The following is a 288,358-nucleotide window of genomic DNA, read 5'->3' on the forward strand; positions in this document are numbered from 1 at the left end:
ACTGAAAATAAAACAGAATATATGTTAATATTAGATTCTAAAACACGTTGGAACAGTTTACTCCTAATGATGGAACGATTTTTGAAACTGAGAAATCCAATCCAAAAAGCAATAATCGACTTAAACCTGTAAATTAATTTTTCAGATAGTGAATTCGACTTAATATCCAGAACTACGTCAGCTCTACTTTCAATAAAACTGACTATCGAGGCATTATGTCGGAGAGATTCTAATTTATTAACAGATAATGCAACAATAAATTTCATGTTGCAGTCACTGAAAGAACAGCACACATTAGTATCTGAAGAATTATATATTACATTGAAAAATCGCACAGAAGAAAGGCATACCGAAATAGAAAATGTCTTATGGTATTTACATAATTCTAATGATTTTAAAAATGAAAATGAAAAGAAGAAAATAAAATAACCAATTCAGATCTGATTAAGTTAGAGTAAAGTTTCTTAAAATTTTTTCCCCCACAAACCTATCCACATTCAGAATTCGGTTCAATTATCGAAGATGTCACTACTGTCGATAGTGAAAAGGAATTGTCTCTTGAACGAAAATTAGAATTAGCGATGAATAAAAAAAATTTCAACGAACCAAAATACAATACAGAAATCAGCTATATCCAAAACCATCCGACGATTTATTTGAAGATGAGGGATTTAGAGGTAAATACTTGGAAAAAGTATATCGCGCATTGCTAACAGTACCACCAACTAGCGTAGATGCCGAAAGAGCGTTTTCGACAGCTGGTAATTTTTACACAAAATTACTTTTCAGGATTAATGACAGTACAATGGATACATTATGTTCTTTTAGATCACATTTCAAAAATTTGTAATTGTACCGTAAACTGAATAGTGATATTTACACTTTTTTTGTGATTTAAATAAATAAGATGTTTCTTTACTTTTTTGTGATTATATACTGTTATAATTTATAAGTTACAAATTATTTTTGTGATGTTTACACTCTCTAACAAAACTGGCAAATAAAAAAAGGAAACACCTGTGTTTTCTTTCTTTTTCCAAAATTTCTAATACCGGTATTAAAACCGGTATCCCGGTATTAAAATTTAAAAAATACCGAATACCGGTATTGAACTTTTGGTCCGGTATTGCAATCCCTAGTTCTGGCTCATGATAAACATGTTAATTTTTTAAAAAATATGTATGTTTCTTTGAGAACATTATTCAAAAACATGCTTTGTTAAAGTGGTAAAAGGGCTTACCCTTAACATTAAATATGTGGTTTCAACAAAATTTGGAGAAAACCCATCGAAGGGATCTGTCTGTATGCACACGGAGAAGATAATTCAAAAACGTGAGGAATTATATGGATGAATATGAGCACATGGATTATCAAATCTGTATATGTGTATTAAATTTTAGACGAAATCTATGAAATAGAGGAATCAATAGAGGAATCATCATCGAACGCAATAATTCAAAAACACAAAAACACAGACTGATAAATGCGGTTTGTAATGCGGTTTTATAGCTAAAACTGTGGATATGGGTTAAATTTTGAATCTAATCGGTGAAAAGCGAAAACATCTAAAATTTATGCTAAATTTTCTTTATTATATTTCGAAGTACATATCGTTCCATGTCTTGTCATTACACGAAAAAGTAAAGCTGAGGGAGGGAACACTCAGAGACTACCGTGACCTTCGAGGGTTTGCCACCTCCTCCCCTACACTATTTAATTCCCGATATACATTCAGAAGATGCAGAGGGAAACACTAAAATTGCAGAAAAAGATACTAGAACGTCCTAATATACGAGAAAGTCGAAAATAAACAATATTGCTTCAAAAATAAAACAAATAACACTGAAATAATTCTGCATGAATTTAAGAAATTACGCACTACAATAATCAATTATTCGCGCTTATTTTATAGCGTGGTTGAGGATACTCAAATTTTCAGCATAATTCTAAATGAAAAGAACAAAAGCAAATGGACATTAAAAAAGAGCCACTAGTAAGTAAAAATTTTTGCTGAGACTTAGATGGATAATCATGCAATATGATTGGTGCTGGACAGAGTAGGTGACAACCAATTATCAGTCAGTCATTACATATTAATTCGTTTCCATTTAAATAATTTATTGCTAATTTTTTTCTCTTTTGGTGAATGTGCTTTTGGATTTTCAGAACTTATTATTCATACGAACTTAAAAGAACAAGATTTTATTATTTTTAAAAAAAACTTTTCGTCATTATCAAGATTGTTTCCACGTTTCCCCAAAGATACGCATACTATAGGTGGGAAACTATTAACTTATCAATTATTTAAAGAAAGACAGGTTAACTTATTTGATTTTTATTAACAATAAAATAAAATAAACAATATTTTTTTTTAAAAAGTACTATATTTTTTTTAATGTATGCTTTTAAAATGTTATGCATTAAAAAAGAAAAAATAATTTTTAAATCAAAGTTTTGAAATTCCAAACAAAAAGTCGCAAAAATAGGAGGTGCAGATAAAAAAGCCTTAAGTAAATTGAAATCTTAATCACCTTTATAATGTATTTTAATTAATATAGTTCAAATTTAAGGGTTTTTTTCATTTCCTGTTGATTTTTGCGCCTCGCAAACAGCTAATTTCCATTTTGACAACCAAATTGTTGATGAAAATTTATTTTCCCTTTTTATTGCAGTGATAAAAAGTCCTTCTTTAAAAAAGTTTTATATTTATTTTTTCCTAGTTCTTAGTCTGGATTTTCTTATAATATTCCTTGTGGCGTTAAAAAAAGGCGTAAAATTACAAAATTAGAAAGAGATCATACTAATGCTGCAGTGTCCCTGCTGTATGCAATTCACCGTATTAAACCATCCGTTTTCAAGTTTAGACCTATATGAAAAGCATATAAAATTTTACCATAAAGATAATTAATTCCAATTAATATTCCATATTTCTAAAAATAAATATACTAATTCATGCATAATCGATATATTTAATATTTTGTTAGAGTAAAAAATATTCTAATTTGAAATATTAATACTCTTTTAAAAACCAATTTTGAATTATTATTTTTTTAAAAATTCTCAACTTAAGTAAACTTGAACAGTAATTATTATTATAATATATTTGAAGTTTTCAATGAAAATCCAAACTTTCTGATAATTTTGCGTTTAAATTTCTTTAATATTATTTGATTTTTGATTTTAAAAATATTTTTTTGTTTTTTATTGTATAAATAATTTGATGCTTAAAAGCGATTTTATTATTTTCAACTTAAAAATTTTTAATATGTTTCATAATTCATATTTCAAACAAAGAATCTAAAATTTAATTTACTCAAATTAATTTTCTAGATAGAACGTACTACATTTGAAACCATTTTTTAGCTAAATTAATGTATTAAATTATAATGAAAAGCTCACCGTAATTAAATTATAATGAAAAGAAATAATAATAATAAAATGGATATCAAAATTAAACGACTACAAAAATAAAATTTTTTAATGAAAAAAATTGATTTAAAAATCTCCTGGTGTACATTAAACATACGTAAATGAGATAATAACTTCATTTAAATTATAAAAATACAAAAAAAAATTATAAAAATATAACTTCGAATGATGCTCAAAAAAATCACAAAGAGACGACAAAATAACTGCCAAATGAAAACAGCAAAAAAACATTTATTTTAATATAATTTTATTTTTCTACAATGGAATGATGTTAAATACAAATGCTCATGAAATATTCAAAGATATCACATAAAATAAGTGAATGCTATAAAAACAATGTATAAATATATCATTCCAACATTATTCTTTAGAAAATATAATACTTTATTTAAAATCTTCTTTGATTTCTCTTTTAAGACACCAACTAACGTCATATAGCTTTTAAATATATTTTTAGTTCAAAATATAAATAACCAAGTGTAGAAATTATTTTTTTCTCATTTTTTTTAATGCATTTCAATTGAATCTTCATTTTTTTCGTGCATTTAAGCATCTATGCATGATAAAAATAATAGTTTTCAAGAAAACATTTTATAACATGAGGAGTTTCGGTTATTTTATGTAAGTTTTAGTGTGACAGATATTGATCTTATATTTTTTATTTTCTGGGTATAGCTTGGCTTTCAAGACTTGTTTAGTTTGACGTCAAAATTGCGTGATAATAAAATGAATCTAATTTGAGAAATCAGAAGACGGATGTGAATCAATGTTTGCTTGATTTGGTTGCATATTGCCCCTTCAGAACACACAACTGAAGGTATCTTTAGTTGTAAAAAGGAAGTTGTGCGTATATGCCTGTAATATCCAATCAATAACACTTACAGCCATGAAATTTAGCACACAAGTAACTGTAATGATAATTCAATGCAAGTCGAAGCTGAAATTTTAAAATTTAATGTAGAAAGATTTTTTATTTAAAATTTTACATATTTTCAGATGATTTTTCAGTGCATTTGCTTTTGGTATTATTTCTAATAATAATAATGCAAAATCAAAAGAACAAACAAGTGGCGTTCTGAAGAAATCTATATTGTACTTCTAATGTAAGTTACGAATTTTGAAATCATTTCAAAGGATTTAAGAATTAAATTTTTTAAAAAAATGTATCCAGCATGTATAGCATTTTATTTCCGTTTTGTTCTTTGCATTTTTTAAGTTCCTTATTTGAATATTTTTCTCTAATTTAAAATAAAAACAACCCAAATATGTAATCTCATGGCTTTCAATTAATTGTTTTTCTCAGGCACACAAAAATTTCCTTCACTGAAAAGCCGGCAAAGTTTTACTTCTTTACTGATTTGGCAAGGAGCCAAATTAGGAAATAAAGAATTGTGAAAATTATTTTCAACCAATGTGTATTCTAATGACAACGTTTAAAGAAAGCTTTCTAGTTTCATCCCCCCTCCCCTCTTACAACTATTTGTTTCGATTTTTATCATCTGTTCCGTACCAGCCAATATCATTTTCATAAAGAAAGATAAATATGCAAAATAAATACAGCTTTTCAACTTTGTTTTGCTTAAATATGTATATATCCCGATACAACGCTGGCAAACTAAATAAAAAATGAAGGCAATTAAAACCCACTTGAATGAAGGCAATTAAACCCCACAATTATGAGACCTTTTCTTTTAATATTTGATGTGTCTCATTAATACCAAAGATAGCTTTTTTAATTGATAAAACAATTGCATACTATCGATAAAATAATTGCATATTGCTGCAGTGATTAAATTTCGGATTACGGTATGTATCATTTGTATTGAAATTAGTGAATGAAGATTATAATTTTAATATCAAAATATTTATTTTTTTGACAAAATTCATAAAACAGTTATTTTATCGCAATTATTTTATTTTCAGTCATTTGAGCGTTTATTAGACAAGATTTCTAATTTTGTTCACATATTTGTTTGATGTAATTGTTTATTACAATTGTAGATATTTATTTATCCTAATAAGAATATATAAATTAAAAGATACGAATATTTTTAAGCTATCTATAGTCCCTTTTTTACTTCAGGGTTCGCCATTATTTCGATCAAATTTAAATTACTTAAAAACTGGCAAAATAGGAATACAAAATCTTATTGTTAAAGAAGTTTTTTTAGTAAAATTATTTTTAAGACTGATAATTAATCCAAGAGCATTTATTTTATAAATAAAAGGAGGAATTCAAGATTTACATTGCGAAATCCCACTAAAAATACAAAAAAAGATATGAAAATAAATTATATTCTAAAAAAATAACTTACGATTTCAAACTTTAAGAAGCATCTTAAAATAAAAATAAAAAAAAGGCTGGGATTAATAAATTTTTACGACATGCAGATCTGAAGATTGATTTTGCACATTCTTATTAAATATTTTAACCTCCAGAGTCAAAATACTGATTCATCAAAATACTAGATCCTCGTCACTAGTAATGACGATGTCACTATCTAATTACATTTTCTTTTGTTAATGAAACTCAATAATAATATATAAAATAACTTGGATGTATTGATACATTCTATTGTTCTCAAAACATGAACATGCGGAAAATAGATTTTTGGAAATAGCTGACTACCGCAGTCACTTTAAAATTTATATTTAATCCTATATTGTATATCTTTGTCATGATACTTGCTTGACACTTTGATAAAAAGCGAACATAAAAATTAATTTACTTTTTTTTGGTATGGATATGACATTTTTTTTTTTGGTATGGATATGACATTTACTGACGCCTTCTGTTCTATATTACCAAATCAAATCTCACTCCTTTTCGAAAGTGTATTTAAAGTTATAGAAGATGAAATGTTATTCATGTTTTCATTTTCAAATACCATTTCACATTTTTTGAACCCTTGGAGTTGGAAGCGTATTCATCCATTGAAGGAAATGTAGGACAGCTTGGCCTTGTAGGTCACTCGACTTAGCCTGCTTTGAACCGATCTGTGATTAAGTCCCCTGCTGGTCACCTCCGTGCCACCGGTTATATGAGAAATTTCAGGACTAGGAGCCGTTCTCACTAAATTCAACCAAAGGTCTCTTGTGCTCTTTTGGCGGAACACCTGAAAATAATAAGAAAGTTAAAATTTTACAGTGAATAAAATTGTTTATTGCTGAAGGGCCGAGATAAATAATCGTAGCAGAAATTGGCTTTCCATGAGTTTCCATCAAGATTTCAGAAGATGATTCAGCGTTTTTTTTTTCTTTTATTTTCTCATATACGGTGTATGCAAAAAGAAAATATCGTAGTCGTCAAAAAATTCGAAATGGAGATTTTGAGGAATCTATGCGTTTAAAACGCACCTGAATTCGAAAAAAACATTCTTTAAAATTATGACTTCTGTTTGTAAACAATATAACCCAAAAACGCTTTGAGCTACTAGAAGGATAAAATTTGGTATACGATCTTTACATCAGATTTGTAGGTTTATTAAATTTTAAACGACATTTATTTTGAGAAAGTCGATGTGTCTAGCTATTCAAATATAAGTTAACATAAAAACTGCAAAACGAAAGAGTTAGATGGGGAAGAATTTGGTTCCACGGATTTAACCTCGAAAATACCTACAGAATAGATACCAATCAAATATGGATTCATCTATCCCTCATCTATTGATCATCCGTTGGTCTGTAATTTCACAAACATGTAAAAGCGATAAATCAAACACGCAATGACTTAAATATATGGTATTCGATATGTAACTTTGTTACTACATTTTTACTACAAGTTACTACAAATTTTGATTTTAACCGGTTGGAAAAAAGTAATCCAAAATACACATTCGGTGTGCTGGTTATTGTATATTAACTGCATGCTTGGATTAATCGCCAAAAAATCATTAATAGTTGCATGCCAATAGGCTCTGTCGTTACTACTATTAGCCAGAAGCATGCCGTTAATAAAACACAAGCAACTTTATTAGAGAGCACTGGAAGGAGAAGCCACCCCTATTGGTAATCCCAGTGAAAGTGGTCTCCTTCAATGAAAATAATTGGACCAATCCAGATAAATGGAATTCGGATAATTGAAATTCCATTACAATTTTAGGATTATTGTTTTAAGAATTTCAACAACAAAAAGCATTGATAAATATACAAGATCACAATTATAGTGCAAAGATAAATATTATCTTTTTTGTGGGATGGGGTGGGGTGAGGAGGAATATAAAATTGTTGAATTTGCGAAAAAAGGGAAGGAACGAAAAGTGAAACTGCAAGGGCCCACAAGGGTAAAATCGATAAAATAGATAAGAAAGAAAAATGCATACATTTCAAAAGAATATATGAACCTCATAATTTTTTTCAAGCCTGAATAAAGACAAAAAAAATACAATATGGTAATACTTACAAAAAAGATAAAAATGAAAAATCCTTGCAATGTAGTCGTAATAGCAAATAAATACTGGAATATCAATTTAGCTCCCTCAACAGCTAGAAATCCAAATATCCATGTCAAACCTTTAAGAAACGGTAAAAATCAAATTAGAATTTAAAAACTTCTTCAATAAATTACCATCTTATGATGGTTTTTTATGACAATTTTTTGAATCAAATTTAGAAAGAAAAGAATAAAAAACTTTTTTAAAAAAAATGAAGATGATTCTTATTTTACGGATCTATGACAGAAGTATTAGAATACCGTTTTAAAAAATAAAGAATAATGTGTAAAACAGTCGCATTAACATCTTCATTAACAGGATGTTGAGAGCTGTTTTCAGACAAAAAATAATTATAAAGTACTTTTTATCTTTTAAGAATTGATTTTATTTTATACTATAAAAGATACTTTATCATAAAGTCAAATTTACAAGTGAGTGAAACTTTAGAAAGGTTTAGTCTAGAATTTTTAACAAAATTTTCGAAATTGGAAAAATTTTTTAAAAAAATTAGAAATCTGGAATATTATAGTTATAAATATATCCTTAATAATTCCAATTTATATTATATAATATCTAATTGTAGGAACTAAAAAAAATTACATAAAAATACGTGTCTAAAAATAAATCAAAAATCAATAATGTTTACCTAGTAATATTGAAACGCAAAATACAGCTTTCGCTCTGGCTATCGTCTCTTGTCTTTCATTCTGATTTGTTCTCAAGTACTTTGTTGATCTTCCACAAGTGTTAGAGTAGAGAATCAAAGCAAAAATGACAAAATTCAAAGCCAGCATTGATAATATGGGAGCAGCCACTGCTAAGTAGAATATATTGTCCGATAACCAGCAACTGCAATAATTAATGCAAGAAAATCAAACTCGGCAAAATATATTATAAATATTATTTAAATATTTTAGCCTTTTAAAAATTTTCTCAAGTACTTTTGTTGCAAAAAATGAATAATAATTAAAATTTTATTTGCCGTAAGGAAATAAATGAAAACCTTTTTCCCCATATTTGAGCACTTTTGAAAGCATTTTATTTACTTGTATTAAAGAAATGATAATTTGTTTAAAATATCCTATCTTGCATAGAAATAAGCTTGATTTTCAAAATCTTTTCACGATTTTGAAAAAAAAATTATATTATTTCTTTCATTTAATCCTCTCATTTTTAATTCTTTTTCACAAAAGAATTTCACCCATAATATACAATCTTTTAGCATCTTCCGATGAAATTTTCTAACTTTTTCAAGAGAAATATGCTAGTTTACTAAACAATTATTCTATTCAATCTTTTTTATTTAGAAATTAAATGTAAAGACTATCTATCAACTGTATCACAGTTCTAATATAAAATCTATACCGTTCTTAATAACTTCCTAAAATAGAAAAGTTAAAAAAATTCGATAAAATAAGCAATAAAACTCAAGGTACGGCGAAAAACGTCAAAGAGATATAACATAGAAACAAAAATATTATTAGATTAGAAAAATATGAATATATCAGAAGAATTTTTTTAAAAAAAAAATCCTTTTATTTGTTTTAAATATAGTAGTGAAAACATCTTGAGAAAATTGTAAAGTCTCCCTAAAATATCATGACTTTTTATATATAGTTTTATATTGATTTTGTATTAAACGAATCAAAATGTTTGCACAGTTTTATTAATGTAGTGAGGAAATAATAGTATTGTAAATTTTTGTAAGATAAGATCAATCCTCAAAGATTTTTTGGATACCTTATTTTATGTCTTTAAGATAATTTATAAGTATATATTATTATATTTTAATTGCATTCTACGTTAATCCAAAGCACTAATAAAAGGCACCATAAAAGAAAAAAACATCACACTCACTATTTATGCCTGCTATTATACAAATCGTAATTTATACTTAAAACTATTCCAACAATTGTGAGAGGTACTCCTGAAAAAGATAAATTATAGAACAGTTATAATATCTAATATTAAATGTCATCAAAGATAAAAGGTTATAAAATCTAATAATACATAAAAATAAAAAAATCCAAGTACCTAATTGTATTTTAGTTTATTAAAAAAATCCTTTTTATTGCATTACAAACTTTTTGTTGCATATTAATAAATATTTGCAGAGAATAATGCCATTTATGTGTCTTATTTTCATTAAGTTTTGAAATAAGGATTCATAATCTCATAAATTCCCAATTGCATATCAATAAATTTTAGAAACAGTTTTAAAAATATGCTATGAAACATTTAACATTTCCTTTGTCACTTAATATAAATCTTACAATTCTAAAGAAATTAGTTTGTAATTATAGCAAACTAATTTAAATTATAAAATGTTCACTTAAAAGCATTATCAATTGTTAAGTAGCTCCCATTTGAGAAAATTAACAGTGTTATTCATAAAAGATGAAGCCATGGCAGAAATTTTCAACACTTTGAACCAAGATTTTACTTAGCATCAGACAAAAATATTTGTGTGTTAACAGAATAAAATTATAAAAAAATTGGAACATATCACATGTTATCAACTTTCAAATTAAAATATAAAAATTTTTGGGTTTTGTTCCGCTCTTTACTCCAAATAACGGAAAAATAATAAATAAAATTAATACATATTTTTGAACTGGCTCCTCCGTTATATGAAACGACAAAGTAATACTCAGGTCAGTTTAAAAAAATGTTATATACGCGTAAATCTGATTTGTGATCATTGCCACAATAATAAAATTTTCATAAAACCTACACAAGTATTAAAAATCCAATGAATCGAAGTACATACCCCAAGCAAATATCATCGCTTTCTGAATCAAGCGAGGAATGTACGTTCCGATCACTTTCACCAGACTAAGGTACTGCATGAAAGCTTCCACGAGCATCCAGGTGAAAGAGGCGAGCATGAAGAAGTGCAGAAGGACAGCGACGGTCATGCATCCGTATCTCGATTCTGTTTTCTCGATGCCGATCAAGAAAATGAGGAGAAATGATATCAAGGCGAGTGACAGGTTAAATAACACTTTGTGCTTCACATCTTTCCTCCATTTTCTGTATAAACAAAGAAAGGAGTAAATACTGTGAAAATATAATGATTATATCTTTGTATCAGAATATTTTAAATCATTAAAAGTAATTGACATTGAATACAAATAATTATTTTATGTTTGAGATGCTTTTATGTATTGTAATGTCTTGATCTAGACGGATCAAATAACGAAGCAGAATGTCCAGACAATTCTTTATTTTACAGCCCTATATATACAAAAGAACAACTTTTTCTAATCTTGGTTAAATAAAGAGTTATTTATACCTGTGGTAGGAGACATAACAGTCGAAGTTGAAGGTTTATCTTGAAATTTAGTTCTCCATCAATACGGAGAAACACCACCACAGGGAACTACCAGATTGTTAGTCAACACCACCACTCCAGGGGTAGTTCTCGGACTCCGAACACGTGGGCGTAGTCCAACAGTCTCCTGCAATTCGTTTCTTCTCCTCTCTCTAAAAAAATCTCCGCACTTTATTTCGGCGACAATCTCCGTCTCTTAATTTACATTAGCCATTTGAGCTCTCTTTCGGCCAATCGGGGTTCTGCAATATGCTCCCTTAGCGGCGCCAGTGGGTCGTGGGAAGGTCCTTTTATTGATGCACCTTTCATAACTGACTATTCTGGAATACGGAGTTATCATAGTCCTTTCACAATGAGAAAGATTTAGCATCCAGATGTTTGGACACCCCTTTCTCTTTGAAGGTACTATCAATATCTCTTGGACGAGGAATTCCCACATGTGGTCTTTCACTGTAGTCGCTAATGAACAGATATGAGACCACCCAGGTGAAAAGATCCATCATCTGGCTATCTCGAGGAGTTTAGTAATTAACAGCGACGAACAGCTGGCTGTAAATGTCTTATCAGTACTGGGAAAAATTGGAATGTTACAGTATGTTTTATGCGGAATTAACTTACGTTCTGAAATGTTTATTATAAATAATCGCTAAATTATTTCTCCCATACACACATAATCCAATTTCAAAAGTTGCTTATTGTGGAAAAGTAAACTCCTGTTCATCTTTGTTTTGCCACTGTTTATTTTACATTTTCATATGATTACACATCTTAAAATGCACTGAAAAATTCATAAAGTTGAAATAAAAATACATTATCATTATCCAGCGAAATCTCTTGCACAGTTCAGTTGTATTAACGCCCCATTTTAAAACAATGCTAAGGCTATTTTTGAGACTGAGTTCGCTTTTTGAGACTCAGTTTGCAACTTTGAATGACAGTCAGATGACGAGAGTGATATCTGAGCTGGGGCCCCTCTGAAAGCATTCGCACCACACCGGGGGGAGGATTTGACCCGGCATATTTAACATGCACCAGATTTGCTTACACGACGGTTCTTCATTGGAATCGGATCTCGCACCTGAGACCCTCCAGTTCCGAAGCCGAGATCTTACAACCAGGCCATCGCAGGCCTGCAAAATATCTTCCTTTATCATTTAGTGAGATCTGAAAATCTCTTCAAATAGATATGGTGAAAAATGCTTTTACTTCTTGCAGAATGCGAAACTTCAATATGTTTGTAATGGAAAACTCCAACAAATATAATGTTAATTGCAAGACTGGCATAAAAAATAATCAGTGCTGTTCATTTCAATATCGAAACTAACATTTTCAAACGATTTCATTCCGCCAAGATGTGTTTGTTTCCAAAATTGTTTTAGGACTTTACAGGACTTCCGTCCCTTTAGGCGCATCTTCTCTCAACTTTACTTTATTTAAGCGAAAACGCCTTCTGGTGCATGCACAAAAGCTTGGAGGAATTCCATATTTGAGAATTAATAATAGAATTGATGCCACCCCTTCACTGTTTTTTATACTTCCACATTTGGCATGTTTTTATCTATTCTTGTAATATAATGAGTATGCATTTTTAAAATTACCTTTTGAAACAGGTTGATTTGGCCTAAAATGTAATTATTAATTTGCATTTTTGATATAAATTAATAATAAAATTCATGCATCTAGCATGTGTTATTTTTAAATTATTGCATTTACATACATGCGAATAGATATACAAACAGATAGTCACCCTAATACGAATTTGGCATTCAATGCACATTTACAAATATACTGATAAAGCCTTACGCAAATTTTCATCTTTATGAATCATATTCACAAATGGGCAAGTAGACATTATTTTAAATATTCTGTTTTCGAACTCGGAAAAGACTAAAAAGAGAAGGTCTAACATAGAAAAATATCCAGTCAAAATTTTCTTTACGATTACTATATTCTCTCTTTCTATATTTTGCACAGGGAAAAAAAAAGACTCTTCCCATAAGATTTATTGACAAAAACAGAAAATTTTTTAAATGATGTCGATGCAAAAATTTCAATAAATATCAATAGCAAGTGATTGCTCTTTTAAACTTACTGACACTATAAGGGAAGAAGGACAATTGTTTTTAAGAGATTCATTAGTCAGCTTTCATTTTCACCATTAACAACATAGGGTAACCATTAACTGACTATTCCGGCCCGCTCACAGGCACTCTAATAAAACTGAATGACCGGATCACCACAACAGCGCCATTGGCGGGAAGTGTAGTCCTAAGAGTCATCACCGGTCACGGCACAACCATTCCATAGGGAAATACGTCCCGTAATCAACGGAGGTATCCAATCCCCACCTCTTTCTTTACCCACCAGGGCGACGAGAACTAACCACCATACCGGAAATTTCTCATCCTCATTTTTGAGCGCCTCTCAGTGGGAGCTATTAACGACATATCAGAGAAGATATATTTCTGGAGAATATTGCTGGGGAGTTGGTCTTAATTCATGTAACACTAAAAGAAGAAACATAAAATTAATCCTCAAATACCTCCATCAAAACATGATAATGTTCGCTTGATTGCACAATCCACAACAAATTTTCTTACGAGAGTTCAGAACATGTTGTTTTTTATTTCTAGGAAATAATTTTTCTCAAGAAAAAGTGAAATGACAAAAATAAATAATTTTCTTACTTAATCCTTATGAAATATCAAATATTAAAATTCTTGAGTGACTCGAGCAAAGATCGGAAAATAGTTTATTGTTGCTTCATTTTTTTATTTTTTTATCTTTAGGTCTAACTGATTCATATTTAGGAATATTTAAACTATTATAAAAAATATGAATTTGGGGAATCGAATAAAGAGAGCTTAATAAAACAATTTAAATATAATGCCATAAATTTCAATCTTTTTTTAAAAATCAAATACAGGCTCTTAATCTTAGAAAAAACTTTCAATATCATACCTAAATGAGATGAATGTGACAATGATGACTCCCAAGCCAAATATTGACAGCGAACAACCAATATATGTTATGATACTCAGTGATGTCTGATGAACTTTCAGTATTTCAGTTCCAGGTTTCAGTTCCTGTAATGGAGGTATAAACTTAATTATTTATAGTTAGCAAAACAGAATTTTTGTAGAAGATACATAAAATCAAAATTAATGAGAATTTATTATTAAAGAAATAAAGGCAACATTTCTGAGATTGGAAAATCTCATTATGACTTTGAAATTAAAAGCAAATTGCAATAGATTAATTTTCGTGAGAATTAACAACAAAGCAGAAGTATGGCTACCATCTATTTCATATTTAGAAAACTATACATTTAGTAATATCATATTCTAAATATCATGAAGCAGTTATTTTATCGAGGATATAATTTTCATAAAAGTAAAAGGAATTTTAAAATAAAGAAATTACCAAGATGACAGCGAAGCTTGTAAGGTGGTTGCAGAAACAGCGCATATGTGTAGAGTCGACGTAGCTGGAATAGCAACCTTTATAAGACCAGCCGCCATAATTGTCATTCAAACGTTGGTCCCAAAATACGCATTGAAAAAATTCGGTTTTTTGCTTTTGAGAGATCTGGAAAAAAAGGAAAGTTGTGCGTAAAAGTCTCTTGTATCGAAAGTATCCCAACAAATTTTCCAAATTATGAATAGGTAATAGATATATTTCGTAATCATGTTGTCCATACGTTTTTTTAAAACAAAATAATGATTCTTTTTTTTATTAAATAATTGAATAATGTTGTGACTAAAACAAATATTTTTGAAAAATATGAAGACATTTTAAATTAATCTATCTTAATACAGGGGATTTTAAATTGAGTTGATGCATATTTCCAAAGCTAAAAACAAATATAATGTAGATTCTAGTCCATAACTTCAAATGCGTAAATTATGAGAATACAGGCATTTATTCTAATACTTTGAATTAAGCTAAAGGTATAAGCGTTGTATTAAAAAACTTCTTTCTTTCATAAATTTGTAAAACATTTTAATTAATAAGAAAAGAGACACCGACATTTCTGCAAATTTACTATAGCTTAATTAAAATTTATTTAACAATCAAACTTAAACAAAATCAAAAGCAATTTTGTTCCACTCAAAAACCTTCTGTCATTTGAAAACTTCGTTTACACAGTCTTTTAGCCAATTTCCAACTTTAATCTGCCTTCATATGATTATCGGCTTTGGATCTGTCCTTCGGTATCTTTATGACCTGGTGAAGTCATTCACCTACCTTATCCATCCCAAATAACTTCTCAATTTTCACCGAAAATATCCACACAGCTGTGCAAGTAACGAACTTTCATGCTCAATTACTGTTAAGCGGCTTGTTAACTAAATATACATAGTTTCCAGCTTTGTGGTTTCCCAGAAAATTCTTGACAACAAGTACAAATGAGGTATGCTTTTCTCCTTATCTCATCATGAAATAAAGATTGTTTACGGAGTACTTGATATGAGCATCAACAAAAATTATGACTTAAATGGGTTCATTTTTGTATTTATGGTCTGCATTTTTGACCTTCGTTTTCTTAATCTAGCGTTATAAGCAGCGATGGCAACATGATTCTGCCTTGAATGACTAAAGGTTTTTCGAATATCATCTTTTCTTCAATCATGTTTCTACTCTTTTCATATATAGTGGCTATCATTTGGCTCTGTTATCCCGCAGGCTCAAACACATCCTTTCAAATAGATTAAGGTAATCTTGACTAGTGTTAAGTCTGTACAAATTATCTATTGGTATTCCAGGAAGTTACCCATTCCAAAAACAAAGCTATAGTAACATATTTTTTCATCTACCACATGACTTCCTGTGAAAGAACAGAAACAAATAGTCTTTCTTTCTTCCATTTCTTATGATTATATGTGTGAGGATTAATTTGTTCGCTTAACTACAGTCTCAAAAAGTACAGTTGAGGGTGAAAAATTGTTTTCATATTTGAAAGCAACAACATTTTTAGTCAAATTCAATTAAGAATGTTCCAAAAACCAATGAAAAATTGTTGAGGCTTAATCAATTGTTTAGATGACCAGTTAAAAGCTAAATAATTATAATTCTTATAAAAATAGAATATTTGATACTTTTTGTAAAGAAAAATAATCAGAAGTAAAAACATATATTTAAAGAAAATTTAATGTATTTAAGCACATTTACTAAGAACTAAGATGCAATTCGAAGATATTCAGTACAATAATGTAACAGAATATTAAATGAAATCGTTACCTTTGGAACCTTAAAAAACAGTTCTAATGGAGGATCAACATCATAAACAGGTTCATGTCCAACCGAAACATCAATTACTGGACTGATGACTTCTATGTCCTTCAAAAAGTTGATATTTCTACGAATGATGATAGGAATGTTAGACAAATTGCTACTTTGCTTTTGTGCTAACAGATTATCTGGTAAAAGCACTGCAGCTTCGAAAGTTTCGAAATGGGAGTATGGATCTCGATCGCTGTCATTGAATAAAGTGGTAACATTGGAACCCCAGTTTTCCAAGACACCTCCTGTAGGAATGAGAGTTATATTGGAAGAGAACGGCATAACGCAAACAGCAATGTTATTCCCAGCTTCTTTGACAACTTGACCATCGGTTTGTAAGTTCGTTGCTATGTTTTCCATGGCAGAAGATATCCTGAAAGAAAAAAAGGATTAAAGAATTTTAATTAACAATTGATATAATATCTTACGTAGTATTTACATTTAGTGCAACGTTTTTGAATAGAAAAAATGGGTTATTGTTTCATTTTCGGTTATTATAATGCGATGGACAAACACCATTATTTATGAAAACAACTTTCAAGTTTCCAATTCATAATTGTGAGTTTACTAAGAGCGTGATCTATGAAAATATGGATGGCCATTTCAATCCTTTAACATATAGTATTGAATTTTTTTTTCATAAATATTTTCCTAACATTCCTGGTGATATATTTATTTGCAAATTTAAAAAATGTAACGTAACACATAATTTAAATAATATTAATTAGATGTATTATAATAAAAATTATAGCATATATTATATTGGTTTCACTTTAATAAAGCTAACGAATAAATATATTCTTTAGTAAATCAAAGTAATATTAAATAAATTAAAAGCAATTTAAAAGATAATGAAAAGAATCAGAAGCCTTATTAAAATTTTGATGTAACAACTAGAAATACATTATTCAAGAAACAAATAAATTCAGATAGGAAAATATATTTTCATAAACTTAAGGGCAATATGAATATGATATGAAGAAGATATATGATAGATATATATATGAAGTGGCGTGGCACATTTTATCATAAATGGAAATATAATATGCTAAGTATTTATGCAACATAATTATATAAATCGATATTATAATCATTATAATTAATTTTAAAATTATATTAGCACAGAGTGAAAGTTATATAAACATTTAGATATCTTAGTACAATAAAATGTCGAAAAGATTTTGATTTGTGGGACTATATTTTGTAACTCCTGGATCTTTACATTTTTGTAAAGGATCTTTACATTTTGTAACATTCTTTATTAGGTGCCTTCGAAATATTTTTTATATAAATTATAAGAATCAATGTTAGCTTTAGCGTAATGGGAAATAAGCGATTGAAAGATTGGTAAAGTGTAAAAATAGTTTATGAAGCTATATGATTTACTGAAATTTAAAAAGAAGGCTAAATATAAAATGACATTAAATGGTTCATATAAACTTTTATCGATTACATATTACTTTGTTTTTGATTTTGAGAATTGAATTCTTAGGGAAAAAAAGAAATGTTTGTTACCTACCTACTGGAAGTATTTGATAAAGTAATTCTTCTATCTGATGCTGAAATCTTTGCACTTATGACATTGTCTATGGTATTCACGACAGATCTAAGAACCTATAAAGCAAAACAAATTCAATATAATATAGGAAGAAGTATATAATGAAACTTTGTATCCAGAATAATTCTAAAATCTTTGGCAAGAATAAATAAATACCCTGCCCCCAAAAAGAAATGATTTTTTAATAGATATATGTACTACGATGCGAGTAAGAAATGATTGAAAACATAAATAGCAAGTAAATAAGAGCAAAACAAACATCTTTATAATTCAACTTTTTATAAGTGCTCAAAATTGTGAAAACCAATAATAATATAATCTATAATTGGTAACGGTGATATAAAGACTGGTGTATACTTATAAAAATCACAGCATTTCGACGCAATGCACATTTTTAGCAATAACTTAAGTCTGACCATTAGATTTTGGTCGAACTCAATTATACTTTCATACTCAAATCTCTTAAAGTTCCCACAGAAGATAAAATCCGAGCACGTAAAATCTGATGAGCATGGTGGTGTTGTGAAAGCTTATAAGCCAGTTAACAGCTACGCTACTCGAGCAATTGCTTTTGTATTATGGTCATGTTACTTGACTGCGAACCACAAGGTCCCAGGTTCTATCCTCGCTCATCGCAATCTACCACATTGGTGACCTCGGACGATGAACCTTTAACCTTCGTACAGCTGTTGTGGCGCCATCTATCAGCAACGCAAAGTCGTCAGACTTACTTGACGCAGCAACAGCATCAGCAACCTATCACCCACACACGCTCGCCATAACGCTTGGTGCTACTCAAATGAGTACAGGAGCATTAGAATCAACAGCTAAATACATCATCGCTCAACAGCCATATCGTTCTTCTCACCTCCGACTCATTGGAGGGAGAGTCTGTGGTGAAAGCTTATAAGCCAGTTAACAGCTACGCTACTCGAGCAATTGCTTTTGTATCATGGTCATGTTACTGGACTATGAACTACAAGGTCCCAGGTTCTATCCTCGCTCTTCGCAATGCGCCACAGTGGCTACAGAAATGCATCACATTCGATCGAGTGAAGGATATAACTAGCGCCGATGAAATCTTTTAACGTTACTGTTGAAAGCAATTTATTATGTACTTATCCATGAAATAAACTGATTCTTCATTTTTTGGAACAATATTCAAGTCCTAATTTCTGGAGAAAGATAGCAAAAAAAAAACACTTGCAAGGTATCTCATAAGCATGCGAACACTTAACCGAATAGAAAGAATACAGATTCTACTAAGCATCTGCCTTCTAAGCAATCTCAAATTTTAATCGATAACCTATCTGCTAGGTATGTAAGCTGGTGTTAGTGGATTATGATGTACAAATAAATAAGAATTATGGTTGTTAAGTAAACATGACTTTTTTAAAAAGTAGCATCACCAGTGATTGTCTCCAGACGTCGTTAACAAATTCGTTTTTCAGTAGTTCTCATTTCTACTCCTTTCCCCATCTGCCTTTTAAATCAAGAAGGCACACTTTCGATAAACAACATATTAAGAATAAAGTTTCAATATTCAAGCAATTATAAATGTATGAAGATAGAGAATAAATTTCCCAAAACTTTGACTGATGTTATTATTTTAAATCAGCCACTTAATCTTTGGAAATGACTCACTTGAGGTTTAATATCAGGAATGTTCTCCATGTTTCTTAGAATTTGTGCCACATACTGAACATCCATTGACTTTAGATCCTTCGAGGTTGCCGTAAGGATTTCCATATCAAGAGATGAATTCAAAATGTTGTCCGAAGTTATGTTTGTCTAAAAAAATGATCATTAAATATACATCTTAAATAAAAGCATGGAATAATTGTAAAGTAAAATAAGTTTAAGCACCTAAAACAAGATATTATATGCATTATCTTAGTTCCGTTATTTTAGAAGATTTAAATCAAATAAAGTAAAGTTATTTCATATCCTGAAACTATTATCTTTGATTAATTAACATTCTTAATTAACTAATTAACTTTCATAAAGATTTTATGTTTAAGATTTAAATAGAAATATTAATTTTAAATATTAATAAATTTATTTTAGGTATAAACTTTTTACAAGTTTGTCTATAAATTTTTTTTCGAAATATTAATTTTTATTATAGAAGAAAGTATACATTTATTTTATTGTGCATTTGCTTTAGTATTTAAAAAGGCAGAAGCATTCATTTTTAACCATTTCAGAATTTTATTAATTACCATTCATTTTTCAAATTTTGGGCATGAAATTGGGTTTATTTTCCTTAAAAATCAAGTCGAAGAAAGTGAACTTAAAATTAAACTCCAGATGTTTTATTATTTCAAAGAGAGGAATGAACATATTTTATGATGAAATGAAATATTATAGTTCATTGGAAAAAGGCAAGTAGGGGAGCGCTTTAATATAAGGTAATTTCGTTCTAAATGAAGTGGTAATGAAAACTTTACACATCTACAGGGTGTCTCAAAAAATGAAATGTTTTTATTTCCATAAATATTACATCGAACAGACATATACTTCCATTTTCATTAAATGAGGCAGAATTTCTATGAAGAAACTTTGGTTTCTGTGGAGGTTAGTAGTAAAAAGTTAGAAATTAAATTTTTATACGTTCTGCATAGCATAAAAAAAGTTTTAGATGTCAATTGGTAAAATGATAGTCTTACATTATATAAATATTCACATTTCTATTCACAAAATTTGTAGAAATAAATTTATTTTTAATTTTAGAGGGACTAATCACACATTAAGATAAAAACATTTATTTCAGAAATTAAAATTATTCAAAAAAGAAAAACCCTCATACTTAAATATTTTTTTTAATAAAATATCATTCAATCATCATGAGTTCAAAGAAGTTTATTGATCATGCATAATGTTGTCCACTTTGGTTATTCAATAATTGCGACATCACTTTATATAAAAGTAAAGAGAAACTTGATAAACTGAACATTTAAGATATCTCAGTGAAGTGCTGAAATACTGGTCAAATTTTTATACTTGTCTAGTAGCTAATAGAATGAGATATTTCAGTAACAAGGAACGAATAGATATACGGACGATTTATGTTGTATGTATCGTAATGAGGCCAAATTATATATTTGTTTTACTACGAATCTTCCTCATATAAAAATGCAATACATTTGTATTGTCAAAGTAAAGAAATGATAGTTCAAATGTCTCATATCGTTCACCCTTCCTGGTTTACTAGTGACAAATCTAACTGTACGTATCTGTTTAATAAATTCAGGTTATAATTTTTTTTAATATTTTCATCTAATTATTGAGTAAATTTTTTAACAGTATCTAAATAATGAAGTGTGAGAAAACGGAAATATTAGAATGTTTGCGCTAAGATTCCAAATACTCAAGTATAAAAGTAATTATTTATTCATTTCAAACCGACAACTTACTCGAGCTAACTTTTGAAGATTCAAGGTTAGATCAGAATGAACAACAACACTACAGTCTTTTTCCACTGGACTCCAAAATGCCCCAACATCAAAATCTCCTAAACATTTCCGTTCTAAAGCATCACCGTCGGCTAAGAAAAAAAGATAATTTATAATTTTAAAATAAATTCAGAATCTGATGCTTTTTTTAGATTTGATACAAATTTATTAGAATATTTTTTAAATATTCTAATAAATATTTAAAAGAATATTAATATTCTACGCTGGAATATTCTTAATATTCCAGCGAATATTAAGAATGGTGATTTGAAATTTAAAGAATATATGAGATCATTTTGGATACATTTGAGTGCATGGTTTTCCAAATTAAATGGAAATGCAAATTTAATTCCCCTGAAATTACCACAAAAAAATCTCTAGGCCCCAAAGTTGCAGAGCCTCTAAGCAATACTTTGCATATAACATAATCCCTTCCTGATAATGGAAACATATTTTCTGCAGTTGAAAAGAGCTCAAAATATATTTAGTAATGTTATACAAAGAGCAAATCTTTTTGAATTATAAATAAAGCGTCATTAAAGTCTTCATTAATTCCCTTTCGACACAAAATTTAATAACCTTTAGTGATAGTGGTAATTTTATCAAGTCTCTATGATATTTATCTTTAAGAAGTTATTCTACACGACTAAGTTAAAAAAAGAGTTTATTCGCATATCAAAATACCTAGAAAAATTTACATATACGCAAATTGTGAAATTGCATAATTCGAACATTTTGACATGAAAAAATGAAATCTTACCGCATTTCACTGACATAATTAAACGAATTTCAATTTTTATATCTTACAATAATAATCACGAAAATTATTCAAAATATTTTTTAAAACTCACGATATGCTAATATTTGCATAAAACACGAAAGGTCATATTGTTTAATTTGAGCTGATATGCTATAAATGATAATATGCAAGGTACCAGAAGTCTTTAGAGTAAAATTTTGTTAATAAATAACTGAGATTCTTAATATTTTTCTTTTAAATGTTCTACACTTCTGTACATACTTTTAATGTCTAATGCTAATATAATAAATTTAATTATATTAAAAAGGATAGATGATAAATGCAGAAAAAATTACTATAGGAAATGCCATGATTAACAAAAGCAATTCTATAATATATTCTCTTTATTTACCTGTGACGCAAATTTCTTCTGGTAAGGCACTTTGTCCTATAGGAGTCTCAGGCCAGTTGAGGATGCATTTGTTGTGATAAGATTTTTCTCTTAAACATTTAGCTGATAAATAAACAATTTTTTTTTCATTTGAAATTGAATATAAATAGGCAATATAAGGTAATTTAAATATTAGTAAAAACCTTCATTATTTAAAATTTAATTTTCCTACAAAATTTTACATAATATTGTAATTAATAAATTAGAACTTACTTGCATAATTGCAACAAATAAAAAAATGTAAAACAAATTTGAGGTAACGATTTATTTTTAAGATGAACTGAAAAACAAATGAACTTGTTTAAATCAAATTATTAACACGAGAGCTAATTCCTTTTAAAGGATTCTTTCAACAATTTATGAATACAAAAAGAATAGACATGTGCTGAATGAATAGAGTCATGAGTAGCAATGGAAAGGTCAGATAATGATTGTATGTGTAGTTGTACTAAATAGAAGTGTACCGCAATAAATATGCACTGGAACATAAATATTTAAAGGTTACATTTTACTTTACAGGATGTATGCATGCTTTATTTATCTCCTAGATCCTCCGGGCAACATTCCCTATCATATATTCTTATGGGTTTGTCGTTTCTTTTTGTGTTTTCTATCTTTCTTAACAATTTGAACACATATAATATTTCTTACTTGTACTCCTTATGGATATGTCTTCCTTATTCACTTGAAGTTGTTCCAGCAATTCTAACAGGACATCATTTCCATATGTGAAACTATTTTCAATAATTTTTCTTATTTCATTCGCACCTCCCAACTCTTCCGAAAAGTAGATGTGATCGTAATAATGCAGTTCAGAACTATAAGATAAAACTAGCATTAAATATTTGAACAAAATATAGTAAAAATGATAAGAAGAATATGACATAAATTGTGAAATGTGAAGAAAAAAGTTACGATGAAAAAATACAAAATACAGGAGAAGTTAACTTTCTGTTCATTTAAAATACGTGCTGTGAATGCTATTGTATTAAGAGATCTTTTTTTTAAAACTATTTTGTATTTATATTTTTTTCCATCAGATTGTAAGACATTTACTTAGATAACTCGCCTTCTACAATGTCGCAAACCTAATGAAATGTACATTTTTTAAAAAATAATTTTTAAAATTTAGTGGCACTATGAGAATTTTAAGGATTATAGAATCCTCTTGATTCGAGTCATTGGGCCAAAAAGAAAAGAAAGAAGACAAAAACTGGATTTATCTTATACTTTTCTGCAAAGTTAAAAAAAAATACGAAAATTTGGTAGCCACTTGTGAGTTTTTAATAGCAAGCTATAATCTTCTGTGTGAACCATTTTGTTTCTACTTTAATATCCGCGTTTTTTATATGCATCATACAAATGTTCTTGAAAATTATTTTGCAAAATCTTTAAAATTCCACACAAATATTTCCAAAAAAAAAAAAAAAATACTACAATTTTATCTCAATATATTACTGCGTTAACGATACTCTAATAAACATGAATTTCTTATCATATATATTTTTGATTATCACGTACTACATTATGCAACAAACGATTCCTCAAGCATTATTTTTCTATGATTCTACCACATTGTACAACAAACGATTAATCAAATAATAGTTTTCTATGGGTTTTTTTTTTTTTTTACAGTTTATAAGTTATATTCTCGTTTTTAAAAAGGGAAAATATACTTCAAATACTATTTTTTTAAAATGACTCATTAGGATTTCATCCAATGAATTTTTTTTTTGACATCTATTAATTCGAAAAAAAATATTATGGCATCCTCCTGTATATTTTCTGATATATATAAAAGTGTTTATGTTTCTTTTGGAGATGTATACTAAGATTTCTCTTTTCAAAAAGTTAGATTTATGTCTAAAGTAATAAGACTTTTAAAAACAAGATAGCTAAAACCTCGTTTGAAGCATGATTTCTTTTAAATCATTATGATCACTCAGCTTATTAATAAAAGTAAAAAAGGTTTTATCTATACTTATAATAAAGTTCAATGTGTGTGTGTGTGTGTGTGTGTGTGTGTGTGTGTGTGTGTGTGTGTGTTGGCGCTCTACAGGCCAGGTCATTTGACATACAGCTATCAAATTTGGTACATGTATACCTTAGAGGTCGGGAATGTGCACCTGGGGTCCCTTTTTTGAAATTTTAATTAGAATTTTAATTATTAATTAAAAACTAACTTTCCCGCCAAAAAAATCTTCCATTTCCCCCACCGCCAAATGAGTAAGGCTTCCGTTTCTTTTTTCTCCCAACAGTAATGAGGCTAGGGTTAATATTTTTCGGCGGATTGTTTTAAACGATTCTGTTTATTTTCTTAATGTTTTATGCATTTAAAATTAAACATTGTTAATGAATCGATGTTTCAGATTCATTCCGAAGTACTTCTGAATTAAAATAACACAGAATAAAGGAAATTAAAAATGTATAATCTGCCTAGCGTTACCCCAACTGCCGTAGAAAAATTCATGCATTTGCGTTACCTAACTGGCGAAGAAAATTCACGCATGCGCATTGTTCTGATTGTTGTCATGACAACCACTTTCAACGGATGATTTAAATTATTTTTAGGTGAGTTGCATGCTTTTGTAAGTAAATTGTATTTATGTTAGTTATATATTTTTTGTATATGCTTATAGTTTTAAGTACATCGTTTTTTAAGTAGTTTTTTTAACCTGTTTTCAATGATTTAAATTATTTTTAGGTTAGTTGTGTACTTTTGTAATTAAATTGTATTTATGTTAGTTATATATTTTTTTGTATATGCTTATAGTTTTAAGTACATCGTTTTTTAAGTAGTTTTTTTAAAGCTGTTTTAGACCGATTATTTTAAACGATTCATTTTATTTTCTTAGTGTTTAATGCATTTAAAATGAAACATTGTTCATTAATCGATCTGTTCATGATGAATCTGAGAAAATTTTGTTGACAAATTCTTGAGATATTACATAAATTAAGAAAGATATTCTTTAGTGCCCATAAAGTTTAAACGCTCAGTGACTCTATTATCAGTAATCATATTATTAAAAAAAATGCTTTGTTTCAGTAAAAAATATTATTATATTAATTGCAGATTAATCATTTACACTTTCATTTAAAGCATAAATTCTACGAGGGGTAACAGAAAATTAAAGAGATACATATCACGTTATGACTGAAGGCCTTTATAATATTATGAGTGAATTATATGACTATCAAAATTTGAAGTTTTAAAATATTTCGCTGAAGAATCTATTAAAGTTGGAATTGCATAAAATATTTAATTATTAAAATTTTTACGAACATTAAGATTGGCGAACCGGCTGGTCGCCAAAGGCGGCTAGTAAGTAATAAAAAGAAATCGAAACTGCTCACCTAGTGCATGAAGCATCCCTTAAAACAGCTACGGATCCATTTGGTAAGATTTCCAACAAATGCTTATTCAGTAAATCAATATAAGGGAGTTTAAGTGATATAGAATGAGAGCAGTTACTGATCTCTGAAACTTCAGATTTCATATGCAAAACAAATGTGTGTAAGCCTAAAAGATAAGGGGAAATGACAGGCATCAATATTAGCAAGTAAGCATGTAATATATTTTGTATGATAATTTGATAATATATTGAAAGTTAAATGGAATTTTTATAACGAAGAATTGTTTCTATTTAGTTTAAATATTTTTAAATTTAAATTCCAACTTGATTTTTTAAAAACATTATTTTGTTGACATAATTCATGTTTTTTAAATTATAAAACAAAAAAAATAAGGATAAAATTATTTATTAACTGCGACCGCAGGAAATATATATACATATATATTTCGTTGCAAACAAACATTATTTGTTAACGTTCATTAAATATTTCTTCTGACCATAAGACTTTGAAAATTTTTAGCAACGTAAAATATAAAGGAAAAAAAAATCTGCAAAATTCCATTTCGAGATTTTATGACTAATATTTTTATCAGGAAGTTGATTCCGAATATTATATTTCCTCCCCGAAATTTTGCCACATATTTTTTACTAAAGATGATAGCTTCTCTCCTTCTGTATAAAATTGTAGACCTTAGCAAGTCCATGAATGTCACGAATAATCAGAATTTGTTTCTCAGTTTTGAAAATGAGAATCTTGTGCTTTGTAATATGATAAAGAAAACCAAATATGCATTTTGAACATCTTTTTTTTTTTTTTTGAAAGATTAAAATCAAAATTCAACATTCTACAACAATTTTTGAAGCAAGATCATATACTGAATTTCATTCATTTGAATCGATGCCGTTTTTGAGTTTCTGTGTTTACATGCATGTGAAAGTACAGAGTTACAGAGGTTAAATGGCTTTACGGAGTCAAAATTCAATATGGCATTCGAACATTACGACATTCAGTTGCTAAATCTGCATATCAAATTTTAGCTGTCCAACTCTTTATATTTTGTAATTATCATGTTCACTTATACATTTAGTTAGATAGATTTTCCTATGAATGGTTTTTATAAAAAAAATGATACAAATCTGCAAATATGATAAAAAGACCACGGGTTAAATTTCAGCTTAAAGCGATTTTGAGTTATTCTACTCACAGACAAACTGATTTATTTTCAAAAATGTGTTTTTCAGACTCAGAGAATAGTCCAAAAAGTAAAAATTTGTCAAATTCCGAAATAGAAATTTTTGAGCTTTGTATAATATAAGAAAGCAATGAAGGCAACTTGAATAATTAGAAAATAAAATGAGCACATATACCTGGAAAACTAAACAAAACTTTAGGGGAGAAAATTTGCTTGTAGGAATATACTTGGTCAACTGAACACCAATAATATCCTTGAAATCTCAAGATATCCATAAGATTTCTAGTTGGCTTAAGAGACAAAGTGAGGCGATTCATATTAATTTCGTAGGGCGGATCTTCAATAAGAACGCCATCTTTAAACCAAGAGATACTGCCAGACACGAACCAACCACTGGGAACACAATGCAAACTTAATTTTGAAATAATACCGACGTCTTCTCCTGTAGGTTTTGTAGTCCTGTCTTCGATGTACACGAACGTTGGACCTGTGCATAGAAAAAAAGAAAAAAAAGTTTGTTAAAGCATTTAAATAAATTTTTCAACCCCCCTCCAGCATAGTTAGAATAAAATGATCCATATATATCTCTTATGAATCTTGATATGTATCACTAAGGAATCTAAAATGTAGCACTTATTTAATTGCCTAGTTGTATAGCAATTATATTTTCTCTCAAATTTAACAGCAATAAAATTGAATATCCGTTCACACAAGCATTAAGGTATTAGGGCAAATTAGGGTGTATTAATTCAGACTACTAAGCCCAAATACTCTAACATTATATTGTTTTAAAATTGATTCATCCATCTTTAGACTATTTATATCGATTTGTCAATTTGATATACTACGTATATACAAATATATTGTGGGCCGGGAAGCCTGGTTGATAGCGCGTTGGATTCGCGTCCCTTGGGTTGCGAGTTCCAACTCCGCTGTCCGAAGACTCTCCGTGTGTGTAGTGGCTGGCTTACGTATAAATCTGTCGGGATCACAAAGTCCTCTATGTCGAGAGTCATACCATTGGGGGTACTGGATCAGAGGTGATCGTTCTCTGATTTAGGTCTAAATTACGATTTGTGGATGAATGAATGAAATGAATGAAGTCCGTTCCGTAAAAAGGATTGTGACGTGTGTGTAGCTAAGTCGTACTCTTTACCCTAGATGACGCTACTGAAAAAACAAGAGACGCACCCTTGGCTTAAAATCACTGACTTCTAAAGTCAGTGGACTTGTCTATGACAAGTGCCATTAGAAACAACAACAACATCAAAGATATTGTGTATGTAAAAATGTGTTTAATATCGTTACAAAGTATTTATATACAATCGTAATAACGGAAAAAATACAAAATACATTGTTTTAAAAATATATTTTTTTTAATTAAGAAAACGTTATGCAGAAATAAAAAGCACTAAAAGCATTTTTTTTTTTTTTTTTTTTTTTTTTTACTTTAAAGCAATGTAAACATGGTTTTTGTGTAATATTATATTCCAAATTTATTGATGGAAAGTCTAAAATTCGCTCAGTTTTTAAGTAAAAATCAAATTAAAATTATAAAGTCCTTTTTAGGCAGAGATTATTTCTCAAAAAATAATTGCCCACCAGATCTAACTATCTGCCCTTTAGAGCCTTTCGCACTATTTTTAATCATGCTTAATGCAATGCTTATGTCTTAGTTTGCAGAGAGTAAACAAATCTATAAACATTATCAAGTTAAAAGTAACTGAATAAGCATTTAAATCACATTTGCGAAAAGTGCGGTAGCAAACTTATCTAAATACACTAATGGTTCTGGATAAGCTTACTCTTGCTTTTACTGAATCGCTTGTAACAAACTTTTCTGAATACACTAATAATACTGGATAAACTTAATTCTGCTTTCACTAAATCGCCTGAACAAACTTATCTAAATACACTAATAATAATACTGGATAAGTTTAATCCAGCTTTTGCTATCGCCCATCTGTCTGTCTGATTTCATTCTTATTTCAAAATTATTTTATCTCTTAAAAGTATCAGCAAATTATTCATTCAATAAAATTTGAACATCAAGAAAGTAAATTTAAATATTCGACCGAAAAAAATTGATTCATATTTACGAGTGTCTGAACAGTCTTGCATTTCACAAATGAAGCCCTCCTCCGTTGAAAGATCTCTTAAAGACCAACGAATGCTATTTTCACTCGGGGATCCAAAGGTAAGCACGCCTCCAGACTGACTCATCATGAAATCGGTGTGCGCCTCCCAGTCTACAAAAGTGACAGTCTCCTCGGGGGAATTTAACCATTTCAGTGAATCCTTGTCTTGAAACAGATTGATCCACCAAGAAGATCCTTAAAAAAAATAGATGCACTTGATTCATAAAGAAAGAAAAAAAAAAACCCGGCGGTGTCAATAATGAAATTTAAGAAAAACACATAAAATGATTTTAAAAAAATCTGTATAAATGTTAAAAAAAAAAAAACTTATCAAATATAAATAAATAACTTTGAACATTTAAAAAAGAATCTCTGTTTAAGGATGAAACATAAATATCGTACAGAATATATTTCATACCAAGAAATAAAATTTAATCGCTCTGAAATTAATCGCAGGAATTAAACTATTCATTGCCCAATTCTTCAAAAATTTCGTACTTTTAATAATGAAAGTTTTAAAAATACACTTATTTTGCAATTTCTTTGAAAGTTTAATCTATTTACAAGAGAATGTAACTTATCAAAAGCAAAAAAAATCGATTGAAAGGACAAAAGTTCAATTTTATGCAGAAGGCTAAAAGCAAATATGGGAAATAAGCACGTCCAAAAATACAATTCAGGAGCACTAATAGGAAAACAAGAAAAGAAAAAATATTGACAGCTACCGGAACAAAGAATAACAATACAGTCGTCTGTCGGTGGTAGTTTTAAGAATTTCTGCTCTCTCCTTAGTTTGGCCAATATCTCATTCATACTGATTTAATCTAATTATCTTTCTAAAAATAGAAGCGAGATTAAAGAATTTGCTACCTTAAAAACTCGTAGAACTTTAAAATGCACTTTTGATGCCAAATTTGGCGAAATAATAATAAAAAATAATGCCAGGTTTATAAGATTTGTTATTGTCTAGTCTGGTAATACTTCTCTCTGTGTCAAAAAAGGAAAGTTTATTATTATATAGCAGTAATCCAGTACAACATCGTCTCATACCCCCATACTTGTGACTATTGTAGCTTTGAATTGTTGAATTTGCATGAAAAAAAGTCGCCGTTATTTAAAATAAAAAAATACAGATTTGTTGATTACATTCTTAAGAAATTATAAATGAAAAAGCTTGAAAAATACAGTAACAAACATTAATAAAATAAAAAAAATGTGAAAATATTTGACATTTACGCTGAAAATAGAATGGCGTATTTTTAAAAGTATAATATTTTAAACATTAAATAAAATAAAATTATAATAAACAAAAACATTATTGAGATAAAAGTTATTTAGATTAAGAGAGAAAGAATAACTATAAAAAAATATTTACATACATACTATACACACAAAAAGAAAATATAATCAAAACCAAGATGCTCTAAAAGATTTTTAAAATTCATCATTTAAAAAAAATAGCAAATGAGAAAGATTGCAATTCTGATTCTTAAGTCCAAGTGAATAAAAAAAAAATAATTAAAATAAAAAAAAACTTGGGCTGTTGGAAATGTTCAGTTTGCAATCTCGATTTATGCGTAGAAGCAATTCGATAATAATGTCATCTTTTTGTTAAATTGCAACTTTTGTAATGAAACAGCTTTGATAGCTATCTTCTAAATACAGTGAAATAATATATAATTTCCAACCAAATGAAAGGAAGAGTATCAATTAAAATAAAAAAAAATAGCAATTTACATAAATAATACAGAATATTCAGCAATACTTAGAAAAATATATATTTTTTTTTATTATAAAAAGTCGAAATTTAATAAGAGTTAAAAGCCGGTCTTTTTAAGAAATAAAAAACAATGGATAACTATTTTTGGACTATTTGATATCCATAGAATTTATTTGCTTATTTATGCAATAATATTAACTTTTGCTTTATATTTAAAGTTTTGGAATTCATTTTAATTATCTAAAAACAGAAAAAAAAATCAAATGATGCAAATCTATTATCTGTAATGAATCATTTTTAATTTCGTTTAGGTGAAGACATTATGTTTGTGCTTAGTTTTTAAATTACATTTTAATGATACAGTAAGTGCTATTGTATTCGAACAAATATTTTTTCGTTGTTGTTTTAAACTTTCCCACTGCAGCTGTAAAAATGTTTACATTTCGAATATGCTGCTTATGTTATTGTTATTCTTTCGCCTTTGCCGAGTTCCAGAACAATTAATTGTATTAAATAAATATTTCCTAGAAGAGAAATTGCATATCCTGTAACTTGATTAGAAAAGCGGAAATGAAATAGTTTTGTTTTTTTTGTTTTTTTTAGTAATAAAATACTGAAGTCGTTGTTATATTAAGTGAAACGCTAGTAAACTTTCATGAGCCCAGCATACTTGCTTTTTTTCCCTTCATATTATTATTATGTCTCTCAAATATATTTAAATAAAAATACTTGACGTTGGAATTTTATTTTTCTTCTTACAATCTTTGTCTGAATTTCAGCGTCAACGAATAAGCAGTTTGGCACGCAAATTTTAATCTAATGTTAAATGTTGTAATACATCGATAATTATCAATTATTTCTTATAGAATGTAAATAAGTGACATTGTGTGATATTAATAAAAATTTTATAGCTTATGCATAGTTTTTCAAGCTAGTTAAATCTTCAAGAAAAATTTTTTTTAAACATTTTTAAGTTTTGATATTTTCTTTAAAATACCATTCATGTGATTTTGTGTATTAAAATTCACCTTCTCCAAAAAAATACTATTCTACTGATGTTAATTATTTGAAAATCGGTCAGAATCTGTGGGTTTTGCATTCAAGGATTTGCGCAGGATTAGAATTAAGTTAAATATATTTTTCATACATATTTAGATATATAATATGATTCCAGATGGCATGACAACATCTAAAGTATCACTTTTTTGTAATATTTTTAAAATTTTTTCATTTAAATGATTATATATTTTTTTATTTTATTTCAAGATATCAGAATTTAAAATATAAATAGAAAACTATTTTTGATATATGGTCTGGAACAAATAAATCGATTTTGAGTGGAGAATTTCAAATGAATCGAAACATAAACTGAAGTAAAATTGCCAAATATGCTGTAATATGTCTTAAACCAGATATTAATGCAAATGAATTTATGCAAAGAATTCGAAAGCAATCATGTTTATTTTATGTAGTTGATCAATGCTTCTAATAACTGCTTTTTTAATAGACAACATTGTTGTTTAGGCAAATCATTGGTGGAAATCTTAAAAAGAGTCTAAACATTTTTTTAAAGAATGCTGTCAATGTTAAGATCTACCCACGAATTATTAAATCTAAAACTGAAAAATCTGTTACCTTGCAAAAATGGTGTAAGCATCTGTAATAAAACTTTAAAAAAAAGATATTCTTCCAGATACTGGATGCTTTTCAAAAGACGGGATTTCACAGGAAAAGCTTGGCAAGATTTACTGGCATCTTCCCATGTTCGTTCACTATTCTCAATATAATAACACGAATTTTGGTGAGCAAATTTCTTCCAAGATTTCGAGAAAATCTGAGCTACAAATTATAAAAAAATAAGTTAAATAAGCTTAAGGCATAAATCAAAATCATAAAATTGAACAAATATTTTTATAAATGCCTAGAAATACTTGATGAAATCACACATGTCTATCCCTCTCCGTTAAGCGGTACATTTTGATCCAGTAATTTTTAAGGCATTCCCGATTATGACTTTATATCGAAAGATAAACATTTTCAAGGTCCCATTTTCATCTGATGCAGAAATTTATTATGCTCCATAAATTGAAAAATTAAAGATATATTATTTTTTAATGACAAATAAAAACAATTTTAATTGAAATGAGTTATTTGACAAATTTTATCTGAATGATTTAAATTAAGGTGACATTCTTAAAAATATTTGCCAATAATTAGAAGAGAATGTAAATGTTTAACATGTTGTGAAAATTTGCAAGAGCCCCAAAGTTATTCTAAGCAAATACACTTGGGATTGAGATCTAACGTTTAAATGAATAAAAAAAATTAAAGAATTTTTAATCTTTAATATTGATATTTTTACTAAATAAGCGGGTTGAAACAAGATTTCCATGTTTCAAATAATATCCGAATACACATAAAAAGTAATTATATGAAAGAAGTTATATAGCCAGGGGGTTTACTCATTTTATAAAGATTTAGGGCGGTTTAATTGTTTAAAAAGCATAGATTATTTTTTAATGCTCGATCTCCCTTTTTAAAAAAACTTTGGTGGTATTTTTCTAAGTATGATTTGCAATTTTGTCTTGATGAAGTTTCACTCTTTGAAATTCACCGGGAAAAAGATATGGAATTCTTTTGTAAATATAGGAGATAAAATTTCCTCTTGATAGTACGTTTAGATCATTTTAACAATTTTTTCTCCATTCTTCCAGTTTTTAATTTTCCATTATAGGAGAACCATGGTATAATCATATGCTCCCTACTGTTTCTTTTCATTAATTCATTTCATAAGTTTATGCAATTTTTTTCGATAGTAAATAAACTCATTTGGCTCTTTCTTTAATTAACCGATGCTTCATTAAGGGTGATAAAATATTTCAATTTATTTTCTCTTATATAGTTTTCATACATGATTCCAAAAACTGTTTTGCATTGAAACAAATGCTTCGAAAAAATCTGATGACATCACATTTTTTAGCTTTTAAAATTATAAATTATGGTTTATTATTTTATTTATTATTCTTAGATGTATTTAAAGATTTGCAATTGACTATTGCGTCAGCAAATTTATTCTTTATAACCTTTAAATATTTAAAACAATAAGCATTTTTTCGAGTATTAATTTGGAATATTTTTTTCATTTAGGGGCAAAAGCGTATTCTTCAATTCGCAGTTTTTTTATGCGTGACTTTTTAACGGAAGAATAAAATTAAAAGTAGCAGACGATATTTTTCGTTTCAAATAATAAGCTGTTTCTAGAAATCTTTATTCTAAAACATTTGCTTTTGTAAAACTTCTTTATCGAATCACAAATATTAATGGAATACAATATTAATGATATTGTATTCACTTATCTAATAACACATTTTCTAAAAAAATTACTTTATTGATATTATTTTTATTTACATTTTAATTTCTTCAATAATTAGGTTTTCCAACAAAAAGAATAAAATAAATCTTTGTAAAAAAAATTGAATTATTTATTACATTCTGAAAAAATCATCGAAACAGTTGTAACTATGAAGTTAAACTTAAAAAATAGATTTGCACCCTATAATAGAATTAGAAATTTTGAAAAATAATTCTTCAACCAATAAATATATACTATATCTTCTTCGCATGGAATTCTACGTAATTAAAAAGAAATGCAATAATAAAAAAATATTAAAATATAAGTCAGTTGATACAGATTCAAGATTTTAAAAAACAAACCATAACACTTACTTTCAAGCAAAATTAATGGTTGATGAATACATACAAAAGAATGTTTTTCATTGTAATTACAATCAACAAAACTGTAAGTAGGAGTTTCTTTAATTCGCTTAGTCATGAAGCAGTTAAAATTTGAATTTTTATCATCTAGAAGGTTATAACTCTTCTCTTCGATCCTATAAAATAAAAGAATTTTAAAAACTTTCATTTTAACATATAATATTTAACATTAAAAAATTTAGCATTAATCTTTAATTTTTAATTCAGCATTAATTAATTTAAAAAAAATTTCGATAATCATTTATATTCAAGAAGTAAGGATTAAAATAATTTACTGCAGTAATTTTTTTCTGCAGTAACTGCAGTAATCGCAATTAATCTTGCAATTAAATTTCAAATTTGCAATCTTTCTTCCATATGCATTTACAATAAAATAAATATTAGTGATTTTACATCTATATGATAGCAAATATTTCTAAAATCATTTAATATTGCAAAGAAATTAATCAAAATACTACATATTACTCCTTTGACGTAAAAGTTAAAAATTTAAAATCGAATATTCTTACCTTCCAGAGCCAGTTTTTTCTGAAAACCAGTACGTAGATGAAATTTCTGCAGAAAAGGAACAAAAATTACTAATAAAAATATCAAATAAAATTTGCAGTTAAATTTTAACTCACAGATTTGATATTTAATAAGCGATTTATCCAAGCTTTTGCGCTTAGTCTTATAAGTTCCCATTAATTTAATAAAATAAAAATTTGAAAATAAATAAATGTAATTGTAAATTTCTTTTTTGAACAAATTTTTTATTTGTAAATTTTTTGCTACCTTGTTTTACATTTAATACGTTTTTTTGTTCATTTATTACATTTTTTCGTTTAGAATTTATATAATACGTTAGAGATTTTTAATAACGTATTAATAAGATTAGTATAATAATAGCTTGTTTTTCAATATATAATTCAATTTAAAATTTAATATTTTTAAGCTTAAATATAAATATAATATACACGAGACTAAATATTTAATGAAGCAATGAAAACAGTTAAAATCTTACGTCAGTATTGTAATTCATTGTTAAAAATTAGGCAGAAGTCAAACTGTCAAAGTTCAGGGAAACTTTTGCATGAATATTAAATTAATATAATTGTAAAGGTAATTTTTTAAACTTTTAAGATGGAAAATAATCTATTTTCTGTTATTATGTTGTCAGAAGTTATGGCGGAAAAACGTTAAAATTTCGCTTCGTTTGTGTTGATTAAAATTCAAAATGAGATTTCAAAACAATTGTTCCGAGGTGCACATTTTTACTCTCCGAAATATATAAGCACTAAATTTTGTAACTCTATCAAACAGTTTGGCTTGTAGAGCGCCATTACACACACATTCATTTTTATTATTAGTAGAAATATACACATTCTGAGGAATAAAATTGTTTTTATAAAACCATGTTAAATAATTTTTTAAGCTTTAAAAATATACCAATAAAAAAACTAAATTTTATAACAGATATGCATAAATAAAGCACATATTTTGCGGCTAACCAATAAATTTGAAGCAATTGAAACAATATGATTTGTACTTAGATTTACAAAAACAAATTACTTTCCTTCCTTTGTAATCTGATTGTGAAACATAATCATTAAAGATCTTAAACTGAAAATAAAAATATGGACATAATAGACTTCCGATAAGAAAAAATTAAATTCGAATTGTTTTTTCAATTAAATTAACTTAGAGTTTGAAAAATAAAAAAGACAGTAATTATTTAAAAAATCAAATGTACAATTTTAAAAAATTAAATGTAATTTCCATTTATTAAAAGATTATTTCACGCTACTAAATTAGTATAGGGTAAAATTAGTAATAAATGTAAGTGTACCTAATTCAGATATGATTCGTCTGTTGTTTAGAGATTTCAAGTCCATCAAATAGCTTGATCGATTCTGACATATTTCTTTTGCTTCTTTCAAAGTATGATTTTCTTTGAATACACGATAGCAGAGATTTCGATCCAATTCCTTAAAACCATTAGGACATGTGATTTCTAAATCTAAAGAAGATAAAATATTTAAAAAAATTATTTAGTTAAAAATGGATGAATTAAATAATAAAGAATGTTAAATTTCTAACTAAAGTAGAGCAATACTTTTCAAAAATCATAAAAAAAGAGCAAAAATTTTACAGCTGGATTTTTTTTTTTTTTTTTTTTTTTTTTTTTTTTTTACGCATTTGTTTTTTGTAATGAGCCAAACTATGAAGTTGATTATTTTTGTTTAAAATGCAATTGTGACAAATTTATTTTCTGTTATCTTATGCTCTAAATATGTAATAAGATAAAAGGGCAGCATAAAATTTCGCAACTTAATTCTTTCAGAAGTACATTTATTGGTTCAAAAATTCTAAAATATAATTTTAATTTTTCTGTGGGTCGCAACAAGACTTTGATTGAAATATATCTTTCCACAATTTGAAAAAAAAGTATGTGATTTAGATTTAAAATCTTCATTAAACTACATAGTAGCAATAGGACAAAAAAAGCAATATGCAAATAAAAGACTCTTTCGAATGGCAAGAATTGAAGAAACAAAATAAGCGTCTTTTCAACGGGAAGATAATCTTCACCTTCTTACCACAAAGTGTGAATTTTGATGTCCTTAATGCGGTGCTCCTAAACTACTGGTAGCAAGTCAATTTTCGGGGGCTGCGAAATGATCTTAAATGTACATATTTTTTAAGTTGAAAAAATAATATGTAGACTTAAAATCTTAATCAAGTCACATGGTTGCAACTCAACTGAGTAAAACAGAGCAATACGTAAACAAGTGACTGATATCGATAGACAAGAAACGAAAACAGAACAAGTGTCTTTTCAATATACGAATGATTTATACAAAGAACCGACTTTTTGCATGCAATACATCTATTGTGCCTCTGCTGCTTTATCCTGCGGTTTCGGCTGAAAATATGTTTCCATGTAGTATCTCACACCTGGCCAGTTAGTCAAAAATTTATCTTTATTATTAACGATAAATCAATTTGAAAATGCGCTAATTTCGAAGTATTTCGTTATCATTTGTGCAAATATTTATTATGTTTAATAATAAGGTTTTACTCTTCACAGAAGTTTTTTTAGAGTCCATAAAACATGTTTCAGAAAGAACATGTTCATTTCTGGAAAAAAATCAGTTCGCCGAGATGAAGTGAGTCACTATAGATTCGGTTTCTAAAAAGTGGATTGTAATTTTTTAAAAGTTTGAGAACCCTTTCTCTACATCATGTGTTTTTCAATTGAAAACTTAAGATTGTCTTTAATATTTTAGATATTAGTAATTCAATCATGATAAAAGTGGAAATCCTATAAATTATCTCCATGAGAGTGCATATTTTGAAAATTCATGTACCTTTAACGGCTGGCTGATATTTTGTACATCTTGCGTAATTAAAAGATATCCACCTCGCGCCGTCGGTAACACTCGGCCTGCATTCTCTAGTAACCAATTTCCAATCTGAAAAGAAATAGAAGTTTTTTGCGTATAAGAAAAAACAAAATAGATAGAAATTCAAATTTGAAATTTGACACTAAATAAAAATAAAAATTTGTCAAATAAGTAACAATTAATGATTCCAGTTAGTGCCTAAATGTAAACTACATATTAAAGTAGAAAATTTAGTTTGTTTGAAATTTCATTCTTCTTGATGTAACGGAGTATTCAATTTTTCAAGTTTTCTTAATCAATTCTACATTCTCAGTGCAAGAAATTAAACACAATTTTAGTCCGTTTTCCAAACTTGCATTATAAAAATATTCGTCAATGTATTGTAATAGGAAAAATGAAGCTCATTCTCTCAGAATTATTATATCATTTTAAATATCGCACAAAATGGAACTACACAATATTTCAAAATCATCTTTTACAATAAAAATTCCAAAAGTGAGATAAAAAATTGCATAATAAATAAATATTACCGTTCAAGCACATGGGTTCAGATACGGCTGACTTTGTTTGTACAGTGTCTTTCCAAAGGAGGATACCGTTGTGTGACGTTTTAGAAGAAGGAACAACTTCTTCGAAGCAAACATCTGAAAAAATACAGAATAAAAATTTTACTTTAAATATACAGTAAAAAAAATGGAAATTTATTGCGATTAAATGTTTCACTTTTCAATAAAAAAGGAATTTTTCCTACTTCTCTAATTTTTTAATAATTGTCTAAACTCTTTCAATGAATATTTTATTGCTAATAACGTTCTGATACTTAGAAAAAATATTCCTATTTCTTAAAAAATACTCATTTAAATTTTTGGTCAAATACTTTATGTTATCAACAGCATATTTACGTATTAACGAGACCATTTAAATTTTACAATAAAAGAAATTCGAAAGACCACGCTGATCATGTTTAAATAAAACTATTGGACAATTTTATATACGATACTAAAAATCGATGTGCGCAGGTACTTAGCTTAATTGTTCGATTCTTAATTGCAGACTTTCTTAGCATTTATACATAGAATTTCAATAGTTATGAAAAAAGTAGCCCATTGATATTGATAGTGATAGTGGAGGATTTCTATTTTTGTATATTTATCACTTATGACTATACTATCTATTTTTTGCATAAATGGATATATATTTTGCAATTTCAAAAAAAGTGGATAAAATAAACGTAAAATATTTTTAATTAAATTTCTCTCACAAGAAGTTCGATCCTTAAATACCTGATTTAATAAAATCGATTTAAAACTGTTTTCGACATTTATTTCTTGAATAAATTGTGAAAAAAAAAGTGCTTTAGAACCCAAATTTTGTTTTAGTATAGTTTACGACCAAGAAATAGCTTGATACTAATTAGTAATATTGGGCTTTAGTTGGGAAAGAAAAACTTGTAAACAGCGATAAATATAGATTTAAATAACTTACTTTTTAAGTATCAACTTTTGATTCAACGTTGAAAAATAAAATATGGTATTTATTCTCAATCATGCAAACAAAATAGAAGGGATATGCAGTCACAAGTGAAAAATATCAATTAATAAATTTTATTTTATTATTTGTTTTTCACCAGCACTCATGCTGCCATATATATGCTGTAAATTGATTTAATAACATTCTCAACTTGAATCCTATTGGTAACAATAAGCGTTATAGCTACATTCTTATTCGCATATTTAAAAAAAAAATATGGATGTTGCTTAAAGGCACAACAAGGAATTTAAGGATTAAGTTCACTTGAGATGAATGATGGTTACAAGAATAATGATAGATTAGTAGTATCAACACAATTTTATCCGAAATGTTGATAAGCAAATTCTCAATCAACTAATAATAATGAATATTTTTTTTATCAAATCAATAAAGTTTAAATATAATAATTGCAGGCCAGAAAAAGTTAATATACCTGCGCTCTGTAAAAGAAGTCGAAAGCTTGCTGATTTTCCGGATATTGGCTGCCTTTGCAGAAAATGCTTCCGTAGGGCCTGATAAAGTTCTTTTTCAGTTCGGGATGTAGAATACTGGCTGTCGTTTCTCTTGTTATACAAAAGCAACTGGACAGTAGCGTTATTCCCGTTCGACCTGAATAAAATGTTGAAAAAAATATTTAGAAAAACTTTCTACATGTACGAGACGAATTGTAAAATTGTTTGTTGATTATTATAAATTGATTTCATTACCAAAGAACATCTCAATATTTCTGCAAATCATTTGGACACGAAGAACAAGTGTATTTCTGTCAATTACCAAAGAATATTTTTTCAGTAAAAGTAAAAATTGAAATAATTTTGAAATTCTATTTCAATGTTTTTATATTAGTTACTTATCAGAACTACTAACACATCTTAGAAAAATAACATATCTTAGTTTTTGATAAAAACAGGATCTTCCACTTTCTGATTTTGATTAATGTTTCAAAAAATAAAAGACATTGTAACACGGTTTTAAAAGTGATAGCAGCATAGAATAAATATTCTATACAATCTTCAGGAGTGCTCTGTTTTGAAATTTCTCGTACACTTAAACATACTATAGAATTGTCTTTTCGATTAATCTGAAAAGAATTTGTATTCTCCGAACATATCGCTATGGGTATGTTCGGAATTTTAAATAGCTTTGCATAAAGAATCTAATTTAGAGGACTAAAATCAAATCTACTCACCATGCCTTTTGGTAATCCCATTCAAAAGCAGGAAAGAATTCTGGAAGTCCTGCAGTGAAGGTTGTCATAGTTTCATTCAATTTATTTCTAAATTTTCGAAACCCAATTCTAGAGAAATCAAAATACCCCAAGTCACTTGCAGCTCCTTCCAATGTAAGGATGTAGGTTGACACATCTGCGAATATACCAAATTTAAGAAATCGAAGTTAAGAAAAATCGAGGGTATAGATACCAGAATAGTCATAGATCAGAAAAAAATTAATGATACAAAATTTATCAAACAGATAAATAAGTATAAATGTCTTTAAGTGATTCAGAGAGATCTAAAACGTGGAGATTTATCAAAATCTCGAGGCTAATTTTTTTAATAATTAAAATATTGCTGCGAAGATCATTTAGTGGGTGTAGAAAAAATGTAAAGTAACAAACTGGATATTGGAAAACGATATTTTATTCTAAAAATATTCCAGAAAACAGAACATAAGTGTAATTAAGACATACACAAACATAACACTTATAGAAACTAGGAACACAAGCAGAAAAAATATAATCGCTAAGTAAAAGCAACATTAACGCTCAATGTCCACAGCTTTCCAGCTCGCTTTGTAAACATACTTCGATAGAGGGATTAATTCATTTCAGTTTCCTCTCAGATTAACACTAGAACTACCAAGACCGTCATTTTGACGGTTTTCAAATTTCATGCTTAAAAATATTGATATATGTATTGTTCTAGAACTTTATGGCGACTTTTAATGAAATATAGGAACAATTACATATTACTATTCAGTTTCCACTCAGCCATTTTAACTTCCATAATCAGTTATGTCCTGTACCTATTTATACAAAGACCCGTCCAAATGATGGCTTTAGCAATCTCAAAGTTTATAATATTTTATGGATCATCTTTGCAATGATGGGCATCAATACGTATTTAAATTCATTTATACATCGCTTTCAGACATTTCTTGGAGAAATTTGAATTACATTTTTATATGAAATTACACTGATTGATCCCAAGTGTTTGACAGCCGTTATAATGGGATCTATTTTATTCCGATTATGATTCAGTTTAGAACTAAAAGGAACTGAAACTTATCCTATAAATGCGAATACAAACTGATTTTCTTAGGCCTTTTTTATTAATAACTAATATTAAGTGTTGTTTTTGTTTAATTATATATTTTTATTTACATAAACTAAACCGAAAGTTACAGTGAAAGCCATGATGATCAACAACCCATCAATTTGATGAGTATGGTAAAACTAGGTATATATTTAACATCGGTAGTTCTACCTTTTCAATAAAGCGCGATGACGCATGGAATTCTCAAGGGAAAAAACCCTCTAGATCTCTATTCGTAAAAGAGATAGGGTCTTAATTCTTACAAAGGGCAACATCATTAAATTAGGAACCATGAAAAAATTCCATTAATTTTTCTTTCTTAGCATGGTATTTATATCGCAAGTAAATGGTAACATAAATATGTAATAATATTTTTTCTTTATATGTATTGTATACAAGAATATGAGAAGATATACTTGTACTTTTCTATTAGATGCCGGCTACTTGTCAAGTTTCAGCGAATTTTTTCGTCTATTCATAAAAATAATGTATAGGTGCAACACATTATGAATATCTATTTCATTTTTAATTACAAAAAAATTAAGTTGAAAAATTACAAATAACTCTAGACAGGAGGCATCGCAAATATTCTACCAATATGGCAGAAAAGTTTTCGGCATTCGGGTGGTTTTAGTTTAGTTTAGTTATATTAACGTCCCGTTGTAAAGCAACCCTAGGGTTATTTTGGGACGGACCTCGTAATTTTGAACCGCGGTCAGGACGACACCTGAGCTGGCACCCCCTTCTCCACACCAGCGGCAGGACGTTTGGCATGACGGATTTAACGTGCAACAGACCCCCTTACACGACGGTTCTTCGGTGAAATTGGGTCTCGAACCTGAAACTGTACGGCTCACAAGCCGAGACCTTACCACCAGGCCACCGCGGCCTTGCATTCGGATGGATATGATGCCATATGAACTCTACAAGAAATGAAAATGTTATTGAGTAGTACCACATTCCGTTTTTGTTTCGGGCTTCTAACAGAAAAGTAAATCCCGCCTATAACTGTGGCAGGCTAAAAGTACCTAAAAAGTAAAACTAAAGAGTACCTGAAAAGATAATAAGAAATTGTAAGAACGTTACACAAGGTTGAAAATATCTGTACCTGAGAAAAAATAATTCAAATCTTTTGATACATATGTATCTTGCAGTCCTTCAATCATTACTCCGCATCGGTATGTGCCCTGGCGTATGACGGGAGTAGACAGCACTTTAGTAGGGTCAGCATAGAAACTGAGTTGATGGAGATGACTATCAACTGGAACGGGAATTCCATTCTGAAACCAAATGAAGCGAAGCTGGTTCTCCTTCCCACTGATGTTCCAGCCGTGAATGGATACGTCACAGGTTAGGAGGCCTTGACTGGTGTTCACACTCGAGAGAGAATCTGAATATTCTGGTAGTATCCGGACGGTTGCAGCTGAACAAAAGAATGAAAATAAGACATAATAAATAACAGGATTGTAATGAAAAAGACTAATTTTATTTTACTTTTTAATATTGATATTATATTCAATGCAGAGCATTGTTGGCGAATTTGGTATTTTGAAGAGTGCAATTCAGCTAGATCTTTGATAGAAACTTTGATTCATGTTTATCTCCAAGCTTATCAAAATAGACTCATTCGACATCACGCTATTTTTATAACACATCTCAAAACTAAATTGTAGCATTACATTTTATTTTGACGATACGATTTGATTTAGGACAAAACTCTACTAGCACAAGATATTGCACGATATCTCTATAATGTTGTCTAACATACAGAATGCCGGAAAATATCGTTTAGATATATTAAGAATGTTGTTGGACATTTTGTGTTAATAGGGAATCTAATTACCCAACATATGATACCATAAGAAGAGAGATATACACAATTTTTCAAACAAAGATCATTCTTATTTATAAACAGAGACAACTCATGGCGGCCAAGAAATTTACGAGAGATCTTATCACTACAAATGGCGTAATACATATTCCTACTACGATTCTCTTTTTTAAGAATGCAGGAATATTTCAGTTGCATTAAAGAGCTTTCATTTTAAATACCAAAATTCATTATTGAAGAACATCAATTAGTTGTGATTAGAATTAAAACATATTTGAATGTATTTGCTTCTATTATCTAGATTAATGAAATTAATATATCCATTCTTATTCGCCATATAGTCAATTTGAATTTTGACATACTACAATATATGTAATTAATTATATTATATTATTACATTAATTTCAATTAGGCATCTTTTTCAAAAAAAATTGAATGAAAACAATTTTTATCAAATGGGATTATTTTCCCCTCCTTTCTAGTACACTAACAATTTCTTTTCTTCTCCCTTTCTATATTTCTCTGCAACCCATGGATGTAGAGCGGGAGTAAAATAGTGAATGGATAAAACGGCAAACCCTGGAAGGTCACAACAGCTCACAAACGTAAATGTCCTTCCACCAGACTTCGGCATGTAGTGATGCACTTTGGGCTTTGTAAAATAAAGAGGAAAATAGAGCATGCATTTTGGACTTTTTCCTTTCCCCTGGTTGAATCCAAAATTTGACATAAATCTACAAATATGGCCACAATAGATTTGGGTTTGACACAAATATGGCCACAAGTCATTGTGTTTTTAATTATCACTTTCATATAAAAGCAAATATATAGATCAACAAATTATCTCTCCTTCGGGAAATTTGGTCCAAAATTTAATTCACATCTTTCATACTTGGAGCATGTTTCTAGTGAATTATCGATGGCTTTACTGCGTTTGAAGGGTTTAATTCACTATAAATTTAAAAATCATCCATTTATCTCTCCATGTTTTAGAGTTATCATGTTCAAATGTTTACAAATAGATAAATAAGCATCTATTTGACGAATTTCATCCAAATTTTGAGAAAATTTTACAAATTTGGTGTATTTTATGCCAAATTTCATTGCTCTGCTCAGTACATGTTGGATTTCATATTCATAGATTTAAATTAAGAATAATCCAACACTAATTCAAAGGCAAGTTGAGAATCATATCATCTTTCAATAAATGTGTCATCAAAAACTTTCATCATAGCATAAACTTAACCTTTCCATGATTACAAAGCCGGTAATTTAGTTATTAGTTGTAACATTCACTCACAAACATTGCCAGTATCCTTTTCGCAAATAAAGAGAGCATCGGAACAGGTTAGGTTACTGATCACGGATCCGCCGAGGACTGCTCCGATCAGCTTTGTCACACATTCGGCGTTATTTTCATCTATTTCAAAATCTAGAAGAAAAAATAATCACTTTTGAAGAATTTAGACAAAGAAAAATTGCAGATTGGAAAATGGTTTCTTCTTCATGTATCAAACACTGATACCAATCAATAATTTAATTAAAAATTCAACAAACCAAAATTCATTTTGAAGAAGCAGAACTAATATTGTAAAAGATATGGATAGTTTACTAATGAGTTTAAATCATTTTCCAAATAAGAAATATTAGCAAATTATATGAATAAATGAATAAAATTTTGAAAAGGAGGTTCTACCCTCTAAACCAAAACATAGTCATAAGATAATATTCTAAAATTGAATCGTCTATCTCTAGATTACTTAAAAATTTTTTCTCTTAATTATAACAATGATAACTTATTCGTATAAAAAATATTTTAATATCACAACATATTGGAATACAATTGTAGTTATTAAAGCAATGAAAAGCCTTATTGTAAAAAATATTCTGAAAATTCATTAAAATTAAACAATTGTACGAAAATTAATTTCTGTAGAAAAATCCTGTTAAATACAGGAATTCATTTTTTCCCTACATTTTAAGGTGGTGTAAAAATCGTTTTTATACATTAATATTATCAGTGCCGAAATCTTTGAAGAAAAATGTTAAAAGCTCGATTTATTTTTAATTCGAAATCTGATTAAAATTTTGAAAACTCCTTTCTTAGTAAGCATTTACTACTAAAGAAATAACTAATTGATAATTTGATAAACCCAGGTTCGATGATTCGCTCTGTTGAAACTTTTACACAATTTTTAATCCTGCATATTGCATGAACAGTTTGCAGATAGTATACTAGCCTATGAACAGAAGTAAAGACCTTTATTTCTTTTACATAGTACATCTTGGATTACTAACACTTATTTAGGTATTGGCTGCCATCTTATGGTAAATAATTGGATTATTTCAAGCAGTATTTACTAATACTTAGTAAAAAGTTGTTGTTAATTACCACCAGAAAATGTTTATGAGTGGATATTGAAGTGTTTTTGTTTTTTATGTAGAAAATAAACATTTTGAAAAATTATATTTCTTTATTTACAAACTTTAAGAATTATTCAGGAATTTAATCTAAGTTCTTGTGTAGTTAATTTAGTAAGTCATATCAGTGACACTCCGACCCGCCTCGAAGGCACACAGATAAAAAATTGAATGACCGGACCGCCGCAACAGCAACACTGGCTGGAGCTCTGATTGAGTCGCAAGGGCCATCACCTGCCATGGTATAACCCTTCCCTTAGGAAGTACGTCCTTGTCATAGATGTGAGGAGCCATACCCTCACCTTTTCGTGTACCCTCCAGAGTGGCGAGAACCAACCACCATGCCGAAAGCTTCTCATCCTCATTTCGAGGTGCTCCCGAGGGAGTATAATTTGATAATAATTAATTAAATAAGAATAGCATGTTGCTTGTGATTTCCAACCTAATCTGTAAAGATTATCATGTAGTAAAAGAGTTGAGTTGAAAAAAAAAAGAGTTGAAAAATGCAATTTCTTGTACCCTTATCATAAATCACTGATCCAAAATACATAATGTTAATCATCATGGTCATTTTCAGGTTATATTAACATATCGCGATGCAAGACGGGGATAAAACACGAAAACATTGATCTTGAATCTATAAAAAGGAATTAAAATTGTGTGAATAAGAAAAGAAAAATTTTAGTTCTAAAGTTGTATAAAATATTTAACGTTAAATCTACAGCATTTGTCCATCTTTTAGCTGCTTATATGTCAATGAAGAGGCAAATACGAACTATGAATCGACGGAAAATGAGATCAGAATGTCACCTATAAGTTTGTAGCAGCCAATAATGAAAATTGATCAGTAAAAACAAGCTGGAAAAGAATAATTTTATAATAATCTATTTTTCCTTTCTTCAAATGGAGTATCAAACAGATATAATTAATTAATATTTTTTGTTACATAGAAATGTTAGAATAACGTCATTCTAACGAATCTGCAACAATATTATCTTCAGAAATGCTATCTAAGCTTTCTTTCTTACAAAAAAAAAAATATCTCAGAGATTCTTGATCCTTTATCTTATGTATCAGAAAGATTATCAACAATATCAAACTGTGACCTATATCATGAAAATGAAACTACATAAGAGACTCATCAGATAACATTAAATTTCAAAAACAGCAATGAAACATTGATCGGGAATTTCTGAGTAATTCTTTCCTTTCGCCAAAATCATAATCTAATCTGATAGTTGTTCCCCATTCAGCATTTCGATGCTGTTTGGGGATTAACACGTATCACCAGAGCGAAAGCAAGAAATGTTTACATTAAATGCAGGATTTCCTTTATCGAAGATAATTTTATTTCTCCCAAAACGGGCAGAAAAACTATTTATCTGTCATTTCGTTGTTTGCTCATAGAAATGTCAACAAATAGGAATTTTATGACATGAATATGATATATTTAAAGAACAAAATCTGATTTTTAAGCATAAAAATATCTATATGCTTATATGCTATCCATAAATTACGCCATGCAATACAAATGACAAAAAACAACCATCGTTTAAAACCCATATAAAGCAGTTCGTTGAACCCAATTCCATGAAATACAATGCAATTATTTCTTTAGTAGTATGTGTAACTAAGAAAAGGTTTTACAAAATTAAAATTCGTCAAGGGATGTGGAATTGTTCAAACAAGCAAACGAACGTTCAATTATATAGAAAGAGATTGTTACAGATAAATTTATATCTGATCTCAGAATTTTAATATTCTCCTATTTATCTATCGCATAATACCAATGATAAAAGCAGAGTAATATTTTTTAAAAATTTTGATGGATATACTTTCAAAATATCAAAATATGTATATTGTATACACAGTAAAAAATTTAAATACAATCTTAATTTTAATGCGTTATTTTGTTGGGTATTCATTAAAAAAATCTATTTAATAGAAATCTCTGCAGTATTACATATAGAAAATTATGTGCTTATAGTTTATATACCCATTTTAGTTTAGTCTATAAGTGCTTCTCGGAATAAAAATCCTTTCATATATAATATTTTTAACTTAAAAACTATACAATAGTTTTCACTATACAAGGTGTTCTTTCGAAACTCTGCATCATCAAATTCCCCGCTTGAAAGAACTATACTTCTACGACACATATTTTTTGAAAAAAAGCGAGAGAAAAGTATGACGTCTTAAAAAAAAGTACAAAATTAAAAAAAAGTACAAAAATAAAAGATTTATTTAAAATATAAACGTCAGAATTTTCATATGTTTACATAGTAATAAGCTCAGAATGGCCACCATTCATATGGAGGAATGTAAATCCGTACCGTGAAAGGGTTGTCTACACAAATTAAGCAGCATGATGTTCGCAAAAGTACAAGAAGCATTAAGACGAACTACTAAGTCGTTTTCTGTAGTAATTAATCTCAATATATCATTCCTTCAGACAGCCCCATATGAAGAAATTCTTAAGTGTCAAATCTGGTGATAGTGAGGCCATAAGGCCCGACATCCAGTACCGCAGTCTAGATATTCTTTGTCCGACCAATCACGTACAGGAATAGTGAAATGCACCACAGCTCCATCATGCGGGAACCATGGACCATGTATTGACACTCAGCGAATGTTATTTCAAGAAATCGGTTATTATGCCGTGGAAAAATATCAAGTATGAATAACCTAAGAGCCGTTTAGGCAACAGATATAGTTCGATCCTGCAATCACCTAGTAAGTCGGTCCACACGTTTACAGATTAGCGGACCAGATATCTTTGTTAGTGTACTGCACGAGGATCTGATATGTCGCTATTCGACTGCTGAAACCCCCGTAATATATGAAGTATGATTCAGCAATCCACAAGATATATCCAATGAAAGCTCTATTGACTTCATGCTGTTGCAATACTCATTCATGAAAGTTAATGCGTCCCTGAAAATCATTTAGATGTAGGCCATACACTGTTGTGTAGAGTAATGAGCATAATCCCTTGGTCGGTAATAGCCTGTACATAGCTATGCGCCCTCTGGCTGGTGCGCATGTACTCAACTTGGAAATGTCTTCTATACTACTAAGAATTGCATTTTCCTGTGCTGGTATAAGACCACAGCACGTTAAACATCGTGGGGATTGTGTATTAGGCCAATACTTCTAATATTTCTCAGTTTGACATGCAACCTGTTATAGATTTTAAAATTTGAAGAACGGAGAGTTGGATAGCAAAGAAAATATTCCCTAGCAGTTCGTAAAGCAATTACCCTTACATTGATAAAAGATAAAATGCATGTCGCTGTATTCACGATCTGAATACATCATCACCATGCGAATAACATCGGTAGTCACAAGATACAGCCTTTTAAATACCCTCCATATGACATCTTGACGTAATTCCACGGCATGCATATGCATGTCTTGTTACGCACCGTAGACATTTAGAGCATCTTCGTCTGCAAGAATAAGCAATACAAATGTTCATGTTTCTAATAAAGTTTTTATCGTACACTGGATATGATATCATATTTTTCACTCCCATTCCTATCGAATGCTATGGATAATAGATATACAGTGCTTTGAGTAATTTTTTTTTTTTGTACTCTAAGCAAGGAATCTAAATGTATACAGTTTGGGCGGTCTTGATGAGACCATCTATATTAGATGCTGAATTTTGGTAAAGTTTTGTATTACGAACAAAAAAAGATGAAAATGCCAAGTTATTAGATAGCAGTATATTTTGAATGCAAGAAATAATTACCCGTATGTTTCCAATGAATTTACATACCTGCTATACCAAGTGCGCTCATATTACTGTACAGAGCATAATAGACTTCATCTTCAGCTACATTGCTTTCATACTTGGAGCATGTTTCTAGTGAATTATCGATGGCTTTACTGCGTTTGAAGGGTTTAATGCATTTTTTACTGGCCATGGGAAGTTGATAAAACATGAACCAATCCTCAGGGCATGCCAAAGCTGAAATAAAAATTAAAAGTAAATCACATAAAGAAAACATTTAACTGAAAAAAATTTTCGACTGACTTGTATGATACAGAAAGTGGAGATGTCAAAACTCAAATAACAACAAATTCAGTAAAGAAAATCACAAAACAAAGGATCTCATCTGAAAAATAAATATGCTACAATTTATTTCTGCAAAGATATTAGCTAAATATATCCACGTCTTATGACGAGGCGCGGATAGTAAACAGTGTGCATTTGCCGAGACAGATTTTTTTTTTCAAAAACAATGTATACTACTGAGTTACATGCATTTCCAATTTCATTTTAATTTGGTACGTTATTAATGCATTTTCTACTTTTATTATATTAAAAATATTAATAAATATCTTTGAGGTAAAAGGTAATATTATGAAAAAGAGATGTAAAGCTAAAACAGCGGATATCAAGCTTCTTTTAATCAAGTTTTAAACAGAATATTATTTTCTGGTAAGTGAAAAATTTAATATCATTACTTTACATATGGTATTTTAAAGTATTCACAAGGCAGCTGTAAGCTCATTTCAGAGTCTTAGCTTCAAGATAGAAGGGTCACAGAATGGAGATTCTTTTATATGAAAGACCAGCTATGTATACAGACTTGATACGCGTTAAATTTGTCCAGGGGTCAAGTTTTTTCACTTATATGCTGTAAGTGGAATTTCGGAAAAGGGCTATCAACTGATGTCGTATATCCGACCTTTGAATGCGGTTTAGGATTACGAAGTTTATACCTAAATAGCTCTCGTATAGTTTCAAAATAGGACGTTAGTTTAACTAAACCAAAGTAAAGGAAGCATTTCTTCACTAATTGCAAATATCAAATAATTAAAGCTCAACTATCCGTTTAAATAAGACTAACGGCGATACGGATAACTAGCATAAAAAAGGTTATTTATTAGAGGAGAAAAAGACATGTAGTGATACAATATTTATTTAATAACTACATAAGAAATATTCCTTATACTTTATAGACTTGCATACAGTATTAAAATAATATCACTGCCTGAACAAATCAGTCAAAGCCAATTGTATATACAGGATTTCATTGTAGCAGTTGATTTCAAATTAGATACGTACCTACATTTTAGATGCAAAATCTGAGCACCATATTTTATATATCTAGTTCTAGTTAAAAATTTTGGGAGAAATCGGCAAATTTAATGTAAAGATTATATACCAAATTTCATCATTCTAGCTCAATGTACTTTTGAGTTATCATGTTCCCATACAGACTGTAGTTAAAGTTAAAAAAAGACTTTACGATAAATTTTAATCACTGAAGAGAAAAATTATTTTTTGTTTTAATTATTAGTGTGTTAAGAATATTTTATTAAATATGATTAAAAAGATTGTGGACTGCATGAAAAAAAAAGAAATTCAGACATCACAAGTTCTTTAGAAATGCATTTTATTTTATTTAACATATTTTTATTTAACATTTTTGTTTAACATATTTTTTAATTATATATTACAAACAAAATAAAATATAATTATTTGTCTTATTTGGAGAATTTTTCCAGCTGGAAGCATATACTTACCTTTAATGATTTCGAAATTAACTCTGGATCAAGATTATTTTAGTAACTTTTATCACCATACGCTTTCGAAATAATTTAATACAGGGAAACGATCAGAAGTTAGTATTTTTTATTATTGAAAATAACTAATACTGGATTAAATATGATTCTAAAACATGAGTAGCCTTGTTTTTAGAGAAAAATACTAATTTCTCTTATCACTGTTTTTACTACCTACTATTAAAAATCATTTTCCGAATGGCGTGTAGAACAAGTTGCAGTATTTAACTCACATTAAATAGCTCATTTCTTAAAACAAATTGTAGGAAAAATAAAAAAAAATTGTAACCAGATCATAAAAATATTTAGATGTTTAGATTATTCATCGAAAAATTAATGCGTATTCCTGTAAAAATACAAAAAGTGTATAAGCATTGTTAATGACTGAATACATTTTAGACGATTATAAAGTAAAATTCTTCACGATCTCACATTATATAATATACTAAAAGCATTTATATTGCCGCTGTGGTATTAATCTAAAGATTGCATATTGCGAAGTGTATTATACACAATACGAAATAGAAAAGTAGTTATACAAAATGCTACATTTTACAAATAGATAGTTAAAAAAGCAGGAAGACTTTTTCTTCAGATGAAAGAATAAATCAATCTTTTTTCCATATTTTCTACGATAATTAAATGGCATCAAGGTTAACTTACTTTCTACAACAGGATAGACCGGAAATCCGTTGTTCTGGCACACAAATTCCAGCTCTGTGGCGCAAGGTCGAGTGACAAGATAGCCAGCAGAGAGATGCAAGGCAACACAGTCATGAAACGGTTCATCCTCTCCCCATTTTTTGCCCCACTGTTTAATGGATTCCCTATATGTAAAAAACAGTTTCTTCTTAATGTCCAAAAAATAAAATATGACCAAAACATTATGATTCACTTCCGAAGAAATGCAATATATTATAACCCTCAGAAATTAAAGTAAATATTCACATATTTTTAATCCAACATATGTCATATCAAAGGACTAATAAAAGTGTATTTAAGAAACGCATTTTAATATCAAGACCTAGTGTATTGTGCAACATATTACAAGTACCAAATTATTCAGAAAATTGTACAACATATCCTTTTACTTCCTCATAAATGAAGTATAGAGAAAATATTGTAATCGTCAAAAAATTCAAAATTTTGATGAATCTACGTTTTAGACCTCCTTGAGTTAGAAAATGTCCATCTGTCTATCTGTGACAAAGATAACTCAAAAAAACTTTGAGCTAGACGGATAAAATTTGGTATACGGTCTTCAGACAAAATTTGTGGAATTCTATCATATTTTGAATAAAATTCATTCAGAGCATGTCCATCTGTCCTAATAAAAGTTAACACGATAATTACAAAACGAAGAAATTGTAGATAGATAAGATTTGGTACATAGATTTTTAACATGTATAGAGAAGACATCTACCAAATTTTGAACCAAATCCAACAACGGGTTAACCATCTGTCGGTACATATTTTCAGAAATATGTAAACGCGATAATTTAAAAACGCAATGATTTAAATTTTCAAAATTTGTTATGTAATTTCGTGACTACAAATGTAATTTTGTGTAAAATTTTTCTTTCAATTTGTAGGAGAAAAATTTGCCTAAAAAATAAATTCAACTCTCGGATACTATTAACTGCATTCCAGGGAGTAATCGCCAAGGATCACACGATAGATTCAGTAAAAATGCTAACTTCACACCAAAAGTTAATAATTCATAATTATTGTTCGCGAATGCCCTCCAAGACGTTTTATAGGATAACAACGTTATTAGAGAGTGTGCTAGAAAGTTTTTGGGAGACCATGCGTGATGGTTTAATAATGACGAAAACATGTGTATGTATGTGTCTATGTATTAGTACTCTACAGGGTAGATGTTAGTACTAAAAAAAATTTGATTTGATATTTAGAAGAATGGAAATGTGTATCTAGAAGCAAATTTTACGAAAACAATTAATTAAAAATTTTACGAATTTTTGTCATTTTTTTAGTGATAAATTTCGAAAAAATTAGACAAAAATGATTTTTTTTTCAGATTAACTCAAATCAAAATATGACACAAAACTATAATTTTAGTAGCAAGATCGCTCACCAAATTTCATTTATTGAAGCAGTTGTGTTTTGAGTTACTAAGCTTACATGCATACGATAGTACAATTTAATAAACGAACATCTTTTGACGATTTCATTACTTATTTCAGTACTTATATTAAAACTGTATATCAAATTTTATCAGTCTAACTCGTGTAGACAGACAGAATAGATATCTCTAGTAGAGTTGGATATACACAAGATATATCTAGCTCTAGTAAATATCTCTTCATTTAGTAACTATAGTGTTCACTTGCACTCCGGCAAACAGGCAATTTTCCTGCATATGGATTTCTTTCAAAATTTAATAGAAGTCTGAAAATTTGATGTAAAGATTATATATCAGATTTCACCGTCTTGATCAAAGCGTTTTTGAGTAGCCTTTTCTCAGGCAAACAGAGAGAGCGACAGATAAAATTTCAAAAATGTATCTTTCGAACTCATGAGGGTCTGAAATGCGGAGAATAGTCAAAATCTCAAGGTCAAATTTTTTGAAAATTATTATACCTTCTGTCTGTATACTTCGTTTTAGAAAGAATTCGAATTCGAATTTCAAAGTTTCATTAAAACGAATAAGAACAAATAAGCCACTATAGCTATACCGTGGCTCTGCCGAGTTTGACTACACCACTATACAAGTGCATTTATTAAGAGGTAGGAAAATACGAACTAGAAGTCGGTCAATGAAAAATGATAGAGTTGCAATGCATATGATCATGCTTAATTCGGCACATTTTCCTTCTTTTCTCATTACTGATATATTTTCTTCGTGTGTTATGAAAGAGCGAAATGCAGATTGAGCTGGCAAACTTTGATTGTACGTCGCCTAACTTATCATTATAAAATCATCTAATACCATATAATTCTCCACTCCTCTGATATCAAGCCAACTTTCAGAACCTGGTAATATTATATTTAAGTCAATAATGATAGAAACTAAAGTAAAATCAATAAATTAATTTTAAAGGTGTTGAATATTCACATTTGTTGCATTAAATGAACTAATTCACCATAAAAAAGCTACCTAAGTAATTACCATAGGACCTACTTATACGGTTTCTCTTCCGCTATGCTCACATAAAATCCAGATATTCTTCGGATTCCGATCCAAATTAGATCTACACCTACAATGAATAAAAATAAATTAATAATTATTTTGAACATCAAACATAAGGTTTTAATAATTTTACTCGGAAAGTTGCAAAAGAAAAGTAAATATTAGTTTGTAATCGTAATATACAGCAAAAAAATATATATATTATTGATACCAATAACAATAAAATTGAAATGCATGCATTAAAATATTCAAATTTCCATTGAAAAAAAGAATAAATTCTAAATTTAAAGATAAAAATTACTGCATAAAAATTTCAGAAAGAATAGAGTCTCATTAATCCAGCGCTGAACCTGTATTCGGTCTCCCTTATAATCTGACGTTTTTGGAAGAACAGAGGGAAAGGAAGACCCTGCGTGTGGATTTCAGTTACAGCACGCGATAAACAATTGAATTTGAATTATTTTTTGTAATGTATTAATATTGATTTTTATAATGTATTGTTAATATTTATTTAGTATTTATATTAATATTTGTTTTTTGAAATTATAATATTTTTATGAATAGAAAGGATTTTTAATTTGAATAATGTAGGATTTGAATTATATTTTAATACAGATCATAATTTTTTTGGTATAATTTGGTGCTTTCTTGTAATATTTTCTGCAAAAAAACTTAAGTGTTGCAATTAAAACGTGTTTTACAAAATGAACTTCTACTAATCCGATCTTCTTCTAGTCTGATCTCAACCAGTTTACTGAAAGTCAGCTGTAATTTTACTTCTGACTGTGTAAAGTACCAGAAAAATTTTAAAGAAAACATTTTAGTGCACTTAAAAAATATCCCCTTTAATTTAAGTACATTTTTATCGTTATGATTTCAATAATCGCTAACAAGGTAAATCCAGAAATAATAAAGTCAGCAGTTGCTCAGTTCGGTAGGTGCAACGTTAATAAGCGTGAAATCTGATTTAAAAAAAACATTTTAAAAGAATCTAAATATTTACACAATCAGTATATTAAAATTAATTTAGCAAACTCAAAGAAAAGATTTTTCAATCTTAACCTCTGGAATGATATAGCCAGCTTTTGTTTCATATGAATACTTTTGAATCATAGATTCATTATCATTTGTGCCTGTTCTCTATCTCCATTTTCAAGAGAAACTTTAAAACACTACTTGACTGTTCATTCTATGAGAGGAAAAAAAACCACGACAGAGCTCCGAAACCTCAGCCATTATCCTAATTTCGAAAAAAAAAAAATCATATGAATTCTCCTGCCTTTTAGATAGGTCCCGAATTGTCATTCATTCATTGCCATCTTTTACTTTCGAGAGAAAACTCAAAACCTCTATTTCACTCCACATTCTTATAGGAAAAAATGCTGACCAATCAGAATTGTCTTTCTTTATTGTGCAACGATAGTTAAAAAAAGCAGTTGGTGTGGCTTCCACAAAACTTTCTCGCATACTCTCTAATAAATTTGTCATTCCAGAGAACACCTTTCATGGCACTGGCATACAATAGTTACGAAATATTAAACTTCGGCGTGAATTTAGTATTTTTACTGAATCTGTTCTGTGATCCTTGGCAAGATTTTTGGTGAGTAATAGCATCCGAAAATCGAATGTATGCTTTAGATACATTTTTTTCCAACCGATTGAAGCAAACATTTGACATAAAACTGCACTTGTAGTCACATGTTTCTGTAAGTACAAATCGAGAGGCGGCCAATCTCTTATTGGATTTGACTCGAAATTCGACAGGTGTATACACTATAGATATTATACCGAATCTTATCTATCTAGCACTCTTAGTTTTGTAGTTTGGTTTTGTAACTTATATTCGAACAGCTGGACACACTACTAGATTTTACTCAAATTTTGATAAAAATTTGCAAATTGGGTGGAAAGACTGTACACCAAATGTCAATCGTCTGCCTCAAAGCGTATTTGGGTTATCTTTGTCACAGACAGACAGACATTTTCCAAAAATGTGTTTTTCAAACTCAGGGAGGTCTAAAACGTGGAGATTCCTCAAAATCTCAAGTTCTAATTTTTTTTTTTTTTTTTTTTTTTTTTTTGACGATTACTATACTTTCTCTGTACTACGTAAATGAGAAATCAAAAATCATTTTTTGAAATAAAAATGTCAGATTCAAAATAAATGGCAATGCATCTAAACTATGAAACATTATTAGTACATCATAATATTTATATCGTTAGATGTGAATTTAAAAAACTCACCTTTTCTTCTGAAATCTTCGATTAAACTGCTATTGGTGTAATTGTACAATAAATAAGAAAATTCTGCCTTGCAAGCCGCTTCGGCATCAAACCACGTAAACGTTTTAGAATGCAATTTCAAACAATTTTTAGGATCTTTCTCTCCGTCTATTTCATCATTCGTGTAAGATGAGTGGCATTGACATTTATCAAAATCGTCTTTGCATTTTGGCATCACCGCATCTAATGAAATAACAAAATATATAAAAGGGATTCAAATACCTACTCTGAAACATCAGAGCATGATAAAGTTTTAGGTTTGATTCATCTATGTTTGTACTAAAACATTTACATCTAATTATATAACAGCAATAATATGCACATCATACAATAATATGATTGCAACATGCTCGAATATAAATCCAATAGCTAAAACAATGAAAATCATTACAAATTCACCTAAAAATATTTAAGATTTTTGATTTATTGAATTTACATGAAAAGGGTTCACAAAAAAAATCTATAACTTAAATTTTAATTAATATAAAAATGATTTTTGAGCAATAATATGCTTCAAAGTTGTGAAGAAAAATATTAAAAGTTCAATTAATTTTTGATAAAAAATATAAATGATTTTTTTTAATGAGAACTTACTACCTAAGACATGCTATTAAGTGTCACATTTGGCAGGGTTTTTTTTTTGTCGTGTAGCTCTATTTTCAACATTTGTTTTATAAAGCGTTTTGAAAGCCGTTTTGTTCATGTATGACTCAGATTTTTGCAGATACAATAGACAACACTTAATGTGATCGCAAGAAATATTATCATTCGTATTATCACAATACTCTAATCCCGAACCGATGTGTTCAAATGCACACAAAAATATTCATTTTTTGTGATTACTACATCGTCAGATTTTAAGCATAAAAATGCCCGATCCTTCGTTCTGAACTAGAGTTGAAAACGAAGATGAACGTTCATGGAATTTCTTGCTCAACTTGTAAGAAAACATTTGGGAAACATTTCCCCTTTGAGATGATGTTTAAATTCTATGGTCTGGACTGGATCTATCTGAATCAATTGCAATGGATTGCTAGTTTACCAGGTGTGAATTCAAATCCGAAAGGCCGTAACCTTCCTGCGATTGAATACGAAAGAGAAATGGGTAAAAAAAAAAGAGAAAGAAAAGTAGAGTTGGTTGACATTTTAAAAAAATTGAAATTCTTAGTGGTATCAAAATTTACTTAAAATAAGTGATGCAGCTGGTAATTTCACAGCTTCTTTATAAAATTTTGAAAAATCATTAATCTTTAGTGAGTAGGACCAAGCAATAAAATATTGGTGATTCTGAAGGGAACGAACGAAATGAAAACTATAACGAATGTCTAAATAATTTAAGAGTTTAGTATTTTGGAACACGATGTGCAGCAACATTAGACTAATTTTGAAAAACAGTAGAAATAAATAGTAAAAATGGACTTAATAAAGAACAATACAGATAAACTTTGATTTCATGCATTTTATACAACAGACTTTTCTGTCATATTCTTCAAGTGTCAAATAAATATAATATGAAGCGCGTATAAAAATTGAACCTTGTTCCAAATTCTTCATTAGACTTTTTTGTATGAAAATTTTCAGAAGTTAAAAATTATTTCGCATATAAAATAAGTTTACCTGATATCACATATAGACAACACAGAAGGTATGGAATGATCATTGACGGACTTCTCTTTGCAGATGACATGACTGTAGATTAAAAATCACTGGAGCATGGCTTTATTCACCTGAAAGAATTCCTATTACGCTCAATTTCAAATACAGAATCATACAGAAATAGTTATATTTCTTAAAAGTAGATGAATGTGGTTTAAGATTGATATTATGGGCAAACAAATTCAAAATCATTGTTACAGGACTGCAGGGAGATTTTAGTGTCCGAAATGGTAGATTGCGTCCCCACTGTGGTAGGCAGTTAGATAGTAAGTCGATAGAAAAATGTTTTTAGTTTGGTTGCCAAATAAGCAAATTTGTAAGAGTAAAGAATTAAATAAATTTGTAAGCAATAAAAAAAAATGTATATAAACACATTTGTTCACATTTTTTTTAATTGTAAAATATTATAAACTAGAATGTGTGTTCACAATGATTTGCTAAAATTATTAATTAGAATGTAAATAGTTATAGTTATTTTTAAATAGTAATGCAAATAGTTATAAATATAAACAGTTATAGATAGAAATAAATAGTTATTTTAAATATACTGGAATATTACTTTTTCATTAACTGGGCATATTATATTCCACTAAACAGATCTTGTAAAATATGAATTTTTAATGCTCTATTTGTTTAAAATTTATGCATTTTTTTTCTTATACTAATTAAATGCTCATTTATAAGTAGGGAAATAATTAATTAATAATCATATTTCAAGTATTTTATTATTTCAGTAATTTTTTCCATACTATTTATATTCAAAAATACCCTTAAAAATTAGATTTATCTTAAAATACTTCGAAAAAAAATGCCAGTCTCGGGTCCCATGGGCAGTTGCCTACCTTTCTTATTTATAAATCCCACCCAGCCATCAAAAATAGATATGATGTTCTTTAAATCATGGCTTTGTTATTGAAAAAACTTTAAATACTATTATAATCAAAAAATACCCGGAATTGGGCGTAAAATAAAATGTATTGGATTACAAATTTCTTCAAGAAAATTCATTGTATCCCCTTTAAAATAATCTTCTCTAGCAACAATACATTTCTGTCAATGTCTTTTCCAGTCATTGAAACATGCCTTAAAATCACTTTTGTGAAACTCTTTCAAACTTCGTAGTGAATTTTTCTTTTATCAAGTTAATGAACTCCAAACCTGAACCTTTTTTTTTTTTTTGTTCTCTATGTATAAACTCCTTGTGTGCCAACAAGTATACCACAAGGCTTACAGATGTAAGTCAGTACCCAATTGACAGTAAAATAATTTCAAATATAAGGTCGCAGGCACAAATGCAAAAAAAAAAAAAAAGAAGAAAGAAAAATAGGGCAAAACAAGTAGATACACAAACAAATGCAAAATGAAACAAAATTGCTCACATAGTAACAGAAACATACAGTAAATGATATAAAACAATTAAAGAAGCATGATCAAATAAAATATTCAAAATACAAATACAAAAGTATATATGCAAATATATGTAAGCAAATACATTGAAGTAAAGTTTAAATCATACGGGGAAAAATACTGTTAATATATGTACAAAAGGAAATGAAAGATGATTTACACTGTACAAAGGCAGATAAACGAGGAGGCCAAGCTATATTGTTCTTCAAAAGGCAGTTCCTGAGTTTACGTCTTTCCGGAGTAAACTTGGTGCATTCAAATATCAAATGCTTGACATCCTGGACTGCACCACTGTAGCACGAACACCTATCAGTCGGCAACAAATTGAATCGTTTTAAATATGCTTTAAAGTTTCCATGCCCAGTCAGAAACTAGATAAGCTTAAAATTATTGCCTAAACAAAGAACAGGCAATTCAACCAAAGAAAAAAAAGCCGCTTGGTACATCTCAGCTGTACAGTTATAGAAGAGTGATTGTTAAATACTTCGGCAATAATTGCAATGAGATAAGGCGCTTTATGGTAGCGTATAATCCAAGATTTATATTTCAGGCCATTTCCAACGAATTGCTTTACGTGAAAGCCCATTGGTATTGTCTGTCCAGTTGTTAATAATTCAAAATGCACAACATCAGACAATTAAAGAAAACACAACATTACCTTGATTTTTTTAGCGACTTTTACATGATCTTTTAGATCTTACTTCACCTGCCAAGCGGGATTCATTTGATTGTTGAGCTATTCCTACATCAAATGTGTGTCATCACATTTCAGAAAGTAATCGTCTTGAGTAAGCATCTCTGAGGCAACATAAACACAAAAACCAAATTCAAAATTCTTGGAATAACTGGAGAAGCGAGCGTCGCAGCTCTAAATGATCTTCTAAAATTGCTTGATAAGAATCAAATGATACAGGAATTTGTTCAGTAATGTCTTCTACTGCCAATCGTCGATCATCAGACTATAATTCTCTGACCTCATCTATATTTTTAATCATTAATCGAGGAGAATTGTATACTAGATAGAGGATCGTCTGCGATCATCATCATCATTAAGCTTTTTATACTAAACAAATATTATTGTTTTTCAAAAACCGTCGTCTTTAAAAGCTTTTTGTAACATTTCTAATGTTTTTGTAGTTGAAATTTCAATGAGAAAACAAAATTTAATGCAGTTTTTTTTCCCTTAATTATATTTATCATTTCAGAAAATGAATAGAAAGAAAGTTCTTATTTCATTAAAAACAAAGTTATGGTCAGACGATAAAATGAAATAAATTCCTGATTGTAGTTAAATGTTTATAGAAGACGCAAAAATATTTGATAGAAGTTTGCAAACAATATCTACCATAGCATATTTTAAATGCATATGTATCTCCGAATATTTTTTTAATCAAAGCAGTATGATTAAAATTACATAGAAAATTTTTGAATTAAAAATGTAGATTTTTTTTCTTTTGAAACTGAGGTAATAATGTTTTAAGATATATTTCTTATTTAAATTTATATATTGACTTTGCATTTTACATAAAATAACGTAAAAATTTCGAATTTTTCTTAAAATATTGTTTCAATTTTTTCTGAGTTATTTGTTTTTAATCATTGCATCTTTATCAATATTTTTTCTCCACAAATTGGTTTAATATTTACTGCACTGCACTTCATCTGTTTAAATTGTTAATAGATGAACATAATTGCTTTCTTTTCATTGTCCTTTATAATGACGATTAATCGCATGACTTCATGACGCTGTGAAAAAAGTAAATATCCTATTCATCTGTTTACTAAACTTTGCGATATTGTAACTTCGCTTTTTTACTTATCTTGTAAACTACACAGATATTAAACAGAATTCATTTTCTTTAGCTTTAAACAACGTAAAAATTCATGTGAATAAATATTTGATAAAACGAGTCTCAGGGCAATAATGTAATCTATTGTTAAAAATTTGGCAAAAAAAAAAAAATTAAAAATTGCCAAATTTTATCAAAATTTTCCGCAATTATTATATTGGTATCATTAAAAAAACTATTTTTCTCTATATTTCAATACGATTTAAAATTCATTTTTGTGCAATAATGCTTTCGAAAATTATAGAGCAAAAATTGAAATTTAGCTTAACGTTTGATTAATTAAATTTCTGATAAAAATATCAAAATATTCTTTCTGAGGTGCACATTTTCACACCAGCATATATATGTGCTATATTTGACAGCTGTAGGTCAAACGGTTGGACTTCTATACCGCGAACAAACACACACATTCATAATTATTATTAGAATAGATTATGAACTAACCGCTTTTGATGACCAGCTGCTTTCCAGAAAATACTGGTTACGTTTAATTTCAATTTAATTTTTTACGCATGTTCAAGTTGATGTTCATGATTCTATTAAGAAAGATAAGATTTGCTCCGTGGAATCGAGTAACATACAAGTTTATATCATTTTTTCTTATTAGAAGATATGTATATAGTATTTTTCATGAATGTAATAAACAAATGATGTAACCAAAAATGTTTGAGCTCTTCTCCATCAACAGCTAAAATGCTGTATATTTTATGGGTGATTGGATCGGCGTGGGTGATAAATAAATAAATAAAATTCTCTACTACAGTGGTCTGAAATGAGAGTTTTATGACCCAAAAAGGAAGTTTGCGGTCATTAATTAAAGATCAGCCATGTTGATGGCTTTGGTAAACTCTAAGTTCATAAGGATCAAATGTCTTCAAGTTAATGTGGTGAAGAGCTTTAATATTTTTTCTACCAAAGGTGAAAAAAAGTTTTTAAAATTTTAATTTAAAACTGTTATTTAAGTTCAATAATTTTTCTATAGTAAAATTTTTGAATTATCGTATAGTATTTGTAAATCGCATTTCGCGGAACCATTTTTTTTCAACTCCTCTTGAATCTCAAATTATATTATCTGCCATGAAATGTCTTTTGACATCCTAAGAATTTCATAAGAGTCTGGTTTGAAGAGAATATGATGTTTTGTATCGTTATAAAAAATCAATTTTTTATTAAATAAAAAAAAGAAATTGAACCTCATAAAATAAAGGACATATCGCCGCTTCCGGAAATAAATACTATGTATAAATTTGAAAAGCTTTGAGTTTATGAAATACCTTTAAAAATATGAAAAATGACAACCGGTATGATACAAATACATGTTTTTTTTTTATTTTCCTTTTTTTTATGTATTTAGATAAGCCTATACAAATTCTTTTCTTTGTACAGGCATACAATTTTATATTATAATATTTATAAACCTTATTAATATGGTAAATTAATTTTTATTTATTTCTGGTTAGTAATATATTTTAAGATTTTTCTTGCAATGCAAAAATATTGTGTATTTTTTATAGATATTCAAGCGATATACTATTCAATTTATTTATTTATTTACTTATTTTTTAGTATTGTGCAGTGAATAATAATTCATTGTAATAATTGAATCTTTATTCACATATTTTGCTAATTTTATTCAAGATTTGGCGACAAAGAGGATTACAGGAAATATTGCTTATCTTTTAGATATAACTTTATCCTATAACTTAGCATCCTTAATTTCCTTAACATCCTTAACTTTATATATAGCTTAAATACAACTCCATCAAAAGATTACCCTTTAAATTTAACTTCATATCCATGATATCGTGAAAATAATAGACATTAAATCTGTTATTTTAATTGTCTTACACATTGCACATTGTGCACATGATATGCACATTGTACACATGAAATTTTTTAATGGTGTCCAGTGTGATGACATCATGATGCTGTTAAAAATGGAAATATGTAGTTCACCTATTTTATAAATTTTGAGATATTATAACTTCACTTTTTCATACATCTCGTAAACCACATAGATGTTCAACAAAATCCTTCTTCTTTAATTTTCAACAATGGAAAAAATTATGCGAGGAGATAGTTGATGAAACAATGGAAATAATGCAATTTATTGATGGAAATTGGGCAAAAAAATATTTTTAAAAATTGCTAAAATTCGACAAAAATTTGCACGACTATTAAATTAGTATCATTAGAAAGATTTTTTTTTTTACAGTGTAAAATTCATCTAGTAATTGAAAACTAATTTGGTAGTTGCAGGCCAAATTATCTGTATTACAGAGCGCCAGCACACATGCATTTATTTTTATTACTAATAGAGATTTTTTTTTCCTGAGCATGCCAGTTTGAACTTATGAATTTGTCCTATGCCAAAACATTTTCCATCTGCTATTAAAGGATAAATATTTTAAGAAAGCAATATTTTTTTATGTTTGTTAAACACCATATTCTTTCTATATGTGTTAAATTTTTTCCCCAATTATAATTTTTACTTGAAATAATATTTTTGTTTAAAACTCAAATTTCAATGGATTTTTTCCTTATCAAGAACGTCACAATTCCCTTAAACCTCTTCGCATATATTGACGTGCATGACCCACGCATCAAAAAAATAAATTTTTAGTTTTAAGTCTACAATCAAGTAAACAGAATTAAATATTTAAAAATGTAAAAATCACATAGAAACGCTTCAATCTCTCAAATGCTAACTTTAGAAATAAATATCAACACAATTCGGAGATACCATTTCAATGTTAATCAAAATAGAGAATTTCGATGTTTCGAAAATAGGGGAAATTCCCGGTATAACTTTTATATTTGGTTGTGATTTGCAACTTGGAATTTTACTATTGACCATTGCAATTGTTAGGTCTAAAAATAATTTTTGCAGAGTTAGTTTGCTTTCCTGTTTTAATATTTATCTTAGAGAGAGCTTCGTTTTTAATTATGCTTTGTATTTGAGTAAATTGAGAAGTCTGTACTTATTAAAATGCAGAATCATGCAGATAATGCTGATAACATGATTGCTTCTTGATTCCTCTTAATTTCTCAAAAAAAAAATACTCACACATGCAAGTTGAGATTTTAATTTTACTCCAGTGAAATTAAACTAAATATTATTTTGCAATTTTGATAGTGTAATTTGAAATTGAACATCGCTAAAGTTGACAATTTCTTATATTCGCTTCCTTTCCACTTTTTTTTTTTTACATTTTAAATAATATTTTTATCTACTTGTTCTTTTCCGCTGATATTTATTATTCTTTCCTTAAATAGTAACATCAAGAACTATGCAATTTTGCTGTGAATCAAAAATTTCAGACGAGGTACATATTCCACTGCCAGATTTTTTAAAATTTTATTGGCTCTTTTATGTTTATGAAACTACCTTTCCAATAATAATAACATATCGGGTCTTTGTTTGTATAATTGGCAAATTTTAATTTGCAAAACATTAATTAAGTAATTAATACACTAATGTCAACAAATCTTTATTTTTTTTAACTTTATCAGCTTGATTTTGAACTTTCTTTGAAAAGATATGCTGAAAAAATATGCTGAAAAAAATGATAGCTTCATGAATGTATATTGTTTAGGAATAATTTTTCAAAGATAAGACTATTTTTTAACTTTAAGCTCCATTTTTAACTTAAGCGATAGAAGCTTGTATTAAGTGTATTAATTTCAATTGAGCATATTCAATTTCTTTTTTTGCTGTATAGGGACCTTAATAAAAGTAGAAAATAACATTAAATAATATATATATATATATATATATATATATATATATATATATATATATATATATATATATATATATATATATATATATATATATATATATATATATATATATATATATATATATATATATATATATATATATATATATATATATATATATTACAAACTTTTAAAAAGTTTTTTTTAACACATGATTGAAATGCTCATTTCCAGTGGCAATTTTAAGCGTTTTGTGGAGCTAGGAAGTGCACTTTATGAAGCTTTATTTTAACAAGTTGGTCGGTTTATTTTCTTATTTCAATATATTTTTAATTTAATAAACATATTGATGACTTTTAAGCTGATTTTTTATTTTAATATCTTTGCGAAAAAAATATATTTTTTTATACATTTATTCATGATTGAGCGGTATCCACGTTTGTATATAATATTATTTAAGTAGATGCACGGAGATTATTAGGTATGTTAATAACTAAACTGGCGTAATGAAACAGATAAGAGTTTGAAGAATTACATATGACAAGAATTAATTTTATTTAATAATCAATCATTCAAAAAAAAACTGTGAATTTAAAAATTTATTTAATTTGCAATTATTGTTATAACATTTTTTTTTTCTCTCAACCCAACGGCTCCAGGCAGTTGCTTAGTTGAAATTCCACCTCTTGCTTATTTCTCCATCAATAGAAACAGATGCGAAAACTAAAATTTGTTATGAAATTATTCATTGTAAACCCGAATAAATATGAATTATTATTGTTTACCTTAAGAGGACTGAGACGATTTACATTTCACAGGTTGTAGAAATATAATATGAATATGCTTGAAAGCTGATATTTTATAATTGATTTTTTAAATTGTAATTAACAGGAGCTCTTTATGATTTAAAGATGCAATATTTTGCCTTTTTCGCAAAGCATGTTTTTTCTAAATGCAATAAAATTCTTTTTATTGCAACCGTCTGAAACCTTATACTATAAAATGTATGAACATTATGCATTTGTTAAATCTATATATTATAAAATTACATTCAATATTTTTTAATTTTTACTTTAAATATATTAAATTGACCTCAAATATTACAGCTATCCCCATATATTATGTTAATTTTTGGAATGATTTTATTCAGAAATCTTTTTTTTTTTAACATTTCGATCTTTGGTTTTGAACTTGTTTATCGTATAGCAAAAAGAGTCGATTTGCTATTAAAAAAACAAATGCGTTGTAATGAAAACAGCTCATTCTTCCTGCATGTGTTAAATGTTACGTCAGATATTATAATTACTGCAAAAAAAACTTTCTTTTTATAAATAATTGAAATTTTGAACGTTTTCCTTGTCGAGGAAGTCATAGTTCCTTCAAAGAAGACCCCCCCCCCCTTCCCTTTCATCTCTGGTAGCAGTTATAGCAGCAGAAACTTGTTTTCAAACAAATAACTTAATTCATGTTTTAAGAACTGTAATTGGTTTAAGAAATTTACGGCAACTCTTTGCTATAATTTCGATACAATATATTAGGAAGGCGATAGGGGAAAGACTGACAAGTTTCCATAACACTTTTTCCATTACTAGTAACATTTTTTGCATTATTGGGAAAATTTATGATTCATTATTAAATTATAATCTCAACTAATAAATGGTGCTCTACAGGCCAGACCGTTAGACCAATTGCTATCAAATTTGACATATATATCCTTTGGAAAGTAGGAATGTGCACCTCGGAGCGATCTTTTTCAAATTTTAATTGGAATTTTAAAGAATTAAAAATTAATCTGAATTTTGGTGCTTTGCTCTGATTACTTCCGAAACATTTATTGCATAAAAATAAATTTTACATCGTTTCAAAATTTTAAAAAATTGCCTTTTTAATGATGTTATTGTAACAATTATGCAATTTTATTCCTAAATTTTGGCAATTTATACTTACTTTTTAGCAACAAATTACATTGTATTACATTATATTATTATTATTATTATGTATTACATATTATTTTCGAATCAGATATCTAATCGCGTGTTCAAAGCTAAAGAGAAAAAAGATTTTATTTAATATCCGTGCCATTTACTAGACAAGTAACAATATCGCGAAATTTAGAGGATATATGAACTGAATATTTAAGTTTTTAATAGCGCTATGATGTTATGGAACGTCTTCATTAAAAAGATTTATGTACACAATAAATAAGGAGGACAATTAAAATAACATAGCTTTAATGTCGGTCAATTTGGAAGAATCATCATCATGAAATTATTTTTAAAGCAATTTATCTGAAATCGTATAAAGCAAATATTCCCGGCAAATCAGCTGGTCGTCTGAGACGACTAACGGACACCTAATTTTAAAAACTTTATAATTAAATAGTTTATAATAATAGTTCATATCTTAGGCGAAAATGTAGAGCATCTTTTAATAAAGTTTCATATTTTTAGTAATACCAAAAAAAAAAGGATTCTTTAAGATTTATTTAAGAACATACAATCTTTAATACTTCATGAATTATAGAAAACTCAGAATTATATTCCTTACTTGATTAAACCTTATATTAAAAGAGGATGTTTCTTTTATGTTCCTGTTTAAGGAATTTTTAATTTTATTCTCCTTATGAATTATTGGTAAAAAGTTTTTTAAAAAATATAATATTTAAATCAAATACGCAAAAAATATCAGATGAATTTGTTCGAATAAGATACTTGGTTAATTGAATAAGCCAAACAACAAAAAAAAAAACTATAAGTGTTCTTAAATTATTTCATTTTGTTTTCTAATAAGCATAAAATTATACTTTTTCAAAAAATAAATAAACAGCAGGTCTTTGATTGAAAAATGGAATTATCAAAATAAATAAATAAATAAAAAATAAGTTTAGATTACTTTTTTAAATATTAAATATCTTTTTAAAAAATGTTATTTTCTTAAACTTAAGCATCGAATGTTTTATGGAATCATTAACCCACGAAACCAATAACTAATTTTAAAGAAAAGGAATATATATTTATCTTATTCATATTGATTCATTAGCAAATTTTTTTACTCTAAATAATTTAATTTTTTGACTCTAAATAAAACTTTCGGTAAAAACATTCAAATCTGAACTGTCAAACGATAATATTTTAGTTGGTTACACTTCATCTAAAAATTCTACGTGACAGAAATAACCCAGTACTCAGTTTCGTAGTTTTCCTGCTGCATTAATTTTTCCCCGAACGGTAAGTAAACACGATTTAATATTTTTCTTTTAAATTTTAGCTGAACAAAAGAAACTTACCATCTGAAAAGGAAGCGTATATACTCCAGCAGGAAACAAGTAACGTGTAGTGAGATCACTTGATTTCATTTTCTTTAAAGTAAATTTTCATTTAGTACTGTATGATAGATGTGATAATGGCTCAGTAGTTGACATGTGAGCGTGCAATTTCCAGTTATTATTCCTTGCTTTAATCACTCGGACGTCTTGCGGCTTTTCTGAAGAGTGTCAATCAACGCGTAGCAGGGGACCACGAAACGGCGATTTATTGCAGCTGCTTTCGCGCGAACAGCTGACTTGACTTCCCAAAATTTGAACTTCCGAAACAGGTCGCGAGTTTTTTTCCTACTGTCGTTTTATTTTGGAACATGATAATACACAAAACTTCTTGATTTTGGACAACTTTTTATTTCTTTTAGAAAAAGTAGACACTGAAGGAAAAAAAAAATTTTTTTAGATCTAGAATTATAATATATTAAGTGTAATAGTGATAATTGAAATTATTTTCAGATAGCTTCCAATTAATTAATTTAGAAGTTAATAAGTAACTGATTATATTCTTTTTTTTTTTTTGCTTGATTCTGTTCTCTGTTTGAACTTTAAGTAATTAAAATTAAATTTTGTCGATTTTTGCAGTTTATTTCTTCATTTAAATTTCAGGTAATCGATGGAATTGTAAACTAGTGGATGCAAAACGCAATGTCTTCTATTTATTCAACTTGTTTAGAAAGTAAAGAAAAAGTTTATTTTAATAAAATTTTGCACAATTATAAAATAAATTTTAAATAGTGCCGATCAAAAGAGTATTATATTATTTCTTCTTTTTTACCTCTACTTGGCTTTAGATTTTCCCCCTTTTAATTTACTGTTTCATTGTTTAATTAATTGTTTAATCATTTTAATTGTTTAATAATTAATGATTTTTTAAAAATTATTTATTTATTTTAATTTTGTTCCTAATAACCGTTATCCAACATCGTTTGATTACAGGTTTTTGCAAAACAAAACAAAAAAAAATCTTTGAAAGATGTAGCTTGTAAAAGGTAGTTTGCTATCATAAAATCCGAAATCAATGAAATGGAAATTGGTTTTCAACCTTAAATTACAATATTAATTTTACAGGCTCTTTTTTTTTATTATTCAATTAAAGTTTTCGAAAGTAATAATGCTTCAAATTTGTATGCTTAGCTGAATTTATAATCTTTATTACTTTTTTCTATATTCATTATTAAATAAAAATTAGAAAAAAGGAAATTTTTGTTTATAATGTCTAAAGTTATCATTAGTTTGCAGGAGTGCAGACGATTTTCTTGTTCTGCTCAAAGAACGGAGATATTTTGTGATTAATTTCTTATTATAATAAAAGTAAACGAATATACATTTAGTACCTCTTTTTATAACAGATATTACTGCAAATCTATAATTGCAATATAAAGACTGCATATCAGATTGCATTTATCTACTTATAGTTTGTCGTGTTTCTGAATTATCGTAGTTATAAGCAGTTTGACTATGTTACCACTGACGGATTTTGTGTAAAATTAGATTACATATATGCTATTTTTGGTGTAAAAAATAAATATTAATATTTCTCTATCACATGTTTGTGCTTTTATCGTTTTTACAAATGCAGGTATACATATCCACAGACAGCTGAAATGGTGACAGACTTGATCTATCATTAAGATACAGATCTATATTTCTAGTAATAAAATTAACCTAGCTTGCAAGGTATCGTATTCACATAACCATGAAAGAACGGGCAGATTTTCAACAACCGTAATTTGTTTAAAATTTCGGTATAAAGACAGCATATCAAATTTCATCGGTCTAGCTTGTTGTATTTTTATTTATTTATTTATTTTTAGAACCACAAACAAATTGACAGGCGCACGTAATTCAAAATTTTAAAGAGATTGAAATCTCTGTTCCGAAGCATTGTAATATGATACTGTAGAGAGGTATAATTAGAATCCAGTTTATAACCACTGTAAACCTCTTAACTGTGATGCCCGTATCTCATATGTATATTGAAATTTTACTTTTTAAACTAATTAGCTAAAGTTTAGACACGCGATATTTCGATTTTAAAATTAATCATAATACTCAAATACTTCAAGCATTTTGTGGATTCTTTATTAAATAAGTAAGATAGCACATTTCCGAAATCAAAAGTGACGTCTAATTAGATAGTAGAGAAAATAAAATATATATAAGAATAAAAGAAGAGGTGATCCAAAAAAAAATATATCAATTAAGATTCTTTTTACTGTGCTAAATTTCTTATTGCAAATTATTGTATAAAATCGTTCTTCCATCGAAAATAAATAATTAAATAAAAATCTTATTCTTTCAAAAACAAAAGATTCTATAAAAATCTTATTCTTTCCAAAGCAAAAGATTCTATAAATACCCTATTCTTTCAAAAGCAAAAGATTCTATAAAAATTTTATTCTTTCCAAAGCAAAAAATTCTATAAAAATCTTATTGTTTCAAAAACAAAAGATTTTATAAAAAGCTTATTCCATTCTTATTCCATATTATAGTCTTTAACGAAATTAATTAGTTTAGCGAAATCTAAAAAAAAGGGCTGCAATAGAATTTTTTCGCCAAGCAAAAGCCAACGAATTATATGACTCGGATTCCTTAACCTCGAAACTTCATTAAAAAATGGTGTCTGTTTTAAATAACCCTATAACGAAGCTTCTCTGATGACATTTCAAAGAATCATTCCTAAGTTTAACAAACCATCATTAAAAAATCTCGCCACCAGATAGAGTAAACTCTTTAGTGAACAAATTTATCGCCAAATTTTGTCGGCCTTCGCATTTTGCAAGGAACAAATACTAATGACTCAGCTCTTCGCGGATCTCCAAAGCGCACAGTGTTTAGTTTTGCGCGCAGACTTGGTTGTTTTCATTTATTAATTTTTTTTTCGCGAATCCGTTTCCGTTGGATGGTATCTTCTCGGACTTTCGCTTCCGTTTCACCGCCCATCCGCTTCGAGATCCTCCAACATCTGAGAACATATTCGCCTCTTTCAGCATCAAAAAGAGGAAAAAAATACTTGCATTATAATTTCAGGCCACCCGAGTTACACAATGTATTTTTTTCAACTAAGGGTTACCATACTTAAGAAAGGGAAATACCGGACACAAATAAGACTATATACTACTAAAAGATCTTTTCTTTCCCACTTAAATCTTCATAAATTAAAATAGGTAGTAATATGAGAATTATTTTTAAAAGAGATATTGATTATTTTGTTGACTACAAATGAGCTCTTTATGTCACACTATTTTTTTAAATCAGAAAAACAGACATTTCTTTTGAAAGAATACTTGAATACAACGTTCGATTCATATTAGCTGGAAACTCTCTGCAAAATGCTCCTTTGAGACGATATTAAGAAAGAATATTAGACAGGAGGCGAGGACATGAAAAATAATAAATAAAGAAATAAAAATGAAAGATATTTTAATTCCTAGTCCATTGTAACATGATAACGTTTTAGGATTGATTCATCCATCTTTATATTATTTTTTTAAATATTGTTCTTAATTATAGCAACCTTACTTGCATATATAGAAAAAAAAATAATGTATTTAATATCATTGTAATGAACGCAGATATGAACACAGTTACTAAAACAAAGAACAATAATATTGTAAAATGCACTAAAAGAATTCTTTATATGTACAATGGGGACAAAAAATTGTACGGAGATAAAAATAATATTCCAGAAAAGCGATTTTTTTTTTTGTTAAATTTTTTAAAGTGGTATGTAAAAATTATTTTTATGTTATAGTATGATGCGAAATTATCGAGTTAAATGTTAGAATTTCGATTAATTTTTAATTAAAAAACTAATTAAAATTCTGAAAAACTTTTTTTGTTGAGTAAGAAATGTTGAAAGTAAGAAAACATTTATTAATGATTCCAAAATTAGAGAAAATACATATACAAAAATAACTATTAACTTTTAAAAATATATAAGTAAAACAAAAAATATATTCATATGAACAATTTACTAGAAAGTGGAAGAGGGTTTATTACAACCAACATAAAAAATTGTTTTCCCGATTATTAAAAATGGTATAAACCGCAAATACGAGAAAATTCGCGTTTTCTAACAAAAATGTCTGTACACATTTACGAAATTAGATAAAATATAGTTACTCTTTTTTTAAATCTAAATTTCATATTTAAAAAATTTTAAATTTAAGTTTTCAGTTAGTGAAAGATGGTAAAGATGCTTATCTGTTATCTCTTATAAAAGTAAATCCGCTACTGTTCCTGCAATAATTGTTATTTTTTTCACTTACTTTCTTTTCATTACAGTTCTATACTGAGAATAATCTGTAGGTAATATACATTTCCTGATTGATGAAACTCGATCATGTCATAACCACAATTTGAATGAAGAATTACTTATTGTTGTTCGGAAAGTCACCGCAAAATGACTGCAAAAAGGAGAGCAATAACCTTCCTAATTCTGGATTGTTTCCAGAATTCTGTAGTGAGAACAGCAAGATTTTATGACTTAGGTAGAAAGTGTATTTGCTAGTTTAGAAGCATTAATGCCCCGTTTTTGAAGGCGTATTTCATTTTGAAAAATCAGATGACTAGGATGACTACAGTATTTCTTCAATTAATTCTTCAAATTTCAGCAGGAGGCAGGAGGACTTGGACCTTAAACTTCAGTAGAGCCATATACATGTGAATTTCTGGTGAAAATGGGTTTCAAACCCTGAATTCCCTCAAAACTGAGATAGTTACTATATTACTACTTTTTAGTAGTAATACAAATCATTCGAGGTCTAGATCAGTCGGGGTTATTTCTCTTCATACCTGAATAACATTTCTTAGAAGAATACCTGAATAACATTTATTTTTCTTTAATATGAATTAATGAACATTCTATTTAATTTTCTTTTTCTTTCTTCTATTATAAATTTGTGTTTAGAAATAAAACACTTTATCACAAGTCATGAAATATAAAATATTTAGTCTACAATAAGTTAAAAGTCTTGTCTTTTATGATTTGTTTATTAAAACTTTGAAGAGTATTGTATGAGGTATTGTTTAATTTTAAATTGATAAATAGAAGAATAGTGAAAAAAGCGACTGCATATTTCTAAAAAGTATTTGTAAAACTATATAAAGTTTGATTAATTTTATTTTCTCAGCTTTTCTTACAATCATTCCCCATTCAGGGCCTTTTTTTTTTCAAGTGCGTATAAAGAGGACGATTATTTATTAAGTTCATTTATTTATAAATACAATTATAAAGCTTGTTTTGAATAAAATAGTTCATTAGTACAAAAAGGTCAGTTTGTTGTCTATGGGATTTTTGAGGTTATTGGACTAATCATTTTCTTTTAACATTCTAACTGGAATATTGGTCGTCATGAAAATTAAATTATTTGTTAAGAAATCCTCGCGGGCGACACCTCAGATGTGGTAATGAGAAGCTTCCGGCATGGTGGTTGGTTCTCGCCACCCAGCTGGGTAAAGAAATGGTGTGGTTTCGGCTACCCCTATCGATGACAGGACGTGCCTCCTATGGAAGAGATTATACCGTGGCCATAGGACTCAACTACAGTTCAGCTGATGCTGTCGAGGCATTTCGGTCATTAGATTTTTCTGTGAGCTTCAGAGCAGGTCGGTTTAGTCGTTTATGATTACATGTTAAGGAAAATGGATGTTCAGGTAAAATGGCTAATATTTCTAATGCCTTTTGATCAGTATAGTGAACATACTTTCTTGCAATTGAAATTGTACTCGAAACTTCGCCTCAATTGTTCTACTGTTTTTATCAAAAAAATTAGTAAATCAGTATCTTTATTTAAAATAAAATGTATTTCAAAACCAAACACTTTTTTTAAGAAAATTTGTTTAAAAAATTAAGTTTGACAATTAAAATAGTAATAAGATGATTAAAAGATTTGTTTTTGTTACTGTTAATTTGCTATTCATTGTGTTCACAATTTATAATAAATTTTAAAAAAAATCATGTACAGTCTATTTAAAAGAAATAGGGACACCAAAGAATCAGTCTTCCAGCTCTCGCCACTGATTCGATTCAACCAATTTATTTTTCATATGAAAGCTCATGACCGCGAGATATATCAGCATGAGTCATTTGCATCAAACCATCCTCATTTTCGAGTGAAATCTGAAATACACTACTTTACTGTTGTACATTCTCTACGAGAAAAAAAGAAGGAAAAAAAAAAAAAAAACATAAAGTTTCCTGGCCTCAACAAGTAGTCTATTTTTGCCAATTTTTATTTCATTTGAAACCTTGCGATGCTTTGATATGCCATCAATAGTTACCCGAATCCTTTCTCCATTTTCGGCAGATAACTCAAAGGGAAATCAAGGCAAAGCCTTAAAATCAATCTTAGCCTTAACAAGTGGACTGATTTCGCCACTTTGCAAACAGCAAATCATTCAGAATGTTCTATGTTTATTGTACATGCTTAATTTAAAACATTGCTTTATTTTGTTGTAATAAGATGTGGTTCATCAAAGTTGATTTATATTACTAAATTAATGTTATTGATATGGTGGGCGAAGGCTGCGAGTTTTAAATTAGAATGGAAGTGGTGCTTTTTTTTTTTCAAATCGTAGCTAAAAATTTATAAAATTGAAACATATGCATATGATTTCAGAAACGGTTTCCCTGCATTACTAAAAAATATTGCATAAATAAATATTGGCCGATCTTGCAATGTAATTGAAAAGGTCTATTAATCTTTAAAGGCAACTATTAATCTTTATTACAACTATTAATTTAAGGCAATTATTAATCTTTCTTCTCGCCATACTGCACTTTTTCATCACATTCATCCATTGAAATAATTAGAATTCCAAGTAACCTGTCCGATTCAGAGTAAACCTAAAAATATAATTTATTCTTACTCTACTTTCCAACATTAATTGAAAAACAGAGTAAATATGCTTACTCCGATATTGAAGATAAGTTAGGTGTTTCCAAGTGTACTATATATATGTGTGTGTGTAATATCTCTTAATATAATTTAAATCTTAATTAATTTACTAATTTTTATCTTAATTTAACCCATATTAACTTCATTCTAAACTATTCTCTTATTTCCAGATCCAATTCCACCTTTTTTATTTAATTAATCCTACACGAGCTCTGTAAAACTGCTTTAATCAGCAAGTTCCCACACTAAAAGTGAAGCGATAAAAATCCTTAATGCTTTCAACATTCTTTTAGATATGCCTAACTTCCCTTACCTAAATCAATATGTGTCAAAGAAATCACTATCATAATCTTATAGTATAAAACCACTGGAGGAAAATATTTCGGTCCCTTTTATGTTCTTCTCTTGTGCCGTGGACTGACGAATTTCGTCGCTTCTTGCTTGTACATAAATTAAGTCTCCCGGGGTGGAATAAATCGAATTTAAAAATTATATATATATATATATATATATATATATATATATATATATATATATAATTTTTTAAAAGATTCTTTTTAATGAATTATCTTTTATAAAAATTATCTTTTCTTTCTTTTTAAACTAAACAAATATTATCTTTTATGTATTTCAAAATTATCTTTCAATTTAATTCCTCTACACATATTTTTTTTTTTTGTCTACTTTCAGTTAATTTTTAAAAATATTGTAAAAAATATTTTACAATAATATATTAATATTTTACTGTTATAAATAAATTCAAATCATTTTCATTATTGATGTTGATATGAAAAAACGACTTGTTTTTCAATAACATATAAAATAATTTATCTTTCCATAAAAATTTGAAATTTTATTGTACATGCTTCACAAATAAGCAATGATGAAAATGTTTTATAATTCAAATATTTTTTAACGATTTCAGCAAGAAAGATTTTGTATTAGTTTAAAGGTAATCACTTTTATTCCAAATTCAAGTTCATATTTTAGGAGAGAGACAGAAAATTAAGGAGAAGCATAAAATGATGAACAAAATTGTGCGTATTCTTAAAAGTATCTGTTATTTGTCTATCAAAATTTGAAATTCCAATATATCTGAGAAAAACCATTAAGAGCAAACTATATAAAATATTTCATTGAAAATTTTAGCAACCATTAATCTGAGAGAACCAAAAGGTCACCAAATTCAATATAAAAAGTGCTAGTTACGGAAATTTTATTAGTGACTTCTCTACAATAGTCCTCAACAAATTATCAAAAAATTGTTCGATTTCAAAATGATTTATTCAAATTTGACAGCAATAAAAAGATATTTAAAATCAATTCTGTAGTTTATCCTTAATTAATATTCATTTTTTATTTGTTTCTTGCCATCTTGAATTTTGACCAAAAAAAATTCTAATTTTTCTGGAATTGTGATTTTTAGTCTTTAGGTGGTTTTAGGTCTGTGGTTTTTAGGAGATGAAATGTGAATATGATAAATGGATATGATCATATTAACATTCTGTTTAAAAATTTATGTTGAAATACCAGATTCTTTGTTAACATTGATAAACTAATAAAATACATAACTTTACCACTTATATTTTTAAAAATGCAAATATTATATTAATATTAATTTCTTTTGAATAAACAACATATCCATGAAAAATATAAAAATGAAATGATTTTAATATATTTTAAATCAAAGTTTAGAATAAAAAAAATTTCAAAAAGACTAAAACACTCCATATTTATAAAACTAATACATCTCTACTACTAATAATGATGAATGTGTTTGCACCTGTGTGTGTTGACACCCTACAGATCAGATTAATTAGCTATAGCTACCAAATTCCGAACATATATATTTTACAAAGCAAGAATGTGCATCTCGGAGTGATTCTTATAAAAACTTTAATAAACTGAAAATTAAGCACAGTTTTGACATATTTTCACAATAACTTAAGAATTGCCTTTTTAATGATATCAATTTTAATAGTCATGCACATACTTCCTGAATTTAACAATTAAAAAAAAAATACTTTTTTGCTTAATTTTCAACAATACATTTTCAATATGGTTGTCCTGAAATTCAAATCATTTTCATTGTTTCATCAAATATTTAGTATTGATTTCTTCCATTGTTGAAAATTAGAGAAGAATTCTATTTAATATTATGTAATTTAAAAAACAAATAAAAAAGTAAAGTTACAGTATCACAAAAGTTAGAAAATAGATGAACCAGACATTTACATTTTTAATGGTGATGCGATTCCATGAAACTGGTCTTTTATTAGAAATGTTCATGCCCACAATAAACAAAACTGAACCCAGAAAAATTAAAATATGGCTTTAATGTCAGACAATTTTGTGGAATCATAGATATGAAGTTATATCTAAATGATTTATCTGAAATCAAATATAACCCACATTCTCGGTGAACGAACTGGTCACCTGATACGATTAGTATTCAATAAACAAGTATGTATTTAAATAGTGATATGTATTGTTAATCTTGATTTTTACAATTGTTTAACGATATAAGATTAATTATTTTCTCTTAGAATTTTTATTGAGTGTAAAGGAATAACTAAATCTGAACTGCTAAAAATTTCTTTCTACCAAAAGGCATAAGTTTTTAAAAAATAATTTCCAGATAAACACTCTTTTTTTTAAGATTTTTATTTTACAAACATTTACTTTCACATACAAGATTTGAATTAATTAACATGATATAAAAGTAAAAAATTTACAAAATTATACAATGAAAAAATAATATAAAATGCTCTCTATAAAAATGATGAAAATATGATATTTATGACAAAAGGTAATTATAAAAAAAATACAAATTAGCAAATTCTTTGGTAATAATCAAAATTCTCCCAAATTATGATTTCTACAGCTTCAAAGCTCATTCAAAAATCACTAGAAGTTTTTAAATGTCTTAGTACAAAAATGTCTAATTCATTATTATTCAAAATTTTAAAACCTATTATTACATTGCTACAAATATAATAATACTATTAATTATTATTGCTAATCCTCTATATAAACAGTGTATTTATTTTATTAGTTTAAAAACTTGAAATTGATATTCATCACATAAAGAAAAAAAAATATATTGAAATAAAACGGAAATTTATAGGGAAAAAAAATTAAATATTTTCAACTCTTAATACTAATATTAATTTCAAAAGCAACATTTATAGCTCAATTAATAAACAAATTTAAGAAACAAATAAAACAAATAAAATAATATTTTTATGAAGAACAAGGATTAGAAGAATTAAAAATGTATCTTAAAAGGAAGAAATATAAAATTTTATTAAAAGCTTCTTAGATTTAAGATCAAAGAACAAAATGGAGTATAGTTTATAAATAAGAACTATGATGTTAAATAATTTATTTTAAATATGGCATTTCTAATATAACTGAACTATACTACAAAATAAAAACAATTTTGAAATCAAATCTAAAATATTTTAAAACCACAACCCTAATTCCTATTCAGAAATTACAAATTCCTTACTATTTAATTGAAGTCTGCTCAAATACCAACAACAGATATAATACGGTTTAAAACCATGGGTTCCAACCATAATATATTAAACACAAAACATGAGGATCTGTTGCTAAATCTATAAGACAATCCACCTACAAGAAAATAATAATATTTCAATTATACGCTTAGCACAACTATTAAACATTTTTCAGAAAGCATTCTATATAAATTTTAATATTCAAGTTTGAATAAATAGGTGTAAGCTTAAAAATAACATACATTAGTACATCAAATTAGAAATTATTAAATGAAAAATTAATACAATGAAATTCACCAAAAGTTTATAAATAAAATCCACAAAACATTAGAATAGATAGTAACAATACATACATCAAAAGAAGTACTCTATTCAAAAGAATATTATACATTTTTATAACATTAAAATTAGCAACAAAAAATAATAATAATTTACAAATCAAATCTACTTGCTTGTATTTGGAAATAATTAAATGCATATGACAGTAGGCACATTTCTATTTGTCAGATTAAATCAGAATTTTTAAACTATATATTTTAAAAATAAAATAATTCTCATTTACTTTAAAAACAGAGGATTTTGCTGAAAGTGCATTGAAATGCAATGAAAGAATAACAAATCAAATCAATTGCTGAAATTTCTAGCAACAAAAAAAAAAGTTGATTATTTGAGCACAATGCTAATCGATGGAAAAAATTATATCTTGAATCTTTAACTCCTAGAAATGGTGTAAAGCTTGGAAAAATGACAAAGAACATCAACATCTACTTATACCCTAAAATTACAAAAAATTTTGTTTAAAATAGCTTCTCAGTATTTTATCTTAGTTGTCTATAATAATTATATTTACAAAACATGTGCCACATTTTAAATTTGCACAGAAAAAGGGAAAAAAATTGTAAAAATTAAGTCTTTTCCCCCCTTTTCTTTCTTTCTTTTTTTCCCCCTTTACAAAATCTACTGAGGCATTTTCAATAAGAAGATAATATAAAATAAATATATATAAGATAATCTTGATATAAAAGAAAATCTTTCTAAATAATTCATTAATATTAATAATTTCATACCTTCTATTTTGATAAGAATACAGCATTTTGCACCGTTTCATCACTTTTATAATTTTTTTATGAAGAGCCTCAAAATTCATCATGAGGATTATTCCACCAAAGAATATTCAATCAATTAAGATTATTAAATTATATTTATCTGGTCGAAGATAGAAACTTAAATTCAGATTATTTTATTAAATACTGGCACTGTGCATCTTGTGAGCAAAATTAATGTTGTAATTGCTATCTGCATACATTTTCTGCAGACAATGTATGACTAGCTTGATGACAAGACAGGGCATGGAAAATTTTAAAAATTAGCAGAGCATTATCTAGCAGAACTAACAAAACAGTCTCTTATATTAAATTTTCTATCATTGGAGAAGCAATATCTTTCATTTTATCCAATCTATTAGCTTACAAAATAGGATATAGCATCAAAAGTGTTTTAAAAAAATCTTAAAAATTCTTATAGTTTTATGAATTAGGGTTCTTGCTGTTAGCACGTTCTGGTAAACCCAATTTTCGTTATGTATTGTTGCTGTCTGACACAAAATATTCTCTATGTGGCAGAAGAATGTTTTCATTCAATCACAGAATCGATTATACTTTTAACGTCTTCTGAATAATATTTTGTTGCTAAAAAACAACTTTCAAAATATATTTTAAACTTCATTTCCCACTAATATATATTCATTTCATTTCAGACTAATATATATTTCATTTCAGACTAATATATATTTTCATGTCAAAGCAGGCAGAAGCAGATGTCACTACAATGTAGCTTACACTAATTTTTAATCCATGTTGTTTTGGAAACTCCATTATCCATAGAGATTGATTGAGAAGTCCAGGATTTCTTTCACCCAGATCTGGAGCACATTGCAGTATCTGAATTCCTCAGATAATATTTGAAATGCACTGTCAGCTTTTACTAAGAAAAGTTTTAATTACTTAGATTGCATTTAATTTGTTTCGATATTTATAAAGGCATTTTTTCACTATTAAGCAGTTGTCAGTCAAATTATCTGAGAATGAAGTTAATACTGTTGTCTCACTGTCCAATTTAAACAAAAATGTCTTCAATGATAAGCACTAAAATGAAGTAAGTAAATGAACTACTGCAATGGTGCGAAATTTCAACTTCTAAGATGTGGGAAAAACCATTTCTCTGTCCCATATTTGTTGTTGTACTATCACAATCAATCGCCCTCAGTTTATTAATTTCAATATTATTAATTTAATGCTACTTTAACTGCACTAGACTATTTTACTGTTGGTTCTACTTTTACAACTCGTATGTTGTAAAAACAAATCCATCTTCCTAAATTCTATTTCGTATAATTTATAAAAAATTCTCTCATACTCTCCTTATAAAATTAAAAAAAATAAATGGAACCAATTTTTATCCTTCCTTTCCTCTCACATTCATTCCCAAACTGATCACGAACAATTTACTTTAAATGGGGATGTGACTTGGTGTAGTAGTCGTATCTTCAGAATCAAGAAATACCTACTTATAAGAAGAGTATCACAACTTAAGGACAAAAATAGATGATTAGCTGCATGGAAAATTAAAAAAATAGAGAAGTTAATATCAATATCTGTTTTTGAAAAATTTTAGCTGGCATGGAACTTTCATGAATATTTAAAGGAACATTATCTATAGAATTAAAACATCTTTACAAAAAGTGGCAGTTGAGCAAATTGTACTAATGACACAATCTAACTTTCCAAAAAATTAAATGAAGAGATAGTAAAAGAAAGTACAAGCTAATTATGAAAAGATATCAGTGAATATAGTACTAATTTCTAGAAAATTATTGACAAAGAATAGTAATATTTTTATGCCCAATTTGGATCAATTATAAAACATATACTAAGTTAAACATAAAAAATTAAATTCCAAATTGATCTCTAAAAGGCGAAATATTGTCATGTTTATAACTGGATCTAAAGGAAAATAATCAATTTTAAATGTAAATTCATTTTATTTAAAATTATATTTGAAACATTCATGCCTGTAATTATAAATTAAAAAGAAAAATAATAAGTCAGTTTTTAAAATTCACTAATTTTTATAAATATTAAAAATGTGAAAAAAGTTAAAGAATATCATAAAACCTATCAAGTACTAAGCATACGAATTATACTGAAATTAACTTTTAAATAGTGAAAGAGAAATACATAAAAAAATATTTAACACACCAATTAATGAATAAATATCATACCTGTTCTTCCACAGTCAGTCCAGCTTTCTTCATTCTAGCTCGAATATTGAACTCTGAATTTCCCAAGCAAACTGACTCCATACGTTTAAAAATTTCTCCTTTTGAGCTGTGACCTAGTTCAAGTTCTTTTCTATAAGAAATAGAAACAATATCTATTAATAATATAAATGTTCACTCCAAAGAGGAGTTTTTTGAATTTTTACCCATTTCAAATATTGTTCCTAATCTAGTAGAAACTCGGTCCTGAAGTTAATAGCATTAAAAACATTTAGATGAAGGAGGCAGGAAAAAGAAAAGTTTACCTTCGAAAAGCCAACTAAAATTGTCACAAATATTCTATTATCAAAAGACTTCGAAATTTACTGATCATAGCAGGATATAAATAAAGTAATTTTCTTTGAAAAAGCTTTATATATTTCATGAATTTCATAATTTTATTCTGTTTATTGAATAACAATTATGCTTTTTCTTATTTAATAAATCATTATATATGTGCTTTATTTTTCCTTTCACACTTAAAGAAATACACGAAATTGCAGTTATTATTGATAGTTATAAATAAAACCCAAAAATACAATATTATGCTAAATAATTTATTCAGTAATATTGAAGTTCACTTTAAATAAAATTATAGGCAACTTGTAAATATACACTGTGGAACTGCAACAATCCACTTTTATAGCATTTAAATTAGAATTTTCAAATAATATTTAAATCCACCAACTATATAATTAATTTTTTTTTCAATACTAATAAACTCTTGGGGAAATACAAATAAAATTAATATATTTTTCTTCACTTCATGAAAACAGAAGAGCTTCTTGAAGATCTGCAATCTCTCTGCCAGGATTTTCATCAGATGTACATCAGCAATAATCATGTACAACTTCTTTCTCAATATTGTTTGAAGGGAAAAAGGATTGCAAAAAAAATCACAAGTCCATAGGCATTAAAATAAGATATTAAAAGTTTCCTACTAACAAAAAAAATTTATCTACCAAAAAATTTGAAAATAATGAAACTGAAGAATAAAAAAAAAAAAAAAAAAAAAAAATGTTAAGCAGTAAGAATTTTCTCACAGATAAATTCGACAACAGTTCCTTATACTTATTTTGACTTCATGATTTCTTCTTATTTATTTGCAGTTAAGTAGACTTTTGCAAATGAGAGGAAAAGATGCAGGAAACATAATTAAAAACATATATTTTGAAGGTAAATATTTAATTAAAATTAACAGCATATTAGTAATTATGCTTTTAAACTTTCTTTCTTAAAAAGTTCATTTTCCCCCCATTTTATGTTGCAAATTACTACAAAAATTAAAATGTTGCTAGGATCTCACCTTGTAACATAGCATGGATTAACACCTTCTAATTTTTTTCTAGCTATAGCTATTCTTTGCTTTGGAAACCAATTTTCTTTCTTTCCTAAAAGGACAAATTACAGAATAAGCAGATATAATTTTCTGCCTTGGAATTTATATAAAACTGATTTGAAATAATTCAATAATATCAATATTATAAATTGTATTAATTTTTGTCCATAAGACCAACATTTTCTAATCCTCTTAAAATATAGTCCAAAGTTTATCATATTCTTAAAATATATGAAGCATTTAGCAATTAAATATTTTAGAGAAGTATATGTAAGATGAATAGCTAATCCCACTACATGAAAAGTTAGATACATTATAAATTATAATAAAATAAGAAATCAAGCATTATCTAAAAACATTTTTTTTTAAATTGGAATTACATGCTATCATAAAGAAACAAATAAATTCTTAGGCAGGAACTAAACATTACACAAAACAACAATTTTAAGTCCATGATTAATTAAATAAATTTTCATTTTTTAGATTTTATCAATAACATATTACAACGAAATATATTATGAATTTTACATAAAACTAGATTTTAAAAAACATATGAAAAATAATTGAGTAATTGGTTTAGTTGGTTTGGTTTAGTTATATTAACGTCCCATTTTGAAACAACTCTAGGGCTATTTTGGGACAGACCTTGTAATTTTGAACCGCGGTCAGAGGACGACACCTGAGCTGACATCCCCCCTCTCCACACCAGTGGGAGGACGTTTGGCCATGACGGATTTAACGTGCAACAGACCCCCTTACACAACGGTTCTTCGGTGGAATCGGGTCACGAACCTGAAACCCTCCAGTTCCGAGGCCGAGACCTTACCACCAGGCCACCGAATTCAGTAATTAATATGGTGAATTTGTGTATGTACTTTAGGACAAAAGAAAGAAAAAAAAATTGCAGGATTGCTTAATTCGATATTTTCCCACTGAAAATCTCAAATTAAAAAATTAATGCCATAAAAAAGAAAGAAATAATTGTCTTTCATAAATACAATGAAAATAAAAAAAAAGTTTCCAATTAATAAAAAACTTAAAATACTATTAAAAATTCAGAATAAAGAAAAGGAAATATACATGTTAACTGGAAAGGATCCTAACAAACAAACAGCTGGATGATAAATCCAGTAAAATTGAACAACAGAAAAAACCGTGGTACTATTGTTGCATTGATAAATCAAATGTTGTTAATACATAAAGCACATGAATGAAAAAAAAAAAACTGTTTTAAACTCACACACACACACACACAAAAAAAAAAAAACGTTAAGAATATTACAGAAATTAAAATTAGCAAGATTTTGCTAATTTAAAAGAAAACTAGGATTTTAAAATTTAATATTTAAATACAAGATTTCAAGAACAGAATCTCATATAAAGCATTTAAAAATATAATTTTTAAAATGAAATTGAAATTTTGCTTCCTGGGTGATTTGTATGGAATATTCCCAGTAATAATGATTATATAAACTAAAATAAATATTTATAATCTGTTAAATGGGTAATTAACATATATTCCATTTGTTTTATATTGAAATATTTCGACAGTTCACAGGTTAAACACATTCTTATAATATGAAATGAAAACTCATACAATGGTCAAATATAAAACATGGCCATATTTTATAATAGTTTTTTAAATGAAAAAATTATAGCTGAATATAATATCAAAGTTAGAGAAAATAAAGTAAATGATAGTTTTGCTTAAAAAAAATTAATAACTAAAAAATAGTGGGGGATAGAATGGAATTGCAAGAATTTTCTTACCTTCTGAACTCATTCTTAAATCTTGAAGTTGTTTATTTGCATTAGCCTGTAGGGATAGTTTGAAAAAAAAAAATTAAATGAAAATAGAATCAGAATTAATAAATAAAATACAATAAAAATTCAATTATTTTATAATGTTCAAAAAGTAAGGTTTGTCTCCATTTCTATTGTATACACATTAAAAATTAATTAATTAATGTATATATATTAATATATTTAACCAATATTTCCTAAAGATTTATACATTAATTACAATATATTATAGATTTAATTAAAATTTTAAGACACATATAAAGTGTAGTTTTAGTTTTACAAATTTAAAATACTTTTATGAGGTTTTTTTTATACTAAATCATTTGGACAAGCCTAAAAGTATCAAATTCAAATAGAAGAAAGAGTCAAATAAATATTAAATATTCAGGACCACAAAAGAAAAATACCTTCAAATTTTTATGAAAATGTTGATTTATTTTGAAAACAAATTATAACCAGAGTGAGTGGTCTCTCCGAAATTTTCTCGCATCTAATCTAATAAAAGAATATAATTAGCTGCATGCCATAGGCAAGCAAAAGTTATGATGAAACTTAACAATGTGTGATCTTTCATGATTAATGATTGGGATGCAATCAATACACAAGTATCAGAAAATCGAATATGTATTTTGAACGTCTTTTTTCAACCAACTGAAAACAAAATCGGATGCAGAACTACAATTACAGTAATAAAATCACATACTAAATTCCATGTTTTGTTACTGTGTTCCTATACATACTTGTGAAAATACAAACTGACAGACGGTTAACTTTTCAATGAATATGGTTCCACATTTGGCACAAATCTACATTTCAAATGTTAAATCTGAGAACAAATTCTATCCATCTAGCTTTTTTTGTTTCATAATTATTGAGTTCACTTGCATCCAGATCAATAGATTTCTTCAGAAAGGACTTTGTTAAAAATTTAGTCATAATTTCATATACCAAATTTCATTTGCCTACTTCAATGAGTGTTTCAGCTATCATATTTACAGAGAGATAGACGTAATTCCAGACATGTGTTTTTATGATCTTTAGGAAAGTCTGAATAACACAAATTCAGCAAAACCTCGAGTTCAAATTTTTTTGACAATTACAATACTTTCTTTATATAGAGAATGTAAAAAAGACAAATAAAGTATCTATCTGAAAAAGCTTATAAGCTTTTTTTTGTTACCACTCTTTGATCTCTTTGCATGACATTTGGTGATAATTATAGTCCCTAAAACTTCACCACCTCTATAAAATCTCACAATTTGTGTTTAATACAATAAATAACAGGTTAGATTTTTGTTCTCATGGTTGGAAACTTTGTTTTTACTTGACAACCTTTTGGAAACAAAGCGTAGCCGAGAATATTTATATAACATTAACAGTGCATCATTATTAAGTCTTGCTAGTCAACATTTATAAAAAGTTTACATAAATAAATCGAGTCTGAAAATTCTGAAATATTGAAAAACTTAAAATATTTTGAATCAAACATTTTATGCTCACTTGAGAAGAGATGGATCCATCTACTGTTTCAAAAAAATAAATTAATTAAATTAAATCAAAAATACATTTTCTATATTATAAGTTCACATACTATTACACGTAAAAATCTTTGTTATTTTTTTAATTTAAATACAAAAGAAATTTCAAGTTTCTTCAAAATATTGATTTTCTTCAGCGTTTTGTCATCTAAATTTTACACTAAATTTCAACACCCTAAAAATTAAAACAAAATAATAAAATGTATCCAAAATGAAATTCTATTAGCCTAGGTTTAGAAATAAATCATTTACCTCCCAATTTATAGTCGGTTCTTTGATGAAAATGTCCATTACACTGAGTAATATATCACGCTTATTGCAGAGAGCAGATAATGTGTGAATCATGGTGGATTCATAAATGCCTTTTACTCCCAAAGGACCCATCAGCTGCAAGTATTGAGGAGTCAGCCTAAATGGCACCAATTCAGGAACATGCAAGAACTATAATAATGATAACAAGAAAATGAAATTAGTTGAAGAAAATTTTAAATTCTTAAGCGAAAACTATGAATTTTGATACTGAAAAAGTTGATTACTACATTTTGCTTTTAATAGCTAAAATTTAAAAATCTGTCATATTATTGAATTGCTGATCAAATTATAATCATTAAAACCATTTAATTGACATAAGTTCCAGATATTTATGATCTCTTAACAAGCACAAGTTTCCAAAATCAAAATAAAATATTATGTAATATAAAAATTAGAAACAATACTTTCCCACATTAAACATTATTGGAAACATGATTGCCGAATGGAGAAATATCATTTAATTTTTTAAGAAAGTTTGTTCTTCTTTCAAATGTTGTTTAAGTACTTTGATGTACTGTTGCTTTGTCTTCCACTACCAGCTATACAGAACAATATTTCTTTATTTGTTATCTAAGCATTTTTATAGAGATTTTCTAAAGTTACAAAATCCATTATCTGAATAAATATGTAATAAAAAGTTGTGAAATATCAATAAAAATGCATATTTGTAAAACCATATTGTTTTTTTAAGATAATCTTTACTAGCTGACGATGACCATTGATAATAAATCAATTGCAAAAAGAATAATTCGACTCTATGAAAAATTATGTATAACTGAAAATTATTCACGTCTTTCTTTTTATATGCATATAACTGAAAATCCATTTACTAGCTTGTTGGTATGTTTGAACTTCATACAGTTCCCCACTCCTAGTCCGATTATATCGAATTTTGATACACATATTCTTTAGTACCTAGAAGGTTTTACTGTATTAGTAAAATTTTTCTTAAAACTCTCTGGAAGGGATGAATTGGCAGTTGAAAGATTTTATGTTTTTCTGCTTAACTTCTGAACAAATCATTGCCCAAACTTTATTTTTAGATTATCTAAAAATTAAAAAAGAAATCATTTCTAAAAAATTGTTTCTCCAATTTTAATCAATTTTTAAAAAATTAATTTAAACTCATTTTATTACAACTTTTTTACCAATGAAGTATTAAGCATATTTTCTGTTTATTTACATTAATTACTAGCATGATTTTGCTGATTTGGAAAGTAGCTAAACAAAAATGCATGTAAAGAATGTCCATTTCATCAGCCTATATTTTCATTCTATAAAAAATATTCTGTATATTAAAACAGTCATTTGCTTTTTTAACCTTTTAAGGACCTATTATTTTTTTAATTGTAATATGTACACACATAACGAATGAATAAACTCGGAGTATAAGCTTTAGTGGTTAAAACAAATCTACATTTTACAATCATGATGATAATTATGATAATAATAAAAAGAATTTTCAATTTCAAAAATAACTAAAAAAAATAATCAAAAATTAACCTGAGTAGCAGACCCAAAAGCATGTCCAAAGTCAATGCCCACTTCACATCCAGAGCTTTTGTCAATCAAAAAATTGCCTAGATGCCTATCCCCAATTCCAATAATCCACTGTGAGAGACAGATGACAGCATGGGATTGAGCATATTTAGTTCGTAATACCATAAAGGCCTCTGGCGAAGAGCTCAGTTTTAAAAACGATTTTCTGAAAGAGAAATATTAAACTCCTATTGTAAATTCTAAAATATTGTTACTTATTTTTTTTTTCTACTAATATAATCGCAAGTAGACAAGATGTTATACTTTTAAATTTAAAACTTACACTTATCTAAAATGCAAGTAGATAACAATATTCTGACAACTTAATTATTAAGGATTAAGAACTATTAATTCTTCAAAGGTTTCAAAATATATACATATTCAAATGAGATTAAGAAAGGTATGTTCATTTTATTACTAATCTTATATTTTTTAATGTCTACTGTATAACTGCAAATGAAATCAATAAACTCATAATTTACAATATTGCAAAATTAATAAATTAAACCAATTTTTATTTCATTAAATAGTTATGACAACTATTTCATTACTTTCATTGATAAAATTTGCAAAATAATAATATAATTTGTTATTTTAATCAATGATATAAATATTATCTCAAAAGTTTATAAGAAAGAGTAGAAAGAAAAAAAAACCTTCTTGGCTTTTTTCCTCCCTTCTGAAATTTTTCTAAGCATATATTCCTTTTATCAATAACAAAGTAATTAATGACTAAAATGAAAATTTTGATATAATTTTTAATACAATTTAATTTTTAAAAGATAGTGACTGAAGATTATTTCAGTAAAATTGTATAACATAATTTAATTTAAAATCAACCATATAATATGCATAATAATTAAAATTATTAAATATATATATATGGTTCCTTCATGTCGACACAAATTTCTTCACTTGGTATAAAATAATCCACAAATTGAAGTAGTATGCAATAAGATACAAGCAGCAATCTTATGCAATCATAGTAGTCAAGTATTAATTGTAAATGTATTATAATATTACTGTGTATATACTTTGTTTTGCAATTTTTTTTTACATATAACATTCACAAACTTTAAAGTAAATGTTTCTCTTTTAAAAGTATTGGGATAAAATGGAATAAAGCTTATTGTGTTTGCTGACAAATATTCTTGTATACTGGTTATTATACGATAGTATTCAATATTCATAATAATGTAATGAACGCTCCAAATTCTTTCTTTATAACATTATACCATCTTTACCAAATCGGACATGATGATAACATCTGCTCTTCTGGTTCCCGCCCCCTCCCTTTCTGCAGTGTAATTTTGGGTTTCTGTTACTATTTGACCTACTAGCTCGTCAGTAAAGAATATTTTTAAGAGAAATTCAAACGCTTCCTCACATGTGAGGATATCTGTGGCTTTGCAGGTCTTTTATCAGTTTTGAATTTTATTCTGGGTGGTATTTCCTTAGATTCATCACAAAGTGTCCATTCTAAATCATAAGAATCTTGTGGGGCATTACTGTCACATTTGGATTATCTGTCTACTAATCTAATTTTTCGATTTCTTATACTTAGCACTATGCCATTACATCCACCACTATTCACATTTTCTTCACAATTAAATTCTTTATGAATACGATCAATTTCGTTTTAGAACTGGTTCGATTTCAAATGTATTTTCACTTCAGCTAAATCTTTGAAATTCCTTTTTATAAGACTTCAAATAAAATTATCTGTCTAAAATCAGTATATATTTGTGATTGTGTGCAGGCGCGTGTGCGTGCGTGTGTAGTGATATTTTAAAATCTAATATAAACTTAATTAATTTCCCAATTTTTTTAGCTTAATTTAGCCCATTTTAACTTCATTCTAAAATGCTCTCTTTTTTCCTGATCCAATTCCACCCTTTTTTTTTTAATTTAATTAATGCAACAGATACCCTGTAAAATTGCTGACATCGACAAGTTCCCAGACTAAGAGTGAAGGGATAAAAAACATTGTCGAGCTAAAACATTCTTTTAAAAGATCCCTATAATTCTATTCCCTTATACGTATAAAGAAACGTATGGAAAATTAAAAATATTGCCAAATTTCTTAAAGGGTCAGCTTTAATTCATTATATAAATTTTTGCTTAAATATTGATAATTTTGATGACCTATGTTGTCTATTAACTGAGCAATTTATTCAGCCCAATATTGTTAATTGTTCTGATTTTTCACAACTTAAATTTGACTCAAATAATGCTAAATTAGTTGATTATTTTCATAAAAAATTAAATTGTGGCAGACAGTCAGGCTTTAATCCACAATTGGTTTTGGAAAGTCTTACTGATGGACTGCCAACTCAATTAAAACAACTGGTAAGCATAAAAGCCCCTTCTACCCCTACGGAATGGCTTAAAATTATAAGTTTACATATATATATATACATATACACACACACACACACACTATCTACCAATAAGTATTCGGACACCAATGCAAATGAGGATATTTGCTGTTCTGATCAACGTCACGTCTTTCTGTGCTTAAATATCGTGTAGAAAACAGCACTGACATTAGTCGCACGCAAAATGCCATGAAATTGAGAGTTGTCTGACTTCGGGAATGGCGTAATTGTCGGATATCAAAGAAATCGCCGATCCTTAAAGGAAGTATCTAATGAGTTAAATATTCCGAAATCGACAGTGGCTTTTATGATTAAGAAGTGGAAGATGAATGGTGATCGTCGGAATATGCTTCGACCCGACATACCCCCGAAACTAAGAGAGAGACCAACGAGTGTTGTCCAAACAAATTCGGAAAATCCTCATTAAACTGATGACCCACATTTTCCAGGAGTTCCAACAAGAATCTGGAACTTTTGTTTCGGGAAATATCCATCCAAAAGGCAGCAAATTTGTTTGGTTTTCATGGTGGCGCTGCCGTCCCATAAGTATTTGATTACGAAATCGAATGAGGCTGTTCGGTTGAGGGCGCGTCGAAACTGGACCGCTGATGAAAGGAAACAAGTTCTCTAAAGTGATGAATCTAGTTTTGATAGTCATATAATATTAAATATTTTATGTAATTCCTACTTTAGTTCCTCTTCAACAAAATATTTTAAAACTTCTAATTTTAATAGTCATATAATATTATAAAGGCCTTCAGTCCTAACGTAATATGTATCTCTCTAATTTTCTGTTAGATCCCGTATAATTTATGCTTTAAATTAAAGTGAAAATGATTAATCTGCAATTAATATAATAATATTTTTTACTGAAACAAAGCCCTTCTTTTATAATATGATTACTGAAAACAGAATCACTGAGCATTTAAAATTTATGGGCAATAAGGAATATCTTTCTTAATTTATGCAATATCTCAAGAATTTGCCACCAAATTTTCTCAGATTCATCATTAGCAGATCGATTAATTAATAATGTAATTTCAAATGCATCAAACACTAAGAAAATAAACAGAATCGTTTAAAATAATCGGTCGAAAACAGGTTAAAAAACTACTTAAAAAATAATATACTTTAAACTATAAGCATATACAAAAAATATATAACTAACAAATACAATTTTTAATTACAAAAGCACACAACTAACCTAGAAATAATTTAAATCAAGTCTGAATCCGCTGAAAATAGTTGTCAACAATCAGAACACAATGCGCATGCGTGAATTTTCAACGCCAGTTATGGCAACGCAAATGCATGAATTTTTTTACGCCAGTTGGGGTAACGCTATGCGGATTAGAAATTTTTAATTTCCTTTATTCTGTTTTATTTTAATTCAAAATTACTTCAGAATGAATCTGAAAGATCGATTCATTAACAATGTTTAATTTTAAATGCACCAAACATTAAAAAAAAAATAAACAGAATCGTTTGAAATAATCGGTCGAAAAATGTTAAGTCTAGCCTCATTAGCGTGTAAAAAAAACTGAAGCCTTACTCATTTGCTGGTGGGGAAATGAAGATTTTTTTTTGTCGGGAAAGTTATTTTTTAATTAATAATAAAAATTCAAAAAAGGGGCCCAGGTGCACATTTCCGACCTCCAAGATATACATGTACCAAATTTGGTAGCTGTAGGTCAAACAGTCTGGCCTGTAGAGCGCCAATACACACACACACACACACACACACACACACACACACACACACACACACAGTTTTAGCATCGTTAAGTCTCGAAATGTTTTTTAGGTAAGAAAAAAAATTAATTCAAAAAACCGATAGGTGGCGTTTCGTACATAAGTGAAGGAACAGACACGCAAATAACAAAAATAATATTATCAAATCCTTTATTATTGCAATATTATTGTCCACCATCACATTGCAGACGTGTCACAAATCCAGCAACAGTAGTGCAGAATGTCCGGCTGTATACATGACATCTCAAGGCGGATTGCATCTTTCAATTCCGACAGACTGGATGGACGGGATCAATACACCCGGGATTTTAAATTTCCCCACAGCCAAAAGTCTGCTGATGTCATATCTGGTGAGAGAGAAGGCCATGGAAACTTGCAACGTCTACTAATGAGTCTCTCTTCCACGAATGTCTATCATGAATTTCTTAACTGGAATAGAAGTGTGACTTGTTGCATAACTCTTGACTCTATCTTGCATAAACGTAACAGAAGAAAGAGCATCTTTTTCACGCAAACATGGAACAACCTTTTGGCATTAAATAACGCTGCGCATTTACTGTCACCAGTTCCCACCCATTTACCGGACACTGTGTTTCAAAAAAGAAGGGTCATATGAAGAAGGAACCTGTGAACCCACACCACACTGTAACTTTTGGGAAATGCAGTGGTTTCTCAGCGTACACTCGTGGATTTGACGTTGCCAAGATGCTATAGTTATGTGTACTAACGTCGCCATGAAGCGAAAAATGAGCTTCATCTGTCCACAACATGTTAAAGACACAGGTGGGATCTTGTTCAATTTTAGAGAGAGAGAGCCCACCTCGCAAATACTTCTCTCTCTAAAATATCCAATGCTAAAAGTTCATGACAAGACTGAAATTTGTATGGTTACTGATTAAGAACTCTGTGAAGAATGTTGCTTATCGAGGATGGTTGAAATCCGAAGCGTCTACCAGCTTCTCGTGCACTGCTAGTCCCTGCCGCGGTTTCGGAAGCTAATGTTTCCATTTCGCCTACAACGCGGTCCGAACGTGTCTGCATTAGATATGGTCATTCGGACCTTACACGATTTTCCAGCGATGTAGTTTCCTCAAATCACTGAACAAGCTTCATCAGGCCTGCCACTGTTAAAGGTCCTTTCCCATTCTTCACATTTTTCTGAAGTCGAAATTTACGCAGTTCAACAGTCGCTGATTCCTGGTTCAGGTAAAACAGCTTCACTAACAAAGCTTTATCCTTTCCACATAGAATCCTTGTTTACTTATTTCACATAGCAAGCAATGGGGAACTGATTCTGGAAAAACAGCGCAAGTATATACAATCGCCTGTTTCATTTGCATATATATATATATATATATATATTGCAATTTGCCACCTAAGTCGTTCATACCAGCGCCACCAATCGGCTTTTTTTAGTAATTTTTTTTTCTTACTTACAACAAAAATTCCGAGACTTATCGATACTGAATCTGCAAACCGCTTTTTATTTTGCTTACTTTTACGGTTTGAATTTTTATAGATTTTACGGACTTTTTGTCCACCCGGAATATATATATGCTGTATGTAATTATTGTCAGAATCGCAGTCTTAGAGGTATTTTCCATTAATTTTATATCATTTCCGTTCAGGTGTATCGTTTCACACTTCTCTGGAAAGAACAACAGTTAAGAAACATATTAATAAAATCTATTCAGAATCGACTCTCGAGCATAAAAAGGTTACATTTGTGAATTAAATATTAAAAACGGACGATTTTACTTACACGAGCAAATTTTTAGGTACTAAATTTACAAGTTCTTGAAACTTTTCAACACATTCCTTTCGACTCTTTTTCTGGTATAAAATTGGATACAGGAAAAATGCATTTTGTGTAGATTTTTCCCACTGTAGAAATTTACGCTGAACAAGAGAACCATCGCTAGGGAAAAGAAAACACGTTTAAATCATTCAGAAAATAAAACATTAAACTATTTAAAATAGGAACAAACACAAAATTAAATTAACCATAAATTTAATAATTATTATTAATCAACATGATGTTAATCATATATGATTAAGTTTCTCAATAGAAGGTACTTATAAAAATATACAGACAAATACAGCATACATCAAAGTTTTACACATAAAAGGAGAATCTTGTTAAACAGATATATTATTTAAATTCTTAACGAAGTATTTCTAATTTTGAATTAACTGTCTTCTTTTTAAATGATTTTAAGCTTAGCAAGTAAAGCATTATTAGCTAGTTGAAATTATTTTACATTTTCTAAAATATTTTAGCAAAATGTTATTGAAATTTTATATTTATTTTAAAACTATTTTATAAAAATATCTATAAAAAATTAAAATAGTGCTAATATTTTTTTCAATAATATTACACTGGCAAATATATATATATATATATATATATATATATATATATATATATATATTAATTGATTCTTTCATAAAGATACTAGATGTTTTAGGCAATCAATTGTTTGCCAACCATTTATACATATAAAATAACTGATAAAAACTGAAGACTTGGTAGCAGTCACAACTGTTCATCACTTTTTTTTTGTATTAAATGAGTGGGAAGAAAGCTATGAATTTTCAATGATAAGTGTTTTTACTTTGGTTTAAACTTCATTGTTTAAAATTGAGCAGATTTATTTTTTCACGGAAGAAAACTGCATCAAAATAATATAGTTACTTAGGAAATTTCATTACATATAATTTTCATAATATTATAATATATTTCATAATATTAGATACATTTTAAGTCATGATAATATTAACACAGTGTTGTTTTACCTAGAACCATAAAATTTTTTTCGTTCCTCTTCTGACATCCCATCATTCAAAAAGTCTTGCAGCACTGTTGTATTGTCTACCCATTCAATCAAACCAAATCTAAAAATTTGTAAAACTCATTAGGTGAAGAATATTTTGCATTAGATATTCATAAAATAATCCTAATCAGTAAGTATCAGACTAAATGCAATCTTAAACTCAAAATTCAAATTAAAAACTTTTTAGATCAGAATATACTATACATTTCAATAATAAATTGTCTTTTAATAAGTAATTTCTAAGCCATTTAGCATTTTCTAAAAATCCAACAAACTTTAATTTCTGAAATAAAGAAAATCATCAAAATAGATATAATTTTTTTTATCACCTGTTATTTAAAGGAACCACTTTATAAGTGCGTAAAGAAAGATGTCTGGTTGAACAAAGGACATCACTGGAATAAATATAATTCATAACTGAAAATAACTGCTGTATACGAACATCTTGTCTTAAGTCTTCACCGGACTTTACGAGTATTTTATATTCTTTTTCATCATTGCCTCGTATGGTTATACGTTGTGGCACAGTTATAGACTTCAACACAAGAACCTGAAATAAAAATAAAATTTTAAGCTAAAATAAACAAACATTATTTGCAATTTATGAAAAAGAATACTTAAAGAAGCAGCCAAATTAAAATAAAATATGAAAATATTAATCTAATGAAAGAAAATGCTAATTATACAAACAAAATGTACAAATAGGCATATCATAACAGTTACCTTTTCATCAAATCCAGCAACTTTAACATGATACTCTGGAAGGGGTTTGCTTTTACCAGAATATTGCCCTAGAAATAAATTTATATTTAATCATGTAAAAGAATTTTTAAAACCAGTGAACTAAAATAAAAAGTGAGATAACAAATTATTTCTGTGTGATTTTTTAAAAAAATATTAAATGAAGCAGAAGATTTTAAAACTCGCCAATAGGTGAATTCCCCCCCCCCATAAGTTTGAAATATTTGTCACATTAATCGAGAAATTTTTTTTTTCACAAATGCTGAAGTACAAGAAAGGTTTAAAGCTCATTTTGATGGACAATTAATTAAATTATTAATTTTTCATTAAGAAAAAAACTTGAAAATATATCAAATCAATAACTTTCATGATACAAATTATTAATCCTCTGCTTCTAAACTTTTCTCTTCGAATATTGTTCAACCGTTTTGGCAACAGCATTTCATATGTGTTCTTATTATACGTGTTATTGTTATACGTTAGACATGTTATTCTTCAAAAAAAAAAAAAAAAAAAAAAAAATCTAATGAAAAATTTACTTTTCACTTCCATTTTTAATTTGAATGGAACATTTATATTTTCGTTTGGTCATCATTAAATCGCTACTCTAAAACAATAAAAAATTATTGTCAATTGACATGTATTAACACAAAAGAGAAATTTTTAAAAAAAGTTTTTAATGCTGCATATAACGGCAGTATCTCTAAATTTTCTTTTTCAGAACCGGAATTTAAGAATGTGTAAAAATGTATTTTCTGGGTAACTTTTTCCCCTAAGTTATTATAGAATATAAGCTAAATAAAAAGTTTGAAAATATTTGTTCCATATAAAATATGCATTAAAAGAATTTTACTATAAGGAGCAGTAATATTTACCAGGAATTTCGATCTGAGAAGTATATTTCCACTGTTTAAATTCACTTAACCATGGAGATATCTTTTCCAATGAAGTTACTTTTTCATGGTGATTTTTAGCAGTACCTATTAAACCTCTTAAAGCCTTTAAAGCAGCCTGTAAAAATTAATTATAAATATATTTAACGTGTCATTCCAATATAGAATGTATCTTATTCTAATGCAAATGCTAACTTTAGAGAATTCTATAGTTAAAATTCTAAAACAATGTATGTGTTTTTATATACTTCTCCAAATGAAAATTTTTGTTTCTACAAGTTTCAACAGAAAATATGCATGAAAAATTTGAACAGCATATACCATATACTAATTAAGCTTTTACGTATATAAGGAAATGAACTAGCAAAAAATGGAGGGAAGTTGGTAAGAACAATTAATTTTATACCTGAGTTCCAGATTTTCCTAAAAGTTTGGTGCCATTCATTCCACATATATCAAGCACTTTTGGCCTAAATTCCTAAAAACAAAGCAAATATTTAGAAAGAAAATAAATATATTTTCTTCCTTCACTTAACAATATAATGATACAATTAAAAATTTAATTTCCTATTTTGTTTTGATGATTCTTTTCCCTCCCCCTTGGATTAAAAAATTCAAAATGAGATACAATTGAATTACCAGTATGCAAAAAAGTCACATATAATGAAATTAAATGCTTCAAAAAATGCTTTATAACTTATACAGATAAGCTTTTTTCAAATGAATCAAATATTAACATGTAACACTTTCACAATTCTACATAACATCAAGAAAAATCAAAATATTGCACATGAAAACTTGTTTCTTTTGGAAGAGAAAGATATGTAAATCTAGAAACACTGCAAAATTTTCCTGCCATTGAATACTTTAGAAAAAGCTGTTGCTTTTAAAAAAATAAAAGTTTCTTAAAAAATAATTTTGATCAGTTATATTTTTAAAAATATAACAGTTGTTTCTAATTGAAAATATAATAAAGCTCATATCATAAAAATAAACAAAATATGGGTAGAACAATGCTTAAATACTCCAGTTTAAATTTACAGTTATGTAATATGGGAAATTTCTCTATGAAACCTCCCATTCAAGAAATGATATAGACAATATGAAAAATAATTATTTTTCTCATACTAACTTCAGCAAATTTTTTCTGTACTGGACCAATAGGAATTCTTCTGCTCGCTGATTCAGTTTTATCAAAAAACAGCATATTCATCATTTTTGTAAAGCAGTTTTTGATTTTGTCTGTTGCAGCATTACTGTTGATTAAACCTTCGATTTCAGCAACATATTCCTATAGAAACAGATAAATTAGCTTTAAGTAAACTATAAAGATAACAAAACAATACTGTTTTTTTTTTAAATATATTCAACAGTAAGTGTCTATTAACTAAGTCAGAAAATTACTCAATTGAAATATACTTTTTTTTTTTAAAAAAACATGTTTCTTTGTAATAACCTATAATTATAACATAATTATAATTAATTATATATAATTTTATATGACAAGATATAATTAATGAGCCAAAAGTCAGATATACTCCTGTCTCATGTGCATAATCTTGCATGTATGAATAAAAATTGTGCCTCATTATTATATTTAAAATGTATGCAGAGGCAATAGTGTAAGAAATGGAATGCATAAAAAAATATAAAGAATATGTTGATTTGTAAAATGGTTTTAGGCAATATATTTGTAGACAATGAAGACATGAGATTAAATACTAGATGAAACAATGAAAATGGCTTGCATTCCAGAACAATGTAATATACTGTAAGAAATTAGTCAAAAATATTCTTAATAAATTTACCAAAATTCAGAAAAATTCATACGACAATTTAATTGGTATTATTCTTAAATATTGGAAGGTTATAAAATTCACCTTTGTGTAATAACATTTTTGGAATTAATTGTGGATAAATGCTGAAATACATCTCAATTTTTAATTAATTAAAATTTCAAAAAAATCGTTTTGAGGCATTTATTACCACTCTCCAAAGTATACATGTGCCAAATTTGTTAACTGTATATCAAACGGTCTGGCTTGTAGAGTGCCAAAGCATATACTCACACATATTCATTGCTTAATAAGACAGACAGGCTTTCTCCAAATGGATTTTGTGCAAAATTTGATAGAAATCAACAAATTTATACCTATTTTGTCCTTGCCAAAATTGACATGTGTAAAGAAATCTCTATAAGAATTTCATAGTATAAATCACGGGGATAAACATTTCGTGCGTTCTTTTCTTTTTTCGCTCTTGTGCCGTGTTGTCGATTGACGTACCTCGTCGCTTTTTGCTTGTAAATAATTATGCCTCCTGGGATGGAATAAAAGCGAAATTTAAAATTCCAAGTGTCTTCTGTTTCTCTTTGATCACAAAACTGCTCGATATATATATACATGCTATACTTTGAAAGCTCTAGGACAAATAATCTGGCTTGTAGAGCACATATTCATCTTTATTATTAATAGAAATTTGTCAATAATTTAGTGAATTTTATGAATACAATTATGGAACAAGGATTCAAACTTTTACCTTAAAAATCACATATGGCACACTTAGATGCTCAAGAGCAGCTACAAAGTCACTGATGAGAGTTTGCTTTTCCAGAATGCTTTTAATTCTACAAAAGGTACATTTTCGCAATTATTGGGATTAAACAAATTGTAATTTATAAAAAATAATTACTAAAATATTGAAATATGCATACTTTTCAACAAAATTTTGATTTATTTGACCATCCTTTAGTTTGGTGAAATCATAACTGTTGTAGCTAAGATGAAATGCATAAATAATAGCCTATAAATGAAAATAATTCAATTTAAACAGTGAATTGAATGATTTGAAAAACATAATTGCTGCAAAATAAATAGCCATTTTAAAAGAAAAAATAAAAATAATAGCACAATGTAACGAGATATCATGATAATATATTTTTTGTATCTCATATAACATAAACTCGAGTTCCATGCATTTAACACCTTGCAAGCAGGAAATGTACTTTTAGGTTTTTCACAGTCTGTCATTGGAGAACTGGTCACATAAAAGCACGTAATGAGTAGATTTAAGCCCACTGCATGCATAAATCCACAGCAAAATACACCCACATGCAATGTTTTAATTAATAATACATCAGAAGGCAAAAATTCTCTCAAAAATCATTTTAACTAAGTGAAAGCAATTTACATCTTAATAATTACAAATCATGTAGTTAATACTTTAGGTAAGGGATTCTTAACCTAAAATAGAAGGTTGTTATAGTTGAAATTCATTTATTCAGAAGGCTCTAGGACTAGTTCTATTAGTTCTCAAATGAAATAAAATTTCACTATTTGTAATCATGTGGCATGCTCGTATAAATAGGAGAAAAAATAATTAAAATTTTTAACAATATATGGTTTTACCTCGATATCTAAGGCAAATTTCGATGGGTTTTTTAACCATTGAAAAAAATTTATATAAGTTCTTTTGAAGTTTTTAAAAAAAATTTTTAGATAAATTAGAAAAGTATTGAAATTTAATTTCGAAATCAAAGTCATTTTTCCTTCAAACTTCAGCTTGCTTGAAAAAATAAAATTGCTTGCTCAAATAATATAGAAATTTTCATAAGATCTTGTGACAGTTAGTTATTTTAAAATAATCAGACCACCATGATCACCTGATCTTGTACCATGTGAATTGTTTTAAAGAATATGTATCTAAAAACAGATATTAAGACGATTTTTGATCTAAAGAAAAGTATTAAGTTTTACATCTGTTGAATTTTACATGACACGTTAAAGTGTACAATAAACAGCACAATTTCGAGAATGGAATGAATAATAAAAATTTTCATTCCATTAAGCATGCCTTATAACTATCTTTATTCATCGCTACAAAAAGATAGATGCTTATTTTTGTTTGTTAATGCAAAATGTGTCACATGAATTTATCTTCTTTTTTTCTGTAATTTTATGTGCCATGGACACGACTGCAGAGATTTTTGAAATAAAAAGGTTGCAATTTTGACAGCAATGAATTAAATTTTCCTTAATTAACAAAAAAAAATCTAAAAAACTACATTAGATATAAGCACAGTGCCAGTTACTGTCAGAAATTTTTTTATGTATATTTTTTCAGTTAACAACAGAGTAATAAATAATATTGGTACTACTAAGTAAAACTTTTATAAAATTGCGTTTCATTTGGCACCGTAGAATCAGCTCTAAAAGTATTTGAACAGGCAACATTTATAACACAGTGATTGAAATTTGAAGTTGCGATTTTAAAGGACATTAAAATAAGAAATACTAGTGAAAACAACTTGAAATTTGAATTAAATGCATCTGTAGGAGATCCTATTGTACAATATACTATTCACATACAATGGAATTTTATTTGATGTATGAAAAACATGTCCATTTACTTCAAAAACTATGGACAGCATAGTGAACTTTTCCTTGTTTCCTTTTCCCTTCTTTAACCAAAAATGTTGTTATCGCTCACATATTGTATTGCTTCTTACAATAAAATTGTCATTTTTTCCAAGCATATTATAGTTTCTCATTAACTGACATTGGTGAGTTCTTATTAAATATTTCCTCTAAATAGATTTTTTTTAAAATTTTATTTATTGAATTTTTTAATTTTGTTGCAAATCTGTAATGCAGCTTCCCAGCACAGTTAGTTCCACAGTAAGAAGGAAAATTTTACAGATAGATCTACTGAATGACAATTGGGTCCGGATCAATATACTCCTGGCTTGGCTACAAATTGGGCAAAAAAATGGAAAATTCTAGAATCTCCAGAAATTTTTGAGACAGGACCATTAGGATACGAATTGTCCTGATCCTTCTACGATGGTTTCTGCACTGATACGGCAGTTATAAAAACAGAAGACTGAGTGAAAATTAGTCAACAACGAGTCAGTGAAATCAGTTGAGCGAAGCGCAAACACTGAATCAGAGTGCAGCTCAAGTGAATAGTGAGATTAAGAACTGAGCCATGTGCCGACTCTTGGATCTAGAAGCAATATCGAGTTGTGCGCTGAGTAGCCAGTTGTATAGTCGAGTCAGTAGTAAATCGGCAGTTAGTTATAACGAAAGTGAGAAGACAATGAAAAATAGCACACCCTTGAAAGGATGTGGATAATTGTATGGAATGTCTCTTCGTACTGAGTTCAGTCTGGCCTCTTTGTGTTGGTTTGCTGTTTAATACCGATTAGCTACTGGTGTGCTGCTGTTTATTGTTAGCACTGTTCTTGTGTACACTTGGTTATATTTCCTATCTGTGCATCGAGATTTCTAATTGAATAAACGTCTTACATTGCTATTGATCTTATCGACTGCTTCACCATACATTCACTGCAACGAACCTGTAGATTGGCATTGATTTTTACGGACTTTGTGGAGAATTTTTCGTAACACTATAATTTCTTTCATAATACTAAACAATAACATTTTTTTTTCTTTTCTGTCAAACAAAATTTTATTGCTTCAATCATACTCATGCCAAATTTCAAGTCAATTCTGTCTAGAGGTTAACAATAATTTATTGCATTTTAAATTATTATTCAAGATCAATGAAAATAACAAATAGATAATATAATAGCAAATGATTGAAACAGATTAATCAAATGAATTAGACAAACAAGCAATACATTCATAAAAATACTATAATAACAATTTAAATTTAAAAGATTTATTAAAGCAGAAAATATATCAATTCTAAAAATTAATCCTTTATTTATTTACAATTAATCACATTTGGCAACAACTGTTTCATAAGGATTACTCATTGTTCTTAATTTTAATTAGATTCTAATGTATAACAAGAAGTTTCCTTTAATAGAGCATAACTAAACATCTAATTGTGATAAACATGATTTAATGCAAACTATTACGATAATAGACAAAAATCTTTCTTCCTTAGCTTCTAAAAATGAAAGAAAATCATGTGATTAAATATTTGGTGAAACAATGAAAAAGATTTGAATTTTATTGCAAGAATTAAATTTATTGTTAAAAATTAAGCAAAAATTACTCTTAAAAAAACAGTCAAAATTAAATGTTTTAATTTTAAAACAATGATTTTTTTAAAGATTTGTTTGCGCTATACCTTTGAGTTATTGCGAAAATAAAGTAAAAGCTCGTTTGACTTGTAATTAATTACAATTTAAATTAAAATTTCAAAAAGAAATCACTCCAAAGTGCACATTTCTACTTCCCAAAGTTTACCTATAAAAAATTCGGTAGCATTCTGTCTAATTGTCTGCTGTGTAGAAAGCCAGTACATACACATAATCTCTTCTATTATTAGTAGAGACAGATGAAGATTACAGAAAAATATTTAAGTTAACGAAATCATTAATGGAAATATTTCACATTAATATAATTTGAAATCTGACATACATGATTTACTTAAAATTTTAATCTATCATTTCATTCTTAATGCTTTGAAGTTACAGACATATCAAAATAAAAAGAGTGTTTATATTTACATCGGGATATGCTGAAGCGATGTTTTCAATGATGGTATGCACAGCTTTGCCTTCAGGTTTATCTAATATAGCAAGCATTTGATCAATCCATCCAATGAATAACCAGCAAGGCATTTCAGAAGTCTATAAAAAATATAGGTGTCAGTAAGTGTAATTAGAAACAAAGAATAATTATGAGCAGTGACTGCAATAAGCACAGGTTAAGTCTTACCACTGCTGGAAAACCTACTTTCTTTAAAATGATTTAAAGAAAGACAATAAACACTTTCCTACATTTTTCTGAGAAATTTTTTAAACATTTTATTTTACTTTAGCCACCATATTCAAAAAAGTGAAACCAAAAAACCTGAACTTTTATGTTATTATTCATTTTGTACATGTGTTATTTACAAATTAAGTTGCTAAGTTATAAATTTCTTAAATATGTAGAATTATAATGATTACGAGTAAAATTTAATTTTAATTTTTCTCCTGAGAAATGGAGCAGGATATCCTGGACAATTTTCATCATAAGGAAATTAGAAACACCGTTTTATGTAATAAAAAAACTATATTTTCATGCATTCTGAATAATTTATTATATGACAAGAAGTGAGATTCAAGTTTAAGAACACAATCCCACCCCATATAGTGGGTGTTCCATGCCATTATATTTATCATTTTATAACAAGAAAATTAATATTTTTATAGCATCAACTATGTAATCTATAAAATAATACTTCTCACTTGTGAAAGCAGGTTATTAATAATAATTTGATACTGACAGGTATCGAGTAAATGAGTAAAAATTAATTTTAAAAAAAAGAAGAAAGAAAAAAAGAAAAGGAAGAAAGAAAGAAAAATGTGGTACAGAAGAACCTGAAGATGAATTTTGACTCTTTTCAATAAGAAACGAGATTGAAGAGATGGTAAAAAGTAACATCTCAAATCATCCATGGTATACAATATGTATATTTTGATCGATTATGTTGAAGATACCAGAATGAATGGTCATTATACATTCGTTTCAGGAATTGGAGCAATAGAAAGTGGCCAGCTGAATGTGACAATTTTGAAGAATACCGATTTGAGTAAATCAAAATTTGTTTTGATGATTAATGATAGTTTACAATTACCAAGAATCTGATAAATTTTAAAACTTCCAGATCCTATCACTGAGTAGGTTTTTTCCGGCAGTGTAAATGTCAGACAAAAATTATTTGAACTTCAAACTGAGCATTCTGCTTGAAATGGGAACTCTATTTTCTACTACTAAATTGAAGTATTAGCACCTATTCATTTTAAGGAAAGTTTCAAAATCTTATCAATTTCCGTCTCATGTCTCAAAACATTCAGCATTTTCTGTTTTTATAAAGGTCCATTTGCTGGGTTTTCCCAACAAAATTGGAGACATGATTATAATTACTTCAAATTGAAGATATTTAATAGTTTTGACATTTTATATGTAATTTTCCATGAAATAGAATACATATTTATTAAAAATTAGTAAAAAATAAAGTACTTTGGAATGCTTAAAAACCGGCAGTAAAATAAATTCTGAGGCAATAAGTGATAATTTTTTATCATTGCAAATAAATTTCAAATAATTTTGTTACTAAGATCATAAATTAAAATATATGTTCCTTATTATTCCATATTATCAAGAGTTAATTAACAAATTAACGAGGGAAAAAAGGCATAGCTTTTCAGAATATGATTATACTGATATAAATTATAGATTTATTTTTCTTCTCATAACAGCATTTCAAATAGCAGAAAATGGCAACTTCAGCAAAATTTGTTACCAAATATCCGAAGTTCCTATTCCTAGAGGCATTTATATATTTTTCTTATATTTTAACAATTGCATTAGAATTTAATAAACTCCAGTACTGCTGTTTACAAATATATTATTTATTTATATTATAACCTTATATGGGGCAAATATAAATAAATGAAATGAATCAAAAAAAATTTTTTTTTACCTTCTTTTGAAAAAGTGGCAGACATGATGGATATGTATCTATAACTTGCAAAAGACGTGGGAAAAGAAGTAATGAATCCTTGGATCCAAATTTCAAAGCATTAAGCAAAGATTCAGTCAGAACATGTGAAAATTCAGAAAATGAAGGGATGTTGCAAGGTGGGAATCCATGAACTAAAAATAAATTTTAAAAATTCCAATATTTTAAGATTTGATTTGTTCACTTAATCCATTAAATAAAGCAATAATTAATTTCTACATGTTATTTTACTAATAAATTCCTATGTTTACATGGCATCTTATATAGCACCAAGCATCGATATTATTAATTTTAAAGCCATAGCTTATTAGAAAAATGTTACATACCTGGCTCATCAAGTAAATATCGATTACAGAAATTTGCTAATTCCATATGAGCTGATGCAATGCCCTTCTTACTTGAATCACTTTCATATTTCTGTTCAGTAAATTCTCCTGGGGCCTTTATAACATTTTTTAGACACAAGAAACTTTTATCTAGCATTTCAGAAATAATCTAAAATAGAAAAATAATATGTGTAACATAATGGAAATAAAGAATATCAAAATTTTCCCTTTGCTAAAAAATTAATTTTGTCCCTAGATGTCTAAGAGTGAGCAACTTACAGATAAAAGAGAGAGAAAATTAAGATTAATCAAATTTTAAAAAAGATTAATTAAATGAAATGCTCAAGAAAGCAAAATGATATAAATGAAGGCAATCAAAAACATTCAGTATCATCTTAGATTGTTGTAGTATTTATGATTATCACATGCACACGTATGCAATATTATTTTAAATGAAAAAATTTTAAAAATTAACATACTTCTGTTTTATTTATTTTCCCTTCAGATATTACTGAAATCATCTCCTTCTGCTTATCAGTCAAATCCCGGACAGTAATTTCATCTTTCATAAACATAAGAGCTAATATTTCAAGCGTGTGACTCAACAATCTTGTCTGAGATACACTTGGGCCACATCTCTTCCCAAGTTCACCTTTAAACATATAAAGAAAAAATTTTGAAAATTTTTATTAAAGAATTGAAATATTTTCTTCATATTCTTTTCCAAAATTTGAAAAATTGAATTATTTATATAATATAATTTATTTCAGATCCACATAAATAGTACTCTTCTAATTGTCAAACTTATATGATGTATGCACATAATAAATGTATAGGCCAGCTATCAACAAAAAAAAGCAATAACATTAAAATATAACCTATTATTACCTACTAGCTGCCTTCAGTGACTAGCTAATTTGCCAGGATTAATGGTTGTTAAAAATTTCAATTCATATTTTGTGTAATCTAATCTCAATGGCTCCCTCAAGCAAAAAAAAAAAAAAAAAAACTTTTAACTTCAACTTTCAATAGTTATATAACTTATATTATTTTCAAAACCTTATACTTCATTGCATTTTACACTTATTCTGTTCATTGTCCTATGCATTTCTCTAATTTTTTTTTAACTTATATCTTTATAATCCAATTATATTACAAAAAAGAGCTGCCAATTTTAAAAATAGACAAACTTTAAAATTTTTTATTGTTGCTTGATATTAAATTAAGTACCTTAATTATAAGCACAGTAAACCTTCAAGTATTTTATTAAAGCATGCTTTAAATTATAATTTATTCAACAAGGAAAAATAACTGCTTCACACAGCAAGTATAATTTCCATAATTAATATGAAGAAATAGCATTCAACAGTAAAATTTTAAAAGGATAATTATTGACAATTATGATTAGAAATGTGAAATTCTTTTTTTGTTGTAGTTCAAAATAGTTTAGTACTGCATCCTTCTTCATACATATCATTTTTTTAGAGAAGTAAGGGAAATTCTTTGGAAACTTAAGCAGATAATTGCATGAAAATAAATTTATTCTATCAACAGGCATTTCCAAATAAAATGCACTTTTATTTTAACCCTTATGTTCACTTTGTATACTATACCATACATACAAATTTATAAAAATATACTACCACTATAAAATAATTTTTAACATAGTTTTATTAAACACATGACATTTCTAGACATTTATTTATACTTCAAAAATAAAAATAGTAGTTTATCTGTCATAATTTTAAATCAGTAGTGAAAAATAACCATCAAAATGCGCTGCTCAGGTTTATCTAAGGTAAGTTTTATTTTATTTTTATGTTTATACCCCTAAATATGTATGTTTATTATAAAATACACATGCCTGTTTCAAATGTTGTTCTTACACACTTTTATATATATGCTACCTATATACATTTTTTTTTTTTTTCAAAAAGGCAATCTTGCCACGATAAGGGTTAAAAACTTTTTCTTATTTCCATAATAAAAGGATTGAAATAATCCAAACTATACCAAATTAGAAAAGTTGACAGATTATTAATAATTATTTGAGTATGCAACAATTTGACACAATTTAACAATAAATTTATTAATGAAATAACTTTCACAAGAAGTAATGTGCTTGACAATAAGATGCATTAAAGGGAACAAAATTTTTATAAACCGAGAACATTACTGAGAATATACTATGTAATGGCTATAAAAATTTAAATCCAGTTGTAAAAAAATCTTATCAAAAATTAGAATTCTAATATTCATAAAAACTAAATGGATAAACAGTATAATAAGTAATATTATGCATTGAGTTGAACATATGTGAGTACACTAAAAATCATAATTAAATGCATAATATTGCAACATACTCCTAAATATACACCTCATCCTTAATTAAAATATAAGCATTTTGAATGCCATCATCCCCCCCCCCAAAAAAAAGGATAAGTTACTTTTCATTCTATTTTCCAAGATTTTTTTTTATAGCATATTCTTACAAAATTTAAGAATCCAGTAGAGTTTATGAACATTAATTAAACACAGATTTTATTATAATCTCGCATTTTAAGAAGAAAAATTGATATTCAAATCATAATATAAAATAAATTTTAAGAGTAATATTAATTTTTTGTAGAAAAGTACTTGAACTAATGAAAGAAATCATCAAATCAAAATCTTGTAAAAATGCATAATTAATAATTTCTCTTTAACATAGGATGTGCATAGTGTAGGAAAAGATAGTCTTGGAATTATAAAAGTTCTTTCATAATTTAAATTTTTATTTTTTTTATTTTTCATGATTTGTAAAAATGCTAGTTTATGAGAAACAGCTGTAAAGCACTAGCTGTATTAACAAATATACAACTTTTATAACAATTAAAAAATTATTTTAAAAATTTAGAAAATATGAACATAGTATTAAGTAAATAATTCTATATGGCCCTAAGAAGGATTTCCTTTTTTTTATATACCTGGTTTTGTTAAAAACTGTTTCCTGTCTGATTGCAAAAATTAATTGAAGAATACTGAATAAAGAGGGAGGAAAAGACGATTTTGTATGCTGTTTATTTTCAGAAGATAATGATTTGGAATACTGGTATAAATTTCAAATTTAAACAATATTATCATTTAAATAAACAAATCTCCAATCTCTGTATAAAAATAACATGTGGGGCACAGAAATCACTCTTCTTACTTATTATCGAGTGCCAACAACCAAATGTAAACAAATAAATATACAAATGATTCAAACTGATTCATTGAACATTTTTACAGCTTATTTGGTAATTAATGAAGCTGCAAAATATTATACGAAGGATTCTAATATTGAAAATGATGAAAAATGATGAAAAAGAAAATTTTAAAAAAGGCATCAAAAAGTTTAATTCAATGCGATGTGAAATCACTATTACTTACCTATAGAAGTAATTGCGACGATATCTTCTAACGCTATTCTCACAAAAGTTGCTTTTTGAATTACCTTAAAATTCAAAATATTGTCTTTCTAATGATATCAATTTCCTTTTCGAACAATGTTCTTTCTTTACTTTTAGTAATTTTTTAATGCAATACACAATTTGTAAAAATTAGTTTTTAATGTTATGAAATTCAAATCGATCATGGCATTCAATCATATACTTTAAAAAATGCTTTCATATGACACTAACTCTAATGTAGCCTTTTTACTTCCACTTTTATTTTTCAGAATATACATTTTTCTAATTTGGAGACATTATCATTTTTTTTATTTATTTAATTAATATTTTTGAAGTTATCAAACAACAAAGTTAATTTTATTTTAAATATTCATTCCATGTTAGTATTTAATAGCTAATTAATATTAACAAACAAGGTGAACTTTTTTAAAAAATATGCATTTCACATTAGTATTTAACAGCCTAAAAAGTCAATAATCTGAGCAAACAAGTTGGCTGCAAAATGCGGATCTTTTTTAAATAAAATTTTGAAATTTTAAAAAATATTTAAAAGTAAAAATTATCTTGACTTTACTTTTTATCGGAATTTACCAATAATTGTTCTTCCGATTTTTCATTTTTAAAAATGTTTTAATATCATTAAGAATATTTATTTGAAATAGTAATTTTTAAGCTATTATTAAATTTTGTATTATCATTAAATTCTGTGTTATATATTTAGAGTTTTGCAATGCACAAGTATTTTTCCACAATTTTAATTTTTCATTGATGAAATTTCCTTAACATTTTTTGAAGAATAAAATAATTAGTTCTTTATTATCAAACAAAAAAGTAGGCTAGAAAATATTCAAACAAGTATAAAAATACAATTATTTACAAAGTATAACAATATAGTTATTTACCAAGTTGCTTCCAAGACTGAAGTACGATATTTAGGTTCTTTTCACATTCAGAAAGAACTCTTCTGTTGTTAATGGAACAATATGCTTCAATGAATTTAGACCACAAAGAACTATCAAGTGCTTTAGATACCTGTAAATTAAAAATATACACATTAAAAGATATTATAACAGTGTGATATTTTTTAATAATTAAATTTATATCATAATTTTAGATATTCGCAAAATAAAAAAGAACACCTAAAAGAACAAATTTTTATATTAACATTATGTTAATGTTATGTATTAATTATGAATTATGTTATAAAGTTTCAAGGTCTAAGCTTTATAGGTTTAATTAAATGTTTGCAGTCTTCCATCTCAGACTGACGCATCATAATTTGCACCATATAATGGAAATTTCTTACTGCGCAAGCATTCATCAAATAAAAAATTGGCAATTGGATTTTACAGATATTTTTAATTTAAAAAAAAAAACTTTTTATATAAGTATAATGCTAATGTTTGAAAGTAATTTTAAAAATTCCAAACTACTAAAAGAATAGTGGTGTAAACAGAAGGAAAGTACTTGTATGTGGGAAAACTGTCCAGAAAAAACAGACAATAAAATCATTGATTATAATATAACCTTTCTTTTTTATACCTAGGCTTTTATCTCAAATAAATATCTAGCATGCATTAGCTGCAGATATCACTCCTCTTTCAAATTTCTAATTATCAACAGACTAAAAAATTCATTAAAATATTGTGCAAAACATCGTTTTAATTCGGTCATTTTTCAAAGTAGGGATAAAAAATTGCCTAAGATGCAATAAATGTAAATTACCTGGAGGAGATATCAAAATTTCAATACCTTTTATTAATATTTACTTCAAATGCTAATGCAATTCATGCAATCAATCACAATGAAGTGAAGTCATAGAGAAAAGCAGGCATCTTCATTTGAAATGTGTGTTTCATCATTATTACTGAAATGGTAATAATAATAAGAATTGCATGATATGCCTGAATAGTTTTTCCATCAGCATGTCTTGAAAGCATGAAGAGGATTGATGCTTCAGGTTGTGCAATTCTTCATAACTCAGAAAATTCTGTATTCTTCGTTATAAAACCAATTGGTTCAAGTGGCTAGCTTATCAGCAGTCAAACGCCACCCAATAAGTAGATATAATCTTGAATGCAATAATATATAAAATAATTACTTAGAATTACAAGACATTATAGTTGCAATTTGTTTTATAAACATAATATAATCATTTTACGGTTTGACTTTTGTGTATTTTCAGGGGGGTAAAGGAGAAGTCCCCTCTCTTCAAAATATGAGATCTTAGTTTCTGAAGATCAGAGGAATATTTGGCCAAAGTTTTAAAAAAGGAATTATAAGCATTTTTTCTTACTTATCCTTTTTCAGTGTAATTGCAATGAACTAATAATTCATTGCAGTTACTATAGAACGAACTATTTTTAACAGAGTTCCATGTTAGATGCTAAAAAAAAATTATACTGACATAACTCCATAAAGAAAATCATAATACAACTGAAATACAATATATTTAAAAAGTATATCAGTGAAACGATAGAAATGGATTAGTGATTGTTCAGAACTGTTCTATTATATTTGACAATAAAAGATCTACACTAAACAAAAATCAATCTTTTTTTCTCACCTCATATATACTTTTTAGAGTAGAGACAGCTACGGCAAAATTTTTTTGATCTGCACAATTTTCAGCAAATTTTAATTTTATCACCACAGATGTATCCAAAATAAATTTCTTAAAATCACAGTCAACTAACTCTTCAGATCCTATATGGCATGAATCATTTTGATCAATTTCTGTTTCTGATTCATCTGCCATTTTCTGTAATTTTTTCATGTATAAATGCCTATAGAAAAATTATAACAGAAATTTCATATAAATGAAGATATACCCATTAATAAAATTAATATTTACCAAGCTGTATTGCACACATTAATATTAATATTTTGTTTGCCATTTTAAAAATAACTTTATACATATATATTTATAAGTTAAAGCAAATATTTGAGAATTTCTTCAATGTATTGCATGCTGGAAAAATGTTTTTCTAAAAAATCCGTATAAAAAAGAAAAGAGCCAGCCAAACAAGTCTAAAAAGATTTGGTATTAGGAAGGACAAGTATCATTCATACACAAAAGATATGGCAGTTACAATTACCGTTTTAATGATAAAAAATAATGATATTAATGATAAATGTGATTTTATTTTTAATCTTAATAAATTTTTTCAAAAACATTGATATGTATGATAATGATAGATATTAATATGAATAACAATAATTATACAAATTCTTACAACCAGTACAAATTAATGTGCAGTAAAATTTGTAATTTCAATGTATATTAAACATCAAATGCACTCAATTCTGTAACATATGATGTGCGTTTGGTTTCTGTACATATTTCCCTCTTTATAAAAATTAAAATAGCTCTGATAAAACTTGATAAAACTCTTTATAAAAATTAATTTTAAAATAATTAATTATTGGTAGTTAGCACATCTAGATTCAAATCCTTGAAGTAAGAATAGCAGAAAAATACTTTATTTAACATTTTAAAAATTATTTAAATCTATGAATGATTAACAAAATGTAAATTACCTGTTGGCAACTACATCATCCCAGATATCAACAGGATCTACAGTGTTTGGATACCTTGTCTGCCATGTCTTTAAACAACTCATCATAGAAGGTGCATTTATGTATTTATCTGAAAAAATATGTCATCAGTTAATATTAAACAATAAATTGAATTTTTTTAATAAACAGAATATTTATTACATAATGCAACATGTGTGTGATTATTTGTATACCAACAATTTATAAATCTATAAAATATCACTAAATAAATTGAAAATGATTTATATAATTGTAGCCATTTTTGGAGCAAATTTAATTAAGAAAAAGAGTAATTTACATTCCACATTCAAATAAATAAACTCTTAAACAGTCTTAAATAAATTAAAAACAGTTATACAGAATCAATCAAAGAAAAGGCAAATTAAGAATTATTATTTCATATATGGCACTTCCATGAAATAAACCTTCATATTAGCTTGGATTTTAATCTTATTGGTGATTTGAATTAAACACAAATTTTTTCTCATTTCTCTATTGAACCATATTTTAGAGAACTCATTATAAAATAGATACTAAGAGAACAAATTATCACTCTGTATATATTCTACAAGCCAGATAAAGAAAAAAATTAAAATGCTAAAATAACAAAATCTATCCAACTTCAAAATTATGTTTTTATTTCGTAATAACTTCAAACAACATTTAAAAATGTATTGGTCTTAGTACAATACAAATAAGTGTGCTATCACTTTAATTTATTTTTAGATAACATTATAAGAATACTGAGATTACTTGAGTATTCGGTCAAATAAATATAGCTGACATAAACCAAAACAGATACATTTAATGACTGTTTTTCAGCACATACTGATAAAATAAATAAATATATGCCTTTTTATCTGTTTAATGAATAAATCTAACTCTTTAATTAGTTTAATTCAACAACTGTCTGATAATGCACATTCTTAAATATGCTAAAGGATTTCTTCAAAGTATGCACTCATTTAAAGACTTCTTAATTACATATTAAAAATCATTTTCCCAGCTATTTTAGTAACATTTAATAATATAGAAGACTGTCTTAATTTTATGCAGTTATGACAAAAGCAATAACATTCCAATTGCTATTAATTGAAAGAAATTAATAATTTTTTTAAAATAATGGATAGTTTTTATGGGTGCGGATGGATGTGTTCTTTAGCTTCTACCTGATTTTTTTTATTTAAACCTTTCTTTTTATTTCTTTATTCACATAAACAACATCAATGGCAACATCTTTATAGTGACATTTAGAATCAATTCAATGGTATATAATGGATTCTAAACATTTATAATACTGTTCACAAAATTTACTCACTTTTTTTCATTATATCAAGAAATTCATCTAATTCCACATATTTCAATAATTTTTGCAGGCAAGCATGCTGTACTTCAACAGCTAAAGGACTTAAATTCTGCCATTCCTAAAACATATTGATTAGATTCATAATTATAATAATAAGCATATAAGATTACTTTCCCAAACAGTAAAGAAGAGATAAAGGCAATTAAAAAAATTATAAGAAATATATAAAAGAATATTCATAAATAAATAAATAACTGCAATTTTACTTTTAAGAATCTTTTCAGACAAGTTGAGCTGTATTGTCTAGCTATATCAAGCCTATCTTGCACTATATACAAAAGAGCCAGCTCTTCACTGTAATGAGCCTACAAAAAAACTCAATGTCAGAATAAAATAAATACCAGTTAAAAATGTTGTGCAATAAATATATGTCAATGAAATAAAAATATTAAATATTAAACCTCTAAATGAATTTTTTTTTCTTCATCTTCTCTGGCCTGATCAAAAAATGTTAGAATTGATTGATCTGGCTTTCCTGCTAATAACTGCTTCATTTTAGATCGAATTAGATAAGGCAAATAATTTTCCTGAAATAAACAAGAAAGAAATGAGGTAAAATTGCAATCAGAAGAAAATCCACACAGATCAGAGATCATAAATAGCACCAGTGCAACACAAGATCTGAGTGATACTCAATAACAAAAATCAGCCACAAATATATATATGATAATTTTTAGACTTGAATTATTGGCCTTCATATTACTTTTTACTAATTTACTCTTAATTATTATTACAATAATGTACATACAATAAAATGCATTTAATATTGTTGCAATATATACAGTGAAATCAAGTAAATAAAAAACAATGAAAAGTATTGTTGAAAAATACACTTAAATAAATGCATTTTTTAAAATACAATAAAATTAGAGAAGAAATAGTATTAGTAGTGCTGCAAAGCTTCATTTTTGTAGCGTAAAATAGTTTTTATGTAAGAGTATAATCTATAATTATTGAGGGAAAAAATTATAATTATGATTAAAAATTCAAATTGGCAAATCTAGATCCAATGATCTGCACTGTAGAATATTTGCAACAATTTTTTTCATCATTCCTGCATCAATCTACAGATAGTATATGATCCTATTAATATATTAACCAGGCAAATTTCAAATAACTGCAGGAATTTTTTCATTTTTTCCTAATATAATAAAAAAAATTACTATATTTGTTTTGAATGAAGGATTGTCTTTAAGTGCATTATGGATTATTTTGAACTATTTTGACAAAACAGCTGATTAAAAAAAAAAATTGGGTTATTAACTAAGAATAATTTGTGAAAGAAACTTAATCTAACAATAAATTAATTATTGCTCACATGTGCTAAACATATAACAACTCTTATTATTATTTTATGGATAAAAGATGACTGATAAGTGTGGAGACTGATAATTTATTAAAAAAAAGACATGAAACCTATCTTTCAAATTAAATCTTATAAGCATTTTTCCACTTAATTTAACTCATATATTAATTAACATAACCATATAATATACATAATACAAATAATTAATAACTACATGTGAATTTAAAAATAATTCTCTATGCTATCATGAATTTTTGAATCTGATTTTTAAATTTTTGAAAAGGAAGAAAAATAGATAATTTTCCATTTACTTTCATGTATTGATCTTCCCATACTGCTTGTAAGTCAGGGGAATCTGGATTTGTGAAGCGACCAATAACTGTTGTTTCCAAATCACTCCATTTAGATAATTTATTCATACACTAAAATAATAAATACAGTAGCTTATCAAGATTTATCAATGTTAAACCATTTAAATTCTATCACAAGACAAAAAATTACTAAGATCTTTTTTTTTTTTTTATGCAGCAATATCTTTTAAATAGACTATTTTTAATTATGAAATTAAGACAATTTTTGTTCATTGGAAAAGGCATTAATTTTTTTTTTACTTAAAGTACATCTAAAATACAGTAACACTAAAAAGAACACAAAATAGTTGTATACAAAATATTTTCTACTTAATTATTGATCAAAACTATATATTTTTTAATTGATTAAAAGGTTTTTAAAACAAAGCATATTTCAGTAAGTTTAATGATATAAATGGTTATAAACATTTTCAAGTTTTTAGAAAAGAAAAGAATTCTTCAGTTGTGGTTTATTGAGGCATATACACAATTTTATAATTTTTATACTCACAAATAAAATTGATTTATCCCAGAAGTCTTTTTCTGCTTGATCATGTTCATCAGATGTATTATCATAAAGCTAAAGAAAAAAATTATCAAAATTAATTTGTTTCTAGTCTTTTTATTCTGTCAAGTGAAAGTAAAATCAATATGAAATAATAAATGATAAATATAATATAAAATTATTATTTGTAGGCAAAAAAATTAAAATTCCCTAATTAATTTTCTTTAAAAAATGAATGCAATTTTAAAGGGAGTATGATTAAATATTCTGCTGTAAATCAGATTTACTCAATTTTCTAAACATTACTTTTTTAATTTAATAAGTGCATAATAAGGAATGAAAACTGTACCCAAAAGCTATATTGAGAGCAAAAAAAAGATCTAATTGAATTGATTCAAAAAGATGTTAAAATAATAAAAATTGAAAATAAGTTTTACCTTGTAATACAACTGAACGGCTTCAAAATATTGGCCAGAGATTTCAAAATTTAAAGCTTTCTTGTTTTCTTCTTTTTCACCCATTGTAAGAGAAAAAATTCCATTCACAACATCATAAGATTCAATAGATTTATATAATCTAGGAAAATTTGAAATTAAAAAATTAATGATACATACATCTACAATTAATTAATTATTAACAACTTAAAAATTTCTTTAAATGAAATTACTTATTCTTAAACATTACATGCTTTTCCAACTTAAAGGCCAACTGACTTGTAAAAAGTTCTTGGAAAATGATATTAGCATCATAAGACCTTAAAAATCTATTTTGGTCTTTTATGATGAATATTATATGTTTGATTCTAGACTTATACAATAGTTCTGTTGATTTTTTATTTAAAAATTTTGACTTGTATAGTTTCTTACATTGGTACAGAAGCTAAGAATACAACATCAATGGAATCGATTACTTATAGACATAACAGAATATTAGTTACATAAATCGATAAATATGCATATGTAAACACCTAACTTTCATGCATGTAGCCTATGAGCAATGAATGCAGCTGACTTTTAAAATTTGTATTTAAAAAAAGGGTGATTACTTAAAAATGAAGGAATTGTGATAATGATAATAAAAACCTGCAAATATATGTGTTTATAATTTAATACCAATTAAGTATTTGCATGTTAAACTACAAGTATCATTTGCATTGAGAAATCAACAGAAGTAAAAGTAATCAAGCAGTAAAGGCTTGAATAAGAGAATTAATAACTCTTTGATGTAAGCCTAAAATAAAAGAAATCTAAAATCTTAAGAAAAATTTGAACACATATGCCTATGAAAATCAAAATTCATTTTGCTAATTATTATAACAAATTCCCAATTGAATCCTACTAAGGTAGCAAATAAGTAAAAATATTTTATTTGATATGATATTTTTGCCCCAGATTCATGCATACAGAGTTTCTCATAAATTGGGAGAAATAAATTTGTTTAAAGAATAAAAATGCTAATAATTAAGCATAGCAAATATAGTTTCCTGAATTCAATCACAGTTTTAACAAAAGATCATATTTGCAATATTTTTTAATCTTCTTTGAATGCAACCAAAAAATAGCTTATTCTCAACACCTTCTTTTTTCAACTAATCATATCCCTAAACTTAAGATTTCTTTGAAAATAAGCAATTTTTCTACATACAAGCATAATATAAGCATTGGAGAATTACATGAACAAATCAACACGGATTTAGACTTTAATGTAGTCATTTTGATTTGAAGTCAAACAAATATATAAGCAGAGAGCAAGATATTTTTTTATATAAAAAACTTATCAAATCAAATAAGAACAGGAATCACTAATACAACATCCAGTTAAAAAATTTCAATATTCAATTTGGTGATAATTTACTATACATAATATTTTTTTAAAAAATCCACATACTCAGCTAATTTCATCCAATGATTTGATTCTTCTGAAAGTACATGTTTATTGGTCCGTCTCTTTTTCTGAGTTGGCTCAGAATGAAAGCCTTTTAAAATTTTTGTTTCCAACAATAAAATACCTGAATAAAAATAAAGCCTATTTTTAAAACAATGATTAAGAAGATTCATAATTAAATGCATAATATTTGAAAATAATTATGAACACCAGTATACTGATTTAAAACCTTCTCTTACCAACACTTTGTTGATTACTTCCAATACAGGCATTAAATACAGTCTCTACATCAAACTTGATGCCTTGTACTTGATTTAAAGTTTCCTATGAAGATAATGGTGCAATAAACCAAAATTATACAAATGAATTGTCTTCAAATTATTTATTACATTTGAAACACTAAATTTTCATATAAATATAAATATTCTATTACATCGAAACAATCACGAAAATAAAGTATTTATTGTATTAAAAATATTTTATATATTTCAAATATTTTATAGCATTTTTTGTAGATAAAATTTTTTAAGAAGAAATTATTTTCAGAGATGAGACATTTAATATGCATAGGTTAAATTTGAAAGACGTTTAATATATTGTTGGAAAATGTAAAAAACTCACAAGATCTTCAAAGGTTTTTTTTTATATAAAATGCAAAACATAATCCCCTTTCATTTGATATTCCCAAACCATGATACTGATTTTAGAAAACATTAGATTGATAGAATTAAAAAATGATGTCATTATACACAACACTGAAGTGCTATTGAATTAGGGATAGACAAAATAAAAAAAGACAAAAATGAAGAGAAATTTTAGAGCACTATGCAAATATGCTCTATAACTTCATTATATTATTTTCATTCTGCACATAGGTTACATCTGTTAAACATAATTAGATATATAGCCATTTACAGAAAGAGCAACAAAATCAAAGGAATTCACCATTATTTAAACTTAATACAAATAAAAGTTAGTGTGACTATATATGTATGTTTCACATCTACTCCTAAACAACAGGACTGAATTCAACCAAATTATTTTTTAAAAACTATCAATTTTCAAAATTTAAAAATTAATTAAATATTTAATTAATTAAAAAAATAATTAAAATTTCAAAGCAACTTCAAAGAAATATTTTTTTAAACTGTCTTAAAATTCAAAATTTTACAATTTCAATGATATTCATTTCATTTCTGCATAATATTTCTCTCAACTGTTATTAATTTTTAAAAAATTAAATGCATTAAAATTAATTTTAAGCTTGAATTAATTTGTTATTTTTTAATTCCTGTTTTATTTTAATAATTTTAAATTACCAGTTTTTCATTTGTTTCCAATTAGGGATTTATCAATGCCTAAAAGCAAGAAAAAGTCAATAACAGTTTAAACAAAGACAAAAAAAAAAAAAAAAAAAAAAAAAAAAACTATTGTGAGCAAATGAAACAGATATTTGAAGACAGTAGCAACTTCACATCTAAAAATCCTTATGCAATATTTTGTTCTTCCCATGGAAACTTTAAAAGAAATTACTCTGAAAGAAAATTCACACCATCTTAAAATTAAAACTTATCTTTTCACTGATGCCAGTTTTTATTTTTGTGCAATTTTTCTTTCAATTGTAATTATTTTTTAAAAATTAAATACAGATGATTTTGAAAAATAAAATTTATAGATACTCATTTGTTGGGCAACATTAAGATTTTGAACTACTTTACCACTACTTTGTTTTATCTCTCTTTAATTTCAATACATATGTCTTGAAAAGAGTTTTGTATATTATAATATTTTATACAAAAGTAGTTGCTGTATTCGAAATAATATACATGAAAGAATTTTAATTCCAAGCAATGTTAGGTATATCAACTAGTAGAGAATAAACTGCAGATATTTGACAGATGCATTCAATTTTGAAAACTGACAAATCTGCAATCTATGATATTAAGAAGATAAGAGAGATAATAGAAAGGGAAGCTCTAATACAACATATCACACAGAATACGCATCCAAGAGTAATCACAATTTTTCAAGACACAATTAAAAAAAATTAATTTATGCATTTAAAAAAATTTTTATGAGCTGCTCTATTTACGAAGCATTTCTTCAAAGATAAAACCAATATCCAAAATATTCTGCATTAATAGTTTTAGTTAAATTATTATAATGCAAAAATTATATTACAATTATAACAATATTTTAAAAAAAGCAAACTAACCAAACAAAATGACATAACATTGGGAGTGTACAAATAGCTATTCTGAAATATTTTATCGAAACAGGTTGCAATTTCATCATTAAAAGTTTCAAGATATTCAGGAAGCTCTTTTTGTACATAGTTGCATACCGCCACAAGCAGAGATTTGAACAAAAGTTTTGCAACCACACCATCATTCTGAAAAAAAAAAAAAAATGTAATTAATAAACAAAGACGTTTTTCATAAAAATTCAATACACTTGCATTTATGCACATAAATAAATGCTTGCAAAAATCACAGAAATAAATTCAGAATAAAATTAAGAAATAAATGTATATAAAATTTACCTTATTATTTTGAATTGCAAAATAAAAAATAAACAATAAGCCTCACCATTGCTAATGCTTGAATGGGTTTAATAATCTCAGAATTACTGATTTCAATATCAGGTAGTTCTCCTATGCGATACTGTCTATACATAACAACTTGTGCATCTCGTTGATTTTGTTGCTCTTTTCTTAGTTCCTGTAAAAAAAATTACAACAAAAGATTCTGAGAAAATATGGAGTTTTCTATACCTGTATCAAATTGAGCTTTCTTTATCCTCTATAATTTATTGTTATTTAATAATATTGAAAATTATTATGAAGGATTATCATGAAGGAAGGATGAATGACAGTATCGTGTGTAGATAGCTATTCATTGACGAAAAGAAGAAGAAAAAAAATTAGCGCTTGCACTAAATATTTTCTATTTATTTTATCTAACATTAATTGTCATCGATGGTAATTTTATTTTGTTTGATGTATTTGCGATTAACTTCGAATGATTCAAATCTCCTTCATAAAGCCTTCCACAGGAAAGTGTTCCGATCCTTTCTGTCATTTTCATGAATGATCTCTTTGAAACATTAGACAAAAATGTCGAGTTTCCCATCTTTGCTGGTGATATTTTTATTTATTGTTCTCATCCTTCAATGGATTATATTAAAACTAAATTGCAAAATACATTGGAAAATGTTTATAAATGGTGCTCTTACTATAAAATTTCCATTATCGCTGTAAAAAGTGCTGCAATTGATTTTCAAAAAGATAAAAAACCCCGCTAAATTTTACTTCCGTATATAATGTATGGCGGAATTTCCCTTACATGGAATGAATAGATCAAATATCTTGGAATTCCTTTTGCTAAAACTAATCAAAATGGCAAAATTTTAAATTGTCTTAGAAATAAAGCTCTTAAAAAAATACAAGGCTTCAAAATTTTAGGATTCAGGAGACACGGCCGAAGAACAAAATATTTAATCACAATCGTTAATAACAGCATACTTGGTTTATTCTATTAGAGTAGTCCCATCATTAACAAATTCTCTGAAACGCATCTCAAATGCTGTAATACAATCCTAACAATAGCACTGAAAATAGCACTTGGTGTCCTCATCTGCACCCCAATACTATTTTATTAAAACTTTCAGGGTAAGAAATATTTTCAGAAAAAAATTAAACGCCTTGCAATCCATTACATCCAATTTTTCCAATAGATAATTTATCTCATCTTTAACCAACAATTCTGATGAACTAAATGTCCTATTGATTGAAAAGGATGAAGAAATGCTCAAAGTTACGTTTCAAAACCTTAATTGTTCTCCGAAACATCTAATAAAAATACCAACTTTTCCCCCATTCTAACCTCTATCTTTGTGAAATTTTTCTGGACGATTTCAGGTTACAAAACAGAGAATTCACAGCTTCTGTCATCGCAGCAACTTCACTGAATGCATCCAGAACACATTTCTGAATCATTTCATCATGGCCACTGTTGGTTCAAAATCACAGCTCCTCACCTCAATTGTTGGTGTTTCTAGTTTTCAAAAATTTATTTATCGCATTCATGCCATAAACTCCATTTTTACAGCTGAAGTTTTAGCAATCTGTCAAGCTCTGGATGAACTGACAGTCCTAAATAAGGATATCCTAATTCTTTCAGACAGTTATTCTGCTTTGATTGAATTTTAAAACCTCAATTTCCATTAGCCTAAAATTAATCACCAACTAGCTTCAAAAATTTACACAAGGAAAAAATCTGAATCAAAAAATTATCTTCTTTGGGACCTGGCCACTCTAGTATCGCATAGAACGAAAAAGCAGACGCTCTTCCAAAAGCAGTCAAGGAATCTATGCATAGAGTGGATTTCCCCAGAGGATATGAACTCCAATCTGAGAAGGAACTCTACCGAAATCACCTCAAATATTATCACAGAAGTAAATATCTAGCTTTGATCGGGGATTTCCCAGACATTAGCACAATCACTAATTGGACTAGAAGTAGGGTTCAAGATAAAATAATTGCAGGAGTGATTTGTAAAATGATCTTTACTCCAAATCTTCTTCACAAGTTCAATCTCTGAGACAACATCTTGTGCAATGAAGACATTCCCCACATCTTGTTAAAATGTTCAAAATATACAGTCTATAGCGAAACACTCTATAAAAAACTCACCATATTTCTTTTTCCTTTCATTTATCCCAAGCTCTTGCAAGCATCATCATCTGATCATCTTTATTCAAGCCCTCAAGTATTTTGATATCCATTAACTGTAACTTTTACTCTCCTATTGGATAACAGCCTTTCTTGCTATACCCATCACATTTTATAAATATTCAACTCCAAATGATATATGCCGATTGCCATTTACTGTTTGTATTTTGCCACTTATAAAATATTGTTGAATAATAGAGATGTATGAAACAATTTGTTCATAAATTTTATTGTGTTCAACATAAATACTAATAATTGTACTATACCCATAACCTTCATGCAAGTGCATGCAAAACTTTGGAAAATTTTATCGCAATTGGATGAACAGTACGGCAACATATAAAATACGAACAAACAAAAATTCATTTTTATATATTAGGTGTTAATATATCAAGGATATTTTATTAAATATTACTAATAGCATCAGAATGGAGTGTAAAAGAATTAAGGCAATATGAATTTTTAAAATGCACATTTACTGATTCAAACAATGTAAAATATAATTTTTATGACATTTTTCCAATTTAATTCCTAATGGTTCAGAAATTAAGAATTGCACCATGATTAGAATGGACATCAGTATTTAGGGTTACTATACAATATCTACATTATTTAGCATAAGTTTTTCTATATAAAAAGGTAGAGATAAAATTATAGGAGAATGGAGAAGCCAAAAATAAATTAAAAATTAGACAATTTTAGCATATCTTATAGTATGCAAACAATGAGAGAAATGTTTTTTTCGTATTCTAATACAATAGAGAAAACTAAAATTTTTCATCATAAAAAAGAAAATAAATAATAGAAATTTTTTATGTTTATGATTATTATTACTGAAAGATGCAGTGGACAATATTGGCTTAATTATTTACTATTAACATGGAAAGTAATAAAATAGCTCCAAATATATTTTGTCTGTATAATTTGCAAGGCCAAGTATAACACATATAATCTATACAGACTACTCAGGCTGAAAATTTCTAAATATTAACAAATCAAGCTTATAAAAATTCAAACCCACACTCTATTCCATTGGACAAAATACACTTGTCAAGACTTACTGTAAGACAAATTGTAAAGCTTAATAAATTCACAGAGAAAAAAAAATTTCAAGCAAATAATTTTCAAACTTAATTTTCATGTTCTATATTAGGTGGCCATAAAATAACAAGAATAGTAAAGCATGAGGCAAAGCACTCTTAAAAAAATTTATTACCAAACCAAATTATGAGCAATTATATTATGTTGAAACAAAAATAGTCATTCTTAAAAAAAAAATCTATAAATTATATAAGTAACTCTGATGGAATTTTCATGTTTATTCCAAAATCCATACTTTACTAGAAGAGAATTGCATAATATTAAAAGGGTTAGTGTAGGAGGTGCAGTTAAATTGATATGAGAAGGTAATTAAATTTATAGGAAGAGAATATGTAATTTTTTTTAAGCTGTGAAATTCATATTGCTACATTTCATGGAGTTGATTTTTTTAAAAATGTTTATTCAAAAACAGAAATATTTTTCGCAAAAAGCAATTCTCCCTCCAAAATTATGCAACAAAATAATGCTGTTAAGACATAAAACATTGATTTTAACATTTTTTTCCTCCCTTGGTCATCTACTTTTCAGTTTCTGCAAAGATATTTTACAGTAATCGCATATTTTTTCAGAGCAGTGCACTAAAGAGAATATATATGTGAATGGTGAAAAAGAAAAATGTCACACAGTTTGAAAAAAAATGTATTGCATTAAGTAAAGCCAATATTGGATATCAAACATTTTGTAGCATTAGAAAGAAAAATCAGAATGGATTCCAAAAATCTTTACTTGCTAATTGTTTGTAACCTCCATCCTAAAACACCTTTAAGCCAAAGTTTCAAACTGAAGAATAACAAACATAAAAAACTATTTAAAGGATCTATGTAAGTATTTAGTGTACAGTCAGCAAAGTATGACTTCTTCCAGATTTTTTTTCAGAAACTTTAACCATTAATTATTTTTAAAAATACAATTTTTTTTAACCATTCTATTTGCTTAAAGACATTTCTGGAAGAAGTTTCAAAAGAAATAAGCCAAAAATGCAATTAATTTTGTGGCAATGACTTGTAGGATTTATTAAAATAATAAATTATCAAAACTAAAAATCCCATTAAAAGAAATGTCCAAATTATTATATACCATTCGGCGATCTTGTCGTTTAAGTTCTTGTCGAGCAAATGAATCTGAATCATTGTTTTTATCTTTATAAAATCTTCGTCTCAGCATCAAAGTAGCAGACTTCCTTTCTTCTAGACAATGGAAAAAAAATTATTAATTATCACAAAACTACTTTGATATGAACAAAACATTCAAGGAGAAAGATGTTTAAATCAATATGAATTATAAATATTAAGATGCATTCATCTGTACAAAATTTTAATTATTTTGATCATGATACAATTATTTAAATTTCAATAAACTGTTGAAATAAACTAAAGAAAATTCATTTTATATCAAATTTCACTTCCCTGAAATAAATATATTTGTTTTATGGATTAAAAGGTCAAAACTGTTGGGAACTTTTGAAAAAATGTAACTCTGAAGTTAATAACTTACATCATAGTTTTTTTCTTGGTTTTTTAAGTAACAGCTAAAAACTAAAAGTTTTGGGAAGTTAATTTACTCAATAATGTAAAAAAAAAAGAAAGATGAATAGATAGATAAGTAGCATTTTGTTAGATAAGGTTATAAGGAAAAGTAAAATTTATAGTGAGAAATTTTGCTAATAATAACTTTTTCAAATCATCAACCACATCAATTACAACATCACAATATCTTCTCATAGATTGAAATATTGTTTCTTTTTAATTCTGCAACTGTTATTATCTGAACAAATAACCACACAAAAAATTAATTTGTAATGTCTTAAAATTTAAAAAAAAAAAAAAAAAAAAAAAAAAAAGCTTATTAGGGACAAAAATTCCATTTTAATATTATTATTTCTCTAATTGTAATCATTTTTTAAAATCAATTTAAAAATAACTTATAAATCCTTTTTTTTAATTGTAATTATAAACCTATTTTACAGTTCGAAAAATCCATCAACTCCCCCCTCCTGCTACTTTTGCTTTGAAATTACTTCCTACATTTTTAACTTTGCTTTTGTTACATAACTTTTTGAACTTCTTGCATAGTTTCTATTGATATGTGTGTAGTAATTTATCTATAAACATAGTACTATTTTTTAAATTGTTACATTTTCTTCACCAGTTTGATATAATTTCTCTCACATCTTAGCACTTTTAAAATTTTAATACTCTCAATTATGTCAAGCTCCTAATGTGTGTGAATGAAAGTAGTCTACACCAAGACAAAAATATTTCCACAATAAATAAACATAGCAAAGTATATTTTCAAAATACACAAAGGCATTCCTAAAGTTCTCATTGTATCTTATGCTGGAGAAATTATTTACTTGGGAGATGTCTACATTTTGTACTTGCTGAATTCTGTTTTAATATCATTTTAAAATATCTTATTATTAAAATCTTCTGCTTAATGAATTAATTTTCTTAATCCTATCTTTACAGTAGAAGTTGTAGTGATTTGTTAAGCCATTGACAATCTCTTAGAACCAGGGAGGGGGAGTTAATTTTACTGACAGGAAGTTAAAAAGTTTATCTTCCAAATCAACAAGAGTTATTCATAGAAAAGTCAAGACAATCTTAGAGTAAATCTAAACCAACATGTCATATTAGTTTGAACTTCAGAATATTCAAATATTTCTTGGAAGGAAAAAATTGATTCCCTCAGCAAAACAGTCAAGGTCTTCATAATTTGAATCAATTATTGTTTAAAATATTAACAGACATTATCAGAAAATTTCACTTCATATTTTGTACTTAGTATCAAGAAATTCTAGTGGATATTCCTTTCTTTCATCCTATCATCCTAGCCTTAATGAATAAATTTGGAATTAATAATAACCCTTATTGTTCCTTCAATAACCAAAAATATGACAATGATCATATTCTCTTGCCCTGTTTGAAACATTTAACTCATAAAAGAATAAATTAGAACAAGAAACTTGAAGCCCAAACAAGCTTGATATTAATCAGTAATAAACATAGTTTTTCAAAGTTTTCTTCCAAAAAAAAAAAAACTATTTTTAATAAGTTCCATCTGCAAATTCTTTTTGGATTAGTGAAAGCTTTGATTTCTTGGCATTATGGAATGATAGACTGATTTAATCAAGAGATATCCCAATTAGTAAGTAAATTAAGAAAAAAAAAGCATTAAGCATCTGAGACCAAAAAAAAAAAAAAAAAATTAAGTTGCTCTTTTCTGACACTGTTAATCTTTTAAATAAAAATTTAATCTCTTAAAAATACCACTATAAACATAGAAATACCATGTTTCTCCCCCAACCAATTATATGCAACCAAATAATAGAATGGGAAATCAAATCTTTATATGCATATGGTCAAACATTGACACTAAAAATGTTTTTTTATCCAAACTCTTTAAAATAGTAATTAATTAGGAGGGTGAGGTTCAAATCCTTTACACGTTGACTCTAAAAACTATATATTTTAGAACTATATGTGGCTCAAATTTTTTACATGTATAAATAAACTCAGACCATTACCATTTTTAAAGCTGACATTAGCAGCAATAATTTGAAGCATGATTTCCAATCAATTCTCTTAAAAATTCTGCTAATTGGTTGGATTCGAATGAAACACAAAAATAAAGTTATTTCCAGTGGACTTGGCCAGGAATATTTTCTGCATTGCATGCTCCCTGTTCATTCTAATAATGTGATAAGCCCATTTAATCCTTTGTATTTTTATGTATTTCATGATGTCGGGTTTCTTGTAGGCACAGTAAAGTTCTAAATTTGAGCATCTGTGCCAAGCACCATCAACTTGTATTCCACCAAAAATAGCTCTTAGTATTTCTGCTCAGACATACCAAGGGCATTTTTATCTTTTTGTGTCATTGTCCAAGTTTCTAAACAGTACGTGAGTACAGGTCTGATTAGATATTTATAAATTAATACCTTTGTTTTTCTTTTAATTAAATTTGATTTTAGATATTTCTTTAATCCGTGAAAGTATCTATTGGTAGCTTTAATTCTCCTCTGTACTTCAGGTGTGATATTGTTATTAATGTTAATCTCAAAACCCAGATACATAAAGTTATTTATAAGTACCTATGTGGTGTAGCAGCAGAGTCTGTTACACTTGTGCATTGCATGTATTTAGTTACCTGCCTCGCATTTTACCTGTTAGGAGCCACTACACCTTTAAAATGCTGTCTTGCTAAAAGGTTGTACTTGTTTTGTTCACCATAGTAATACATCCAATCAAAAAGTTACCTTTTCTTAATAAAATATCATGCTATACAAGAACAAATACCATGTAAAAATTTCCATGATCTAGTTGCTTCATAAAAGATAATAATTTGGTAAGCAATATTATTTTAAAGAAATAACATAAAAAGGCATCATCTTACTCAAATTTATGGCAATTTAAAGAAATAATTTCTTCCATTTTAAGTGATGGAACTCTTGATAACATGTATACACTCTACAAAGTTAACAAAGTTTTAAACAAGAACAATTTAAAATTCAGAAAACATTTATATGTTTTACATTTTAAGAGCATTTATATATTCTGCAATAATACACCTAAGAAAAGAAATCATATAAGATGGAAAATCATACAACTTACTTTTTTCATCACTCTTTTTAGTTTGCATTGTCCTCAAAAAATCTCTTTCAGATAGCTTTGTATCATTTTGATTAGCAATTAAGAGAGATTTTGACATTGAGCTACTTGTTCCATATCCAGACTCAAATGAAAAGTTTTGAGATTCAAAAGTATCTGCACTTCCAGTCAACCAATTAAAGGTGTTCTGCTTTCTGAGATCTAAAATAAGATAATGGCTTTAATACTATATAGTGCAATAAAAAATACATAATATAACTTTGCCATTATTACAGATCAGAATATATAAAAGTGAAATTTCTAAACTTCCTTTAATTATCAAATGTGGCAATAATCAAGCAAATGTCATTAATATCTACTCAGTTCTGAGCCTTAGTTAATGAATATATTCATCATAAAGGTTTACCATAATATTTCATTACAATAAATCATAAATCTTGCAATAGATAAGAAAGCAATTAATTTATTCATTTTAATTAATATTAATTTTCTTAAAAACTATTTTGATTTGCATCTAAATTACATACATGCAATTATATCTCTTGCAAAACTTATAATTTGCTGCAACATACGTTTATCAATAAATAATAATAATTAAGATTATGTTATAAAAGTTATTAAGATTTGCAGCTTATGGAAATAATGAAATGTAATCATAAATGAAAACATTACAAACAACAATACGTGATTGTAAAATCAAGCAGGCATTTTTTTGAATTACTAAATTTATTTGTGATTTAATTTTAAAAATTTATAAAATAATTTTGCTACAAATAAAATAAATATACATACTTTTTCTATATATCAATTGACAGATCACTGTGCAATATGAATAATTTTATTTAAAATCATGGAATTCATTGAACATCTTAACCAATTAATTCAACAGCATATTAATTTTTTTGATAATTTAAATTATTAAAGAGTATTTCATTGATTGCATAAATATTTGTTTTAATACAAAAAACTTTAATATCAATTTAAATCAGAAACCCACCACAGCAATATCATTTGATTTCTAAAACAAGTGTTCAATATTTTGGGAATATCAACTTTTCATCAAAAACAGCAGTAAAGACTATTGTATCTAAAAAGATTTCTACATCGATTTACAATTTGGCAATTTATATATTCAGAAATATTAATTTTAATCCTGTGGCAATTTTTTATAATTGGCATATTTCTACAAATAATAAAAGAAATTCTATAAATCGTTTTTCATTTCAGTATATTTATCCAATAATAAATCATTTAAACATGTACTTTTTCTGACAAAAGTAGAAACAAATAAATGTTTGAATGATTTTTTTCTTTCATACAATGTTTTTTAAAATTTTATTAATGTCAATTTTCTTAAAATTATTTTACCTACACCAGAATATTTTTAACTGTTACAAACAATTCATTTTTTTACTAAATATTCTATGCAATTGCAAAAATATAGACTTTTTAAAAAATGAATTATCATCATTTTTTTAAAACTTAATTATTACCATAATTTATTGATTTCTTGAAGAAATCATTTCAGATTTTATTTCATCTTTTCTTCAATGATGTAGAAATTACAATTACCAAAATAAGTAAATAAAAATTACATATTTCATAGCAATTAGCTCAAATAAAATCAAAAAATATTTTACATTCCAACAGGTAATTGAGAGAGTCACACAAAAATGCTTGAAAATAGTGTAAAATTTCATTAAAAAAAGAACGTGTTTCTAAAAAGCAACAACAACAAAAAATATCACACCTTCATCTACTTCCATTGTTTCTGTAAATGCAAGATTCTGCTGAGTAGCTTTTATCTTCGCATCTTGGCCATATGTACTTGAAGTATATGAATCCAGGGACATTAAACTTGAAAATGTAGAAGAGGCAGATTCAGTAAATAAAGGTGTCATAGCCAAATGTCTTTTTCTCCATGATGTTTGAATTTGATAAGCCTTATTGAAAAAACAAACATTCAAACTATAATTTTACAACAACAATACAAAAGACAAAGCTTTAGGCATATAAAAAATTATTTCATTGGAGAAATTTTTTAATCTCTAATATGTTCTGATATATGTTCACATTTGCATTAGTAACATTTGTAATTTAACCAAAATCATCAATACAAAAATGGAACTGATTCTTTACAAATTATAGTTTCATCTCAATTTTTGAATTACACAAAAACGTCTATAACTGGAATCTGTGCAAATCAATTAGAAATTACATTTAGACTTAAAAATGAACTTTTAAAATAGAATCTAAAATATCTATGAATCTGTATTTTAATTGATATAAATATTCATAGATATTTTTGATTCCTGTTTATATGTATGAAATGTTTAAACATTTCACACATTTTCTAGATATTCTATAGAAAGCCAAATATGCAAATGTCAAATTATGAAATTCATCTACAGTACAAGAAAAAGAGCTTGTTTCAAAAAAGATGGATGAAATTATACTAGATGTTGAATTAAACCAAGATGACTACATGCTTACTAAAGAAATTTCCATTGCTGCTATCTAGCATGAGAGCATTTAAAGTAAACTTGTGATGTCCATGCATGCATAAAGTGATGTCAAAAAATTAGGTCATATTAGTAAACATGATGATACTGATATTCTGTGTACTTTTTGTTTCTAAGCTAACAAACTGCTTAAATAATAGAATGCCTAGGTATTATATGCACTGCATAAAGAAAGTGTATAAAAATTCTCATATTTCATGCTTTGTCTTAAAATGCCCAGCATTCTATACAGTGCTTAAATATTCACAAGAATATTGGGATTTTATATATTGCCAATAAATTGAACAAAATGCAAAAAAGAAAAAAAATGTACAACAAAGATTTTACATGCATTCAACAGAGATAGATAGTGGATGTTTGATTTAGATCTCACATCCAAGCTCCAATTCTAAAAATGAAATTCTGCTGCCTGATCATTGGGGTTGATATGCAAACATTGAAGGAGAAATTATTTTGAATAAAAATAGTAAAATTATTCCAAAATAAAATATTAGCAATTTTAAAATTGCATTTGAGACCTCAGAGTTTTAAAAAAATATACATAAAGTCCATGTAGGATACCAGGTTTAGATATTTCATGAAAGTGCTGAAAAACAATGAGGCTTTTACTATTTCCAAAGAAACAAAATATTTGTACATTAAATAGGTCAAAATTCATGCATTCTAATTTTTATGACATCTTTTTTTCATACCGTGTTTTGGTCTTTAAATATGTTGTTGTATTGGTTCTTATCCAGATCTAATCATTACAATCAGACCAAAACATATTATTTGCTTCATTTTATAAGAAATAAAATTTATTAAAAATACACCCGAGCAAATATCTATGAATTTTTAGAACAATAACTTTGCGTATTCTAGAAAAAAAAAAAGGTTTCATGAGACAAATCTGGTGTAGATAAATGGTATCAAATAACATAATCCCATTTTTTAATAAAAATTGTGATAAAAATATCCCTAAAAATTTCAATCCCTTTTCAAAAAAATATATTGCAAGAAAATTAACCGCTTAACTGTTTTGCCCGAGTATCATACGTGCATCGATTTATCGAATTTTGATAGTTGTATGCAAAAATTAAAGCATTCATAACGATTATAATTCAATATTAAAATTAATTCGAATACATAGATAAGTCAAGTATTCGATGGATTTCCCTTTGAATCAAAATAAGAAAATATTCCCAAAATAGAAGGTGGCATCTTATTACATAGTAAAGAAAATAAAACAGTTAAGGGGTTAAATTTAATCAAATATATATAGAAACATACTTTATATTTTTCATCAATTTGAATAAAATAAAGCATAAAATTTATTATTTCACTGAAATGGCTTACTTGAAAATTGCATTGAGATAAAGGATGATCAAAAACTTTGCGTTTAAAATCTGGGCTAACAGATGTTCTCTCAAGCAGTAGAAACGTTGCATACTGTAAAAAGGACTCCTCTGTAACAGGTGAGAACATGTTTTTCATAAGAGCAAGCAATCTTTCTTTTGTACCACTAGGTAACCTTTTCTCATTGCTCCAAAAATTATCAACTGTAAGACTAAATGAGAAAACAGGTGATAAATTTTAATTGTATCAATAATACTTTATTAAAAATGGATTTAATTCGTTTTTTTAAAAAATGCAATTCAAATTTATTCTTATAATACATGCCATATGTTAAAACTAAGTTTTCAAATAAGCCAGGAAACGAAGATTAATTCCATTTGTTTGGAAATATACAGAATTCTCTCAGAAATTTCAACCTCTAATTTTATAAAATATACAAATATAAAGATGGAAAGGAATTATCCTGGAGAGGCATTTCAAACAAGAAGTTGAAAAGTTACATTAAAATGCAGTTGATGATAGGAAATTGAAACTGACTTTTCTGCACCTAATTTTTATATCTCTAGCAGCTATTAAAAATGCTTCAGTACAAAAATTTTTCATTATGATATAATGGCAATTTATCTAACTAAGAGATAGTAAAAGTTAGGAAGAAATAAAAATTTAACCCACTCTTCTCCCACTATTAGATTTCTATATCCTTTGAATTGTATGTCCCCATTTACAAAGTTGAATGAGACTTTCACTCTTCCAGTAATGTATTTCTAGCCCAATCAAATCCAATAAAAATTATAACTTGAGTTTTTCTTTTCATAAGATAACACATGCAAGGTATTATACACATATATATCTATATGAATTATGGATGATTTGGAATTATCAAAGTATAAATGTTGAAGATCTACAGAAACTTTTCTGAAGTTATGCTATGAGAATCATTCCAAAGACAGTATTCTTACAATAAATCGAATTAAAACTGCACATTGTGTGGTAGACATTCCTCAAATATACCAAGAAAATAAAGAGGCAGGAGAAAAAGGAATATTCATTTAATTTAATGAAATATGTGAACTTGTGGGGAAAAAAATATCAGATTTGAAAGTTCTGTTCAGATAATGCACAATTTAAAGAAAAATATACAGCCGTTTAACCAGGTCTTATTATATGCAGCTTATAAAACTTTTTAATGCAGCAGCATCCAAAACTTATACAGTACAAAAATGAAGGTGCAGTAATTTTTAACATTACAATGTACAGTAATGCGTATTTGAAGCATTTAATTTTTTGCTGCTTAGATAATCATCACAAATATAATATTTAGTTTATAAAATAAATGAAATCTGTTAATTTGTGGGGGGAAAATATTAGATTTGAAAATTCAGTAGAGATAATATACAATTTAAAGAAAAGTATACATGTTATTAAAAACATACAGCATTTGATCAGGTTTTATTATATGCAGCTTACAAAACGTTTAATGCAGCAGCATTCAAAACTCATACATTGCAAAAATGAAGGTGCAATAATTTTTAATACTACATTGTACAGTAATGCATACTTGAAACATTGAATTTTTTGCTGTTCAGATGTTTATCCTAAATATAATATTTAGTTTATAAAATAAAAACATGTAGCTGTTTAAGTTGATCATTTTTGCATAATATTACTATTAAATGTTTCAACTCCTTTATTTTTATTTAATTAGTTTTATGCAAGATTTCAATTTTAAGTTCATGTGCATTTAAAAACTTAAAAAGTATGGATACGGAATAAAGGTAGAAATTTCATTTCATTTTTTTAAAAACAGGTAACATTAATTGCTGGAAATAGAAACAGTCAAAATTAGGGGTTGACAAAATCATTGTGCATGTGCATGTACATGTGTGTGTGTGTATATATATATATAGCAGATAAATGACAGCAATACCATGAGTACATTGCTGTCGTATATAGCACATAAATATTGCTGGTAAATCAATTTTTACATACCGAATTGTTGCATCTGGATCAGCCAAACCAAGAAGAAGTGTTTCTTGAGCATATTTAGTAATTACTTTTTCTTTTGCACCTTCGTTATCACTAAAAATGGAAACATAATTTCACTATTATAAAATCAATGGTTTGTCATGTTTACTGCCTAAAAATTCTACATGAATAGCATTTAGTTCAGTTATTAATAAATATTTTTAAAATTTCAAATTCATACAAAATTTAATATTTTCTTAAATATTTTGGTGCTTGGACTGTATTTTAAAATCTATCAAATTATTACCATCTATATTTCCTATTAAAAACTTACTTCTATTTCCTTTTTTTTAAAAAATGCTTTTAAAATAAACTGCCAAAAAAATACCTATCCTATAAATTCTTTTAAACTTTCTTAAGTTGAAAAAAAATATGAAGAAAATAGTAATTTAAGATTTAAAAACATGCAAAAATTTAAAATCAAAACTTAGATAATACATTTTTAACAAAAAGTTTAAAATTTTGAAAAGATTATAATTTGGATTCAAAGAGAGAAAGAAAACAGTTCATAATATCTAATAAATGACTGTACCCATCAAAATTTAAAATTTGCTCATCTTCATTCATACTACCAAAGACAAGTGCTGGTCAATAAAAAAGAAAAGATATGCCCTTAATGAGTTGAAATATTGAATCTTTTAGTGAATTTTTATTAAATATTACCTGATAATTATGGCTGGTACAAAATTAAACAAATATAAGCAAATTACAAACTCATTTTTTTCAGATTAATCAATTTTTCAGATCAATTCAGATTTTATCAATTTTTATTTTCAGATTGTTTTATTTTTATTGTGAACTGTTAAATACTTGTAATGGTTTTATAAAAAAGTTGACATTTTTGAATGGAGAAAAATAGTTTAATATCAACTAAAAAGTGATGCAAACTCAATAACTTAGTTGCCAGCATTTAGAAATTTTTGGTTAAAATAACCTTTCTAGTCCCTTTCCAAAATTTTATGATAAATGTGTATACAAGATTCATGATCATGTAACAAAGATTTTAAACTATATACTTCATATTTCTAGATATATTAATATATTTTATAGTTATAACACGCACGCGTTATAATGTTTTAGTGACGCACGTTAAATCTGTCGTGATCTATAAAGTAGAAGAGTAATGTAATTGTAAAATACAATAAAATATAACAATAAAAGTAGGAAAGGAAGCCTATATAAATTAAGATTTCGTTTATTTAGCTTATATTTTGATTTATTTGATTTAGCATGTTTGCACAGGATATATATATATATATATATATATATATATATATATATATATATATATATATATATATATATCAGAAAATTGATGTTCTATAAAATTTATGCTTAATGAGGCACAAAAAATTATAAAGTTAACAAAAGAATAAAAAAATACCTGAATTTCTCAAACAGCAAAAATAAGATTTTGTACAATGCAAGTCGATTAGCAATAGATGGTTGAGCATGGATATTAACAATGCCTGGCAAAACATGAAGAATATCATCACAAGACAAATCAGGGATAAGTTTCTCCAAAGTTTGTAACAATAATCGCTGTGCTGTTTCCTCCCTAGAACAATAAAATAATTTAAACTAATTTTAAATCAAGGAAAAATTATATAAACTAATAAAATTAATTTCTTATTATTAATCTAGTTTTATACGATTTTATATGCACAAGCATGTGATTACAAAATGGGTATTAATTTTGAACTAAGAATGAAAATGAAGAATTTTTCATATGCTAAAAAACCTAATTAAGTAAGACCTTAAAATAATACAGATTGACATATGTTTCTTCCATAACATAGAAACATTTTATTTCTCAAATTGAAGCCTATTTTATAAACTTACTTATAATTTTATTGCAGTTATGTATTGATCGTAATTCTAAAGTTTGTTCAAACATCTCCAGTTAACTAAAACTAGTGTGCATTTGTGTTGTTGTGGATGTGTGTAATAAATTGAAATAATTAGTATTTTTTTAATGAACCTTTCAGCTGTCCCTGTTCCGGTCAGAATAAATGCAATTTTAATTGTCCAAAACTGTGGCAAAAACACTTTTTTTTAAATTTCAGTTTCCAATTTACTTCCAAAATTAAGGGAAATTCTTACCATACTCTTAAAATTTGTCACATTCTTCTTTTATTTTCATTTTGCTTTGAAATATTTGTCTCAAGTAGTTATGTTTAGGATGCACTAAAAATTATTTCATCTTTAATCCAATCAGAAAATTTACTTCAATTTTTAAATAAATTAATTTATGAATTTTCATTAATACTGCATTTTCTCAAGATGATTCTACTGAACAATACTGTGTACTTGTGTTTCATATAAATAAGTAGAACAATACGAAGATTGTATATTATTTGTATTTCTTTAACTTGCATATATCTTAATATTTAAATAAATATTTCATTTAATTCTAAATGCAGATCAAAGATCCTTTAATGGCTTTTAAGATTGGTGTTGGAGCAAGAGCATTCTCGGCTAAAATGCACCATTCTCCCTTTTTTTATAAAATAAAAAGAAATTATTTGGTTTTTTTAAACAAATAAAAATAAACAAATTCTACAAAACAATTATTAAAATTAAGCAATATATATTTTAACAATTAGTAATCATCAAAATATTTATGACTAACACAAAAGACAAAACTTACAAATATAAAAATGAATTACCTTTTTTCTAAATCTTCAAATAAACCTATAACTTTGAGCTCCTGATAGCCATTCTCAATATCATTTATTCTAGAGCATAATACTTGCAAAATATAATTCTTAAAAGAACTGTATACTCTGGGATACAAAAATAAAAGTCGAGGGATGAATCTGAAAGAAAATATTTAAAATATAAAATAAAGCACAAGCAAAAAAAAAAAAAAATTAACAAAACATATGAACTTAAACCTAATAATTAATACTTTTTAGTCTGTATTTCAAGATAAATACTTTCACATTATTTCCACTCAATTAAAAAAACAGTGAAAAAGGAGTATATAAACTTTTAATTCTTTTTTATTATTAAAAATTATATTCTTTATTTTAATCAAAATTAATACTTTTTGGGTGATATCATCATTCATTTTTGTTTCTCTATAGCTATGATTAGCTCATTTTATTGCTAAAAGGATACATATATGTGTGTAAATTGTTTCAATTTTCAGACAATGAACTTAAGCAAATAAAGGAATTTTTTTTTAATAACAGCCTTCTCTTATTCAGTTCATGTCTTCAATCTTAAAACATGTCATGCTGCTGAATATTTAACAGAATAATTCTAAATTTTAAAAGCATAGTTAAAATGGAAGACTGTCAAGATTAACTTATTACTGAGTTTCCAATGTAAATCACTTTGAAACACATGTTATTCTATAAATATAGTAATGTTGGAAAAAGCAGTTAATCATTGAAAATTGACATGCTCTACATGAAACAGTCAGCTAAAAATCTTCTTTATTAAATAAAATTAGAGTAGAGAAAATAATGAATGGAATAAAAACATCTAAAAACCCAATGAACTATTTCAGTATCAATGGAATTACAATTTTTTTCCCCTGCAAAAAACATTTCATTTCATTTTTATCGAATAACTACTCATTTACTGTGCAATTTCTGGAAAATACAGTTTTAATTTAAAATTATTAAAGTACAATCGTAAATTAATTTTTTTATATTACAAAAAAACAGTATGTTAAGTTGTTGTAATCTCTACATAAAATAAATAATAAAAACAAATATATTCAAAAAGAGAACAGTTATTTAAATCAATTTAATCCAAAAATTTATTTCTTTAAAAATTGAATTCAGTAAAAGAAGAAATTTAAAAAACATTTTTTGAAAATGCAGAGTCAAAGAATATGAATTAAATTTTTACTTCAAAACATTTTTAAATATTTAAATGATTAGTTAATTTCTCAATGTTGAATTTGAAACAAAAGGCATTTTTGGATGAAACTTGTCAGATGACAAACATAATCATAATATAAGCTGTTGCTTATTAAATTCCATGATTGAAAATTTTACATTCAAAACATTTTACATATGAATTTCTCATAATTTCAATAAATTTGAAATTTATCTTAATTAAAGAATATATATATAACATCTTTTCATCATTTTTTTGTACTATTATATTGATTTTTTTAACAATCTGCCTTTACATTAATCTTTAATTGCTTAAACAATCTTATAATTAGAATAAATCTTCAATCTAAATTAATTGAATCTTAGTCTTCTCTTAAAAATCTACAATCTCTCTCAAATGGTTTTCTAAAAAATCTTTAACTTAAATATTTAAGTCTATTTTCTTTTAATCCTTAAGAGTTAAATTTGTAATTCTTTTTAATGTGGGTCTATTAATTTACCAAAAAAATTATTACTTTGTATTTCTCACATTACTTTTAAACAATCTTTCAAAAGTTTACAAAAACATTACTTGTCAGCAACAGCAGGACAAAATTCATGAATCTTATTCAAGCAATAAAGGAACTTTTCTTCTTCTTTGTTTTTCAAAGTCTCCAGTTGTTGTACAACTTTTATAAAAAATGGATTCTTTACAACATCCCCTTCATCCTTTAATACATTTTTAAGAGCAAGTGATACAACTTCTGCAGCAGATCCATACACTTCTTTGTATTTATGAGAGAGATTCTTCAGAAGAACAGAAAAATAACTAGAAATAAAGAAAAATGTTGGATTCACAATTATGAATTTATAACAATTTAATATCAGTAATGTATGAAATCTCCATATACATTTTCAAATAAATAGTGTGAACTTTATATATTTAGTTATTTTCAAAACCATACATGAAAATACATATATTTTTATTTTTCAATATTTTAGATTGCCTTCCATTTTCATACATTTATAATTGTTTTTAAAAAAATTAAACATTGCTAATCAATTAAAATGGGCTGAAATAAATATTTTGTCAATCTAATCAAAAATCACAGCTGTATAATCTCTTTAGAAATTATTAATAAACTAGCTTTCCAAAAATATTACCAACATTTTATAACCTTTTTGTAAAAAAAAAAAAAAAAAAAAAAAAAGGTTAATATGGTTTTATTTTTTTAATAGCAATGCATTTTATTTACAATGTTTACTAGACAATATAAGAGATTTTAATAACTAGTATGCAATTTTAAATAAATTTAACAATGTAATAGTATATTTTATGACACTTGTACAATTACTGTATCCCATTAAATGAAGAAGAAAACATGAATTACATAATAATTTACCTTTGAGCTGATGCCATATCCTGAGAATTGAAAGGTAGAAAATCACAAGATAATACTACACCAAGCAACTGTATTCCAAACACATTCTTTTTACTCTCAGGGGTGAAATCATTCATCTTTTCATAAATTAGACTGAAAAGAAAGACATTTACTTAAACAAATACATTTTCACATAAAGAATGCACTTAAACATTTTTCGACGAAATCCCCTGTTAATAAATTAATGACAAAAATATTTGACCGAAAGAATGATTAGCAAGATATATGAATAGATAGATAAGATTTTTTTATTATTATTCATTTTTAAACAATTAGTTCCTTTCAAGTAATCTTACCAGAGATGAAAATTGTTTATTTAAAATGTTAAGAAAACCTTGAAGTGAGAAAATTCAAATTTTTTTTTTTTTCTTCAAAATTTGTAAAAATATTGCAGCCTAAAAATAACCAGCTATTTTTTAACAGTATTTAATTTCAATATATTTTCCACATTTAATTCCGAGTTTAGAAAATGCAAGAATTAGCATTACTATAATTTAGAAATCATCTGCAAATGTCTTTTTTTTTAGAAAATTACTTTCATTCTAAAGACCTGAAGTAATTACCAGAACATGTAGAAAAGAAAAAGCACAAGACTTGTTATTATCTACAAGAAAAAGAAAAGAGAAAGACTGCCAAATGTTGTAATAAAATCTTTTGTTACACATTGTTAGTCATTAAAAGTTGTTAGACAAAATTTATCTTATCTAAAATAATTAAAGTAAATATAAACCTGTATTTTTCATATATGCTGAAACTCATAAATTAAATTCATATATTTAAATCAGAAAATGAATCTGTCTGTCCATCACAATTTATCTCCACCAAAAGAATGAACAAACAATGGGGGGGGGGGATTTATACATATCATTATGGCATCCATTTCTACAATAATTGCACTATTTTCACTATTTTAAAATTAGCTATTTCTTTTTTTAAATAAATAATAAAAATTAAAACAAAAATTGAACTTTTTTGCTCAATTTTTTCCCAATAATTAATTATAATACAAAAATAATTATATAACTATATAAAAATAAAGAGTAAATAATTATTTTTCCAATGATATTATTTAAGTATTGCACAATGTTTTGTTTAAATTTTGCAAATTTTAAAACAACTTTAATTAGTGAATAAGGCTGTTCAAGGTCCCAGTGTTCCATTTCTACTAAAGTGAGAGAATTAGGAAGGGGAAAAAAAGGAATACTAAGGCAAAGAAACATTAAAAATAAAAGACTAGTATTTCGGGCCAAGAAAATGAAAATGAAAGACGCATAGCAATGATAAGGGAGAAAAATTAATCCCAAATATAATCAATAAAGAATCAGAATCTATAATGAATAAGACCAGATGAAACTTGCATTTTATAACAGAAAAATATTAAATACTTTTAAAAATTAAATTCAGTCATAATTTTTTCCCCTAACAACAAAATGCAGTTTTAAAAAAAATAAGCATCCCTCCCCCTTTCCTGCAATGAAATATTTATGAAATTTATAACTAAGAAAAACATAATTTACTTTAATTAATATGTTCCTTTCTACAATTAAAGTATGTTACCTGTAAGGTATTTCAAGACCATTTTTCCAACATTCAAGAAGAGTTTTAATTACTTCAAGGTTATTGCGAAATATTTCTTTTCGAGAATGTTCACAGTTTCTTATCAGGAACTTCAAGACTTCATTAGCTTTTTGTATTCCATTTCCCTTGTAAATAGATAGTATAAGCATTTGAATTTACATACATGCAAATTTTTAAAAAATACATTTTTAAGAGAAGGAATTTCTTTATATTATTTCAGAAGGGCAGAAATAGACAGTTATCTAAATTACTAAAATAGATCATTGAGTCAATCTTTATGCAGAATTAAAACTATAATTTTAGCTCATTAATACATCTTTAAATAATAAATATGAACAAAATAAAACTAATGTTGTTTTTTTTCCCTCTTTCTACCTTATACTATACAAAATAATTTTTTTTTAAATTACAAAAACTTTAAAAACAAACATGATTGTTATCAAAAATATCAATACTAAAATAATAATGATCTAACATTATGATGGATTAAGAAATAATACTTCATTACGAAAGTTTTCATAAGAATGTTTTCTATATAATAAAAATGAAACAAACTGAAGAGCACAATTTATTGTAAAGAAATTATTGATAATTTTCCCCTAAATTATAAAATTTAGTAGATTAATCATATTTTATATAATCAAACTTTTCTTAGCTTTGAGGCTTTTGCCTCAGTCAAATTTTTAATTAAATCTCTTTAAAAAATACAACAAAAATTCTGCAGTTTTAATTATCAAGAAGGAATTAACAAAAAGATATATGAGTGAAATTTACAACAATATAAAATATATTCAGTATATAATATAAAATACATAAAAAAATTAGTAAACAAAAATTTAACTTTATAAAAAGATTGATAATAAAAATAAACTAGTTTTTTTTTTAAATACTAACCTGAGGAATAGCAGCTGGTGCCCATGATAAAAGAGTAATAATAATATCTAGTATATAGTAATTTAATGAAAATCCAGCAATTCCTAAAATGATTAAGTCTAACAAAGGATCCATCAGAAATTTTGCATATGGTTGTAATATCTATAAAACAATAAAAAAACATTGGTTCATTAAAACTAATTAGAGCCTTTAGAAAGTAACATTAATTTCTTTTAATGTAAATATTACTTTCATTTGATAGTTAGTTAAAAAAACATGCAATTTATAATTAAGAAATGAAAATACTCACCTCTGCATTATTAATTATGACTCGACCTAAGAATAAACGTACGTTCTCAGGTACCATTCCATCTTCTAAATTTTGAACAATACAATTTAGCCATTGTGGAATACTGTCAGCCTGAAAAAAAAACATTATTAATTGAAAAAAGGCATCTATGTAAGTGCATTTTGCATAAAAATTAAATAACCTGAATGGCTCTATAAAAGTTTTATATATATAACAATTATTCACAAATAAATAAGGAGATGCTGACAAAAAATTGCTATGAAATAGCAACATTTATTAATATTTTTTAATTATGATGACACGATGGAAATTATAGATTTCAAAAAACATGCCATTGAATTGAAGAGAAAAGTTCCAATAATATCTTATTATAAAACACTATCATGGTGATTTATCTTTATAATCGAATCTCTTTCTTCCTCACATACTTATAAAAAGAAATAAACCCTTAAAGTGATGGAATTAGAAATTCTGCAACCCCAGACATTACAAATTATGAAATCCTTCTTTTATTAAATTGGCTAATTTAGTTTCACATATCAATATATTTTTGACAACATATTAATGATTCATTTTACATTTTTATTTCAGTAAATTGGTGAAAATGTATATTTTACTTATTTATTAAGACCCATTATACATTATAGTGGAGCATTTTCATATGTAAACAATACAACTTAAATAAATTTGTATGCAAAATTTGCCATAATTAATTGAATGTAATGAAACAACAGGTAGGAAATTAACCAATTGTGTTTGAAAAAGTGTATATAATATCATAATATTTTACTATTCATAGAATCTATATTTTTTATAAATTTATTTGATTAGTATGTTAACCTCTTTTTAATCAAAGTGACTGCTACACCTTATTAGCCCAGTGGTTCTAGCAGAACTATTTTGCCTAATTGCTACTATAAGAATTTTAAAATACAATTTTCTAAATTTTTTCAGAGTAATCAAAAAATTTATTAATAATGTTTTATATTTTTTGCAATATTAAAGTTCAAGAAAATATCTTAGAATATTAAAGTAAACAAAAATAGTAATTATAAGTCAGCAGCATATTGTCGTTAAAAAGTGGCAACATTTCAAAATGTCTGATTATTTTATATGGATAAAGTGAGTATCTAATTGAAATTTCCAGCCAGGGAATTTAATAATCAAATATCAGCTCTTGTTTCCTTGCATTAGAATAACCCTAAAATATTTTCTTTTTTAAATGCTAGTGTATAAATTGACACTTGCAAACCATTACTATTGAACTCAAAATACCATATGGAAGTTTATATGTATTTTTGTAATCTATACCTGCACAGTTTTTTTTCTTTCACTTTAAAATCAAATACACGATTTCTTTGAATACAAAGATTTTGTGCACTTTAAGACATTAGAATAAAATTCTGATAAAACAAGAATCCCACAAATATGACTGATTTGCTACATACTAGTAATGAGTTTTGTTAAAGATACAAATATATATAACTATAATAAGGAAAATTAATAAGCTTCCACATTGACATTGACTTAAAAACTAATGAACAAAAAAATATTGTACTATTTTTTTTTATCAATGAATTTATAAAAAGCATGAGGGTAAAAATGATAAAATGTTCAAATGGAATACTGTATAAAAGCAAAGCAATAGGATATCTTTTAGCTGCATAGAATGCACTCACTCACTATATATATACAATAAAAATCGAGTTAATCGAAAACTGCAAAATTTTTTTGAAATATGGTGGTTTTAAATACAATGATTATTTTTTATAATTACTCTATGCTATATAAAAAAAATTAACACTCATATTTATAAAAATAAATTCTAATACTTAAAATAGCTCAAATTCTAACACTTCTGCTACAATTAAAAGTCATTTACTTGTTCTTCTTGAATAAGGCCTCTGGTTTTCATTTGTTGCAAAAGCTGGCAAAGTGCACCCATTGAATCATGACTGTTCAACTCATCATCTTCTAATACTATGTAATTATCTCTATATTGTTTCTAAAAGGAAATATTATTTCTATTTAATATGCGTTTTTTCTTTTATCTAGGAATGAAACTATCGTATTATATTAAAAGTTTGGGTGAAAAACTAAAAATAAATATACCCATAAAATCTGAAATAAAAACTTCTGCTATAATTTCTTTTAAAAATTCATACATTCTAAAGACAAAGTATGCAAAAATGACAATGATATAAATTTATTTAGCACAAAGCCTAAAGGAGTAGATCCTAAAAGATTAGTCAAATAATAAAGAAAGTAGCAAGGCATGATTTCTACCCCTCTTTCTTACCTCAAATGATGATTTTCTGGATTTCACGTTAGATGCTTCCTCAATATTTTCCTTTTTGTGGGAAAACAGCTAAAAAAAAATTAAGGCAAACATATTGTTAATTATAATAAAATCTGGAATCATAGCAATTTTAATATTATTGCCATAAATCTTTTTAAATAAAAATGAAATCATTAATTATATGCTAAATTAATTATATGGCTTTCCAATATATATATATATAACATAATTTAGCAGTTGTATGGCTGAATAGAAGAAAAAACTTTTGAAATTTTAAAACTTTGATTTATTTCATTATGAAAGGCATGCTAGGAATAAAGAAGAAACGATGATAAGCTGATGTCTGTTTACATCATGATACAAAGGAAAGGGAAATTTAGGTATCTTTAAAAGAATGTTGTAAAAATTAAGGATTTTTATCCCTTTACTCAGAGTGTGAGAGCCTGCTGAAGTGATTTTACAGAAAGTGTGTTGAATTAATTAAATAAAAAAAATGGGAATTGGATCAGGAAATTAGAAAACATTTTAAAATGAAGTTAATATGGGTTAAATTAAGATAAAAATTAGGAAATTAATTACTTTTTAAGCACTGTTTCTCTTTTTATATTTTTCAATATTTATAAGCTAAAAGATAAAATAATCATTTCAAATATTTTTATTAGAGATTTTGAGTTACTGGTTTTAAACTTCAACTTCTTTTTATTTGTTATTAACGAAAGACTCATTTTCATTTGATAAAATCTCTTGTGTGAAATGAGGTTATTAATAGGTTTTGGGCCAGAAAAGAAGTAATGAATCAAAAAGAAAGAAAGAAAGGGAGAAATTTTGAAATACTCAATAAACAGAAAGTTAAATACTCAATAAACAGAGCACAATTAAATAATAAAATGTGAAAAAAAAGTCAATTTTATTAGCAATTTAGCTTGAACTATTTTTATGAAATACGTCTAATAATTTATTTGATAAAAAATATTTGAATTAGACGCAAGAATTGAAAAAGTAAAACATCAATTGCATCAGGATTTCTCTTTTTAAAAAAATTGAACTACAGGTAATGCGAATAAAATAAAAGATATATCAGTTAAAAATATTTTTCTCATTAAATTTATTACTCCAAAAATTCTGTCTACCATGAATCATATAGAACTTTAATATTTCAGTTACACAAAAAAATTTCCCATGGATGCCTGAGTATATGGAAATTATGGCCAAAGGAAATATGACAGAATTGCATAATTTAAATTTTTTTTAATGGCTGCACTTCTTTTTTTTATAAAGATAATATAAGGGGGGGGTTATAAAGTATATAATAAAAATAAAGTAGTTCAAACACCTTATCAACAGCCATCAAAAACATCTGAAAATTTAATCAACTAAATCTAAAAATTATTAAAATATATAACAAAAAACATGTCACATAGAAAATATGCGAACAGTAAACTTTCAAATATTTATATGCACCTTAAGCATTTTATTGCTGTTTGAATAACACAACAAGTCTCAAAAGACATTGTTCAGAGGTATAGCAATAAATCTTCACCAAATGTTGAGTCCAACCATTTTGCAATTAATACAGAAATAAACCCATATATTTAAATTTTTGAATAGGAAAAGTACAATACCTACCGGTTCATTTGTTGAAAAAACAAACTTGCTAACATCCTCAGCTAAACTGCTAAGAGCAAGATCTTCTGAACCAAATAAATTTAATGAAGAAGGTACATCAGAGGAATCAGTTTCAGCATCGTTTTCCAGAGATTTATTTCTAATATTGTGTCGAATAGCTACAAACTTTTTCTTTCGAGAAATAGAAGGCTAAGAAACGAGTAAAAATAATATATATATATATATTTATTATCAATGAACAGAAACATTAAAATACCACTCCAAAAGCTAAACAGCAAACAAAAAAACAATCTCAGAGAGTTGTTTTTTTTTTTTTTTTTTTTTTTTTTTAAGGAACTTTATTCTGAAAATGATTTTTAGTTGGAACTAAATTAAGTTTTCAAAGACGATATTTAAAATACTGTCGAGTATGGCTATATCAAACACTGAAAAATACAAAAAAGGGTGTCATTATATAAAATATTAAAAGAATAAAGATGTGGTCATATAAAATTATTATAACTTGCAGAAGAAGATACAATTATTGTAAAAATACTATAGATATCAAATAAATTATGCAACACTTTGTTAGTTATAATAGAAAGGCAGCAAATAAAGAATGGGGGTAAAATGAAAAGAGGGAAGAAAAGATACCCACATCTATCTCCATTTCAAATGTTGGTTTGTTTTCACCATCTACAATTCTCTCCCATATACGTTCATTCTAAAAAATAAAAGTTGAAGAAACATGTAATACAATATTATAATCTACAAAGCTTTTCTCTATTCTTACTTACTTAATTTCTCTATTCTTACATTGATACTTAATGAAATTAACTAATAAATAACTTTACACGATAAGTAGAATTTATACTATAAAAGTGTGCATGTGAGTGTGTACACGCATGTGTGTGTGGTCTTTAAATGTAGGATCAAAGGCTAAAATTTTCCTTCTTCTTTAGAATAAAGTGTAATATATTTATAGTCTGATTATATCAAACAGCCAGGTCAATTTCACTTTTTTCATGTAATCATTTTTAAATCTGAAAAAAATTGTGATGAAAAATAAATTATATATATTGATGCGAAAAATATGTTCAAAGGCTTGTCTCGTAAAGAAAAATATTTGAATGGCTGTACTTAAATAAAAAATAAATCAATCTTTCAAGCAGCCTAATCTAAACCAATCAGAGATTCTGGCTCAGACCAATTTATGTATACAATAGCTGAATAGTTACATCTATCCAATAAAATAAGTTTTTATTCACTTATGCATGGATATTTATATGCAGCAATTAATTATTTTATTTTATTTTGGGATGGAATATTGTAATATTTATCACTGAACTATTTGTCATAACATGAAATTTATTAATAATGGAGAATGTGTCACTACTGATTAAAACCCTTGACCATTTGACTTAAAGTTACCAAATTTAACATATAGTTACCTCTCCAGTAGTAAATGCTCACTAAGAAGGTTTTTTTTTAGGTTTAATTATATTTCTGATGTTAAATTAATTGTACTTTTAAAGATTTTTTTGCAATAGCTTACAAAAATATGATAGCACAAAAATTATTTCTACAAAATTTTAAAACTTAAAAAAAAATTACTTTTTAATGATATTAATTTATTGATAATGAAATTTTCCCCCTTGAATTTCGACATTTTTTTTAACATTTTCAACATCATTTTCATTGTTTCAATGAAATTAAAACCATTTGACTGTTTCATTATATATATGATCATATGATTTGCTGAAATTTTCAAATATTAAATATTCTATTTATTATAAAGCCAATTTGCATGAAGAATAAAAAAAAAATAGAAATTACAGTATCATCAAAGGCAATACACAATTAACTGATAGATTAATTGGCATTCTGTTCTTAACAGTACTATGATGTCTTGTGACTTTAATCCAAGAAAAAGAAGACAATATGAGAACAAATGTAAAGCTATTGAAATACCATTATTTAAATATCTATCATAATTTTATACTCAAAAATATTTCCCTTAAGGAGTCTGAATAAAATTATATAGAAATGATTTAACTGAAATTAAACACAGTCTTTTCAAACAGTGACTATCCAGTAGTCCAAGCCTGGGAGTAGAAAACAAAATAAAATAGAAATTATGTTAATAACACATAACCTAATATTGTACAGTCATTTAAATGTTAAAATACTAAATATACTAATCTAATGCACTAGTGCAAAGGAAAAAATGCAGACAAAAATCAAATGTCCACAATAATAGAAAAGATTCCATACAAGACACACTGTAAAAAGTTTAGTAAACATTCATTTAGAAAGAAAAAGTATAGGCCATTTTTTACATACACAATGCAATTTAATTATTTTTTAAATCCATCACTCAATAAACACAAAGAAAATGTTAATAAAAGTTAAACAGTGTTATAACAAACAAATCATTCTTACTTTCACAGGGTTTTCTTTGAACAGAAAAGCATTGTAAAATTTTAACTCATTTTGAGTGCATGATACAACTGCCATAAGGGTGTTATATTTGGCACAATTTAATTTTCTCAGTAATTCTTTATATTCAGGCTCCATTTCACAGCTTATACGTTTAAATTCCAAAGACAACCTATTAATAAGTAGCATCTTTTGTCAATAAACATGAAAGATAAGATTAGACATCAGTAATCAGTTTTAAAATGCTAATTCTATCAAATTTTCAATACACTTTAAAAAATCTTGGATGAACAATCAAGCAGTTAAAACTTTTCTAATAGAGCTTCAGAAATATATAATGCTAATATAAAAAAAATGTGATAATTTCCCCCACATCATGCCAGAATTGATCATAATAGGGTAAAAAGCAAAATCTCTTTGTATAGATTAGAAAAGGACAAAAGGAAGACAAAAAAGGAAAAGAAAAATTTATTAAACATGAAATATTTCCTTCAGAAAATATGCAATCCACAAGGAACTCAACAAACTTAAAAAATCCTTATTAAAAGTCACTATTTAAAAAAATAGATAATTATCACATTATTGCCAAAAAAAATTATAACAAACTGAAACTTTAAAATTAAATTTAAAATTTAGACTTATAATGAGATAAGAAAAACAACTCAATTAAAATGTTATGGTATTTCTTTTAAATGAATTTCTCTTTTAAAAAATAATTAAATACTTATAAATGGAGAAAACAAGAAATTTGTTATGAAAACTATCATAATAGACCAAGAAAATTACAGATTTTACTAAAGATAATATATATAATGAAACAATAAACTAAACATCTTAATTGAAATAAAAATGTTAATATTCACGACTAATTCAATGAATACCAATAAATATATAATAAGAAAAAAAAAGAATATTACTTGATAATTTCAGAACTGAGTTCATTTCCTTGATTTGGTTTTTGCCCAAGAAATGATTCAACAATTTGGGAATCTTTAGTGTGAAGAACATCTTTAGAAAGATTTTGGTACATCAGTTCCAGGAGTTTATAGCAAACAATTTTTTTGGCTAAGAAAATGTCTTTTGCAGGAGTAACCTAAGAAAAAAAATCAGAAATTAAATTAAGCTTTATGTATTGAAGAACAATGCTTGAATTGATTTAATGTACTACAGGAATTTCTTATTTTGATATTGTATTAAAGCTATAAATGATGGATGTCACAATTTTGAGTAAAAACTCTGAAAAAAATATTATAAATAAAACTGCTATTCTGTTTCAATTTGTTTTGTTTCATTTGATTTTTATTCTATAAGTAATAAACAATTATAACTTAATCATGAAGAATAAATTTAGATTACCTATATATAAAAGTTTCCTTAATGAATATCTACAAATAATTATACTCAAAATATATATATTACTCGGTAAAATATATTTTCTTGTTTACAAACTACAATTTTTCCCACAGAAGAGTGATTGTTCTAATAAGCAATCTTCATATCTACATTTATTACAATAAAAGTAAATTTAATTAATTTTGCTAAAGCAGAAATTTTTTACAAGGAACTATTTACTCTATATAAATAAAAGAACTTACAATGACAAATTATTTCCCAAAACTATCACTATAATGATCAACAATAAAATGAAAAACAGATATCAGAAACCCCTTCCTCCAAACATTGCAAGAGAGTGGAAACTTTCATCAATTCATGATAGTATGATATAATTATACATTTAAATATATTTAAGTGAAAAACAATAAAATACACAGAGAGTTTTAGGTCAGAAGAGAGTCTTATTTTTAGAGAGGGTGCAGAAGTTGAAATTTTCTTTTTAGACCTGATGGTAAAATATAACATTTACGTTAATAGAATATCAAAGATGTAACCAAATAATTGTCCCTTGTTTCTTTATTAAAGATTTCGAAAACTCAATGAGAATGAAATAGTATTGCTTATTATATTTTATTTTGAAAACGATTTACAGTGAAACAATGTTTTGAAATTTTTTGATTCTTAAAATGAATTCCATTGTAAAAGCAGACATAAAATAAGCATATTTTAGATCCTAATGGAGATGATTGGAAGGAAAGAGTAATCATTATGCTAAGAAGATAATTTAGAAATTTAAATTAATATCTTTTGAAATCTTTGAAAGAAATAGAATTAATGTAACTCAATGTCAATACTTCATACAAAAAATTAAATGTTAAAGGCATTTGTTTTTAATAGCACAATTTTGAAATAAAATTCTTTTTAAAAAAACGATTTTTATGGTCTATTAACTATAAAAAATATGCCTGTGCTCTGTCTAGATGATCAAATTATGAATGATAGGATAGCAACAATAATAATACTCATGGTATGATTAATTACAATATGGTAATCAATAGAAAATGCATTAACCTCTCCTGAAAGAAATATGCCCCATGTCAGAAATGTGGCCAACATATCTACAACTAATAATTGAACCTGCTTATTAAAACAGTAGCTTCTAATCCCCATATTTAAGCTTCTCTTTGAAATTATATGTACAAAATTTAATAACAAGCAATATTTTAAATTTTAAAATTGTTTACTACATTGCAAGTAAATTATGCCACTAAGTATTACATTTTAGAAGAAAACAACTAAATATTATAAAAAATTATACATTTAATGAATGTATTTCACACCTTTAAACTAATGAGAATGAAAATTAATTAATCATACAATATTTCAGTGATGATATTTAATATAAATAGTGAATACATGGATACTCATTATTAGAATTCATATAAACTAATGTAATAAGCAATATATATATAAAAGAAAGCAAATATGTTAAGTACACCAAAACTTTAAGCAAATTTAATTCAACATTTTTCTTTTGACTGTAATACTTACAAGTGCAATATTTTCTTTTATATTATTCATCAGAGCCTTAATATTTGATGAAAAGAAGTTTATAAGAGGAGTAATATCAATATTCAGTAGAATGACAAGCAAGACTTTGTCAACTACTGTAAGAATCACTTCTGAATCCAGTTTCTGTGAATTCAGTAAAAGCATTTTAACAATTATATCAGCAAATTTTTGATGATGGCAAGGGTCTTTTCTAAAAGCAAAAACAAAAATAAATAATAATGTTATCAGAAATATATGCATATTTAACATTTAAGAAAAGGATAATTCATACAAAATGGAATCATCCAATATCATTGTTCAACAAAATAAAGACACCAAATATCATTGTTCAAGATTTCTTTTTTGACTGATTGTAACTTATTCCATATATAGATACAACTCTGTCTCAAATAAACAAAAAGATATTTAGGCCAGAAATAGATAATAATGAGCAGATAAGTAATAAAGATATTTAGAACTGAAATAGATAATAATGAGCAGGAAGAACTAAGTCTTAATCATGTGCCATTTCTAGCACATTGGAATTTGAATGCCTTATATTCTTGGAAAATTTTACTACTATTTAGTGTTATGCAATAATCAACATTATATATATATATATATATATATATATATATATATATATATATATATATATATATAACAAAGTTAACAAAATATTCATAAACAAACAAATGAAAAATATCGAAGAAATGTTTAAAAAAATTAATTTAAATTTCATATTAAAAAGTAAACTAAGGTATGCCAAATGAAAAAAAAAGTGTTTAAAGCGAATTTGGGATAACTTTTTTTATTGAATATTTTTATCATGCAATTTAGCAATTTTTTTATTATTATTAAGACACCATTTTTTGCAAAATAAGAAAAACAATATCAGGTTTTTTGGAATTGCTAAACATTTCCTTAAAGCTTAGATTGATAAAAGGGAAAATCAAAACAATTTTGAATCACAGAATTTCATATGCCCAAATTTACTAATATACTTTTAAATGAGAATTGTTAGCATATGTCTAGAAAAAATATTTTTAATTTAAAATAATATGCAAACAATTTTCAGAAAAATTACAAGATACTATGGTTTTGAAATATATAAAAAAAGATCATACAAAGCATATTAATATTTCTAAATAAATCAATTACTAACCTCCTAATCATTCGAACAATACTTCTTTGAAATTCATCCTCCAAAGGATGATTATTTTCTTTGCAAAAGAATATTGTCAAAAATTGAAGAAGAAAATCGCATCCAGTGAGCGAAAGAGCAGATAATAACTGAAAGAAAGAAATTCCATGAAATATATATTTAGAGTATTTTTAAAATATTAAATTAAACAGAAATTTTTTAACATAGATAATTCTTTACTTTTTTAAGAGCAGAAATATATGTGTGATAAGCAGAACTACCAATTTGTAATTCAGTACTTTGTAATGGAAAATAAACTGCCCTGATTTCTTCAATACATAACCTATTGAAAAATATGTATTAGCAATAGTAGGATCAACAAAACATATAGAAATCTATAAAAAAATTTAAAAAATGGGATAAACTGATTGAATATTCTATGAATAAAATATGAATCTAAAATTTATATAAAAAAATTACAGCCCTTAAGAGATAATAAATTTAAATGTGCCTTTTAAAATTATATATATTTCACACACACATATATATAATGCTAATACATAATAAAAATAATTCTGTGAATTTATGTGATTAATTACATTTCAGAAGCAACATCATGCACTTATAATGAAAATCAAAAAGTTGGAAACATAGGAATTGAATTACAAAATATAAAAATAAATTATAATATGTTTTTTATTTAATTGTTGTGAGATGTTATAAAATATTTCTGATATTATACAAAAGTGAAATAATTTTAAAACGTGGTTTCAAAACTTCATATTTGAAATCTTTGCTTAATTTACATAATATTTTAAGTTACAAAATGTTTACCAAATAGTTGCAATCAGATCCAAATGCCATAAAGGATATGCAGTTAAGCACATGAAAATCCTTATTAATATAAAATAATTTTGATAAAATACTGAAATTCTAGTAGTTTAATGACTATACTTTTAGTAGTTTAATATAGTTTACTTCTATTAAAGTAACAGGAGGATAATTTTGAACTATTGTCAGCTAATGAGGACAAAATTGAACTGGCACACTTTCTCCAGACTTCTGCATTACAGCAAAAAGATGTCTAAGGGGTCAAATTTGGCATGAATTATATCCATATACATGGTGAATCTTTAGTAGAATCCTTCACGCCTGAAGCTGAGACCTTTCTATTAGGTTATTACATCTCAGAGATTCAAGATACCAATAAATTAAATAAATTATGCTCCAAAGCAATAATTATTCTGTTAAAATTAAACAATTATTTGAAATCATTTTATGTATTTTCATATAAAAACATTTTTTGTCAGAATATTTTTAAATTAGTACAAACAATAAGTTTTTAAGAAAAAAAATGCAATAAAATTTTCAAATTTTACAATAAAATTACAATGAATTGAATGTGACAATAAAGAAAAAAAGAAGAAATTTAACAGTAAAGATGCATTTCCATTTCATCAAAAGAAGATGAAAAAATAATGATATGAATAAATATTTAAGGTTAATATTAGTTCATAAACAACATTTAGCTTTTTATCATACATTCAAAATAAATATTTATACTGGTAGCACCTCTTTTTCCCCTTGAGTTGAAAGCTCCCCCTTGTGGCGTTTTACAGAAGACAAGCAGTTGAACGGGAGACCTGCATCCTGAGGTCGACTTTTTCCCTATATGCAATCCGTGCGCTAACGCCGAATGCTTTCGGCTGGAAACGGTCGAATCTCTCTACCATACTGTTTTCTTTAACCTAATTTTCTATGTGTGTATGTAGTAGATAAGGGTTTTTGAATTTTATAATGTAGCTGTGTTTGTGAAGATTAAAAATATTGTATTTAAAACCGGGTAGTTCTTTAGAAAACTACAACACACCACTATATACTTAATAACAAATTCATAAAATGAAGAATAAATTTACTTCAAAGTATCTGTATCAACAGGATCTTCTATAAAGAATGGTAGAAGTTCTAAGGCAGAGTTCTAAAATAAACAAAAAATTACCAAAAACATTTTAATGGATTTTTCTACTATAGTGGGGCAAGAAATAATTTTAAATTATTTTACTAATTTACATTTCAGAAGATTCTTTGGCTCTTCTTATAAAAATTGTAAAACTATCTGGTAAAAATATTTTAAGTTTATCTTTCTATCCACTTTTAATCGGGAAAAATACATCTCTACATAGCTATTTCTAATATCTTAAAAATCTAGCAATATTATCTAACTTCTGAACATGTCTCACTTTAAAATAACCTATATATATATATAATATATGTAAAGTAAAAACAAGTTAAATATACTTACAATAAAACTCAATTCATGAAAACTCAGTTCCTTAAGTAAATGTATATAGGTAGAAAAAAGGGACATGGAATAAAATCCAGTTTTGTTGACAGCAACCTATAAATACAATCACATAACACATATACTTGCTTTTATTTTTAAAAATAATGAAATGTTCTCAAATACAAATAATTCATTTTAATAAATAATGTTGCAGAAAATTTAACTATACTTACATCTGAATCAATCAGTAACATCTTTGTCATAATTGACAATACAGAATATTTACTATCAATATCTGGATGGCACTCCCACCACTTTTTGATATCATTCCAGTATAGCAAATAAGCTCTTATGACATCTTTACCATAGCTAAATAACAAAATAGGATTTCAATAAAAGGCTTCTTTATAGCATAAAACAATTGCATTGAAGGTCTACTTAATTAAGATATCATTAATTTGTTCACTTTTATGACTGAAACCTTGATAAAAATAGTTATATAGAAACATTTCAATGAAACCATTTTTTTAGTCCAAATATCAATTTGTAACAATTTTAAATTCAAAAAAATTTATATTATTCGATTTTAAGAAGTTTAACACAATTTGTTTTATTTTTCAATCCTTCTCTTGATTTAAAGATTATATTTAACTACAAGACAAATATTGTTTTCAAATTATAAGACAAATATTCATTCTTTTTTTCAATTTTTATGCATTAGATAGAAAGATTTTGACAAGCTTTAAAAAAATTTCTGACACATATTTAAAAATATTGGGTAAAAAATAGAAAAGGAGAGAAAATTTAGAAGAAAAAGTTAAGAAAATACACAGATTTATTTATAATTTTAAGAAAGTTGCGACAGCATTTTAAGAAGCATCAAATTTGAAAAAACAATGAGGAGGGGGTGGGGCTCAGAGATTAGGATGGTAGCTTAACTAGTTAACAATAATCAAATAACTAACAGAAATGAAGTTAAAAAAATGAAATTTTAATTTATAAATAAAGAAAAACATTAAAAAAACAAGGACTCACTTCTTTCTCAGGACTCTTGTACAAGCTACAAAATCTATGAATTTAAGAAGAATAGAAATTTCGGTGAATCCAGTCTTATTCAGAGAATTTACAAGAGTTTTCACAAAAATGTCAGGAGTTTGTGCAACAAATGTACAGATACTGTCAGCAAATATATTGAAAATAAATAATCCTTTTCCTGGAAGTACATTTGAATCCTTAGACTGCCCAGGAGTATTTAAAAGCCTTAAAGCCAATTCATCAACCTGAAGAAAATATTAATAATGAAATAATTAATAGAAAATGAAAATGTATATTAAATTGTGAGGGAAAAGATCAATCACTTAAATGAAAAACAATAAGAGAATATATCAACTGATGTATTTAATATATTTTACAAATAAAGAATAATCAATTATATGCAAACATCAATATAATTCTGAAAATTATCAATTACCAATATAATTTTACTGAGAAGTTTTAAAATTTTTAACTGGATCAACAAAATCAAAACTTACTTTTAATCCTAGATTATATGAAATTGATAAGATTGTCTCTGCTAATCTAAAAGCAACAGGAGGCAATGCTTTCTTTTTCAAGCTGGTTACATTTGTTTCAACAGAATCATTCCATACTGATTCAAGAAGATTTGAAATCATTTCATGTGTATCTGAGAAAATTTCTGAAGCTTCAAATCCATTTGTTATTAAAATTTCATAACCTTTTAAAAGCTGCATTATTTGCATATGGTTGTGACTGGAGCTATGCAAACTGATAGGCAAAAAATTCAGAAGATTGTACTTGTCTTTTCGCTTCAAAAATTCCAAACAAAACTTCCGAAAATCAGATTTTATACTAAACTTTTTAATTACAGCTGCGACCTAAAAAAAAGATATTAAAATGTTAATCAAATAAGCAAATTCACTTTTTACAATTTAAAATATAAAAATTAAACTTTTTTTATAACTCAGTCAAACATTGGATTGAATAGAACATAATTTTATCTATTATAATTTCTAAATAATGTATCGAATAAAGTAAGAATATATTCAATATATAAATAACCGAAAGTTACTAGCAAAATGAAAGTTATTAGGAAAAGTTACATTTTATCTCATAAAAAAATTAATGCGATATCTAGAAAAAGTTTGTAATATTACATATAATCAATACTTAACAATTATAAATTTCGCTGTCGATGTTGGCATTTTCCGAAGTTTTACTTTTATCTCTCTATAAGACTATGTAGTGAGAAATCGCTACAAAAAATAAACACTTTTCATTTTTTTAATTTAAATTTTTTTACATTGAACACCTTTCTTCTAAAATTCTTTTCTTCATAAGCATCCTTCCTTTGATACATAACCGCCTTCTTCACTGGTACGACAGTCTCAGATAAATCCTGGCCTTCCACAGAATTTCATTCCATGCCGCCCAGCTCTTGGCTAAGGATCACCTTAATAGTTTTGAAGTTTTTTTCAAGACAGTCAATCCATATAAGATTTGGCCACCCTATTTTTCGGGAACCAAATGTTAAGCCGAAAAGATGTTTCTCGTGGCTCAATTGTCATCCAATCTTATTATCTTGCCAATTTAATAATATCTAACTCGTTAAACGGTGTGCAAATTTCTGAGTTGGTTCTTCTCCAATAATTATCACATTTAATTCCGCCAAATATGCGTTTTAAAATTCCTTTTTCAGATACAGATAAGTCTCTTTAACTTTCTATCATTGCCTAATCAAAGTTTTTTAAAGGAGTAATTTGGTTTTTCAGCAGACAAAATTAGATTATAAATGTTTTTGTAATAAAAACATCTATTAGAGATGTAATTTCATTGCGAATCTCTGCCGTTATGTTGTTCCGCGTCTTTATTCCAGAGCGTAAATATTCGAAACTATTGACAGTTCCAAACCTATATTCTCTTCGAAATACGAATTATTAAAACTAGTGCATGTCATATATTTGGTTCTATTCTGATTACTTATCAGATGCATCTTACTTGTTCAGTTTCCAAAGAAGGGAAGGCTAATTTAAGTGCTTCCGAGGTACCAGCATCAATACCAATATCATGGGAAAATGCAAAATACTGCACAGATGTATTAAAAATTGTTCCTCTAGAAATAATGTTAGATTCTTTTACAATCTTGTGAAGAGCAAGACTGAACAGAAGAGGAGCCAGTGCATCTCCCTGTCTGGTGCAATTTAAATTAACGATAGGTTCTGACAGGTTGTTCTGAATTTCGGCTCTCAGTTTAATTTCTCTTAAGGTAATAGTGACTAATTTGATCAAATGGTCACTATTACTTAAAAAGACCAATTAATTACAATTAAAGTAATAGTGACCAGTTTTTCAGGTATAATAAATTTTCTCATTGACTCTGTAAGCAATTTTTTGTTTACTGAGCCATAAGCTATTTTAAAATCTATAAACAAATAGTAGATATTAATATCAAATATCTATAATATATCTGTAATATATTCTGGTCTTTTCCATAATTGTCACATAACTGCCTATCAAATTTTAAATTCATAGACTATATGTTAAGGAGATGTAATTAATCATTAAATTAGTTGTATTTGGTTTTGATAGAAACAGCACCCAATAAGATTTGCCATGTCCAGGATGAACAATGTAAATATTCTCCTGCCTTAATTCATCACATTTAGCAATGTAGAAAATTTTATTCACAACCTTAAAAAGCTAAGAGTTAAAACTTTTATACCATCATAAAATTTGGCAAATTTGCCATGAATTTGACGATAGAGCAGAGTGATACTTTAATTGAATTCTGAATGTCTAACTGCAATTTTTTAGATTAAATTCTTTAACGGAAAAGAATAGTGGCATTTAGAAATGATCAGGCTGTAAAAAATTATCTCATTGTTTATCACTTTTTTAAAATAAACGGCTCTTTATTTTTTTAAAAATAAAATGGCTATTTATTTTTTAAGAGAAGCCAGAAGGAGACAAGGGGAAAATTAAAAATAAATTACTCTTTTTTCAGCAATTAACATTTTCAAAATTTCATTAAAAAAAATCTTCTTTTTGACCCACATACAAAAATAAATGAATAAAAATTTTAAAAATCATATTTTACTTTTTAAAAATTATAGGAAAATAAGATTAAACACTTTAACAAAGAAATGAAATGGATTTAACAATTCCTGATTTTTAATTACTAATGGAAAGAAATTCATGAAGTTAAGAATGCAACTCTGTTGTCAGTGTTGGAATTTAAATATTTTGCAGCCTAAATAGTGCACATTATGAGATTTCATCTGTAAATAAATTAATAAATTTAGCTTTACATTCCAACATTTTCTTAAATTTAATAAATAGTTAATGATTTAAGTTATTTGTTTATCTTATTTACATTTAAAATATTTTTTTTACTAAATATGTATATCATCAAAAAAAAAGACTGATCAATAAAAAATTTCTTGTAAACATTAAATATAAATAGTCGATAATTATTATTTTAGATAAAAATAAAAGTATTTAATTATTACAACAGATTATGGGAAATTTATTTCCTTTTCTTTAACACCCCTCACCCCCGCAATGATTTGTCATCTAAAAGTTTGTGTTGTCAAAAAATGTGACAACAGACAATTGAAAAAGTGTCTAAATTCTTCATTTTGATTACTGAATGATTTACTTAATTACATAAATTTCTCAAAGTGTTGTTTTAGATAACAGATTTGACCTGGATTTCCAAGTGCAATGTTGAATATACATAAATAGTTCAGTTATTTGGAAACAAGAATTGGTTGTAAGTATATTAACCAAATTCAATGTATGCACTGAACAAGAGATGCATTCAGCCATTGGATTTTTATTTCTAATCAAAGATTGAAACTCATTATTTACCATACATTATATTAGAATTATTGTAATACTGACCTCTAATATCTTCAATTGAAAAAGTGTCTAAATTCTTCATTTTGATTATTGAATGATTTACTTAATTACATGAATTTAATAAATTTTGCTACAAGATCTACATTAAATAAAATATATCGAACTACAAAAATTAATTGATCTAAATGAGCAAAGTAGAATAAATAATTATGAAATAATATGTTTTAGTTCCAAGATTATTTTATCTATCATTTTTTTATATCCAAGCTCTAAGAATTCTACAAGTGTTGCTTTAGATAAATAACAGATTTAAACTGGATTTCAAGTTTTTCTATGTAATTTTTTTAAGTCATCAAAGCATGAAAATAAATCGATAATTTCTAAAAAAAATTCCTTTGTAAATTATCTGAAAAATTCGTGTTCGCTTTTGCCTCAAAATACTAAATTTCTAACATAAAGAAATTTTATTATTTTATTAAATTTATTACATGAACAATATGTTTAAAAGCATTGTGACAATTTTGAACTTTTTTTATACATTTAGGGAATTAACTTTTTTCCTCCAAAGAATTACGACTCAAAATAAAGGTTCGTTTTTTTAAAGTTGTTTCAATATTCAGTGCTATATTTGCATTCTGCAGTTCTTGGACTGTTTTACAAACCTTTTAAAAACTTCAGTAAAAGAATTACTTTCTACATAAAATAATTTATCTGGCAAGAAGTTGTTACACCCTTTTGAGTTCAAATATAACATTATTCAAACTCATAATTTATTCAAAAAAATTTTTGCTTTATTTAAAAAATATGTTTATTTGCAAATCCAGAGCAACTGGAATTAACATGTTTTGACTGTGATAAACAAGTGTCATATTTCTATTAAATGTTTCGGTATATTTCTTTTGATATAATCTATAGCTTCACAGTTTAGAAAAAGTTAATTGAAATTAACGGATTCCAAAACTTAGAATTTTCTAAATTGTGAAGCTATAGAGTATACCAAAAGAAATATATTCCGAAACATTTAAGTTTCGGAATCCATTAACTACAATTAGCTTAATATAAGAGTCTTCAACGGTTTATTAACATTTAACTCACTTACATTCTAAATGGCTCCTAAACAAAATTTAGATCCACCGTTAATTTTAGTCTTAAATATTTCAGATTCTATTTCGCTTTGTTCCTGTAGTAATTGGTATCAAAGTTGACTATTCACTGTCTTTTATATTATCAACACTTTTTTAATGTTAAGGAATTGATGTAAGACTAGCTTTTTTAAGATTGAATAAACCTTTCCATTTTCTTACTTTTATGTGTTTACACACTATTTAAATTCTTTTCCATTTTATTTTTTCATTGAATAAGACTAATAATATCTTACATATTTCAACAAAAGAAAACCTTCACTAAACTGGAAATAATATGAAGTATAACTAAAATCATGACAAACAATAAACCATAAACAAAATTTGGGTATTAGGATTAACCGATACCACTTCAGACATGAGCAAAGCTATGGCGCTGTCTGTCAAGAATTTGATAGATTTGACTGATTAACATACATAAATGCATTTCAAACTTTTGATATCTATAAACAGTTCAATAGCTAAGTGAATTTGATGAAATAAATGGGAACTTTACCAATTATGTTTATCAAAATGTTAATATTGTCTTATATTTTATAATTCATAGAATTTGCATGTTTTTATAAAATTATTTATTTGATGACCAAGTTAATGATTTAAAAAAAAATTACTAGCATGCACCGCCCTTCATCGGTTACCTAGTCGGAAATTCGATACTGTCAGTAGTTAAATTCAAATGAAATTTTTAAAAATGTTAGTTACCATGCTTTTAGAAAATACTTTTTTTAAGCCAGCAAGAGGCAAAATAAAAAATTTTAAACTTTAAGAACTTAAAAAGCAAAAAAGGCGGTGGTAAACTCATTTGACTCAAAGATTTGAGTCATATTTGAGTTTCATTTCAATAAGAATCAATATTATAATCAATTTTATTATTATTAAGTGTATTCAAGACTGGTTAAGATTTAAAAAAAAAAACTGCAAGCAAAATAAGTATCATTGGAAAGCTCATTTTTTTTTCTAATCTTTAAGGTGGTGAAAAAAAATATTATTTAAAGTGATAATATCCTTTGATGTTATTACATTAAAAATCTGATTATTTTTTAAATTAAACTTTTAGTTAAAATTTTGCAAAATTCTTTCTTAATGAGCCTCTAATCCCCAAGTAGGTAGCAACTTCCTGTCAAATTTCATGTTCCCCACTTCAGTGGTTTAATTTCTGCATTGGTCTATCAATCAAAACAAATCCATATTTCGCACTGCCCCTTCAAGATGATCATTCCAGTATTTCAATATATGGCTGTAACCCAATGTTGAAGAAAGAAGGAATAAAAACAAGACCATGTATCAACTTGGAGTAGCCGAGCCCAACACAACTGTGCCAAGTGAATATACTTCTATATGTAGATACCCCTGAAAATATGAAACCTTGGATTCCTTCTCTAATTTTTTTCTTTCATTGTTTTCTTTCTTGAAACATTCAGTAAACAAACACTTTTGATTTATAATAATCAACATCTGAAGAAGAAAAAAAAAAGTAAAAGATTGTTTTGTTTGCCCCTCTCTATAACATTAAGAAATTTTTAGGGGAATTTTTCTTACAAAACTAGGCATTTTTAAACTACTTAAAAATGGATTCTAAATTTCTGGACTTTTCATGATGCTAGACACTCTACCTATAAAGCAGAATTAACAACATATCTAAATATGAACATAGTTCATAAAAGATTTTCTAATATTTTTTTTGTTTACTCATATTTCTTAGGATGCTTTTTAAAAATATGTATTGTAACTGAAATAAGAAACATTATCCTGCAACCAACGAATTAAGCAACACATAAAAAAGTAAAAAAACAAAAATTATTTTAAAAAATAAAAATTTATTTACATTTTAATGAGAACAAGCACAACAGGATTCAGACATAACAAGTAAATCAAAAATATATTTTAAATGGACAATTTAATGATTGAGAAGAATATCTCCTTCATTAGACAAGTTCCTGTTATTAAAATGCGACAGTACATTCATCAATAAAATTCATTGTTTAAAAATGCTAGTTTTCTATTTTTAACTCCCAAAGTGGTCTCCTCAAATGCTCTGAAATTCTGACATATTGAAGGCAATTTCACACCTGTTCCCTTTACTTCACAATTAATTTTATAAGGCAAAATTCCTTTTCTTAAACAATAAAACGCTAATAATTGTTATATTCTTTTGAAAAGGGATCATTATTTTCAGTGTTCCAGATTAATAATATCCCACTAAACTAAGGAAAATTTAAAAGAAAAAACACAATTTAAAAATTAAAAATCTATATTATATTATCTAGCAAAATATAATAAAAGAAATATAAAAGCAAGATACTAACTTCTAAAGGTAGCTTTAAAGCTACTTCTGGGTCTGTTACATCAAATCCAAGTGATGAAGGATCGACAGCAGAAAGTACAATGATCTCCCATAAACTTGAATTCCATAAAGTTTTAACAAATTGCTCATTAAACCATTTTGCATCAGGTTTAAATACAGACATAACAAATGTGAAAAGACGAACCAGAACAGTACATTTTAACCTATTACAAAGAAAATAAAAAATAACATTAATAAGGTAATGACAAAAAAGAACAAATGGTACAATAAATTTTAAGATATCCGACTAGGTTCAGAGATGAACTTTCAAAAAAATTATACATAAACATTTTTTATTGTACTCAATAGCTAAAATAGATTTGAATGATCTCTATTAGAAGGGGAAAAAATACACTCATTGCCTTTAGTTTTTGAAAAAAAAATGGCTTATTTAATGAAAATTTAGCAAAATTTTCAATGTTAGGAAAAACTGAGTAAGTAAAAAAAAAAATAATGTAAATATTTAATTTTTATTTCAAAATATATATAGCTCAAACTATATAAAATGTAACAGATCATAAGATAAAAATTATTTTAATAAATAAAAATTTTAAGACCATTTGAACCTACCATTAATGATTTTTTGTTAAAATTTGCCTATGTTTTAAGCTTAAAGTGTCTGTAAAACTTGTCAAAATGAAGCTACTTTAAAATCTGTGGTTTATCAATCCTTAAAAATGTTGGATACATTCATACCAAATTTCATGAAATTTTATTGAAATGATTTTCATCCAAATGTGCTGGAAACAAATGTAGTTTTCTTGCTTTTTTTAACACAAATGCCAAAAACAAAACGTAGGTAGAGAGTTAAATAAATATATCAAAGATTATTTTGGAGAAATTTATGGTAAAAATAAAATAAATCACTCATTTTCGGTTAAAAATATCAGTGCTTCTGATTTCCTTTTTATTTGTCGTGTATTATTGAAACTACAGTATCTAAACTTCTATTTCATATATATTAAAAATAAAGTCTGTTTTAGAATCTACAAAGTTTAGACTTTATTTACAAATTATAAAAAAATTTCAAAATTTTCTGGAAAAATCATCTTTACAACCTAGTTGGATACTTAATAACTGAAATGAAGGAATTCTTGTTAAAATATTTATCTTAAAATGTTCAAGATAAAAAAAAAATTATTGCAGGTAGGTCTGTTGTAAGAAAAGTAGAGTTATATAAAGTAAGCAATTCTATCATTGCTACGCATATCTAAATTTATTCAAATACATCTTTATAACTTCATATTCATTTTTTGAAGCACAATCAATTGTTTGGGTAAAAAAAAATTGACAGCATGAATTTTATGAAAGTCATTAAATTTCTTATCAACTTCTTAAATAAAAATTTTGCATGGGACAGAAGCACAATCAATTGTTTGGGTAAAAAAAAATAGACAGCATGAATTTTATGAAAGTCATTAAATTTCGTATCAACTTCTTAAATAAAAATTTTGCATGGGACAGGGGAAGTAATAGTGTCTAATAATAGCTCATTTTAAAGGATGTTTATATTCCAATTTAAAAAAAAAACTAATTCACACATTTTGATGTAAAGTTTAATTACTACTCTTATTATTATCACAGAACATATTGCTCTTAACAAGCAATGTTGGGAAACTTGGAAATTACACATAGAAAGCACATCAAATAAAGACTAAGAGCAATCAATAATTATTTCCATAATAATCCAGTAAATAAGACATACAAAGAATTAATAATAAAAATAAGATATTTTAAGATATTTACTTGTTAAACTTGAATATTTCTTCAGGAGTAAATAACTCAGATTGATTTTGTTCTGATCGGCTCATGAAAGATGGCAAAGATTCTTTAACAATGTTTTCAATATAATATTCAATAAATTTGTAGATTTTTACAGACGAAAGCATGGATGAATATTTTTCACCTTAAAAAATGCAAAATTATTATAATCATTAATCACATTATTAATTAAAACATGCAATTTTGATTAATCCATTAAAAAGTAATATCATTAAATTATTAAATTATATATTAAAATTATCTCTACCACTATAAGAATAATTCTAAAATCAGTAAAATCAAAAATTTTAAATTGAATTGAAACACTAGAAATCTCACAAAACTTAATAAACTTGCTATTAAGCAATTTTTGAAAACAAAACAATAAAGAATAAACTATGCAGTTTCTATCTAATCAAAAAAATTATATTGTTTATTTTACTTGTTATCTTACTAGTAATATTTTACTATTAAAACATAATGTCTTTTTTAACATTAATAAAAAGCAGATTTAAATAGTAAATAATATTAAACAAAATTTTTGTTTATTCTAAATTGATTTAAATTATTAAATAATATTGAAAATCAACAATGAACAACAATAATAAATACTAATCACCGTGCAATTCATTTTGCAGTAAAAATTGCTTAGAGAATGCCCACTGGTAACAGTCCATAGACGTTTGAAGAGCTTCCAGCCATATGCATATGGATTTGAATGTCATCTGATTATGCAAACCAGAATTAGAAAAAATTTTCAAAACATTTTCAAATCTGAAAAAAAAAAGTATTTCTAGCATTACCACATATTTTATTTACATATGTACTCATACATTACATAGCATCAAAAACCATTTTAAAATTTTAAGCTTGAAATGAAGATGCACAGCTAAGTTTGCAATTTACAAAGGTAAATTTCATATTTCAATTTAAGAACATAGGAAATTACATGGCTTTGATCTCTGTTTATTTCGATTAATCTGAAATATTCTAGTGGCATTTACTTGCATTTCATTTACACAAAAAAGTAATTTGTACATCGAAAACTTTTTTGTTAGAATCAACAGTTCGAAAAAAAGAATTCTTAGTTTGTTGCAAGAATGACTTACAATGAAATGTCACTATAAATAAATTAAATTCTTATCAGATATTTTTCTCTCAAAATTTACAGCAATGTTAGTAAAATATAAAAAAAAACATAGTATAAAAATGATAAATGAACAGTGCAATTTAAAAGAATTAATACAAAAAAAAATTTCCCATATTTTTTTTTCATAAAACTAATCTAATATTTTAGAGCTATTCATTTTTAATTATGTCAAAACTACGACAGATAATAAAAAAGAAAAAAAGTTAAATCTTTCATTTCAAATATTGAGCTAATAAATACTGATGATAAAAAATACTTACACATCTTCAAAGATATTCAAGCCTAGATTATTGTAAGCCAACAAATATGAAGAGGCAGTTTTGTAATCTATAGTTTAAAAGAAATTTAATTGCAATTACAGGTTAAGAAACAAATAATCATTTATTCACTAAAGGAGTGATATATTTCATATTATTTATTTCATCCAATAATGCAAGTCATGTCTCATTTTTTTTTAATTCATACTTAAAAAGGCACATATTTCTATATAATAGTTTTAGATATTTCAAATATTCAAAAAAAAAATACCTGGAATGAAAGGTGCTAATTTTTCAACCATCTCCATGCATTTGTGCCTGCATTCAATTTGAATACAGCCACACTGTTTTAACAGCCATAACACAGCACACTGCAGAGTAGCTTCTTCAAGGCATCTTAAAAATGGAAAGCATAATTAATATTTAAACATTTTATTAACAAATACTATAATAGTTTATATTTTTTATTGCCTTTTATTAAAATTTTACCCATATCAGAAAATGCAACAAAAAAAAACATTAGACTTTTCCAAAAATGTGAAAAATAACAATATCTCATCATAGACATGATGATAATTATTATTAATAAACGATAAAATTTAATGACTAAATTAATGAATGCAATTATTAAATATTCTGAAAAAAAAGGTTAACAATTATATTTAACATATTATTGTCACAGTAAACTTCATTTAGTAAACCAATATATAATCGGTGCAATAACGCTCAAATCCAACAAACAATAAAGCATAGAAGAAAGAATACAAGAAATAGAAATGTTACTAGAAATTTTTGACAAGAAAATATCATAATAAGTACACATAAAGGAAAAACAGTTTAATAATAGTAGAAATGAGAAGCTATATCATAATTTTGTAATATGCTAACAGAAGCATTACAATTTCTTTTATTTAACAGCATTTGGTTAAAAATAGCAATCCTACACAAATAAATCCAGATCTTTCAAACAATAATGTCAATTACTGTATCACAAATGTCTAGAATTTGCAAAATACTTCTAATACATTTATGTATTTCCCCAAATATTCTGTGCCATTTAATATCAAAAGATTTTTTTGCTCATAATAATAAATTAAAAACACTTTTTTACAAACAATTTTTTTAAATTATAAATCTAATAAGAACTGAATTTTAAGAATACAGATATAAGAGAATTTTGCGAATTTTTTCTATTTACTTTAATACACAAAATACTCACTCAGGTCTTTTTCGAGATTCCTCAGCTTTCAGGAACACTTTTTGCTTGGTAGCAATAACCCTTTGGATATGGTCTAAGGCAATAATACATTGTTTCTGTGTACCTTTAAAAAATCAAACATGAAATTAAAAAAATAATAATAATATTTACTTTAAATATTATTACTTTAAAATGTATCAATCAATGCAGTTATATGCTGTGTCAATATTATAAATATTATTTATAAAAAAAAATTGAGTAATGAATAGAGTATCTAAATTTATACTTTGTATGGATATGCTCTAGAGAATAAGAATATATCTACATTAGATAAACAAATATAAATTAAAATAATGTATTGTTTCATTAATATAGTTTAAATGCTTAAATTAACTGAAATGAAATGATAAAAAAGAAAAAAAGAAAATTGTTCACAAAATAATATTTCTAACGGAAAATTGAATAGAAAATTGACTGACAGACAGTTGTATCATACATTATTCACACAACAGAATAAGCTTGGAAATGTAGAGCATTCTAAACACAATAAATATATATTGAAACAGAAAAGCATCATCAATAACATTTTTTTAGAAAGTAAAAATTTTAAAAAATTAAATTACTCAGGAATAAATAAAAATAAAGTGCTTTTTTTGCCTCTACAAGGATTACAGTTACCTTTATAAAATAATACTTTCATTACAAAAATAATGATTGGTCACTCTTAAAAATGTATTAGAATCAAGTTTGTTAACATTAGGTTAAACAGACCTGTAGAGCACCAATATATATATATATATATATATATATATATATATATATATATATATATATATATATATATATATATATATATATATATATATATATATGCACATACACATTTATCTTTATTGAGTATAGTTAGAGGATATAATTATATTGGAATGAGTAAAAAAAATATATATATTACCAAGTGATGCATTATCTGAATGTGCAATAGCAAGACTGTCAACAAACTGAACAAGGAGTTGAATTGTAAACCTTTTTACTAATGATTCCTGTTCTCTAAAATAAAATATACAAAATCAGTACTTCAGAGATTATTGAAAAATTATAATATCTATAATTACACAGAAGTGCAATTTTTATTAATATGAGAAATATCATACCTGAAAATTCTATAAATATTGTTAAAAGTCAGGGCAGCTCCAATTCTTTTGAAAGCATTTGGATGAAGAGAGAAACTATGTAATTTGTTCAAAAGATTTTCTGTTTGCTTTTGCTTCGCCTAAAAAAATATTTATATTAGCTACTACTTTTAAACCAGATTAAAAAATACTAACAATTATTTGGAAGTAAAAAATGCTACGATTTAGAAAATCTACTTCAGAATTGAAAATGTTTTACAAATAATCATGGTTTTAAAAAATGAAATAAATAAAGCAAAAAAAAAAATCATTTTAAATACACATATTTCAGGAATTAATAACAACAAAAATAGTTATTATTTTAGTCTGTTAATTTATAAATATAAAATAAGTATTCAATCTTCTAAGCATATTCACTTTCATCAACAAACTGTATATTCCACAAAATTTAATTCATTGATTCTCAATAACTTTTGTATTAACAAACTAAACTTAACTTTTGTATTAACAAAAGTTAAGTATTTTGTACAACACAAAATACTTAAATTAAACTTACTGCAGGTGATTGCTTAATAGACCATAAAAAGAACTCTCTCAAACATAGAGCACTGAAATCACGAAGAGCAGCATTCTGGTTATTAGTAACACCATCCTAAAAATAGAGAGGTCACACATTATTAATAAAATGTGTAATAATAAATGGGTCATTATTAGTTTATTTTAGAAAACATAGAAAAGGGTAACTTTAAAACTGTATATATAGAAAAAAATGCAAATTTAAAGTGAATTATTTTAAATAAGGAAAAATTCATCCAAGGCTGTTAGATTCAATTTCAACATCAAAATTACATATTTAATATATAATTAGAAAATGATATCATTTAATTTAAATTCGAAGAATTTATTTACATAACAATAGCTTACCCATAAACAGCAAATTTAAATATTAATAAGATTTTTAAATAAATTTATTTTAAATTTACATAACCATAGCTTACCCATAAACAGCAAATTTACATATTAATAAGATTTTTAAATAAATTTATTTTAAATTTACATAACCATAGCTTACCCATAAGCATAGCAAAATGACAGATGTTTCTGGGGTTTTAGAAACTCTATTACATGTGAACCAATGAATAATTTGAAATATTAAAGGCTGGAAAAGTTGCTTGGTAACCTGCAAATACATATATATACATATATTAAATTCATTATGCATTAATGCAATTTTTAGCACTAAATTTATTTCATTATAAAATCAATAAAATAATTTAAATTTTTCACTTATTTTTGTGATTAAGCATTAAACTCTTTTAATCATATTTTAATAATAAAATTGATAAAGAATTATAAATTAAAAAAGAAATTAATCCCAGACATGAAATTAGCATTTCATAGAATAAGTATATGTCACTTGATATTATTAAAAAATCAGTTTTTTGTTAGAAAATTAAAACATTCAAATACCTGCTCAACATCACATGCCAGTTCTAATAATCCTGGAAATAATTTCTTATATAAAGCTTCCATAGAATACTGGGGGGAAAAGAAAAGAATTTATTACATATTAAATTTTAAGAGTTAATTACAAAGATAAATGAATTTAAAGATATCATCTATAATATTGTATGAATTTCTAAAATATTTCAAAGGAAAAAAATATAAAAAGATTTGGAAAAAGCTGAGAATCAGCATCTTTAAATTATAACTACATTTTATAGTGCTCAGAACACAAATTCAGCCTGAAGCCTCCCAGAAAATGAAATTTACACAAAGCGGAGTTTGATACAGTTCTAGCTTCCCAAGGCCAGAGTAAAATACTTTATTAATAAATAACATTTCAGACTGAAGTGAATAACTGAAAAAATATCTGAGGAAAAAATGCAAAAAATAGAAAAATTATTAAAATATTTTTTTAAAAATCTTTTAAAGAAAGTTTAATAGCAAATTCAATTTCTAATTTTAAAAGATCTAAACTTCAGATGGATAGATATACAAAGAACAACTAAATCCTTCCTAAGATACTTCATCAGCATGAAAAAAAAATCTATTGAGAACTGATTAAAAAATGATATTTCCTGCAACAAATTTTAGCCATTAATAAAACAAACATTGATTTCACATAATATCAGTAAAATTAGTAAAGATTAAGTATAAAATATATATATTAAGTTCATTTTTATGTTTATTTCACTTTAAAAAAATTATGATTATCAAAGAAATATATCTTTTTAACATAAAATCATTTTAAAATTTAAATACAAAATTTGAAAATCATAAATTTTTTCTTGTAAATTCGATTACTTTTGATTCCAAAAGCTCAATGCATACTTACTTCAAGGTTCTGAAATACATAAATAACACTAATTTCAGCATGTATTGATTCATCAAAACTTAAAAATATAAGTAATTGTTTATACAACAATGCCTTAAGAGCTAATACTCACTGTGATGAATAAATAGGTAGTTTGATAAAATCTACTACTTCTTTTTCACACAAATATATATATTTGGTTTTGGATATTTGTCACAAATAAACTTTGATCAGCCCAACATATTTTTAGTTGGATACTATAAAATATGAAAATTCAATGTGATGTCAAGCAGTTATTTGTAATAGGCATATAAATAGTTCAGCTCCACTTTACCCAAAAAGAATGGAAAGAAGAAATAATTATCCACTGGGATTGATTACTGAAGATTCAACTTCTTTATATTTTTAGCTTTACAGATTGAAACATGGGAATCAAATACCATGCCAATCCATAAGTTTGTCATGTGTTTTTAAATGATTAACTTATCTTCTTTTAAAAAATTAAATTTAAAAAATTAAAAAATTGAGTTTGCTCCAACAGTGTTTTTAGTCATTAAAAGAAGAACAAATGCATACCAAACTCATCGAAATCACTCCAGCCATGCTACTGGAACTTACATTACTCACTTATATACAAGATGAAATTTATTTAAATAGATGGTTAAACATTTTTCAATTAAATGTAGGACTTGAAAATTTATTTCCATTCCACATGTGCTTGGTATTTTGAACATATCAGTTGAATATAAATTCAACCATTTTTTTCAAATTGAATTATAAATCTAATAAAAACTTAATCTCATTTTGGAAACTTATAAACTTATCACTGCAATATCAAATGTAACTGCAAAGGACCACACGTCATAAATTGTGGTTCTTTACAGTTACATTTGATATTGCAGTTGAAAAATAATCTAATGATTCAGGATAGCTTAAACTTTTAAGTTAAATTTAAGCTAGAAGTCAGCTTTTCAGAAAATAATAAAGATTGAAACACTGGCCTCTTTCCAAGCATTTACATATTATCTACTAATAACAAAGAAAAATCTGCACCTCTTTGACAGTTCACTTATTCAGTTGTTCAGTGACTGTAGTGATTATGGGCATAAGGGCATGGAGAGATGTTATGTATATCTGTTAATTATCTATTGGTCACATCAGTTGATCAAGAACTACCAACTTTGTCATAAATGTACCTTGGAGGTTAAAAATATGTAAATTTAAGTAATTTCTTTAAAATTTTAATCAGAAATTTAGTTAATTAAAAATTAAACGATATTTCTAGTGTTTTCTGATGAATATTTTGGATTTGAAAAAAGGTTCCTAAAATATTATTGCACAAAAAAGAATTTATACACCAATTTAAAATCCAAATAATAGTCTTTTCAATTATACAAAATTTATTTTGTGCAGATTTTTTCTGAATTTTGAGAATGTTTTTTTTTTATTTTATGTGCATAAATCTGTATTAATTTTTATTATAATAATGAAATGCAAATCATTTTCATTGTTTCATCAAATATTTAATCGCTTGATTTTTTTTTATATTGTTGAAAGCTAAAAGAGAAGGATTCTGAATATTATATGAGCAGTTTATATGATGAATAAGAAACTGGAACTACAGGAGATAGATAAACAATAAAGTTTTTAATGGCACTGGGAATATTTTGGGACTTGACTCTATTAAATAAGTTTATTTATGCGATAAACAGAACAAGTACAAGCTTGTTAAAATAACATAGCTTTAATTTTATCATTTAATGCCAAAAATACTTTGTTTGAGGTAATCAGAAACGTTTTTACTTTGTTTGAGGTAATCAGAAACGTTTTTACTTTGTTTGAGGTAATACTTTGTCTGAGGTAAGTCATGTATTTACAAAGATTAAACCAAAACAAGCAACATTCCTGACAAATCAATATGTCAACAAAAGCATCTATACATGTTAACTGTTACTAAAATAATACAAAGATGAAATTATGTTGCATAGTAAAATTGTTAATTTTCAGTGGAAAAATAAAAAAGTTGGAATACTTTTGTTTGAAGATCATCAGGTAAAAGACTTCCACGGCCAATCATAAAAAGCACCAATGAGTGTAAAGCTTCACAAGCAGCAACTTTTGCTTGACGGACACTTGATTTGATAGCAATTTCCATTATGCGAGGCAGAAAGTCATCTAAAAAAATGCACAAAATCCACAATATTTACTAAAAGGATGCATTAACATGTCAAAATGAATATTCATGCAAAACAACTCTACACATTTGAGGTTTTAATGGCATGCATTCCATCAATTAAAATAGCAATTATCAATGTTATAGAAAGGTAATATCTTTATTTCAATAAAATTGCACAAACTTTTTTGAAATTGTGAAATATTATAAATTTTATATGTTTTTCTGGAGGATATGAAGGAAAATATACAAAAGAATATATATATTATATATATTAATGTATTTTACTCTCTCTGTTTCAGTTTGAAAATTTTTCTTTCTCTGAATCTTTAAAGAAGTATTTAGTATAAAAGATGAAATGAAGTGCATCCAAAAGAAAACCATTTTGGGTTCAGGTCAAATCAAAATGAAAAGCATATTTAATCTTGAAAGATCATAAAAATGTAGGGTCCTGCAATAATTAATACATTTGCAACATTTATCAATTAAATAAAACTATACCAAAATATATGTCGGGCTTCATATCTTGAAAAGGCACAGAATATTTTAAATGGTTTCTGCAATGGGAATCCCAAGCTATAGCAACTTCATCAAGTTTCTCATAAGCATTTTCAAGTAAAGCAACATTATGTTCACCAAGTCTCCCAAGGAAATTAACAATTCTCTGCTGAATCTTCAAAAGTGCTGGATCTTCAAGAACCTTGGATATATCAATAAAGTAATCAAATACCATTTTGCAAATAAAAAAAATTGCAAAAAGATAAACAAATTCTTATTTTAAATATTAAAGTCAGTGTATTTGCTATTTGAAAATAATTTTTCCACAGTAAAAATTGTATGTCACCATTTTAAAAGTACTATTGATTTTAAAATTATCAATGATGGGATTTGAGGGGAAATATTTAAGATTTGATTACACTAATGTTATCAGGTGAATTCTGAAGTTCTATATATTAAAATAAGCTGAAATTTAGTAGAAAAACAAATAATAAAAAATAATTGTGCTACACATAAGAATACCAAACAGTTCAAAATGAAATTATTCTTTAAATTAAGAAGAATATAATTTGGATCAGTTACAACTCACCACGGATAGATAATAAATAGGCATTACTTTTAATATCTATTCAATTTGAATCAATATATATAATTAACTAATTCTAATGTATGCCAACTTTTGAATTTCAAAATCAATACTTTAAGTGACATCTTATCTCATTATATCAAAATATTTGGTTTATGTTTAATATTTAGGAATGTAAATTTAGAATAATGACTAAAATTTACCTAAATAAATATGCAAAAGGAAAAAATTAAATAGTAAATTACATTAAATAGAATACAAAAATGTGATAACATATTTCTGTGAATTAAAATCTGAAATTTCTTGATGTTAAGGACAAAGATAAACAAAAAAAAAAAAAAATTAAGAGCTGAAAAATGTTAATTACATGTCAGTAAAGATGGAAGAGAAAAAAGAAAAATACTTCCACAAGTACTAGCATAACGTATAAAAACAGAAAACTGTGAAGAGAATTTGCAATCGTAAAAATATAGATCTCTCATCAATTACAAAATTGTTCATTTACTTCTCTTTTTTTTTAACCAATACTGGACTACCTATTCCTATGACAAAACTTAAAAATTAACAATATGAAAATATAGGAATAGTTTCCATAAAAAATGAATCAACTGATAATAATGCACATAATGAAATATTCTAAAGCTTAAAAAAATCTTACCACATCCAGAGCACTCTGATTAGATCTTTTCGCAGATTTAGTTGACATTTTATGAGCTGCTTTTAAATTACTCTTTTTTATTTTTGCATTCAATGCTAAAATATCATCTGTAAAAAAATATATTTATCATTTTCATATTCATCAAAGATATTGCACAGTAGCTAAAAATCTAAAATCAATACATCAGTTGCCTTCATCAACATATCAATTAATTAATAACCATAAAATATTTCTAACCACTGTAAATTCAGGTCCTCAAAATCTGCATTTTCAGTCCAATGAAAAAAAAAAAACATTTTCAGCTCATAAAGAAAGTATAATGCTTATGAGAACCTGAATGTCTACTATTTCTATACAACAAAAATCTCTATACATCATATTTTCGTTTTTAAAAATTTCTCTATATATTGAAGAAAAAAAAAAACTTCAATAAAATGAAAAAAAAAAATAATAAGCAGAATAAACACCCACACTAAATGAATGCCCTTTGAATCTCAACAAATTATACACACAGGCAAGAATTTAATTGTAACTCATTATTCCAATTATACTGGATGCATTTTGCGAACAAGATTACTCCAAGGAGGATGAAGATAGTGAAATGAAATAACTGAAAAACTACCAAGGAAACATTACAATCGATCTGTCGTAATATTGATTTCTAATACTCCTAATTAAATGTTTTGCCCCTCTGAAGAAAAGCAAATACTATTTTGAAACAACCTCAAATAAAAAAATATGTTCAAAAAGATATTAGAAACTGCTTTGTCTAAATAAAAATAACAAAATAGTTCTAATTTTGATATGAATATTCTTTTTCTTAAATAAATTTCTTTGACAGTTTAGTTTTTCTAAGGTTTCTTTAATCCTAAAAAATTAATTCTGCATAGTCGTGTTTAATAATAAAAATTTGCAACTGATATATACATTCAAAGAAATTTCTATACATTAAATAATTTTCAAGTTTGATATATAGAAGACAGATTGCATATATAGTCGAAATTGAAAAGAGGGCAAAAGAAAAAAAAAGTATGTACAATTATTGAATCATATGAAATTATTCCATTGTCATTTGGTATATTATAAAAATGATCAGAATAAATTAAGCAACTATTGTTAAGTGGTTGAGTCATATTATTTCATCTAGACCAAGTAATTTAATGAAAAGATATTACAAATATGTAATGTGAAAAACCTAAGAATTATTATTGTATTTTTTAAAAAATATTTGCTGAAAATAATAGGAATTCTAAATAGCTTTTTCTTTAATTATCGAGTACTAGATCATTTTTCACTTTTTTTTTTCAGCATCCCTTAATTATTTTCATTATGAGATAATACTAAACAACATCAAATCAAAAGTAATATGTAGTAATTACATAGAAACCTAAATAACACTTCTAAGTTTTGATATACATTATGCTTATTAAATAATATTTCCATTCAGAATAAATAAACAAAAAAATTATAAAAATAGAGTAACCATAAGCGATCATTCTAATTCTAACAAGAGATTAGAAATTTGAAATTATTCTTTCACATAATATTTTCAAATTTTCATTTTTCAAAAATTCATTTGGTTTATTAAATAAACATATGATAAAACTGTAATTTTTAAAAAAATATTACAGGGCAACATGAGGATGCTTTATTATCTATCAAATTATCAGATACAAAATTTAACAGGTTCACTTTATTTATATGAGAGACCTTAACTAGCATCAGGACTGAAATCTTCAATATATTAATCTACAAAATTGAATATTAACGAAGAGTCTATGATGATCAAGTAACATAGTCATCAGGTCAGGTTCTTTATTTAAATTTAAGAAAACTAGATTTATAGATTACATGAATTGTGTTCACACATTCAAAGAATGAAAAGTTTTTATTCATAAAAACAATTTTCTTTTCACTTTTATTAGGCACACATTTTTATTCTTGCTTATGTATTGTTTCACAATATTTCATTTCTTTTTCAAATATCAATCTATATTATTTGATACAATTCTGTACTAATGAAAAAAATTTAAAGTCAAGAATATTATTTGTGATAACAATAAACAAATTTCAGTTCATAAACTTAATGAAAATTCAAACAAAGAAATGTAGAATACCTTTTTTACAGGCTTTATGTTTTGATTAAAAAAAATTTAAAATTAATAAAATATCAATTATATAAAGTAAGAATTATTTCACAAATTAATTTATAGCACTTTTTTATAATGATTTGAGAAGTATTAAACATTCAAGAAATAATTATTGAACATGTTCAACAGATTTTTTTTTTATTTTATATATTTGTTGTTGTTGTTTCTTATGGCACTTGCCATGGACAAGTCCGCTGTTCGAAGACAGCCAATTTAAGCATGAAGGGGAGCGCCTCTTGTTTCTATAGTAGCGCCATGTGTAGTTTAAGCCTTCCAGGACCAAATGCAAACCTAATTAATTTTATATATTTAAACAGTATAATCAGGTTTTGATTACTAAAGAAAAATATCACCTTGAATGGTAGATGCTAATAAATAGTAATTCAAATATGGTAGTAGCCGTGAAAAGTGAGGTTTCATAATATCTAATGGAATGTTATCTGACCATCTTTCTAAAGCAGAAACAGCTGCCATTGCTAGAGGTAAATAACTGACACCAAGCTTCAAAGCACTCTAAAAAAATAAATTCAAATACTTCAGTATTTCAAGAAACTGTAATTATTAAGCATGTTATAAATACATATTATTCACATTGATATATCTTATATTTAGCATATTATTCATATTGATATATCAATATTTCACAATAGATTTTAATAAGTGTTTTCTGCAAGCACTTGAAAGATTATTAATAATCTTAATGTTGATGCAATAAAATGAAATGTGTATATATAACTTTTAGAAGAATAATTTAAGACAAAAAATTCTTACCCATTAATTAAATTTATTTACAATCATATAAAAATGAAAAACAATGGCAGGTAAACATATAGATTTTAGAATAATATTATTTGCCTTAAGACAGAAAGAAACCAAATATTTACAATATGAATAAAAATTAAATAATTTAAAATCTTCCAGAAAGGAGAATTAATGAGCTTCCAATTAAAAAATAATTCTGAATTCAAACAATTTTAAGAACATTTTATTTTAAAATCTAAATATCACCATCAAAAAAAGTAGTTCACATTGGATGAAAAATTTTTATTTGAAATAAATGGCAAGTTAAAGTAATATTAGAATAACAAATATAAAATAATAATACATTATAAAAATAAAGAAAAATTTTAATACCTCAAGGCAAGGAATTAAAACATTGATCTGCTGTAAAACTATTTCAATAGGTAAACTCAAAAGGACTCCTAAACATGAAGCTAGTAAGTCATCTTTAAATTGCTGCTGTCGAACAGCAACTTCAGTGACAAATTTAGAAAATAACTGGAAACTTCTCCATTTTTCTTCAGAAATATTATCAGTTTTAATAATGGCAATGTCAGTTCTGTGAGGAAATTCCTAGAGAAAGACAAAAGGACAATGTCAAATTCACTGAAGTAAAACAACATAAACAGAAGCAGATTTAGACATTTTAAAACTCTAGGTTGTGGAATCATTTATCTCATTTAATCTTCTTTGCACTGAATACTTTCATGGAGCAAATATAGGTTGGTACACATTATGCATTATACTATTTTTTCAACTCCACACTTATTTAACTACATATAATTTGATAATAATTGATTTTGATTTTTTTATAATAAAATTAAAAGTTAAATAGATAAACAATATCAATGCAATGTGCAAATTTTTATTATTCAAATTGTACAAAACACTTAAAACCCAGTAAATGGGGCTAAAATCTAAATTTGTTGTTGCTGTTATTTCAAGGTAAAAACATATCATTTTAGCATAGTATATTCCCGTTAAAAAATATTGCAAATTGCAAGTTGCTGAATCTTTTCTTTATTTTTGAAAAAAACTAATTGTGTTTAGAAAATACATATATTTGCATAACTTTCAAATTTCACAACAATGGATATCAAACAAATACATAACATCAAATAGGTTACTAAAAAAATTGCAGATAAAATATAAAATTCTAAAACTTATTCATCTACAAAAACTGACAATCAATTATTTACTAATGCTAGAAGTTACATTGAAAATATGTATTTTCTTGTTTCAATCTTTATTACTTCTCATCTGTGACTCATTGTGTGTTTTATATGTATATTTCACAGTGCTAATATATACTTTATACTAAAATTGTTGGCATTCTAAACAAGTGATAATGATACAATTTTTTGAATTCCATCACAAAAAGTGATCTGTACAATTATCATTTTTATTTTATTTTGAGATCTAGTTTTCAGGTGTTTTATGTAAGGTAGCAATTTACATCTACTCAGATTTTTCTGCTTGAAAATATTTTTTAGTGCTGGCATTGTACATATGCAAGCATTATTGAGGCTGATACTTCAAACACAATTGTTATATCTTTTAAAAAATTGTCTATGATCTGGAAAGAAATTTACTTACACAATATATATATAGTACATGATATATTTACTATTATTACTAGCACATCTTGAGAAAATATAGCTCTTTTAGATAATAGAGTATCAACATTAGCTTCTTACATATTCTACAGCATGACTTTGCGAAACCTGAATCAAGTTAGTCTACTATGTCAACCTTTACTTTATTTCTGTTACAGACCATATTAATACCAATATTAATCTTTTCTACCATCCTAAACTAAGCTCAAAACATGACACCCTTGTCTTGATAAGTCATATAAGAAATTAATAACTTAATAAGCCTTTAATAGATCACTTTTCTGAAATTAATCTCAATCCCCTCCCCCTCCCCAAAATTTTTTACTATATCTTCACTTATTTTTAAAAAAATGGCCATCTAAAAAGTTAATTCTTCCAAAATGAAATAATATTTCCCTGGTGCGATAATTTTCCAATATCTCATTATAGGTTGGCATACAGAAGTTTACAGAGAGAGACAGGAGAGCCCACAGTGTTTTATGCAGCCACATACGTGACCGACCAGATAAAACTAAACAGAATAAACAGCTACAGACCGACCAGATAAACCAGAATAAACAGCTACAAATTCAATTGGAGCTATTGGAGCAAATAAAGGAAGAAGATGCTAATTAGAGGATAGAGGGTTGGCGGGCTTTCTACATTTACCAATATTTAACAATGATACATACCTATAGGTTCACTCTATACACCATACCTGTACATAAAGGATTAATAATCTAGTCAATTTAGTTTTGTTTTTCAACACATATTTAATTTATTCAATAAGTTATTTATCTATTTATTATAACTCATGGCTGCATAGTATCCAGTTTGTACAAAATTATATATTAGCAAATGCATGGTGTTTACAAATACTGTAATAACTAAATCCAGTTTGTACAAAATTATAGCAAATGCAGGATGTTTACAAATACTGTAATAACTAAATGAATACAATGAAATAGATAGCAACTAGACCAATTTTATTACATTATCTCAATATTTTATAATTCATGGTAATCATATTTTCACAAATTTATCAATTGAACAACTATAATGATGACATTTTTTTACAAAAGGCTCAGCATAGACAGCTGTTTTGTTAGAAATTCTGCAATGAACATGAAACTATAATCATGTATTCATGCCATAGCATTAAATATCAAATTTATTGATACTTTATTTTTTTAATGTGCATGTTTTTTTTCTTATAAAAGATATAACACATCAATAAGAAAAAATAACAAATTTTTCAATATGAATTTATATATGTAAAAAAATATTTTGAATTAGTAACATTTGAGTCAATATGACCAAATAATTATATATAATTTTCTTTTGTTTATCAAAAATAGTTCATTTACCAATGCACATATCCACACTTCAAACAGAAAAAAAAAATCATAAAGCGACCATAATTTTTTTTTTCTCCAATCAAATAAGGATCCCAAAATAAATGTTTATAAAAGCAAGTATAGTATTTAGCAAGTATAATCATTCATATGAGATTATATTATTTCTTAATTTTATTTTCATAATTTTCTTGTCTTGCTTTTGCTCTATTAAATCCTGTATAGATCTCAATTTTGAAGTCAATTTGACATATTTTCTGCACTTAATAAGCTGATTTGGGAAGGAGTAATTGTCTCTTACGCTAAGAAAATAAAGCCTGGCAAAAATAAAAAAATAAAATGATATATGACCATCAGCTGGATTCAAAAATATTTTTAAATTTTCATTTAAATTTCGAATTTAGCTATAAAACATTAAAATTTCCAATTAGACTTTATTATAAAAATTGCTTGTGTAAAATCCACATTTCTTGAAAGCTAAAAAATATTTGATAGACCTATTATATAAAATAAATTGACTATAATAAATATAAAATAAAAAGAAATGTTAGACATTTATTGGTTAACCCTAAAGAGTAAGTGAATTTTACTGATCATAAAGACATATATAAAAGTAAATATAAACTAAAGATTACTTTAAAATATCCAATTTTTGAACATATTGATAAAGTCAATGAAATTAGCTTGCAAAATCCACTATGATAAGGGTGCCTGTAAATAAAAAAAAATTAATTATATCCTAATAATCTTAAAAATAATGGCAAAATATATGAATTTCATTGATTTTATTAAACTTATTAATTCAATTCATTGCATTTCATTAATAAAAACATAATTTTCATATCACTAATAAAAACAAAAGTAATTTTTAGCAATAGTTTAAAAAATTGAGAATGAAACACACCTGGTAGAATGGAAAATCATTTCTTTTCCAAATATATACACCCATTTTGGAAATAATTCTGTGCAACTATCATTCAATAAATCCCTAAAAACAAAAGATACTTTTAACAGTTGAGGTCAACATAAAGCATGAAATTTTTTAAAAAGCATCAATTTTGAGGATATATTTCTAAAATATATATTATAAATTAATTTTAAGTAAATATTTGAAGAAAGCAAAATCAATTAAGTGAAACAAAAACTTTATTTTCCTTGAAATAACTAATTTAAATTCAATAACTCCAATTCAATATATTTTTATGCTTGAATCCCCAAATTTGCCTATAATCAGTATCAATATTATATTTTTACCACTTCTCAATTTGCAATAAATTTTTAAAATTTTGATTCAATAGCCAATTCTAACATCACTTTATTTGTTACCAGATTCTTATTTCTTAATTCATTAGAGCAGTTTTAAGATTGATATATATTACATAAGATTATTCAGCAATTAAAAAAATAATAGCTTTAACAAGCAACACAACATGTTTCATTTTACAAAAGAAAAAAAAAGAGCAGCTTTATTTGCTTTCAATAATGAATATTTTTGTTAATTTTAATTGTGAACATCATATTTTCTTAGCAAAGGTTTTGAAAAACCAGGAAAATTCATTATTGGTTTTAAAAAATTCAGTTTTTCTTAATTATGTAAATTTTGGAAAATTCAGATAATAGAATTGTCTATTAAGCGACAAAATATAAAAATAAATTAAAATTGTTTCACTGAAAAATTTAATTTAAATATGGAATAAAAATTTTATTAAACAAAAGGATAAATTAAACTAATTTCAAATTTTATACCTCAAAAAATCAACTAAATTGATGAAGATGTAATAATCAGTCATATTGTTAGCATGAACTCCATGCAAAGGATCAGATGAAGTCTCTTCTTTGTTTTGATCATCTTCATTCTGTAATATAAAAGCAAAGAAAAATTATTTACTATTCCTCAAACATACTTTTCTCACAATAAATCTACATATATATCAAACAGTACCAATTCCAATTTTCAAAAAAATAAATATGCTGAATATATGAAATGAAAATATCAAATATAATGGAAAGGAGGAGTTCCGTTTGCTGTCTTAGTGATTTTAAAAGATGCATTTTGCAACATGTTGTTTTGTAGTACATATTTCATTCAGCTTTTCATTGTTTATTTGTATTTTATTACTAATAATAATACAGCTAAAAAAGGCTTTTCCATCCTCTCAATCAAAAGTAATGGACAATTACTTCCATTTATTCCTACTATTTCCAAACATAGCCACTTCTTGCAATGGAACTCAGTGATTTCACCTCTAGTCTGCCTCCTTTTAAATCAGTAAAGTTATAAAATAAAGAAATATTAATAAAATTAATAAGTACAAATTCAATGTTATGAGAAACACAAATCTATTCATAGTTTCAAAATTTTAATCAGTGTTTTTAAAATAAATTTAATGTTCAAATTTCAGAAAAATTACATTAAAATTTGATAAATTGTCAGCAGAATGATACCAAATTCATGATGTAGAGTTCAAAATAGAAATAATATAAAATGTATCACTAGAATTTAACAGATTTCAGCTAAGCTTTTTATAAAAAGAGCAGCTACAATTCACTGTGAAAAGTAAATTTTAAATCATAAATTTGGGTAACATCCTATTTGCTCATGCTTTATATATATATATATATATATATATATATATATATATATATATATATATATATATATATATAAAATTTATAAAAATAAATATATTCCCTGCAATAGAATGGTGTTCAGAATTTATAGTTTTTGTAATATTTATTATCTATAATACAATTTTCCTATAATTTTATACATTTTGAAAATTTTATTAATAACAATAGATTTAAATGTTAAATGTTCTTTAAATGAACTTCTACTAATCATTAATCTTACATTCCTACCAAAAGAAGAGGATCTAGGGAAAAGAAAGAGGGAAGAATACTACATGCAATGTTCCTCTGGGCAAGAATATAAGCATCAAAAAGAAAAGTATGGCAATAAAACACCACAAAAGAACCTCTGCTCTTTGTAACGTCATAGAACAGACTTTAAAAAAGTGAGCTATTGGTCAAGAAATAAAGTAGGCAGGAAAGTGTTAACGAAATTCAAAAACTGCTTTGTTAAATTTAAAGGGTTAAAAATACTTAGACTATAAAATACTTTTATCTTGAACAATGCTGTGTATAAATTAATTGACCAATATATATACAAAAGTTTTCATTATTGATAAATGATTTAAGTTTTTATGAAAAATTCTTTCAACAGTATTAAATTTTGAATCATTCTGAATTTAAAATTATCTTTAATTCGCTACATTATGTCTTGTAAAGAATTAAACTGGACAGAAATATTCTAACAAATCCTCTCTGTATCATTATATTAATGTACAAAAAAGGTTGATATAAATTGTAAAAATAAAAAGGAAAAACACCTTTGTTAGTGATTGATTTAAAGTTAAATCCAACTTTGATATAAGAACAAGACTAGAACGAATTATTTCATCATAAACTGCTTCCATTAAAGATTGTCTCTGATCCAGAGGAATGCCTAAGGGATTTAATTCCTAAAAAATAAAAAGTATTAAATTAATTGCCATAATTTGACATCAAAAAGAATGTTTTCATGAAAATAAAAATATGCATTGGAAAATTAAACAGAGCATTATAATTAAAAAAAAAAAAAAAAAAAAAAAAAGCTAGATATATTTCGAGATGAAACATTTGAAATTTCGTTTAAAATAATTTAATTTTAGTATTAATTTAACACTCTTTAGCTCCTGCTCACCTTTAGCTGAACAACATTCAGTATAGACTTCCATAGATACATATAATCCTTATATGTCACTATTTTTACAGATGATTCTTCCTTTTGAATTTGCTGCCCATTTGCAGATGTTTTGTCTTTATAATCTTCTGCTTCAGCAACAATAGGATGGGAACATGTTTTCACAAGACCTTGGTAAACTATTTTTAAAAAATTATATGCACATCATAAATTAATCAGAAAAGATTGCATTTCAGCAACTAGCAAAAATTTTGTTTGGTAAAAAAAACATACGTCAGTAGCATATAAGTTAAATATATATCATGTGATTTTATATTAAAATTTTTAAACTAGTGCATTTTAAATAATTCCAATATATTTCATCAAAAAGAAAATACAATATTAACTTACCTATTTGTGTCAAGAAATTTAAAAATAATTCACGTTTTGGTTGAACAGATAAAAATATCCTAATAATAACTTTTGGAACAATAAAGTGAACTCTCGAAGGGACTTTAGGAAATTTATCAATTTGAAAAACTGTAAGTTTCTCTAAAGAAATAATGACATTCTCAGACAACTGCAATAAAAGAAAAACAATGATAAAATTAAAATCTTTTCCAACTAAGCACATAACATTCATAATAAAGAACATTCATAATAAAGCTTACATATTCTGTTACAGAAATAATTGAAGAAAGAGCTTCAAGGTAGCAGGACAAGTCTAGAATTCTACTATCTAAGTCGGTGTTATCACTGTAAAAAAGTAATGTACTAGTAGTTAAAAGTACTAGTTGTAAGTAAATGAAAACAAACCACCTACAAAAAAAATCATAATGCAAAAAAAAAAATATTTTCTTTAATTTTTTTCCTTCATAGTGCTTGTTATTTTATTACCATAAATCAATTTCAGTCTTTTTATCAGACTGAATCTACATCAGACAATGTAGAAATCTTGATTATTCCATATTATATCATGAGTAATACTAAAATAATATTGCATATAAATAGCAGGTTTCTTCATTACAAAAGTTTTGGGGCTCTTTGAAACACTTAAATTATACAACAGTTAAAAAGTAGCCCATGCTTTTAGACATATATAATTAGAAAAAAAAATTACAACTAGTAGAGAAGTTAATAAATTATTTTTTTTTTTTTCATTTATGTATCTGTTTAAAAATTTACAACTTTAACTTTTGAAACCAATAAAAATCTCATGAAATTCAATAAAATCCATAAAGATACTTATTTTTGAAAACTCATATTTATCTACGAGCTAATAATATTTTCCATAAATTTCAAATTATTATATTATTGAACCTAACTGGAGACGACCAGATCACAAATATTGTTTTATACACAAAAAGAAATAATAAGTTAGATATTTTAAATAAAAGAAATTTATACCAAAATAGAAAATTTTAAAAATGCTGATTTGAAATGTAAACCCAGTAAAATGATTTTTTTTTAAAAAGCTTTTATTATTTTATTTATCCTTGGAATTAATAATTGAATAAACACCTTTTCTTAGGATTTGATCCAAATAAAAAATATTCACAAAATATATGACTGAAATTTGTAAAAAAAAAATGATCAAAACAGGAAGTTTCATAATATTTTACCTCAGAAATACATGTTCACACTTTTGAATCACATTCTGAAGCATCAGTTTCACTTCATTTTCACTAAGGCATAATTTGCATGGCTGAAATAAGTAATATTAATTGTTAATGAAATAAAAAAGGAAGATTTTTTAATGCATTAATTTTTTTTAAGTAGAAGATCATTCACTGACTGTATTTTGACAAGCAATATTTTCATTATGTTTACAATATACGTCTCAATTAGTATTAATGTTTTTTTAAAAAAGGATATTTTAATAAAACAAAATATCTGCAAATTGAATCAATATAAAAAATTTAATAAAAAGTACAATAAAAATAATAATTTTAAAAGATAATTAAAAAAATTATATAAAAAAATCCTTTGTTTGATAATTTATATATGATAGAATTTTTGAAAATCTAGATTATTAAGAATAATTTTTTTATTGAAAATAGAATCTTTACAAAGCAAAACTTAATATTTTACTTTTTATTTCATATCATTTACTATGCTGAAAAAAATTCCAGAAGTAAGAAAAAAAAAACTAAGAATGGAAAATCTTGCAGATTAGGAATTTAAAACATTATTTTATAATTCAGATTAAACAAAGTTCTATATCAGAATGCTTGATATATATTGTATTTCAACCAATTTATTTACATTTTTATTAATTTTCAGGATTTACATAAGAAAAAAAAAGATTTATAAAGCTAGGTGATTAATGATTTTGCATTACAACTAGGAGCCATCGATTTTAGAAACTTAAAAAAAAATAATAATAACATAGATTTGATTATTATTCTTTTTAAATCTAATATTTAAAAACTTTTTTCTGTTTTACTTTTAATTTGGTGCTGCAAATCAAATACAGCTTCGATATGATTAAAGTAACCAACCAAAGATTTGTTGAACTTTGAAAACTCATATCTAAATAAATTCATATCATATATGCTAACAAGTGCACATTCCCACCCTCTAAGGTACACAAAATTTGAATCATTGTGGTCCACTTTTTAAAACCTGAATCTATAGAGACTCCCCCCCCCCCTATTTTTCTATCATGTGCCTTCATAAAGATTTAAAGCTCATATCATAGTTTTAAAAATTATGAAAAGATACTTATGCATTCAAGATCTCAGGGGATCCACAGTTTGAGAAACCTGCTCTACAATATTTTTGTGCCAAATTTCCTTCATGTAGTAGTTTGGTTCTGTAGTGGCAATTTGTTCTATAGAGAATCAATAGGCAGGAGATATTTTAATAATTAGAGATGGCTAATTTGCTTTAATCAGATACTTTCATCTGATAACTTATCAACATGAAATATTGATAAGATGTATTTATTTATATTTGATTCATTAGATTTTATAATTATAACTTATGGAGATGAACATTTTAACTTTGAGGTACTATCAGAAGATAATTGACAATCGGCAACTTACTTTCTGAATTTCTAAATGCATTTACTAGCAGTGCATCATAATGCAGAAAAGCAAGCATAATAAAGATCATCTTAGCTTAGTTTAGCTTAGTTATTTCAAAGAAACATTAGGGTTATTTTGGGACTTTCCTATTTTGAATTGCAGTCGAACGACATGAGCAATACCCAAGTTTGCATACCTTCTCCAACTTTTATGACATACAAACAGAAGAGCATTTGATCCCAACAGATTCAACATACATCTAACCCACTTACATGGTGATTCTTTGATGAACAGGGTTTAGAATTTAGAACCTCCGGTTCTGGAAAATTTTTCCCTACTACCATACCACTGCTGATTTTCTTCCATCATTGAAAGCTAAAAAAAGATTTTCTATAAATCTGTGTTATAATTTTATAAGACAAACAAGCAGTTTTCTTGCAGAGTCTCTATTGAAGGTGAATTTGTGTTTTAGATGCTTTTCCCAAATGATTAAAACTAACATTTTACAATAACACATACCATATCTGACTTATTTAAATAATTGATTTACAGATGTCTACAATATATGTTAAATCTGAGTACCAAATTTTATACATCTAACACTCTTCGTTTTGTAATTATTGTGTTTAATTAAATTCAAGTAGCCAAACAGATATAGTTCCTCAGAAGAGATTTAGCTCAAATTTGAAAGAAATCAACGATTGTGATGTAAAGACCATATACCAAATTTCATCTGTCTAGCTCAATGCGCCTTTAAGTTATCTTTGCCACAGACAGACAAATTCTAAAAATGTTTTTTTAAACTCAGAGAGGTTTCCTGTGTAGAAATTCATCACAATCTCAAGTTTGAATTTTTTTTTCCTGACTGCAATAATTTCTCTATACTTCATATACGAGAAAGTAACAAAAAAGTGAAGTTACAATGCCTTGAAATTTTTTTAAAAAATGAACTGCTCTTTTACATTTTTAATGCTTTTATGATATCACAAGACTGATCATCACTGTTTAGATTCATGCATACAATGAGCTGAATATAAAAAAGGAAGTTAAAATAACATGGCTTTAATATCTGATACAGGGTGCGTAGCGAGAAATTGCTGCAAAAATTAAGTACTTTTAAATATTTTTTAAGCATCTTAGCCCCCCAAAAAAATTAAGCACCTTTGTACATGTATGCATACATAAACCTGCATATTTTCTAAGAATAGGTTATTTTCGGTTTTATAATAATGAATTTTTATTGAAAAAATTCTGTTTAATTAATTTCAAATGTGTATTTTTTAAATTTTAATATTTATTTCTGTATTGGCAAATGTTCTTCTATTGTAAAACAAATTATGTCTTTTTGGTTTCGAGAAAACAAAAAAGGATCATAAAAATGAAGGAAAAAAAAAACTATCAACACCAAAAATTTAAATCAACTTTTAAAAGATTAACAATCAAGATCTGTGACCCTTTTCAATATTTCTTAAAATAACAAACTACCAGTTTATTTAAATAAATAAATCATTTCTGAAAATACTGCCATTAATGCAGAAACAAGCCATGATCAAACAGTTTAAATTTGATTTTTAAATATGCAGCAACAAACAAGAATCAAAATAGCTGGGATAGAAAGTGTAAATTTCCTCCTGCATTAACTCACTAAATTTTAAAATTTTAGTTACAATCTTATAAAGCTAAGAACTATGCATTCTGGAATGGTCACCATCATAAGACTGAAAAAAATGTTATGAAATTGATGATAAATCAATGCCATGTTCTAAATAATTTTTTTTAACACTTTTTATTAGAAAAGAGTAGCAGCGATCACACACATGAAAGGTTAAATATACACTCATTAGATAGAACTTAAATCAATTCTTGAACATCTCAAACACTAAAAATGTTTTAATGTTAGAGAAGGGTTTCCCCCCCCCCAAAAAATTTTTGAACGTTTCTGAGCTGCAACAAGTATGGTACAGTACGTATTTCTTACTGCCCCATCTGGATAATTCTTTCAGTATTTCAATAAATAGCAATGCACATTGTTGAAGAAGGGGGGGGGGGTGATAGGGAAAAAAGGCCCTTTAAGCATTATTTTAATATGTTTTGGAACCCATGGATCCCTTATAAAAATTCTTCCCCTTTCTTGGTTTTCTTTCTTGATACATGTAATAAACAAGCTTTTCAATGTGATGAAATAAAAAGTGTCTCTGAACTTCTCGAGGAAATTAAGAACTTTTTAAGGAATTATTTTCAAAATTAAGTACTTTTAAGGTGCTTAAAAATTGTTTTCAAATTTAAGCATTTTTACTGACACTATGCACATTGTGGTAATTTGAGGAATTCATGGGCATGAAGTTGTAACCGAACGACTGAATTGAAATTAAATATAACCAATGTTCATAGCGAATCAGCTGGTCACCAAAGATAACTAGGAAAAAGTTTTGAAATTGAACGTAAATTTTTATAATGAAATAGCATAAAACTTATATAACCAAAATAATACTAAAGATTTTTTAAAATTTTACTTGTAAGCATAATTTAAACAGAATAATAAATTAAATGAAAAACAAGCAAAAAATAGGTAAAAAATAAAAGTGCAAATTAAAAACTAGTACTTTACCTTGGCAAAAAGGCCATATGCAATAACAGCAATCTGAATTTTTTTAGAACTTTCACTTTCAAGGAAAATTTCTCTAAATTGCTTCATGAAATACTAAAAGAAATTACAAAACAGAAATATACATATATATATATGCAGATATATATATATATATATTTGCATAGAAACTTAACATATACACAGAGAAAAAATTAACTTACTTTAAACACTTTAGTACAGTAACTTCTGTCATCTGTAAATCTAGCAGCAATCATCTCAGATGTCTAAAATTCAAATCCAAAATTTTATTGAAAACAGATAATCTAACATACATTAGAAAAAAAAACAATATGTTTTTCAAATAAAAATAAATATTATGATTAGTTTATAATTAAAATATTAGTTTAAAAATTACATCAGTTTCTAATAAATAAAATATTACTTTTAATATAATCAATACTTAATTTATCAACACAGATTATAAATATTCATAAAGGAAAAAAGCAAGAGAAAATATTACTTCAATGTTATCACTAAAACAAAACAAAAAAAGAGAAAGAACTGGAGATGATGATATATACACACCTTGAAAAATATCAACTCATTATAACAACAACGAGTTAATTCTAACTTACATACAAGCTCAAAATAACAAAATCCTATTTTAAGCAATGAAAGTAAGTATCAGTATTGTTTACTGCATCAGAAAGGCGATTATTTAAAAAATTTCAATAATAGAATGGAGTTTTGGTTCTGAATATCAGACCTAAAGAAAATATTTTTTAAATATATATATATATTATTTTTTAATATTATATAGAATAAGATAACCATCACTTTACATGGTAACTGAATTATCAAATAAAATAAATAGTTATATGAAATTTTGATGAAAATGGCAAATGAGAGAAAATAAGAATGAAATTAAGACAGTTATGTAATATAAGAATACAGGACAAAAATTTACCATTATAAACAATAAAGTTGAAAATTTACTTTAAAATATGCGAGATGAAAATATTTAAATGAAAGAAATACATTTTTACCTTTACATCAAGCAAACAAAAATCAATAGCAGATAAAATCCCTAAACATTTATAAATATTTCCAGCAATTTATTAAAATGTCTTTTCTTTTTTCAAAAAATTTCATTTGTTTACATAAAATAAAATGACATATTTCAATACATATATACAAAAAAAAAATCTATTCTAATCTCAAAATTGGTGCCAAAACAGTAGAACAAATGACAAATATTATATGTTACTTTATTCTAAAATATTCTCTTTTTCTTAAATCCAAATCCCACTTTTTTATTTAATTATTTCCAACACACATTCTAGAAAACTGTTGATTCTGGTTCTCACACTTTGTGAAAAGGGATAAAAATCCTTAACACCAATACTTCAAAGATACTCAAAATTCTTTAACTTACGTCAACACATGTCAAAGAAATCTTTAAAAGAATCTCGAAGAGTATCATGAAAAAAATTTCTCTCACTTTGCTCTTGTGTTCTGGTGCAACCAGACATGTTAAGCCTTTTGTCCCAATGTACAAATTATTGCCTTAATAATAATAATTTGAAAAAAATTGTAAATAATTCGAAGTTTATTCCAAAAGTATCATTTTCTCAGTAACACATTTACCAAAATTATGCAACATATATTGTTACGACTCTATAACATTGTTTCCCAGCACAGTCCATTCCATCATAAAAAAGAAAGTTTTACGGCCAACTCTATTGAATACAGACCGGATGACTGACACCCAGGCTTGGCGACAAACTTAACGACCATTTGGCAATTTGACAGTGAATTTTGTGGCAAAATGCTACTAGAATTTTCAAGAATTTTGATATTAGAACCAATAGGAAGCGAGTTATGCTTGATTGTTTGAGAATCTTCTCTGCTCTACTCTGGAAACTATAAAAGGCTGACAGTCCAAGCCAAAACAGTCAAACAGTAGTATAGAGTCGTATAGCAAGTCAACAGGAAATTAGTTGGATCAGTAAAGCAAAGTGCAAGCGCTGAGTGAAACTCAAACAACAAAAGGATTGAGCCATGTGCCGAGTCTTGGAGACAAGTATTGAAGCAGCTTCGAGTTGGAGTGTGTGGAGTAACCAGTCGTATACTACCGAGTCAGCCATTGGGTACAACTAAAGCAAGAAGACAGTGGAGAATAGCAAATGTTTGGAAAAACCTTATTGAATAGTAAAGTAGATTCTCACCTCCTGCTACGTTCTGTCTGGCCACTCTGTATGCTGTGATTATTGTTTACTACCAATTATTACTTGAGGGCTGCTATTTGTTCTAAGTGTGCTGCTACATATTACTTGTGTATGTCTTGGCAGTGTATTTATAGTCTGTGTATTCAAGTTATAAATGTTGTTATTTGTTATTGAGACCTGCTGTCTGTGATACACCATACACCCACTACAGACCATTCGAGTTTTAGCAGAATTTTGAATTTTCATAATAATATATATAAAAAATTTTATTACTTTTGATAAAACAGAAAAAAATCTGCAAAAGAAAGCAAAATTTTTGAAATACATATATATGAAAACTTTAAATTTAACTATGTTCTAAAAACAATTTCCAAGTCATTTGAACTCTGGCTTTACTGTAATTTTAGTTATTGAGCTATGTGGGTAGTCATTTTCCCCTGGAAATCAAAACAATGTGTGAACAAATTCTCGTCTGGAACAACATAAATTCAAAATATTTCATCATACTCTCTCTTTCCTTGCTTTCTACCGTTCTACTCAATTCCTTGAATTGCATTTTGCCATAATTTTTAACACAGAAATGTTGATAATAGATAAAAATTGGACTATTTGATTAATCACGAATAAAAATCATTAAAGAACTCTTCAACACTATTTTTTCAATTATGTTATATATATATATATATATATATATATATATATATATATATATATATATATATATATATATATATATATATATATATATATATATATATATATATATATATATATATAAGCAATCTTATTTGAAGCTGAAAATATTGACAAAAAGTAAATTCCTGTCATCAAGATATAGCTTTCAACCCAGGCTGAATTATTCAAATAGTCAGATGTGTGGGGTCACTCAACTTTGTAGGGAATACAATTTTTTTACAGTATTTTCAGAATAATTAATTTTTTCCTTTCATTTAATTTGAAACCCTAATAAATGAAATGCTCTACACTAGTGTAGCATTATCTTCATGACACTGCATGTTATTGAGAATACTGAGCATCATGGTGATACTATAATAGTACACCTTTTGCAAATAAGAAAGAACTGGATATCTAAATTTATTTAAATTAAAATCAAGTACCATCCAAACTTTAACACAGCCTTGTTTGTTTCTTTCTTTTTTTAATTTGTAAATTAATGTGTTCCTTTATTTACTTATTGTTTCAAATGAATAAATGATCTCCAAACCATGGTCCTGGTAAACTTTACATTAAAACACTACATTAAGTTAAGAAAATTTCATATTTTTTTAATAAATTTGTTTAAAATTACTCTAAATTTAGAATTTAAATTTTTTTTATTTGAAATACATTGGATGTATTTCTTTTAAATGTTGTTAAAATCTCACAAATTAAATTTTTTGTTATTTCAATCTGTCATATTATTTGTTACTTATAAACTGCTTATAAATGCTCAAAGTCAGGAAGAAAAAAAACTATTTGACTTTTGAAAACTGGAGAGGAGGAAGAAGATCTTCAAAACTTGTACTCCTGTACACAACATAATTCTATAGAAATATATAAAAATGTTCAAAGCAATACATTCTTTTTGCAGTCTTTATAATATTTTAGACCATGATTAATGGTATCATCCAAATAATATATGGTTATATGTGAAATTTTTAATACCACAGTCAAAGGCAAAATTTTTTCACACTGTGTAACAAACACAGTTTTATACCAAACAGATTTCTTTATTACAAATTAGACAGATTTTAAAAGAAATAATTTAGAAGCAAAGAATAATATTAAAGAAACAATGCATATAAAATGCAGTAAAATATTACTTGCATGAAAATCTACAATTTTCAAATAAAAAAAAACAATACTAAAAAAATATGTAAATGAAAATCACTAACCACTTTCAACACAGATACAACAGTATCTCGTCCAAGTTTTTGCATTTCTCTGTTTTGGTGCTCGACCCAAGGCATTATTTCATGATATAAATCAACACAGTTTTCAAACACATACAGATCAAATTGTAATGCATGAGATGCAAGTAGCTGAAGCCCAGCTGAAATTGAAAATAATGTTTTTTTAATGTTTTTCCCCATTTAAACAAATATTACAATTTTTAAAATGTGAGAATTATATATATTTAAAAAAGCAGGTACTGCCTTTGTCAAAAATCCATCTAAACTATCCATCACTTAAAATCCAGTTATCATTAAAGATTAGCAATTACAATAATAAAATCTAAGGGATAAAATTTAAAACTGGGTGTTCGAGGAAGGATTTTCTGATGGCCTTCTTATCATGCAATCTTATAGATTAGTCATTCACCAACCTGAAGGGTAAATTAAAATTCTACAAAATGCAGAAATCCTTTATATCATAGATTAGTCATTCTCCAACCTGAAGGGAAAACTAAAATTCTACAAAATGGAGAAATCATTTATGTCATTTATTTTTTCAATCTTGCTACATAAAAATAAAATAAAGCCAAAAACATATTCTATTCTTCTTTACTAAATTGCATATCATATGCAAAGCTGCAATAGGATTGCAGTACATTATAAAATATGAATTTAATTTTTAAATATCTGGAAACATTACCTTTAATCACTGATGATGTTTTGTTAGCAAATCTTTCTGGCTTTGAAATCATTTTTCTTGAAACATCAAATATAAAATAGGACTTCTCAGGATCTTAAAGAAAAAAAAAATGCTTTTCATTAAAAGATGATAAAAGAAAAAATTTACTGAGTTTTATTTTATTTCAGGATAAGATTTCACAATAAGGAAAAGAACATTAAAAATATGAACTTATTCAAAATCAAAGGAAACTTTTTATATAAAAGATATACAAAATAATGTATTTCATTTGTATTAAATGAGATTGATCTACTTCATAACAAAATCTGGCACAATATTGAATATAAAAATATGGATGATTATTACCAACTTACTCAAATGGCAACAGAATCATTGAATTTTTCTAGATTATCTTTTATTTCACATAATCAGAAAAATATATGGCATATTCAGAACATAATAAAAACAAATTTTAAAATTAATGAAAGCAGAAGCTCTTTAAAAGAAACACATTGCTTGACTATCATCATGCATAGCTAAATTATTTTTAAAAATGGATAACATATAACATGAGATTATACTATGCATTCTGGACCTTCCCCATACATGTATAATTTATTCCACAATAGTTTAAATGAAAAAAAAAAATTCTAATGGGGTTGTGACATTTTGAAATGACAAGCAGTCTACTATAAAAGAAAGTATTAAATCAGTCTACAAGTACCTTTCACATTTCACTACCATTCAAAAAACAAAAAATCCTTTTGGAAGAAAGCTATAATTTATAATGGAAGAACTCATAAGATAAACAGTCTGAAGTTTAAGAGTTTGTAAATGTATTTTTAAAAAGGAAATAAATGTATGATGTAAATTTATGTAAATAAATTTACATTATGTATTTATAATTTATAATGTAAAATAATGTAAATAAATTATTATAAAGGAATTTTAAAAATGTACAAAGTAATAATAAGTATATAAGTAAGAGTGAAAAAATTTGATTTTCATATAAATTTTAAAAGATACATGAAAACTGGAAATCAATGGAAATTTTAAAATTATAAGAATAGTAATAATAAACAAAATTTTATTACAAGAGAAAAAAAATTCTTTAAAAAAACACACCTTCAGATTGAAGAACAGAAAAATTATACAGATATTCTTTTAAACCTTGTAGGCACCCAGCAACTATGTTGTAATCAAAAGCTTTTGTTTTTGAATTAACCTGAAATAAGAATAAAATATTTCATAACAAAATATAAAATATGTTCTAAAATATAATTTTCTAAATTTTCATACTTGAGCTTTCAATTCCTGGATGAAAATAGATAAAATTCTTTCTTGATAAGGTATAAAATCTTCAGGATAGTAATGTGCAATAATTCCCATGATGCTCAAAATTTCCTCTTTTACTAAAGAGCAAATTTGAGTTTGTCAAAAATACTATGATATTATTCAACAGGTTAAAAAAAAAAAATTCTAACATATCATGCAACTTCAAATAAGAGTAAAGAAAATTTTTCAAAAAGTAAAAAAACAGAAAATTATAAATAGCAGCAAAATAAAATCACAATGAAATATTCAGGTAGCATAATTATTTTTCTACATATAAAAATTAAGACATAAAATTTTATGAATTTATATATATATGTGGGGAAAGGCAACGACCAGCATTTATAAGTAAAATATATTTATTAAGATTACAAGGACAAAACACTACTAACATAGAACACATAAAAAAGATACATGAGTGTGAGCAGTACATCTTACCATTTCACCATCAAGCTCTTGTGTGTCAATTATGGCAAGAAAGCATCATGTTATAATTAACGCAACATGGCGCCATTATATATATATATATATATATATATATATAATTATAATTTAAGGAAAATATATTCTTAAAGATATAAGATAACATAACATTTAGATTTTAATTTTTTTTTAAATCCTTCAATCAAATATACAATGTAAATTAATTACAATTTAAATAGTAATTAACAATTAATTAATTCACCTATGAAATTTATATTCAGCAATTATATAGCTTTCAAAGAGTGATATAAAATCATTCTACAAACCATGATTACACTCAACTGCATAAAAAAATAGCTTTATCTCATTTTCATAACAAATTTTTATACAATTTATGTTGTTGCAATATAAAATATTATATTAAATATGCGTGAGAGAAAAAAATATAAGAAAAAGTTCATTTACCTGTAGATGTTAATTTTGAACGAAGGCTGAGTTGAAACATCAAATCTTCAATCAAATTTTTAATATTGATCCTTTTTTCACCCTGACAACCATGGCAATTTTCAAGTACCTATAATAATATAAAAATAAAATTTATGTAAAAAATTCCATTATAAAACATCAATAAGTCCCACACTATTAAAAATATGCAATAAATTAAACCTCAAATATAATTTAAAAAGTGAAAATTGTGCATGAAAAATAATGGCAAAATTTTTATTATACATTTAAAGAATAGCTTTTAAGGTGAATAGCAGATTTCTTACATATGTGATAGTCCTGAAATCTTAATGATATAGAATTACATAAAAATACTTAGTTTTATTTAATTCTTATTAAAAAAAAGAAATGCTAAATGAAATTTCTAAATAATTAACATGAGAATTCTTTGCAAATTTAAAATATTAAAAGATATTATGACTAAATTCAGATTTTAAAAACAATAAATCTATAATACTACTAACATTTATTACAAAATGAAAACTATGGTAATTCCTAATTTTTTTAAAGCTTAATGAAAATCTCATGTTCACTTACTTTTGAAATAGTGATGATACTCGATTTTTTTAAATCTGCACCAACATCACGCTTGATATACAAAATACAAATAACCTAGAATAAAATTAAAAATACCACATTTATTTATACATGTAACACAAAAAATTTTGATTCAAAAAGATTTTAATATATCTCTTTAGTTTTATAAAAATAAATGTAATTTAAATTAAAACTAATAAAATCATTTTTTTATAATGAAAAAAATCCAACGGAAAATACTATCATTTATCTGAGTTTAATGTTTTGAAACCAAAACAAATAAAGAATTGTGAATTTATGAACAATCAATAATAATATAAACCAAACAGTAATTAATTGTTTTTCTATCTAAATAATTTATGAATATTCTGAAACAGGATGATTTCTTTAAATAATTATGACTTTTCTTTTGTAAGAGACAGATATACTTTATGATTTTACCATCTCTTAATTTATCTATTAGCTTAAACTGTGAAACATTTATGTTATCAATTTTTATGTAGTTTACATATTTTAAATTTGTAGAAAGAACTTTGCAATAGTTCCCTTTCAGATTTATTTGTTCGTAACTTCAATATAGAATATGTTTAATTTTCGCCAAAGAGAAATATCTATTTACTTGTAAAATGAGGTATGCATTATAAACAATAAATTGCATTGCTGTTTATTTGTTTGAGCACTTTTTTCGGTATGGAATGCATCATTCTATTTTATATGGATTCCTATGGTAAAAACTGCTTTGCTTAACATTTTGAATTACGAGTAAGATTTCAGTACAAACATGCTCATTAGGTGAGGTCCCACTGTATTTGTATATGAAAATTGGTATTTCTTTCCAAAACAACTATACAACAAAAATTATCTTTGTATTAACTTAAAACTCAAGAAAATTAATTTTTTAATGATATCAATTTCATTTGCATATGCTTTTCCCCTTAATTTTAGTAATATTTTAAAATTTAATTTGTTGCACAATCCATTTTGAAATGCTCTGATGGAATTCAAACTCATTCAAAAAAACATGCCTTTGCAAATCATAACCTTCAAGCATGATTTTTGCTTCAATTTTAATTAATTTGAATTACACTGATTCAACTGAATTCATGTTTTTCAATCATATAAATTAACAAGGAGATATTCTTAAAAAATGCATTTCACATAAATAATATAAAAGCATTAAACATCAAAAAGCTGTTCACCAAAGGCAGCTAATAGGATATAGGTTACATATAAGCAGCTCATTACATACTAGTTACATTACTAGCAGTTAAAATGTTAAGCAACTTTTATATGTATAAACTATTGTATATTTACAAGGTACATAAATCATCACTGAAAAATCCAATATCACAAAAAAAATGTAAATTTTTTTTCCATGATTTTTTCAAAATATACATGAATTATATTAATAACTAATACTATTAATTAAACAGAGTATAAATTTTTAAATGATTAGTTTAAAAATGATTTTGTATCAGAATTGTCAAATTGACTATGATTATTAGCATGTAATACTATGCATTATTAAATTATAAAACCCAATTTAAAGTAAGTGTTAAAAGAAAAAAATACAAAATTATTTTATTAATTACCAATATGTCAGATCCATAATCTTGAATCAAATAGCCACTCTGTTCGATGATGTCATCGAGTAACTTAAAGCACTCTTTTTTTATATCTTTAAACTAAAAAAGAAAAAAAAATGTTAATAACAGGACGTTAATAAATATGATTTACTACATAAACTGACATAATGAAATTATTGCATGAGATCATTTGTCCCACAGTTATTAAATTTTTCACAGACAAATTTTAGAGGGTAAAAATGTGCAACTTGAGCCAATTTTTAGGTTGAAATTTTTATTAGAATATTAATTAGTAAAAAAAAAAGTGAGATTTTGGAATTTTTTCATGAGAATGCCAGAAAACACTATTGCATAAAATTAATTATTGCACACATTCAAACTTTAAAAAATTGTTTCTTTAAGATATCCATTTAATTATTATACAAATACTTTCTAAATTTGGTCAAATTTTTTTTAAAAAAATTACTTGATTTTCAACAATATTTTTCATTGTTGAACTTAAATTCAGATCATCATCATTTTTTTCATTAAATTTTCATCACATAATTTTTTTTCATTACTGAAAAATAAGGAAGGGTTCAGTTTAATATCCATGTGGTTTAAGGAAGTGAGTAATAAGAAAGTATTATGTGTGTAATAAGAAAACGAAATTACAATACCATATATATAGATTGCTTCAATGTATACATTTTAAACAGCACTTTCAATGTTGTAGAACTTCACTCTGTTAGGCTAGTTCATATGCACAATAAATAAATAAAAAGTGCAAAAATATTAAAATATAATTTGATATTTGCCCCAATTTTATGGTTAAAAAAATTTGGGGGGAGGGGGAATCATGGATTTGAAGTAATAAATAATACATTTAATTCAAAATAAGCACTAACAATATGCCTACTGAATCAGCCTTCAGCATAGTATGGCCACTGGCAAATTGCAAAACTAGTTAGTTACTAAAGATGGTTAATTAAGTATACATAGTGAAGAAGGATAACGATATTTAAAAACTAACAATTCCTTGTGATTAAACTATTAGAACATATAAAATAAACCAAGAGAAATAGAAATAAGTTTGAAGTCAACCTTTCTGCATGGAAGAATCAATTATCTGAAAAGAAACTGCAATTAAATAATGTTTAAATTAAAACTATTCAAAGAAAGATCTGCTCTATGATGCCAAATCAAATTATAATTTCTAGTTTATGATCAAACTTAGAAAAAAATTGGTAGTAACATACAAATTCTTATTAATGATTTATCTATCATAGCAAAGATATTTTATGATGAGACATCACTAATTTTGAATAAAGTTATTAATTATGATTTGCAGCAGCAATTAGAATTAATTCTTATACTTACACATGATCCTGGTCAACCATGGTACATAATAATTTCTTGGAAATTAAGAGAATTAGCTATACAAGGACAGATCTTGCAGGAACAAGTTTAAGAGAATTTTGCACAAAAAATTCAATTGAGATTTTTTTCACCTGATTCTAAAATTAATTTTTTAACGATTATTTAAAACTTCATGCCTTACATTCATAAAGCATTTATGATTTTCTTAAACTACAGCTTTTAACACTATTTTGAATCCATTATTAAAAAAGTATGCAGTATGTTTTTAAAGTTTTATAATTAAAATAAAAACATAATAAAAGAAACATATATACCTCTTTTGAAAGTAGAATCCCTTTTAAAAATCCTGGAATTCCATTTTCATTGCTTAGAAGATGGGAATTTACAATTTCTGGGGATGAAAAAATAAAAAATTTACAGTTGTAATTTGTAAATGTTAGCTTATTCTTCAAAGATCACATTCATAAGAAATGCCACTAAAATACAGGTCTTTAATGAAAAAAAGGACACTAAAATATAATTACTTGAATTGAAACAAAAAAGCTATAATAAAAAAAGTTAATATTTTAATTATAGCACATATTTTTTAATATAATTAAGGTCTCAATAATTTAGCAAGCATCCTTTAAAAAAACAGTATGTTACTAAAGAGAAAAAAAGAAACAGGAAAATCAAGGTATAACACAAAAATAAATAAACTCAATGAAAATTATAAAAATGGTTATATTTTTTTCAGAAAAAGATAGAGGAACAAGAAATGTATTTACATATTAATAAATCATACAAATGGTTCAACAAATATTAGAATTACTACCTAGACAAGAAAGTCAGAGTTTGAAATAAATATGACTTTAAATACAGCACTCATAAAATGGAACATAAATAGATTCTCAAGGCAATAGAATATTTAATTAATTGCTATCATCTAAATATAATCAGTGAAGAAGAAGAATACTGTATGCTATAAGAAGAAATCACTAATATTTAACGGTCTTTATAAACTCATATTGATGCTACCTTTATTAATAATGGTTATTTCTTTAAAATTAAGCACTATTATTATTAAAAATAAACTGAATATTCATAAATTTTTACAAAAAAATATAGATAACAAGCTGAAACTACTGAAGATTAACTGAAACTATTAAAGATTAACAATTAAAGTCAACCATTAAATATTTGCTGAAAATATTGCATAATATATCACAGAAAAGTTGAACAAATTCCTATGATTCTAAATATTGAAATATGAATCAATAATCACTCAAAAAATGAATAATTATAGTTAGTTATTTGAACTTTTTAATACTCGAAATAAAATTCTAAATGAAAACTTTTTGCATGAAAAAAAAGATTATAACAATAGCATAAATTTAAAATTAAAAACATTCTATAAAGATGCAAATAAAATGTCTTTTTTTCCTCCAAAAAACAATATTTCACATTATATCTCTTTATTCCTAGGATATATAGTATATCTATAATTTATTAGAATATTTAAAGATGCATAAATTTTTAATAATGTTAATAATTATAAAATGATATTAGCCTTCTACCTGCATTACTAAGCATTATAATTAAATTATAATTTATATCTGACTGTTTTTTATATTATATCACAGCATAATACGTATATAAATATTTATTTTTCTGTAATGCATTATTGAAGCGAACACAATAATCTGCAATGACATCTACTCACGAATTTCATTAATCCCTTTTTAACTGGTAATTTTTTTACATAAATTAAGAATGATAAATAAAAAATATATTCAGAAATTTCACTATTTTTTTAATAGACTGATTGTTATGTTAATATTTATTTCATGATTTGTAGGGTGTTAAAGTGAAATGAATATCAAATATCAGGACAAAAGTAAAATTAATGTTACAAAATCTTCTAATAGTTCTCTGCAAAAGTAAATATCATTATTTTCTGTGTTTTAATCAGATATCATTAATATTTTTTCTACATTACTGCTTCTTTTAGAGTGACTACAAGGAATAGAGTTTCTATTTCAATTTAAAACAAATTAAATGCTATTAAGAGATTAGTATAATACTTTTCAAAGGATAATATGACATCGGAATTTTTTTTAAATCCATCTACAAAGAAGCCATTTATAATCACATCTTTTAAAAAATAGCCTTCTTTACCTTTACATATTACTTCTAATGTATTTTTTTATTAAGGTAAATTTAGTTAATAATTTGTCCATGAAAACTTCTCTATCTTAAAGTACAATATATAATAAAAAATATCGATTGTAGTAGGCAATATATGCTATTCTACAACTGTGGTTAAAAAGAATCTGGAATGCTGACAAAAAGCAAAAAAGAACTAATTTATTGCATCATCTTCAAAGTAATTTGTTCAGATTGCAATGCACTAATGTCAATGTTTTTATCAATTACCAAAGCATGCTTTAAAGTCATTTTTGTGATAAACCTTCATAGTTCTTCCTCATAGCGAATGTTCTTTTATTAAATTAATGGATACAAAAAGTGATTACAAAGGCACAATTCCAAGAAAATAATAATAAAAAAAAAGTCACACATTGTTATATTAAGTAAATATCGAGCTTGTGAAGATGCACTAATTGATGTTTAATTAGAAAATCCCAAATAATATTTGCACTCTGAGAAGAAGCATGCCACATTTCAAGCCATTTTCGATGAATTGCTTCATGCAAACAATACAAAACACTTAAATAAAAATGTTTATTGACTGTCTAGCAGCAGGTAGGAATTCAAAATACATAACTATTAAATAAAACAGTTAATACTGCCTTATATTTGAGAAACTTTCATGTGGTCTCCTGTTTCCTTTTGGTCTTGCCTAACCTTTCAAATTACATTCACTTGATTATTCAGCTGTTTCTGTATCAAAAGTGTATACACAAGTTTCATCATCAGTAATAAAGTATTTCTGAAAAAAATATGGCTTTAAGAAAGCTCTTAGACAACATGAGGATGTTGTTGTTTGTTTGTTATTTCTTGAATTCCTTCTATATTTGTTGTTTCATGAAACAACTTGATAAGCAACGTGTTGCAATCCTAAATTACCTTTTAAAAGTAGCGGATAGGGATCAGATGATATAAGAACTTGTTCAGTAATACCTCTTATTATCAAATGACAATCACTAAGCACTAATTCTGTGACTTATTGATATCTTAATCATTAATTGACTTGGTTGGTCAACTATGCTGCAATAGATTTATAACATCTTTAAATTTTTATACCAATCAAATACTGTCATATTTTGAAAAAGTAATCTTCAAAAATTTATTGCAATATCTCAAATGCTTTTGCAGAAGAAATTTCACTGCTATAAAATCATTTAATGCATGTTCTTTGCTGAGTAAAATTTTGAATTTCAGAAAAATCAACAGTGTAAAAATTCTTTAAAAATGTACTTTCATTAGATAAAATTAAATAAATTCCTGACTGGTGCCAAATATTTATAGAGGTTTAAATGTTTGATAAAAATTTGCATACAACATTTACAATAGATTTACTTCAACTGAAGCATTCCAGATACTTTTTAATCATAGTAACACTTTTTGATTTCTTTCTCTTTCCTTCATCCAATAATTTCTATTATTCCAAATCAACTCATTTTTGTCAGCTAATTGAGATATTTCAGAACTATCTCTTCATTTAAACTACATGATTACTATTTTTTCTGGCTAAGAAATATCATCAACTTGTTATCCAATTTCAATTTTTAAAATGTTTACACTATAAGCAAAGTCAAAAAAGACATTTCTTTTATTAAATCCAAAACCGATTTAAATACAATTGCATTATGCAAAATAATTTACTACTAAATTATTATTTGATCAGTTCTAAAGAACATGGAGTAGATTTCTACCAATTTCAATCAAATCATGCCAAACAGGAAACTCACCAAATATCAACTAAAGAATACAGATAAGTTATCCCATTTTCCGAGTTAGTGCCTTTCAAAAATTAATGCTCAGTATTTGCACTATATTCTTTAGTTAAGCCTATATCTTTAAAAGCAAATTATTATCATGAACATGAAGATATGCTTATCCATACAAGTTATTATCATTAACAGTTTCTTAGCTCTGATTGCTACAGCTATAGTACAAAGTGCTTAATTATACATATATATGTAGTGATATCTCTTAATCTTATTTAAATCTGAATTAATATTTCCTAATTTCATCGATATTAACCATTTTAAGAAGTTCTCCCATTTCCTGATCCAAATCCCACTTTTTTCTTTAATTAATTCTGCACAACTCTATAAAACTGCTGAATTCAACAGGTTCTCATACTCTGTGTAAAGAGATAAAAATAATTACAGTTCACAACATTCTTTTAAAGATACCTAAAATTCCTTTGCCTAAATTGACATGTGCCAAAGAAATCCCTACTAAAATGGTGAAGAAACACCCCCACATTCTTCATTAACACTGATGAAGAAATTTTGGTTTCTTCCGCTCTTCTGTCATGATGAAGACCGATGTATTTCTCCCATTTATTCTTTGTATGTAAATTATTCATCCCATAATGAAATAAACCAAAGTTTTAAAATTTCAAAAGTTGCTTCTATTCAGTCAAGCAACTGCTATATTTACATATAAATGGAGACAGAGAAAGCATACTTTAGATACAAATATATTATAACATTAAAATTAAATAATAAAGACCTGGAATTGTATTAACTAAAAAACTTCACAAACACTGAAATAAAAACGGATCATTAAACAACGGATCAAAAAATTAATGATCTGACAGAGAAAAAAATGCATTGTGAAATACAAAATAAATATATAATTAGTTATCATAACAAAAATTGCCAACTCGTGTCATTGATCTCTGCTCGAAAGCATTAAGAAAAATATAAATAAAACATGAAATTAATTGCTTCATAACTAGCTTTTATTCATGCTTAGCTTTATTCATACACATTTAAGAAAAAAGAAACCTGTCCCAGTTGCTAAACGCTAAAAAATAGATATATTTTTAAACTCTGTCTAGTGTTACATACGGAATTGGACAATTATATATGTTGATAATTTTCCTGGTAAAATAAGATACTTTATATCTTTGTGGTAGCAATGTATTTTCAAAAAAATTATAATTTTACAAATTCAAGCAGAAAATACTAAATGAAATAATTTATTCACATCGGTATTCAAAAGTAAAAAAAAAAAAAGTTGAAAATCTAATCTTCTTTTAAAAAATAATTTTTTCCAGAATATTGTTCACTTTAAGTATGCAGTTGCCCAAAAGCATTTCATAAATATAGAAAAATTTTAATAAAGATTTATAGAAAATATCTCATAATAGCACAAAATTTTTAAATTCGATTTTTGACCTCTTTGCTGTTTTTGGAAGTTGAAATTGCAATATTTATCGCGAATCTTCTTGATGATATCAGATATAGTTCCTTCATTTCCCGAAAATGTATTATTTTCCTGAAAAGTCTTCAAAGATTCTAAACTTTTACAGATTAGTTCGACGACAGCTGTCATGTTAGCGGAAAACTAATCAGCGACTCCATGAAAATTAGACCGACATACAAAAGTTTCTGTTTTTAAAATATACACCATATCATAGAGTGTATATGGTTACAGATAGAGAAAATATTAACGCTGCGAAGAAAACGAAACTTCTAATACCGGACGGCAAACTCGCATAGTGAATGAAATTGGTTTCTAAATACTGCTTCCGATCACAATGAAGATATCGCCTAGTAGGATTACATATTACTTCACATAGAAGAAATACGCAAAATTTTATTTTAATTTTTTATAATATTTATTGTTAAATGATATCATTCAATAATTGCAGTAAAAAGAAAAACGATCTTATCCACTCAACTTTACTCAACATCTCTACGACTGCATGCATCTCCGCATCCGTGACGTCACAAAGGCCTTGCCAAAGTGAAATGCGGCGTACTAAATGATAAAGATAATCATTGTCTAATAAATTTAATTTTATGCGACCTTTTTAATGAGATTGAAATTAATTTGATTGCTGTTTCAATCTTTGTATCAATTTTAAAATTTTTACTGCATCAGTACGCGTCAACATATTAAGTACATTGTATCCTAAGTCGTATTAATCTGGAAGCTACGTAATTGCAAATTTTTAGACATCTTTTGTTAAATATAACTCATGGCGGCTGTAGTCAGCGAGTCATCAGGTAACATGCCAGTTTGTATGTAATGTTTTTATTTTTGTAAAATATAATCTAGAATCATTAATAGTCATTGCTTTTATCTAAATTTGACATAAATTCCAATTTTAATTACACAAGGTCGACGTTACTCAAAACAAGCCTGATTCATACCTATAATACCTGTGTCTTTGTTTGAATTATGTTGTCATTTACATTTTGCAGATTTTTATAAATGACTGAAAAAACTTTGAAATTCATATTCTAATAAGAAATTTAAAAATTCTTAAGCCTTTTTAAGCGTGCAATTGGGTTCCAATTTTCATTTATTTACCACAACTTCCGTATATTTTTTGAATTCCCCAAGAAATTAACAAAGCATGATTTTTAATGCATATAACATAACGTTTTATTGATAATTCGACTGTTGCATTATTTTGAAAGACTATTCTGACGAGGTCAAATCAGACAAAACTTGATTTGGTCGGACTAAACCTTATTTGCTTTTCGCCATACAGTAGGGATGAATGCCTTTTGAAATTCAATCTTTTCCTTGATTTATTATTATTGGGTCATTGCTATGTTGATTGAGAGCCAATGTTGAACACAGTGTTTAAATTTTAACTTTATTAAAAAATTTTGAAGATTTTTTTTGGTAGTTTTTAGCATGTACTTTTAATATAGCCTTTCTTATTCCTGAAGAATTCAGTTTCATACTGGCGTGATTAATCAATATATTTAAATTAGAACTCTAACTTTTTTTTATTTAAAAAAAAAGGCTAATTTGTTTAGTAGTATTACATTAGCATTTGTATCTCATACATTTATATGCAAATAAATTTAGCCTTAATAGATATTTATGTGAGGATTCTGTGTACTATGCATATTAAAACTTCTACAAATTAATCAAATTTTTATGAGAACTGAATGGATATATTAGCTTACTTTAACTCTATGAACCCAGCAAATGGGAGAATTTCAGTGCCTCAAAGCCTCGAGACCTGACTCATGGATGAAATTAGAATGGAATCATCCCTTCCTTCAGAAAAATCGCAGGAAGGAGACACTTACTGTTTTTTTGCCCCCTTTGTTTGCTTATGTTTTGAGGGAAGATTTTTTTTTTTAATTTGTTGTTGCTTCGAAAAATTTAGATACATTTTTAAAATTTCCATTTTATTGTTGCAGTAGAATTACGAGTAAATTTTAAAAATAAAATATGTATAAACTAATTAAACATAAAACATTATTACCTTCAAATCTCCTTTGGATTTTTTTTTATTCAAAAGTGTATTTTCTTATTTATCAAGCATGAAAAATATAGTTGATATTTTAAGTTCATTAAGACTGATAACTATTCCTCAAAAAAAAAAAAAAAAAATCTTGAATAATGCATAAAAACTCATCCAAATATAAATACTTTTTAATATATAATATAAAACGTAACCATTTTATTAGCAAATAGGTAAAATTATTGCAAAAAAAATTTTGTGATGTGTGTACTAAGTAGTATATTTGTGTGATCTTTGAACTTTTAATCAATTAGGTAATTTTTTAAAAAAATGTTAATTTTTGCATGCCTGTCAATTACTATAATTTCTATTCAAGTATACAATTTCTTTGTTGTAAAAATCTTATTGTTTTTTTAGAATTAGCTTTTTTGTAATTATTTTTTTAAAACATTTACAAAGCAAAATCTTTATCTTTAATGAACAGGAAATTATTTAACTACTAAAGTCTAGAAAATGCAAGCTTGTTTTTAATTATTAAAGTTAAAATGAGCATTTTTTTTTAACCGATCAATAAAAATTTTAAAAAGTTTGTAATTATGGTGCAGTATTAAATAAGGCATTTGTGGTTCGAAAAACTGACAAGGTTAAACAAAAATTTAGCATTAAAATTTATTATTTTACTAAAATAAAATTTTAAATATCTCTAATTTCCAAATGTCAGTAATAATATAGAGTGTAATTTGTAAAAATCCCCTTTGCTTCTTCTTAAAAAATATATATATATATATTAGCAGTTAATAATTTGGAAGGGAAAAAAATGCTCTAGGCATATTTAACAGAAAAATATTATTTCTTCTGATTATTCATCCATTTAAAAATTTTCATTACATAATCTTGTAGAATTCTTACTACACTTCTAATTAGTCTTTGGATTAAAATTATTTTCTATTTAATTTCATAATTAAGACATAATAAATTTTGTCCCAAATAACAAGATTTTTTTATTGTTTAAAATTGGGAACTTTTGACAAATAAAGTTAGTTAAATATAAGATTATTTGTACTTCTTGGCATATGTAAACCTTTCCTAATTGCCTCATAATTTTTCAATTATTCTCACAGAAGTTTCTTCGAAATTGAAATTAAATGCATTGAATTTTCTTTTATATCTAAATTTTATATAGTAATTGATTTTAATTAAGTCTCCATATTTTTTCTAAACTATATTAATTGTAAAAAGTTAAGGGGTATAAACAGTAATTGCTAAAAAAATTTATGAAATATTTAATGGTATTTTTTTTTAGTAAAACAATACATTTTTAAAAATCGATTTGTAATTAAATAAGGTATCATGAAAAAATATGAATAAAAAGATTTCTAAAAAAAATATTTTAATAATTAGTGTCAATAAAGAGGAAAGAAGTAGTTTTTTAATTGTTAAAACTTTTAATGTTTTATGCATTAAAAAAAAACTTACAGCTTTTGTAATTTAATAAAATCATTGAATTTAGGTTTTCTTTACTGATAAATGTTTACTGTCTTAGTTACTCTCTTAAGTGCCTTTTTCCTTTACACGCATAGCTAAGTTATGCTTAAGCCACTCATTAATCACTGTCAAGGGTAACGAAACCCCCATATGGAGCATGTGGTGCTCTCATCCCAAATTACCCTTGGCCCCTTAAATTCATTGAAGCATCCAAGTCAAGTCCCTGTCAAACAAGGCAGTCGAGCTAGGGCTTATAGAGTTATACAGTTAATTTATAATTTCTTATATTGAGAGATCATAATTATTAATTATAATAACATTAAAAAAACAAAAACACGTTTCTTGCTATTCGGGATAAAAGTTTATTATGAATAATGTGACTTTGCAGTTATTACATAATTGCAAGTTAGAAGAGTGTTTACTGGTTTGTGTTATCGGATAAACAGGCTTTACCATTGATCCTTTGAACAAAAAAAGTTTAAAATAAATTTGTTTTGTAAAAAATTCAGAACAGATGAGGAGGCTTTCTCCCTTGTTGAATGAAGATAGGTAACATATCTTTCTAAATGTTTGATATTCATAATGTAGTAATTTGCAGTTATAATCACTCCACACATGCATGCTGTAAACTTCTAGCAAGCATTAAGGTCAAATTAAGTTTGTGGAGGCCAGTAGACAATAAAACCTTTGACACCATTTTTCTTTTCCTCAGCTTCTAAAACTAGATACATTTCATCAGTTTTAATTTATAAATTTTAAGTTACAAACATTAAATTAGCCAAAATAACAGATTTAATCTGATTACCTTCAAGAAAAATGGTTTCTTGCAAGTATAAAATATTTTTTTTAAAAATTTAACAAAGAAAATTACATAACTTTTTAACAGTTTTGTATACTCTGAATATAAAATCTGTCAGTAGTGTTGGTTGATTTGAAAAAAAAAAAAAAAAAAATCTAAGATTATAGTGTTCTGAATTTTAGACAATACTTTTTTAAAGAAATTAATAAGTGTTTAAATTCTTAACTGTTGCAAAACAAAGATTTCAAAAAAATTAAACCCTGAAACAAGCTATAAAACAGAAATTTTTAAAGATCTTCAAAAAAAAAAAATCTAGATCGCTGTTATTTTAACATTTAACCCTGGTTGATTCACCAGCATTTTCAATACTAATTTAGAGCAGTACCTTATTGGTGGCACATCTTCAAAACTAATTGTGATTCTGCCAGTATTAATTATTCTTTTTGTGTATTTTTAACCTAGACATTAAATTTTGTTATTTAATAATCGTTGTTATGTTAGAGTGGTTAGTCAAATGCGCAATTAAAATTATTTTATATAAAATTTCTTAGTAAGCAGTAACATATTTACTCTTTAAAAAAAATTGCACAATCTTTGTAGAAGAAAAGGTTCCTTTCTTATCAAATGTAAGGTTTTTATAATTAGGCAAGCTAGTTCTGTTTTGTACTGTGCTTTTAGATCCTAGTGAGATTTAATTCTTTTTTTTTTTTTTTTTTTTTTTTTTTTTGATAATGAATGTCCTTGTATTTAGGGGTTTTGTGAAATCTTAAATTTTTCAGACATGTTAATTTATTTATCGAGAATATTCGTTATTTTTTCAAATTTTTAGTTTATTTTAACCTGTATTTTAATTTATTTTGTATCGGAATATATACTTTATGTTATATATATTTTTATGAACACAAACGGTCTCGAGCATCTGAGCTTATTTATATTTTTCATAGTATGTAATTTTATTTTTATATAATTTAAGATGACTGCATTATTTTTATGTGCTTTTTTTTCCATTGAAAATTTTGGCTGTTTTTCAAGATGTCTGAAAAGATATTAGAATCTTTTTAAACTTCTAAGTATAAAATATAACTAGCTTCAATCCCACTTATTTCATTTTCATCCCTAAGGTGTCAATGGAAACAAAAGAAGCAAAACTAATGACCTTAACATAACTACTGCTGTGGCTTTGCAAAGTAAGTTGCCATATTTTATATCACGGTGAAATAAAATAATTGCTTCAGTCATATTACAAATTCATAGGAAGTGTAGAAAACTTATTGTCTGAGCTATTGTCTTATAAACTAAGTTTATAATGTTTATTTTTAAATTACAGCTAAACTTTAGATAATTCTTTATTAGATTGTGTATTATTTGGCTAACAAAATTAGTACACTAGTATGTGCTTTTCCATCTAATATTCCTGGCTTTCCCTACCAAAATTTAATAATTTGAACACAATATTCTCATGTTCATTTTTTTTAATGTAAATATTATTGAGTGTTAATGGTATTGGACATTATAAGAATTATATATCCAAAATTCCTTTGTATAGTTTTGACTTCAGTATGTGAAAATAGGTGTAAAAAATTATGGAATTTAAAATTTTATGAATAAGCAAGTTTTGGCATAAATGGTAGATGTATTATTTCTTAAAAATTTGTAAAATGAATTTCAGGAGGGTTGAATTGCTGCAAAAGATGACATTGTTGTTAATGTGATGTTAAGATTCCTTGCATTTAAACTACAGTAATATGATATAAGCTGCAGTATATAATTTTAGAATTCAGTAAAATATGTGTCCAATTAATACATTATAATTTTCATATATATATTTGAAAAGTGGTCAGTCATTAGAAAATCAGAAACATTTTTTCCCCCTTTTTTCAGTCTGCCCTGTCTGTATCAATCAATTTAATAAGACAAAAGATAAAGTTAGTCCACACCTGTGAATTTTTTTCTGAAATAACAATTTTGTTAAATTATTTAAGATTTTAAAAAAATGTTAAAATTGAATCTATTAGCAGTACTATAATTAAAGTTTATAATTGCCAAAGTATAACAACGTAAAATTACAATTTTTATTTAGAGTTTAGTTTTAATTTTGCATAAAAAAATATGCACTATTCATATTTATTCTCTATATTAATTTTTTAATTCAACTCTATAGAATACTTTTTCTTGTATTCTTATGTTTGGAATTTTATGTTGAAACGTAACTATCATATCCATCATAAAAACTGTTATTTGTCTTGATTCATATTTTTAGGTTTAGCTGAACTGGCTCACCGTGAATATCAGATGGGAGATTATGAGAATGCAGAAAGGCATTGCATGCAACTCTGGAGACAAGATCCAACCAATACTGGAGTCTTGCTTTTACTCAGTTCTATTCATTTTCAGTGTAGAAGATTAGACAAGTAAGAATTAGTTTAATGTAATATTAGAATGATAATGTTACTAATATTAAAGATATTCTGTAATGTATTTTACAGAAATTTCATGCCTTAAAAATCTTAAATTCAAGGGCATATTTAGTTTCTCTTATCTGAAAAAATTTTTCTGATATTAACTATTAATAAAAAAAATGTAAAAATGCTAGTATTTTTTGAAATGTTCGAAGAAGGAATATAATATAAATGTCAAAAGTGTTCGTTTTAATATAAATTTTAAATATTGCTTATAGTTACAATATCAGTTGCATCTAAATGTAATTATGTTGAAAAATGTCGTGTATTTCAAAAATGTTTCTCATTTAAATAGACATTCATTTTCTTTTTTTATTTCGTTTCATATTATATGTCAAAATAAATTCTAAGCATTATTATAATGTACATTTTCATTTCTAAATAAAATTTAAGCATGCTTGAAGGACCATGAATTGCTTTAATGGTAATGAAAATTCTTAAAATCTGTTACTAATAATCTAATCAAAATCAACGTAGAATGTACTATTATAAATTTTTACATAAAGTGCTGTGGGTAATTTTGATTTTAAAATAACCAGTTATAACTTGAAAAAATTGCTACACTTTGTAAATGTTTATATGTTTGAGTTTTTATTTTTGTTTGTTCTAATGTTGTAAAAAACAGAGAAAAAACAGAAATTTTCATATACAGTGGATGACAGTGAAAGGGTAATTTATTATACTAGAAACTGAAGCATTTTCACATTAAATTTCATTGTTATGAAATATGTCTTTAAATGAACTGTGAAGCTAAAAGCAGACAGATAATTGGTAAAATTAATAAAAGATGCCAATTTTAGAGGATTATCCCATAAAAAATGTATAAAAGGGCAATTACTCTTGCTAAATAAGTTGCTCATTATTTAAAGCATTTTGAATAAAGTTTATGTCCTTCAAAATTCATTAAATTTTCTTGTAGAATTGTCTCATACTAAATATTTTATGCTCATTTCAATATAACATGGAAATAAAAGTGTCTGTTCTATTATGTATTTCATCAGGGAATCTACAAAATACTTTTTGTGATGTTTTGTTTTTGTTGTATGCTTTTATATATTTAAGAGAGCATTTCTTGCAGTTGCATTGGTTTCAGACTTCACATTTTGTTTCTGGTTTAAATTTTTGTACTTTATTAACTTCAATTAAATATTGTGAATAAATGAAAGTGGAATTATTATGGATTTAAATTGGAAATCTTAAAGATACAAACTCAAATATTTTGAATCAGATGATCAGAAAATAGTATAATGTATTCAAAGTAACACTTACATAATTCATCCTCAACCATCTTTTTAATAATTTTAATTCCTTGGTTATATTTAATGGCGGTGGGATTCTTTTCAGGTCTGCTCATTTTAGTACCTTAGCCATAAAGCAAAATCCTATGCTGGCAGAAGCATATTCTAACTTGGGAAATGTCTTCAAGGAAAGAGGGCAGTTGCAGGAGGCTTTAGAAAATTATAGGCACGCAGTTCGATTGAAACCAGATTTTATTGATGGCTACATCAACTTGGCTGCTGCTCTTGTTGCTGCAGGGGACATGGAACAAGCAGTTCAAGCTTATGTGTCAGCTTTGCAATACAATCCTGTGAGTGTTTAGCTTTTAATCTATTTGGAATGTAAAAATATTTTATATCATTAGGTTTTTTTAAAAAATCTCTAAATAAATGAAGATGACATTGCATGCTAAATGCTTTGGATTCTTTGTTGTTACTATGAATTTTATAGAAAATTTCTACAACTATAGATAAAATTTCTCTGGAAATGACTTTTTCCTCGTTATATGCAGTTGTTTTAGTTATATTCTTTGATAATATGGTGATAACAACAATCTATATTCCTAAAATGCTTAGATGTGTAGCAAAGAAAAACAAAAACATTATCACTATTGAATGTGAAACCATAATAGCCAGGTGTAAAAAAAAAAAATTTACAACTTTACTAATTCAGCACTTCTCTAATTAATGAATTTACAAAGCATTATTGGAAATGTTGTGGAAAGAACTTGTCATCACTAAATATTCCACTCGGTCAGAGAAAAGATATTTTTTAAAAAATCAAGGAATAGCCAGTAAAGCAAAGTATAATGTATCGTGAAAGTGGACTAAACCACCAAATGAACTTATTATCCTGATATCTTCTAAAATTTATTTTGCAAAAATGTCTATTACATGACCTTAAAAATCAAAAAATTTACCTTTTTTTAGCTGTATTAATTTTATTTCTGTATATTTTCCTTTATTTATAATAAAATTTTTAAGTGCAATATGCAATCTGTGTAATTATAATAAATTGGTAAATTTAAATTTTTGTCTTGTAAAAGCAATACTTTGCAAGTGACCTTTTGAATAAAATAGGAAATCCAGTTATTAGCTCATTTGCCCATAATTTTGCAATTTGAAAAAGCATCAAATATGATAGTCGTGCATCTATGGCTGTTTTTAATATTGTGATGAAATTCACTCATCGTAATATTCAATTGCATGCTTTTTATCAGTATCCTCTCTTTTTAATATTAACTCCAAAATAGGGTTTTCTCCTCCACTTTAATTTTGTAATGTATATGCATTTTCAATTTAAGTCCATCATTATTAATAATGCATTTATTCTGTTAAATTAATCTTTTTTTTAATTGCATCAAACAAGGAGAATTTTTAAAAAATGCCTTCCATGTTTATTATGTTCAACAAATTAAAAAATCAATCTGGCGAAACAAGCTGGTCGCCAAAGGTGGTTAATAAATAGTTTTCTTAAAAACAGATACGATTATTTAAAATATGATGGATCATAAAAATCAAAATTTTGACTCAAGTTTTTCTGTGTGAATGTATCTGTCAACACATGCATGATCTTGTAGAATTGATAAAAGATTCTTATTCTTAATTTTCATTAGGTTTTATATATGAAATAAATATTGTGTTAAAAAAATTTAGTGAACTGAAGCCAATATAAAATTTAATTTTATATATAGTTTTATTTTTATATTGTACTTGTATATGATTATAAGACTTAGAAAATTGTTTCAGGACCTGTATTGTGTTAGGAGTGATTTAGGTAATCTTTTAAAAGCGTTAGGGAGATTAGATGAAGCAAAGGTATGTAATTCATTTTAATCAGATTTTTTATTTGTTTTATGATCATTCATAGGCAACTGCAAAATATCTTAATTTTGGAATTACACGACCAGAAAGGCTTATAAAATGGCAAACATTTGCACTTTTCTTATATATTTAATTTTCCTTTATATAAAAGTAGTCCTTTTTGATTTTTGTGATCTAAAATTTGCATCTCAGTATTTTTACATAGTTTCTTAAAATTTTCCTTCCCTTCTCTTTTTTTTTTTTTTTTAACAACATATTACGAAGCTGTGAAATATATTCTAGATGATTGGTGTATCAACTTTCACATTCTCAAATATTTCTATTCTAAAATTTCTCATACTAAACGTAATAATACTTCAATTTTAAGAGTAATTTTCTTGGTAATAAGAACTCTTTTAGCAGATTTTTATCAAAAATATTAAAAATTGCTTAAATTCAGCATTTAGACGTAGAACTTTTTTTATTTACTAAAAAAAAAAATTGATACAGAATATTTCATTTTTATTTTAAGACTTTCTAAAAGGCCAAGTTTCATTTGTAAGGATAAATTAATTTATCTGATTCCAGTTAGTTTCTAATACTTAATCGGATGTTGCAGGAAATTAGCAGGACATTGTAGGAGAACTAAGTCATTCTTGGAGTTTTTGTGTATACTTTTAATGCTGCATCTTTGCTTTATCACTCAAATTTCAGGACACGCACTTGCTCTAGCGCTTTAATCCTACATGTTCTGAAAGGAAGAAAAACATTTTTCTTTGTACCTATCCCAGAAAGAAAAAATGAAAAACGAGGTTTATTATTTGAAATGATATTAAGATAAAGCAATATTAAGATATCATAATTTTGTCTATTGTTAACTAAGACTTTATATATGATTCACATTTGATATTCTTTAACAGATTGGTTCAAAGAAAGATGCTTTTTTTACTTTGCGCTCTCGCATGACTTTTATTTTTTGCTGCATGCTCTGTTGTATGTTTCACAGAAACTTGGCCTTTTTTTAAACCTTAAAATTTTAATGTTTTCTGTATTGCCTGCTGTTGCCTATGAAAGAAATTTATGTACATATATATTGTATTTTTCACATTTTTTTTTTTAACAGCTAGAAATATTTTCTTTTTTTTACCTTTTGCAGGAATTTTTTTAAGTGAGTATATGCAGAGCAGCCTTCCTTAAAACATTTTTCTCTTTTAGTATGAATATTGCTGATTTTTATTTTTGTTCCAGTGCATGCTATTTCATTCTGTTGTAAACTTCTCTGTTAAAAATGTTATCTTTCATATTCACTGTTTATAACTGTGCTATTGTTATTCTGTTTGCATTATTCTTTTTCTCTCTGGTAATTGGTGGTTTTTAACCTTGATTAATTAGAGCATTTATCAGCAAAATTATTATGCTTAATTTCTTGAATTTGATGAATTAAAAATTTAAATATGGGGATGTACTTCCAAAATCGGTAGATATAATCTTTATAATGATTTTGAAATACCAAAAATATCTGAAGTTGATTTTTCATGATTTTATAGCTTTATTTGGACTCTTAAATCTAACTGAAAAATTTTACTTCTAAATCTAAATTCATGATGGATTAATTTGGTAATTATATGAATTGGGAAAAATTATTTTGCAATTATATAAAATTTTCATTTAATGAAACTCAAGAATTGTCATAGAAATTTATTTAAAGTTGAGGTACTATATCGTTAAGATTTTCCCAATCAAATAAATAGTGCAGTGGGTTTTTTTTTTTTTTTTTAATGTATTGAATTTTGTAATTTTTCACTCACTTCCTAAATCACACGATTTTTTTTATTTTTTTTTTTCAATAAGAGTTCTTAATATTGCATGAAACATTAATGTGTAGAATTTTTAATTAGAAGTAAATAGATTAATTCATTTTATTTTTTTAATTTTTTAGTAATTAGCAGTCTCTTAGTAAATTAGGGGGGAGAGTAGATTTCTGCTCCATAATGTCTATAATAATAAATTAATATAAAATTTATAATTGTGCATTTTGTTAATTCTCAACTAAGTTTACTAACTAGATATGAATTGGGAAGAAAGGGATATCACAAATTAAAATTTTTTTCCTGGGGCTTCTTTTATTCTTATTTTTCTTTTTATTTTGTTGGACTTCTTATTTTTTTTCATAAACTTAGATGTAAAGGAAGGCTGATTACAGCTGTTTACTGTGCTTTGGATATGAGGACACTTCTAATTTGAGATTTTCTTTTTTCTTCCTTAAGAAATAGCGCTAATAATAGGGCTTTGCGTAATCTCAGGAGAAAAGGCCGATACTAAGAGTAAGCTGCACGTGGATCTCTTAGCATCCAGGATTATGAAGCTCTATGGAACAGTCGGCGTTCTCCAGTTCTGTGGTAATAATAAAATGTTTAGTTTGTGCTATGCTGGGTTTTAATTTTGTGGAGAATATTGAAAGTTAAATTTTACACTTTGAAAATTTAAATGTACAAGTGAGATTAAAAAATACTCTCGATTTGTAAGTTCCCCTCTTTTGATTTTCTCCACAGTTTATTACCAGTTCCCTCCTACTTTATAGTAATGGGATGCTGAAGTAAGATGTAGGAATTGTGGACTAGTTATAATATCAGTAAGTGATAGTATTTTTAAATGAAATTTTAGGAGGTTCCTTTTATGTTTTTTTGTTTTCATTTTGTTTAATTTTTAACATGACATATGTGCATGTTAAAAGTAAGAACAAATTGCAGTCAGTGATTCTGTGGCATTGTGGCGTGCGAGTTTCATCTGCTGCGTTTGCTGCATTTTTGCGTATTGCTTGCATTTAGCGTTTCAAGCAGAATGAATTATGGGTTATTTGATTTTAATATTCTCATTACAATATATATGCAATATTTCTGTTTTTCATTGATACAACTCAGTCAGTATATTTTGCAGTATGGCATAATTTATTAAATGGCAAATCCTTTATTCATTCTGATTGGAAAAAAGCGCTGAACAATTGCGTTGCGAATTTGCTTAGCGCATCCAGATCATTGACTGCAAAAGATTGATTCCTTAATGTCATTTCTTAGAATAACATTATTTTTATGCTGTTTTTTTATGTGATTCATCAAAGGCATGCTACTTAAAAGCTATTGAAACCTGTCCAACTTTTGCTGTTGCATGGAGCAACTTGGGATGTGTTTTCAATGCTCAGGGAGAAATATGGTTGGCTATTCATCATTTTGAGAAAGTAAGTATTCTTCTAGTGTTCATTCTTTTTTTAATTTTTTTTTTTCAGCTCAAAATGAATGTGCATGATTTCTTTGATTAGTGTTTTTTAATCAAATTTATGCATACTTATTTTAAGGAATATTATAGTCAGTTTTTTAGTGTCCTAATTCTCTTTGTAGCTTAATATTTTATAAAGAAAAATATATGTTAATTCCTATAAAGGTTTTTTTGTTGTTAATTTTATTTAATATTGTTATATGTGTTGCATAAAAAATATCTAACAGCGTTTATTTTTCAAGCATTTTATTAGTTAGTATTAAATTCTTATATTTTTAATTTCAGGCTGTGGCATTGGATCCTAATTTCTTGGATGCATATATAAATTTGGGAAATGTTTTAAAAGAAGCCAGAATATTTGACAGGTACAAATTATTTTCCTCATTGTTTTTAGTAACTGTTGTAACTTGAAATACCATTTTTTCTTTTTAGTACTATGAATGTATTACTTATTCTTATATTCTTTATATAGAGCTGTTGCTGCATATCTCCGTGCATTGAATTTAAACCCAAGCAATGCTGTTGTTCATGGGAACTTGGCTTGTGTTTATTATGAACAAGGGTATGAATTATTGCATTCTTATAATTTAGATTTCATATAAACTAACACATAATTTAATATAATTTTTTAAAAATCTCAAAAAATACATCCTAAATCCATTTAGAAAATTGTAGAATTTTATTAGTTTATCAAAACCTATGAAAGAAATGGACATTGTAATTTCATTGTCCAAAATATTGTGCGTAGTTTTTATTTTGTCAGTGCTTCAATTTTTTTTCCTTGTGTATTAGCATTTTTCAAGAAATGTGTTTTTGTGAATCTTGAATTCTCATCTGAAGCTGGGATTTAGCAAAGTTTCTTAAAAAGTGCTTAATTTTTTCAAGAATTTCGAACAAAACTTTTTTGTTTCCCCATACATTGTATACAATAAATCGGAATCATGTTCTTAAAGGCTTCTTTACCAGATGCATGAAGAAAGAAAACCAGTAACAAAGGGAAGAATTCAAGATGAAATAGATTCAAAGTTATTATCTAAAGGTGTTTCCTTTAACACTTAATGAATTTTTTTTCCCTCTCCCTCTTTTTTCGACAATTTACACTATTTTTTAAAGGTTATCCCAAAGGATCTTTACAAAATGCATATTATATCATACTTGTTACAACTCAAAATATATCTGAATTTTAGCAAAATTCGGAGATGCTGAAGATTTAGTTTTAGTCATGCCTGATAGGTGTAAATTTGACCTTCTTGAGTGTTGTTAAGGGAAAATATGCAGATTTGTCTTCCCCCCCCCCCCCCCCCAGTGTCATGGATTTGTTTCCATTATTTATGAAAACAATTCGTTACCTCATTTTCATTTCTTCGTAAAATATATAATCACATTTTTCTGTAATTTTTTTAAGTAAACATTTTTACTTATAGGTTAAAAAACAAGTTTTTTTGAATTTTCAGAATGTTAAATATTTATAAAAGGCTTTTATTAAATTTAGAAGGGAAGAGTGATAAGACTATTTTTTATTCCCTGGCCATTTCTAAATGGTGCTTTTTCTTTCCCCCCCCTCCCCCCTTCTTAAAAATTTCCTAAAAACTTCTTAAATCATGTAGCCTTTCTGGAATGCTTTAGTTCATGGCTTTATAAAAGTGCAAATGAAATTACCAAGTATGGCGAGTTAGTGCAAGAGAAAATTTACACTTTCTCTTCTAGCTATAAATCGAATCTTATTTGTTGCAGCGTATATAAAAAAGTCAAATATAAAATTTTTGTCATGTTATGATTTTGCGTCACTATCGGCATTTTCAAAAATGATGTATCCATCTAATTGATAAGAAATTACCAGTTTATAAGAGACTTTTATCGTATTAAAGTTGGCTAAATTGTTTAATATTTTATTAATTTTATATTTTGTCAAAGACAAAAAGATATCATTTATTTTACAATAGAAGATATTAAACATTTATTTTTTACAAGTATATTATGCAAATACAGAAATATTAAAATTTAAAGAATACTAATTTAAGAATAATTTTAAAGATGTTCAATAAAAATTATGCATTATTGTTAAACATCCTATGATTAAAAAATATACAGGTTTACTTATGCATATATATATATATAATATAAATTTCTGTTCTGAATTATTTACCTTTGAAGGCAACTTTTTTATGTTGATTCATATGAAGATACCAGTGATGCATAATTTGTTTCTTCTTTAATAGAAATTCATTTTTATAATCTTGGAAATATTCATCTTGTTGATATTTTTTTTAACTTGCTAGTATCTAAAATATTAATAATGTTCTTGCATAACACTTTTTATATGTTATTGCTTATTTTATTATTTTAGCTTGATTGACCTAGCTATTGATACATATCGGCGTGCAATTGAACTGCAACCTAATTTTCCTGATGCTTACTGCAATCTGGCAAATGCTTTGAAAGAAAAGGGCCTTGTATCAGAAGCTGAAGACTGTTACAACACAGCTCTCCGACTGTGCCCTACACATGCAGATTCCCTCAACAATCTTGCAAATATCAAGCGTGAACAGGGCTTTATTGAAGAAGCTACTCGTCTATATCTGAAGGCTTTAGAAGTAAATATGCATATGTAAAAAATGCAATTGGTAAAATCTATGCATCGCATATTTTATCTATGCATCCAGTGCTAATATGTATATATAAGCTTTTTATATATTTATAGATTTTAAAAATCTGTATAAATGAATTTTTCAGGTTTTTCCTGAATTTGCTGCAGCTCATTCTAATTTAGCCAGTGTGTTGCAACAGCAAGGAAAGTTAAACGAAGCCCTGATGCATTACAAAGAAGCTATTAGGTAAATGTTTTGCAGGATTTTATGTCTCCCTCTGTTCGTTCTTTGATGCTTTGTTTTCCATGTTATCAGGATTTGACTTAGGGCATTTCTTGGCTTGTTCTTACTAGATATTGAAAAAAAAGAAAAGGAAGGGAACCTTGAAAATAACATGTTATTGCAAATTCGATGCTTTTATTTATAAATAGTATATGCAATGCAATAGTTTACACTATGCAAAGACAAGAAATTGCTAGTTAAATTGTAGTGTTTTTTAATTGATCTTGTTATCGTAACTAATTGCATCAAAGTTTACAAATTGCTTATAGTAGTATAAAATATTTAGAATCTTACCTTAACTGTTCTGTGTAATAAAGGTAACAGTGTAAAATTTTGCATTAAGGTTTTGTGATATGCTTGTTTTTTGAAGTATGTACATAATTATTTGCAATTGAAGTATCTCCAGTTTTATGCTAAAGTCCATTCATTGAATTTCTTTAATAAGATTCAGTGATTGATATTGTAGAGTTGTATTATTAGAGTTGTTGAAAATTAAAGTATTTTTACTCTGTTTTTAGGATATCTCCTACATTTGCTGATGCATATTCAAATATGGGGAACACCTTGAAAGAAATGGGAGACATACAAGGTGCCTTGCAATGTTACTCTAGAGCTATTCAAATCAATCCTGCTTTTGCTGATGCCCATAGTAATTTAGCATCAATTCACAAGGCAAGTTTTAGCTCAATTACTTTTTATTTCGTGTGATTTTTTTTTTTTTTGTATAAATATATTTAAGCATTCTTTTATTTTATTGCAGGATTCTGGAAATATTCCTGAAGCCATAGCATCATATCGAACAGCTCTTAAGTTAAAACCAGATTTTCCTGATGCTTATTGCAACTTAGCTCACTGTTTACAGGTTTGTTTTTATAACAATACAATTTTATATTGATAAAATGATTTATGGACAACTGGTGAAGTACATGAAAATGTATAATTAACTTTTGAAATTCTAACATCTTTTTATTATGAAATAATGAATATTTTAATAGTGAAATAATTTATTAACATAAGAATTCTAGCATTTCTTCCATACCATTTTCTCACAGTTAAAATATTGGTGAATGATTTGTCTCATTGATGTTTGTTTAGATTGTTTGTGATTGGACTGACTATGAAGCCCGTATGAAAAAGTTGGTATCAATTGTGGCAGATCAGTTGGAAAAGAACAGGTTGCCATCTGTTCATCCACATCATAGTATGCTTTATCCTCTCTCTCATGAGTTTAGGAAAGCAATTGCTGCTCGTCATGCAAATCTCTGTTTAGAAAAGGTATCCCTATTCTCTTTTTTAATTTTTAAAGAAATTGGCAAATTATAAAGTTTGATAAAGGGAGGTTTATTGAAAATAGTAATGAAATTGTTTTTATAATTAAAAGAGCATGCATGAAATGGCTATTTAATTTCACTTTCAAGTAAATTTTATATTTTAATAATTAAATTAATATCATTTATTTTATGCTTTTTTTTTTTTTTTGTAACTGATAGAAGCTGTAGCATTTCAGTTGTTCATTAGTGAATTATTTTAACATTTTCCTTAGATTCAAGTTTTGCACAAACCTCCTTATCAACATCCTAAAGAGCTGAAAACTAAAATTCTTAAGATAGGATATGTGAGTTCTGATTTTGGCAACCATCCTACCTCTCATCTCATGCAAAGTGTACCTGGGATGCATAATAGAGATAAAGTTGAAGTAAGAAATTTAACTACTAAGAGTGTTTTGATAGTTAATTTGCTTCTTTAATAATCTTTAATTCCCATTCTGTATTTTTAAACTTTGCATGTTTAATTAATTGCATGTCAGGTTTCATTACATATTAATCTCATTCTTCTTTTTAGATATTTTGTTATGCTCTTAGTCCTGATGATGGTACTACTTTTAGATCTAAAATTGCACAGGAAGCTCATCATTTCATAGATCTCTCTCAGGTTAGTATTAATCCTTATATACATAAATTATATTGTATCAAAGTTTTTGCTGTTGTAGTTATTCAAATTCAATTATAATTTGAATTAATAAATATATTTAATCAATTTACAGATGCCCTGCAATGGAAAAGCAGCTGATAAAATATTTGCCGATGGTATTCATATTTTAGTTAATATGAATGGTTACACAAAAGGGGCTAGAAATGAAATATTTGCTCTCAGACCTGCTCCTATACAGGTGAGTTTTATTTATTATTGAAAAATAATATATAATCAAACTTTTGTATATTGAAAGTCTTGTGTGTGTGGGGGGGGTGATGTATGTAAATGTCAGTATGTCATGAATAAACTACTCTAGTCCATCCACCTTGAGATGTGCAGATAAATTTGAATTACTAAACCTGCATGAGAATATTTGTGGGAACTGAAGTGGTGTCCTAAGGGCCATCAAAGGCCATGTTATAGCCCTTCTCGTGGGAGTATACCCTATCATCAGTAGAGGTTAGACTACCCCCATTCCATTTGTGTACCTATTTGACTGGCAAGAACCAATAACCATACCAGAAACGTCTTGTCCTCCTATCTGAGGTGCCTCCAATTGAAATTTAAGTTACATGGCTCTAAGTATATTAGTTTTCATTTCATATTATTTTTACCCATTTCAGTTTTGCTTTATTAATCTTGTCCAATTAAAAGAAAAATAATTTTCAGTGTCCTCTAACACTTTCAAAGAATTTAAATTCATCATTTAAAAAAAATATTTCATTGTGTAGTTGTTGAATGTTCTTTCTGCCTTGTTTTCTGTGTCTTTTATTTATCTGAAAATATCGTTCACTCTTTCATTTGAGATGCCATAAGAAATTTAACAATAAACTGGATTTAGTATAAACAACCTTTTTCCAAGTTAGAAAAGATTTTATAGAATGGAAACCAAGAATTGCATATAGCTCACTAAAAGAGTTAATTCAATTAAATCTTCCTTAAAATTGTATATATTTTGAATAAATAAAATGTATGGGTCCATTTTTATTACAATAGATTTACATAAAAATTTTAATCATTATAAAAATCAGGATTTCTTAAGAAATTTTCATATTAAGGAGTTAAAATACATTGTCTATTAAGAACTGTTAATAGTATTTTAGATTAAATGTCAAAATGGGGTTGTTTGTCCTCCTCCCCCCCCCCCCAATGTTCATAAGTTTGATGCTAGTAACTATTAAAAGTACAAGTTATGGTTTTACTTCGAGGAACACCTATTGGTGTGTGTGTGTGTGTGTGTGTGTGTGTGTGTGTGTGTGTGTGTGTGTGTGTGTGTGTGTGTGTGTGTGTGTGTATATATATATATATATATATATATATATATATATATATATATATATATATATATATATATATATATATATACATTGATAGAAAATGAAATCTTGCTACCAATAAGAAATTCTTTTTTACAGTTGTAATTTAGACAACGTATTTGTCTTAATAGTGTAGCTATTTAATTAAAAATGTAAAAATCACAGATTAAATTATACAGGAAAATGTTAATTTCTAATATGAGATGGCTTGTCTCACTATGGTGATATTTAAATAACTGCTGCAGTGGCCATTATTTTGTAAGCAGGGAAGCAAAAATTTATACATTGTTTTGTAGATAAGCTACTCACTGGATAGAATTCCATGTCTTTTTACGTTTGATTGGTCAAAGTGCAATTGGTTATCAATAATGAATGACTGAAATTTTCTAACTGCAATCTGTATTCAATTGGAGAAATAGTTTTAATTAAGAGGAAAGATAATTGCTCTTTTTAGATATAGTCAGAAAAAATTTTACTATAAACATTGTTGTTTGGTGTAAAAAGTTGTTGTAAAGGTGAATATTGTGCAAATTAACAACTGAAATAAGTTTCTGTATTATAATAGATATTATAATGTTAGTTATAATCACTTTATTTGTAAATAAGCAAAATTCTTATTTTTGTTCATTATGTTTAACCATTATTAGCAATTTTGATAGAGGAATTGTTATGCCTTGCTCAATATTTTTTTTAATAAATCTTGTTAAATTTTGTAGGTGATGTGGTTGGGATACCCTGGCACTAGTGGTGCTCCTTTTATGGATTACATTATTACTGACCGAGTAACATCTCCAGTAAATCTTGCTCAACAGTACTCAGAGAAATTGGCCTTCATGCCTGACACATTTTTTGTAGGAGACCATTGGCAGATGTTTCCACATCTGATTGAAAGAGCTATCATTGATGATAAAGATTCTGTTGGCAGGAAGGCTGAGGTTCCTGATAATGTTAGCATAGTAAATGCTACAGATTTATCACCAATCATAGAAAAGGCTGAAGTAAAAGTAAGTATATGAAGAATTTAATATTTTATTAGAAGTGATAACTTTTATTTTGAAATTGTCTAAATTTATTTCTGTGCAGAAAATTCGTGAAGTAGCTGTAGCTACATCTATAGCCTCTGCAGAAGAAGAACCAAAAATAGAAAAAGTGGAAGTTGTAAAGACTGTTATTGAATTGCCTTCAATACCTGTGCAAAACATGATTAGTACAGGACAAGTACAGACCTCAGTTAATGGAATTGTGGTTCAGAATGGTTTGGCTACCAACCAGGTGAGATTTTATTTTATTTTGTGTTTTCATTGCTGATTTACATTGATGATTGTAATTAAACCTGCATTTGTTATCTCAATCACAAATAAATAGTAGCCCAAGTACATCACTGTTTTATGTACTTCGAAAATTAGTTTATAAAAGATGGGAATACAATAATTCACACTTTTAGCAACTTAATATTACAAGCTGGACTTGGGTATTAATGTAATCTTAGAAACTAAGTAGATGAACGTCTTACTTGATTGACTAAAACTTAAGAACATTTTATTTCTAATACATTTTATTTCTAAATATATTTAATAAATTCACATATGCTCAGTAAATTTTTAACACTTACATTTTTACTTTACATATTAAATTTTTGTACTTTTCCAGTTCACTTCTTAACTTTACAATTCAAAGGTTTTTTTTTTTTTTCCCCTCCTTATTTGTTTAATGATTTAATTTACAGTCTCCAATATATTTTCCTTGCATGTATGGTCCTTTAAGCAGCTAAATTATCCACATTTTTGGAATACACAAACCATTTAAATGACAAATTCCTGATTTTAAAGAAAAAAGATATGTAAATTTTGGAAAAACGGCTTCATTATTATGTCATCCATTTATCAAATTGAACCTAGAGAACCATTTTTGCTCCTGTTATCAGAAAAGTGAACTTTATTTTCTGTCTTTGTAAATTGATTCTTCATAGTATTAAATAGTGTGAAATTGTATCTTTGTAATTCAGTTCTTAACACTTATTTTAATTATGTTCAAGCTATGTATTTATTAACATTTTAAAATAAGGAAAATGTTAAGTATTAAGCTACAATTACTACTTTCATTTGAGATGGTATAGTTCTATACCCGATTTAATACAAGTGAAACATCATAATTTTTTTATAAATCTTTTGGGAAATGTAAAAAGGCAAGTATTTTTACTTAAATAGGCTTGTTAAGAAATCCATGTAAAATTTAACTTTCTTGTAAATGTAATATAGAGGAAGTATAAAAATGAAATAAGAGCATCTTTCAGACCTCTCTGATTTTGAAAAATGTCCCTGATAAAGTTAACTCAAAAATGTTTTGAGTTAGACAGATGAAATTCGATATCTGGTCTTTACACCAAATTTGTATATTTCTGTCAATTTTGAACAATAAAAGGAAGTCTGCCAGCTGTTCGAATATAAATTAACACGATAACTACAAAACAAAAAGCTCCAGATAAATAAAATTGGTACACATCTTTATCATCCATAGTGTAGACATCAAATTTTGAGCCAAATAAAGCAAAGAGTGTTGGTCCATACTTTGAGATACATGTAAATGTGATGATAAATATATCAAATTTGGCATGGGATTTTGTGTCTGAGTATAGATTTGTATCCCTTTTTTTTTTTTTTTTTTTTTTTTTTTTTCCAACCAGTTTAGGAAAATGCGTTTACCAGGAATTAATTGCCAAAATATTTAAGGATCACATATTAGATTCGATAAAAGTGTTACATTCACACCAGAGGTTAATATTTTGTATTGCTAATGAATATTAATAATTTTCTTGTTATTTAACAGAAGTAAAAGTTTCTTTCTTCTTTAAGAAAATATGTATAATACATGTTTACATCTTTTTTTAAAAGATAAATAACAAGGCTGCAACTGGTGAAGAGGCACCCAAAAGCATATTGGTAACATCTAGACAACAGTATGGCTTACCAGAAGATGCGATTGTATATTGTAATTTCAATCAGTTATATAAAATAGATCCAGCCACCCTCCAAAGTTGGGTTAATGTAAGTTTTTGATCTATCTGAATGAATTTCTAATCTATTCAAAATGCTTATATTATCTTAAGAATGTGAATTTTTTTTGGTATATTATAATGTGTGGAATGTTAATGTAAACAATTATTTTTAGAAAGTTATTTAAGTACTTATTGTGTAAATTAATAAATATATATAATAAAATTATTTCGCATTATATTTAGATCTAACTTTTCTTAAATTTTTGTTTTTAGATATTGAAAAGAGTGCCAAACAGTGTTTTGTGGCTTCTTAGATTCCCTGCTGTAGGTGAGGCTAATATCTTGCAATCTGCAAACCAGCTTGGATTGTCTTCAAACAGACTAATCTTTTCAAATGTTGCTGCCAAAGAAGAGCATGTACGTCGTGGTCAGCTGGCTGATTTATGTTTAGATACACCTCTATGCAATGGTCACACCACAGGCATGGATGTTCTATGGGCAGGGACACCCATGGTTACATTGGCAGGTGAAACGCTAGCATCTCGAGTGGCCTCATCTCAATTGACTTGCTTGGGTGTACCTGAATTGATTGCACATACAAGACAAGAATATGAGGATATTGCTGTGCGGCTGGGTACTGATAAAGAATAGTAAGTATTATTTCTAAAAAATATATATGTCAAAGTTCCATATTTATAAGTATTGAAAGACATGGTTAGTTTTATTATTTAAAATTTTCTAAGATTATTTTTTCATAAAGAATAATGAGGCTGTGTCTTGCAAAATTTATGCAACTTCATTTTTTTACTTATTGAAATATGTAAAATCTAAATTGATAATAGTCTAGTCTTAAAAGATTGATTTAAACTCTGCACTCTGAACATGTTTTTTAACACTGGGATACATCTTGCCAAGTTATATATAATTTCTAAGTTTTTCTGTGTTTTAACTTATTTTTTTTTTCCCTCCTTCCATTTTAGTTTAAAAGTAATTCGAGGTAAAGTGTGGGCTGCTCGAACAGAAAGTCCTTTGTTTAATGTCAAGACTTATGCTACAAATTTGGAGAGATTATTCTATGCCATGTGGAGTAAACATGAAAGAGGAGAAAAACCAAATCACATTACAGAAGTATAGTTTTAAAAAAACTGTTGATTCTTCAAAAGAGGAAGAAGGGAAACTGTATTAATGACCGACAGAAATCACTCTGTGATGCCTTGTTCCTGACACTTATTTCAATTATTTGCTTGTATTATAGCAACGTCTGATTCAACTGTCCATAATCATCATTTCATACTTATGTTATTAGATTTATTTTATTTTATTGCTTGTGGATATATACATATATCTAAGCCTGTGAAATTACTGAAGCTGTGTTGTATTGGTTGGATTGAAATAAAGTCTGAATATCTGATTGTTTTGTATCATTTTTAATTCATGACATCTGTTGTACTAAATTAATTTATCATGGAATGTTAAAAAAAACTGGTGTAAAAAAATGATAAATTCTTCTAAGATTTCTTTTTTTTATTATTATTATTCAGAAAATCATTTATATAGAATATTTTTATCGACAAAATGTAATTAAATCAGTATATAACTTGTTATATTTTACTTTTTTATTTAAATAAGTAGGGGGGAGAGGTCTTCCAGTGTCAATTGCTTAAGAAAATTGCAATCTGGGGTTTTCTAAATTATATTGTAGCCAAGATTGAAATTTTCACTCGTTTGCTATATAATTGTTTCTATAATAAGTATATTAAGGAATATAAAGTTAATGCACAAAAGCATACTATTTATAAGAACCTAACTGAAAAGTATTGTTAGAAAGCTTAATGTCATATAAAAATATTTGTATTCATGCATAAGAATCTCTTCCATTCCTATGATTGTCGGTGCATATTAAATCTTTCAAGTATGTTGAGTTTTGCTGTGCATATCCAATTATATGAAAGTAAGTCTTAATTTTACTCCGATTTTCTACACATTGGATTCATGATTTTGGGGTTCTTGTATAAACCGATTATTTTTGCTAGTAATGATTAAATATCTGAAGCAGTGCTGCTTGTTTTCTTCTGTGAGCTAAAATCATTATTAAGGTATTGTCTTTTTTCCGTTGTAACAATTTGATTCTCTTTCTACTGGCCTAATAAAGGTCAATTTAAGATTCAAATTTTAATAAAAATAAAATGCAAATGTTAGTTGAAACACAATTTCCCTACAACAGTTTAAACATCAGGTATGATGCAGGATGTTTGTAAAATTTCAAATAAAAATGTTTAATGCTGTTTATCAGAAAAAATCACATGGGAGATACTTTTTAATAATAAAAAAATTTCTTACTGTTTATTCTATCATAGTAAACACAATTATATGATATAGTATTTCTTAATGATATTTAAAAATAAGAAATGTATTGAAAATAAATTTATTTAATACCCATTAATTGAAATTCTCAGATAGATCAAAGTATATTTTGTAAATTATGCTTTTTAAAAAATTTTGACCAGAAACTTGGTATACAGATACTACTTTATTAGATGAGTAAATTTTATTATTGGAGCAACTAACTATATTAGTTATGAAAAGGTAACATTAGTTTTAATAATGCATATGTATATATATAAGGTGATGTCTACCAAATTCTTAATCAAATGTTTTCTGGATGAGGAAGAGAGAAAAATCTCAATGTGCAACAAATGAATGGAATAATTTTGAAGTACTTTTTTTATTCAGTGATATTTTCAATTTGCTTTTCATGGGCTGATTTTAATTCTTCAGTTACTTTGAACATAGGGCCATGTCCTGGTACAATGTAGTTCACTAGGTTAAGAATTCTCTTCCGATTTTGATATTGTAGGTTCGGATTTTCACTGCCAGCTGTAGTTTTCCATAATGTAGGATTCAAAATATCTTCCTCTCTTTCAAATAAATCCCCTAATTTTACAAAAGCCAGAGTTAATATTGTCTATTTTAGCCTGTAAAAGATTTTAGTAATAAAGGCAGTAGCTTTTTTTTTATTATTATTAACCATTTTGTTAATAAAATTTTTATAGAACCATGAGTTGAAAAGTAATATGCAAATTTATTAGTTGCTATAATGCAAATTATAGCAACAAAAATGTATATATTCCTTTCATCACTCATGAATATATTTAAAGTAGCCTAAATATTAAGTGCATTTTTTTTTATGTATAAAAAAGTAAAATAATCACTCTTAATGGGAAATATTGCATTGATTTTACAAAGCATTAGCGATTGTAGAAATGGAACTTGCTTTATTGGTGTGGTATACAATTGCACACACAAGCATTTAACTGAAACTAAATAATCTACTGGTGTTAATTTTCGCATCAGTAGGTTAAACATTGATTTGTTAAGATTGTCTTCTGGGCAGGTCATGGATGCAAATATTGATTATTGTAAATACATATACAATAATTCTCTAAGAAATAATTTTTTAGTTATTAAATTGGTAAAAATTCATTTGAATGACTTGGTCTATATTTCATTCCTTTAGTTTATAAACAAGCTTTTAATGAACTAGTTCAGTAGAATTATTTTACACTACACATTATTTTATAATTACTTTAGTAAAAAAAAATAATTACTACTATTGTAATATATCTTGCTAGGAAAATGCAAACCCACAGAATAATTTATGATTAGTATGACTAAATAATACACTGATATATAGGACTAAAATTATTTTTGCATAAAATATTACAGTATATTAAATCCTTTTATTGTTTGCTTTTAATTAAAATATCAATTCAACCAGATAATTTTTGAAAAACATTGCAAGCTTATTATTTCCATAAGTTATTAATATGTTTTATATTAGTATGGCAAATTTGTTCAAAACTGCTGTAGTTTAAAAAAAGATTGTCTTTGTTTAAATCATTACTTTAGTAAAATCGATAAAAGCATTGTCAAAAGACATTAAAATAAAAAATAAAAATTTTGATAGTTACAGAATAGTTCAAAATGTAAAAAGACATTTTTTGTTACTTTATAATCGAATAATTAATAGGATAGTTAATTAATTTTTGTACTAGGGTATTTGTGTCTTCAGCATGTAAAAATTTGTTGAATTCAGTCCAATTGTTTAGGAGCAGATGTAGAATATTCATAGTCACTATGATATTTGTTTATATTAAGACAAAAAATTGTTAGATAATTTGAAAAAGCTCTACATATACAAAGAAGAAAGATGTCATTTTAAAAATCTTACAATTTCTGATTGATGGTTACAATGATTTTAAATATATAAATTCAAATGATAAAGAAAAAAATTCCTATACGATTTCTTATTTTCTCCTTTATAGAAAAAATTAATTAATCATTCAAATAATTTTCACATTCAAAGGATAAAAAATAATGTTACATATGCAAGAAATATTTTGCTGTGAAATATAACTTGTTTCTAGATATTAAGAAAAGGTAATGGTTTTAATAAAATATTCAGTAACAAAATTTTATATGTTAAACTAAAAAAGAGTATGTCTGTAAACATGTGCAATACAAGGAAGGAAAGCAAGCATGGAATTATTTAAACAATATATAATTTTTTTGTAGATAACAGAAACAGTTCAATTTTTAACCATCATTAAGATTCTTTTATTAGATCTATGATTAAACAGAAACAGAAAATAAGGCACACCGAAAGCATTTAAAACTCAATAACTTTTAAAAGAAAATTTAGCTGAAGCAACATTTTGGTTTCAAAACATAAAACATGAAAAAATAAGAGCCAACACAACTCAAAAGTTAAAGTGAAATTATAATTATTAGAAAATAATTATTCTTAGAATATAAATAAAGTGAAATTGTTACATTTATAGAGAGAGAAAGATTCCATTAAATATATGATTAAATTATTTAATCTGCAATATAGATAGTTCCACAAAGAAGCATTGAAACTCTGGATAATGCAGAAAAGAAAATGGCTGATTTCTTTCTCAATAAAAAAACACTTTTACCAAATCTATAAAAAGATTGCAACTTTTACTTACCAACTATAGCTACTGTACCAAGATCAGTATTTTTAGCAATGACGCTTACATCAGAAAGAGTATGACCTGGAGTTCCAATTATTTTAATATTTTCTGTGACATTAAATGGGCTATCCTAAATAAAAAGAGGTAAAATCAAGTATTTGAAAGAAAAAAAAATCACAAAATTATCATCTGGAATAAATCTTACAAACTGTATATATTGATAAATTTAAGTCATATAATTGTATTATATCAATACATTCTAATTTTTTTAATTAATGCAGTGGTATAAATATATAATGGAATTTTTTTCTTATATAAAAAATATTTGATTACAGTTTAATTTCCAAAAGGCAACACTAGCTAAAAATGCAAATTTTTATAACCAATTTTTTATGGCAAATATATGTCACTTGAATATAATATATACATGTCCATCATCAGGGGGATGCAATTCACTCAAGTTTTATGAATTGTGGAGGCCTTCAGGTTAAAAGGATGCATGATATTGTTATGGCTAGGGGACATAACAAAAACCTAGTAATAAATCTGCAATGGTCTTCAAAGATTTTCAATCTAGGGGATCTGTTTTGATGATAATTATCAATCTAATGACACTTCTAGCACACAACTGGGAATAATCATATTAAATTATTACTTCATCATAAGAATAGAGAGAATTTTTAAGAGATTACAGAAAGAAAGCTGTCTATTGACTTCTTCATATTTGTGGATATTTATTTGATGATTTACAACTAAGCCCCATTATTCATAATACAATAGTGATATTTCTCATTTGCTTGGCAATAACACCTGGGGTGCTGTAAATATCTATTAGTACCAACTTCTTTTTATACTATATTCTTGCTAATTTGAAGTTAATACACTGAAATAAATAAAAGAAAGAAAATATTAAACATGAAATACAATTTTCTGAGTAATTACCTCAAATGAATGTAAAAGATATTCATCTTTATGTGAAATAGATTGTCCAACTATATGCTGAGCATTTGAAAATAAATTCATATTTCCAATATGGTCAGAATGTCCATGTGTAGCCACAGCATGGGTTATATCACTAACTCTAACATTTCGATTTTCTAATTCTGTAAAATAGAATGAAGTAAATTAAACTTTGAAAAATATGTTTTAAAGAGTATCTATTCATTCAAATTCTAAGATATTCACAAGGGTGTTTTGAGGATTTCACTTACAATAACTCTTAGTTTTTGTAAACATCAAATACATCAGAAGAATTATAAAATTCTTTATCTTTCATTATAAATTTCTTTATAATGAAAGATGCAAAGATATTCTGCAATTGTTGTTAAAAAAGTGATGACTGAAGCACAAAAATTATGTTGGTATAATATAGAAATAATGTATGTTATAAGACTTTATAGCAATTAATCTCTCTATTATATATAAAAATTAAAATGCAAACAAAAATATTTTTGAAATTTATCTAAAAAGAATGCAATAAGATCATATGAATACATATGGTATTATTTTTCCTCGTTTATGCTTAATAAGCAAAGAAAATAGTTTACTAAATTTTTTAACTGTCAATATAGAGGCTAAAATAATAATAAAAAAAATTGAAATGCGTATATATTTCTTTTTAAATTTTCCAAATTCTACCCCCCCCCCCTTTTAAATAATTGGTATGCTATTGACTGGTATGTAATAGCCAATTTCGTATAGGAATGTGATTGCTGCGATTTTATATTTCTAAAAACAGTGTCTCTACGATTACTGCAGTTATAAGTTAACAAAATAAGTCTAAAAAAAGAAAAGCGGTCAACCTTTTTCTAAAATTAAACGGTCCCATGCAGTAAGAGTATCAACAATAATGCAAATATCATTTTCTTTTATTAACGTACAAGTACAATTCGCTATCATTACATTCCGTTCTAAATCAATCTTTGAATATCCATTCTTAATTACTTCAACTGTTACAGTCATTTTGAATCGGATAAATTTACAATTTTTAATATTCTTCTCAATCACAGAAAATAAGCGTGCATCAACGCGATTTTTTTCCTGTAAATCTATACAGGGCGCCATCTATTGGAAATATTTAAAACTAATAGCTTTATACTATCAAGAACTTATTGCTGAATAGTGATGCGTTGGTTCAAAATCAGAAAATCAAATGGAAATCTGGTTAAAAATTACATTTATAAAATACTGAAGAGTTGTTTTTTTTTTCATTAAAATATAATGAAAATTTGTAAAATAAATGAAAGTTTTTTTTTTTTTTTGCTTCAGTAGCTATTAAATGAATATTTTATGAAGGCTTTTATTTGTTTGTGATACTGCAACTTCTTTAGATTGATTTATTTAAAATTAAATTCTTAAATTGTTATTTATGTAATAAAATTATTATATCTGACTGTCATTTCAATTTATTAAATCTCAAATTTACGATTATTGCATATTTTAAAGAAACATGCATTCTTTTTAATAAAAAGAAAAAGAAAATTTCTTCGTTTCCAAATTTGTTTTCTGTTCAATAGAATGCCGCGATTTTCTTTTTATAATGCAAAGTGGTGACTTTGCGATATTCACTAGTGTTATTCGCATGTTTGGAAGAGATTGTTTATCACAATGCAAATACATAAAACAGAATAGCAAAGTAGCATTTATAAAAATAGCCAATCTAATTTATCAATTTTGAAATATAAATATTCTCTTAAATATTTATATTATTTTATAATTAAACAATTTATTAAAACTAAACAAATTTATTTTTATTTCAACTACGTAGCATATTTTTAAAAAACTGCATTACAACTATTGGAAGTTAACAAAAATTAAATGTTGCAAAAGTATATAAATACTTTTTAGTACAGACATGTAATAAAATTTTATGTGACCCATGGCCATAATTAGAGACTTAAAAAAGTGGTGATAATAAGAGCAACTCTCTTTATTGCTTCTTTTAATATTAATCACCTATTTTACATTTAAATTTTTAAATGTAAAATTGAAATTTAATTTTTTTTAATAATTAAAATAACGTTATAAATTTTCATCCAATAAAATGTTTTTGTTAAAAGCCTCGCTAATATTCTACTGTAAGTTATTTATTATTCTATTTAATCCTATCACAAAGAGTATAATATATGATTCAATATAATTTTGGTAAAACATTTTCTAGAAAATTATTCAGCATGCTTTATTTCTACACTTGGTTTGCAAGAACTCCGTTTTCCATTACGCATGTAAACTCATTATTTTACTAAGATTAATTTTGGGATTCATTTGAAAGCAAAGTTATAATTATGAAACTTTTCTGTTTCTTGTTAATTTACAGAACATTAATAAGTTTCTGTTAATTTCACTTTCGAAATTTACATCCAATTGAACTTCATTCGAATAATTTTTTCCAACTTTCCACAGAAATCGTCAAATAGTCTATACATATATTAGGAAAGTTTTATGAAAGGAAGTAGATTTATTATCAACAACTCTGCTATTTCTCTGACGCTGTTAGATTTGTTCAAGCTCCTCTTTAAATGATACTTTAAAAGAATAGATCTAGAATAGAAATTTTATTGATAAATCTTTTAGGATATTTCTCACAAAATCAGCTGTTTTTTAGAATAAATTTATTGTTAAATTTAAAAACATTTTTATCGTAAAGGATTCAAAAGGTTTCAAAGAAAATATGAATTTTAATAGTGTTTTCAAACGAATTTTGTTAAAAATTATAATATTATTATTATATTAAGAGCATTGTTTTTTAGTGGAAATGATGCCTTTATGATTTATCAAATATTCGTTATTGACATATAATAAGGATTGTTGGCATCTGATCAGTGGAGCAGCTTCGGAAAATTGCGCTCAGAGCATATGATTTTTTCACCACCACCTTTATTGTACCCATTTCCATAGCAAGCGTAAATGGAGCCCGAAGGATAGTATTAATTGTTCTCTCATTCATCAAATTTAGCTTTTCAAAATGACAGAAGTTAATATATTCTTTTCCAAGGCTTTTCCAAGAATGGAAATGTCTATATCACCCCACAACACCACCACCTCCGACTGCGACGGCACTGAATCCAATTGCAAATATTACTTTTACTTATAGAAATATCAGGAAGCCAAAAATCAGATGTCAATGAATTTTTAACTTCTCGATACGGATTATAGAAAGATCAAATATTACAAACATTTAAAAAAAAGTCGAATTCGGGATTTCGAAGAATGTTCATGTTTCAGACATTCCTAAATTCGAAAAACACATTTTTGACATTAGTCTTTCTTTTAGCTTAATAACTCAAAAATGCCGTGAGATAGACAAATGAAATTTTGTATATTGACTTGCAACCAAATTTTTAGATTTCTATCAATTTTTTAAAGAAATTCATTGAGAGGAAGTCTGCATTCGGTTGATCGAATACAAGTGAACTCGATAACTACAAAACGCAAAAAGCTATGCAGATAAAATTTGGTATGTAGGTTTAGTATTGAAATATAGATTTCCGTGAAGTTTTGAATCAAATCTATCAAAGGGTTGACCATCTGCCAATTTATGTTTTCGTGTGCATGTAAATACAGTTACTCACAAACGCAATGATTTAAAACAATGAAATTCAGTGTGATCTTGTGACTACAACTGTAGTTTCGTGATAAATTTTGGTTCCAATCAAATGGACAAAAATTCTCTAAAACACATATTCTAACGATAGATTTAGTAAAAGTATTAGATTGATGCCATAGATCTATATTTTGCTAGTATTGTTCGCTGATGCCATGCAAATATTCGTGGCCTTATCCACGGTATGCAATTTTTTTTGTGAGAGGAGGAGAGTTTAGACCTTTATTGGAGAGTATTGTTACAGATTTTCTCCACACAGGCTGGGTTCTTTTGATAGTGGCAGTGATATGGTGTGAGAGCATACAATCAGCAGTCCTCAGTAGAAAACGACGACGACGACGTTTATTTACACGAAGACAAGAGTACACAAGGACGATGAATGCACAGACGACAAATATTTACAGCAGAGACGAACGCAGGACAGCACATAGTAGCACATCACAGACGACAGTAGCCTACAAGTAGTAATTGTCCACAGCACACGAAGCGGCTAGACAGAATCCAGCAGGAGAGGTGATCCTTGGAGCTTCGCTCTACGGTCTCTCCAAACGGTTGAAATTCTCTCTGCCTTCTCTCGCCTTAGCTGCCAACTCACTGCTTTTCACAACTGGCTACTCCACACACAGAACTTGATGCTACCTCCACAGTAGACAACAGGATTTAGGGATGACGAATATTTTACGAGCGGTTATTACGTAACCAATATCATAAAGTCACAAATACCAGTGATCAATACTTTTCAAAGAGAGGTGTAATTCAAATCCTTATTACAATCTTACTGGTGATATTTCGATTACAGGTTTTGGATCACGATAGAAAGTAACAATCGATACGATATCACTGAAATTTACCGGAGAGGTGACTTCACTGGAAAGTAACAATCGATGCGATCTATCCAATGGAAACTCTCGAACGAAACAGAATAGGAGAAATCTGTGAATGGATTGAAAATTGAACAGACCGGTTATTGGAATTATCCTATCATTGAATTGCATGTCACTGAAATTTATCGGAGCGGTGACTTCACTGGAAAGTGTGAAGTCGCCGCTCCACTTCATGAGAGTAACCTTGACTTCCCGATATTCGCATTTGATGATTCACTATTCCATACAAATCCTTTTTAATTGCTTGTGACTTGACTTTGCATATAATCCGTTTACTGCTGGCGCCATTTATTGTTAAAATATAGAACTTGGAGAGGTTCAATAATGATGACGGACCTTTTTTGTATTTTAAAGAATTTATTGTTTCTCCGCTTTCGGGAGTTGGTTTGAGCTTTGCCTTTCAGCGTGCTGCTACATCGATGATATTACAAAGACTGATGGTTTTTTACAAAAACCGCTAGAGGGCGTTACAAGTGAGAGGCGGGGCAACATGCTTACATAACATACTCCCGCCTTGAAATTGCACAATTTCAATATTCAGACACTATATGAATTTCACACATCCCAATAAATTCGACAGAATTATTATAAAAAAATAAATAAATGTAAAAACAAATAAAAAATACTAAAATAATTCTTATATATAAATTTACACAAAATAATACTGAAATAATTCTTATATATACAAATTTATACAAATGAGTTAAAGTCTCTATATATTATGTACAATCATATACACATATAAATCCAATTAATTTTTTGAGAGTAAACATATTTGACTAATACCTCTTTTAATAACACCATTCAAAACTCTTATTACAACAACTCTGACTAAACCATATGAACCTTTTATTAATTCTTGAATTCTACCCAGTCTCTATTTAGATGGAGGCAAGTCTGGATCCTCGATTACAACCATATAAGTAAGATTTACATTATTCTTAGCAAACTGCAATTTGTTTCTATGATGTAAATTGTTCAAATAATCACGTTTCCAATTTTTCCAAACTTGTTGTACTAATTTAGTTAATTTTTGCCATTTTGACAAATAATTATCTGATTTTTCAATTAATTGTGGTTCAGTAATTGAAGTTATAGGTCGGCCAATTAAGAAATGTCCCGGGGACAAAGCTGTATAATCATTAGGATCCGTAGATAAAGGTACAATAGGTCTACTATTTAGAATACCTTCGATTTCTACAGTTAAAAATTCTTCAAATGTGAGTTTTATAGAACCTACTGCTCTCTTTAAATGAAATTTAAAAGATTTGACACCTGATTCCCACAAGCCTCCAAAATTAGGAGACCTTGGGGGAATAAATTTCCAATCAATACTTTCTGTAGTTAAATAATTATTTAAAGTATCATCAGGATTACTCATTAATTTTTGCAATCTTTTGAATTCTGAATTTGTTCCAACAAAATTTCCTGCGTTATCCGAAAATATACATGCACATTTACCGCGTCGGGCAAAGAAGCGTTTTAAAGTTGCAATTAAAGCATTAGACGTTAGATCGATAACTAATTCCAAATGTATGGCTTTAGTTGAAAAACAAATGAAGACTGCAATATAAATCTTTTGAAAAATACCTTTTCGTTGGCCTTTACATTTAATTAAGAATGATCCACAAAAATTGATACCACAATTTAAAAATGGTGGGCTAGGAGTTACTCTTTCCGCTGGCAGATTTCCTAATAATTGATTACAACTTACTGGTTTATTTTTGAAGCAAACAATGCATTCATTAACTATTTTTCTAGCCAAATTTCTTCCTCCAACTGGCCAAAATTCCTGTCTGATAAGATGGAGTAAGATTTGGGAACCTACATGTAAATACCGTTTGTGAAAAGATTTCATAATTATTTTTGTAAGTCTATGATGAGCAGGAAGAAACTTAGGATGCTTTTCATTTTGAGTTAATGTAGACTTTTGCAAACGACCACCTACACGAAGAATATTATCCTCATCTAGAAATGGTGCTAAATTTTTAATCTTACTTTGTTTAATATGAATACCTTTTGACAAATCTTTTCCTCTGAAAATTCAGAAGATTGCACCTTGCTTACCATGAAGTTGGATGCTGCTTGAATTTCCTTTATTGTTACCTTGCCTTTTTTACGTGCAGAAGAGCACTTCAAATTATTAATAAATCTGAAAAGATAGCTTATAATTTTAGTATAGTTGTTACTTAAATTTAAAATCTTACAAATAAAATTATTAGAAATATTAGTTAGTAAAATCAATTTACAAGGAGTTTTAATTTCTTTCATAAAGTCGTAATTGGTATTACAATCTATAGCATCCTTTTTATGGGGAATTTCAGACTGTAGAAATTGGGGCCCATTGAACCAAATTTGACTGTTTATCAAATTTGTTGCAGACGTTCCCCTGGAGATTAAGTCTGCTGGATTGTCTATAGATTTAATATGTCTCCAGTCATAATTTGGACACAAACTGTTAATTTTTCTAACACGATTGGAAACAAATGGTTTCAATTTTTCTGGGGGAGTTTTTATCCAGGCTAAGGTGATTGTAGAATCTGACCACATATAGAAGTGATTTATTGTCACAGGTAAGATCGAAATCACCTTTGATGCAAGTCGTGCCAAAAGTAGTGCTGCTGACAGCTCCAGACGAGGTGTTGTTGATTCCTTGATTGGACACACTCGCGATTTGCTACACAAAAGACTTGTTTTCACTTCACCGGATTTATTTTTTGAGCACACATAGATGACTGCACCGTAGGTTTTATTTGAGGCATCACAGAAGCAATGTAGGTCTATGGTGGTGGGATTCTTGATGATAACACATCTTTGAATTTTTAACTGGTTCACTGCCGGTAAGTCTTTTAAGAATTTTAACCAGTCATTCAAATCGTTTTGTGGAATAGTGTCATTCCAATTTAGCTTTTGTTGCCAAAGTCTCTGAAGAAATATCTTAGCGATAGTTACAATTGGACTGATAATACCCAAAGGATCAAACAGTCTTGCTATGACTGAAAGGACTTCCCGTTTTGAGTAATTGTTATTCAAACTGACAGTCACTTCAAACGTGAAAATGTCTGATGTGGGACGCCATTGCATTCCGAGCGTTTTAACTGTTGTTAAGTCTGGGAATTCAAAATTTAAGTTTTGATTATTCCCTAATAATTCAGGATGGTTTGAAACCCATTTGTGGAGTTGCATGCCCCCTTTACTTAAAAGTTCTATTAACTGCTGTTGTAAAGCCTTGGTTTCTGGTAAGTTATTTGAACCAGTTAAAATGTCGTCAACATAAACATCAGTAAGAAGTGCTGCAGATGCTTGAGGACATTCACTTTTTTCTTTCTCAGCTAATGCCTTGAGTGTTCTGGTGGCTAAAAAATGGAGCACATTTTGTTCCATATGTCACAGTCCGTAGTCTGTATGTTTCCACAGAATTTTTTGCAGGTCTCTATCTGCTTCTGCGACCAAAATTTGGCGATATATTTTCTTTATATCTGCACTAAATGCAAATTGATATGTTCGGAATCTCAAGATGATGCAAAATAGTTCCTGTTGAATTGTTCCGCCGTTCAATAAAATGGAATTAAGTGAAACTCCACTGCTAGAATTTGCAGATGCATCAAAAACGACACGCAAGGGTGTTGATGTGCATTCTGGGCGAAACACGGCATGGTGAGGAATATAATATTCACTATTGGCAATTTCAGGAGAATCTAAAATTCTTTCCATATGATTTAACTGGAAATATTCATCCATGAAAGCCTTGTATTGTATTACCATTGTTTTATTTTTATCTAATCTTTTCCAAAGTAAATTTAAACGCCTTTCCGCCATTTCCTTTGAATCGCCTAGTATAGAACGTTTTTCTTCAATTATTGGTAATTTAACAACATACCTTCCGGTACTATCCCTCTTAAGAGTGGAAAGAAAATGTTCCTCACAATAAGTTTGTTCATATGTTTTTGATTCGACTGAATCATCTGTATTATCACCAGGAAAAGATTCTAAGTTAAAGAAATTTTTAACAGAATTCTCCAGATTATCATTTTTAAAAATTAATCCAGAAAAGAAATGAGAATTCCTGCCGTTGATTGTTCCCGTTATTAAATATCCGAACACACTATTTTGTAACAAGAGTGAATTATCATATGATCTAAATTTTTCTGCCTTCAATAAATCAAAGAGCAACTCACATCCGAGTAATGCATTAATTTTACTAGGAATATGAAAAGTCTCATCCGCAAGTTTTATCTCACTTGGGAAGTTAACCTTTGAGATATCAATTTCTTTAGAAGGAGTTAAATGCGTTATTTTAGGCATAATTAAAAATGATACAGTTCTGGAAAAATCATTGTCTTCATTAAAAATGGTAGTGGTTAATTTATTTTTAACGAAGAATTCTCCTCCGTTAATACCAGAGATGGATGCATTAACCTTTTCCCGTTTCAAATCTAAAGAATTAGCCAAATCTGCAGTTATTATGTTTACCGAACTCCCAGAATCCAACAGGGCTTTTATTTTTAATTTTTGGCCAAATGCATCTTCAATAAATAACTGAGCGGTGCATAGAATGTTTGAAGATAGTTTCGAGTTACTTGTAATCGCTGACTCAGCATCAGGGGTTAGTTTTTGTGGCAACCTCGACGAGCCAGACGGTTCATTGTTTACATAAAGTTGCTCCCCCGTGTCTGGGGGCGTTACCTCTGCAAGGCGAGTACTTAAGAGTTTAGGATCCAGATGTATCAAAGAATTATGGCCTGAATTTTGACAGCTTCGGCAGAGGAATGTGGATTTGCAGGGTGGCTTATGCAATTTCAAACAGTTCTTACAAATGTTATATTTTTCTAAAAGCTCGATTCTTTTAGAAACGCTCAATTTTAAAAATTCAGAGCATCTTTGTAAAGGATGTTCAAATTTACATAAAATACATGGCTTTACATTACTTAGTTTATTTGCATTAAGAAGAAAGTTTTTCGGCTTATTTATTGTGCCTTGAAATTCCTTGTGGAATTTGTTACTTGTAGGGTATTTCCCTAATTGATCGAGTACCATCGCTCTTGATTCTAAAAATTGCAAGAGCTCCTTCAATGAAGGTATTTGTTTTGATTGTATGGACATTTCATATGCCTTTCTACTCTCTTTGTCAAGTCTTTCTAATATTATATTTACTAATATAGCATTTGTTAAGTCATTACATTCTAATTCAACCTTTTTAAACCTCTCAGACTTTTATTTATTGTGTCTGTGAGCTTTCGTAAGCCTTTTGCAGACTCAAAATTTAATTTTTCTAGCTTTAACATATTTCGAATGTAAATATCAACAACTGCTCGCTTATTTTCAAAGCGCTCTTCGAGAGCAGCAAACAGTGACTCAAATGTATCGTCACTTATTTCTATAAATTTAGCTTCACCACGGAGGGCAGCTTTTAAATAAAATAACTTTTGATCATTCGTTAATTCGGTATTATCGTTTATTAGACACATAAATTGATTTTTGAAATTACTGAATTCTTCCATTTTTCCGTAAAATAATGGTAAGGGAATTTCCGGAAGTTTCGTTTTTAAATCAATATGATTGATATAAGCTTTCAAATTTGAATTTTGATCATTTACATTTTCCTTAACATTATAATTAGAGAGTAAGCATTTCAAACTTACCTCTAATTCGTTTCTTTCTTCTTCGATATCCAACATTTCTTGATCGCACTTCTGGCTTAACGTTTCATCTTCGTCGATTTCTAAATAATCCTTGAATAAAATTTCTAATTCATTTTTTATTTTTTCCACAATTGCCAGCTTTTCTTGACAGCTGAATATAAATTTATTTTCTTCTTCAACCGTTGAACTACTTTCAACAAACTTTTTAATACTTGTTAGTTTCGCCTTTATCCTTCCGCTGATTCTATTTAACTCTTTGGCTTTTTGAGTTTTATTTTTTTCCATATTTTCGCTAATTCGTCTCCGGATCGCTAGGACCAGAATGGAGAGGTTCAATAATGATGACGGACCTTTTTTGTATTTTAAAGAATTTATTGTTTCTCCGCTTTCGGGAGTTGGTTTGAGCTTTGCCTTTCGGCGTGCTGCTACTTCGATGATATTACAAAGACTGATGGTTTTTTACATATACCGCTAGAGGGTGTTACAAGTGAGAGGCGGGGCAACTTGCTTATGTAACAGAACTAAAGTAAACAATTTAAAGAAATGAGATATATATTTAATTCAAATTTTTCAGAAAATGGTTTATTCCAATAAAGAAATAAATTAATAGTTTTGAAAAAAATCACATTTAAGAAGTAAGCTGAAATAGATAAATTAATTCAATGAAACGTTACTTAAATTAGTAAATTAAGAATTACTTATAATTAATAAATTTTATATGTAATATTAAGTAATAATTTTTAATTAATAATATGATTGAAATAACAGATATTTGGAACAAATATTGAAAAAATAACAATAGCAAAATTATTTATTATTCAAAAAATCATGGATTATGCATCTCTAACAGGATTCGACTTACAGCAGTTCAGTTCTCGCTCCACACAACGCTGGTAATTCGCCTTTTATAGTTCGCGGGAGGCGGAGCTAGAAGCTTCTAGACCAATCAGGGCGCACCTGGGTGTATCTCAGTTCCTAGTGGATGGATCGACAAAGTTCTCGAAATTTTGAGCATTATGCATTTTGTCGCCAAATTCGTCGTCAAGTCGCCAAGTTCTGGGATCATCGGCTCGCCATCCGGCAGCATCGAATACAGGTGACTGTATAACGGTCTTTCTCATGATGACACTATTCGCGCTGGGAAGTAAATTACAGGTTTGTAACATTGCTTCCCTCTTCAAGGTCTGACGTCCCAGCAGTCCCAGTTTAACCCAATAGCTGGCGTAGGCTTTCGAACGATGTGATGATAATGATGCGTTGGACGATTTCCGCAGATGACATCATTTACTAAATTGGCGACAGGTAAAGATCCATCCAAACCTTCTCATTGCTCTCTACCCGGACCTCTTCGTCGTTTCGGATTGTACATCTAGTCTTGATTCCGCTCCTTAAAATGCAGGATGTCCCATGGAGCCAAACATGGTATCGCAACAGGACTCTCCGAAACGAACTCTAGCCAGGATGGTCGGTTTGTCACTTTGAATTTCCTCCATTAAGCCAACCGAATATCAGGATTGTCCAACAGTGCCTTCCGGAGTCCACTTGAAAGCCAGGGATTCGCCCTCGTTGACAAAGCCTTCACGAGAATATTTCCACCTATTCCCGGCTCATCCTTCACAGCTCTCCACACAGGATCTTCTAAAGAGCACTTCCGCCTTTGCGGGAAGGATTCTTCTGCGACGAAGTAATTTAACTGGAGGCACAGGAGATTCCTCGGCTCCTATTTGCATGACACTGCTTGGAAAATCCACAGCAAAGCCGAATTCTTGGAGGAAATAGAGACCGTGACTACAAGGATCAGCGATTCCAGCCACGTAATCTTCATCCGTAGCACTATTCAAGGAGATATCGAGAGGCTTGCATAGAAATTGTCCCTTTAACCTCTGGTACGAATCCAATCCAAACAGGGTCGCATTAACTCCTGCATCCATAAGCATCGATCACGGGTCGCCACTAACAGACCCGTCCAAACAGAATTCCTCGTCTCCATCCCCAGGCGTCTGCTCCTTTGATTCCATTTCAGGGGAATCATTCGAAGAAGACTGTCTGAGCTCTGTAATTATTTGACGATCTCCCTGTCCATGCCTTTCCCCATTGAACCTCGGTTCATCCACCGGATTGCTAAGCTCTTTTTCGGTGACAACGGTCACCATTCGATCGTCGGCCTTTTCATTTTTCACTTGGCTCTCTCTGCTTTCTTCAACTTCTTCTGTGATATCTTGAATGACTTCGGTTTTATTTCCTTTATCTTCTAAAATTTCTTTCCACGACGAAATTTCTTTCTTTAATTCATTCTTCCCGGCTTTCAGTTCTTCCGTAAAGGCTTTCATTTTTTGCAATAGTTCCTCTAGTCCGAGTTCCATCTCTTGCATAAACTTCTCTTGTCCGGCTTTCATTTCTTCTTCCATTGCTCTGGTATCTAGTCAGCACCATACACTGTTAACCACTATCCAACTTCTGAGACCAAATTGTTACAGATTTTCTCCACACAGGCTGGGTTCTTTTGATAGTGGCAGTGATATGGTGTGAGAGCACACAATCAGTAGTCCTCAGTAGAAAACGACGACGACGTTCATTTACATGAAAACAAGAGTACACAAGGACGATGAATGCACAGACGACAAATATTTACAGCAGCGACGGACACAGGACAGCACAAAGTTGTACACCACAGACGATAGTAGCGTACAAGTAGTAATTGTCCACATCACACGAAGCGGCTAGACAGAATTCAGCAAGAGAGGAGATCCTCGGAGCTTCGCTTTACGGTCTCTCCAAACGGCTGAACTTCTCGCTGTCTTCTCTCGCATTATCTGCCGACTCATTACTTTTCCCAACTGGCTATTCCACACACAGAATTTGATGCTGCCTCCACAGTAGACAACGGGATTCGGCATATAGCAGTTCAGTTCTCGCTCCAAACAACGCTGGTAATTCGGCGTTAGGGTTGACGAACCTTTTTACGAGCGGTTATTACGTAACAAATATCAAAAAGTCACAAATACCAGTGATCAATACTTTTCAAAGAAGGGTGTGATTCAAATCCTTGATACGATCATACTGGAGATATTCTGATTACAGGTCTTGGACCACGATAGAAAGTAACAATCGATACGATCTGTCCAATGGAAGCTCTCGAAAAAGAGTTCAATCATGCATAGGGAAAATCCCTTAACCCTCTGAAGTGAACACACCGGTTATTCTTGGAATTATCGTATCATTGAATTGCATATCACTGAAACTTATCGGAGCGGTAACTTCACTGGAAATTGTGATTAAAAAAATCGTGGATTATGCACCTCTGTTCGCCGTTGCTTCACTATTCTCTGGAAGGCTCGTTACTTGTTGGCGACTCCTACTACTCACGACACAAGATACACAGCTTAAGAGTGTCGGCCTTTTATAGTTCTTGGGTGGCGGAGCTAGAAGCTTCTAGACGTCAGGGCGTATCTCGGTTCCTAGTAGATGGATCGCAAAGTTTCCAGCATTATCCATTTTGTTGCCAAAGTCTCAAAATTCGTCGCCAAGCTCTGGTATCACTGGCTCGACATCCGGCAGCATCCAATACAGGTGACTGTAAAACGGTCTTTCTTATGATAACACTATTCGCGCTGGAAGCAAAATTACAGGTTTGTAACAGTATGTGAGAAAATTTCTGGGAGGATATCCCATTGATTTAAATACCGTTTTTTTTTTTTTTTTTATCAGATAACCATTCAGTTTTGAGACCATGTGAACTCTATGAAAATTTTAATAAGATTATTATATTGTTAAAATATTGAAACAGAAATCGTAAGCTAAAACCAAAAAAATTATCGTTTTTTATAAATAACTACAATGTAATATTAAATTTTTTAATTATAAAATTATATCCCCAAGGGTCATAAACAGAAAATATACCTTCAATTTGTCTGTTACATTTCGAAACAACAGAAACACTATTTTATTTAGCGGATGACGAAAGTTCTTATAAATTTAATCTTCATTAAGTAAAGAAAATAATTTTTCATCATTATTCAGAGAGAATAGCAACAAAATAACTTGAAAATAGCATTACCTTTACTACAATCCAGACATGGCTTCTCCGGTAATAAGAAAAACTAACTAGTTTTTAACCAGAAAAAATACAGTCAAATCTCCCTAACAAGCACCTCATACAGTGAGTGATTAGTATAACGAACAAATCAAAATGTAAAAAAATGACTCGTTTAACGAGCGGTATTTCGCAGAACGAGTGGCGAGGAAACACTGTGACGTCACATGCAGGTTTGGTCTGTATCAATTTGTGTTGAGCGCTTATTTAAAGAGAACTTTTATATTTGCATGGGAAAAGTTGCGGTCAGATTGCGTCGTCGAACGCGATTCCGAGTGGTGTGAGCAAATGCCTGAAGAATTTTTGTCGCCGAAAATGTGGGCTATAGGTGAATAGCCAAAACTATGGAAAAGCTGATACAGCTCAATTCTGTGTCACAGCAAAAAATTGAGGGGGAGATTTGATCAAGAGAGGAAGAAATAATAGATGAAACAGAGCTATAACTTTTTAATGAAATATGCATTATTAGACAAGGATATAACGGAAGGTTCAACTTTTGCGATGAAAAGAACTGACACAACTATTTTAAAATGTAATATCGAGAATGATAAAGAAATTAAAATATTTTATTATAATAACGAAGTTGATATATATGGTGTAACTTATGAGTCAACAAATTTCTCAAATGCTAAAAATTTACAATTTGATTTTATAAAAATATTGGAATATAAATGTACACATCAGAGTCTGTTGAGGAATTTTTTAGAGAAAATAGAAAAAATTATGGATATTATTATATAATTTTAAAAGGAATGATATATATGAATCCGATTACAGTAAGTATAAATGACAGGATTCTTATTTCGGAGGTTTTAAAGGAAATGAAAATAATAACAGTAGAAACAGATTATACTTGTAGAAATAAATGTTTCTAGATACCAATGTAAATAAAACAAATACAAAATATATGTTTAGTTAAGATTCAAAAGTTTTGGAAAATTTTTGATACTTTACCTTTTGGGTATTAATTTATAAAAATGAAATGAAATAAATGCAGTCTTTCAGGAGTCACAGGATCAAATTTTATAATTATTATCATGATATTTATGAAGCTAATTTATATAAAATTCAGTCTATACAACAGAGCTTATCAAATTTATTTATTAATTTTGGACTATTTAGATGTATAAAAAGTTATAAAACTGTGCAAAATGCAATATATATATATATATATATATATATATATATATATATATATATATATATATATATATATATATATATATATATATATATATATATATATATATATATATATATATATATATGCAATGAAGAAGACTTCTAAATGAAATGAAATAAATGGAAGCGCTGAAAATGCTTAACGTCTTGGATTCTCGCAAAAATACATATTTCAAAGAAATTAAATGAACTTGAAATTGATAGTATATATTCTGTAAATGAAATAAAGTAAATATCCATGAAAAATGGTAAAAAAAAATAATTAGAGTTAATTGAAGAAAAACTGAATGATTTTACTATTTTTTGTACCTGACTGATGTAATAATAAAAAATTTGGAATAACCGAAAATAAATCAAACTTAATAAATTATCTGGATTAAAATTTATATATTAAGGAATGAAAGACTGTGAGAAAAGAAATGATGTTAATTTATTTTAATTTAGACTTTCATTCTTCTTCGAGTTTTATGAAAAATAAGCATTATTTTTCAATGAATGTTAAACTTCATAGTTCTAAAAATCTTAAATAATTAGGAGCATAGTGGTATATGGGTACCCTAATAAGACACTAAAATTAAAGGTATTTGTAATGAAAAATAATAAATAATTCATGCCAATGACATTCTTTTTTTTATACCAAACATTAAAAAAAATGCATACAAAAATTACTACTAATTCCGAAAAAAAATTTAACCAAAACATGAAAAAAAAAACAACCATTGCATTCTTTAAAGATTTTTTATATGCTGCTCTAGTTTCAAATATGATACAAAATAAATTATTATTATTTTCATTACAAATACCTGAAAATTTAGCGTCCTATAATGATATTCATTCAAAGAATGTTCAAATGAAAAGGTACGAAACGCCATAATATAACCGTAAGCACATTTGCCTATGGCCCTATGGGAGAACTTAGCGAGACGTCTGGGGATGCGATTGGAGTCTTCGGCGTAGATCGGAGCATACACGGACGCCCGCATGCGCAGGTGAGAGCAAATGCTCGTATAAAGAGTGCCGTCCAAGTATGACTACTTGTCGAATTCTTCGAGTACAGAGGAACTATTAACTCTGATGTGTACTGTGAGACACTCCAAAGACTATGAGGGTCAATGAAGAATAAAAGACCGGGGCTACTCACGGAGAGTGTGGTTCTGCTCTATGGTAACGCGCGTCCATACGTCTCCAAGGTCACACACGCGGAATTGACCAAGTTCAAGTGGGAGCAGCTCGACCATCCACCCTATAGCCCTGCGATTTTTATGTGTTTGGTCTCCTGAAGAAGCATCTGAAGGGGAAGTGCTTCAGATCAGACGGCGAACTCAAAGTCGCTGTGAAGGACGGGTCTCGTCCCAGGAATTCTGGGAATAAGGAATCCTTCGGCTCGTTAATCAATAGGATCGTTGTGCTCAGGCTTATCAAGATCTTCGTAATACAAGGCCTCACAACTCCCAACGCTTTCAGCCCGTGACGTCATGAGGTTGGATGAGTTCTGTAGAAAACGATAGTCGTTATCGTAGTGAAGAATAAGAAATGTGTTATTGGCTTTTTTAGTAGTTTTCTGATCTTTTAGCATATTAATTTTAATTTATCGTAATGAAGATGCCTAGTGTGTGCTGTGTTCCCAATTGTAAAAGTAATTACACAAAAAATAGCTCCAATGTTTCTGTATTTTCGTTTCCAAACGGTGAAAACGCTAGAAGAGCATGGATATCTGCAATACAGCGGGACGATTTATAGTAAGGACTAAGTAAGTAAGTATAGTAAGGATTAACTCTTTAACATCCAAGCACTTTTCAAGTGGCACTCCCTTTAACATCCAGACTTTCTCAGCGTGTCTCTGAAAGACATGGACTCTTCCTAGCTGAGGGGCAGTTACCCCCTGCACTCTGAAGTAATAAAACTGTCGACGCTCTACCTTGAATAATTGCCTTGCGGTTTTCGACAACGAGATTCATTTTCCATCAGCTGAAGAGTTTTATTCTAATGTATTTATATTTTTTAGTGTGAAGTGTTTCGTTCATCATCTTTGTGGGGTATTTTTTTTTTACAAAAAATTTGAAATTTATTCTATAATTTAGAAAATAGTTTTTTTTGTTTTTGTTTTTTGTAAGTTTTATGTTAGGCTTCCAAACCATTTAAATAAAAACTGGTTTTACTAGCAATTTCAAAAACATCTTTATGTTTCATTTAATTCTCAATAGGCTTTTACATTTTTTTGTTGCCAAAATTAAATAATATATCATGTATTACCATGTAATTTTTTTTTACATAGTAATGTAAAACATACATTATACATATATCAATGCAATTAGTACATTTTTTTACATAGTATAGATGTCAATGCTTTTCAGTGATAAACAAGATAATGTTTTAAATCTTCATTTAATACCGAAATAAAAACAATCGTTGGATAAAAGAAATGTTATTGTTTTTTTTTTGAAAGATGTTTCAAAAATAATATGTTCGTTCAACACTCAGCTGAGATTTTTTTTTAGTATAAACGATTATCTTTATTGAATTTTTAAATATAAAATATTATTTTGCATTTTCGATAGTGATACTAAGAGAAAAGTTTTAAAACTTTAATTAAATTTTTAAAGAAGTTTTCACAATTTTTTTTTCAAAACCTTACTCATTATTGCTTTTACATTAAATAATCTAAAAAGAATGTAGGGTAAATATAAATTCCAAAAATATCTTTATTTTGCCACTCATTTTTACTAACCTTTTAAAATATAACTAATAAAAATGTTTTCTAACCAAGGGAATATATTACGTCAAACGTTATAAATCTCATCTATCGAATTGTTTCGATAGATGAGATAACATATTTTTAAAACTTCATTTAATATTGAAATACAAAAATTTATGAAATAAAATTCGGGGGAAAAATTACTCAGCGAAATATATTTCGAAAATACATCCCTTCAGTTTTCAGCCTGAACATTTTACTAAAACATTACATTCTTCATAAACTAAATATGAAGATTTAACACATTTAAAATTACATTCATCATAAATATTACTTTTTTAGTATGAACTGTCATTTTGAATTTTTCTTGCTGAATTTCTGATTTTAAAATGTTATGTGAAGTTTTCTATAGTATTGTTAAATTTTTGAACGAAAGCTTCATATTAAATTTCCACAAATTTACACACGAGGGAATCATTTGTAAATTTTTGATAATATGTACATTATATAACATTTTTTGACTCCTCATCTCTATCTCTCTCGTTCATCTGACCCTCGTTAGTTTCATCTCCTGCTTCTTTGTTTAGAATAAACGAGAGATCAGCTAAAGTATCATTTTTTGGCCAACCATCGTCTTCGCAGATTGATCACTGTCACTTTCATCAGAATCAAGTAAAATTGCTTTAATTTCTTCTTCAGTGTGTTCACGATTTCTTTTACTCATAATGAAGAAATAATAAGCGTTTCAATACAAAAATTACTCTGATAATCCAAACAGCCGATTCACAGTACATAAAATAAAGAGTAGAAATTCACAACTGAAGAGAAATTTTCAGAATGGCATTCTAAAAAGGAACTCAGTATTTATATAACTTATCTCACTCTTTGAAAAGGTCGATAAAGAATACTCCCGAACTGTTTTTTTTTTGTCTTTTAATTCTATTTTAAAAGCGGTAGTTTGTACACGGCTTTAGAATTTCCGACAGTCCTTTGATGACAGAATAAGATGCTTGGAGTGTAAAACGACTTCCTCCCATAGTAGCAAGTGTCGCTACCCATTTTGTGAGAAAACTGCATGCAAACATGTGAAAAGGGCGCATTGACAGTGCAATGGTTTGTCTTTATATCATTACAATAGTCTTATTACTGAAAAGGGCTTCTGATGCTTGTCCGAAAACTAAACAACGTGTCGGTATCCTTATATATAATTCATCGTTACCAGAGAACTTCAGTGGAAAATTTCTTTTATAAATGGCCATAAAATCTTTCCAATTTTGAGCTAACAACACGTGAAAATAGAAACTAAAACCCTTTCAAAATACAAAATATACGCCAACAACCTATTTAGTGAATTCCTCCTCAACCCCTACCGCCCTAAGGCACAGGGGAAACTACTGTGTAAAAGCCGCTATTGTCGAAGATAACGAGGACCTCCTGGAGTGGTCAGTAGAGTAGCCGCTTTTAATACCCACAGGGGTGTTTGTGGGACCCCAAAAAATCCCCTGAAACTTTTACGGACTTACTACCGGCATTTTGGAGTTTCGAGAAGGGGGGGGGGGAGAAATGAAAAATTACAATTATGAAATATTGAATGACCTAATTATAAAAGTTCAACGAATTACTTTTTTTGCAAAATTAATAACCATAAATTTTCAAACATATAAACTACTACATTTTATGCAAATATTTTAAATTACCTGAATTAATTCTTTAAAAAAAATTATCTAATTTCTGCTGCTTTTTTTTATTTTCTGATGTTTGTGGGCTTGTCTTTCTTTTGTGGTGAACTTCATAATTGCAGGAAGATTGACTTTTATTTTCCTCATTTACAGTTGAAGAAATTTCCTCGAGAACTGCACATGCAGAGGTAGAAGCAGTTTGCTTTTCTGCTAATGTAGAAGGTTTTTCAGAGACTTTTATAGGTGACTCATCTGAAATACATGTTTTTAAGTCCTCTTGATATGTTTTACAACTTCTGTTCATATTCAGTAAGAGATCTTTGTGAATTGGATTTTTTGAGCCATATTTTTCACATGAGGTTTCTTTAGAAGCCATTAAATCATATTTAATAGTCTGCACTGCATCTAGGGAATCAATCTTAAGAGAGGTTTTATAGTCAGTGACAAGTATATCCATTAAGTTGAATGCACTTTCCACTAATGGGCCATGGAAGCAGCTAAGGCAGGCTTTGACCAATTTAGCCAATGTAGGATACTTATAATCATTTGTGAAATCATCTTTTAAATTAAAAACTTTAGACCAATATTTATCAATTGTACACTTGACTTGATTTCCACTTTCATCAGATGTGTAGAGCATTTCTTTGGTGATATCAATATCACTCTGGTATAACCTTATTTCAGCTTCTACTTTTGACTTTTCATTATCACTAAAAATATGGGACATGATAATTTTTCAAAAGCTAATATTGTACTGGTTTTACCTCTTAGCTCTGGATCTAATGCTGTAAAACTAATTAGATATGAATTTTTAAGGGGTAATTTCTGTTTCATATGCTGAAATTTCAAAGTGAAATTCTCTTGCGTACATAAATAAAAAAACATTTCAATAAGAGAAACGAAAAATTTACACGTGCATCAATAAATGAAACGAAAATTTTACACAGCGGAGAAAAAAAAGTTGCGAAGCGATCAATGACAAATAGCTAATACGGCGAAAAATCCCCCTTCTCTACTTATTGGCGCCACGCCAGGAGAGATAAGACCTTTGAACCCAGAGTCACGTGATCGCACATCTGGTCGCGAAGTCTCTCCCTTTTTTTTCTGCCGCGCCTACTTGCCGAAAAGAATCCAGAAGAGAATGTCCGAGAAACGGGGGAATGAGTCATAACTCGCAATAAGGAAAGAACAAAAAAGAAGTTTTTTCCCCCTTTTCACGCATTATCACTGCCTTTGGAGAAAGAAAGGAAAAGTTTTCACCACACACGCTGACCTTGCGTTTTCTGCTTTCAAAGCAAACAAAATCGCCCAGATCAAAATAAATAATTCATTATTATTCCTACTTCCTTTTGAACGACGATCCCCGGAATTTCCGGGTATCGAAGTTCAAAATCCCCGGAATTCCGGGGTTTCCCCGGAGCACAAACACCCCTGAATACCCATCTCCCCTAAAACGGCTAGCAGCCGCCCCAAACCTACCCACGTGGATGTTATAGGGTAAATTCTCAAACCGCCCCGCTGGAATCGAGAGGGCTCAATATAGTAAGGTAAGTTTGATTTTTTTGTACAATTTTTAGTTAATTAATTCTTTTGAAATACGAAACATTTAAAATTATGTATTACTTCTATTTATCTTCTGTCATTTTTGTTTGCTCTACATTTAGTTGCTTATGCTTCCAATTACTTTGGTATTGTTTGCTTGAGCTAAATAAAAAAACTTCTTTGTTTTATTGCTACTTCTCATAGTCTTTTGTTTATTTGTTCCTAATATTTAAAATGTTTACTTGAATGGTAGTATAAATAATTACTATAGATATTCCAACATAATATTGAACTAGGTATTTATTTTGGAGGAATGAATGTTTGTTGATTTTAAATTTTATTTTTTAATACTCAATATGATTTTATTTAATACTGTCCAACATGCGTTAGCTTTTAGTTTATGTATTAAGAAAATATCTATTGTTTTTGATTTTAAGTTTTAATAAATTACTATTTTTTTTTATCTAAAGAATTCCTCTTTTTTTAAATTCTTTTTTTCTAGGCTTGTACCTGATGCTGTACCTTCAATTTTCCCTCAGAATCAAAAGCAAGAAGAGAAACTCCAATGGATAGGGCAACACATAAAAAAATGGGAAAACTTAAAAGCAGCTTTAAATAGCAATCTCCAGGACGTAGTAAAAAGAGAGGAGATAGAAAAAAATCAACACTTTTTCTGATTTAATTTTAAAAACTTTAAATCAAATACATGGAATATAATTCAAAAATCAAACAAAATAATCTTTATTTGTCTAGGCACTTCTCAAGCTCCTAAGGTAAGTCATTCTTTATTAATTTCTTCCAAATTAGAAGTAATTTGTAAGTTTGTATTTTAACTTTATTTAATATTATAATTATTTTCATTTGTCTGTGTGAAATTTATTTTCTACAGATTGAATTGAAATTAATTATAAATGCATTGAAATGTAAAATCAGATATATAATAAAAGCTAATTTATTAAATTGTATGAATTACTAATATATTAAATGAAAACAATTCTTCATGTGAAAAAACAAGCTGTGAAAGTAATTATTTTTTATCAACAGAATTAGTTGGTGTAAAATTAAAATTTTATATTAAATATATTAATATTTTATTTGAAAGTTCATAAGTAATTTGAGAAGTAAACAATTTTATGTTAACTTATAAAATACATGTATTACCGGTCACTACAATAAAAAAAAATACCAAAAGCTTTAAAAAATATTTTCAGGGAAAAAGAACGATTTTTAATAAAATAAAAACGAAAATCTCCATTAAAACAAGAAAAACTAACAATAATACCCCAATGTATATATCTAATAAATTTACATTGTGATTTAAATGTTATTAAATGGTCAATAAGCTATAGAGGACCTTAAGATTTTCTACCATGCCGTTTCTTTTATTCACACAGGGAAAAAATAAATAATTTTTAATTTTATGCAAGGTAAATGTTTTCCGAAAAACAATCCTTAATTATAATTTTACAAACAGTGATATATACACCTTAGATAAATTGATTTCATGCTATACTTGTAGAAGAAAAATTAACAAATGATTGACCAATTATTGCATTTTCTAATATTCTTGATATTTCAGTTATGAATGCATACATAATATTTCTGATAGTAAATCGTAATTGGAAACAAAAATCAGAGCTGGCAAGTTATCAAAGTTCTACATACAGTATTAACATAAAACCATAGTTGTAGAAGAAATGTGTTGTCATGTCTAAAACTGCAACCATGTTAGTGAACAGTGTATAAGGGCCATTAAAAGACTGAAAATTCTATTATCAAAACAGAGTTCGGGAACCATAAGCAGATAAAGATGTCAAAGCTATCTTTGAATGTTAGAAAATAAATTTCAAAATGTATGCATAAAGTGTGACAAATACATATGTATCATGTATGCTGAATGTATATTTGAATTATGTATAAAATATACTTCTACAATTGCTTAGTGAAGAACAATTTACTATATTGTAAATAGTCATAAGCAGATAGCTTCGCCCATTTTATGATATAAACATAGAAAAGGATATAATAATGGTATTTCAATTACTATTATTTTTTTAAATTGAAGATGCCTGATAAAATTAGCAAAATTTATGTATTACAATTTTAACTTAAACTCTTTTGTGTATAGTACTATGCATAAAATCATTTAAATCAAATACTGAAAATAAAAGTACCGTTAATAATTGACATGAAACATTGGATCTGTATGGACACCAAGACATATGTGTACTGTCAATAGAAGCACACAAGTTAAATAACCAATTAAACACATACTTATCAGGTTAAAAAAAAATCCAGACTAAAAATTAAGGAGATTTTAATATTTTTAGATTGCAGCCAATTTGGTACAAATTATATTTTGTATTGCCCCTGCAGGATAGCCATTCCAGTATTTCAATATATCGGGAATGACTATTGTTGAAGTAAAGAGGAGCGGGAATAAGTCGTATATTATAATAAATTTTTTTAAAAAAAATTCTTTACTACATTTTTTAAGAAAATTAAGCATTTTTATGGTGCTTAAAAATAGTCCTTAAATATAAGCACTTTCCATGTATCCCTATTCTAGTAATAGCAGCCTTATGTAAATAATGCTGAAATATTTGGTAATGCTAAAGTATACCACTTTAAAATTCCTAATTCAAAAACCTAATGGTAGCTTCTATAATAAAATTTTATGCTTTTCTTTGCAGTCTTTATTTGCAGATAGGGTTTAATCCAAGTTTTCTGCTAAGTACATAAGAATATGAAAGTAATTTTTCCAAGACCTTTCATGTGATTGTTGAATAAATTGCTTAGGTTAAATAAACATATAAAAAAACCCCCCTAATATTAAACTGTAAAATACAATTTTCTATGTCATAAAGAATACTGTTGACCAACAATATTTTCTTCAGTAAGATCTTGAAGTTGGAATTGTTATAGTGAAGTATTAAACAATCCGTTTTCATCAGTATGCCCATCTATAGTCTAAATACAAGTTGTGGAATGCAAAATGAATTAATACATTAAACATACAACTCGCAAACATATGCTGGGAAAAATACTAAATACACAAGTTTAATTCCAAAAATTTTATTATATTTAAGACCTAGGTCTTTCTTTCTTTTCTTTGTACAATGCTAACAAAGATACGTTAGCCACCTTAACAACCTTGAATCGGACTCCAGGAATGTCACCAACGGCATGACCTTTCCTACCAAATCCAGCTACCAACACTTCATCGTTTTCCTAAAAACCATAACATGATATTAGGATACAAATATATTTTATTTAATAAGTTTGTTTACAAACCATGAGACTATTTTTCTAAATTTATGAAATAAAATTTCTTTATATTTTGAAGTAAAACTTAAAATCGATCAATATTCTTCAAAAACATTCATGATGGTATATCAACTAATAAATTTATATAATGGAATGGTGTTAGAATATTAAGACCATCAATCTAATAATCAATTCAAAATCCACTCAAGCCATGCATCAAAATAGTATTATGACCTAGTTATAATGCAAAATTAACATACTGAAGCTGTAATAAAATAATTTAAAACTGCTATTTACCTCAATGAAATTTAAGCAACCATCTCTTGGTACGAATGCTGTAATTTTCTTTCCATTTTTAATGAGTTGGACTCTAACACATTTTCTGATAGCAGAATTAGGCTGTTTAGCTTCAACACCTCTGTAAAATAAAGCATGCAAAGATGAGATATGCAAAACAAATCAAAGCATGAAGATACAAAAACAAGCAGCATTTTAAACCGCTGTCACTTAAGAAAATAATAAAGTTACCTCCATAATTAACATGAGCAAACAAGATTTTATATTTTCCCATTCTTTAAAAATTATCTTAATAAATGTAAATAATGTGCAAAAGTGAAATGAGTAAAAAAAGTTATCATTTAAGTACCAATACAGCATATTCAAAAGGCAGAATTAACAACAGTAATTACTTTTCATTAATATAATATGTAACAATCTTACAGATGAATTATTGAAAAGGCAAATTTGAAGTCAAGTTTATTTTTCCACCTAAGGACATAGTTGTTACACAGGTAATAATGTTGGGACACATTTGTTTACACTGGGACAAAGGATACAAATTTCTTTTGCTAAGAGATTCTTATACAATTGACAAATATCAATTCAGGAAAAGGAATCTCAAGTATCCTTGGAACATTATGCCATAGGCATAACGGATTTTCATCTCTTCACTTGCAATGTGAGAATTAGAGTTGGCAATTTTTAGAATGCAAGTTGAAAATGAATAAAAAGTCGGAATTTGGATTAGGAAAATTAGAGAAACTTAGAATAAAATGCGAGCTAATTAAAAACTTTTCTTTAAAAAAAGGACATTCATATTAATATAAATGTACACAATTTATAATCAACAGTCTAATAAATGATTTTCTTAAATACATAACTAGTATTAAATACAAAATATAAAGCTAAATTAAAAGTAAATAAGCACTCAATGGAGACTGGGAAATTTGAAATATATATATAATACATATGAAAGAATAAATACTGATAAAACTTACAAAAGTGTTTGAAATAATAATGCTATAAAACAAGATTTTATTGATCAAGATAGCATACTTCACATATAAAGCTTTTTTTTTTTTCCCTTCCCAATAACATTTGCTGGCAACAAATGCTTAAAGATCTTTGAATCCTGACAAAGAATTTCAGCAAATCAATTATTACACTTTGTATTTTGAAAATTAATTTCAAAATACATAACATCTTCAATATCTGAAGAAGGCTTGAAACTAAATAATTTTAGTTCTAGAATATAATCTTACTTATTTCATTCACTAGATACCACTGCAATCACTGATATAGTGATAAACATACAATCACTGATATAGTGATGAACATGATCACTGAGTGATCAGACAAACTGCAAAAATGCTTCACTCATCGGACTAACTTAAAAATTTTTTCCACCTTGGCGAAATCGATTAACCGTTTCTTCCATTTTACAAATTTTGGAATTATTAATTTTAATTAAAATAAATTCATTAATAATTACCAATGAATAGCTTATCTTTTCACTTTAAAATAATTCTAGAATTATATTTAAAATGCGTTTAATAAAAAAAATACATTATATGAGATTCTTTAAGACATTTTAAATCCTGTTCAACAAAATTTATGTAGAAGGTGCAAATTCAATACAGGAGAATTATTTATGCCAAAGGTCTGCAGTCTTTGGCTATAAGAAGCAAATATGATGACATGTTAGAGCATTTGTTTTAGCACACTTAAGATAAATCATTTGTACAAAAACAAATTGCAGGGTAGAAAAACTGTTCAATTTTGTCAAAATAGTTAAAACAGATCCACAATAATATTAAAAAAGAGTATACTTCACAATTTACGAAGTATTCTAATCAATTAAGTTAAAAGTCGAAGAAAAGATTGTCTGGATATTTGATTGTTTTGCATTTTCCAATGGTGTAAAATCATGGCATTATTTTCTAATATTACTTTTCATTTCTCACTTACACTTTCTCAAGCACAATTCCTTTTGCGTGAGAAGCACCTCCGAAAGGATTGGCCTTCCATCTAGTTCCCAAATGAGCTTTCTTATAGTCTTTATCGTGCCAGCGTTGGTCCCTTCTGTGATCTCTGTGTTTTCGAGCAGTTCGCAATCCTCTGGGTTTACCTTAAGAAAATAAAATTTAAATGAAATTTACATTTAATGCACTAAAGTAATATTAAAATTTTATAACAATAATTTTCTAGAGCATTAATATTATTTTTTTCAAAAACGCTGCAGCATCTTAAATTAGGCCTAATTATTCCCACGTGGCCAGATCATTTAAAATATCAACGATTCTTCGACAAACAACAATAATATATAGTAATTTAGAGAATTATTATTTAATAAAAATCAATTATCAAAAATCACTCAAAAAATGATAAATTTTCCAAAACTTGGGACATACTTAAAATGATGACACTTATCGTATGGCCAGAGAATTTTCGTATGAACCACATATGTATCAATATCAGAAATATTTTATTAATAAGATTTAATGAAAATATCACTTACCCATGTTTTAAGCAACAAATAAAATAGATTTAATATAAACGAGAAAATTTAGAACAATCCTTAGTTAGATTTGCCAGCGCTAATGACTACTGCCTGTACCGGACGATTTTTGTTAGAGTAGAGTTGTATACGTTTGCTGATGTCTGGCAAATAATCATTGGAACAAGAGTGCAAAAAAAAAAAAAAAAAAAAAAAAAAAAACTACAATAATAAAACATCCCTTGTTAGAAATTCATTCTTTTTTTCTTATAATACCTACTGATATTGTAATTGACATTTATTTAATCTGTAAAAAGATTAATCAATCTTTATATTTTTGCTTATTTAAAGAGACTGAAACTCATGAATTATAGAATTTTTGTTTAGCTTTCCCCACTCTCTTTAAAAATAAAAATAAATATTCTCCTTTTGGATTTTATATTTATTAAAATAAATAATCTAATATTTTGTACTCTGCATAATGAAAATCTTTTATGGATTGACTTGTCACACGAAAGAAATGATCTTCGCTGTGCTTTAGGTACTGACGCCCTACAGTACAACTGATTTGTGTGATTTCCATTTTTCAGAAAAAGACCTATTTGAATGTTCTGTCGTTTTTTCATTCTACAAAGGTCTTCGACTCCTTTCCTTGATTTTGAGTTTCTCCAGTTGTTTAAAGAAGCACTGGCAAAGCCTTGTTTTACAAAGTAGCACAAGCCAGTAAACTTCAACTTCAAAGTTCCACGTGCAATATCAAACAAACAAGATGACCAAGAAGAAAAAATCTGTAAATCAAAAAACTGTCTCATTTCGTAAAGTGGAAAGTTCATTCCTCAAGTCAATACAGAAAGCTAAGAAAAAAGATTCAAAAAATCTTCAACTAGATCAATCTGGGAATATAGATTTACTAGAGTAAGATAAGGAATTAAATTTTCTTGTATGATTTTAATAGTTTGGTGTTTCATGTAGCATAATAATAATAAACTTTGGGGGGGGGGTATTATTGGATACATATACTGAAGGTTATATCCATATATCAAAGAAAAAAGAATTGCATCCTGATTAAATAAAATCCAAAATTGTAAATAAATTATTTATGAATGTAAAGTAGATGAAAAAATTATAGTAATTATATATTTTGTAGTTTGGAGAAGAAAAAGTAACTGATGTCAAAAGAGACATTGAAATATTGGTATTAAATAATACAATATATTTAAGACTGATGGGTAATAGAAACAGATTTCAGCCAAATTCTGGTATTAAATAGCAATGCATAATTAAAAGTTTAACCCTTGTAAATATCGTATTATCAAAATATAAAACATGGGTAAAGAAAATGATGTTTTTTTTAATTAATGAAAGAATCATGTTGATCTCGTAAAAAATAAAATTTGTTGAAAGGTAAACTATATTTGAAAGACTATTTTTAAAAGATATTAAGCTGTAAAAGAGCAAAGTAAAGCAAACAGTTCTGCTGACAGGTATGCATTTGAATTGTGGTTGCATTTGCAGATTGACGCTTAAATTTTTATATTTGCATACTTAGAACTCATATATCCCAAAAGAATTTTCTATTATGTATCCAAACTAAAAAAAATTTGTGTGTGTAGTTACTTGATAATTTTTTTTCCTTTTTATACACATTCATCATATGTTTAAAAAAATATTTACTAATATAAGTATAATTTTTATACAAAATTGGTTTTAAATTAGATTTAAAATATCTGATAGTTTTTATTCTTACTATTTCACAAAAATCATTGAAATTATCAAATTTTTTTAAATTATGAATTTTGCATATTCTATCCAAAAGTAAAAAATTCTGCTTTCCTTCCTTCCTTGGCTATTTGTCAAAGGCTATAATTCGTATTGCATGGAAATGTTTCTGATTTCTTTTCATCCGCATGAAATATGATTTCTTAAAGTAATGAGGATTTTCAACATCAACATTATTCAACATTATTATTTGTAAATAAAGAATCATTAATTAATACTTAGGGTCGATTTTTCATGATTTTTTGAACTTTTTTTATCTACTAAGTTTATAAAGAAAAGTTTTGTTAACATTAAAAAATTTGAAATCAAGATTTTGATGAATCTTCAAGTTTCAGACTGAGCTCAGTTCAAATCAGTCAATTCGATCATGTTTGTCTATCTGTGATCGTAATAACTAATAAAAATAAGCTTTGTACCAGATGAATGAAATTAAGTATGTGTTTATGTCAAATTGTAGATTTCTATCATATTTTGGAAGGAAAAAATCATTTGTTAGAAGTATTTGTTTTATCTGAAAGCAGGTGAGCACAATGACTACAAAGCATAAAATATTAAATGGATAAAAATTAGGATATAGTTTTAACATATAATGTGTAGATTCTTATAAAATTTTGGCTAAATCTATTAAGAGATTGACCATCTGTCAGTCTGTACGTTTGCATTCTTGTAAATATGATAATCGAAAACATAATGCCTTAGATAAATGAAATTTGGTTCCCTCCTGGCTATCTTTGGTATACAGGCAAAGAGCTGGGCTCTTTGTTTGTTCTCAATTGTGACAGAGCCTCTCGAACGGCAATATCCAGATTGGTAAGCGGTCACACTAAAAGTCTCTCGTTTTTAGAGTGCAGAAATACCTTTGCGGTCTGCTCTAAATGCCAAGCTCAGGTAGCTTCTGCCGAGCACATCCTGGACTTTTTGGGACTTTCCAGAGAGAATATATATATATTATGTGATAATAAGATATTATGTGATAATTTGACTTCACATAATCAAATTATGTTTCTTCATTGCTATTTGTAATTTTACTAATTATAATTCAGAAAAATGAAATAGTATATAAAGTCTTACTGAATATTGAACAGAAATGAAATGATTGAAATATATGTGATTGTCTCATTGTTTAAAAGGTCAGAAACTGGAAACTTTAATATCAAACCATTTTTTTCACCTTATCCAATTAATGAAATATTGTTTTAAATGATTTATAAATGTAAATCTTTGATAATAGAAATTGGACTTACCTATTTTTAACAGTGTGTATTTTGCATGTACTAATCTTTTTAGACAAATTTCATTGTACGCACTTCATTTCATATCACTTGTAAATTTCTGACTATACAGCTGGACTGAGGCAGACAGACCTTAAAAAATATTATTAGCTTCACTGTCACATAAATAAATAAATTTTTAATGTATGAATTCTATGAAATGTTAAATATTAGGATTGCAGTATATTTCTGCACTGAATTATTAAAATCATCATTAATATCTATTACTTTTTAAGAATAATACATTATAAATTATTAGATTATTGCTGTTACTACTGATACTTTTAATTTAAACTTTTATATTGTATTTCTCCTTGTAAGTTCTGTAAAACAATTTTTGCTATAATATTTCTTCAAAGTTTGTTGTTTCTATATAATCTATCATAGTTATTAATACTTTTATTTGTAAATAAAGAATCATTAATTAATACTTAGGGTCGATTTTTCATGATTTTTTGAGCTTTTTTTATCTACTAAGTTTATAAAGAAAAGTTTTGTTAACATTAAAAAATTTGAAATCAAGATTTTGATGAATCTTCAAGTTTCAGACTGAGCTCAGTTCAAATCAGTCAATTCGATCATGTTTGTCTATCTGTGATCGTAATAACTAATAATAATAAGCTTTGTACCAGATGAATGAAATTAAGTATGTGTTTATGTCAAATTGTAGATTTCTATCATATTTTGGAGGGAAAAAATCATTTGTTAAAAGTATTTGTTTTATCTGAAAGCAGGTGAGCACAATGACTACAAAGCATAAAATATTAAATGGATAAAAATTAGGATATAGTTTTAACATATAATGTGTAGATTCTTATAAAATTTTGGCTAAATCTATTAAGAGATTGACCATCTGTCAGTCTGTACGTTTGCATTCTTGTAAATATGATAATCGAAAACATAATGCCTTAGATAAATGAAATTTGGTTCCCTCCTGGCTATCTTTGGTATACAGGCAAAGAGCTGGGCTCTTTGTTTGTTCTCAATTGTGACAGAGCCTCTCGAACGGCAATATCCAGATTGGCAAGCGGTCACACTAAAAGTCTCTCGTTTTTAGAGTGCAGAAATACCTTTGCGGTCTGCTCTAAATGCCAAGCTCAGGAAGCTTCTGCCGAGCACATCCTGGACTTTTTGGGACTTTCCAGAGAGAATATATATATATTATGTGATAATAAGATATTATGTGATAATTTGACTTCACATAATCAAATTATGTTTCTTCATTGCTATTTGTAATTTTACTAATTATAATTCAGAAAAATGAAATAGTATATAAAGTCTTACTGAATATTGAACAGAAATGAAATGATTGAAATATATGTGATTGTCTCATTGTTTAAAAGGTCAGAAACTGGAAACTTTAATATCAAACCATTTTTTTCACCTTATCCAATTAATGAAATATTGTTTTAAATGATTTATAAATGTAAATCTTTGATAATAGAAATTGGACTTACCTATTTTTAACAGTGTGTATTTTGCATGTACTAATCTTTTTAGACAAATTTCATTGTACGCACTTCATTTCATATCACTTGTAAATTTCTGACTATACAGCTGGACTGAGGCAGACAGACCTTAAAAAATATTATTAGCTTCACTGTCACATAAATAAATAAATTTTTAATGTATGAATTCTATGAAATGTTAAATATTAGGATTGCAGTATATTTCTGCACTGAATTATTAAAATCATCATTAATATCTATTACTTTTTAAGAATAATACATTATAAATTATTAGATTATTGCTGTTACTACTGATACTTTTAATTTAAACTTTTATATTGTATTTCTCCTTGTAAGTTCTGTAAAACAATTTTTGCTATAATATTTCTTCAAAGTTTGTTGTTTCTATATAATCTATCATAGTTATTAATACTTTTATTTGTAAATAAAGAATCATTAATTAATACTTAGGGTCGATTTTTCATGATTTTTTGAACTTTTTTTATCTACTAAGTTTATAAAGAAAAGTTTTGTTAACATTAAAAAATTTGAAATCAAGATTTTGATGAATCTTCAAGTTTCAGACTGAGCTCAGTTCAAATCAGTCAATTCGATCATGTTTGTCTATCTGTGATCGTAATAACTAATAATAATAAGCTTTGTACCAGATGAATGAAATTAAGTATGTGTTTATGTCAAATTGTAGATTTCTATCATATTTTGGAAGGAAAAAATCATTTGTTAGAAGTATTTGTTTTATCTGAAAGCAGGTGAGCACAATGACTACAAAGCATAAAATATTAAATGGATAAAAATTAGGATATAGTTTTAACATATAATGTGTAGATTCTTATAAAATTTTGGCTAAATCTATTAAGAGATTGACCATCTGTCAGTCTGTACGTTTGCATTCTTGTAAATATGATAATCGAAAACATAATGCCTTAGATAAATGAAATTTGGTTCCCTCCTGGCTATCTTTGGTATACAGGCAAAGAGCTGGGCTCTTTGTTTGTTCTCAATTGTGACAGAGCCTCTCGAACGGCAATATCCAGATTGGCAAGCGGTCACACTAAAAGTCTCTCGTTTTTAGAGTGCAGAAATACCTTTGCGGTCTGCTCTAAATGCCAAGCTCAGGAAGCTTCTGCCGAGCACATCCTGGACTTTTTGGGACTTTCCAGAGAGAATATATATATATTATGTGATAATAAGATATTATGTGATAATTTGACTTCACATAATCAAATTATGTTTCTTCATTGCTATTTGTAATTTTACTAATTATAATTCAGAAAAATGAAATAGTATATAAAGTCTTACTGAATATTGAACAGAAATGAAATGATTGAAATATATGTGATTGTCTCATTGTTTAAAAGGTCAGAAACTGGAAACTTTAATATCAAACCATTTTTTTCACCTTATCCAATTAATGAAATATTGTTTTAAATGATTTATAAATGTAAATCTTTGATAATAGAAATTGGACTTACCTATTTTTAACAGTGTGTATTTTGCATGTACTAATCTTTTTAGACAAATTTCATTGTACGCACTTCATTTCATATCACTTGTAAATTTCTGACTATACAGCTGGACTGAGGCAGACAGACCTTAAAAAATATTATTAGCTTCACTGTCACATAAATAAATAAATTTTTAATGTATGAATTCTATGAAATGTTAAATATTAGGATTGCAGTATATTTCTGCACTGAATTATTAAAATCATCATTAATATCTATTACTTTTTAAGAATAATACATTATAAATTATTAGATTATTGCTGTTACTACTGATACTTTTAATTTAAACTTTTATATTGTATTTCTCCTTGTAAGTTCTGTAAAACAATTTTTGCTATAATATTTCTTCAAAGTTTGTTGTTTCTATATAATCTATCATAGTTATTAATACTTTTATTTGTAAATAAAGAATCATTAATTAATACTTAGGGTCGATTTTTCATGATTTTTTGAACTTTTTTTATCTACTAAGTTTATAAAGAAAAGTTTTGTTAACATTAAAAAATTTGAAATCAAGATTTTGATGAATCTTCAAGTTTCAGACTGAGCTCAGTTCAAATCAGTCAATTCGATCATGTTTGTCTATCTGTGATCGTAATAACTAATAATAATAAGCTTTGTACCAGATGAATGAAATTAAGTATGTGTTTATGTCAAATTGTAGATTTCTATCATATTTTGGAAGGAAAAAATCATTTGTTAGAAGTATTTGTTTTATCTGAAAGCAGGTGAGCACAATGACTACAAAGCATAAAATATTAAATGGATAAAAATTAGGATATAGTTTTAACATATAATGTGTAGATTCTTATAAAATTTTGGCTAAATCTATTAAGAGATTGACCATCTGTCAGTCTGTACGTTTGCATTCTTGTAAATATGATAATCGAAAACATAATGCCTTAGATAAATGAAATTTGGTTCCCTCCTGGCTATCTTTGGTATACAGGCAAAGAGCTGGGCTCTTTGTTTGTTCTCAATTGTGACAGAGCCTCTCGAACGGCAATATCCAGATTGGCAAGCGGTCACACTAAAAGTCTCTCGTTTTTAGAGTGCAGAAATACCTTTGCGGTCTGCTCTAAATGCCAAGCTCAGGAAGCTTCTGCCGAGCACATCCTGGACTTTTTGGGACTTTCCAGAGAGAATATATATATATTATGTGATAATAAGATATTATGTGATAATTTGACTTCACATAATCAAATTATGTTTCTTCATTGCTATTTGTAATTTTACTAATTATAATTCAGAAAAATGAAATAGTATATAAAGTCTTACTGAATATTGAACAGAAATGAAATGATTGAAATATATGTGATTGTCTCATTGTTTAAAAGGTCAGAAACTGGAAACTTTAATATCAAACCATTTTTTTCACCTTATCCAATTAATGAAATATTGTTTTAAATGATTTATAAATGTAAATCTTTGATAATAGAAATTGGACTTACCTATTTTTAACAGTGTGTATTTTGCATGTACTAATCTTTTTAGACAAATTTCATTGTACGCACTTCATTTCATATCACTTGTAAATTTCTGACTATACAGCTGGACTGAGGCAGACAGACCTTAAAAAATATTATTAGCTTCACTGTCACATAAATAAATAAATTTTTAATGTATGAATTCTATGAAATGTTAAATATTAGGATTGCAGTATATTTCTGCACTGAATTATTAAAATCATCATTAATATCTATTACTTTTTAAGAATAATACATTATAAATTATTAGATTATTGCTGTTACTACTGATACTTTTAATTTAAACTTTTATATTGTATTTCTCCTTGTAAGTTCTGTAAAACAATTTTTGCTATAATATTTCTTCAAAGTTTGTTGTTTCTATATAATCTATCATAGTTATTAATACTTTTATTTGTAAATAAAGAATCATTAATTAATACTTAGGGTCGATTTTTCATGATTTTTTGAACTTTTTTTATCTACTAAGTTTATAAAGAAAAGTTTTGTTAACATTAAAAAATTTGAAATCAAGATTTTGATGAATCTTCAAGTTTCAGACTGAGCTCAGTTCAAATCAGTCAATTCGATCATGTTTGTCTATCTGTGATCGTAATAACTAATAATAATAAGCTTTGTACCAGATGAATGAAATTAAGTATGTGTTTATGTCAAATTGTAGATTTCTATCATATTTTGGAAGGAAAAAATCATTTGTTAGAAGTATTTGTTTTATCTGAAAGCAGGTGAGCACAATGACTACAAAGCATAAAATATTAAATGGATAAAAATTAGGATATAGTTTTAACATATAATGTGTAGATTCTTATAAAATTTTGGCTAAATCTATTAAGAGATTGACCATCTGTCAGTCTGTACGTTTGCATTCTTGTAAATATGATAATCGAAAACATAATGCCTTAGATAAATGAAATTTGGTTCCCTCCTGGCTATCTTTGGTATACAGGCAAAGAGCTGGGCTCTTTGTTTGTTCTCAATTGTGACAGAGCCTCTCGAACGGCAATATCCAGATTGGCAAGCGGTCACACTAAAAGTCTCTCGTTTTTAGAGTGCAGAAATACCTTTGCGGTCTGCTCTAAATGCCAAGCTCAGGAAGCTTCTGCCGAGCACATCCTGGACTTTTTGGGACTTTCCAGAGAGAATATATATATATTATGTGATAATAAGATATTATGTGATAATTTGACTTCACATAATCAAATTATGTTTCTTCATTGCTATTTGTAATTTTACTAATTATAATTCAGAAAAATGAAATAGTATATAAAGTCTTACTGAATATTGAACAGAAATGAAATGATTGAAATATATGTGATTGTCTCATTGTTTAAAAGGTCAGAAACTGGAAACTTTAATATCAAACCATTTTTTTCACCTTATCCAATTAATGAAATATTGTTTTAAATGATTTATAAATGTAAATCTTTGATAATAGAAATTGGACTTACCTATTTTTAACAGTGTGTATTTTGCATGTACTAATCTTTTTAGACAAATTTCATTGTACGCACTTCATTTCATATCACTTGTAAATTTCTGACTATACAGCTGGACTGAGGCAGACAGACCTTAAAAAATATTATTAGCTTCACTGTCACATAAATAAATAAATTTTTAATGTATGAATTCTATGAAATGTTAAATATTAGGATTGCAGTATATTTCTGCACTGAATTATTAAAATCATCATTAATATCTATTACTTTTTAAGAATAATACATTATAAATTATTAGATTATTGCTGTTACTACTGATACTTTTAATTTAAACTTTTATATTGTATTTCTCCTTGTAAGTTCTGTAAAACAATTTTTGCTATAATATTTCTTCAAAGTTTGTTGTTTCTATATAATCTATCATAGTTATTAATACTTTTATTTGTAAATAAAGAATCATTAATTAATACTTAGGGTCGATTTTTCATGATTTTTTGAACTTTTTTTATCTACTAAGTTTATAAAGAAAAGTTTTGTTAACATTAAAAAATTTGAAATCAAGATTTTGATGAATCTTCAAGTTTCAGACTGAGCTCAGTTCAAATCAGTCAATTCGATCATGTTTGTCTATCTGTGATCGTAATAACTAATAATAATAAGCTTTGTACCAGATGAATGAAATTAAGTATGTGTTTATGTCAAATTGTAGATTTCTATCATATTTTGGAAGGAAAAAATCATTTGTTAGAAGTATTTGTTTTATCTGAAAGCAGGTGAGCACAATGACTACAAAGCATAAAATATTAAATGGATAAAAATTAGGATATAGTTTTAACATATAATGTGTAGATTCTTATAAAATTTTGGCTAAATCTATTAAGAGATTGACCATCTGTCAGTCTGTACGTTTGCATTCTTGTAAATATGATAATCGAAAACATAATGCCTTAGATAAATGAAATTTGGTTCCCTCCTGGCTATCTTTGGTATACAGGCAAAGAGCTGGGCTCTTTGTTTGTTCTCAATTGTGACAGAGCCTCTCGAACGGCAATATCCAGATTGGCAAGCGGTCACACTAAAAGTCTCTCGTTTTTAGAGTGCAGAAATACCTTTGCGGTCTGCTCTAAATGCCAAGCTCAGGAAGCTTCTGCCGAGCACATCCTGGACTTTTTGGGACTTTCCAGAGAGAATATATATACCCCCCCCCCGTTTCTGGTCCTCGACTTTCTCTGGGTCAACAGTCTAATGGATCTTGTCTGACAATTTGCTCAAAATCCAGAATTTTTATGCTTGAGGGAGGGAGATAAGAAACATGCAAGAAAGTTCATGGAGACCATTATATACATATTAAGAAAAGTCATATATATTTTCAAAATTAAAAATTAAACTTAACTAAATCATTAAAATATTGATTAAATTAAAAATTTGTTGAAATATAAAATCATATTTACCATTTATTAAAAGAGAAGGCTCTTAATGTATACTGCTTGGAGCTTCAAAATGATTAAATCCACTAATGCTGTATATAGAATAAATTACTTTTCATGTAAAGTACTGTATTATTATATATCCTGTCTCTCTGTAGATGATTAAAAGAAATAAAAAGTAGTTGCAAAAATGATAATAAAAAGGAGTTTTTTAAAAAAAAAATTTTTTAAAATTTTGCTAAAGCATTTAAAAAATAAACTATCAACTTCATTTGCTAATAAAATTTTTTTAAATCTATTTTATGATTTTTTTCTAGGTCTTGATCTGAGCTTTTTTTCCCTCTTTTTATAGATTCAAAAATCTAAGAAAAGAATAGATTCAGTTTCTTTAAGAAGTTATTTCATTAGTCTTTTTTAAGTAGAATGAGATATTTTCAATATTTTTTACTTCATTTCAGGTGGAGTAATTTTGTAAGGAAATCTCATTGAATTTTGTAGAGTTTTTCATTGTTAGGAATTAATTCAGTTCATAAACATAATGGAACATTCATTTTATTGTTGGAAAATATGATGGTGTAGTTTAATATTATCAAAATTGTCATAAAGTGGCATATTTTCTCTCTTCTCATTCTTTAAAATTTATTGTATATCTTTCTTTATTGAATAATTTTTTATGAATATGTTCATATGTTAATTTGTTTATTCTAATTACTGCATCATTTATAGGAATATTAATATATTTTATTGTATAAATGCAAAGGCATATTGGATATCTTATTTTTTCTGTCGGGTTGGAGGAATGAATTACCAAATATGTTTGCTTTACTTGATGAATTTTGTGATCAAATATATTTGATCATTTCTAATGAAGTGAATCATTGTAAAGACAATTTCAGTGGGAAATGTCTCCTGTCATTTGGAAAAATATGATTAGATTGAATGGATGTGATTAATTTTTAGTATGATATTAGTTTTTCCTTGCGCAGTTAATCAAGAAATGGCATTATATTCATAGAGGTGTGTGACTGATTTTCAATGTTTTCTAAACCAGCTCACTCCTTTAATCATTAGTTCTGCTCTGTACTTTTTGTAGTGAATTGTACAATCTACAATTGCTAAGAAACTTCTTACAATTCATTAATTTAAAAAAAATATATGCAGCTAATTAGAATATTTATAAAGTGTATGCATATATTTATCTATTAAACACTTATGCTTTTATTTATAAAACCGAATTTCTTGTCATATAATTTTTTCGGAAATATGCTTTAAAAATATTAAATAGTGAAATCAATATGCTCTTAAGGCTTCTTTATCTTTGAATTTTTTTATATAGATATTTTAGATAAATTCAATTCATTGTGAGTGCAGATTAATCAATTCTTAAATCTTTTATCAAATTTAAATTTTTTGTACTTTTTAATCTTTCAAATTTTATTTTTAGCTCTCATGAAGATGTAAATGATTTGTACAAGACAATAATTCAAGAATTTTCGTAAGTCTTCTTTTTGTGTTTGTATATTTTTTAGCAATAATATATCTGTTGTTAATTCTAATCATTTAGCTATTTAATATTTTATCAATATATTATTCTTCAATTCTATATTTCAAAAAATGAAACATGAAAAAGTTTGTTAGACTACTTTACTTTTTTTTTTTTTTTGTAGTATCTTGAGTGATTTACTTTCCCCCCCCCCCCTGCTTTTCATATATATGAATTTTTACAATTAATTTATCAATAACAGAGGTTTAATTACTAGGGTGTATTTTAATGCTGGAAATTGAAGAAAAAATATGTAAATTAGAAGTAATTCCTTAACTATTTGCAAATGGAAACACTAAAAACCATGCTTGACAAATCTTTATTTTTTTCTAGTTCTTTTGATAATCAGTTTATTTGCTAATTTTTGGCTGTGGATCTATTAAAATATTGGATATGTACAAGAAGTTTGCATATTTGTACTTATATAAGTAGAAATACCTATCAAGCTGAGAGTTTTAATAAATAATGCATAAATGGAATTGACTTGCATTATATGAGCACATGCAACAGTATATTTGCTGGATTGACACATACTGATAAAAAAAAAAGTATAGAATAGCAAGTGCCATCTTTCAGAATATCAAGTTTATGAATCACATGCACACATGCATTTTATTATTAGAAGAGATAATTATTTATGTGCTCAGTTTTTTTAATGAAAAAATTTTTGAAATAAGAAGGTTTTGATAATTTTTTTATTACTTTAAAGTTGTTTTGGAAATCTTCGAATATTTAATTTTTTTAAAGTAATTGTGGAATTCTAGTTGGAAAATGTAAATAGAAAATCTAATTTTGAAATCAGTTTACATTTAAGAAATGTTACCCATATGAAACTAATCTAGACATGAATATCATTAAGGATTTTTTTTTTTTAATTTTTTTTTTTTTGAAAGGATGCTTTTTATAGCACTTTGAAAAATAGTAATTGTTGTCAAAATAAGAATAATAGTGTCATTCAGTAATCATTTCGTACCAATGAATTTCGAGTCAATTTTTCAATGAATTGCTATTTATGCTCTTCATTAAATTTTGGGAGGAATGGAGAGAGGCTATTTCTATTGTTTTTGTTGGTGGTCTTGAATTCTTAAATAATTCAAATGATTTCTTTAATCATATGCACCGCAGGGTTTTTGTTGTTGTTGTTGTTTTTGAATTTTAAATATAAGAAAAGTGGGTTGTGTGACCAAGTATCTCACTTCTACCTCTGGTGTTTTACTTACTTCATTTAATTTTTGCTACAATTTCTCAGTACACATCCTGGGAATGTTCACTCAAACAACTGTGAAAAAATAAAGTTTTTTTTTTTTTTTTTTTTCAAACCTTAATGTTACAATAACTGTTTCTACTGCAATAATAAAAATATTTCACTTTATTTCTTTCAATAAAGAAATTATTGATCTAAATTTTTTGCTATTCTCAAATCATATCAATTGTACTCCTTCAAATTGTAGATTCATTGTATAAACAACTAGGTGTGTACACGATAGACACTAAATATATAGTGTCTGCACAGTAGACACTAAATGCTCCAACATGGACATATCTACAAAAATAACTGCTTAAGGAATTTTTCCTTCAAATTAGACTCAATGTCCGAAAAGCTTTTTCTAATAAATCTCTACTAATAATAAAAATGATTATGCATGTGTGTTTTAGCATTGTGCAAACCAGATAGTTTAACCTGCCACTATGAAATTTCACACATTTATATCTTGGAAGGGCAGGAATGTGGATTTTTAGGCGATTTTTTTTAGTATCATTAGAATTTTAATTAATTAAATGCAGCTGAATTTTGACATTTTTCCATGATAACTTCGGAAATATTATTTATTGCACAGAAATGAGTTTTACACATTTCAAAACTTATAAATTTGTCTTTTTAATGATACTAATTTAAAGGTCAGTAATCCTATTTAATATCTTTGTAGCTTACGAGGCAAATAAAGGAAAGTGAAGTTACAATACTGTGAAATTCAGAAAATGGATGAACCAGACATTTGCATTTTTAATAGCGCTGTGATGTCATGGGACTTGCCTCTGTTAGAAAATTTGATATGCACAATGAACAAAACATATATAAGACAATTAAAATAATGCAATTAAAATATCTGATTATTTTACGAAATCGGGGACATGAAGGCTATATTTAAATGATTTAAATAAAATTTAATCGAATCAATATCTTTGACGAATCAGCTGATCTCCGAAGTCGAGTAGTGTAAAATAAATTCCCAAAAGTTTTGAGTGTTCAGTAGAGGATTTATTTAAGTCAACACACCACATAGACGTTTATTTTAAACATTTCAATCCAATGAAAAAAAAAAAAAAAAACACTAAAATTCGAAAACTCTTTTGAATTTGGAAATAATTAATTTGTTTGAAATATGGGTAGTAAGGGATTAACTTCTCTGTAAATTTATCAGGTCTCTTGCTTTGTTAGCCGTGTGGAAATATATATACAGGGTGATGCCGAATTCTACCGACAAATTCAGAGGGATGTAGTAGGCACCAAGAAGATAAAGAATCACCATACAACATGGGGTCCTAAACGACGTTTAATTGGTGAAAGTCGCATAAATATAGAGGCGGAGAACTGTTGGAAACTGTAAAAAATTAATGAAAAAGTAACAAATGGTGTTTAAACTACGAATGTTTTGTTATGTAAAAGCACATTCTTAAAAGTTTTTTTTTTTTTTCCATGCTGGTAACATGCGGATTTGATGATTTAGGGGGTCGTAAATTACTGAAAACGAAAAAATAGTTTAGAACCCATATTTGCAAAAATATTATGCCTACTATCAACCCTCTGAATTTGTCGGTCGAATTCGGCATCACCCTGTGTGTGTGTATATATATATATATATGTAACATTATTTGTTGTGAAGCATGATGCAGTTTGAAGACAGTGAAAAGATTCTTTTTACATTTTAAAATTCTTTTTAATCCATCGGGAAAGCATAATTATTTACAAGCAGAGACGTGGACAAGACGCCCGCCACAGCGCAGTACAAAAGCCGAAGTGTGAAAGAAGGAACGAAATCAATTATCCCTCGCCTTATATTACCTTAGATTTTGATAGAGAAAATATTTCTTCATAGTGTTAATATATTAATAAGATTCTGATAGGGATTTCTGACGCATGTCAATCTAATGTCAGGGAAACACAGGGATCTTTTAAAAAGAATGTGCTTACTGGACATTTTTTATCATTCATGCCGAGTGTGTGAAAGTGTCATCATTTAGCCGATTCAGCAATTTTATAAAGCTTCTCTTGAATTAATTAAGTAGAGACAGTGGAATTGGATCATGAAATAAGAGAATATTTTAGAATGAAGTTACTATGGACTATAGTAACTATAGTGTGTGTGTGTGTGTGTGTGTTTGTTTGTTTGTATTGAAAAGTGCATTACCAGAATTTCAGTCATGAGGATTTTTAATGCATTATTTTTACATTTAAGAAGAAAAAAAACATCTTTAAAGAATTTTTTAAATTCATGAAAATTATATACTACATGTATTAATGTATAATTCAAATTTTTTATTCTTTTTAACTTTTCAACTAGACGAAAATTAAACTTGAATCCTGCTAACAACGTTCCTAAATTTTCATTACAGAAGATAATCAGTTGGGGAAATAATAAATTTCTATATCAGTAGGCTTTTATTTGTTATATACTCTGTTTGTAGTATATTTCATATACAAAATGAAAAGTATAACCTGCAAGTAATTTATCCCTATCAGACCATAAATTGAAAAATACTGTAACAATATTAAAAACGAATCTGTAAAGGAAACCAGCTTCAAGATTATTCCTTTTACAACTACTCTCTCTTTATAAATCATTCCAGCACCTCTAACTTCATTTAACTTTCTTTTTAGGCTTAAAAAACCACTTTCATTTTATTTTATTTTTTAAGTGACCATGATAAAACACCATATGCTTTTGTTTTCGAACTTTTCAATTAAACAATGGAATTGAGAAGAAATATGGGCAAAACTGATGAAACCCATAGCTGAAGTCGTTACATTTCAGTAAAGTAATAAATTGATGGATTAAATGCTAATTATTTAAAATATAAAAGGAATTTTTATTATTGCGACTAAAGTGCATTATATATATATACTATATATGTAATGATATTTTAATTCTAATTTCAATTTAATTAATTTCCAAGATTTTATCTTAATTTAGCCCATAGTAACTTCATTCTAAAATATTCTCTTATTTCGTGATCCAATTCCACTTTCGGTTTAATTAATCCCTTTGTAAAAATAATGCGCCATCAGTACAACGTATTAAATGAAAGTGATACTTTTACCCTTCAAAAGGTCTTAAAGGTCACACGTGTCTTGAATTGGCGCCTGGCCAGAAATCCAATGTTATATAAGGCTAGTGATCATCTGTCTGGCCCTTTTTTCCCTTTTCTTACTTCTGTATGTGCCGCGCGCTGCGTTTTCTTATATATAATCATGCCTGCCACTCGGAATAGAATAAAACGAAATTAAAAATACCAAGTCTCCTCATTGTTTCGAACCTGCATTCTACTTCAATCAAAATATGTTACATATTATTTAGCCGACAGGATTAAAAATCTATTATATATATATATGAGAAGAAATATCATTTGTCCTTGATTTTCTTCATATTTTTTTATATAAATTCATTGAAAAACAATTAATTTCTCATAAAATGCAATATGAGAATAATTCCGATAGATTCAAATTTTATTCAAAAGCATTTCAATTTCTTCATTCTCATACTTGTAGAGAGCTTTAAAAATGCTGGAATATTTTCTAGAACTGATTTTTATTCATAATACAATCGGCTGTTAAAAGTCCATTGATTAATAGTTTTTTGATCGGTACGGTTATTTCTCTTGCACAAATGTCATACAATCATCACCAGCGATTTGAAAAAGTATATTAATAGTACCCACAATAATGTTATTTGGTATTTTGTACTCATAAAGTGGTCTTTTTTTACCCCCACCCCCATCGTACTTGACTTCAAAAAATGGCATTAATGTACTTATGTTTCGCCTCCATGATGTCCTCTAAGGCTGGTACCCGGGCCATGTATACCACATTTCCCCCCTCTGTGTTCGCTACTTCCGATCCGGGCTAAGTATTTGTGTTATTATACATATTAGTATATATATCCAAGTATTATTCTTTTTCCTTTAAAAATCTGAGAATAAAATTTACTATTGAAACAGGTTTTTTTTTTTGTGATAAATATACAGCAGAAAATATTATCCTGCATTTTAAAATTAGTAAATTTATTAATTTTTTTATTATTTTTTTTTTTCACTTAGAGGTAACCCATTGCCGTAATTCAATGTAAAATTTTATTAATTATTTTACATTTTCATTTATAATGTTATGTTATTTTGCTCTGTATTATTATATATTCAGCGAGTGTTATAAAATATTATTTTATAATTAAAATATGATGCTTTTACTTAATATATTGATGATTTTTAGTTTCTCTGAAAATCAAGCAAAAAAATCTATGTCAAAAGTGTGATTACGGTACATTCCTGAGTATCCGGTTACAGCTATCTAGCTACCGTACTATCAACCCTAGTTTTCTTTTACCGTAATTTGATAAAGATGGCAAGGCGTCGCAGATACAGTCATCTATTAAGAACTTTTTCAAAAACTAAAAACTGTAAATTTTCACTTTTATTTTAGGGTTACCTTTTCATATCCGTGTAATCATTTATCAGACAAAAATCAGTCAAAAATTGAGTCAATTCTCTTAAGAATGAGGCCTACGATTTATTTTAATGTTTTGTTTATGTTTCCTGCATTTAATTTAGGCAATACAGAATTTATATTAAAATGTGAGTAGTTTATATCCTTTAACTTATTTTTTCTGTAACAAATTTTAAAAATGTGCAATGCATTATATAAAAATGTATAAACTATCAGTCAGAGCCTTCTATTTTAACTCGACACGTTACCGGCAACTGCCTTTATGATTCAACGGGCCGCGGCTGCGTTCACATTCTACGTGGTTTGAGATAAATGGAGAGCTTATTACGCAATAAGAAGTATGAAAATATGAATTATAACAGTAAGTTTTGGTATAAAAAATTTGTCTTCTAGTATTGATAGGCAAAGAACTGAGAATAGAACTTCCGCCTATTCCTATTCCTATATTTGTTATCCGACGTGCCCTTCCCACGCATTTGGCCGAATACTCGGGAGTGAATTGTATATTAACTATCTAGTTAATAATTTAAATTTAATGGAACTACTTTTATTTATTCCATTTTCACTAATTATTATTTATCTGCCCTTAGTGTTATTAGAAAATCAGATGGTTTAATCACTGGTACAAATGAAGTTTTAAGGCTCCTTGAAAAGCAAAAATTAATTGCTGTATTCATGTTGAAAGACAAAGTCAGTCCTTCAATTAAAAATAGCATTTGTCATCTATGCCGTGAAATTGGCATATGTTACATTTGGCTGGAAGAAAAAGACAAGCATATACTTGGTCCAGAATTTCCCAAATCTATTATGTATGGCATTAAGGTAAAATGGTTTCTTTTCTTAAACAATATTGTTTAGTTAATAAACAAAACTGTTTATTTTCTGCAAAAAATGTGATATAAAATTTAAAATTTTATGAAAGTTTTTTTAATTAAAAATTAGTTTAATTTGTTGATTTTTTTGTTTCTTTTAGTCAGTTAGGATTTAAGAAATCCAGAGTTCAATGAACTAATGCAGACACTTTTACATTTCTAAATAGAACCTGCTTTTTAAGAGAATATTAATTTCCATCATAAGTTCATTATAATCATGTTCGAAATCAAATAAGTTGATTGATTTTATATATTTTGATTTTTTTAAACTCAAAGTATTTTTAGATTGTTATAACAATTATACAATAATTTAAACATTATGGTTTCGTATTTCTTTGCAGACATTATTATTTTCTCATGTACGAAGTTGTCAGAATTAGTTCCCTTTCCTAACACCAGATGGCAACGCATTCAAGGTTGTCTTGAAAGTTATGCAGGAAAGATTTCTTGTTTTGCTCAGCAGTCAGAGAGGACACGTTCACCAGAAGTGTGAACGATGAATAACTCTCGAAGAAAAGCAGAGCAAATTTATTTTAACGATCACGCGGAAATCCAGCGAATTTTTCGTGAAATTAGTAGTTTATGAAGAAAATAATTTTTTAGTGTCTTTAAGAAATGTTCGTAACTGTGATATGGAATTGCTTATCGAAAAATTGGATAAAAATAAGTGAGTGGCTCGATGTGAATGAGTGTATATGATAAGATAAATCAAGAAAACTGTTTTCTGATTTTTCTTGAATTTAATCTTTTTTTTTTTTTTTTTTTTTTTTGGCGAAAGAAGCACAAGGCATGTGCTCACGAACAGTGCAGAATTACTTCATTAGGAAAATATCCCCTATATCCGAAAGAATTATCGAGAAATTATTGTAAGCGTCAAAAAACTCGAATTCGAGATTTTGGCGAATTTTTGACCTCTCAGAATTCGAAAAACGCATTTTAATAAATATCTGTCTGTCTGTGATAAAGATAACTGAAAAACGTTTTTATCTGGGTAGATGGAATTTGTTATTCGAGTAATGATATGTTTGACGGAGCGCCTAGCCCCTAGGGTTGGGGCTTAATCTCCGGTAGATGGAAAACTTTTAAAAGACCTGGCTTTCAGTAGTTGACGTGATCATCCTCGCAAAAAAGTCCGATGAACTGGGTTACAGGAACAGACAGGAGATGAGGAGTGAGGTGCATGACGAAGCTAAGGTTACTAATGACTGTCAGGATGTAATAAGAAAGATGGAATTTGTTATTCGTTCTGTACACCAAATTTATAGACTTCTGTCAATTTTGAGCAAAGAAAAAACTGTCTGTCCAACTCTTCGAATATAACTTAACACGATAATTACAAAACGAAGAAAGTTAGATGGATCAAATTCGGTATACAGATTTAATATCTGTAATATAGACACGTGAAATTTTGAGGCAAATCCGAGAAGAGATTGACAGTCAATTGGTCTGTGCTTTCAGAAACATGTAAACGCGGTCACTCAAAAAAGCTGTGATTTAAATATATTAAATTTAATATGTTTTTGTGACTATTCAACAAAAGTTTGTGTTTTTCTCCAACTGATTGAAAGCGAAATTTGACTAGTTCTGTGTCAAATTTCGGTTTCAGTCAGTTGGAGAAAAACATTAATTCGATTTCCAGGTACTTTTAAGCGTGTATCAAAGATTAATCACCAAAAACTCGCCAAGGAGTGCATGATAGACTAAAAAAATGATAAATTCGCGCCAGATATTAATGTTTCGTAACTATTGGACGTCAGTGCCATGCAAAACATTCTCTGGGATAACACCTTTATTAGAGAATGTGTGAGAAAGTTTTGGGGAGACCATTTCACATGAAATGGTTCTTACAAGAAATCGAATTATTTTTCAAACTAGTCGCTATGCCTGTTTAGACAGGGTATTTTGCTGTTAATAATATTTTGACTATGATTGTCACAGATTAACTAGCAAAAATTGTAGGAAATTGTACACACGTTGGTAGACTGCTTAAGAATTTTTTTAAAAAGATATATTTGTTGCACTTTAGAAGTAAATATATAGTTCCGTTAAAAGTTTTGTTTCTTATCAGTGGGATCTTCTTTGTTCATAATATTGACGAACACTCAAATCAGAACTTATCACTAAAATTGGTTTGAAACAATTAGCGATTCAGTAAAAGAAAAAAAAATGCAATACCAATCACAAAATAAAAATAATGCTGGACGAAAATATTATCAATAACTTCCAAATGAAGAGAGAATGTTATGCATTAATATAAATGTAAAATAATAAAAATTTTATTCCTCCGCTAATTAATCGTTATTTCATTCGAAAAATAAAGAAATGTAAATAAAATGTGAAATTTATAATCCCGATCATTTTTATTCATGTTTAGTTTTATTCACACTCGTTAATTCAATCAATTTAAACATATGAATAAACCTGTCTCATCTATTTGACGTCAAAACAGAAGTGATGCAAACCAAACGGATGGGGAGTTTTTTTTTACTGCACGCAGCATAACAGATGATGGTGGGTAAATATATATTCTGATTAAGTTGCAATTTTTTCCTAACAGCTATTTAATTAAAAAACAAATTGTAAATTTTCATTGAATTTAAAAACTTAATCTTTTAAAAAAAATACTTTCATTGTTTAAAATTAATGTCAATACTGTCTCTTAAATTCTAGTTTTGCTTTCTTATTGAATTTAAATTATTTATTCAACATTTCTGTAAATCATTAAAGATGTTTTCTTTATTTTTTTCATTAATATATCACTACCTGTAGAAATCACTGCAAGTTTCATTAGTTCATTACTGTAAGTAAAAATAATTTATAAAAGCATTTTTGTGTTGATTTCTGGTCTATTTTGTCCATTTGGTAGTTTTCAATAGTCTTTTAAAGAAAGCACGCAATTACAAGAATTTGCTTATTAATTTTTTTGTGGTAAAATATTAACTTATAAAATTTTATTTTTCAACTCGCAAAGCACTAAAATGAGTCCTAATGTTCGCATGAATACTACATCTAATTATTATTATTATTTTTTTTTTTCGCAATGGAAACGGTTAATAGTATTTATAAATTCTTTTGAATTCAGCCTTAACAAATAACTCAACAATTGGCGGGAATTTGATTAGTATTTTAGAAATAATCAGAAAGGCTTTAGTTGGGCATTGTGGTCTTAATAATGTTAGGTAATTGATAACATTTATTTTTTATTATATTTTAAAAATAAATGAAAATCATTTCTTTTTTTTTTAATAAACTTACATAATTACAAATTTTTTTTATAAGAGTTGACACTTTAAATGTATTATTAGTAAAGTGTATTTATGTAAACTATTATAAAAATCTTGTAGAATTATCTTAACTTTGTCAAATTTTCTCTTAGTCTCTGCTGTAATAATTTCTTGGGGCTTGCTATTTCTTGCAGATGCTATAATCAATCTATAATGCTTATGATATGATTGTTCTCATCATGGCCAGTAGCTAATTTCAAAATCACTGAGGAATACATGCTTTCAATTTAAAAAATATTTTAAAAGACATTAAAAAAATACATCATATGTTATTATTTTAGACCAATCAATGGTCCATTTTTGAGAATATTGTCTAGTGATTGGCAGATTTTTATCAACATGGTATTTAAAATGAGTCTAAACTTCGCCAGAACTGTGGTATTCAAAGCTTTATAACTCAATAAATTTTGGTCACAGACAAACAGATCTGTTTTTTTTTAAATTTTATATGTCAAAGATATTTTACTATTATTATGATTAAAATACTTACTATTAGTATTAAAAAGAATTTAAAGAACCAGGGGACTGTATAAAAATTTAGACCATAATTTTTTAGCGGTACATTTATTGATTTAAATAATGAAAATCATTTAAATTGAGCAATTTTTCCGATTAGAAGTATATATTCATTTCTAGTGGTTCTGAAATTAGCTGCGGGACCACAATTAAAATTGATGCCATGTATATTGCCAATGCTATTTGTTTGTAATGAGTTGTTTAATTTTATTTTTATTTCATTCTAGGATGAATCTTCAGCTACTCTTGAAAATTTACGAAAGCTTCTTCTAAAACTTTCAACAAAAAGAAAGTTAAAAAGTAGTAAAAAAGATGCTGCTTCATTCATCGATATTTCTTCTAATGAAATGGAACTTTCATCCACAGAAAGAACAACGAACCAAGAAGTTTTGAATACTTCTACATTTTATCATATACATGAAGGTCATGTTTCAAAGAAATCAAATCAAGAAGTAACTGGATTTTTATCCCTAAATAAATTTTCCAGTGACGAAAAGGAAACAGACTTCCTCGATTATGATTCTGTTGCTTGTTCTGGACTTTTATCTATAAAATAAGAACTGTTTCATTGTAGTGTTTTTATTTTTTATATATTGTACAGAAATAAAACATTTCTAATTTTTTTAATGAGCGTACATTATTATCATCTCCTGCAAGTGAACTGTGTTATGATTGTTGTATAAGTAGCATTGTTCTTAGTTTGGAAGGTTTAATTCTTTAATAAATTTTCACAAATCAAATATAACCTTTATTCAAAGATAAATAATAAAAGAGAAATCTAAACTTATCTGTATCTATTATCTGTTGTTTAACATATATAGCATGCGATAGATAAAATTATAAGTATAATATAAACACATATTTTGAAGCAGGGTCGTGGTAGAAGAGGGATACACTTTGAATTTTTAAACTTCGCTTTTATTCCATCCCAGGAGGCATAATTTATGTACCAGCAAGAAGCGACGAGATATGTCAATCTATATCACAAGAGCGGAATGAAAAAGATTGGCAGAAATATTTTTACCAATGATTGTATACTATGAAATTCTGTTAGGGATTTCTTTACACGTGTCGATTTAGGCAAGGAAATTATAGGGATCTTTAAAAAGAATTTGCGTAGCTTGACAAATTTGTATTCCTTCGCTCGGAGTGTGGGAATTGCCGATTGCAGCAGTTTTACAGAGCTCGTGTGAATATATATATATATATATATATATATATATATATATATATAAGCTGCTAGGACATATTTTTGACTTCTATTAGCGAGTTTTCCGTTATATGTATATATTATTTAGTATTACCTTATATGTAAATATTATTTAGCTGAAAATTTTTGTTGATGATCTTGATTAGATTGTTTATATTAAATAATTTTCTTCGGTTGTTTCCTTTTAATTGATAATTTTTCTTGAATGTGGTTTATTGTTTGATGTATAAGGACTGTTGTTTCAAGATATTGACTTTACTGTTCAAGGGTTTCATGTTCCAACACTCATTTCTCGTAAGATCTGCTTTAAATGTGAGGCCTGCTACATGTTAAATCTAATGGCAAGGATTTATATGTCCTTCCTTGTGTGTAATTTTGGGAAAGTGTCTGCTCAAATATCAAATTTGTCATTTGGCCATAGTTTAAAATAATAAGGTTTGTCTCAAAATGTCTCTAATGTTTGCTTTGAAACAAGACACTAACTAAACTACTTGATGTATGTAAAAATAAGCAGTATCTTATCACGAAGTTAATTTGTAGTAAAATTAACTGCTCAGTGTTAAAAAACAATTTTTATTAAGCAATAACTTCGTATATTCCATATTTATAAAGATGAAATTTTCTGCTCTTTTCCTCATGTACCATAGCTCTAAAATTTTCTGCAAAGTTTGGTTTTCGATAATAATAGGATATTTTAATAATGTTATTGATCAATTAATATTTTAATTTAGCTGATAATGACGTCACTGAAATGGCGCCATTTAGGATTCAATCTGAAAAATGATAACCATTGGATTCCTTAATATTTTCAATCATGAATTTTGGAAATATATTAAAAACTATAAAGTAAAAAATTATTAAATATTTTTAAACGTTTTTTTATTTAAAAAAATGTTATCGTAATTCTAGTGAAATTTCTAAATTTTCGATATTAATATACAAAGAATATTATCTATATTATTTAAACCATTGACTGTCAATTATCAAATTTTTGAATCTTCATAAAATGATCTTTACTGCAAAAAGGGAAAGCATTGACGATTTTCTGCATAGCAGCTGGTCACAGAAAAATTTTCAGAAAACGATTTTCTACGTTTCAGCCGATTTTAAATAAAAAAGACTTTCTACGTCTGAACCGAACTATTATAGAAGGAATTAGTAAGGACAACTTACTACGTTCCAAGCGGTTGAAAGGTTAGTAAAGAAATTAAGACACAAGGAAAAGGCTGGGAAGAAATTCTAAACATCCGTTACAAGTTTAAATATATTATAAATAAGATCGAATTCCAATTAACTTATAGTATTTTTTTATTTTGAGGTTTTAATAATTTTGTTTTGACATTCAGATTTTTAATGAAAAATTATTGAAAATATTTAAAGAAAAAATTACGATTATAGTAAGATACGAAAATATTTATTTTTAGAATAAGAGGATTACTAATACAAACTAGAATTTATATTTTTAAAGGAAAGTTTTTGTTTGTCGGCGATGCTCAGATTCATGCACTTTTATAGCTATGAGATTTAGTACACAGATACTCGTAATAATGATTCATTGCATCACGAAGCCCGAGCTTTAAA

At 27.1% G+C, this 288,358-nt stretch overlaps 7 protein-coding genes across 11 annotated transcripts; 2 read left to right on the forward strand and 5 right to left on the reverse strand.

Annotated features, from left to right (window-relative positions):
* Window positions 1-3,836: 3,836 nt before the first annotated feature.
* On the reverse strand, window positions 3,837-69,480 carry LOC129966790 (uncharacterized). 2 transcript variants are annotated; one of them, XM_056081357.1, is made up of 32 exons: window positions 69,277-69,480; window positions 58,972-59,081; window positions 57,316-57,537; window positions 55,063-55,138; window positions 52,584-52,747; window positions 50,125-50,316; window positions 45,223-45,354; window positions 43,200-43,514; window positions 40,966-41,140; window positions 40,210-40,385; window positions 38,777-38,890; window positions 38,211-38,315; window positions 36,689-36,859; window positions 35,370-35,415; window positions 34,813-34,976; window positions 32,722-32,925; window positions 29,328-29,561; window positions 27,404-27,715; window positions 26,037-26,202; window positions 23,334-23,500; window positions 22,644-22,745; window positions 21,454-21,584; window positions 19,682-19,828; window positions 17,999-18,093; window positions 16,438-16,852; window positions 14,620-14,784; window positions 14,158-14,282; window positions 10,633-10,895; window positions 9,720-9,789; window positions 8,509-8,711; window positions 7,832-7,941; window positions 3,837-6,545 (listed from the first exon to the last, which is right to left on the reverse strand). In XM_056081357.1, the coding sequence occupies exons 2-32, from the start codon at window positions 59,039-59,041 to the stop codon at window positions 6,357-6,359; spliced, it is 5,220 nt and encodes a 1,739-aa protein (XP_055937332.1). In that variant the 5' UTR covers window positions 59,042-59,081; window positions 69,277-69,480; the 3' UTR covers window positions 3,837-6,356. The 2 variants fall into 2 exon arrangements, with proteins under 2 accessions (XP_055937332.1, XP_055937340.1); XM_056081365.1 differs by lacking the exons at window positions 57,316-57,537; window positions 58,972-59,081; window positions 69,277-69,480 and having other exon boundaries at window positions 55,051-55,140.
* A 9,759-nt stretch (window positions 69,481-79,239) lies between these two features.
* LOC129962986 (DNA-dependent protein kinase catalytic subunit-like) lies at window positions 79,240-207,830 on the reverse strand. Of its 2 annotated transcripts, XM_056076991.1 has the most exons (93): window positions 207,613-207,830; window positions 202,573-202,649; window positions 200,906-200,998; window positions 199,314-199,388; window positions 198,738-198,846; window positions 197,817-197,929; window positions 197,643-197,742; window positions 196,539-196,631; window positions 195,839-195,996; window positions 191,937-191,999; window positions 191,737-191,829; window positions 187,722-187,804; window positions 186,771-186,855; window positions 186,511-186,679; window positions 186,121-186,299; window positions 185,768-185,899; window positions 184,125-184,234; window positions 183,283-183,366; window positions 183,014-183,089; window positions 179,783-180,001; window positions 179,002-179,161; window positions 176,499-176,605; window positions 175,258-175,456; window positions 174,616-174,758; window positions 171,737-171,805; window positions 171,339-171,446; window positions 170,823-170,918; window positions 170,288-170,406; window positions 170,089-170,183; window positions 169,158-169,260; window positions 168,210-168,334; window positions 167,942-168,008; window positions 167,151-167,305; window positions 166,517-166,676; window positions 164,733-164,934; window positions 157,939-158,301; window positions 157,442-157,686; window positions 156,640-156,775; window positions 156,425-156,520; window positions 156,039-156,100; window positions 154,363-154,465; window positions 154,144-154,271; window positions 152,979-153,189; window positions 151,010-151,185; window positions 150,096-150,264; window positions 148,312-148,377; window positions 147,675-147,863; window positions 146,049-146,117; window positions 145,632-145,754; window positions 143,750-143,860; window positions 143,461-143,601; window positions 142,546-142,691; window positions 140,950-141,081; window positions 140,139-140,375; window positions 138,383-138,532; window positions 137,098-137,271; window positions 135,678-135,767; window positions 133,689-133,899; window positions 131,582-131,774; window positions 129,835-130,032; window positions 126,299-126,408; window positions 121,976-122,107; window positions 121,603-121,779; window positions 119,627-119,711; window positions 119,391-119,511; window positions 117,941-118,079; window positions 117,510-117,578; window positions 116,960-117,070; window positions 115,744-115,869; window positions 115,549-115,647; window positions 115,295-115,400; window positions 113,959-114,067; window positions 112,985-113,204; window positions 111,321-111,450; window positions 107,467-107,639; window positions 106,988-107,156; window positions 106,623-106,795; window positions 104,659-104,781; window positions 100,891-100,979; window positions 100,716-100,803; window positions 99,310-99,468; window positions 98,584-98,655; window positions 98,160-98,295; window positions 97,267-97,334; window positions 96,873-97,093; window positions 96,506-96,604; window positions 95,472-95,627; window positions 89,544-89,745; window positions 87,981-88,169; window positions 86,158-86,203; window positions 84,355-84,439; window positions 83,013-83,142; window positions 79,240-79,847 (listed from the first exon to the last, which is right to left on the reverse strand). In XM_056076991.1, the coding sequence occupies exons 1-93, from the start codon at window positions 207,767-207,769 to the stop codon at window positions 79,770-79,772; spliced, it is 12,285 nt and encodes a 4,094-aa protein (XP_055932966.1). In that variant the 5' UTR covers window positions 207,770-207,830; the 3' UTR covers window positions 79,240-79,769. The 2 variants fall into 2 exon arrangements, with proteins under 2 accessions (XP_055932966.1, XP_055932973.1); XM_056076998.1 differs by lacking the exons at window positions 191,737-191,829; window positions 191,937-191,999; window positions 195,839-195,996; ... (6 more) ...; window positions 202,573-202,649; window positions 207,613-207,830 and adding an exon at window positions 189,401-189,503.
* Window positions 207,831-208,152: 322 nt separating this feature from the next.
* LOC129970995 (UDP-N-acetylglucosamine--peptide N-acetylglucosaminyltransferase 110 kDa subunit-like) lies at window positions 208,153-231,310 on the forward strand. Of its 3 annotated transcripts, none has more exons than XM_056084504.1 (21): window positions 208,153-208,461; window positions 213,054-213,119; window positions 214,193-214,343; window positions 215,736-215,979; window positions 217,418-217,486; window positions 220,590-220,706; window positions 221,030-221,109; window positions 221,217-221,306; window positions 223,092-223,338; window positions 223,478-223,578; window positions 224,133-224,286; window positions 224,375-224,476; window positions 224,710-224,889; window positions 225,158-225,310; window positions 225,457-225,546; window positions 225,659-225,784; window positions 227,621-227,908; window positions 227,988-228,176; window positions 229,796-229,948; window positions 230,173-230,549; window positions 230,880-231,310. In XM_056084504.1, exons 1-21 carry the CDS (start codon window positions 208,419-208,421, stop codon window positions 231,031-231,033), a joined length of 3,174 nt encoding a protein of 1,057 aa, XP_055940479.1. In that variant the 5' UTR covers window positions 208,153-208,418; the 3' UTR covers window positions 231,034-231,310. The 3 variants fall into 3 exon arrangements, with proteins under 3 accessions (XP_055940479.1, XP_055940480.1, XP_055940481.1); XM_056084505.1 differs by having other exon boundaries at window positions 208,153-208,446; XM_056084506.1 differs by lacking the exons at window positions 208,153-208,461; window positions 213,054-213,119; window positions 214,193-214,343; window positions 215,736-215,979 and adding an exon at window positions 219,739-219,870 and having other exon boundaries at window positions 217,442-217,486.
* A 1,285-nt stretch (window positions 231,311-232,595) lies between these two features.
* Window positions 232,596-236,897, reverse strand: LOC129971378 (metallo-beta-lactamase domain-containing protein 1-like). The gene is made up of 4 exons (XM_056085091.1): window positions 236,699-236,897; window positions 235,839-235,999; window positions 234,912-235,026; window positions 232,596-232,833 (listed from the first exon to the last, which is right to left on the reverse strand). The coding sequence occupies exons 1-4, from the start codon at window positions 236,856-236,858 to the stop codon at window positions 232,625-232,627; spliced, it is 645 nt and encodes a 214-aa protein (XP_055941066.1). The 5' UTR covers window positions 236,859-236,897; the 3' UTR covers window positions 232,596-232,624.
* A 4,363-nt stretch (window positions 236,898-241,260) lies between these two features.
* On the reverse strand, window positions 241,261-243,569 carry LOC129974255 (uncharacterized). The gene is made up of 3 exons (XM_056087544.1): window positions 242,675-243,569; window positions 242,098-242,327; window positions 241,261-241,332 (listed from the first exon to the last, which is right to left on the reverse strand). Exons 1-3 carry the CDS (start codon window positions 243,567-243,569, stop codon window positions 241,261-241,263), a joined length of 1,197 nt encoding a protein of 398 aa, XP_055943519.1.
* Window positions 243,570-260,275: 16,706 nt separating this feature from the next.
* Window positions 260,276-263,431, reverse strand: LOC129962473 (40S ribosomal protein S23). The gene is made up of 4 exons (XM_056076210.1): window positions 263,281-263,431; window positions 262,731-262,890; window positions 260,781-260,901; window positions 260,276-260,447 (listed from the first exon to the last, which is right to left on the reverse strand). Exons 1-4 carry the CDS (start codon window positions 263,282-263,284, stop codon window positions 260,301-260,303), a joined length of 432 nt encoding a protein of 143 aa, XP_055932185.1. The 5' UTR covers window positions 263,285-263,431; the 3' UTR covers window positions 260,276-260,300.
* A 560-nt stretch (window positions 263,432-263,991) lies between these two features.
* LOC129962482 (uncharacterized) lies at window positions 263,992-286,194 on the forward strand. The gene is made up of 4 exons (XM_056076221.1): window positions 263,992-264,174; window positions 275,078-275,128; window positions 281,486-281,717; window positions 285,795-286,194. Exons 1-4 carry the CDS (start codon window positions 264,029-264,031, stop codon window positions 286,122-286,124), a joined length of 759 nt encoding a protein of 252 aa, XP_055932196.1. The 5' UTR covers window positions 263,992-264,028; the 3' UTR covers window positions 286,125-286,194.
* The last annotated feature ends 2,164 nt before the right edge of the window (window positions 286,195-288,358 follow it).

Source organism: Argiope bruennichi, chromosome 1 (genome assembly GCF_947563725.1).
Source record: "Argiope bruennichi chromosome 1, qqArgBrue1.1, whole genome shotgun sequence".
In the NCBI taxonomy this organism is placed as follows: domain Eukaryota; kingdom Metazoa; phylum Arthropoda; class Arachnida; order Araneae; family Araneidae; genus Argiope; species Argiope bruennichi.

Excerpts from the sequence above, each read along its gene's own strand:
- LOC129966790 (XM_056081357.1), bottom strand. The coding sequence starts at position 59,041 with ATGTCATCTGCAAAGAGAAGTCCGTCAATGATCATTCCATACCTTCTG. Across the intron at positions 57,538-58,971 it reads TTGTCTATATGTGATATCAG|ATGCGGTGATGCCAAAATGC; the intron begins GTAAACTTATTT and ends TTATTTCATTAG. Across the intron at positions 8,712-9,719 it reads TATAATAGCAGGCATAAATA|TTGCTGGTTATCGGACAATA; the intron begins GTGAGTGTGATG and ends TAATTATTGCAG.
- LOC129962986 (XM_056076991.1), bottom strand. The coding sequence starts at position 207,769 with ATGACAGCTGTCGTCGAACTAATCTGTAAAAGTTTAGAATCTTTGAAG. Across the intron at positions 171,447-171,736 it reads TGGCATGTGATGTTGAGCAG|GTTACCAAGCAACTTTTCCA; the intron begins GTATTTGAATGT and ends ATGTATTTGCAG. Across the intron at positions 156,101-156,424 it reads TTCATGAATTGAGTTTTATT|AACTCTGCCTTAGAACTTCT; the intron begins GTAAGTATATTT and ends TGTTTATTTTAG.
- LOC129970995 (XM_056084504.1), top strand. The coding sequence starts at position 208,419 with ATGGCGGCTGTAGTCAGCGAGTCATCAGGTAACATGCCAGTTT. Across the intron at positions 221,110-221,216 it reads GAAGCCAGAATATTTGACAG|AGCTGTTGCTGCATATCTCC; the intron begins GTACAAATTATT and ends TTCTTTATATAG. Across the intron at positions 224,287-224,374 it reads ATTTAGCATCAATTCACAAG|GATTCTGGAAATATTCCTGA; the intron begins GCAAGTTTTAGC and ends ATTTTATTGCAG.
- LOC129971378 (XM_056085091.1), bottom strand. The coding sequence starts at position 236,858 with ATGACTGTAACAGTTGAAGTAATTAAGAATGGATATTCAAAGATTGAT. Across the intron at positions 236,000-236,698 it reads CCGTTTAATTTTAGAAAAAG|AATTAGAAAATCGAAATGTT; the intron begins GTTGACCGCTTT and ends TCTATTTTACAG. Across the intron at positions 232,834-234,911 it reads TGGTACAGTAGCTATAGTTG|GGGATTTATTTGAAAGAGAG; the intron begins GTAAGTAAAAGT and ends TTGTAAAATTAG.
- LOC129974255 (XM_056087544.1), bottom strand. The coding sequence starts at position 243,569 with ATGCAACTCCACAAATGGGTTTCAAACCATCCTGAATTATTAGGGAAT. Across the intron at positions 242,328-242,674 it reads TAAAAAGGATGCTATAGATT|GTGGTCGTTTGCAAAAGTCT; the intron begins GTAATACCAATT and ends TTCTTCGTGTAG. Across the intron at positions 241,333-242,097 it reads TTTGCTTCAAAAATAAACCA|TTTGCTAAGAATAATGTAAA; the intron begins GTAAGTTGTAAT and ends AACAAATTGCAG.
- LOC129962473 (XM_056076210.1), bottom strand. Across the intron at positions 260,902-262,730 it reads GGAATTGTGCTTGAGAAAGT|AGGTGTTGAAGCTAAACAGC; the intron begins GTAAGTGAGAAA and ends TTTATTTTACAG. Across the intron at positions 260,448-260,780 it reads GTTGCTTAAATTTCATTGAG|GAAAACGATGAAGTGTTGGT; the intron begins GTAAATAGCAGT and ends TATGGTTTTTAG.
- LOC129962482 (XM_056076221.1), top strand. The coding sequence starts at position 264,029 with ATGACCAAGAAGAAAAAATCTGTAAATCAAAAAACTGTCTCATTTCGT. Across the intron at positions 275,129-281,485 it reads ACAATAATTCAAGAATTTTC|TGTTATTAGAAAATCAGATG; the intron begins GTAAGTCTTCTT and ends ATCTGCCCTTAG. Across the intron at positions 281,718-285,794 it reads CTATTATGTATGGCATTAAG|GATGAATCTTCAGCTACTCT; the intron begins GTAAAATGGTTT and ends ATTTCATTCTAG.